Source organism: Clarias gariepinus, chromosome 8 (assembly GCF_024256425.1).
Source record: "Clarias gariepinus isolate MV-2021 ecotype Netherlands chromosome 8, CGAR_prim_01v2, whole genome shotgun sequence".
NCBI classification, from domain to species: domain Eukaryota; kingdom Metazoa; phylum Chordata; class Actinopteri; order Siluriformes; family Clariidae; genus Clarias; species Clarias gariepinus.
The window spans coordinates 21,807,239-22,095,596 of record NC_071107.1 but is presented as its reverse complement, the minus strand read 5'-3'; the positions used below and the strand labels follow the sequence as shown (position 1 = coordinate 22,095,596).

Here is a 288,358-nt window from a genome sequence, read left to right as displayed (position 1 = left end):
TGTGTGGAGACTTTTGGGACACCTTGTAGTTTAAACTGATCTTGCACTAATGAAATTACTAAACCTGGTAATAGACAAACCCGTGAGCCACATTACTGACATTGTGTCTTGCATCTGTTCCGTAAAGCTAACTTGCTCGTCCAGGCTATTTGTAGCTATTTGGGCAAATTACATAGACACACTCTATCCCATCCAAATCCGCCAGTTAAATCCTTTACAAATTACATTACTACACCCCTTCTGGAAAACACTTCATTCAGATTAAAAGTTGCTAACTTTGTTTGGATGCGTTTCACACTTTGTGTCTCTCGGTTTAATTGCAGCAGCGGAAGGAGTCTGAGACACAGTGTCAGACAGACACCAAGTTCGAGCTGGACGCCGATGAACCCAGGGAGGCGGTAACAGACGCACGGCCCAGCGGATACGTGTCCAGGTAAAAGCTACGCTAATAAAAGAGAGTATTTTAGCAAGGTTTGAGACATTTTCAGACCTTAACCTTAACTCCGTGGTGGTCACGTTACAGTGGTACAGTAGCACAGCTGCAGCGTTCACATGATGCAGCACACACTTGGCCACAAAGTACAAGAACACGCCCTTGCACATTTCGGGAGTGTTGCCTGAGTTTCGGGTGGCAAGCATATGGTTTTCATAGCAGGAATATCAGTTAATGAACAGCTGGTCTTTCTGTTTACAGAACTTGTACACCCTGCTGCTTGCTTGCTGTCCATCACTCTATGGCTGCTTTCACACTAGGCAGAAAATGTTCTTGTCTAATCATCATCTGGGCGGATAGAAATGGCTCATGCTACTTGTTCAATGTAACTGTAACATTACCACAAAATCCTACCTGCTACAGGTTAACTGAATAATAATAATAATAATAATAATAATAATAGTTATGTTTTAACATTGAGTATAGCTGTCCTAATATGGCAAAGAAGGCAGAAAAAGGTGGAGCCAGATATTGGGATTATATCCTGACCTTATTAGACTCTAGTGACTGACGACATCAACTGGTTTGCTATATCTAGTTACAATTAAAACATTGACAATGGCGCATTTCTAATTTAAGTTTACATGCACCTAGGCTAGACTTCCCACTTCCCATTTAACCAAATGGTGTTACAATTTTGGATGTTGTGCTGCCATGACCAAGTTTCAACTTCCTGGCTCAGTTAAGATTTTGTTCCAGTATTTACTTTTAGATAAACATACTTTGATCTGCAAAACGCAACGAAAATATGTTGCTGCCACTTCCATGCTTCACGCCTTCAAATGGTGTAAATGTTGGGAAAGTGATGATGTGGAATTCTCTCGACTCTTGTTTTCCTGAGGTCCCTTTTGATCAGTGAGAATACAATTGAGAACAGATAGCCAAGCCAATTGCATTTAAGCACGGAAGGCAGATTGATGTTTAGACTATGTCTGTCCCCTCCAAAATCTCTGCCCCGATCTCATTTTGTGACCCACACAGCTGTAGCAGATAAATTAGGAAGGCACTTTAGAGCACCGCTCCTTGCATAAATATCAATAAATTTGGGTATAGGGTGAAATTTTACCCTGTTGTTCCCTTCTTCTCGTGTTTTATGGCAGCTTACCAAACAATTACATGCAAAATGCCCTTAAAAACCTCTGTTGATCCTTTTTGGCGAAAGTTTATAAATAGGAGTTCATTTGTGTCTGTGTGGCTGCAAGATCCTACTATTTCCTGATGCAGTTGCTCTGGGAGAGTGTCTCTAAAGAGCAACCACGGGTGCATTCCAGATAACTTTTAGTTAAGACAGTTGGTCAATCAGAAGCTTTTCAAAGCCAATTAATATATTTCTGGATTTAGTTTAAAGAGACAGTCAACTAGACAGTTCATGCTAATTATTTGACCTATTGGAATTAGTGAATTATATGTGAATAAATCTATCTGTAATCAATTATTTTAAAGTTACTTTTGATGTGAACAATGTAGATGCTCTAACGTTTTTGCTAAAAATAAAACTATGGAAAGAATGTGAATTAAACGTGTATGATGTGAAGTTGTGGAAGAACTGAGATTGGATATCTTTAGCCTAGGTGTGTATAAACGTTTGTCCTCAGGCATATAGTTAATTGATGAGGAGCTAGTCATTCATTTTATCTTTTCTCATTTGCAGCAAGACGCAACCAGATCAATCAGAAGTTAAAAATCTTGATGTCACTCAGTGTCATGGTTTCAGCATTTATTTATTTATTTATTATTATTATTATTATTATTATTATTATTATTTTTAATTGCTGTGGTTCAGACGTCACATGCGGTAGATCAAAGTCTTTCATTATTATAAAAGACTTACCCTTCCTACCCTTGGACAATCTGCTAGTGTTTGAATGTTGAAGGAGTCTTTTTCGTTTGAATGACAGTTGTTTTGTGGCACTGTGTTGCAGGTATCTGACCGACTTTGACCCAGTGCAGTGTTTAGGGCGAGGTGGCTTCGGAGTCGTGTTTGAGGCACGGAACAAAGTAGACGACTGCAATTATGCCATCAAGAGGATCCGCTTACCAAACAGGTAACCACTGACTGCATCCATCTTGCAGTATACAAATCTCTACAATACTTTATGTATACATTTATATATTAACAATTTTTTTTTTGTATGTACAGGGAAGTGGCTCGTGAAAAGGTGATGCGTGAAGTAAAGGCCTTGGCTAAGCTGGAGCATCCAGGTATCATCCGTTACTTTAACGCTTGGCAGGAGAGTCCACCTCAGGGCTGGCAGGAGGAAATGGATCGGCGCTGGCTTAAAGATGCCAGGTACAAGTCACATAAATACAGCAGGACTTGGACACAAACAGAGCAAGCTTGTGGAAGTATTTACTTAGAATTTCGTAAGTGATCTATAAAACTAATATTGAAGTAACGTTAGTTGCTGAGTTGGGGCTGATTTCTGATCATGTGCTTTCTAGTTGTCTTTTCTCAAAGAAACATCGCAATGCGCTGTCCAGTAGGGGATGATGTCCTGTGAACCAAACCAATATTTATAAAATAGAGGCAGAGCGAGAGCGCACTCAGAGATAAGTTCTGTAGTGATAGAATAGAAGATAACCTTGACGTATCTCGTTGCCAGCCAATCAGCAAACACCTTAAGACCGGTTGGCATAGAAAACTGCAGATATGTATAAAGTGTATAGTGTAATGTTTAGCAACTAGCATTATGTACGTGAGTTGGCATATTCTAGCATACCACACTTTACACCTGTATTTGTGCTCTCCACACAGAGAGCGGGATTATGAGTAAACACTGAGGTATAAACTCACAATATTAGGTTAGGTGTTTTTTAATAAACTTGTCTGCTGTTCAGTAAGTTGGAGAGAATATAACTCTGCTTTAGATACTTTATGCCAGGCTGTTAACTATAACCTGGACATCACATGGACATTACATGTAAATGACTCTTCACTCTTGTTTGTATTTGTCAGTGCTACTGATTGGCTGCTCAGCTCTCCTGACCACATGGAGGCTTTCTCCGTGAAGGTGCCCGTCTCCACTCCTTCTCCTCTGGACGTGCGGTGTGAGTGCGTGGTCGATGGCGATGTGGGTGCGTTCACTCAGGATCACGTGTGCGTGGATGGCTTGGGGTTGGACAGCATGATGTCTGATCAGGACAGCCATGCAGATGTCGATCCCGACCTGGAGCTCTCAGGATCACCCCATTCTTTTGAGCTCTGTCCTCCCCGCACAGTGGCCCACAATGACTGCACTTCTTCTTCCTTTGACATCGTTTTTGAAGACTCCGGTTGCGATCAGCAAGACAATGACGCAGAGCTCAGCCATTCTACACCGAGCCTTTCTACACCGAGCCATTCCACACAGACACGATGCCCGTCTCTCACTGGTTCCAGGTCTCACCATGTTGTTTCCTCAGGCCCGGTCTCTTTTATTCCTTCTCGCCCAACTTCTCTGAAGCTGCCACTCCAAGCCCACATTCCGGCACCGCGGCTGGCCCTGACGCCCAAAGTTTATCTGTATATCCAGATGCAACTGTGCAGGAAGGAGAACCTGAAGGACTGGATGGCACAGCGCTCTCAGCCTGAGCTCAGAGAGCACTCGGAGTGTCTCGGCATCTTTTTGCAGATCGCAGAGGCTGTTGACTTTATCCACAGCAAGGGACTTATGCATCGAGACCTGAAGGTAGGATTGTTTATTAATCATGCATTCTATTAAATGTTGACTTTTTAATCCCTAGATCTATGAAATAATGTTTTTTTTATGTGTTTCTTTGTGTTTTGCACTCCCTCTTTCTCTTTGTCAGCCCTCTAATATCTTTTTCACACTGGATGATGTGGTGAAAGTTGGAGACTTTGGGCTGGTGACGGCTATGGATCAAGAGGAAGACGATGATGAGGAAATAAACACCCTCACACCTATGCCAGTTTACGCTCGCCACACTGGACAAGTGGGCACCAAACTCTACATGAGCCCAGAACAGGTGTGTGCGTGTAAATTGAGAGTTAAAGCATTAAGCAGACTCTGGTATTCCGAGTAGCTCACAGTACCAGAGACAAGTTTAGATTTATTTTCTACATTTTAGAACAATGCACAACCACGTTTCTGGAGCAGTAATAACTGAACAACATCCCAACAGAGTTCGTATCCCAGACCAAGGTTTCACCTTTACGGCAAAAGCCCGGGCTCTGTTACTTGCTCTGGAACATTGAAAAAGAAAGGGATCAAACGCCTGAGTAGTTACCGACTCAAAATCCTGCTTACAAGCTTTGGAAACTATGAAAACAAATCACCCAATAATCATTGATATATTAATCAAGGCAAACCAACTACAGAAGAACCATCATAATATTATCTTCTACTGGATTCCAGGACATTTTGAAATTACAGGAAATGAACAAGCTGACATGGCAGCAAGACGAGCTCTTACAGAAACATTTAGCGTATGCCAAATCCCACCCTCTGACCTCAAACCATTGATAAATCAATATATATTAAATAAATGGCAGGCAGAATGGGAACAGTACCAAAACAACAAATTATTCGAAATAAACCCAGTGGTAGGAAAAAGATGCTATCACCCCTTTAAATCAAGACACGACCAGGTTGTATATACAAGGTGCCGTATAGGCCATACAAATTTAACCCATGCGTGTTTAATAAAGGATAAAGAAGCTCCAAAATGTCAGTGCTGTAGAACAATGCTAGAGATTTCAAAGCTATATATAAATAACACGTATGGCATTATGTAATTAAGTAACAACATCAACGGTCAGTTGTTATTTTAAGACACGAATGTCAGCTGTTCTGGAATAGTTTTGCAAAAACTGTATTGTCACATGCATTAGCAAAACCTATGAAGCATCATAAGGCAGATGTGTCTGATACCATGAAGCATAAGTATCAGACACATCTCAATATCAACTGTTCAGATTTTAGAGGCCTTTAGCATTGATTTACAATGTGGGGAAAAAAAAAAAAAAAGAGGAAAGACCATGGCTTTAGAAGGCATGTCCAAACTTTTAACTGGTAGTGTAAGTGCATTGAAGTCTCTGTCAAAAGATACATCTTCATGGTAAACTGTCTGTCGCTAGATGCTAATACTTTTTTCCTTTTTTTGCAGTTGTCTGGGAACTCGTACTCTCACAAAGTGGATATTTACTCACTGGGGTTGATCCTGTTCGAGCTGCTCTGTCCATTCCGCACACAGATGGAGAGAGTCCGAGTAAGAGCCATGATTCACTCGACCTGTATTAACTTCAGATTAACATGACCATCATAAAGTGCTTAATGTAGAAAATCTTTATTTAACTTAATACGTTCTTTAATTCCTCTAGACCCTCACCGAGGTCCGAGCGCTGCAGTTTCCCATGACCTTCAGTAAAAACAATGTCCTGGAGGTGAGTTTGTCTTTGTATTAAAGTTCTGAGACTTGTCCTTTTTGTACAGTATGTGTAAAGAAAAGCAGATGAAATTTAGAGGAAATAAAAAGGGAAGGCTCAAGTATTAAGGATGGGACTCCCAATATGGTATTATCACCATGCCTAGGATTTGATTTCTTCTGCGAGTCTGTTAGTATAAAGAATTTTTGAACCAGTTTGGCGATACATGTATTGCCACACAAAATAATTGTGATGACTAACATCTCTGACACATATCTAGGTGTGATTTATAGATTACAGTATTTATTATCTAAGTCATTATTTTGGTATCCTTGACGTCCTCCCTTTAATATACTTTAAAAGCATACTTTGTTGTAAGGTATCCTACGGGAGCGCAGCTTGGGCTAGGGTTTTAAATGATAAATTGAACACTGCCCTCTGCTGGCTGAAATAACGTTTACAATGTTGTAAATAAGACAGAAACGTTTGTCAGGGTTTGAGCTGTTTATTATTAGCTGATAAATAAATGGTGATTAAGTTGTTAGATTTAAAGGATGTCTGCAGTACAAAGATTAGTCTTTCCCATTCTTGCTCTAATCAGATTATGGGTTGAATCACGGGTGTAAAGGAAAATATTTGCGTCAGTGCAAAATAGCTTAAATATGACTATTATGTAGTGTAGCCTTATTTTCCACCACATTGGCTTCTTTGAATCACAGGAACCTCTCCCCCCCTCCTCCCCCTTTTTAAGCAATACAAGGCTTGCGCCATTGTTCTTATTTTGCATAATTAAGGGTACAGCGAGGGCTTGGTAGGGGGGGGGGGGGTCAGTAAACAGGTTTTTATTACACTTACAACACTTGGCAGATGGCCCCTATCCAGCATATTGTAAATTGCATTTATCTAATTTATATAACAGGACAGTTGAGTTACATATCTTGCTTCAGTGCTGAATGGGATGAATTCATTTAAATTCAATCCGGTGTGACCCCAGGATTTCAACCAGTGTACGATCACTTTTTACATTTATATGGCCAAATGACTTTTGGGATTGAAATCACACTAATCAGTTAAAACCTAGTTTACAGTTTGACCAGAGGAGGCCAGACATACAGTTCTCATTTAGGGAAAGTAAGCGTTATGTTAAACAAAGGCAAGCTTGGCGCCTAAAGCCGGACACAGTGGAATGAGTTAAATCATTGTCATCACAGCTTCCTTTTTTCAACTCAACACTTTTTATTGCTACTTCAACATCCGCACAAGTATGCATTTGTCATGCATAGTTTCACAACGCAGCATTGTTGTTTTTTTTTTTTGTTTTTTTTTCTACTTACTTACTTATGTTGCTGAAAAATGGCAGAATGATTTTAGAACTGTTTATTATTATTATTATTATTATTATTATTATAAAAAAAAAACATTTATTTCTGCATTTCAGGCTCAGATGGTGCGCTCTATGCTCTCTCGTGTTCCTGCCGAGCGGCCCGAAGCATCCGAGATCACAGAGACCCCACTATTTCAGGAGCTTGAGGTCCCCTGCAGAATCCGACAGCGTTCACGAACATACAGCGCCTCATCCACAGGCCGACCATCACGGCAGATATCTGGCTCCAGTTAAAGCACAGACACACCGAGCTGTATCTCTGACCTTCTCTCGGCACCTCGGTTGAAAGCAAACGGATCTTTTCGAGGAGAGACCTCGCGGTTTTAAGCACACACTCTAATCTCAGTCTTTATCGTTAGAAACGGGAGGCATTTTAGCTTTTCGCTCATTCCATTTCAAGCACAAACTCGCACACAGACGCCTGCTCACGATGTCTCTGCCTCTCACCTCATTGACTTTTCCTCACTGTTGAGGTCAACCTCTCCCATGTTTAAAAAAAAAAAAAACAGTAGTTAAAAAAAAATATTAAAGACATTCACTCAGGAGAGAAGATGCTAAGCAAACTGCTTGACTCCTAGCAAATCAGCTCTGATTCTGACGCTTTGTGATGGATGCATCATCATCCTTACCTCAGTTGCTCTTCCATACCGCGCACACACTAACGGATTTGTCGTTGTGGAAATAAAACATTTTTCAGTGCTGGATGAAGGAAAGCTGATTAATGAGCTGCTTTGGAACACTGGTCGCTCATCTATTTTTTTTTTTTTTTCCCTTCTATTTTTTTTGATAGGAAGTTTCTCAGGACTGGCTTCCTACAAACTAAACCTACGTTATTTGTAAGGCTCTATCGATTTTTCATGTTTCTATTGTAAATAGATCTAAACTCCAAAAAAAGTGTGAGAAACTTGTTTGTGAGAAACAGTGCATGATGGAAGCTAAAGACACGGTTTGTGGCCACAGTAGCCTTTCACTGGCACACGGGGACTGTGTATCTGCCTTATTAAAAGAATAGTAGACAATTCTGCCAACTTGATCGATTGATTGTGCTGAGGGAATATGCGAATATAGTATGATTTGGTTGATTGCTTTCTGACGGGATGATTACAATCAAAGAGATCTTTTTTTGTTTGTTTTTTTTTCTTTTGGAAACTCTGTGTAAAGATGGTGTATAATACTTTTTCATGAATAACAAAACGGGTTTTGTTTTTTACTCCCTTAACACTGATTTCCTGTAGGACTTCCAGTTGACGGTGGCCGACTGGAAACTTCATCCACCTATGTAAAATCACTGTTTATAGGTTGATTTACATAAAAGATTTTTGATAGGTCAGTGCTATTATCGGCACATGGTGCCATTTTTCTCCGACTGTTTCTGCATACATTGTTCCTTGAGGTTTAATTGTAATAAAATCTTGAGATAAAAGCTTAGATTGAGAGAGTATGGAGGTAGAATGACTCAATTGAAGGGCAAGCAGTTACATTTTGTTTTAAAGCTGAAGCTGTGTGTTTCTGTGAGAGAGAACGAAAAAGGTGGATGGAGAAAGAGATCGTGACTAGTGCAGAAAGGATATCAATTGATAGCCTGTCATTGTTATACACACTCATTCCACCCTTTAGCAAGAAATGCTTCAGGGCGTGCCTCACCTTTCACCTTTAAACAGCTTTTAAGTTTCCTTATGAGCTTTGGCTCAGCTACAGTGTTTTTTATTTATTTTTATTTTCATCAGCATGCCAGCTAAAGAAAATTGAGCCATTGGTTTTCTGGGTCTGAATGTGGCCAAAGAAGTTTTTTTTTTTTCTCGATTAGGCTGTTCCTCAGTCCAAAACTGTGATTACTACATGCAAGTAATTGCATTAACCAAGTTTAGACTTGAATTCTTTGTTAACTCCGTCACTGTAATTCGATTAATTCAGTATATGTCCAGTTCAGATGCCGTTATTTTTACTGTTCTGACTTGTCCCCCCCCCGACACACACGTAAAGATTCCTGTTCTGATCTAATTCTCTGTAGGTTTTGCTCAGTGTCCTCCTTAACCATCTGTAATCTTCGGGTACAATCCTTTTCTCCTTTTGTCCTTGTAAATATGTTCTTGTTTCTATTTATGTTCTTTGCAGAATCAATCCGTTTGGGTTGGTAACGATGTATAAATGCACTTCATGCAGTGGAGTGTGTTGAAATATTGTGACTTCTTACAAGTCAAAATTGAATAAATATTCTATGACTTTTGGTAAAAAAAAAAAAAAAAACGTTTGGTCTTTTTTGTACATACATTAAATTTTCTAATACATTTAATAACTCTAAAGACATGCAAACAGGAAAGCAAATTAAAGTAAATCAACCATAAATTTAAACCCCAAGAATTCCCACAGAAAATAGCATAGGTCTTTATGAATCTTTTTTTTTTTTTTACAGGTTGTATAGGGATAGAGAAACGGGTACAATAAGGAAACGCAGGGTGTTGCTGTACTGCTGACACTAGTCTGAGCCATTGTTTATTTTTTTCTCTTAAGAGTAAATGCTTTTACCACTATTCACAACTGCTCAGTGAAAAACGCAACAGAAATGAATCCTGCCAAACTTCATCACATGGTTTAAATGCACGAAATCGAAAAAGTCTATTTTGGTAAGTTTGTACATCATGATTTTTGTTTTACTATGATCTGCTTTTATACTTCTACTGAGTACACAAGCAAGAAACATTTAATCACAGCAAATTCAGGTATAATTAAAACCCAAATAATCAATAAACGACTAAAAAAAAAATCATATCTTATTGATTAGCCATTGATTTGTTTCTAATAAGTGACATGCTGGAGACTAGAAAAAAGATATGTATTGCACAAATGTTCATTTTAATAAAAATTTCTTTAAAAAGGTTTAAAAAACAAGTATTTTCCTAGTAAATTTATATCATTTATTAGTAACTATTATGTTGCATTTATTTATTTATTTATTTTTTTTGTTGATTTATTTATTCATTCCTCTTTTATATGGCTGATCCTCCTCAGCGCTGCAGGCCTGGAGTCTATTACAGGAGACTTTGGGCATGAGTTGGGGTACACCCTGGATAGGATGCAATCCATTTGCAAAACACACAGACACACACCATGAGCAGTTTGGAAAAACTAATGAACCTAATCTGCATGTCTTTGGACTGTGGGAGGAAACCCACCAAGCACACAAACCTGAGGCTAGAATCGAACCCGTGACCCTGGGGGTGTGAGGCCACAGTGCTCTCCATTGTACTGCCTTGTTATAAACCATTTTAATCAATTTTGTTTGATTGTAATTGTTAAACAAGAAAAAAAATTGCTGCTATTAGTAACACATAAAATATATAACATATACAGTACACTCCCAGTCAAAAGTTTGGATACACCTTCTAATTTTCTGGTCTTTACTGACTTGTTTTTCTTTCTACATTATAAAACAATGCTGAAGGCATTCAACATATACATTTCATGTGTAAATATGTCAAATATATTATATAAAAATATAAATAAGGCATTGACATGACACATTACAGTATTATTATTAATATCATTTATTATTAATAATGATAATTATTATCTGTGAATTCTGTTCTCCTTCAACAGTTGAGCAGCAACCGATTGAATCTTTGGTCACGTCCCAAACCGCGCCCTGCTGTACTCGATAGGAGGTCTAAATAGTCCGCACACGCCGGTACCTTCCCAGTTCGTCCTGTGGTGTGGTGATTTGGGACGCAGCCTTTTTTCCTCGCAGGCAACTTTGGACTTCCGCATCTCTCCGTAACTTCGTCATTTCCGGCTGCGTCTCAGTACCGCAGCGATAAGCATCGCTAAGATGTAAATGGAGAGGAGAGATAAAAGTCTGACAAGACGGTCACTGCAGACACCAGCGGCGGGACAGAGAACGCGTTTCCACGGCGCCCATTAGAACAGCACCCACTGATAATAGCAGCGGCGCCTCCAGCAGCTCGGTCAGCCATTTTTAGCGAGTACGGATGGCCGGAGAGGTTCGCGGGGCCCTTGGCCGGAGACGGAGCGTGTTGCTCGGCCTGGCTCGGTCAGGCCTCCGCGGGACACAATGGCGGACGTTTATCCTCATTTCTGCTGCGGTTGGGGGACTCGTGGGACTGACCGCCGCCGAGGCTAAGGAGTGCGACAAGCCGTGTGTGAACGGCTGGTGCGACCCGGCCAGCGGCAGCTGCGTGTGTGAGCCGGGCTGGGTAGAGGAGCAGTGCCAACACTGCGGCGGCCGCTTCAGGTGAGACACACACACACACACACACACAGAGAGAGAGAGAGTGTGTACAGTAACACTGGCACAGCGCGATACACCTCAGCTGTGTCAGTGCTGAGACACTCAGTCTAATCCAGATTATTACTCAGACTCGGTACATCACACACACACACACACACACACACACACACACACACACACACACGTATAGTAATGTCACTTTGGTGATACTGTATCAGCGTCAAACTTTGTGTGTGTGTGTACAAGCACGACTAATTGCTTGGTCCGATGATGTGTGTGTGGTTTCTAGATTAACCGTAATGGTGTTAGTACACACTGTCTGTGTAACTCACACACTGTCTGTGTAACTCACACACTGTCTGCGCAGGCGGAGGTGTAACACCACTGGCACTTTTCCTCAATGCGGACTAACCCTGGTCTTACCAGATCCTGATCAGGGTTCAGCAGCGAAATGGATCTTCTGTACGCAGTCCAGGAGTGTGTGTGTGTGTGTGCGTGTGTGTGCTGCGTTTGTCAGCAGCAGTTGTGCTTCTGTCAGCTGTCCGATTACTGCGAGCTCGGACACCAGACTGTCTGCCACTCTCGTCCTGATCCTCATCAGGTTCCGTTGTCGTGTCTACGAGTTTGTCCGTGCTTGTGTGTTGGACTCAATGACATGTTTAGTGTAATGAGGGAGTTTAGTAGAGTGAGTGCTCCAGCCTGGACAGACACTGAGACCCTGTCGATGGACACAGATAGTGTTTAGATAGCGTGTATGTTTAAAGGACCGAGTGAAGAAGCTACAACCTGCAGCTCGCTGAGTGGGACAGAGCTGTCCCGGAGGAGGGGAGACACTAGGATTTAGTGGAGCTTTTTGACAATGTCCCTATGGAATGTGTCCCTAGATCATTAGAGATGTCTTACTGAGTGTGCCTGCAGTGTACAGGAAGCTTCTTGTAGTTTGATAGTGTGTAAAGATGTATTAAGGTGTGAATGCGAATACGTTTAACAAATTAGTTTAAGGGTACTTGAATATAAGCTAAAAACATTGTCATGTCAAAAGCCTCAGGTTTAGTGTATGTGTGTGTGTGAGGCAGTGAGTGATGTTGGTTCATTTTAGTAATGGCTGACGTTCCCCTTTCCTCAGACATCAGCCATTAATAGCATTATATAAAAGTTGTTATACTCACTGAAAGTGGGCCGGTGGAAAGACAGAGGGGAGGGTGTGTATCCTGTATTAAACCTAAAGCCTAAGCATGTATACTTTTTTTTTATGTGTCCCCAGTTCCCTGATCTATTGCCAGATTAGAAATTCCATAACTGAATTACTGCCTGATGGAGTTGGCTGTAATAAATGCACAGCTCTTACTGCGTATATCGGGGCGCAGCAGAAGCGTATCTGTCTGTCTCCAGCCCACAAACATGGCAACACACATGCACACACTTGCGTGAGGTCTCCTTCCTCTGAGTGTCCTTAAATAGATGAACCATGCATTCCTACTTAATTTCCTGTTGCACTGTTAACTCACATCCGTTGTGGACGCGGTGTGAGAACGCGTAGCCGGTATTTATTTTTGCTCAGTTTGGTCAAGCTGTTTTCTGTTGCTGTGGTGGCATTTAGTTAATTGCCTGTGCCTCAGATCTGTAAGCTCATTTAAGTCCGTGCTGATGCTTCATTCTTCTTCTCAGCCGTTGTAAGGTCTAGGTGGATTAGTTTTGCAGTTTTTTTTTTAAATATTTGATTTTTATAATGAATATGAATAAATGTGACCTTTATTTAATCTCAATGGAAGGAGTGTCCTGATGCTGTACAGCATGGTGGTGGTTCAAGAGAACCTGGATTGAGGAACTCCTATTGTTTACATGCAGCGAAAGATTCAGAATTAAATTATTCACATAAACACCAGGCCCATTGTGAATGAATAAACTATTTGACTGAGGTAAGCATTTATATAGTGCATTGAACAGAATAATAATAACCATGTAAACCTTTGATCCTGGTCACGTTCTCAGTTGGAGTCAGTAAATACATTCTGCAAAGACTGCAACTATTGACTTCTTCAGTACTTAAGTAATCAAATATTTGACTGATTATCTGGTTGATTAATCGGGTAATCAGATAATAGAATTTGTTTTAAGTAAGGATTGCGTGTGTGTCTACCCCGCTTGTTCGAGCGGTAGCTCAGTGTATTAAGACTCTGGGTTACTGATCGGATCAAAAGGTCGGCCGTTCAAGCCTTAGCTCAACCAAGTTGCCCCTGTTGGGCTCTTAAGCACTGAATGTGTATAATGGAGGTGTATTCACTATGACTCTTGTAATAATAACTAACACGGTTCTGGCATGAGACTTGCACTGTCGCACTTTGTTTCAAACCACTGAACCATAGTGGTGGGCAGGTTTCGGTTGTATCTCACAGGAAATTTAGAACAGCGTTATTATAGAATCATAACAAAAAGAAAACATCCCACAGCGCTGTGCTCAAATTGACTGCAGCAGAGTTTCCAGACATGCCTCATGTTTTAGCAGATTTGCTCTCATGCCAGACAGAGAGTGGACAGTCGCACTTATGCTAGGAGTATGCTAAGTAGTCATAACTTGATATACACCAATCAGACATAACATTAAATTCACTGACAGGTAAAGTGAATAACACTGATTATCTTGTCACAGCGGCATCTGTCAACGGCTGGGATAAATGAGGCAGCAAGTGAACAGTCAGGTCTCGGAGTCAGTCAGTACATTTACATGCACAGTCTAGTCGAGTTATAACTCCACGAGGCAATTTAATTGTACTGCTGTCCTTGTGCCCTTATACAGGCAAGATTTATTGCTCAGTATATATCAGAAACACTACTGTGACGGGTGGCAATATGCCCTCTTTCGGCTTTGTTAGTATGATGTTCCTGGGTGACCTATTATGTCTCGTGCTAAAACAATCGACAAACAAGCTATCTGGCGGCAAACAGGTAGCAAGTCGAGCCCTAAAAAACATGGACAACTTTACAGCTCTCATTTTGTACATGGTGTATCCTTTTTTTTTTCTTTTAAACAAATGATGCATTTTATTTCTTGGGGTTATGAAGTTATTCATAGGCGGACGTCATCACCATACGTTTACTTTACATCTAGGCATTTGGCATAAGCTCTTATCCAGAGCGACTTAGAAAAGTGCTTTGAAGTAATGTTAGAGGCTTCTTCTGCCCTTAGGCATTTGGTCGAGTTCTAGGTCAAAGCCCAAGTGCGGGAACTATGGAGTTTGCGCAAAGCACCTAGACCGATTTCTGTGTCCTATCGGGTTATACATGCAGGAGTAGCTTGACTCCTAACCCCTTTATCTGGGTGTGCTAGTCTGACTGAAAAATTTAGTTTAGTGAGATTTTAAGTCAGACTAACTTATTTACATTTATTTTACAAATTCAGTTTTAGTCAGACCAACACAATGTCATGCAACACACTGACTGTGTTGAGAGCAGGAATAACGAGCAAACATCAGGATCATCTGGGTGACTTTGAAAAGGCCCTAATTGTAACAGATTGAGGACTGGGTCACATACTTTGGGATCTACTATAGGAAGAAGTCAAGCCAGCAGAGGCTGTGTCATGCTCTTGGCAATGTTCTGCGGGGAAACCTCTGGTCCTACTGTTTATGCGGATGTTACTTTGACACCTCTACAGGAATTCTCTCAGCCCTACATTCTGCACACCTGCATTCAAGTCATAATTGTGAAAACGGTGCATGTTACATGTTTTATTTTATTTAAAAGAATTGCTTTTAGATTTGCATCCACATATCAATTTAAGGATAATGTAGGCTGTGGATTACCCTCAGTGGTTAAAAAAATGAAAGAGCATGCGGAATACTACTTTTGAATAAATTCATTAGTGCAAATCTTTACATGGAGACGTTCCAGTGTGGTGAATGTTTGCTCGAAAATCAGCTTTAAATTTGTTCAGAACTTTATTTGATTTGTGATTTAAAACCAGGCCTAAAGCCCCTACTGTTTGTCTTTTGAGTCATGCTTCATTGTGATACCCCCTCTTTTGCATGTGTGGTATTTGTACCAGTACACACACAAAGCAGAAGAAACAAATCCTAGTTGTAGTGAAACAATATTTTGTCAATCAGGAATGCACTAATCATGAGTGTACTGGGAGGAGAATGTCTGTTCATTTTATTGGTGGTTTACAGCACCTTGTCGACCTGTTGTACCAAAACACGTCCTTGTCAACCCACAGTTATGTTAACTCTGTTAGACTTAATATACAATCATTGCTTTTACATGAACTGAACCAATAAAGTGTATTGTTTTTTTCTCTGTCCTTCCAAAGTGTTATCAGAGGCGTTTTGCAGTGGGGTAAATTACTCAGCAGGTCATTTTTAGCTGAACTTTGCTCCTTGTTCTGTGTGGTGCTTTTGCTCTGTCCTCAAAGGTGTGTTTACTATGCCAGTGTTATTGATGTGTCCACAGGCTAACTGGACCTTCTGGATACCTGACAGATGGACCAGGGAACTACAAACACAAAACCAAGTGCACGTGGCTCATAGAGGGACAGTGAGTTACACTTTCACATTCTCACTGGACAGAGGGGTCAACACCTTGATATGATCTAGATTACTTACTAAATGTTATCTTAAACTGTTCAATATAAATTATTTGCATTATATAATATATTTAAAACATGTTAATCGGGTAAATAAATAATCATATTTTAAATAATTAATTGACCCATTAAGTTATTTCTGTTACTTAAGTAATCTATTTGCTCCATCTTGTAAGTATTATATATATATATATATATATATAATAAAGCGCTGGCCAGATAGCCATATCTAGTGAGTACCTCCTCGGACCCCTCCCCCCTTTTCTGACTCTGACCCCTTTCAATTAAATCCCTGTACTTTTTCTAATTTTGATAACAACGTCCACTAACCTACTTTCCTCAGTGTTCAGTTTTCTAATTCTCTTTGTGCAGCCTGTTGAGTCATCGTTATGAGATGTAGGCGTGTTTTTGTATTCAGTAGTGCCCCTGTGGGTAAGAGATTCTAACCGCCCTAAATGTCCACATGCAGTCAGACTTGTCCAAACTTGTCCTAAACAAATAGGACTAACGACATGTATTGTCGTTAGACATGCGTTATTTGCAGCACAGTGGCATCCTGCCTCAAGGTTCGAGGGGGCGATTTCTGCCTCAGATCTTTGTGCGGGGAGTTACAGTAGTATGTTCATTTAAATTTATAAATGCATGGATAAGTGCTATTTCCATATTGCCCTTATTTGCCCTACAATGGATTGGCACTTGGTCCAGGGTGTACCCCGCCTTGTGCCCAGAGACCCCTGGGATAGGCCCTAAGCTTCCTGTGACCCTGTACAGGATAAGTAGTGTAGAGAATAAGTGCAATAAGTAATACGATTTATAATTTATACTGCATAGAAAAATCCGCTGCGAAAATGTAGCTACATTCAGCTACAGCAATGTAAGTACTAAGTAATAAATATACATTTTGTACTTTTTAACAGCTTGGATAAAGATAACATGTACAGTTTTATAAAACTGGTGCAGCCCTTCCTAGGATTTAATATAATGATTTTATAGACTACATGGTGCACGGCGCTTGCTGTTAACCCACACAGGACAAAAAATGCCAGTGTAATAAGGTTAAAGGTCATCTTGGTCTTAATACGGTTATGCGATTGAGATTAAAAGAAAAGTCATAAAAACTATTTTATGGGATTAAAAAAAATGATATATTTTTTTTGTTTTTTTGTGAAGTAGTGCCAAGGTGTCTCTTCTATACTAGGTGTTGCGCCTTGGTTTATTCCTCACACTTGACATATCAGTTAACTTTTTTTTTTTAATTAAAGGCTAATAAACCCCCTTGTGAGTGTAAGTTTGTTCATGCATGTTTTAACACGATCATGTAGGATCTTTCGTTTTTTTCACTAACTAAGGTACTTATTTGTAGGTGTAAATATATAAACACACACTTCTCCAGCACAAGAGAGCATTGGGTACTTGTACATTTAAGCAGATCTTGACGGTTGGCTGGTGTTTCTATATTTACAAGTTCTGCCTTGTTTTAATGTAAGTTGGGGAATGTTTTTGGAGAAGGGTGGCTTGTTGCATTAACTGAAAGAGTGTCTGTGCTGAATGAGATAAACATGAGGTTGCTGGTCTTTATAAATACCATTTAGGAGGAGTTGGTCACAGGGCTACTTTAACAGCAGAACTGTCATAAAGTTGATCACATGTTGATTATGTTTTACTGAATTTAAAACTTGTTTTGTTTAATGAAGTATAAAGGTTGGAATAAACATTTTATTCTAACCTTGTATTCATGTGTCATATTCTAGCTCAGATACATGAGGAAGTGGTTATCTGAAAAGGAGCAACACCCACTCTTCCCACAATCCACTTTAATAGGATACACCCATAAACCTGATCATTTATGCAGTTATCAAATCAGAGATCCTTTGGCAGCTGTGTAAAACCATGTAGATTCAGGACCAGAGCTTCAGATGATGTTTACATTCACATTTAGTCATTTGGCAGACGCCCTTTTTCAGAGCAACATTTTTATCTCATTATACATTTGAGGAGTTTTGGGCTAAGGGCCTTGCTCAAGGGTCCAACAGGAACAATTGGTGATTGTGGGGTTTAAACTTGGGACCTTCAGAACCATAGTCCAATGCCTCAGTGTTCACATTAAATATCAGAGTAAAGCAAAAAATTCTCTGACTTTAACATTGTCATGTTTGTTAGTACCATCTGGGCTGGTTTGAGTATTTTATAAAATGCGAATCTCCTGGGACTGAAGTTTTACACAAAATGGTGACAAAAACACAAACACAAAGTGCACAGGGTCTGCAGGGTAACACGCAGTGTTCATGAGGGAGATCAGAGAAGAATGACCACACTGGTCCAAGCTGCCAGGAAGTCTGTGGTAGCTCACATAATCACTTTGTACAAACATGTTGACACAAGTATCTCAGCTAAAGTATCTCAGCATGAGCAAAACATCTAACCTTGGTGTGGATGGACAGCAGAACGCCATATTGAGTTCCCCTCCTGTCAGGCCAAAAGCGGGAACCTGCTTCCATGAGCACTGGCTCAACCAACCTGAACAGTCCAATTCACCTGGGCGTTTTTCCAGTCTTCAACTGGTTAGTTTCTGTGTGTCTGAGCTGTGATACTTTAGATTCCTGTTCTTGGCTGACAGAAGTGGATCCTGATGTTCTCTTCTGTTGTTGTAGGCGATTCATCTCAAGGTTTGTATGTTCTGCATTCTGTTGAGCTCACCATCGTTGTAAAGAGTGATTATTTAAGAGTTATTACAGACATCTTGGCGGCTCAGACCTCTCTAGTTATTTTTTTTAAACGCTCTCATCAACAAGGTGTTTTAGCCAGTAGACCTGCAGCACACAGAATTTATTGTTGTTTTTCACATCATTCTGTATGAACCCCAGAGACTGTTGTGTGTGAAAATCCCAGGAGATCAACCATTTCTTTTTTTTTTGTAATTCAAGTTTTTATTGTTTTCATTCGGTACATGACAACAAATGTATCAATACTGCTTGCAAGGCCAAAATATTACAGTGACTGAAGTTAACAGAAGTAGATGTATCAATAAACAGAGAAAAATTACAATGGCAATAACAATGAAAAGCCACAATTATTGTGTTACATGAGAAGACAGCGTCACAAAAGACCAAAAATCTTCCCAAACTGGAATACCCACAGGGGCCCCTGCTTTGTTCTTATTATGTAGTTTGCAAAGCAAACGTTCGTACGAAGCTGTTCTGGTCATTATGTTGACCCATTCTTTTAACTCTGGGGTTTTAGGAGTTTTCCAGTGCTTCAAAATGACTCTAGCCGTCACAGAGACCCCCACCATAATCACTGCAAACTCTTCCTTTGTAGTAATTGGCATCTGCTCCCTGTCTCCTAATAGACACAACCTTGGTAATAATGGTATTGTTGTTCCAAGCCATTTGCTCAAGATATTTAAAGTTTGGTGCCATAAAGGCTGAATAATTGAACAATCCCAAATACAATGAATAAATGTACCTCTATCTTTTTGACATTTCCAACAAACATCATTATTTGTCAAACCCATTCTGTTAAGTCTAAGAGGTGTCAAATAAAACCTATGTAAGATTTTGTACTGTGTAAATTGTCCTCTAGCTTCTCTTACATATTTGCCGGTGTTTGACAAAATTCTTTTCCACTCTTCGAGCCCAAATTCAGTCCCAAGATCCTTTTCCCATATCGTCTTTAAATTAATGCAGTCATTGCTAAGCACCTGGTTAGTCATCCTGTAAAATACAGAGGCTTTTTGTTGAGGATGGGGTAGTGTTAAAAAGTCCAAGATATTGTTTCCGTCTGTGTGCTGAATTTTTGTGGAAACACAATTCCTAATTTGAAGATATTTCCAGTAGTTATCTTTTCCCTTTAAATTATATTTCTGTACAAGATTATTATAAGACATAAACACACCCTGTTCAAACAAGTCTATAACAGTACACAAGCCATTCATGTGCCATTTCTTCCAATATATGGGTGATTTCCCAATACAAATAGCAGAATTATACCATAAAGAAGAGTATGGTTGTTTACATTGTGATAATTTATGCATCTTGTGAATCTTCGCCCAGACCTCTCTTGAGTGCTTCATGATAGGATTTATGGTTATTTCTAAGCACTGAGACAGGTGCTCGATAGAACTATATGGCCGTGACAAGGCTTTTTCAATAATAACCCAGTCTAATTGAGTATTATTATTCCAATGCTTGGCCAATTTTGCCATTTCAAAAGATATCTGATAGAGTCGAGGGTCTGGTAATCCCAACCCTCCTTTATCACGGGTTGCACATAATTTGCTAAACTTTATCCTAGGCCTTCTCCCGTTCCAGAGGAAATGTTTAACCATCATATCATATTGGTTAAAGATCAACTCTGGTATTGTAAGTGGGAGCATCATCAGCACATAATTAATTTGAGGCAAAACCACCATCTTAATTATATTTACTTTCCCCCATAAAGTTAGCTGAATTTTCCCCCATTTATCCAAGTTATTTTTAATGTTTTGTAAAAGTGGTGCTAAATTTAGCGTAGGAATCTCTTCTAACTCCCTGCATATTTTAATACCCAGATATTTTATTCCTCTTGGGATCCATCTAAAGCCAAATTTAGTTACCATATTTGCGTTGCATATTCCGGATATAGGCGTAGCTTCCGACTTTGTCCAATTAATTTTATATCCAGACACTTTGGAGTAGGATTGGACAGTTTCCATTAAGTGAGGTAAGGACTTATCTGGGTCTTTGACCATGGCCAAAATGTCGTCAGCATATAAAAACAATTTGTGCTCTTTGTCACCTCCCTGTACGCCTGAAATATTTGCATTAGCCCTAACAGCTATAGCCAATGGTTCTAGTGTGATATTAAACAACAGTGGCGATAGCGGGCACCCCTGTCTTGTCCCCCTGGTGAGATCGAAAGATGGAGAAACTTTACCATTGGTTATCACGCATGCCTTAGGTGTCTTATATAATGTTTGAACCCACTTTATGAAACCAGGCCCGAACCCAAAATTTGATAAAGTTGTAAACAGAAATTCCCAGTGAACCCGATCGAACGCCTTCTCTGCGTCCAGTGAGACGGCAACAATTGGGTCAGTTTTTTCTCTATTTAACCAAATTAGATGTAGTAACCTTCTCATGTTATCTGTTGATGACCTGTTTATCATAAATCCAACTTGATCAGGGTTTATAATGTTGGATAATACCTTTTCTAACCGTAACGCAAGAATTTTGCTAAGGATCTTGCAGTCTACATTAATCAAACTTATTGGCCGAAAATTTGAGGGTTCCGTTGGTTCCCTATCTTTCTTAGGAATCACCGATATTAGAGCTTCATTAAAAGAAGAGGGAAGAGATCCACTAGCATATGCCTCATTATATACTTCTGTTAAAGTGGGTGCAAGTAAATCTATATACTGTTTATAATATTCAACCGGGAGCCCATCTAACCCTGCTGACTTTCCATTCCTCATGATAGATACAGCTTTTCTGACTTCAAGTTCTGTTATTGGACCCTCTAACATATTCACCTCCTCTGGGGACAATTTAGGCATTTTAAGTTTGGAGAAGAAGCTGTTAAATTCTTCTTGTTTAGGACTAATATCAGCTGTGTATAAATCTTTGTAAAACTTCTGTAAAACCTCATTTATTTCCTTAACTGATGTTACTACTCCGTTTCCTTTCTTAATAGCTGATATCAGATTACATGTATTTTTTTGCTTCAGCTGTCTAGCAAGCAGTTTCCCAGTTTTCTCCCCTTCCTCATAGAAAGTCGTTCCCAATCTGAATAGAGCATATTCCACCTTTTTATTATAAATCTCCTGGAGTTCAAATTTGAGTTTACAAATATCTTGATATAGTTGATTTGAGAAACATTGGGATGATTGTTTTTCATAATTCTTAATTTTGTTGTCTAATTCCTGTATTCCGACCCGATCCTCCCTTTTTCTTTTAGAAGCATAACCAATTATCTTCCCTCTCACATAAGCCTTAGATGCCTCCCATTCAGTTGCCCTTTTATCAGTACTACCTGTATTAATTTCGAAGAAGGACTTTAAATCTTCTTTTAACGACAAACTAAAGGCCTCGTGTGACAGCAGTGAGGTGTTTAATCTCCATCTGCCTTTTCGCTCTTTGTCACAGTTAATATCAATGCCTAATTTCACGGCAGCGTGATCTGATAAAGCAATAGCATTTATATTACAGTGTGTTACATGCTTTGTCATGGTGTTTGAGATCAAAAACATATCAATTCTGGAGTAGGATTTATGACAATGAGAATAAAAGGTGTATTCCCTCTCACGTGGGTTCACAAGACGCCAAATATCCACTAATCCATTATCCTCACTCATCATATGAATTGCTGTTCTGTCTTTAGGATATGTTTGGTCCCTACATATACTTCTATCTATAAAGGCATCCCACACTTGGTTAAAATCTCCGGCCAGTATTATTTGGCCATCCATTTCCCCTAAATTCTTATTTAATTCATAGAAAAAATTTGGATCCCCTATATTTGGAGCGTAGATATTACATAACACCACAGCAGTACCATTTATTGTGGCCTGTATACACACCATTCTCCCCTCACTGTCTTTGACCTCACCAGTCATAACAAAATTTAGATTCTTTTTCACTAGTATGGCAACCCCATTCCGTTTGCTGGAAAAGGAGCTATGAAATACATGTCCAACCCACCCGTACTTTAATTTTAAAGCCTCGTCTCCTTTAAAGTGTGTTTCCTGAATAAATGCGATATCCACATTATTATGTTTCAAATAAGTCATTACTTTACCTCTTTTTATAGGACTCCCACAGCCTTTTATGTTCCAAGACATGCATGTTATATGGTTCTCCACCATAATGCACTATGAAATATCGATATCAGAAGAAAGGGAGAAATAAAATAAAATAAAATAAAATTCCAGCACCAAAGGAACCCACTGTTGTGTATGTATACCTATATAGACCTTCCTGCCTAGCAAGTCCAGTAACAAACTTTTAGTAGTAAACTTTGTCATGACCGAACCTTTTTTAATGAAAAATTTGCAAAAAACGTTATGAACACAAATAAGTAACTTAAAATGCTCCCTTAAAACAGAACCTGGGAGCTCTGACCAGTCCCTGGTCTCTAAGCCAAAGCCTGAAAACAAACAAACAAAAAAAAAAGTTGCAAATATAACATGCAACAACGAAAAATAACTCTTATTGGTCCGTGGGGCACCCCCCATGCAGCTCGTAATGACACTGTCCAGCTGCATGCTGCTCGGCAGCGTACCATAAAGCTCAAAACCCACTCGTGTTTAATTTCCACCCATGGTTGACTTTTATATAATCCTCATCATCCGAAAATATCACTGTCTTATACGGCATACCTGTTTATGACCCATCATCACGTAAAGTGCTGATGAAACGCTCCGCTTCCTCCGTGGTGGTGAAACTACGTTTTCTACCTTTCCAAGTAAATCTCAGAGTAGCAGGGAAAGCAAGCGTGTATCTCACGTTTAACTGTTGAAGCGATTTCTTGGCAGACAAAAAAGTCTTTCTTTTTTCAGCCAGTTCCTTCGTCATGTCGGGAAACACGGATAATTTAACATCCTCCCACTCGATTCCACGGAGTTCCCGCACGGCTCGCAGAACTTTCTCCCGCGCTGATTGTCTCAAAAACCTGATCAGCACCGGTCTCGGCGGTTGATCCTCACTCGGCATGGGGGCCAGTATTCGATGAACTCTCTCAATTTCGAATTCCCCCTCCATATCGATCCCCAGGCTTTCACTCAGAACTTTCTTCACACAGCTCTCCAAGGTGCCGTTCGTTCCATACTTCTCTTTCAGCCCTACGAGCCTTACGTTGTTCCTCTTACTATGGTTTTCAAGTATTTGAACACGGTCCCACAAAACTTTTATCTCCTTTTCTTTAGCATCTTTATCTGTCTTCAGGCTCTCTGTCACATCCTCTATTTGTGAGATACGGCCCTCCGCCTCCTCCATTCTGACTTGCAGCCCGTTCACGGTATCTTTTAGCTCCGTCATTGTCTCTTTAATGGCGATTGTGTCCGCTGCCACTACCTGAAGGGTCTTGCTCATTTTAGTAATTTCAGCATAAACTTTATCCAGGCTCACTTTAGCGTCAGTCTGCTTTTCGGGGGGACTCGAAGCAGCCTTAGCATCCGCTAATGGTGGGTTCTGCCTGGTCGCCATGCGGTTTGCTTCTTTGAAGTATTTGGATGTTGTAGTCATCGTGATACACTTAGAAACGTGATTAAGTTCTTAGCATCCGGATCATAAACGTTTTAAATTATTATTTTAAACAAAATGTCAACTACTTCGTCATAAATTATATAATTATTACCGAGTGGGTAGGAGCCTATCTAGACAGCCGCCATCTCGCTTGGGGTACGCACGTGACTCCTCGAGATCAACCATTTCTGAAATGCTCTAGCTAGCCCATCTGATGCCAGCAACCATGCCACAGTTAGTCACAGAGATCACATGTTTCTCCCATTTTGATGTTCTTTATCTTATTTTCTTGACCTCTATCTGCATGATTTTCAGCATTGTGCTGCTGGCACATGATTGGCTAATATTAGATATCGGTGCCAGGGAGTAGCAGAAATGTACTCGTAATAAAAAAAATAAAAAAGATAAAGTGGGTACGAAAATAGTACGACGTGCTGAGATATTAGTAACACACAAAACATAATGCAGTACAAAAAAGTGACAGAATACTGTTTTAGCAGGGACAAATTAAATTTAGCCAGTTTACTACAATGAAATGTTTAAGCAGTTGAACTGTGTAAGCAGGAGTGCGATCAACAGCTTCGGAGAGCGTTCAGCTGAGGTTATTTTAAGTAAGAGAGGCTTCCCTATAATTTAAATTGTAAGGTTTCACTTAATCAGGATAATTATTAAGGTGTACACGTGTGCCCATAGTTTGAGAGCACTGAGGGAGATGACAGTGTTCAGGGTTATAATTAAATATTAAAGGGTACATAACTTTTTAAGAAATTTGAGTAACTTTGATTTATTCATTTACAGAGCTGTATTAATTATAACCCCTAAGCTCTTATAATTTTGGAAGCTCTGAAAACATTATGCTATTGAACATTTACATAATTGCATAAAGGGTAAAGAGTCTAATAGTATGCTTATACAGTATGCAGTATTTGAAAGTTACTTTAATTCACTTTAATTGTGTTTTGCAGGTCAAACACTATTCTGAGGCTGCGCTTTGAGCACTTTGCCACAGAGTGCAGCTGGGATCACTTATACGTATATGATGGAGACTCGATATACTCTCCCCTGTTGGCTGCATTCAGGTATCAGGGATATTTGTGTAAATGGGTGTGGCTGTTTCCATAAGTCTGTCTGTGTGAAGAAACCATAACCAAATAAACGAGCACTCAGTGATGACTGGCAGATCAATGATGTGCTTTAAATATGGAACTGGAGAAAGCATTTCTCTCCTCTCTCTCCATCTGTATTTCCTCCTTACAGACAAACGCACATACATGAACATGCATATATATATATATATATATATATATATATATATAATCATAGATATATAAAATGCCTTTGGGTTATGGGTTATAAGTGCAGACTAAAAGTGTCTGTGTGCGTGAAGTTTACATGTTTTCCCTGTGCTTGGCGGGTTTCCCCCCGGCTACTCCAGTTTTCTTCCATGATCCTAAGACATGTGTATTAGGCTAATTAGAGTTCCCAAATTGTCTAGAGTGTGAATGTGTGTGTGCATGACTGCCCTTTGATGGATTGGCACCCTTTCCAGGGAGTACGAATTATTGTCCCCTTCCCAAGTTGTACCCTGCATGTGCCCAAAGTCTCCAGGGAAATTCTCCTGTCTTTCCGCGACCCTGTAAAGGATAAACGGTATAGGGTATGAGTGAATGAATGAAACACTTTCATCAATAACATTTCTAATAAAGCAAACACTATTACTGGCACTCTTGTATTTAGTACACTGTGCACCCTCTCTTAGCCAACATAACGCTGAGCGCTGAGACTCCAATAATGCTTGATGAGATTGAAGAGAGCAGGTAATCTGAGAGCACTCTTCAATACAGAATCTCTACAGATCCTCCAGGGTCCTAGGTCCTTTCAATGTGAGAGGGTAAAGTCATAACCACAAAGACTTCTTTTTTTTTGGTTAGTTTTTAAAAAACCCAACTTTACCAAGATTGCCAATCTTAAATTTATGAATGCTTTTTTTCTGCAGTTGACTACTTTTTTGTCTTATTATTATCCATAGAAATATGTTCATATTCATTTATTCATTTAATCATGTGCAATTTTTTTTCTTTATTTATAATAATAATTGTCGCACATAGCTCTTTTATAGATTAAGCAACCCAAGAACCAAACAAAAATTTTGACTGCAAGGAAAAATATGCTATATTTCACGTGTCATTTGCGTGCAGTTAGAATCCATAATGGCTTTTTATTAATTTATACATGTGTTCATGATATAGGGCTTAGCGTGAAGTTGTAGTGACAAAAAGAACAGCATTTGCCATATCACTTGTCAGTTTCTACACAGTGCTGAGCTTTCATTAACATTAAAAGCCTAGCTACCTTTTGCTTCAGTTGTGTAAATCAGTCATAACACCGTTTCCTGACAACAGAAAAATTTCGTCAAGAGCAGGACTCCAAAGGATTAAATTAAGTAAATATAGCAAAAAACATAATTATTTTCTGTCAAATATGTTTTTAGTACTGCTTGAGCTTAGCCTTAAAGTAAAAATTTATTTTCTAATAACCGTGAATTAGGACTGCTTGAATTTCTTCCTTTGTTAGATGTAGTGGAAAATAATCTTAGTGATCTTGTGTCGCAGTGGTCTGATCGTCCCCGAGCACAACAGCAATGAAACTGTGCCCGAGGTGGTGGCTGAATCCGGCTTTGCGCTCCTCCACTTCTTCAGCGATGCAGCCTACAATCTCACTGGCTTCAACATCTCTTACAGGTGAGCTGAAGAGAGAAATCTTAACAAATATTAAAAAGGTTTGTCACTTGTGGGATTTAAGGCAAACATCTTTCCATGTACCCTCTAAATTTATGAATGCTTTTTGAAGATTAAAGAAAATTTCTATGATCTATAAGTGACTGAAATGTCTTTCGTCTTGGTACACATGTGGGAAACCAGTATATAAATCTTGGTCATAAACAAGGAACCAATAAATAGTGCTGTCACCCCCTGATGAGGCCACCCTGGATTTAATGGCTAATAGGTTTTACTGCCTGCTCAAAAAGAAGTCACAGACCTTAGGATTTCATTCCGTTACCTTTAGCTTTTATTACAGCACACAATGTGGTGATCAGTTCATGTGTGAAAATGATTTCTCGCGCTCCCAGAACCATTCGTTCACAATTTCAGTCCTGGAATGTGCCTGTGCCATCAGAAAAGTATTGTACAGTGAGCTCTATGCATGACGGATGCATTGCTTTATGCACTTCCCTTTTTATTCTGTCTGAACTCATCAGATCACATGATTTTCTCCATGTGCAATCCAATCTTTATGCTTCCTATCAAATTGGAGCTTTTTTTCTGATTAGTCTCACTAACGAATGTTTTTATTTTTATGGCCACACAACTGTTTACTCCTCATCACATTGTTTACTTACCTTCACTATTAAACATAGCTATGGTTTTTACTGTTGATTAATGCAACTTGACCAATGTTTTTGTCAGTGATCTCTGGTCATTATTTTTTTCCCCTCTGCCACATTTCTTCTACTATTTTGACAGTTCAGTGCTATCTATCCTTCCAGGTTTTGATAATGTGCTGAAGGGTTCTTTAACCAGTTGCAGTAATTTCAAATATCCTTTGTTGTTTTCTTTGCTTGATGCAGCCAAATAATTTGACCCTTCTAAAATGGTGGCAGTGTAGTTTGGCAAATTTGTGCTCTCTACCTACGTGTTGGTATATAGTAAGTAGGGGTAACAGATACAGTGCGCTCTGAAGGTATTTGAACAGCAAAAGCTCATTTTCCCAGAACATTGGAATGTGACTGGTAGGCATTTCATGCTGCATAAATGTGCCCTGTTAGATTGATTATTCAAGCAGTTAAAATTGCTGAATGTTTACTCTTGCTTTGAGGCCTGGGTTTCACCTGTGAAAATACGTTTTTTTTTTTTTTATTAAAAATGATAAACCAACATGGAAATCTAACCATTTTGATACTGACAGAGGAAGGAAAATCGATCAGGGTTACTGCACAGACACTGAGCATAGCCAATACAACAACTTTGAATTTCCTGAAAACAAAAGAAACCACCAGTGTACTAACAACCAGACATGTCAGGCAAGTACAATGCCAATCTTTACTGATGATGTAATTCATGATGGTAGCAGCAGAATGAATTTAGAAGTCTAAAGAAACGTTATGCCAATACAGAAAGGACTTAATTAAAGGGAAAGTGGAGTGCATGGTTTTAGAGTGTCTGAGTCAATCAGCCGACTTGAACTCAATTGAGTGTGCATTTTGCCTCATGAAGAGGAGACTGTAGGGAGAAACCCCCAAAACAAACAACTGCAAGAAACTGTGGTACATGTAAAAGCATCACAAAGAAAGAATGCAACAGGTGATATCATTTGGTCACATGCTTGATGCAGGTATGTACAAATCACATATGCGGTTTTAGTTAACTTCATTTACTTTATAATTTGTTACATTTGGATGTTACAAATTTGTTACAAATTGAATGATCTACCACCAAAGATGTCAATGTCCTCGCTTTTTAACATATTAAGTTTAAATATTAGAAAAATAAAAGCTGAAATTCAGATATGAGACATATTTTTGTTTTGATCTTAAACCAAAATGAAAAAACAAAAGAATTGGCTGTGCTGCTTTATCTCTCTCAGAGGGAACCGTAGGCTTGATGGATACAGTCCCTTGGTTTAGAGAGGTTGAAAGTGCCGAGTTCTGGTGCTTATTGGTGCAGTTTCTATAGCGACTGTATTCATGGTGAACCTCCTTCTTCCAAAGAAGCACAGAGGAGTGCAGTATCAAAAGAACATCAAACAGAACTTCTGTATACGCTCATTCACTCTACATACACACGGTCTTGCAAGCACCTTTCAGATGCTCCTCCATTACACACGCAGAAAACAAGGCTTCCTGAAGGACATCAAACAGCTTGTCTGGTTCTCTCTCCCCCTCTTACACACACACACACACACACATACACACACACACACTCACACTCCATGAGCTCTGTTCAGCTCTAGAGGAGAGTGAGCTGCCTACTAATGGGGCAGCGGTAATGCCAGCTTAGGTTTAAATGCAGCTTAATGTTGGCAGCCTAACACAGTATTTTTGTTATTACTCAGCTGAAACTAATGACATTTATATTAAATTAATCACTAACATGACAGCTACACTAAATTGTCTAATTTAATTCATTATAACGCTTAACATTTTCCAAGCTCGTAATAAAACTTAAAAGGCATAGGATGTGTGTGCTGAGTAGTGATTGTAGTGTAGCTCTTAAGTCATACTCTATCACACAAGTAAAGATTAGGCTTTGACTGAATAATGTACTGTAGTACAGACAAAAAAAATTTCACTGCTAAAATATTGTGCATCTTTATGTTAACTGCAATCTAATTATTAATGCCGTCTTTCTCTTTTTTTTCCCTCTCTCTCTCTCTCTCTCTCTCTCTCTCTCTCTCTCATTTGAACCTTTTCCCTTTCTTAGGATAAATATGTGTCCTAATAACTGCTCAGGCCGTGGCGTTTGTCATCCTGCTAACTCCAGTGACGTGGTGCAGTGTGATTGTGAGGAGGGCTGGAAAGGCGATGCATGTGATGTCCCATATTGTGCCTCAAACTGCAGTTACCCTGTGGGGGGTCAGTGCCAAATCAGTGACAAACGCTGTCTCTGCAACCATGGCTGGCAAGGTGGGCCACTTCTGTCCTTATAGCAAAATAAACGATAATAGTATTCACAGGAAAAAAAAGCATAACATTTAGTGCAGTTCAGTAAAGTGTCTGCTTGCTTATGTGTCATGACTGGTATAGACCAGTGACCAATAATCTGTCTGTACTATAGACTGGTTTGTATTATTCGCTTTCCTTGCTGAAGGCCCTCAATCTATCTATAGCTTTTTATAAGAATCACTGAAATATTAACTGAGGAACAGTAGGAACATTTTTCTTTTTTCTTTTTCTTAAATCAAAATTGTTGTGCATCTAACTACGTTACAATAACTCTTGGTCGTTATACATTTTCCTGCTCTGCAAACCAACTGTAAAGTTTGTCACTCGGGGCATTAGGACAATTTAAGCAATTAGGGCTGAATTCCCCAAGCCTCGTTCCATGCAAAATTACATTCCCGAGGTTAGCTCATTGAAGACTCATTGAAGCTTTTGCAGTCCCGTTGAGCTAAATCAAGTTTGTATCTTTCAAAGGTATTTAGTACAAATTAAATGTTTTTCCTTTCCTTAGTCTAGCTGTATGCCTAGTTCCGGTTAGTCATACACATGACGTATTTTTGTACAGAACAGGAGTTGTGAAATTTGACCTCAGTTATTTACATTGTACTCTCATTCTGGGCGACAAACCTCATGGGGGGGGTGCACAGAGCAGGAAAACCTATAATGATCAAAAGCCATTGTAATGTTCTTTCATGCACCTCAGTTTTGATTTAGGACAAACTTCCCAAAACTATTTATTTAACCCAGCTGTTTTTAGACTTTTGGCATTAGCTGAATACTGTAGAACTTTCTTTCCTTACTTTAACACTATGAGGCCATTTGACAATCTAACCAACCAATCTCATACTTGCTTCTTTAAACAAAACCGCTAATAATCTTTACAAAATTATATTTTTTATATGGTCTTTCTATATTTTTTTAAATGTTTGTTTAATGCTAATACATCAGTATGCATGCAAGCATATTACAGTACATTCATGTTTGTGCAGTTTTGTAAGTGGAAATTTCTAAGGTGTAAAAATATTATTTCCCATCTTGGCACAAATGATGTGTGAGGTGAAAAAAAAAAAAAAAAGTGTGCCATGATGAAAGCATGCCATTTGTCTGCCCTGTCGGAGCACATAAACCTTGTAAAAAGCGGTTTTAGCTGCACTCTTTACAGTTACAGGCCTGAGTGGCTACTGAGACTGTTCTGTCATAGAGAACTTTAAACATTTATCCAATAGTTTGAATTGAAATTGCAGTACAACAATGGAAAGCAGTGAGTAATGTAAGCCACGGGCTAGCTGAGTGACCTTAGTTATGTGAGCGTTACATTGGTATATAGCAGAATTGGCTTCAGCTGAATTAATATGCAGACAGTTTTAAATCTATACTACATGCAAACCATGGTTTTGAGAATGTAATCATTACCATCAGAGTTAATATGAAAGTGGAGCAGGCATATTTACACTGCTTTCACTAGTATACTGAAACCTGAAACAGTATTATTGCTACACCTATGGGTTTTATATTCGTTTTTGTGGGAATTAAAACTGGGTATTTGATGGTAATAACTGATTACCATCTTTGGCTCTTGTACGTTTAGATAATGATTAACTCTCAATCAGTCCTGATTTACTATTTATAAACCTCTTTTATGTTTTGTAGCAGAAGGATACAGGTGATACAATTAATTGTATATTAAACAGTGTTTGTGTTTGTTTGTTTGTTTCAGGCCCTGATTGTTCAGTGTCCGTACCTGCTAATGTTTCATTTTGGACACATGAGGACTTCAGTGGACACAGCCTGGCACGGGCATCCCATAAGGCTGTGGTTCATGAAGATGTCATGTGGGTGATCGGTGGTCATGTATTCAACTACACCAGCTACCAGATGGTGATGGCGTGAGTGCTGTGCCCCAAAAACTACCACGTTTACATTTTTTTACAACTAAGTATGGTATATTTATTTACACTTCCCTTCCTGCCTCCCTCTTTTTCTGTGTCTTTCAGATTTAATCTCTCCTCTCAGAGCTGGATGTCTGTAAATCGTTCAGCCAATTTGGTGACTGCACGCTACGGTCATTCTCTAGCTGTGCATGAGGTGTGTGGGCATGTGCTTAATTGTGCAATGAGGACCATACATATCCTGAAAACCTTTTTTTTTTACAAAAAGTTTGTATGTTTTCTCTGTGTTCGTGTGTGTGTGTGTAATCTCAGGATAAGATCTATATGTATGGTGGGAAGATTGATTCCACAGGGAATGTGACATCTGAGCTGTGGGTGTTTCACATAAAGAATCAGTCGTGGGAGCTGCTGAACCCAAGAGCTAAAGAGCAATATGCAGTGGTGGGTCACTCTGCTCATGTTGTTCACCTCCAGCCTGACGGATCAGAGCCGGTCATGCTCGTCATCTTTGGTCACTGCCCTCTGTATGGATACATCAGCCAAGTGCAGCAGTACAACATTGGTTAGCAATTTTTATTACATAAATCCATATTGCATATACTTACTGTATCAACTGTACTGTATCACACTTACTGCACCTGTGCTGTATCTGCAACTACTATGAAAAAATTATTTCAAAACATGTGAGGACAAAATGCTTGCAATACATTTGAATATTAAATATTTTTGTCAACTTTTCAACTCTGACAGAGTTACCATAAAGCCCTAAAGTCCTTATAATTAATATGTCCGGCGTCACGTTGGCGTAGTGGTTTGAACTTCCAGGATCTGTGTGCATAGAGTTTGTATGTTCCCCTCTTGCTTGTGGGTTTCCTCCGGGTTTCCACCCAAAGTACAAGGACATGCTAATGCTAATTGGTGTTCCCAAATTGCCCTGGAGGGTGTGTGTAAGTGAGTGTGTGGTGTGTGCATGTGTGTGCCCTACAATGGATTGGCACCCTGTACCCCACCTTATTCCAGACGTTTCCTGGGGTTAGGCTCCAGGCCTCCTGCAAACCTTTATAGGATAAGAAGTATAGAGGATAATTAATTAATTCATTAATATTAAAAAAATGTAAGGTTATGGAGGGCGGCACGGTGGCTTAGTGGTTAGCACTGTCGCCTTGCACCTCCAGGGTCTGGATTTGATTTCCGCTGTGTACATGGAATTTTCATGTTCTCATCATGTTTGGTGGGTTTTCTCCAGGTACTTCGGTTTCCCCCCTTACAGTCCAAAAACATGCATCAACACCAATTTATCAACGTCAATTTAACAAAAACCCATAGGAATTATTTGCTAGCATATGGCTAGTCATGCCCATTAAGTGTAGCCTGTTAATCAGTGTCATACAGTATGTCCATATGTTTTATTTTTTATGGATTTCTTACATACTGAGGGGCGAAAAAAAGGAGATTGTGCAAGATATGTTTGAGGTCATCTGGAAAATCCCTGCAGCTTTTCAGATGAAAACAAAAAAAGCTAAGCTTGTCTTAAACATTATTTTGCAGTCACTTACAGGTGTATGCTTAACTATCTAAAACTGTTGTGTCTGGCGGGTGCCAGCATGTGGGCTTGGATGTTCGTCATGGAATTTATTTGTAATGTCTTACTCCACAGCAGTGGTTATTGCCTCATGTAAAATATGATTTTAGGAAGTATTACTTTAACCTTTTAAGTCAAAATTAGGTTCATGCATTTATTGTGTCAGTTGTATATGGTGTGCAGTGATCTTTAAAGCTTTAGTTGCGCCAGTACAGAGTCTCTCTATGATACTCTACACACAGAAACCAAACAGTAACACTGTGTCTCTGCACATAGACTTTACTTGGGTGGGCTACAGAGGTATATTAACTCCCTCTCAAGTATATTTTGTCACCTAAGTTTATTTCTTTTTAGGAAAGATTGACGCCAACCATGATCGATAAATTAAAGTTTAGATATTTAGGATACTACAGGCATGGACCAAGAACTACTAGTCAATTTCCTTGGTTAATAGGAAAGAAATGTTAAACTAGATTTTTAAAAGGTTCCAGGTTGTAGACCATCCAATAATACAATTTATTGTGTTAACCTATACTAATTATACTAGTCTGTGGGAGTGACCTGACTGATCTTATAACAGACTTTCAGCGCTAAAATAAAAAATGTAGTTTATGCAGACTGAAAATGTCCGAAGAGTCAATTTCCATTCCTAATTGATGGACTGGAGCACGAACCATGAGAAAGAGTAAAGTGAAAAAAATATCTACAGTAATTCTGAATTCTCTAAATTGATTTTTGTCTCTTTCTGCATCCAGTAAAGAACAGGTGGAGTGTTTTAGAGACGACTGGAGCGCTGGTTCATGGCGGCTATGGACACAGCAGTGTGTATGACCTTCAGACACGTTCCATCTACATTCATGGCGGCTACAAGGCCTTCAATGCCACAAAGTACGGTCTGGCTGGTGACCTGTACCGCTACGATGTCAACACTAGCATGTGGTGAGCAGACAAAATGCAAAACTCACAGTGTACCAAATTATCCTGGATGTGTACACTTTGTGCAATAAATTTAACTTAGTGACCATTGATGTTAAGAGCTCGGTTTAAATAAATAATTACTAAGCCTCTGAATCAGCACAACGCATGGTGTACTGTTATGAGTCACATGAATGTGTGAATATATGTATGTTATGAAATATATGTTTGCCAAGGTCCTGGACAAATATGTGGAATTGTATCTTTCTGTGCCTCTGGTTTAATGATGATGTAACACTGATTTCAGGTCGATTCTGCGGGACAGCGGGTCTTATCGCTACCTCCACACAGCCGTGCTGGTAGGCGGGAACTTGCTAGCGTTCGGCGGAAACACCCACAATGATACATCCATGAGTTATGGTGCCAAGTGCTTCTCTTCTGACTTCATGGCCTACAACCTGGGTGAGTAATGACAGCATGGAGTCCTTATTGGCAGTAACCAACATTAAGAAAAAGAATCATTCTTGCTTTCATTCTAGTTTAATATTCAGAGTGAAGTGTTTTGCTTTGTTGCTGCTTTTTATTTTTATTATAGCCTCAGGTTTTGTCTGATAGATCTTTTTTTGTCTTTGAGCTCTTGCCGTGTTTGAGACCAGGCCAAACGATGAGTCATGTGACTTATGTAGGTGTCAAGAAAAAAACATTTGAGTAATGTATTTCACCATCTGTGTATGATTAGACTTGGTGTTTAAGACCTGCATTAAAAATAAAATTTCCAGTGTGGAAAACCTTTTCATATATGTAATCCCCCTTCAAAGTTATGTCAACACATAAGCAATTAAAGCAGCCATATTCCTCCTGAGAAAAACTTGCATGTACTTTTTTTTATGTGATTAATGAAATTGAAGTCCATTAAAATGTGCCAAACTTTATCTATCACTAGGTATGGAGTAAAAATCATTTGTATAGGCAATAATTATATATTTACTTAACTTGTTTGGACAAGCTCTCTTCAAGATTTGACATTTAGTAATTCTTCAATATTATGATGAATCCGAACATTTAAATGAATTGAATGACAAAAAAAAAAAAAAACTTTGGAATTCACACTTTCTTGTTGACTGCTCATTTTAATCAGACTCTTTTATTACAAGCATTAATTATAGTAAGGGGAACTGAAACATGAACCTTCCGCATGCTTTTGTGCGAGTCCACCATAAGCTACGTTCACATTATCAGCCTGACGTGAATTACAACTAATTTATTTTTACCCTAATTTGACACAGGTCTGATGTCTGTATGTTTTTTTTATATCGGATCTGAGTCACTTTGATACATATCAGATATAGGGTCACACACCAGATACGTGGTCTTGCAACTCGAATGAGAATAAACAGGTCAGAATTCCTGCCATCAGCAGCCGCAGCTCATGGATTTCATTTAAACAAAGAAAACAGTGAAGGAAATATTTAGTGGATGGAAAGTGAAATCGGTAATTTAGTAAATATTCGGTAGGTAAGTCTGTCAGAGCAAAACTGGAGGAAACCTATGTTTGAGGTTATTCCAAAGAAAATGCAATGAACATGACTGCAGATAAACAATCTTAAGTCTAAGTTCAAGGAAACTAAATGCAAGCAAATGTGTATTGATGTACAAATGTGTGCAATTTTGGAGAACAGACACATTCAGATTAGAGTAAAATAAAAGTTACTTGTAATTCTGAATGTGACATGCAAATTACTTAAAAATCAGAATTGAACAATGTGGCTTGTAATGTGAACGAAACCTTAGTGGCTGTTTGTTAAACTCAGAAAGAGCATGCCTTCAGGACTGTGGTTCTTATAAGCTCCAGCAGAGGGCAATCTGGAATAAGTTATGAAACCACAGAAACCACTAAAGAATGTCCTATACTTTTAACGTTCCCCTGTTTTTCTCTCATTTATGAGCATTCTAGATTTAAAGGGTAAGTGTCAGGTTTATAGCAGTTTTTATGAGCTTTGATTAAGGTAAATTGTTAGCTTTTCTTTTTGATATATCTATTTCCTATCAGCTAAAATGACATGACATTACTACTAGTGATTTCAGCAGTCATGGCCAATTACATGTGGACATGACTTTTAAAAAAAAAAAAAGTTTCATAGTTTTTTGTTTTTTTTACAATATAACAATTGGGCCCTCAAAAATAACGGTTAGTAGAAATCGAAGATTAGGTAATGGCGTACATTTGAGCTGTGATGTTCTGTCACAGTCCTCTGGAACTCCTGATTTAACAGCTTGCTGTTTTTTGTTTTTAAGGTGATCTCATTTTAAAGATAATCCCATAATCTTGGATTACGTCATCTTTAGAAAATGTCAACATTCACTATATTCTCAGTGGAGTAGCTTTTTTCTTTGTGAGAATGCTCTAATTTGCAGTTTGCCTGAGGATAGTTTATGCCAGGGAACTTGTAATGTAGCCTGATGCTGTACTTTTTGTTGCCAGCTCAGATGGTCTAAAAAAGGTTTGTGATTAAAGGTCATGAAGCTTTTATTTTTAACCCACCTGAGTAGGTGGTATACACCTTGTACCTGACTGGTGAGTTGCAGCAGCCGCATTCCTCCTGAGCTTGTCTGTTATTACTGCAGAAAAGAAAAGGGAATTGTGTGTACCAAAAAAAAAACAAAAACAATTTGCAGCCAGTTACTGAGAGCACAGAGAACAATATTTTAGATTTACATTTCATGGCAAATATTTGCTCTGTACCTGGTTTTGCTCTGTTTCATCCTATTTGCCCTGTTCCTGTTTCTATGGTTTAAAATTTTGATTTATTTCCTTCTGTCTCTACATAAATTAAGTTGGATTTATTTAGAGCTTCGGTGTAATCGATTACATCGATTACATAAATACGTCAAATCACGTTAGGTGCGTCCATGCGTTGCATGATTTTCTTCCGTGCCCAGTGTTGTTGCCGCATGATGGTATGTAAGACTTTATCCCCAAATATCCAATGTGTGGGAATTCTTTAATAAAAACACCTAATAAAATGTTGCTGTGGCTCACTGTGGTGCGTGCACACACACACACACACACGTACACAAACAGAAACACATACTGTACATACTCGGAGCACACACATGTCAATGCCGGTTCTCTCAGCTTGAGACCATTTGGGTGTATCCGGAGCAGATGCTAACGGCTAGTCTTTCAGCTCCACTTTCCATTGGCGGGTGGTAATATAATATGTGCGTCTAGACTTATGAATTGGAATAGAATATGTGCGCTTACTTTTAAAAAATTTATTTGATAAAATGTCACTGATTTTTATTTAATTTTTTTTTGGGGGGGGGGTGGCTTTATGAAGAGGCAAATTTTTTTTTATTCATAAACACCCCACATGGCCTCTAAACTTATTAATCTTATTTATATTGTATGTGTGAAAAATATTTTTTGGTAGTGTGATATAGATATTATTTATTGGCTTAAGTTAATTTAAGGATTAATTATCCAACCAGAAAATTATCACAAGATTAATAGAAAAAAATAATCATTAAACTAATTGACTATCTTGGGGCAGGAGGAAAAAAAGAATAGTTCAAAAGATTAATCCATATAAAAAAAATAATAATAAAATAAATAAATAAATGTGTTAGGTGTGGCTCTAGATTCCACCCCGCTATTGTATGTTCAGCCAATAAGAAATGACTATGATGCATTGAACATATCTAGTTGTAACACAGTTATACGCCCAGCTTATCAGTTGTATACATGATGTTCCTGAATATATCATGGCATCTCCTCAGGAAATTGTCTGTGAATGCATCATGTCTAACAGGTCTTCCCTAGATACTTAAGATACACAACAAGTGGATGTTTCCAAGTAGGCCTTGAAGTGATTTCTAAGGCTGGGCAACAGTACAGAGAGAGAGAGTATGATCCAAACACTGTACAAATTAGGATTTTCTCTCTGTGTTAGGGTTTAAGGGTGTAAGGGTTATTGTGGCATGCTAACAATAAAAAATAAACAGGTAGAAGATACATTCATTCCTTTTTTCTAATGGGTTTACTGTCCCTTGAGTAGTTTTCTGGTTATCCACTGGGATTTCTACCTCCCTGAGCCTTCTTTCAGTGTTGGCAAGTATTTAGTCGTGTTGATCTGTGAAGTGGAAATTGGTGACCCAAAGCAAAGTTTAAGAACAACGCACAAGTTCATTTAGGTTGTTTCAGTTTTTTTTATTTTTTTTATTAGTAATACATTTGTCAAAAAAAAATCTTAAAATTGTATTTAACTTAAATGGCACGGTGGCGTAGTGGTTACCACTGTCGCCTCGCACCTCTAGGTTCCGGGTTTGATTCCCGCCACAGATCTGTGTGCATGGAGTTCTTTCCGTGCTTGGTGGGTTTCCTCTAAGTGAGTGTACATAAATATAAATATTACACTTGTACTCTACTTTCAAAAATGGAAATTCAGTAGGAAAGAGGCAACATCTCATACAGGCAACCTTCTGTATACATTTTTTAAAACATGATTTGTGCAAAGATATACAATATGTAGGCTTAAGGGGTTGATAATGGCTGCTTGTTGTTTTATGTTATGCTCTGTTTATTCCAGCATGTGATGAGTGGACTGTGCTGCCCAAACCTGAACTTCACCATGATGTCAACCGCTTTGGACATTCCGCTGTCTACGCAAATGGGTAAACCAAATCTCTTTAAATGTTTTAATGATCACATAATCAAATAACTCTCAATGGTTTTTCTATAGTTCAGATTGTGGTCTAACGATAGCTCACCTCCTGTGCAGAAATGTTATACCATGCTAAGGAAGAGCTACCTGTTAGTACATGTACACATCCGTTTATATTTCAGGATGTAGCCTTGATTCTCTTTGGGATTTTTTTTATGCATATATGTCAAGTAATCCTATTGGGGCAAATTCCTGCACTAATGTGCTTTAAAGACAGAGTTTTTAAAATAATTTTTATATATCCCTAATCCATAAATATAAAACAGAAATTCAGTTTGGCATTCTGCCAGTGCCCAGTGGCAGGTGTTTGGGTGCCCGTTGTGGTGGGCGTCCAGTGTATCATGCGTCCTTCAGTGTGTAACAGTGGGTAGGATTATCAGATCACTAGCCAGAATCATCACCCTCATTTATATCATACTGTAAGATAATAATGTGTCTGCCAAAATACTACCGCAATGAGCCTCAGCGAAGTGACCCACACTCCAGTCACAGGCAATGGTAGCACGCAGGCAATAAAAATGAAGGGTCTAAAATGCTTGGAGCTTTCATGTCAAACCAGGACTTTTCATTATGCAGGATGACAAGACACAGATAGTTATAAAAGTAAAATCTTCCCCTTATTTATCTATATAATCCCGTGCTGAACTAACGCACTTATCTCAGATACTTACCTAGTGCTTGGATACCATCAAGGTAGAACGTTATCTTAGTATGTCTGAGCCATGTTTGGATTGCCTGCTTCATATCGGGTCAGTAAATTTTTTTCAAGTTTTACAACTTCATTCATGGGAAATTCATCACAAAGTGTGACTTGAGCTGCATGTCCACCTTACTTCAAACAGCTAAATGCAAACCAACAGGCACATTAATGTGAAGATGAACAACTGCATGTAGTCAGTAGTAACCTACAAGGCTTGTTTATTTTCTCTTGTCTCTGTACACTCTGTGTGTGTATATATATATATATATATATATATATATATATATATATATATATATATACATACACACACACACACCACTAATATAAGCTTTCCATGATCAATATTATATATAATTGCTCCTGTGCTTGTGACACATCTCTTTCACATAATCTCACTGATTTATCTATAAAGGTAGAACTCATTCAGCTCGTCATTAACGATCAATTTCCTGAATTCCTCCCTAATCTTTTTATCTCTGTTCTTATCCTACACTCTTAACTTTTGTATCAGGTTATCCTGTCTTCTTCTTTATTTTCTGACTGCTCACTAACATAACATTCTCTCTTCTCCCTCTCTGTTTTCTCTCTCAGAGTGATGTATGTGTACGGAGGTTTTAACAGCCTGATGCTGAGCGACATGTTGAGGTTTACTCCTGCAAGCTGTTCTGCTTACACTGAAACCGAATGTGTGACGGCTCTGCCAGGTGTGTGGTGTTTGTGGAATTCCACCACCAATACGTGCCATCCCTGGGAGACGGGTAAACTCCAAGACCAAGAGATGTGCCCTCCACGAGTGTGTAAGTAGCACTACACTTTTGCCGTTGGTGCGCTGGTCACAATTTTATTGATATCCTAATTTTATATGCCTATGCATAAGCTGCAGGATCATAGAGTAACTGCAACATTTTCCCCTCTCAAATGCAAACATAAATAAATTAAAAATATATATTTTGGGAGTCAATTTGGCGATACATTAATTATTGCCACACAAATGAATCATGAAACAAATTTAATCTTTTCTTTTCCCCCATATTTATGAGGCAGTATGGTTCTATTGCATAGAATTTTTATTCCTATGCAATTATGATTATAATAGTCGCAAGTATATGTTTGAGTGTTCTTTGATTTTCTATTTTGTGAGTTCATTCATATTTCAGGGTACAATCACTGTTAATTTGCTTTATTTGATGTGCTGGAGTTGTGAGCTAATTACTCCTTACTACTCTATTAACATATAAATATATGAATTATATTTTACTCCCCTTGTTTTTCTTTTTTGCTGATAATAAATGCATAATCAGTTGTAATCAATAAGAATAATAATTTATAATTGTTGCTTTGTTTTACTTTAGTCCTTGTCTTTAAAATTGATGCATGAGTCTAAATTATCTGATTATTACACCACTAGCTACAACGCATTTAAAAACAAAAAACAAAAAAAAACAACTGTGTGTTTGTGTGGGCATGTGTTTCAGATGTTAGCAGTGATAAGTGTGACCAGTACACTGACTGCTACAGCTGCACAGTTAACAGCAATGGTTGTCAGTGGTGCTCTGAACGCTGTGTGGCCGTCCACATTAACTGCACTGCTTCATCGGTGAGACTGGACATTAATGTTTGCAGTGAGGGATGGATCTGAGCATGGTGGACAGAAATGGTGTTAATCTTTGTAATTGAAGTCACAGGCATGCAGGAACGTAGATTTATATAAATCGTATATAAGGATATGGGGTCGAAAGTGATAAATGAGTGAAAGATGTGAATTTTAATAGAAGAATGAAAAATAATGTAATCAAAATCTAATTTTGCATCAGTGTTTTAAAGTGATTGCTTGTTCTTTCTCTCACTACAGGGCTCAATAACAGAATATGAATCGTGTCCTAAAGGTATCCACTCCTATATGTGTAATAAAAAGACCAGCTGTAAGAGCTGTGCTACTGACCCAAACTGCCAGTGGGAAGCCAGGAACCAGGAATGCATCTCTTTGCCTGGTACTGACTGTATTACACGTTATTGCATGATATTTGTTCATCCTTGCTTCAAAATGTAATCCAAGGGCATTTTATTTTAGCGATAGAGAGCATGAGTGATCTGAAAAGGTGCTTAATCAAGTTTTGAAATTTGGAGACAAAATAGTGAAACCATGGCGAATAAAAAGAGTACTAATTAAGCAATTCATAACGTTACTTATTTGTGAGTGATGAAACTGTGCTGTGTTTCTTGTCCTATAGAGAATATCTGTGGGGAAAGCTGGCACCTGGTGGGTAACTCGTGTATGAAGCTCATCACGGCTAAGGATTCGTATGACAATGCCAAGCTGGCCTGCCGCAGTCACAGCGCTGTGCTTGCCTCACTAACCACCCAGAAAAAGGTGCAATTTGTCCTCAAAGAGCTGCAGAGCAGAAGTGCACACGTGAGTGAGGCTCTAAATCAAGTAGGCAGTTCCTTCCCCTGATGGCTTATTATCTTGACCTTTTCTATTTACTCATGGTTTTGTATTTGTATTAACTGGTGGTGTTTGACATATGCTTTAAAGAAATAATCAATTATTTGTCACTGCTGTGTGTGTGTGTGTGTGTGTGTGTATGTTTGTGCGCGTGCGTGCTTGTGCAGTCTAAACTAGTAACTCCATGGGTTGGTCTAAGGAAAGTAAATGTGTCGTACTGGTGCTGGGAGGACATGTCACCGTTTACTAACACTACGCTGCAGTGGTTACCCGGAGAACCCAGCGATGCTGGCTTTTGTGGCTACTTGGCCGAGCCCAGTTCCAGCGGCCTGAAGGCAGCACCCTGCATCAACTCCTTCAACGGCAGCCTGTGTGAAAGATCAGGTAAACACACATGATCCAGTAACCATATTTTGCTGATTTGTGGATATTAAGCTGAAAGGATTGGAATCACCAGAGACGACTCAATCGATGTTATTATGATACCTAGGTGCTGATTTAATTTGTACTGTGATTCTTTAAGTATTGTAATGTTATAAATATCACAATCTGTAAAAAGAAAAATCTAAAAAAAAAAAAAAACAATCATAAACCAACTTGGCAAAATAGTTTAGAGAGCACCACCTGCAAGATTATAGAGGAACTGCAACCATTTTATTACCTTCAAGGCAAACATACACAAATTAAAAACTCGAATTGCATTCAGTGTGATGATACATGACCTGCCACCAGTGTTGGGGGATGTTACTTTTTAAAGTAACTAATAACGTTACAAAATTACTGTAATTAAAAAGTAATCAGTTACATTTACAGCATTACTTTCTGATAAAAGTAACTAGTTATAGTACTTTTCCATAGTTAAGACTCTTATAATTATTCTACCATCATCACTCAGCTAAGTTTGGCCCATAATCTGTTAACTACTAACACCCCTATCTTACCTACGCGGATTCGCGCAGTGGCTGTAGGTATAGTTCATCATGATTCACTGCAGGTTTTGGCGCTGTGATTAGGTTTCCACCTTTCCGCACGTCTAACCGCAAAGGTGAGATGGGGTATAACAGCAGGAATAACAGAGGGGGGCGGGGGTTGTAGGACGACTTTCACACTCTCTCTCTCTCTCTCTCTCTCTCTCACACACACACACACACACACACACACACACACACACACACACACACACACACACTAACGGATTTGGAATCACTACTGTCTGGCTCACGGATTACATAAATTGTCTGAATAACGGATTACATTTTTGAAAATATAACTAAATAACTGAGTACTTAAATGGCGGACCTAACACGTTAGATTACTCATTACATCAAAAAAGTGATCCAAGTACCTGTTACACCCAACACTGCCTGCCACACAAAATCACAATCTGCAACTAAACTGATTTCCCTCCATCTCTATTAGGTTTTATTAATAATTTATTTCCATTTATGTCAGTATTGTTGAACACACGGAAGGTCTTAATTAATTTTCTGTAACAGAGCTGCTCAGTTTGTAGTTCCAGCTGTAAATTAGATGCACACACTTGTTCACAGAGACTATTTAACGAAAAACATCCACTTATTAATATAAAACTTTTAAGTGTTTTTGACACTTTTATGTAAAAGTCTATAGGGATAGCAATAAATAAATGTTAAGAATAAATAACTTGTCTTACAGATGTTCCAAAACAGTAAGTGTAAAATTGTTAAAGATTGTAATAATCGGTTGCTATGGTGTAAAAGTAATAAAATTTTAAGAATTGCTGTTACAGCAAAATAATCTAATAATCCTTGAGTAGAATTTTTCCATCTTGTCTTATTTTTTATCTTGCGTTTCATCGTCCTAAAAACTGGGTACTGGAAATCATCATGGAATCATTAATGTTTTATCTGTCTTTTTCTTTCTATTTGTGATCCAGCGAACCACAGTGTGAAGCAGTGTCGAACTCCCTGTGCTCTGCGCTCCTCCTGTAGTGAGTGTACGAGCGGAGGTGCAGAGTGCATGTGGTGTAGTAATATGAGGCAGTGTGTCGACTCCAACGCTTACGTTGCTTCCTTTCCCTTTGGTCAATGCATGGAATGGTACACCATGAACAGCTGCCCACGTATGTATTTATATCCCTTTTCTTACTAGAGATTTGTTTATTAAGCTACAGAGCTGAATTCATACCATATAAATATGGAGTCACTTCAGTGTCAAATAAATGTTGCAGGAATTACAATGTTTTCTTGTTCATGTTTAAATGGCGCTTTACTAATATATTTCCAGTGCGCACACAAATATTTTTTATATTTACATTTATTTATAGACTAATAAACCTGCATTTAGACATCATTATTTATTTATTTTTTTTTAGACTTCCCAGATGTTCAGTTAAAAAAATTTAAAAAAGGAGAAAAAAAAATAAAATCATAAGAGCGTAAATTTAAGAGTATAAGTGAAGGTGACCACATTGCGTTAGGTCTCCACAGTATGCATGTGTACTGCCACATCAATAACCATGCTACTAGTAAATTTTCAGACTCAAATATACTTACCTAATGTGTGTAATCATGCATGAGTTTTAGGTTTGGACAACATTATTCTACAAAAAAAGAGAAGCAGAATCATATTAAATATAATATAGTTTTTCCCATCTTTTTAGGGTTATAGCATGAAGCACAGAGTTGGCAATAGTTCTATAATAAAAAATATATTTATGTGCAATATGTGTTTAATATTGTGTTCGTGTCCACAGCGGAAAATTGCTCTGGGTATAGGACATGTTCACAGTGTCTGGATCAGCCTGGTTGTGGATGGTGCACTGACCCCAGTAATACAGGGCGGGGCCAGTGTATGGAGGGATCATACCGTGGACCAATCCAAACCCTCCTTCATGCCCCTTCATCGTCGAGACCTTCCCTCGTACCAGCCCCTCAAGCTCTGTTGAATGTGAGCTGGTGTCCACATGAGACCAAGTACAACTGGTCCTTTATCCAGTGTCCAGGTAAAAATAATAGTACTCGCACACTTTTCTCCGAACATTTTTCTTTCTTTGTTTTTCTAACATATTTTGCGATTGCGTCCGTTCTCACACCGCCTCTCCCTCTCTCCCTAAAGCATGCCAGTGTAATGGCCACAGTGCATGCGTCAATGAGAGTATTTGTGAGAGATGTGAAGATCTCACCACTGGCAAGCACTGTGAGAACTGCATATCCGGTTATTATGGTGACCCCACCAACGGGGGCAGCTGTCAGCGTAAGTGATTTGAGGGAATGTAGCACTTAAGGCTCAATTGATGTTGTAGGTACAACAGACTGCAAACCGTGTCATTGTATGTGTGTTTTACAGCCTGTAAGTGTAATGGTCATGCCAGCATGTGTAATTCAAACAATGGCAAGTGTTTCTGCACCACCAAGGGCATTAAAGGAGACCGCTGCCATCAGTGAGTAACACATTCTCTATCTATCTATCACACACACACACACACACACACACACACACACACACACAAGCTGTTAAAAAACTTTAAAAAGTCATACAGCTTAATTATTCCCTTTAACTAAATACAGTACAGGCGTATTGAGAACCATGGCCTTCACCTCCTGGCTCTTTTATCTGAGAAACATTAGCAGAGTTTGAAGGCAGTCTTTATTCCTGGATGGGGAACATAAACCAGGTGCACTTGAGGTGGCTTCCATACTTCGACATTACGTGTTCATTAATATTTTTGTCACTGTTTCATTGTAGCAGTGCGACTGACTTATCCCAGTGATTAGCTCCACTTCCACATGCAGGCAAATTTTTAAGAGTGCTGTTACTAGTGCAGAGTCAAGCAACTCTTAGGGAACAATCAAGGTAACTCCAGAATAATAACCACCGTTTCATTTGCATAACTCTCAAGTGTACCTGCGCTCTTTGTTTTAATTGAACTAACACCAGTTTAATTTGACTTGTACAAAACTTGTGAGCCTACTGTGCTATATTATTTAACATGTTATTTCTTTATGTTATTATATACATATTCACATTATGTACTTTTTACCTGTTTTATCCCCCCCCCCCCCTTCCCTGTCTCTTTATTTATCCCTCAGGTGTGAAGTGGAGAATCGTTACCAGGGCAACCCTCTAAAAGGAACCTGCTATTGTGAGTGTTCTAAAGCAGAAGCAATTACAAACACGGCTGATTGAGATTTGACGGCTCTTTACAAAGAGCTTAAGTAGTTTACCTATTTCCTAAATTACCCATCTCTGCCTCTTACTTCTCTTGGAGTGGGTGCTTTTTGGGTCAAAGTAGTGCAAAGGAGGGCACTGGGGTTGCTCAGGAAGTTTGCATCCAGTCTGGTTAATCCCAATGTTGAGAAGTAGAACATGGATAAATCATCACCTCCTCTGCTCCTGTAAGGAAGGAGAAGCCACTAATTTTGTCTCTAAACAGCACACACATCCATCAACTACTTAAGCACTTACAAAGCTTAACTAGAACACACATTACCCTGACTCCTGGGGGCTAGGAGGGCTGGGACTGAGCTAGGTTGAGGCTGTAGAGGCTGAGATGAGTGTGTGTTCAGACAGGCCTGATTAAAAGTATCAGAAGCTCACTAGAAAACCTCAATTTTTTTTAATGATGATCTGATTCAGTCTAAATGGTAAATGTGTAATATGTAAATATAGGTTAATTTGTAGTGAAGTATTATACAACTTATATATTAAATTGCATCAATTAAGCTGACTTTGAAGAAATAGACATGCCTAACCACTCTGCCTCTTGCACACAGACACTTTGCTAATAGACTACCAGTTCACCTTCAGCCTGACTCAGGAGGATGACCGCTACTACACCGCCATTAATTTTGTAGCCACACCAGACGAGGTGAGCTGCAAACCCACTCTCAAGTTATATACATATTTTATGCCTGCCTGTGCCATATTTTATCCAGCCAGGTACAAAGAGATATAAATAAAATGGGGTTGTTTGTAAACCATTAACATCTGTTCACCCATATAATGCATATTAAGCTTACTGCTAGCTTGCACACACTTAGTGTACACAGTGGGATTATTCCATTTATCCAATAATTTGGCAGCAGCACGATGATAAAACATGGAGATACAGGCGCTGAGCTTCAGGTAATGTTTACAGAAACATCAGAATAAGGAATAAGCATGATTCCTGTGACGTTAATCGTGGGATGCTTGTTGATGCCTGCGGCTGAGCTCCTGGACTTTTCAAACACAGCAGTCTCTAAAGCAGGGGTCGGCAACCTTAGGCATACTGCCACCATATTTATTTTGAAAGAAAGGTTCAAGTGCCATCTTAGCAGTAAGCCAAATCAATCATTGGCTGTTGTGCAGCCTGTCCATGGTAATTTAGTTTGATAGACGGTACCACCTACCACAGAAAAATCACAGTGAATCTGTTCAGGTTTGGTGAATAATGGCAACCCTGCTGGCTGAGACAGCTTAAGTAAAGGTTTAGGCATTTTAGCCCTCACAGACAAAAAAAAGAGTGTGTTTAAAAAAAAAAAAAAAAAAAAAGACAGAGTGGTGTGTACTTGAAGTTTTAAAAATGTTGTTGGCCAAAGTTGGGTGTTAGGCACCATTTTGAGCCAAGGCACAAGAAATCATTTAAAAGACCAGGCAGAGAAGGCAAAGTCTATCCAATATACCATGTCCAGTGTGGGAAGCCAATACTCTTAAAATTTTTATTAGTTCACTAATAAACTGTGTGACTGAAACAAGATATTGCAGAAAGCCATTTACTGATGATATTTTATATTATACATCTGTATGCATGTACGTGCGTGTGTATGTATGTATGAATGTATATATCTTGGTAGCACAGGAAAAAATGGCAGAAAATAACTGCAGTAAAAGACATGGACTCGAATGATACCGCAAATGCTTAAAGCCAATGTTTATCACAACAAAGGTGAGGACATAGTCAGGGTATTTATGGAACATCTTGAGGCGAAAAGAATTGACATCAGAAAGATTTTTGCAGTGACAACAGATGGTGCCCCCGCCATGGTCGGGAAACAGAGGGGAGCTGTCAAATTAATTAAGGAAAAAGTCGGCCACCTTATCATGAGACTCTACCGCATAATACACCAAGATATTCTTCTTGCAAATATGTCAAATTCAGATCTTAATGAGGTTATTGCTACTTATTAACTTAAGCAGTTTGCTATCCAAAACATTATTCAGAACTCAAGGACAAGAAGTGGGTTGTAAAACTTTATTTTTTTTATTGATAACAATTTGCAGTCGTTTGGATTAATGCCTTAAAATGACCATTACAGTATCCTGATTATGATAAAAATGTTCTTGTTAAGCATTTGTCCTATGTGGATGGAATAAAATCTTGTCGGAAGATGTTCTTGTGATGTCTGGTGTTGTAATTAAAATAAACATTGATATGGCACACTAATTAACTAGAACATTATAACTTGAACATTATCGGCACGTCATGTCAAAAAGGTATCTGATTCCTGCTCTAGAGTTTCTGCAGAATGGTAAGGAGAAAAAAACATTGAGTGAGTGACAGGTCTGTGGGTGCAAACACTTTTTATGATAAACCAGGAAGGATTTAGTAACTGAAATAACTCTTCTTAACATTGGTGTTGAGCAGAAATGCATCTGAGCATGCACAAAACCATCATTGACCACATGGAAGTTCTTGACCTATCTGCATAAGGTTTTGCATTGTACTGGTGCCACATGATTGGTTAAATAGATGACTACACAACTATGCAAGTTTACAGATGTTCTCCGTATACAGAGTGTAATATACAGTGCAGCTGTGTCACATTTTCTTGTGATTGTTTATAAAGCAATTTTGCTGGTCAAACTCACAATTCTACTGCAATTAACCTGCCTAGCTCTTGTCCTGAATTTTAAAAATTGTGCTCTATCTCATGCTATAAATCGTCTAGACAGCTATTTTCATGTAGTTCCACCTGTAAACATGCCAGTGTTGCGTTCCAAATAAACACAGGGATTCATTTTCGTAATGAGACTTTTTTTTGCAGGCTTCATATCTAAGCTTGTTTGATGTTATAATAGTGTGTGTATAATAATGCAGCACGCATTCTGAGAAGCACCTATAATTAACCTCCACTCACTGCAGTGGCCTGTAATCCCAGTTGTAGTTTAAACATTACTGTAATAACAATGAATTTAGAAGACTTTGGTTTTAGAAAAGGCAGTTTAACCTTATATAGTTTAAATTTAAAATGTTTGCATTTGTGAAAGTGCTAAGAAAAGCTCTAGCTATTTTTGTTGTTATATTTACTTATTTAAACTATTAATTACTATTTGTATTTCTGTAGCAAAATCGAGATCTGGACATGATCATTAATGCCTCGAAGAACTTTAACCTCAACATCACCTGGGCAACCAGCTTTGCAGGTATAAAATTCTCAAATTGAGCATGATAAGCTCTTTTATATGTTTATGTATATGAGGCCTTTTAATTGTGTTTTTCTTTTGCCTCTTCTCTAACATCTTTTTTTTTTTTTTTAACTTTCCCTTAGCTGGTACTCAGTCTGGAGAAGAAATTCACATCGTCTCCTACAGCAATATAAAAGAGTTCAAGGACAGCTTCTCCAATGAAAAATTTGATTTTCGGAGCAATGTTAATATCACTTTCTTCGTTTACGTCAGCAACTTCACCTGGCCAATCAAAATACAGGTATGCATTAGTGAGTAACACTGGGTACAGGGGTCATTTAGGTGTGTATATATACTGGGGTTATTTCTGAACATTTATGGGTCCTAAGTGACACCTACATCTGCACAAACCATAGTTTCTTAAAAAAAACACTGAAGTTAGAGGAGAGGCATTAAGAGGGGTACAAGGCATTAAGAGAGTAGCATGGCATAACAGTGGGTGGTACAGCTGAGGATATAAATGTCTGGTGGCCTTTGGGGAAAAAAAAACAAAGTTACACATGTACTCATGATGTAGAAGGTATGAAACAATATACATTAAATGACTCAGCCATGCTTTCAGTAAGATTCTCATCCCTGCTTCAATTCTGCACAAAATAACTGCGAAAGTAAAAAAATAAACACAAAAGAAAAGTAAACCAACATGCCTTTACATAAGAGGGGGTAGAATTGTTTTATTTATATATTTTATTTATTAAGTCATTAATATGCCCCAAGGGTTCAGAGCTCCCCTAATGGAACCTACACAATATTGGTCATAATGTAGATGTTAAATTAACATTAATATTTAATTCTAATGTATTTAAAGTTCGCTGATCGGTGTATATACAGGGTGTCCCAAAAGTCTCCATACATTAGCACTTTTTTAGTCAAATGACTTTGAACATTTTTCATACTTTATTTAAATTATAGAATTTTTTTCCAGATGGCATAAAATAATGCATGGGGAACATAAAGTCCATGGTGTACCACGAAAAGATACAGCACAAAGAAATAATAATAATAATTATTTTTATTATTATTATTATTGTCTAAGTAGATAAAGACCTACTTATTAAAGTGCCAATTCTTTTTTGTCAACTTCATTCTTTTTATAAACGGTATCTTTATTTCAGTGTCAGTAAAGATTGCCTTCCTAGACTTTTTTGGCATGTTCCATGTTGTTTGAAATGAGCAGCATCATTAGCAGGCAACTGTTGTTTTTAAAGGGAAGGTATTTACCATATATGCTGGTTTTAGAGGGTTAGTAGGGTGAAGTTAGTTGGTGTGAGAGAAGAGGATGCAGAGGATAGGGTTAGATGGAGGCAAATGATTCGCTGTGGCGACCCCTGAAAGGGAACAGCCGAAAGACAAAGAAGAAAAAGCTGGTTTAAGAGGGTTTGTTGCTGTATACAAAAGCACATGGAAGTTTGGAATTTGTGGGATTTATCAATGCCATTGCATATAATTGTGCATATGCACGAGATAACCACCAGGCTGCTTGTTATACACGCACTTTGATACAGTATCTCACAAAAGTGAGTACACCCCTCACATTTTGTTAATATTTTATTATATCTTTTCAAGGGACAACGCTAAAAATATGAAACTATGATAAAATGTAAAGTAATCAGTGTACAGCTTGTATAATGGTGTAAAGTTGATGTCCCCTCAAAATAATTCAACACACAGCCATTAATGTCTGAACTGCTGGCAACAAAAGTGAGTACACCCCTAAATGAAAATGTTCAAATTGTGCCCAATTAGCCCTTTTCCCTTCTCGTTGTCATGTCACTCGTTAGTGTTCCAAGGTCTCAGGTGTCCTTGGGGAGCAGGTGTGTTAAATTTGGTGTTAAATATCGCTCTCACACTCTCATACTGGTCACTAGACGTTTAACATGGCACCTCATGGCAAAGAATTCTCTGAGGATCTGAAAGAAAGAATTATTGCTCTACACAAAGATGGCCTAGGCTATAAGTTGTCTCTTAAAAAGATATAATAAAATATTTACAAAAATGTGAGGGGTGTACTCACTTTTGTGAGATACTGTAAATGAGGCCCAAGCATAATTTAATCAGGTTTAATTGCCATTAACGCCAATGTCTGCAAGGTGTTCATTGACGGTAGTAGTTAGATGTGCGCGGTAGGTGTATGTGTAAGATTACATTTCTAAATCATTATGCTCTCCCCAGTCCCCTATTATAACCACCCCTGATAAAACTGTCTTACACTTTCTACTTAATTCTTCCCCCTTCTTCCCTAGAAGGCCTGGCTTTTCGGTCTGTAAGTGATTTGTCTATGCTATCCTTTCCCTCCTCCTTTTCTTCTCCTCTTCTCCTCAGTTTAGAATCAAGCATGCTGGGGCTGAAAAAACAAGTATATGGGTTGAGTGTCCTCCAAAAGAAGGGCGCATCCTTGCTTTGTAGGTTATCGATGGCGACTAGACCATAATGAGTACATGTAATTCTCATTTTCCCCCCATTGTCTAAATTTTGGATATTACTTTTCAAAAGAGTGCGTGCGGATAAGCGAGATCATGAGAATCTGAAGAGTAAGTAAGGAGGTGAGCTTAGGAAAGACAAAAGAGCTTTTGTGAATAGAAGGAACACATATGGAAGGAAATAGGAGAAAATGTTCTTCTGAATGAGGCCTTAGAAAATAATTGTTGAAAATGGTCTTTGGAAACTGAAGTCAAATGCAATGTTAATTTACAACACGGGTTTCCTTTGTGTCATGTTTTTTTTTGTGTGTAGTTTGTTTGTTTTGAGAGAAGGAGGATGAGAAAGAGGACGATAGAAATAGTGAAAAGAGGGAGAATGAGAGTCAGATGAAGGAGATGGCACAGAAAGAGAGTTGAGAAAGTTGAATAATGTTTTCATCTCAGTCTGCAGTAGGAAGATTCCAGCCTTCTGTTTCCTTCTGTGCCTTTCTTTGCATGTGGTCAAAGCCTCAGTGCCGTCTGTCCTTTTTGGCCAGCAGGTGTGTGTCTGTGTGTGAGTGTGTGAGTGAGTGAGAGATGGTAAGAACCCTTTATATGTTTTCTTTTTTTATACCGTATGTTGTATGACTACAGTAGCGGCTGAGTCAGTGGGAGACTTTATTATTTTATTTTAGCGGGAGCCAAATATGGAAACAGGCAGTTGATAGCCTTAGGGTTAGAGACACAGTATTCTGGCTTTATTGCAATTCCGAATATTAAAATGTGTAAAGGTGCAAAGAAATGTGATAAGCTTTTCAGTCCTTAATCTTTCCTCTTGATCTGGCAAAAGTTGACTTTCCTCAAATGATTCCATTTGTCTGGCTTACTTATGTACAGATCTTTGTATTGGTGCCCTGTTTCATAGCTGTTAAACATGTTTTATTTACTCACTTGTAATTATTTAGTCTGTCACCGTAGTCATCAACATTTAATCTTGGTCTGGGTGGCAGCTTTCCCAATCAGATTAGTCAGCTAAAGAAATACTTAAATACTGTGTGTTTACAGTAAAAATCCCTTAACATGCAAGTGACATATGCTGCATTTTTAAACATTTAAAAAAGTAAATGTTAGGGATGCACCGAAATGAAAATTCTGGGCCGAAAACGAAACCGAAATTTTTGGATGCACTTGGCCGAAAACCGATACCGAAACCGAAAATGGCTTCATTAAAAAACATGTTTAAAATATATATATATTTTTTGTATTAAAAAAATGTTGTATATTGCAACTTTGCTGTCCTCATCTGAAACTTTGAAGTGCTTCCAAACCGCCGACATACTCCGTGTTTGATGCGTAATGACAGCGCGAACGAGACGGGAGGATGGGAGAGGCGTGGCGACAATTTCGGCTTTTATTTTCGGCGCTTTCTTACGTTTCGGCCGAAACCGATAATGCTATTTCGGCCGAAAATTTTCGGCGGCCGAAATTTCGGTGCATCCCTAGTAAATGTAGTTTTTGGCCCGCACATTTAATTTTCCTGTGTAGTATTTTATGAAGGCAGTAAGTAATGATTGTATATTGTAATAAACATAATGACCCATTATTCAGTGAGTCGCTTTCCTACACCCCTCATTGAGCGAGGAATAATTAGTCTGTGAATTCAGTTTCCCCTCATTACCCAGTCCATTGTCTCTGATGAGATAGACCAGTGTCGGGGTCCAGGTATTAGCAACTATATAGAGTGCATCCTTTACATTGCTTATGTTTAAGAGCGGAAAGTGGAGTTTTGCCACAGTCCACTAATGTTATAAGTTCTGTCTTCGTTTACCTGAATTCTGCTTGCATATGTCTGCACATTCAGAAAATCCAGGCCATCTTAAATTAAGTGAAGGGACTTTAAGTGGATTTGTCTTTGATGTAGTAGTGAGTTAACTGGTTCAGAGTACAAAATCCCACAACATGGATTTGAACTGATTGAAATGATTCTGTAACCCCTGGCAAAAACAATGGAATCGGCACACTTGGTGGATGTTCTCCTTTTATTTTGTAGCTAAAATACAAATCACAGCTATAAAATTCAAGTTTTTTTTTGTTTTGTTCAAATAGTTGAACACTCTGGCTGTATAAAATATATTCCACAAAAATTCAACCAAGTATGAAAACCACCCATACCAAAAATGTTAAAACTAAACATGGCTTGGTTGACAGTCTTTTCATTCACATTCAGATAAGTTGGCATACAGTGAGTTACCAACAAAGGGGGCACCATGTATTGTTTTATTACTCTATATGTTCAGGACAGCTCTTTATTTATATTTTGTTCACTTTTATTTTGTTAAAGTTTTATTTTTTGCAAGGTTCCTCATTACTCTAGCAATATTTGTTATTACAACATTAATTATAACACCATTATTTTAATTAGACACATTATTACAGTTACATTAATACAGTATTTAGTATAAGCGTATTAGTATATTTTAAATAATTGAAATAAAATATTTTTAAAATGTTTTTGATTACCAACTTTCATCTGTAGTTTAGCAGTTTTTTCACAGTTAGAGAAAACCCTTTTTTTAAAAAGGCGTCTGTGACCTGAAACAAAGAAATGCGTAATAGTGGCTACATTTCTTTAGTCAGAAATTGCTAAAAAAATAGCAGTGACCCGTAAGGGAGTTAATGGCCTACTTTCTTACTACAGTTTGCACCATAAACACTAGTGCAAGTAGAAAGAATTTTGAAAAGTTCTTGGGAATAAAAGTAAAAACAGGTAGACCAAGGAAGATGTCAGATTGTCAGGACAGAAAACTAAAAGTAATAAGCCATGAAAATAAAAAATGCATGACAAAACAAATGGATAGAAACAGAAGACAGTGTTTGTGACAGAACTCGACTGAATTAAATGTGTTTCACATACATAAAACCAAATAAAATCAGCACTGAAACTAAATAGAAGAAAAGAAGAATACGGTGGGCTAAAGAGAAGCAATCGTGGAGCGTGGATGATTGGATGAAAGTTATTTTCAGTGATGAAACATTAATCTGCATTGGAGAGGGAGACGACGCTGAAACTTTGTCTGGGGCCGCTCTAATGAATTATATGAAGATAACTGCCTAAAGAAAACAATGTGATTTTCTCGCTCATATATAATACGGGGTTGCTTGTCATGAAAAGGCCCAGGGAGATGGCATGCATTACCTCAACAGTTAGTACACAGGTATACACTGAAATTTTGGACACTTTTCTCATTCCATTGATAAAAACAGGTTTGGTTACAAGGTCATTTTTCATGATTATACCATGTTTTGCCACAGAAAAGCAGCGCATTTATTCCGCGTTATTCGTTATTCCGTTTATTTGCTTGCGGGGGAAGAAGTAAAAAGTAAAGAAATAATTAAAGCAAAATTCTGCCTTACTCTTACCTCTAAAGATAAAAAGTGAGTGGACAGCAATTACTGAATGCATCAATACCACCTGTCAGTTTGCCATGGATCAGGCCCACAAATCCATGAATCCATGTTTTTTGTTTATTTTATGCTGTTTGATGGGAAAATTTATGAATATTTGCCTAATCTGCTGTGCTGTTAGAGGAAAGTTTTATTTATTATTTGTGCCAAAACTAAATTATTAATGTTTCAAAGCTGCATTTTAGCTGTCACTGGGGAAAAAAAAAAGTAGCAGTCACCTGCGGAAACAGCATACAAAATGTTTCTTAATGGACTTTAAAAAAAAAAAAAAACATCATCTCACCTCCGCGCACGTCTTTGCCTGAACGCCATTTTCTCATTACTCCTAACCAGAATTAGAATTACTAATTGTGATTTTTATTTATGTTTTTTCCCCTTTACTTGATCTAGGGGAAAAATGGTGTTAAATAATATAATTGAATTTAATTACTTTGAGGAATGTTACTTAAGGCCAGAATGAACAATTATCAATTCAAAATTTTGTGTCATATCTATAATCTGTTTATTTGCTGTGGTATAAAATCTAGGTGGACATTCCAAGTGTGGTGATTTCATCATGTCTGCTCAGGGGTTGTATGATTATGTATAAGCAGATCTTATAATTGATTGATTTATTAGTAAGCTATATATTACATATAGGGAGTGAATTGGGTAAGTTTGTGACTCGAAATCGAATGGCACAGAATTCAGACGACTTGTCAATTAATAATTTAAGAACATAAAGTCTTTCAGTGGTCAATTTAATATGGTGTGTGTATGCAAGTGTGTGTGTATGTGTGTGAAAGTTACAGAAAGACAGTTTATTTTATTTGTGTATGGGCACAGTGTATCTTCTTATTCATTATACTGAATATATATTGAGTAACTAAACTCCTGGGTATTTACTCATGCAGTTTATTTAATCGGCACAAGCAGTGCAGTGCATATAATCATCCAGATATGGACTAGCGTCATTTTATGTGCGATTGGCTGGAATGAGTATTTCTGTAAATACTGATCATGTGTGATTTTAACACTTTTTTTTCAGTCTCTAGAACAAAGCAAAAATCTTTTGCACAATGTACTTATACTCTGTAGACTTGACACACTTTGAAAGAAGTTGGATGAGCCAAAAAGCATCTTAGAACACATATATTATATATATATCAAACCTTGAGGTGGATGCAACAGCAGAAGACGACATGGTGTTTCATTTCTGTCCTTCTTCTTTCAGCCAAGATAAGGGCCCAGATGAACTAATCGTCCCAGAATCACTCATAGGAATTGCGCTCAAAGTTAATTTAGAACTGAAAATATTCGTAGCTCATGGTAGGGCATAAAAGTTCTTTAGGAAGCTACTCTTTTTTTTCCTACTCTTCCTACTCTTTTTCTCCTCTTTTTTTTTTTTTTTTTTTCCCAGTGCAGAGTAGGTCTGTGCTAACTGGAGAGAGGATGAGAGCGTTTTTTGCTTGCGGAGTATGCTAGTAAAATTTACAGAATTAATCAAAGCAAAAAGTTTGCCCTAAACTTACCTCTAAAGATAAAAATTAAGTGGATGGCAATTTGTGAATGCATTAATACCATCTGTCAGTTTGCCACACTTATGTCATGCTGCAGTACTGTAAGAGCAAAGTTTGATTTATTATTTCTGACATTTGTTGGCTCGGTCACTCGTTTAAAGCTGCATCTTCACTACAGTAACCTGCATCTCTGCCTGAACGCCATTTTCTGGCTACTACTAACTAGTTAGGACACCTCCGGAGCTCTGGATATGGGAGTGATTTTACTGTTTTAGGAATGTCCATGAATTGCTCTTGATCCCACTACTGAGTGTAAGAACAAAATTGTGTTTCTATTGAAATTTTTTGCCACTTACGAGCAATTTCTTACCCTGAGATGCTTTAAACTTAGGGAAAACCCTTCTATTTAAGTAAGTAATATAAAACTTAGTTGATCTGGTGCATTTTCATTACTATGAACAATAATGTTCTTTATTGTTCCTTTACAGGTAAATTTTCTATATTTTCCTTATGAAGCTTCTATTGACTTAGGACTTGATTTAAATACTGGAGTTTAATAACTTAAGGTTTGCCTTAAGCCTAAGGTAAAGACTTAAGACTTGACTTGGGTTTGCGGTTTATTACTTGTAAAACTCTCTGGCATGTAGAGTAGAAATCCATAATTGTTATTTATAGAATTTAATAAGCATTTCTCAACACTCCCACGTCCATTCAACCTAGAATAGAAAATTTCACTTTGAGGAAAAATTATTAGTACATGGTAACAGCTCTAAAGTGATTATAAAAGTAACTGGTCAGAGAACAGGAGGGTGGTGAATATTGTCAGCAGATGGCAATGTTGGCCCAGTGTTAATGTTAGATTGTTCACAAAATGAGCGCTGATATCATTTTCCCCAGGTTTTAACATGTACTTATCTCTTCTCTCCTTTCAGATTGCTTTTTCACAGCACAGTAACTTTATGGATCTGGTACAGTTCTTTGTCACATTTTTCAGGTAAAATCAATGTAATCACTTATCAGTCTCTCTCTCTATCTATCTATCTATCTATCTATCTATCTATCTATCTATCTAGTCAAAGTTTGGACACAAGTTTGGATTTATTTTTACATTCTAGAACAATACTAGAGATTTCAATAATAAGAAGTAACACGCATGGGATTAGGTAATTAAGTAACAACAACGGTCAGTTGTTATTTTAAGACATGAAGGTCAGATGATCTGGAATAGTTCTTGCAAGAACCATATTGTCCAGTGCATTTTCAAAACCCGTCAAGTCCTATGCTGAAGCCGGCTCTGATAAAGACCTTCCCAGGAAAGCAAAGACCAAAACTTAGCTTTGGTGCAGAAAACTTTTAAATTAGATTAGATTAGACATTTAGTTTTACCACCTTTAGAAATCACCAACTACCAGCACCCCAGATAAGAGCCGTTAGGAAGGCTTTAAAGAGCATGCGTATCAGACAAATCTCAATAATTGTTTAATAGAGATTATTGCATATTTTGGATGCCTTCAGCGTTGCCTTGTAATGTAGAAAGGAATAAAATTCAGGAAAGACCATGGAGTTAGAAAGTCCAAAATTTTGACTGGTAACGTATTTGTCTTGTGCATCTGTGTATAATTTCCCACTTTAGAAATATGTTGCTTATCAAGGGTTAGAAAAAGAGCATAGTACTCATAAACACACTCTGCAACATGTTTGTCTTATAGCCCCTTCAGCAACAAAGAAAGTACTTGGATTAGGGTTAATGTATACTATATGCTACGCACCCACACTTTGGTTGACCATGATTCTCCATCATTGGCTCTGTCAGTCTTGGCCCTATGATGAATTACACTGAGTTTGCAATCTCTTAGCCCTTGTGTGTGGGGGCATGTGTGGGAATATTTATGTAGTTCAACTGTCTGTAGCTTTTATATTTTGCGAATACACATGCTTGCACATGAGGAGGAATACATAAGTTATTTTGAGAAATTTATAGAAATGTCAGTAACATCCTATATATAAAAACATATATTCAATTATTAAACCTTTTAATAAAACTTTAGCACAAGAACACATTTGGGAATGCTTGCATCATTAAAGTGTAAAGGTCATTACAATTTAATATGTACATTTCATGTATTGTTGATTGCTCATGTCAGCATGAATTTGTCTGTTTAATGTTTTCCAGTTGATGAAATAAAATGGATATCTAGGGACCAGTATTTATATAACAAGAATGCTTAAAGCAGGTGCTCAAATATCAATGATTTCTTCTAGTGTTACTTTGCAACAAATCTAGTGGATTTATATTAATTAATATTTATTTTCCACTGCCAAATTAGGTCTATTTTAGGTGTCTCTTTTTTGACACTAGTTAAGGGACATTGCCAAAATTTATTTTGATCCAGTTTTGCCTTTTGCGCCAGTATTGACAGGTCTCATTTAAATACTAATTTTATTACTTTAGTATGGGGATAGAACTATCCGTGTAATACTGAGAAGCCTCTATTTTAATAAGCCAATTGTTGTTGACTGACAGTTGTAACATATGAATCAGGAAAAGGGGCATGCCCACCCTGAATGCAATGTCTGACGGATTTTCATAGTGTTATTCAAAGACCTCTTCTCATTTTTTTTTATTTTAGATTTAATTAGATTTAACTTTATTGTTATTGTGCGAAGTGCATGTACAAAGCCAGTGAAATGCAGTTAACATCTAACCAGAAGTGCACAAGTGGTCTATTTACAATAAATAACAATATGGGAAACAAGGGTATGGGTCCATATGAACAGAGGCAAGATTGCTTAATGTAAAGAAGGCGCAGCAGCTGTGTAGGGTATATACTCTATGGTAATAAACACTTTGCAAAGTATAATTGTGAAAATATTGTGCTGTAAAACATGTCAACAAAATATCATGCTCGACAATAAATACATATATACTGTACATGTACCGATGTTATTCATGCGGTATTCTTGTTTTACCGCCACGCCTCACGGTGGCGACATTTGGGTTTGTGCGTTTGCTGGCTTCTACCGCCGAGTGGCGCTATATAACTACAGACTGACGCCTCGGGCATCAGTTCATTCTCTCCAGGATTAATGAGCCGCACTCCATTAGAGCTGCACGTGGTAGCGGATAAAATCAAGTGAAACATTGTAGTTAAACGAACTCATAATCACAGTATTAAAATTACAGTACAAATGTAGAATTTAAATTAAATCAAATCTTATTAGGATCGAATTTAAGCAAAGTAAATGTTAACACAGTGACCCTTCAGATTTTATCATGTGTAATTTGAAAAGCTACGCATGTATGTTTTTTTGTCATCTTATATTTTGTGTTCCCTAAATTTGTAGTAGATTTATTAACTGAAATAAACAAAAATAAATGACCATAAAAATTAAAACGTTATGACGTGCTACTGCGTCAGCAGATTTCGATGTGTTTTTGCGTTATTATAAGAATTAAATGCAGTAGGCTGTTATGATCATTATAATGTTGTTTAATAAATATTAAAAACATTTTAACAAATTACATTTTCACATCCCAGCATCCCCATTGCGCTGTACCACCACCGGCAAAAACCTTATAAAATACAAGTGAAACATTAAACAAATTTATCATCACAGTAATAAAATTACAGTACAAATTCAGAACTTAAATATAGGCGTTTCTTAGTTCCATCGAATTTAAGCAAAGTAAATTTTAACAATTAAATTTTTATTTTGAATTGTGAGCCTTTCTATTTTATTATGTGTAGCACTCGTGTAGCCAGAAAACTCTGGCTATGTGTATCAGAAAAAGTGAGTGAGTCACAGGTGTTGTCAGATTAATGGGCAAAAACTATATAATAAAGCTATATAAGCTACATAGCCTTTATAAGACATTGTGCCGCAAAATGACGAGAAAATGTTATAATGTGGTAAAATAATGAAAGCAAACAGGGATACAGCGCTATACTCTATTAGTCTCTTTATACTTGAGCGCGTCAGAAAATAAACCGAAACTCCGTGTATACTTGCCTCACAGACGTGAAAAATATATACTTACAGAAAGCAAAATGTCTGCTTTTATATAAACTAATTGGAAAAAAAATCAGCTTATGTAATTTGTATAAAACGTGGATTACTACAGTGCATCCACTCATAGTTGAAACGAAAAGACATCAACTTATCAATGAATTATTAAAATGGCCAGTCAGATTCCTTGCTGTTTTCCCCGACACATTCATAATCATTAGTCTACTTCTGCGGTGCGGTGTTTCTTATCCCCACCCCCCTTAAAACGGTGTATTCAGAGGAAGGCTTGCCCGCGAGAGGTTGTGCGCACGAGGTCCACTACACAGCGAAAACATATTTGTATATTATGACTGAGATAAGGCGTGCATTTCGCACAGCGCCGCAAAGACAGCGCTTATTTAACACGTATGAATTTGTGTTTGTTGTATTTCTGGGAAAAAGAAATCTCTTATAAATCTGTCATATTGCGCTGTGGGTTCACACGAACATTTTACATTCACTAAAAGGCTTATTTAAAACCACATTTTGGCCATTCACCCGCATGCATTGTGCTTTGTTGTTTGTACACACTTTTACTTTTTCCCTTCTAATCCCACCCTTTGATCAAAATGCTCCCGATATGAGCTGACACGAGCAGCTTTGTTTCAGTCATAATATTCCATATTAGAGGTAATCATAAAGAGAGGCGACATATACTTGCTGATTAAACACTGCAATTTTTTAAGGTGAAAGTGCGCGCGATGTGAGCAGCTTTAATTATTGATAATTAAATAATTATTAAATGGTGGACATAAACAGCAAAAATATATATTTTTTCCTTTTAATTATTATCATCATGTTATTGAATGATTATTTGAAACTGAAGCCCTTTGTGTAGATTCTTGCCACGAGTCATTTTATCATACAAAGATTATTACGTTGTGCTCGGACCACTAAGCGTCTGTGGATTCCAAAAATTGGCATTTTTACCGTTTTTTTTTTTTTTTTTTTTTTTTTACCGCTGATTAAACATTGCATTTTTTTTTTTAAGTGAAAGCACGCGAGATGTGAGCAGCTTTAATTATAAATAATTTAATAATTATTCAATGCTAAAATCAAGATGATTATTATTTTTTTGATTATTATTATGTTCTTTTGCTGTTTGGGTTCAGCGTTAAATGATTATTTGAAACTGAAGCGCCTCGTGTAGATTCATGCAGATTCATTCATGCGCGGCAGTCATAGACATTCCGATTGAGTAACAACTGTATATATGTCTGTATGATACATTATACAGAATAACTAGGGGTGGAATATACAGTAGAGCAGTAATAAACACAAATTGTGGCTGGTGCAAAGATGCTTAGTAGCAGTGCAATATATCCTTAAAGTGACACTACAGTATCAGTTAACATTCCTTGATTGGCTGTTCAGTGAGATTATAGCTGGAAAAAGATTTTTCAGGATTTTTTAGTCTGTTTGTGGAGCTGCTGAGGCACCTGTAGCTCCTGCCCAATGGAAAATAGGTAAATAGTCCATTATTAGGGTCAGAGGAATCTTTGATAATGCCTCTTGCCCTTTGCAGACAGCGTGTCTTGTATATGTAATCCATGGTGGCTAGCTGAATGGGAATGGTTCTTTCTCTGAAGGGCTTTTTACGGTTTGCTTTATTTCTATCATCCTAAGCGGTACGACACTGAGTTTCAGTAAAACGTTCTCCTCTAAAAATACAGGCCCTGTTGTGCTTTTTTTTTTAATCAGGAGAGAAGAGTACAGAGACCATCTCCTTGTCTGATCAGGCCCACCACCATGATATAATTTGCAAACTTGATAATACTGGAGGCATAGGCATGGGTGAAAAGGGAATTTAAGAGAGGGGACAGTACGCATCTCAGAGGCTCTCCAATGCTAGGAGATAGACTGAAAGAGGTGAGGTTGTATACTCAGCCTGTGGTCTGTTTGTAAGGAAGTCCAGGGTCAAGTTACAGAGTGGTCTTCTGATTGCCAATTAGTTTCAGCTTCAAGAATACTTTGGAAGGGCTGGGTGTATTGCAAGCTGAGCTAAAAATTAACCTTCAGTCAGCCATCCTGGCATAAGTGTCGGGTTGTCCAGGTGAGTCAGGGCAGAATAGAGTACTGTGGAAATGACATCTTCCGTGCTGTTGCAGTGAAGTGCTTTGGCAATGGCACAATGTTAGCACAATTAAAGTACAATAGGTGGGGAGTTAAAGTAGGTAGGTCCAGGATTAGGGTTTATATTGTAACTTTACCCCTAACCAATGCAGGACACATGATATGTTAAAACATTTTTAAGAATTTTCTTTTATAGTTATGCTAGCCTTAGTATCCAGGGAGAATGCACTGCTATCACAACATCACATATAAACTCACATGGCAGATAAAAGGGCCAGCACTTAATAATCAGGTATTTAAAAACAGCAGAGCAGTAAGAAGAAACAGTGACGGACAGTGCACCATGTTTTGTTTAAATAAATGCACAAGCTCCCACCTCTATTTTTACCTGTGCAAACTGCTTCTCCATTATCTCTGAAAATAGTATGCCCCTCCAGCTCCAGCACGAAGTCTGCGTAAGGGTTTAAATCCAGAGCTCATTCAGTGGATTGCACATTAGCGAGAAAAATACTGAGGCAGCTGTTGGTGGCAAAACTAGGGATCCTGCCCCCAGTGCTAGTGGAGATGAAGGAAAGTGCAGCAGCATTGTTTGCTAGCCCGGTGCTAAATGTTGTTGCATTCAAATTCAAGGAACTGATTCTTGTAGTGTGTCTGCATGTGCTGAATAATCACTCTCAGCAGTGGTCCTTTTGTTGTTGCTGAACCATTTTCTTATGTCCATTTACACTAAAAAAGACATTCGTTAATTCCTCAAATAACTAGCCAGATACCTCCCAAAGAAATCAACACAATTTAGAAAACTGCCAGAAGACGGTGCTTAGCCATACACAGAACCAGAAAAGTGTTTTTACATTAACATCTGCCAAAACAACAGCAGACAAATTGATAGTAATAAAACCAATTATTATTAACTTAATAGTACTTTTTTCTGGCAGGACAAACATTTTTTTGGATAGGCAGGCCTGTCCCTCTGGGGCTAACCCATAATACCAGGATAGAAAACTTGCACTTCGGACTTGTTTGTTAGAAATTTCTTGTGGCTGGCTACCTTAGATTGATGATGGGAGCAGAGATTCTGGAGAATACGACACCCGTCCCTTCACCCCCAACTCTCCACTGTAGGTTTTTAGTAAGTATCGTGTGGTTATGGAACACATTTCCACATGGAATAAAGAATGAGAACTCTCACTGGCCTATGGGGATTTGGAAGGATTATTTTTAGATGAAGAAGACTTCAGTAAGCTTGCTTTCATTCCTTCAGCCCCAGGCAATCCAACTGGATGCTTCAGGGGCTGATGTCCACAATGCTGATATGACCCAATGATCAACTTGCAGGTTGTGTGCAACCTTGGGAAATCCCTGGCCCAGTGTGCTCAACACTAGTTCCCACTGTTAGGGGAAGGGGCTTTCTAAAGCTTCATGGGCAGCTCATTTAATATCAATAATATTTAATTAATCCATTTTTAGTATGATAGTATGACACCTAATTTTATTGTACACTGTATACTGAAAATAAACCTTGCTTCTCAGCAGCAGTGAGGTGTTTGCAAGTAATAAAAAAATCTAAACAGAATGGATTTGGCAAGCCTACGGGGTTAGGAGTTATTTCACACTTTTTTTTTTTTTTTTTTTTTTTTTTTTTAAAGAGAAGGCCTCCTGCTGTACACTTCACTCTTTGAGGTATCAACAAACATCCAACACCTTTTGGTCAAAGTGGGCATGGTGCAACTTTGTTTGTACATTTTTTTTTTCTTTAGCTCAGCAACCACAGGCTAGTGACTAGTAGGATACACGCTAGTGTATCCTACTAGTCTGTTGTTGGCTCTGATAGGTCAACAGTTGGGGTAACAAATTACTGGGCCTGTTTCACACTTTGAGTTATAATTTACGAAATGGGACCAGCACTGGCACACCTTAACAGGCCAGCCTTGTCCTTGAAACTTCTACTTTATCTATAAAGCCCACATTGTTTTTGAAACACCACCTGGACATTCCGCAGTTCAGCAACCATAACTTGCTATTATCTACATTGACACATTGGGATGAGACCGATGTGAAATGCCAAATTTGCACACCTTTACAATATTACTCTTAGTACAGTCTTAGTCATAGGTTACCATGTTATTAGCTATTACATGAAAAACTATCTATCCTATGTCAAGTGCCCTGGTTTTGAGTATACACCAATGTAAACTGCCTGTACCCATAAACCCCTAGAATGGCACTTCACTGAGGAGGGCAAACATGTTGGACACAAAACGGAGAGGAGTGATGTTCCCATGCTTGAGCCTTAGCGTAAGCTTTGGCTGAAGATATGCCGCCGAGTCTTTACCCATTTGGATTGCTGTAAGGGCTCTAATTAGGGAGTTGGGGGATTGCTAACTTTGGCATAAGAATTTTTCCCACAGAAAATATGCTGCTCTCATTCACGCTAACACACTCCAGAGTCTAGCTGCACACCTCTAATGCTGCAATCTTTTCCTGCAGAGAGCTAATTAATATACACTTGTCACAAATAAAAGGTATTGCTGATGACTGAGGGGGAATAACTAAACGTTCTGCACGGCACATCTTGAACAAGTTGAATGTTTGCTATACTGAGTATTTAACATACTGTACCTTAGTTGAAGATCTGTTGATATTGTTTTAGACAGATCAAGCATGAATTGCTGTCTATAGACCATGTCATGTGATGCATGCTTTCTATCACTGAAAATGACTCCATGACCTGGGATTCTGGGAAGTAAAGGCACAGAACTGTTACTTAGCAGTAGTTCTAACCGTACAGAAATTGGAACCTCTTAAATGGTTTTGGCCTCAGATATGGATTCACTCCAAAAAATTCGCTATAGTTATTTTGCCAGCAAGGAGAGTGCTCAGTGTTATTTACTATATTCCCCTGAACAAGCAAAGTGGGAAACAAATGTAACTGTTCGTATTAAGTTTAAAATACATGCTATTAAAGAGAGAGACATTGAACAAAAGCACAAGTCCACATATATAAAATACTATATAACCATACAAAATATGTATTTATTCAAATGATTTGTGAAGTCCCACACATAAGCAACATTTACGTAGTACATGTGGCCTTAAGAAAGAAGGTTGAAAGTTAATCATTTTTCATTAGTAATAGTTTAAAAGTATTATTTAAAATTTCAATTCCTTTCCTGTTTTGTTGCAGCTGTTTCTTGTCGCTTCTGCTGGTTGCAGCAGTTGTATGGAAGATCAAGCAGAGTTGCTGGGCATCACGACGAAGAGAGGTCAGTCCCTTAGCAACAACTGTACTGAATATAAACTCAGTTTGCCCTCATAATACAGATCTTAACTATCTTAACAATCCAAAAAATGCATTTCTAAATAAATGTTTCCTGTCACACTGTCTGTCGAGTTACATGTGATCTCTGTACAGGATAAAGTGGTATAGACAAGGAGTGAGAGAGTGAGACAATACATCAATGCTCTTTATGATATTCAGGGTCATGGGGGCCTGGAGCCTATCCCAAGAGTCTTAGGGCTCGAGGTGGGGTAACACCCTGGTGCCAATCCATCGCACACACTCACTCACACACTACGGCAATTTGAGGGCACCAATTAGCCTAATTTGCATGTCTTTGGACTTTGAGAGGAAACCGGAGTACCCGGAGGAAACTCACCAAGCATGGGAAGACCATGCAAACTCCATGAAGGGAATCAAGGAATCAAACCTGGCCAGGAATTGAACCCGGGCCCTGGAGGTGCAGGGCGACAGTGCTAACTAACCACTACACCACCATGCCGCCTAGCATTGATATATTTCTTTAAAAAAAACAAAAACAAACGTGCTGACCTCTTGTCACACGCAGTGAGCAATTTTAGCTGACATGGCACATAGGAAACAATTTGCCACATTGCTATCTATGTCGCATAACCTATGATGCATCACATTTGTAGCTTGGATGGGTATAAGATTATATCACTAAGAGGGCATGTTTTAGTGAGTCATATACCGTCTTTTGTCCCTGTCCTGATGTAATGCTGTCTAGTTCTGCTTTCTCATCAAATTAATTGCACATTTATAGCCACAACATAATGAAAAAAGTCTTTGGTGAGTCACTGATTTTTACCACAGTTTTTGTGCTCCTGCTCAGTGCTCCATGAACTTAAACCTGCTGACTGCCAAGACACCCTTAGAACAGCATTTTTTTCACCTGCTTTTTTCTTTTTTCTTCCCAAAACATTGTAAAGTTCCAACTGTGATATTTATATAAGCTTTTTGTGTTTTCAGGTGACGCATACACTTTAACCTTGCACTTCTTGTGCAACACGTTAATCTTTAAACAGTGTAGCTGCATTTATATCCGAAGTACTGCAGAGGGTTTTTGGCACCGACTGGCTATCTTGTCTCACCGCCACTCTATTCATCTTAGTATTCAAGAACCAGAACATTACCCTCTTTTGATCTTCAAAGCAACGAACATTTTACTAATTTTAAAACAATACACAATAATAAGGCTCACACAGGCATATGTTTTGTTAAATATACAGTACTTCAGGCAATTTATTACATTGCCTGTAATAAATAGATTTATTTATTTATTGTTTTGCAGTATTATGTGGGTCTGTATCACATTTTGATTTAAATGCGATAAATTGTGCAGCACTTCCTAGACTGTAGATGTATCATTTGGCAAGGCTACAGGTGGCTGCTTATGAATGCAAATATAGAGGGTTTACTTCAAGATGCAAACAGCTGGTAAAACTCAAAAACAGAAAGGTGTGATTAGACTTAAAAAGAAAAAAAACCTCAAAAACGTCTGCCCAGTTCTGAGACTGAGAAGATTAAGTTATACTGGCATGACTGGAGTTAAAGAGTATGGCGCAGCAAAGGAAGGGCTTATGATTCAAAGCACATCATCAAACATGGTGAAGGCAGAGTTATGCCCTAGGAATGTTTTTAGATAGACAGATAGAAAGATGAATGTAGAGGTTTTTTTTAAGAAGCATTTATTTTTAATAAGTTAAGAAGCCCCTTAATAGGACATAACCACTGGGTAAAATAGTAAAAAGCTGGCCACAAAATGGTCATAAAAGCACAGTTCCTCCTTAACAACACAGCAGACTGATAATTAAATTCGTCAGTGGTGTTCTTTAAGGAATAGAAATTCCACTCTGGCTCTAGCTTTTGCCGAAGACACAAACATGGGAATAAGGCCATTATAAGAAACAACTCTTAATGAGTTTTTTTTTTTTTTTGCTCTTATAAATAGACAGTTTGTCCTGTCCCACTACTAAATTCAGTGCCAAATCAGCTGCCACTTCTGAGCATTCTATTTTTTTTATATACATAAAAAAAACAATGTCAGACATTATTTTCATTAAAAAAATCCGTAACACAATTTTTAGCATTTGAAATAGCTGACAAAGGAAAGAATACAGGCACTGTTAACAGTTAATACCAATTTGTTAGAGCTCAGTGTCCAGAATTGCAGAATTCTCTACTACAGATCAACCTTCCTCTTTTTTTAACGGTGCTTTTTAAAGAACCCTCCACACACCCTCCAGTTTCTTTCTCCGCACAGTATCTTGTCTCCAACTCGGCTATTTCTTGCTCAGACCCTTTATGCAGAATCCGTACAAAAGTCTTCCCCTATCATATACGAGTCTGTACTATCAACCGTTTTAAAGTTTAACAGAGCCTCGGTCAGTCAGTGAGACAGTGTTCAGGAAATGGATTGACTATTTCAGAAGGTTCCTGTCTGGTGATGTAGTTTTGCAGTATGTCCAATTCCTCTTCAGTCAGCCTTTGCTGCCAGTAAAGTGAAGCTTCCCCATTTAAAAAGAGTTCATGCTCTAAACAGTCCTTGATAAAATGATGTCAAACTGTATCCTAAAAGCTGCCCATCTTCTGTATGTGGGTGTATTAATCCCTGCCCTCCTTCTTCCTTAGGCAGACAAAGCACACCTGGTGGTACCCAGTGCAAGATGTCCCCCCAAAAATATAACCATAGCAGATTGCATTTTCAGTAACAGTCCAGCAGGGGGCTACATGCGATAGCTTATGCTGGGGGGGGGGGGGGTTGTGGCATAAGATGCCACCAGGTTATTGATAATCAGAGCTCGTCCTCTCTAGGACATCTGAGGCAAGGGCTATCTCCACTTTGCTAATTTTGCCAGTTTCAGTTTAGCCCTCCTGGCAGCTATAGGGCAGATGTAGCCCATCTCCCAAATGCTAAGCTCTCACACTTTTTCCCTGTTATCTTTTGCAGATGAGACTTTACAAAACAATTCCACAATTTTTTATAGGTTATTTACATAATCCTGATATTTTATGATGACACCCACATCATTAGCATACTGTAAGCTGGTAAAAACAATGTTTCAGTAAAAGAGTGTATATTGCACAGTAGTTGTTCAATCCAAAGTGCATGTGGTGAAAATGTAAATGTGTTTCGATGGAGAGGGAGATTAATCCTAAAACAAAAAATAGAGAAATTTATGTGACAATTACTAGAAGTAGCAGGGTAAAAGCTATATTTTCTGCAAAACTGATGAGTGCATGACAGTACAGATGGATAATAAACCAAAACAGTGAAACCTCGAATTGCAATTAACGCGGTTTGCGAGTGTTCCACAAGATGAGCAAAGATTTTTAATAAATTTTGACTTGGAAAACAAACAAGTCCTGGTTTACAAGTATAAGTATCATGTATCACGCATGTGCTTCTTGTTTTGACACCGAACGTCATGTGATCACAACTGAGCCAATGGTTTTTCTCTCTCTTGCACTGCGGAATTGTGGATAATCGTCTCCTCTGCTGGGTCTTAGTGCTCATCTCTTACTGGTATAATTAACATCCATTCACACGTGTACAGTTTACTATTATACTGTGACTACGTGTGTGCAGATAAAACGTATTTTATTTTGTGTCTGTATGCGCATTTGTAAAGTCTCAATAAAGAGGTTAAAAATCCATTTTCTCTCTCTGCTCAAGGCTCAGCCTGTTGTGTCTGTTTGCGTCCGCGTCATTGGACATTGTGCCACACACACAGACCCCTCCCACTTTCGCCTTCAAAGACACACACACTCTTTCTCTCTGCTCTACACAGAAACACTCCTCTGTCGCAATTCTTTTCAAAGGTAAAGTGCAGGTTAATTAGTTTTTTTTTACTTTACAACAGTAATTCCGTTGGTGTGTTGCTCAATCGAGTGTCATTAGAGAGATTTCTTGTTTATTTTTCTGATAAAACAGTGTTTCGTTTGGTTGCGCACGTGTGAAAAGAGTGGAGGAGAGGTGTAAGATGAGAAGAGGGGGAGGGGCTTCTTACTTTAGCTTCACACACACACAGCGATTTATTTTGGGATTTATTTGTACTTTTTTTTTAAGGTAAACTGCAGATTAATTTGTTTTATTTTTACTTAATATTTTGTGTTAATTATTTTTATGTATTTATTTTTTTGGGCTGTGGAACGAATAATTTGAGTTTTTTACTATTACTTATGGGAAAATTGTGTGTGAAAAAAGTGTTTTGAAATACGAGCCCGCTTATGGAATGAATTATACTTGTAATCCAAGGTTCCACTGTATGTGCTGCAAAAGCAATCCAAAGCAAAATATTGTTTAAGAAATAGTTATAGGAATCATTTAACCTGGCTCAAAGGGAAGAATCATTTGATGATGTCCATGGGTTCCTGAATCCTGATATAAGCTTTTTATATCAAAATATCAAAGTTTTTTTCACCCAGGCATTAAATGTACAGTTAAACCTTGGATTGCGAGCATAATTTGTTCAAAGCGAATTTTCCCTATAAATAATACTGAAAACTCTGATGTTTCATTTCACAACCCAAAAATATTCAGATAAAAATAATGTATACAAAATTTAAAGAAAAAATAAAACAAATTAACCTTTTTTCTTCCTTTTCTTCCAGGAGCCGTTGTTGCAGTACAGTTACTAAAGAACAGTCACTACACTACACATTTAAAAAAAAATGCCTTACGCGTACCCACATGTTATGTTATACTAACCACTACACGTGAGCATGGCTGTTGACTATACAGTACAAGCGACCCTTGCACACTAAGACTGGGCATGGGAGATGATTACCCACAACCTCACAGAGCGCGAGAGAAAGAAGAACCATTGGCTCAGTTGTGATCACATGACACATGCGTACTACTCGTATGTCTTTCTCATTTAACAAGTTTAAATTTATTTTTCATTTTTGCTCGTCTTGCAAACCTTTCACAGACCAATTTAATTGCACTCCAAGCTTCCACTGTATATCCCTAATATTTGTGATTTTGTCTTTGTGTAAATATCTATAGACCTGACTGTAATTTTATGTGTCCTCAGTTGTTGAAATAAAGTTGGAGGTTGTTGCTTTTTAATTAGATACATTATAAACATCACAGCCATGCACCATGTCATACATCTTGCAGGAATGTTTCAAGCATAAATAATTTAAGAATTAGTGTTTGTATTTTGTAAAGCCTGTATTTTAAAGATCTAAAGATCTTTTAAAGGCTGTTGGTTGCTAGCTAAACACAATAGCTAATGAACTATTAAGTACATTTCTAGCTTTGAATGCATACACCATTAGGAAATAATTTAACATAAATACACTGTCGTACCTTTGTGAGGCATGTGCTGAATGTGTGTGAAACTGAAATGAATCCTGACATAGCGGCTTGATGTTAATCAATCAAACAGTGTAGGGTATGGGTCTATGTAAATATATGGATTTAGGTTGGAGGTCTATCAAAAGCATTCGAAGTGATTGATTAAAACATTGTGTGCATCGTGGACTGTTTAAAAGTCTGTTTTATGATAATGCAGAAAGACAAACGTACTGACTGCAAAGTTTATGTGCAATTGATTGCACTAAACAGCATATTGTACATTTATGTGATGTGATGTTGCCTATTTTCTTGCCATATTATGGTGGTAGATTTTAGATGATGCTGAAAACATTGTGTGATGTTATGATGAGGTTAATTCTTTTCTCAATGAGTGGTCCCTTTCAGGATTGCAATGACTCTATCCACAGGCCTTGTGGTTTTACCAGATGCGTTGATGAGTCTGTAGATGTGGCGGTTGATGTTCTTCTTTGAATAGACTACAATTGCTTAAAATAGTTTACACTCTAGTCCCAATTAATGAACAGTTAATTTCGTTAGGTTGATGCTAACAATTTACTTAAAATTAAAACACTAATAATGTTCATACTGAAGTTCCTTTTAAACTACTTAGCACTACTTGGCTTAATAGTATATAGATATAGACGAGAACAGATTTATAATTGCGTTATCCAGTGCAATTATAATTGGGTTAGAGGATGGCTTCCCTTTTGATTCAGGTCATTTCCAAGGTTTTTCCCTATGTCAGCCTCATTGAGTTTTTCACCGCCATTGTTGCCTCTGGCCTGCTCATTAGGGATGAATCTAACTTTTTCTTTATCTGGATTTTTGCCCTAAATTTGTCACCCAGCTAATCTTTTTCATTCATTTTGATCTTGTCAAGTGTTTATTTAATTCTATTCATTCCCCCTATTTTAATGCCATTTCCATGAACTAAATGTACATTGCTCTGGGAATATCTTTTAATATTCAGGGTATGTGCTTATGTTAAACTTTTATCCATGTTTTTTTCCAACAACTCACTTAATTCCAAAAGATGAATGCATGCACATTAATAAGGCATTTTCAACAAGCTGCAGTGCACCAGTGAACTTGACCTACAGTTTAAGATGGAAATTTTAACTGTCACTAAAAAGTGTTTCCCATGTAATGTGAAAGGTTGCACATAGTATTAAGGAGTATTTAGTCAAATCATATCCTTGAAATCACAAAAATGTAACGATGCTTTTGCATGAATTTTGGGGTTTGTGTTCTGTTGATTTGTCATTAGGCAATGTGATCCTCTGTTTCTGTGGACTTAGGGAGTTGTGGTAAAGTGTAAATGAAAAACAGAAAGACTCAAGGTGACTTTTTGCACATTTATATTGGATCAGCTTACTAAAATTCCAGCTAGCTAACACTGTTTCACCTGTGGATTTAATAAGAGTGTGGGCATGTAATGAAATGATGCAACCCATACTATTCAGTGTATGCAGCATCTCTGGACACACTTCTATTCAAGGTCATTTTTTCACCTTGCTTTCCCTACCATTTTCCCCCTTTTGTCTATACATGCACACATTTGCAGGAAAGAATATGTTTGACCCATTAGTGTTTTCAAAAAGCCTTTATGTGGATGTTAACAGTTTTTTGTTAACCTGATGCAAGGCTGTCTCACTTGCACAATGTGTCTGCTATAAGGCAATAATATTAAATCCTTTAATCAGTAGTCTTAGGGGCAGAGTTGGATTAATTAGAGATCTAAATTAAGCCTCATTAAAAGAATATATTTGCGCTCTCCTAGGGTAATCTCTACCAGCGTCTGGTTATCTTTTAGTCTTGAGAGTCCCATTAGAGGTCATCTGGTTGAGCTCATGAATTATGTAAATGTCAGAAAAGTGCAGTAGAATCCAAAATAGAAGACCATCTCACTTTACGGAATTTGTGCTTTTAATGTAAAATTATGGCTTTATACCCTTGTGCCATCATTGAGGTGTGGACTCCTCAAGATCTCTAAATGTGTGCTGTGGTATCTTGCATGAAGATGTAAGCAGCAGATGCTGCAAGTCCTGTTAGTTATGAGGTGAGGCCCCATGGATTGGCACGAATTATTTGCCCAGTACATCTCAAATATGCTTGGGCATCAAGGCGCTTCTTGCTGAAAGAAGGCGTCTAATAACGCCTTCTTTCAGGCGTAAAAAAGGCATACCCTTGCCATGAACATATACTTAGTCTGCAACATTTAGATAGGTTGTATGAGTAAAAGTAAAAACATTGCCCAGAGCATCACACCACTTACTAGCTTACCAACTTCCCATAGTAAAGATATTTTTGCTCCTTCATATGATTTAAAAGACTCATAATTTAGGCCATAGATTCATCAGACCATATCACCTTCTTTTTTTTTTTTTTTTTTTTTTTTGCAATTTATGCTCTTCTATGATATCAGATCGGACGGGCTAAGCTTTACACTCCATATGCATCAACGAACCTTGCGTGCCCATGATAGTTGCCTTTGGTAAGCTTGTTGCTTTAGATGTTTCTGCCGCCTGTTGTAGTTTTCATTACATAACTAAAGTTTGTGTTTACATTTCTCAATCAATTCAGTTGAGTTTTTATGTTGAAGAGCTTATGATCTCAGGTTAATGCAAAAAAATAAATAATCTCCTGTTATTTCAAATCTAATTAATATTTATTCGAACAAGAAAGTAACAATCGAATTGAGTGTTTACCTTGTATACCTGTATTTGTTTACAGACAAGTCATGGCTGTACCAAAATGGGCAACACTGACAAACGCATACTCATTATGGCAAGCCTAGGGAGCTAAAATACATTGGCAAAAGTCAGAGCAACACATTCTGGAGCACTTTGTTTACATTGTACAGGTCAAGCAAACTGCAACACTTATTTGAAACAAACCAAACTGGGACCACATTGGGATTTCAGAGGGGTATAAGCTCATTTGTGATGTTCACATATGTGCAAAAAAATTGCTGAGTAATCTGTCTGAGTTTTTTTGGAAGTCTGATAGGGAACAAGTATGAAAACACACTTTAATATCCTGCAAATAACACTGCAGTGAATATCTATTTTCCTGAAAGCGTGTATCATATGGGAATAGAATATTCAAGTCAGCAACAAGTTGAAATCCATGACCCTTACCAAACAGCCTCAGTGCCTGCGTTATCCCTGCACTTCAGTCAGTGTGGTTTAACTTATGACCTCTGTCATATGTTATGCTATGATCTGTCATTATGCTATGATCTCTGACCTCAGTAGGATTTTTTTTTTCCCTGTAAAATGTAAGATAGGATTTCACTTGTGGAGAAATCTAATCTGTGTGTAGTTCATCTGAAGTTGAAAGGTAAAATTTCCTTAGTAAGTACAAGTTCCCAAGTCATATTCAATCACTGCACGTACATCTGCTTCCTGTTGTAATGCTGGATCAGTACTTCAGTTCCCCACCTTTACTGCTCAATTGTACATCAAAGGGCGCATTATTGTGTGCCTTAAAGTCTTACTGTGTGTATTGTGAAATTGAAGAGACATAAAAAAAAAAAATAGCTCTGAATACAGATTGATTTACTGTGATGTGATAAAATTTTTCCCGTCTTATTTTGTCATCTTGCCCTTTTATATCGTTTCTACTGATGACAATACTTTTTTCTTTTTTTCTTTTGATTCTCAAAAGGTCTATTTCTGTGATGCATATATGTAAATATGCACAAGCTGCTTGTTTCCCCATAAGCGATAGGATCTTGATCGTTGAGTATGTATGCAAATGGTTCTGTGTGTTTGTAAATCTGCAGCATTATTTTGTTCTTTCTCTACTTTCTCAGCAACTCCTGCGAGAGATGCAGCAGATGGCCAGTCGGCCGTTTGCCACCATTAATGTTGCCTTGGAGACGGATGAGGAGCCGCCTGACCTGATTGGTGGAAATGTAAAGGTGAGTGTGACCTTCTAGATTATGACATTATGACCAAACTTGAAAGTGTCTTAATAATTACATTTTTCATAAGGCTAGACCTCATCACACATCTTTATTAACCAGCTGAGTCAGCTGGCCGCAGTCACCAATTTGTACTCTCTCAAAGCTACTCATCTGTTACCCACAGGTCTCACTTGCTCTGTTTGCCTGCAGCCTAATAATTGATAGCTCAGTTAAAACAACACCCTTCATCTTGACACCTTAATTGGAATGGAGTAAAACGACTGAGGGCAAACTGAATTAAATTTCTGATTGAACAACTTGGATAATGCATTTAATAATCTCTTAAATAGAAGGCAAATAAACCTTTTGAAAGTAATTAAATACATGCTTGGAATGTTTGCATACATTCTGCACACATGGTTGCACAATGACATGATTTTGCGCGTCACAGAAGTCGGGATGTTCTTATCACTTTTTGTGCCACCAAGTCATGAAGGCATTATGTTTAACATTTAAATATGCAGTGCAACTGATTAAAACTTGCCCATCATTCCAAACCAGTCTTTCCTAGCTGCTTGATATTCTCTGCCATATCAAGCTTTATAAGCTTGTTGTTATGGTAACATTGATATTAAAGACCAGTCAATGCATGAACATGTGCTTCAGGTTACAGGTTATTTTTTATTTTTTATTTTTATTTTATATTCAATAGATCAATAAATCATTAAAAGTTGTGTGTCCGCGTGCCCACGCTTTATGATCTTCATCTTGGCCAAACCCCCCAAATTTTTTCCCAGGGTGGGGGGACAGCCCTAAAGCATAGATTCAATTTAGATTTACCGCTTTCCTGTGTTCTCTTTCCCTCTCTCTCTCTGTCACTCAGTCACCCACTTCGCACACGGACACACATATAGAGTCTCTTGCTTTTAAAATGTTTCATGGAAAAAACTCCATAGAATAGAACAAGTACTAGATTGAAACGAACTGAATTACAGTTTTCATGTTTCAGTTTTCACATAGGATGCAGAACGTTTTCTGTCCTGTTTTCAGTATTTTTCAATATCCGTCACCAGTTAAAACATTATTGAATGTGTGAACTTTTGTAATAGCCACAATGGCATTGTTCAGTAAATGTATGAGTTTGTGTTGAGCAGTGAGCAATCTGAGTGATGGAGCTTTGTGGCAGCTGCCTTAGTACCAAAAAGTTCTAAAAGACAGCTCACAGATTCACTGCCAGAAACACACCAAAATGACTAGTTGCTTAAGCATTTTCCCAAAATGTCACAAATCTTAAGAATACACTTGCCAGGAAGCATTAAAATAGAGATGGGATAAAATAAGAGATTTAAATTTAATGTCATTTATTTTTCTTTAAGAATAATGCAGTAAATGGCACTAGTTGTATCTTTAAAAAAACAGAAGCTTAAAAAATACAATAATAATAATAATAATAATAATAATAATAATAATTGTGCTTTTTTTAATTGATGGATAGATTTTTTTAATCAAAGGCTTACTGATGATGTGAACAAAAATGTTGTCCATTCAAGACACAGATATGATGTACCACTTGTGATCCAATCTGCATTATCACAAAGAAATTGCTGAGTCTATTTCCCATCTAATTGCAGTATAACGATGTTGTTTACCATTACAAAATATGCCATCAGGATCTGTTCCGGAACTCTGTAGCTAATCAAATTAGTGTCTTTCGTTATATTCTCGAGTTGTTAAACAAGTTTAGCAATAGTTTAGTGGCTTACAGTGACTAGAAAATGGCGAGTTTTACTCTCGGGGTTACCAGAAAGCCATTAATAAGGCCTTACTCTTAACCCATAACTGCTCAGGTATATGGTACCAGTCAAAAATTTTGGACGCACCAAATTGAAAGTATCTTTCTATATTCTAGACCAATACTGAAGATTTTTAAAACTATGAATTATCACAGATGGAATTGGGTAATTAAGTAACAACAACAATCAGTTGTTATTTTAAGACATGACAGTAAGCCGTTCTGGAATAGTTCTTGCAAGAGCAGTATTGTCAAGTGCATTTGCAAAACACATTAAGCACTATGATGAAAATGGTTCTCATGAAGACCATCTCAGGACAGCAAGACCTAAACTTAAATGACTAAATGGCAAACATTTAGACTAGATTACACATGACCACAAATTACCCCACAGAGTAACCAACCAAAATCAAGGGTTATTCCTACAGGATATGCAGGCATCACTGCATCATTTTATATGAAAATATTATTTTATGTGTCTAAAATTATGAACATTTTTCATGTCCTATATGTAAAATTATTTCATTTCTTCTGCTTTAACATTTTAACATATTATGCAACATATTTAGCATTCTGATCATTCGGGGATTCAGAGTACTAGTAACCAGTGGTGTCAAAAGTATTCACATTCATTACTTGAGTAGAAGTATAGATACTAAGGTTTAAAAAGACTTCTTTAAAAGTTCAAGTCTCAACTTAAGCTTTTTACTCAAGTAAAAGTGTAAAAGTACTGGTTTCAAAACTACTTAAAGTATAAAAGTAAAAGTAACGTGAGAGGGAAAAGGCATTAAGGATAAAAGCTTAGGCTGTGCTACGGGCCTACATACTGCACTAACACCTCTTAAAAAAAAATGTTTTTGTTGTATTTTTAACGGCCATATTGATTTGGGATACTGTATATGGCAATTGAAAAAGAATGCATTTTAGTACAATGCAAATACATTAAAGAACCATATATGTGTACCACTGAGCATTAACATGTTTCATGGAGAAAAATATATGATAACTAGTTGGCTATAAGTATTTTAATGGTGCAAAAAGTCAAACTTCAGAGGCATGTCATCAGTAACCTTTATTGGAATGTGAATATACATCCAAGCTTAGCTGCAGAAATCTGTGAGGGCAACATACAAGCAAATTAGTGTACTCAGGGCAGGCTTAGTAACAATTACCCTTGTATGGTTGTCTACAATAAACATTAGTGCTGTCAGAATGAATGATTAATCCAAGTGATTAATCAAAAAAAAAAAAAAGTGTATATATATATATATATATATATATATATATATATATATATATATATATCACGGACTATCTATATCTGTGTCTATCACAGACATCTTCGTCTACTTATCACAATGTTATCAACCGAAAATGCTATTTTATTCAAACGTCCTTGCTGGAGTGTATGACATGACGTCATGTGCAGGTGCGATGGATCGCGTACCAACCAATAGGGTGTCGCAATGGTATGTTTATACTTCTCATTCAACCACAATCAAATTCGCTCTATCTGGATGGCGCGATTTATCCAGATGTTTTTTTTGTTTGTTTGTTTGTTTTTTGAATGACAAGCTGAAATAAAAGTAACGAGGCTATTTTAAAAATGTAAGGAGTAGAAAGTACAGATACTTCTGTGAAAATGTAAGGAGTAGAAGTAAAAAGTCGGCTGAAAAATAATTACTCCAGCAAAGTATAGATACACAAAATTTCTACTTAAGTAAGGTAACAAAGTATTTGTACTTCGTTACTTGACACCCCTGCATGTAACCATATAATACCTATAAAATACAATACAATACCGTATGCCAGTAAGTAAAGAAGTGCACCATGTTTTAAGGCCATAGATGCACATGTGAATTATAAAGCACAAAAACTTCAGAATAACATTCATGTAAACAGGAGTAGGAGTGATTGCAGAGGTCATTGTGATTTCTTGATGAGAGATGAGCGACTGGAATTACACTCTGCTATTGACATATCAACAGTTCCAAAGAGGCTTTAGGTCATCAGGTTCTTAGTTAAGGCCAGTGTGTTATATTCCTCATGAAAAGCTGCAATTGTATAAATGCTAGAAAATCAATTTCAGTAGCCAGAGTAAGGTGTTTAATTTGATTTGTATTGAAGCTTTGTTGAATAGTGTATCTCCAGAAACAGACTTTTACTTCAGACATATTGAGGTGATTTTAATGTTTAAAGGAAAAAAATAAACGAGTTGATATTGAGAAAAAAGGAACAGATGTTCCAAGTCGCTCTGGATAAGAGCGTATGCCAAATGCCTAAATGTAACGTACTCTCCATCTTCATAATGTCTGTCTGTCATCTAAAAGAAATATTTATTCTTTTTGGACTGTCCTGTGTAATACAGCCCAAAATTTTATTGTCCTGTCCTGAATTAATACATGCTAGAAATAATAATGTCTAAATGATGGTGATAAACTGTGCAGAAAAAAATAGGCGGATGTGTCTCAGTGCTAGGTTTTTATATTTTAATATTATTAGTAGTAGTATTGTGTAAAAGTGTGTTAATAAACCTCTTAGTTGCCTACTAAAGAGCTTTTTCTAAATATGTTTTCATCAGTTTAGCAGATTTTGTAATTGCTTAGTTGTTCTTGTTTATTTTTTAGGTAAGCGTTTTATAGCCCTTTTCTAATTTTATAAAGTTGTTTTTCTTCTAAAACTAAACTAAATTTCCACTACATTTCCTCCAGCTGTGTTCCTTACTATTGTTTTGCGGGACACAACCCCCTCCGTGTGATATTAAATCACACAAGAAAAATGCAAATTAAGCATGTATTAGTTGATATTGTCTAGCTCATCTGCAAGCAAGCTGTTGTTATAATCACTCAGTGGGGATCATTTTTAAAATGAAGGACAGCTTTATCTCTTGCTAGTAGTAGAGCCAGAATAAAATTTTCCCTCTTCAGTAATTCTCAGGATTATAACACTGAAACTCAGCCATAACATTAAAACCACTGATCGGTAACTTAAATAATACTGGTTGTTACATTGGATAATTTAGGTAGCAAGTGAAATGTTAGATCTTGTTCATGTTTTGGAAACAGGAAAAATGCAAAAGCATAATGATTTGAGTGGGCTAAATTCTAATTGTAGCTGTGCCAGAGCAGCTCCAAACCGCAGGTCTTTAGGGATGTTCCTGGACTGCAGTGGTCAGGACCTACCAAAGTAATCCAAGAAAGGACAACTAGTGAACCGGTGACAGGGTCATGGGTAGCCAAGACTCACTAATGCATATTTTAAGTAAAGGCTGCTCTGATCTCACAGAAAAACTATAGTAGCACAGATTGCTGAAAAAAAGTTAAGTTTGCTTCCAATATAATGGTGTCATAACACAGTGAATCAACATTTGTTGTCTTTGGTGATTTCATAGCAGCAGACCATCAGGGTACCCAGGCTAATTTCTGTCCAAAGTTTTCACATTGGGCTTGTGAGTATCAGAACAGGACCTTGGAGCAATGAAAGAAAGAGGCCTGGTCTGATGAATCACTTTTTTCTTTAATATCATGTAGACAGCAGGGTGCAAGTGTTTTTTTTTTCCCTGGTAAAGAGATGGTACCAGGATACACTATGGGAAAAAGCCAGTAAACCTTGGGTCTTGCCATTAATGTGAATGTTGACACATTCCACCCACTTTAAGCATTGATGCAGACCAAGGACACTGTATTCTGTGTCCATTTTTGCAGACCAAGGACCATGGACACAGTATTCCCTAATGGTAGTGACCTCCTTCAGCAGGATAATTTACTCTATCACACTGAAAATCTTTGGTGTTTTGCAATGGTTTGAGGAACATTACAAAAAGTTCAAGGTGTTGCCCTCCAAATTTTGATCAAGCATCTCTGGTGTGTACTGGGTAAACAAATTCTAAATTGTGGACACCACACTTCACTACTTAAAGAATCTGCCAGATACCACAGCACTCCTTCTGAGGTTTTGTGGAGTCCATGCCTCAATAGATCAAAACTGATTTGGAGGCAAAGGGGATCTACTGTACACAAAGTTAGGCAGGTGGTTTTACTGCCCTGTCTGATCTGTATGTACACCATGTTTGTCCCAAAGCAGGCGGATGACAGATGTTGTCTTCTGCCACATGAGCCCTTGCTTGATTGGTTGTATAACCTTACACTCATAAGGGAGTAAATAAGATTGTTTCTTTTGAAACAGGGCTGTGATGTTTCCAGACTATTCCTGAAGGATCAAAAAGCATGATACTACCCACCTCACAACTTTAACCTCATGCCTCATTTCTGTTCCCACCTGCCTCTTGCTAGCTGCCTTTTCTTTCTCTCTCTCTCTCTCTCTCTCTCTCTCTCTCACACACACACACACACACACACACACACACACACACACACACACACACTCACTCACTCACTCACTCACTCACTCACTCACTCACTCACTCACTCACACTCTCTCTCTCTCTCTCTCACTCTCTCTCTCTCTCTCTCTCTCTCTCTCTCTCACACTCTCACACTCTCACACACACACACACTTCTTGTCTCTCCCACCCTCCTATTTATAAGAGTTAATTAAACCAAACCTGTGTTTTGCTGGCTCAGTCTGGTTGCCTTAGATAATCTCTCTAGTCCAAACAGAACACACATGCATGCACATACACATATATTTTTAGACACATTTTGTTAAAGTCTGTAATTAAATTTTCTCAAGCGGTCCACAAAAGTATAAGACTTGAGGTGCAATGTGAAGGCAAAAGAGAGCAAAATTGTAAGGCTTTGCTCTGTGTGTGTACAGTAACAGAGAGTGAGGGAGAGAGAGTAAGGTTTGGGAGCAAAATAAAAGATTCAGTTGGGTGAGTGTTGGAATGTATTTTGAGAGAAAGAGTAGAGTTGTGCCATGATTTTGCCTCCAAGCACGGAAGAGGGCATGTGTTTTTATCCTGCTTTTTGGCCAGATTACGTACACCCACTGACTAGAGACCACAGTGATTAAACTTGTATTAAACAATGTCAGGGTATGTGTATGAGCTCTGTGTGAGGGGAGTATTAAGGTTACAGTATTGAAGTATTTATTACAGTGCTTTTATTTGTACATGTTGATTGTTCATAATATTCATGTCTGGTTTTGTATTAAGCGATGGGCCTGGTCTGTACAAGAAGGTGTTTGTTACTTAGGTAACACTGGGAAAACCAGGGTTTCTGGTAGAAGTCTTTTTTTATTTTAATTATAACTACAAATTAATAAATTTAAGAACATACTATTTAGTACAATGAATGGTCATGTTTTAATGATGAAAAATCATGTAAAGTAAACAAAGTTTTAGAGCATTGTTAAAATTAATTCACCAACCTTTTTGTATTGAGCCAATCTCGGGTATGCAGGGTTGCCGGCATCCACGTATACTATTCGTGTTTTGCAAATACAGTACACTGCAAACCAGAAACCTTTCCCACTGTTAACTTGTTTTCTGTAAAAACATGAAAGAAATCTCCTTGTTTAGAGTCAAATCTTTTATGCGGGTTTTAAATTGAAAGTGGGCTGGGAATTTCACTGAAACATGGCAAACCTCCCTATGTGCTTCAGCAAGAGCTTAAAGTAAAGGGCATTAAAATTAAAAACCTTGCAACTTTTTTGTTTCATCTGTCAAAATCCCTGAAGGCTTGCAAGCTTTTATTAAAAAAAATTATGATAATAAGACAGCGAAAGGGGGGGGGGGTCATGGGGGAGGAATGTTCTTCCTGATATCCGTATCTGAATAGGACATGTTAACACAAACGCACACACATTGTGCAACTCTGGACCCTGAAGTAATGGACTTCACAAGATCTCTGAAGGTGTGCTGTGGTATCTGGTACCAAGTTGTTGGTATTTCAAGGCCAAGTCAACACCTTGAACTTTTCATGAAACTTATAGTTTTGTTTACTGAAGTTAAGTTCAGAGTTATTTTTAACTGAAAGTATAGCACAAATAAGCTCCATTAATAACTATGTAAGTGGAAGGTCCTCATATAAATGGTTAGAAATACAGTATGTGTTTGTTTGCATACACACAAAAGAAAGATAACAGTGTCAGTGTCTAAAATTTAAGGACAGTATCATGTCAGAGTCATTAATAATGAATTAACCTTCTTTATTTGTGTCTGTGTCTGCAGGCTGTGCCAAAGCCTATAGCTTTGGAACCATGTTTTGGGAATAAAGCAGCAGTGCTGTCCATCTTTATCAGATTACCCAGAGGCCCTGGAGGCATCCCAACTCCGGGACAGTCAGGTGGGCATTGCATAGCAAAAAACTCTCTTAATCAGCTATTCAGAGTCTGTTAAATGTGCTGAACACGCTACGTAGTTACAGTAAAACCATTGTCTCTCTGCGTCTGTCTCAGGCCTGGCAGTGGCGAGTGCCCTGGTAGACGTGTCTCAGCAGTTGTGTGTGTGCTATAAGGAGAAATCTGGAGGGCTGCGCACCCGTAAGCAGCAGCCAATAGCGCAGCCAGCTACGTGCATCTGACACTTGCTTTCCGTCCCCGATTCCTGAGCTTTGACCTCCCCCGGGACTAAGCCACGGACACATGCATCCCATATGGCGGAGGTCACATACTCACAGGTGAAACAAGGATGCAGAATAATTGGAGAACTGAGACTCCCAACCCATGAAACGTACCCACGTGGAGAAGGAAAGCTGAAGGAATGCGAGGCACAGACATGGAAAGAGGGAGACGGAGGGAACCCTTTCTCACCTCTAACTAATTGACTGCAGATAGGACTTCTGACTCATATCTGCTATGTGATATTTAACTTATTATTGTTGTTCCTTGTTTTAGTCCCTTTTTATGCTCAGGAGGAGTTTCCCCTGCACTGCTGCACCATGGTCTCCATGGCAACATACAGTCAGACCACCCATAACTAGCTATTATACGTTCACCTGCCCTTAAACACTTGCCAAAACAAACACAAACAAAGGTCATCCATGAAGCAGGTTGAGTATCTGCGTTCCTTAAATCATGGCTCTAAGGGCAGTAGAATCTCTGTGGTGTTCTAGGTTATTGAAGGTGTGTTCAATGTTGCAATGCGCGCATGTTTTCATGAAGTGGGTCATTTTCACAGTCAAACTACGTCATGCCATTTCTCCGTTTGTAAGAAACAGGCAATTTTCTCTTCTCTTTTCACTTCAGTCACTTTCAGTTGTGCCTGACACAGATCATTGCCCTGTGTCCTGCTCAAAAGCATTTCATCAGTGTTTTACACTCAAAAAAACTTTTCCCCCCTTATCTCAGTCTGATTTCCCTTCTTTTTGCCACCCTCAGACCCACATCCTGTATCTCCTTTGAGACCCCATGCCATTTCTGACTCAAACTGAACCTTAGGGAGCTGAAAGTGCGTAAAGGCAAAGGCCTCAGGATTAAATCTGAACAGCAGCTTTTAGAGTTTTTCAAAATGCCAGATGCCATTTTAGACACTTATGTTTTCCCAGACAGGCGCACACAGTGGTAGAGTACTTCCAATTACATTTATAATGTGTGTGCATGTGCAAATGTTGGATTTTTTGTTATTAGGGCTAAAGAGCAGGTTTTAGTGTAGACTAAATGGCAGATGAGAAACAGAGAAATATGACATTATAAAATGTATAACAGTGGCAATTGTTATGCTTTTTGTTAGGCGTTTTTTTTTTTTTTGGTCCATATTTGGTCTAATTATTATTATATTTTTTTAGAGATGTCTTGTTCTCAGCTCATTCCATTACATCCTCTTTCTCAGATCAGGGAGCTTTCTACTCTACTGGTTTTCTACATTACCTGAATTGTACTAGCATCCCAGTGTATTAAGAAGTTTACTTTTCAATTCCATCTAACCTTGTATTTATTTCACCAGAGTATGCTCACATGCAGGTATGTTTTGTGTCTTTTGCATTTCATTACAGAATAATGAAGTAGGGTGCAGAATGCAGTTATTCCTCTCTCATTTGTTCCAGGCACGTGCCATTTCAGTTATTACTCTGTGTATTACACTGTCATGCACTCGGTATATAATGAGTTGTGACGAGGCTGCAGAATGGAACTGAGATTGGATTTATGTATCTCTGATTACCTACTTGTCAATTCCCTTGCAATGGCTGAGCCATGATTGACGTGACACGGGCCTTTCACAAACATTATGGCTGATCAGACCACTGCAACCAAACAAGACCTTTCATTGCGATGTCACACAGAACTGAAAACTGCTATGATTGTGATGGGAAACCACCTTATACTTTGATGGATTAAATGTTAGGATTCATCAAAATGAGGAAGTAACATCAATAGCTTGGAAGCTATAAAGAATGGGACTGTCCACTTTAATAAACGCTCAATGGAAGGCTAAGAGATAAAAGCTAATTTCTGCAGTTTTAGACAGCATATAATAAATTGTAAGAAACTAGGTATGACAAGCACTCACATTCACTTTTTACGCTCATCATGTAGAACACAGACATGAAAGGAGATAGTCTTTTGGTGAGAGAGCCAATTAACCGATTCCTTCAGGTCTCAAAGAGATCTTTACCCAGTCCTACACCTCAATCTCACCACCTACTTACTGTACAGTAATCACTGTAGATACCAGGATCTATAGGTTAATGTGTATAATGTAGCAGCAGATGAACTCTTTTTGTAACATAACGATGAACATTAATGTGAATGCCATTTCTGTTGAATGACTTGCTCGGCAGGTGAAGTATCCCCAGCTTTTACGGTGGGAGCTCACTGCAGCTTCTTTTTGTATGTAAGATAGCGAATGTCATCATGAACAAATTGATTTAAGCACAAATGCAATGTGTAAAACAAAATAATAATAATAAAACAAGAAAATTCTTGAGAACTGAAGTTGTAATTATACATGTACATAAAAAATACAATTTTTGTCTATAATAAATGCTGCAATTAAGGGTCCTTTTTTATCCAGTAAATAGGTTTTATTAAATGTTTAGGTGTGCATACACTCACAGAGTCTAAACCTGCAAGACCAGTTTGGCAAAAATAATATATTTACCCCTAGTGATGAATTGCTGCATAAAATTTATATTCAATCATATGAGAATCTGATTTTTTTTCCCTCTTTTGTGACTTTACAGAAAAAAATGATTCTTGTTGTAGCCCTTCCTTTAAAAAGTCATCAGTTGTGTGCCACACTGATGTCAGTGGGGCCATTACTAACACAAATTGTCAACAAACCTCGATGATTGCAGTCAATGTCAAATTCAAACTCATTAAATACAACACACAAATACAACAAAGAAATGGTGAAGACAGCCCAGATATTTAGTGATACAAGAGAAAACTAGATCGATGCAGTTGATTGTGGTATAAGCATGAACATTTTGGTGCCTAGTCTGTTTGAGCATACAGATAAAGAGTTGACTGGATTACCAAGGTAAAACTGCACTGTGGGGAATATTAAAAAAATGACCTATTAACCGAAATTAAAAATGAAATTCCCACCTCACACCAGCTTGTAGGGTTTCCTCCCACAGTCGCAATACCAGTCCAAATCAGGCTAATTGGCATATCCCATAGTGTGTGTGTGGCTGTGTGTCTTCCGATGTATTGTAACCCGTCCTGGGTGTACCTCGTCCCCTGAAATATGCTTTGGGCCTCCAGACTCTGTATTAAATATATCAGTATAGAGAGTGAGTGTAAATTGCTAAAACATTCATACTGAGAGATACACGTTTTCTCAAAAAGACATGAATAAACACCTGTTTAAAGGCTGTTTTCTAGCTGCCTACAGGCCACTGATAATATCTTTTAATCAAAAACCTTCTTGCTTGCCTATGAGCTTACTATTAAGAGCCTACTGAAAGTGTGAATATTGCAAAGCCTTTTGAGAATCTGTTGCATAGCTACCGTCTGTTGCAAAACTGCTGATGGTCTACACTGAAGACACTTGGGTTTGAGATTAAAAGATGAATATGAGACGGGTGATTAGAAATTCAGCTTTAATTTTCTGATATTTAGATCAGACCTCTGAACTGTAATGTATGCTACATCTGGCCCTCTAGCTGTCCCTGACTGGCCCACATGACGTCAATGGGAAATCAGGAATCAAATACAAATAATTATACATCATGCATGCAGGACAATTGCAAATGTTTACTAGAAATGTTAGTTAGCTGGTAGCCCTAATATATATTCACTTAAGTAAGAAAAGGAAGACTGATGCTAAATGTAGAGTTTTTAAAAGGATATGGACTCTAAGTTTTCATGTATTGAAGACCAAGTTAAAGCTGCATGCTCAGTTTATGGAGAACGGGCGCTGTGTTAAAGGATTACAAGAACGGAAACGAACATGTGAAGCTTTGCTAGCTAGGCTGTAAAAGAAGCAAGGATTTATTTTTTAGCAAGCTTCACACATCAAGGGATGGAGCAAGCAAGAGCAATTTTGTTATAGCCCACAAAATCTAAAAAAAAAAAAAAAAAAAGGAGACTGCCATTCTCTGATGGGGAGTTTATTTAATAATGATGGACTCTGCAATGCTAAATTGTCCTAAGAAGAAAGACACATTAGGTGGATCGAGGATATAACTGGAAATCTGAAGCTTCAGCTGCAAAACCAAGCAGATACATTTTAAATTTTTCTCCTTGGCTTTGGCAAAAGCTGTGAAGTTTCGCGTCTTTGTAGACGGGATACAAAAAGACTTGAAGATTACAGAGGACCTGGCAGAAATGCAGAAAGGTATGTTGACAGGAAGTGGTTTGACAAACTGGGACAAACTGGCAGGTGTTAAAAAGAATGGTTGTCCAAATCTGAAAGGGAAAATTGTTGGACTTTTGAAGCAGATGCAAGATTAAGTGACGGAAATAAAACCAAAACAGAAATTGGTATTTTTGCCTTCCAGACCCATTACAATCAGCAATGGGACCAGTTGTTTGAAATCTGTTTTACAGCCGGGAAATGGGTTTCCTGCCAATTCTAAACTTTCTGCCGATGTTTGCATTCTGTCTGCATACCTTATCTCTGTTAGCATTCTCTAAACGGGTATGATAGTGTGAAGACAAGATGAAATGTGAAACAAAAGAATGTTTTCCTTACTTTTGTGCTGGACATAACCACATGGACATAAAGTTTCTCACTAGTATGTTAGTAATTTTTAAAGAGTTATAAATTAGGTTTGATAAATGTTGATAAAAGAAAAATGTTTCTTTCGTCCTCGAGTATTGTTAACTTGTCAGCCTGGGCAAAGTGCTTAAGAGTATGGGACCTAAGATCAGAGATTCGGGAATGTTGTTAAAAAAAAAAAAGGCAAGGACTCCCCAGAGCTCTCAGATGCAGCTTAGTTGGCAGATCTTGCACTTGATGTTAGAACTGCACCAAACTGCAAGGCAAAGGCTTCTTTGTATTCTGGTTAAGCCTTTCATAAGAAAGTTTCTTTCAAACTAATTGGAGAGCATCATCTTCCCTGAATGGCAACACTGAAAAAGCCACATTATAAGCTGATCACATCTGTAGGTACAGTGCCATAAAAGTATTTGCCCATTTTAGTTTAATTTGTTTTTGCATATTTGTCACACTTAAATGATTCAGATCATCAAACAAAAGTTTCTTTTTACAGAAAGATAGCCCAAAAACAACATAATGTTTGGAAAAAAATTCTGTATACTGTTGAGAACTTTTTGGAAGCTGTGCATCCCATTATATTTGTTGTAAAACTAACACAGCATTTCATAAAAAGAACATCATGGCAACAGTCAAACATGATGGTGGCAGTGGAATGGTCTGGGGCTGCTTTGTTGGCTCTCTCTGATATGAACTAACATTCTCAGTGATGAAGTTTACCCAATCCTGATACGTCACGTATCAGCTGTCCTTCACATATCCATCTCACACATTTACACTGACTTTAGTGATCTAATAAAACAAATAAATAAAGCATAAATAAATGGAATCCGGCCCCTTCACAACAACTCCGGTTTCTCATAATTGCCTACTATTGATTTAAATGATCAAGATGGACCCAATTTTAGGTGGGCAAAAGTATTGGAATAGAAACTTACAGTCCATAAAACGTAATATGGTTGAATATTTTTTGCTTGCAGGGATTGCATAAATCTGGGGTCTAAATGACTGAGCTGTTGCATTCTTTTTATAGTGCTTTTTCAAGGGTGTATTTCATCTTCTTTCAGTTTGTTTTGTTTCAGTTTTTTTCTTGTTTCTTCCTCTTCTTCAGGAGTTGAACTGCATGTCTAATAGAGTGACGGTCTAGTGATTGACTGAAACCTTCCATTTTTGCCTTAATTGAGTCTTCTGTTGTGTTGTCAGTGTGTTTTGGGTCATTGTCTTGAATGCATGATGAAGTTCCTCCCAATTAGGTTGATTTCATTTGTATACGTCTGTAAATGTTTCTGTAGACGCTGCTACCATCATGGGTAGCATCATTAGTAAAGATTGGATTACAGATAGAAATACTCCAGTTGCAGAACAGCTATGCAAGCCATGACTCTACCTCCGTCATGTTTAACCAATGAGTTTTTATCTTTTACATCATGAGCAAATCCTTACTTTTCTTACTCAGTTTGACCTTCCTGTCACTTTGATGGAGATTACTCTTCTGATTGGTAGAAGTTTGATAAAGGCTTGTTTACATTTCCAGTTTCTGCTGCTGATGAGAAGTTTGGATCTTGTGGTATGACCTCCAAAACTCAAAGTCTTCTTCGAATAGTATATATATTTTTTTCTTTCCCTTCACAGCCTCCATAATTCTTCTGCTGTTGTTTCCTTTGGCTGACCTGTTCAGGGTCTTCTGGTTTCCTTCTTTTTCAAGACACTTTAAATTGCTGTACCAGCTGTCATGTTGTGGATAGTCTGTGACACTCATGACTCGGGGAACATCTGTTATTTTATTTATGAGCTCTGGTGATGAGCTAACCTCTAGCTTCTCTGACATCCTGTTTTGTCAAACTTCACCTGATGGACTGTCCACTACATATGAAGACAGAGTGAAGTGACTTGATACAGCTCTTCCTAAAGTATTTCTATCTGTAATCCATTCTTGCCCATCTCTCCCATTCTTCAGTTGCTATGTCTAATCTTTTTGGCAGATCTGGGCTGAGCAGAGAGTATTGACTTCTCTCAACTGGAGTTGGGCAAAGAAACCTATTAGACAAAGGTGTAGCTCTACAGTCTAGTAAAGCAGGATAGATCCTTAGCAGTTTTAGAAGTCTCCTGGCAGTCTGAACATGCCAGTCTGCTTCTCTATTGTTATGAGTGCTGCTAGCGTGGCTGAGGATATTTGTGATCAAATACAATATGTTGCTGAAAAGTCCTACTTTTAAACTCTCTAGAACCTCTAGAACTTCTCTACAGTGACAGAATATCATGTCATGCAAGATGCACCAATCATTAAGATATACCATCACATTCTCTATTCATGTGGAAGTCAGCTTTGCAACCTTCACAAATGTTTGAAAGTAATCCACTATTTGTACATAGCTACAGTGCTTGGTTCACTCTTCTATACAGTTTTTTACTAAATAATTTATTTGACCCCTTTCCCCAGACTACAACCACAGCGTATTTGGCTTGCTTTCTTCATCTCTCATATCCCTCACGTATTGCATTTAGTATGACAGTAGTCCATCATGCACAGCTTATACCAGCCCAAGAAGTTGGCTTGGGCAAAATAAAATGACATCCAAACAAACACTTTTGTTGTTGTTTCTCCTAGATGTATTAAAAATGAATGTGGGACTGGCTGGCAAACTGTTCAATGTAAACATCTGCATGGATGTTAGTATCTTCCATTAATTTGTCCGAGTTATTCATCTGCCTTGACAGACAGTTAAACTTCAGAGAGTATCTGCAGTAATCAGGGATTTGCCTGGAATGAAGAAGATAGTGTAGTTATACCTCATGAGTCTGGGTTAAAACCACTGGATCGTGGGAGGAGGTTCATCAAGAGGCTCATGATCTCATAGGATAACGTAGGCTTGTGGTCTGTCACTAAAGAGAAAAATGTCTCCTTATGAGAAAGTCTTTGAACTGCACTCTGGGTCAATCCCTCTTCACCTGTGTGTATCACTGTGCAGTCTGTCATGAAGCCTGAAGTGCATTTCGCTAGTCTCCACTGCTCGCTCACTTTCTTTAGCAAGACAGCACCAAGTTTCATACAATGATGCATCAGCTGACAGTTTCAGTTCTTTGTTTGGATTATATAATGCCGATATTGGCAGTGATGTTAAATTATTTTTCAGGTGAACAAATGTGTTTTGTTGTGCATTGCCCTAAACAGTCAGATTTTTCTTTAAATGAAGATCCCTCAGTGGTTATATTTCTCCCCTGTATCTAGAATGAGTTTCACCAGCTGATTAATCATCCCTAGAAAGCAGTGAATTTCTCCAATGCTAGATGCTCCTTTTGCTTCTGTGGGCTTTGTCTCATATGGGTCTGGTCAAACTCCATCTGCTGACAAAATGAGGCCTAGAAATTTGCCTTTCTGCTTGCCTAGCTTGACATTTTCATATTTGTGTGTGACATCTGCTTCTTAGAATTAACACAATCCAGTGTGAAGTCTGTCGTTTCCCCAAATGAGCAAATCATCTATATGACACACACTACTCTCTGTAGCCCATCAAGGACCACTGACAATTCTGTGCTGAAAATGTCCGAGGCTGACGCTGCCAAAGGGCAGTCTGTTAAAATAGTATCATCCAAAGGGGGTTATGATTGTATATTTAGCTGATCCTGGGACAATGGGAACTGACGAAAAAACCTCAGTCTGCATCTAATTTGCTGAAGTCTTTAGTTCCTGTGAGACATCCAAGTGTTTGTTCGAATGAAGGAAGAATAAACCTTTCTCTGCAGACTGCTTATTGAGGTGCGTGAGGTCAATGCAAATATATACCCAGACCATCTCAGAACACCATTCGGTAGACTTTGGAGAACTCTGGAGAACTCACCAGTTCTCTCCATGCGCTTAAGTGCTTACTTTACTTTGTCTATGCTGTCTGCTCTGTACTCTAGTTTGAGTTAAATATTAGCTGGTCTGCTTAGTATTGAAATGTGTGTGCTGTATCACTTGGACACAGTGATGGCTTACCTGCTTTAGTTAACTGGTAACTGTTCTCCGCAATAGTTTCAGGGATTTCTGCTACAATGACTGCACCAGCCACCATCTATCTTCAACCTAACTGAGATTTTTGACTGTTAAATATGGATACCTTGATTTTGAATCGGCTTCTACTATGGCTAGAATCAAGAGTTTGTCACTGCAATTACTGTAAGTTTTGATTGCACACAGTTCTGCATGTGTCTCATCTCTGGACTGGTTACCACCATTTCCCATGACCAGTCCAGATTTTCCATGATTTCCCACATCTGTTGCATGCATGGACATCCGATGGTGACTTGGCTGATTGTATATATATATAATATTCTATAGACTTATATTTTTAATGCAGTTGGAACAGCATTAAATCCTGTTCCAACTGCATTATCTCAGATCTCAGAGAGGCTGGTGTCTGAGATCCCCATGAAGTTCCTTGATAGAGATGGGGTTGTGGTTGGCAGCCTTGGCACAGTGCTGTCTCTCACTTTCTTTGTTTTTGTTTATTCTTGGTGTGTTTGGTCACTCAAACCCAATAACCTTCTCTAGAAAAGAACTTCTTAACACTAGGCAGTTCACCCCAGAGCTTTCACCAGTCTTCACAAACTTTTTGGAGATCATAGTTTAATGAACAGCAGTTCTCTGTAGAACATGGAGGAGATGCAGATAGGGAAGTACATTGTTGCACTAGTGAAACTCTGACATCATGGATTTCAAACTGTGCTTTCAATGATTCCCCTGGAGAAACCCCATGCCCAATAAAATTGGTGAGCTGCTTCTCCCCACTGGGATAAAAAAAGACTTTGTACTTTCTATTGCCCTCAGTTTTATTGAAAACTGTCTTTGTAAATCTTGCAGGCTTAAATTTACACTGAGCGGATTGTTTAACATGGCATAGGGTTTGTGCAGCTACTGTATATCACATGACTTCTGTTGCTACGGTTATCTTCCAGGTCATCATCCCTTGTAATTCATCTAAAAAAAGACTCAAAGACATTTCATTCTTACTCCAAATAATAACTCTATGGCAAGTTGTTTTGATGCACTTAATAGCTAGCTGCTGATTTAGATTCTTTTTTTTCTTTTTTTTTACCCTTATTTTAAAAAATAGTTCTACCTCTTTCCCATTTATGTTCCAAAAAGATCTGGGTTTAAATTACTCTTGATGTTTGTTTTTACGCCTATTACTGATCAATTTTACATCCATATTTGGTAGATAAACCAGAAGATAGACCAAAGAAATATAAATCTTTGCTGCGGACTTTGCCTTAGAAATTGTGTATGAATTGAACACTCGTTCCGAGTATGTGCCAGCACGTTGTGCACCTCCAGCGTTACCCTGCTGTTAAAGAGAAGGTTGTTTTCATAGACAGTAATGCCAAAGCAAAGGAACATATCCTATTTTATGTCATAAAAATGCATTGACAAAAGACACAGTACATTTCTTACTTACTGTAGTTCAAGAATTTTTAAAGGTTTTGCATGAAGGTTTTGTTATTTCATATTTATCACTTTGGCTAATAACTGTAAACCTGCTTGTAAAACTGTCTGAATAGTATGCATCTCATTGGCTAAGTACTGCATTTCCTTTTCAATACGTTATAGACTCTATATCGGGGGAAAAAAATCTCTATAGGGGAAAATAAAAGTTAGTAGACTTTGTTGTATGGTTGGTGTACAAATGTCACGGTACTAAATAAATACTGTATCCAAATCTTTGGAGCTGTTGGTACAAAACCGCAAGCCATTTAATTTACTGTGGGATTTCCGTTCTTCATCCTGGCTGAGGTTTACATCACACCCCAGGCCAGTGTGAAAGATGCACAACAAAACCTGGCTGATCAAATATCAGGCTTGGAACAAAAACATCCAGATTCACAGAATGAAATTAATTGTCCCACCAGGGACAATAACACACTGGATCACTTTTACACAGTTTTTTGATGCATATCGCTCTGCATTCTGCACAGATTTGGGGCAGTCCAGATAGCAATCTACAGTCAGGAACTTAAATCTGCAACGCATGGTGAAAACACTGAAGAAAAAAGGTTGGAGCTGTTTTTAAACCTGGATGAACTGAAAGACACTGAGACGTCCTACATCAGCTTTTGTGAAGACATGTGGTCCAAGCAAGGGCAATCCGGGGTTCACAGTCAGACTAAGACAACTTTGTCAGGAAACGAAGGATACTGAGCAAAGCAGAAGTGGATATACTGTAGTGCCCTGTACAAGCAGTAAAATAGATCTGAGGGACTAAAACAAGATACACTGAAAATGTCCTAGACCCTGTTTGAGAAGGACAAATTCACACCCAATCAGCAGAGCTACACCTCTGGCAACACCTCCTTCCACCACATACTCAAACCACGTTCACAAACCATGAAGTGAATGTGAGTATTGATGTAGATTAGCATTGTAACGTGGTTAGCTTGCGAGCTAAGATGCAGGTTGCTGTCTAGTCTCAAATGATTAAACCTTTTTATTAATCTTTCCCAACCCTGGAGTTTTGAGAAATTAAATGGTTTGGGTGGATGGATCATGAACATGTCGCTCACTTGTCCATTAGCTGAATTAGCTAATTGGCCAACTCTCAGTTCTTTCACTACACTTTTTACTGCTGCGTCACTTCTGACACCATGTAGTGTTGTGTGAGACTAAGAATAAACTGCATTACTTATGAGGGGATAAAAAAATAATAATTTGCTCTTAAAAAAAAAAAATACAAAAATTAAAACAGTAGATAAGCTACCGGATTTAAACTATTTATACTATATACTATTATAAACGTTTAACTGCAACCAGGACTGCTTTCTGCTCTGGTCATCATGATCATTTATATTTTCTTGACATGTAAAACCCAGGAATCAAACCAAGAGTAGCATTTCTGTAGAGTCTGCATTGGGAAGTATCAAAACAGCCACCCAACATAATGTCTAACAGTCTAATGTAATACATGTTCATGCTTTCCATGGCCTGTTTATCCTTACACTCTCTCTCCCTCTCATTCTCTTTCCCTCTCTCTTTATTCTGAATGCATCAACATGAAAGAAATGAATATTACAATATCAAATGGTAAACAAGGCGTATTGCCTGCCATGATTTTCAGGGGTGGCTTACCAACCATTTCTGATCTGAATGGCAATTATTATTATAGCAAGAAACATTCCCGCATTGCTTATAATACTGTATTCTTTTATCATCTGACTAGTACTTATTTTATCCCTGTTCTCACTGTAGTCTGCCCAAAAAACTGGTAAACATCAGTGCCGTCCTTCCTCTTGTTCATGATTATACTCAGTGTGAGTGAAAGCTGAATGTAATAATACAGCTTACACATTATTCAGACAAACACTAATAATGCCATTTATCGAAGCAAGTGCAGCTATACAGTGTACAGTACAAGTACCTCACCAATATTTGAAAGCTTATACAGTCGACATTAATTACTCATGCAGTGCATCATAAATTATCAACACTCAGACATGGTCGTTTTGAAAAATACAAAGATATTAATGTTAGTACCAGCAGTGTGTACCTTTAGCTTTTCAGGTAACTTGGGTATGAAAGCTAGCATTAGTGATGGTTGCTTGATTGGCACTGGTCCATAGACTTGTTTTCACCAAAGTCCTCCTCATCCTCTCTGGTTAAGTAGCAGCTTCTAGGGGGCTACAAACACCCCGCTTGGACACATCACACATAAGAGTTGGTAATAATATTTAATGGTTATGTGTTAAGTTTATTCATGATTTTGATTACCTTTGCTAATGATTCATTCAAATGGTGGTGCATGGTTGCTGGTTGCGTCTAAGCAAATTTATTTTCTACTTTTTTTTAGACATGTATTAATTTATTAAATAATCAATCTTACAGGGCACCCATGGAGATCAAGGGCAACAACTGTCAATCACAAGTTCCAAAATTTCTGATCACTTGAAAAATGGTTGGGTTTGGGTTATTTTTGGTAACAACTGCCTATTTTGGTGGCCTTGTCTGTCTGAAACCTCAAATATTGTCAGTTTAAGATTTTATTATCTTAAACAATTTAAATAGAGGAACAAAATGCCGCAGTCAATGTAATCTGCTGTGAGATTAAAACGACAGGGCAGGATAGATCAAGTTGCAGGTGCTATTGTAAATACAGTATATAGCCAATATTAAAAACTACTCCTGTCAGTGTTTTTAATGTTATGGCTGATCAGTGTTTAGCCTGTTGATTGTACTGAAAAACCCATTATTATAAAAGTTGCTAATAGTCAACAGTGTATATACAGGGAGACCATAAAACTACTGTTGTTTCCTTTAACTAAAAATGTATCTGTACCCTGTTTTAGAAACTTCCATTTGTGCCAGAGCTACTTAATGTGATGTATGCTGAGCATGAATGCTTGACTGAAAAATGTCTGCTTACCCGTCGTAAGAGTGCTAGAAAAAATAATGGCTTAACCATATAAATAGATTTTCCTGCAGAAATCTAGATGCACTCTGCACCATGACTTGTGTGGGTGATGGTGTGAAAACTATCTTACCTTGAGTTGTATGCTAATCTAGGAGAAATGTGTGCTTTATTGTGAATCAGTTCCTAGTTTAATCTCTAACCCCCGCCGTTTCATTTTCACAGCAAAGGGTTCACAAAACTAAAGCGTTTTTCCCACATCTGCATTATATGCAATTACTCCAAAACACCACAATTAAAGGTATGTTTTGCACTTACAAAACATTCTCATTATATACCGTACCATAGGGACCTTTTCAAAGTACTGCAATCCCACTTAACAGGAACATTAGGAAAATATTAGTATTATTGCACCAGTAGCACTTTAAGTTTCTCTTTACTGACAATTTCTGCTACAGTATAAATGTAACGCACAAGCGATGTTTAGGTACTATAGGTGGCACACATTACATCTACATAAATTCCAGGATCCAAGGTTTCTCCACAAATTGCTGCCCAGAGCATCACACTGCCTCTGCCAGAGCAACCGCCTTTTTCTAATAGTGACCAGGCGCCATGTTTTTTCCCAGGTAAGTAATACACACGCACCCAGCCATCTATGTGTGCACCTGATGCCTCATACTGTACAAGATAATCAGTGTTATTCACTTCACCTGTCACTGGTTTTAATGTTATATTTGATACGATATAAACACACACCAATCAGTCATACAGTAGCATGCCAATGACATTTATTAAGACCGATAATTTAGGCAGCAAAGTGAACAGTCAGTTATCAAAGTTGATGTGTTGGAAGAAGGAAAACTAAGCAAGTGTAAAGATCTGAGAGAAGAGTTGGATGCAAATACAGGTAAAATAGTGTTTTATTTAAATGAAAGGACATGGGTCCAGAACACGGTTCAAGGAGCACAATCCGAAGCAGATAAAAAGTCCAGCCCAACTACAAACAACATAAATAGTGCTTAGACGAACTTTAAAATGAGAACAGGATACGGGGTGAAGATTGGAAAACAAGTGGAAACAAAATGGCTTAGTAACAATAGAAACAAGGATTCTAAAAAAAATACTTACCGGGGCACAAGGCTATAGAGCATGTGACATCAGTCATGCCCTGGCACCAAGCCAGCTGCCATTTTCCAATCCTGGATAGTTGTTATGCATGGGAATACCACCACAGACAAGGTCCAAAAAACAGGTTTATTAGCTTACCACTAAAAAAAAAAAAAAGATGAAGAAAAGATTTGTGCTTATCAGCCATCCACACAGTAGCTAATCCTGATCAAAGATGACGTCCTGCTGGGCATCACTGATGCTTATGTAGTGACTCTATCTCGGGTAATATAATCATGAAATAAATGTTTGATTAATTTAACACAATAAATATCCAATATACTGTACATGATGTACTTGTATCCCACCTGAATGCAGATGACTGCATGCTACTGTACAAATAGAGTGTCTCTGCCGCACTTCATGCTGTTCCAATGTTTCAGCTGATATTTTATTACCTCACATAAAAGGTGATGATAACGCATCCAATGCTGTTACATTCAACAGTACAGTATATATATATATATATATACAAAGATCACATGCAGGGGTTAAGTTGGGCCATGGCTGTTTTGTTTTCATTAGTGTTGTTAAGCTTCTGATTGTATTCACCTAGCATTTGCTGTATTTTGCAATGCTAAATCAATGTTTCCTCAAACCTAAAATGAGCTAGAACTTTTTTTCCAATCTACAGTTGTGTTCTAATTGCTCCAGTTTTAGCATACGTGCTGAACAGCTAATTACACGGGTGTGACCACATGTGCCACGACCTCAGTCATTCAGACAGCACAGATGTCAGAGTGGCATGTGGATGACAAGCTAGGGAGAAAAATAGGTCGGAAACCAGCATGTTTAAAAATAGAGTGTAAATTAGGCTGATATTCTGCTTAAGCAATGTTTCGATTTTTAATTAATTATGGTTTGCCATTAAATCTTGCCAGCTTTGTAAACATCACCCTGCTGTACACCCGCACAGTGTAAAGAGCAGCGGGGGCTTGATAAAAAAATCAGTAATATCCACTGCTTGAAGTTTCTTATCATACACCGTTTATCCAGGCTTGTGTCACGTCTTCTGTAAAATCTATGAAATTAAACTTAGCAAGCGATTCCTGATTGTTTGTCTTGGCAGGTAATCACGTGGGTGTTTTGATGGCTGATCACATGACTGCAAGAGCCTTATTGTAGCCTTTACACAGTACAAAGAAGAAAACTCAAAAGACTACAGGGTATACAGTAGATGTGATATTTTAATTTCCTTTATTTACTGCTTGTTATGTAATGTATAAATGTAAGTCATGGCATGTGCACTAACATGTTAATTCACTGTTACGTTTTATTTTATTTTGTGAAACTCCAATGGAATGACTTTTTTTAATGTATTATTCTTCTATGAATCATTTATGCTTGCAATAACTAAATATGATATCATTTCACATTTTCAATCCACACTGGGTGAACGGTGCCTGCTATCACCACCTGGGGTTCGCGGATTGTTATAACAACCCTTGATGTAATTCTGACGTATTATGACAAATTATCCATGACCTCTACAGACAGGTTTGTGTCACTGTTGCTCTAAATTCCTGAGTGGAATGCAGCTTATTTTGTGTGTCTCATTAGCAGTTTGTTGGGCTTCCTGCCATTCGCTTCCATGTTCCTCCTCTGCAGAAGAGTTGGCTCCAATTATGTTCAGTATTGTAAAGGTGTGATTTAGAGAGGAAGCTGTCAGACAAATGCACATGTCTCTGTTCACCCAGGTTTGCGAGTTCTGTAGCAACATATTTGGACAAAAATAGAGCACGATTTTAAATCTATCTAAATTTGGCAAAGAGATGGTGTGTGTGTGTGTGTGTGAGTGAATGTTAAATTATTTAATCTGCTTGGTGGTAACAAAAGGTTCTGAGCAACTAAGTAATTTAGAGTTCATATTGAGGATACAGACACTGTTCAGTTGTGCAGTAGTTGCTGCACATGAGATGAAGTTTGCCCTAAACACCTTTGATTTTTTTTTTTCATTTGTGACCTTGAGCTTATGTTGATTTTCCTTGAAAATGACTAAGCAGCAGTCTTACTCCAGCACCCGCTGTCTGATATTTCACTGTAACTACATTGCTAAAATGTATGTACAGTAATAACGTACAGTTTTAGATCCATACATATGAGACTGAAAATGAAAAAACTAATTATGACTAACACTTCCCTAAAGTGAATTTTTGAAGGCAGAGTGCAGTGTTAAGTCAGCTTGAACTTTAAGCAAGCGTACCGTATATAAAATAATGAAATAAAACACACAATATACAAATTACATAACCTGCCCAGTAGATCCAGCATTTCTCTCTCATTCCAAGATGTCACACTTCTAAACCATTAGTTATGGGGTAGTTAGAGGGTACCCTGGATCAAGTGCTATTTACTGTTGAATGATGAGGATGTGGTTAAATTATTGTGATGATTAATGTTATAATTGCATTTTAGACTATTCGTGTTGCAAAATATCTGTAAAAACTGGCTCTTTTAGAAAATTGATGTGTTTGTTTAACCTGAAAGAAATTGTTAGCAATGTCGTTTATTTGGAAAATATGACTGATAATGCAACCAATTATTTTCTTATTTAAGAATAGTGGTCATATAAAGTAATTAATTATCCTTTTTTTTTTTTGTAAATCTAATGATAATTGAAATCACCCAAACAACCCTGATCAATAGTTTACATATAATTGAATATTTGGCCACATTATTAACACACACATTTTGACATACACATGTTTAAATGGCTATTAATGGTACATTTGCACACCTAGAGTATGACTCATTGTAATTGTAATTAGTGTCTGTGCATAAATAGCTAGTGAGTTTCTCAGCTCTTGAGGTGATGCACTGACTTGGCTGGATACTGCACCACGGGGAAGACAAAAGAACTGCTGGTGGCCTTGCGTAATAATGTATTTGAACTTTATAAAGCAGGAAAAGGATATAAAAAGATATCTCAACACTTAAAAATGCCAGTCATTACCGTACAAACTGATAAAGAGGTGGAAAGTAATAGGTTCTGTTGATACTAAGCCACAGTAAGGTAGATAAAGAAAGATTTCACCCACTACTGCCAGAAGAATTGTTAGAAACATAAAGAAAAACCCATAAACAATGTCAAGAGAAATACAGGCTGCTCTGGAAAAAAATGTGGTGTTGTTTCAAGGAGCACAATAAGGAGATACTTAAACACAAATGACCTGCATGTTCAAGTTGCCAAAAGAAGGCCGTTACTGCATCCGTGCCACAAAAAGACCTGCTTGCTATACACCAGACAGCACCTACTATAGACAAGCCTCACAGAGTCATTTGGAGTGATGAGACCAAAATTTAATTTTACAGTAAGTTTGGAAAGGAGTCAAAATAATGGATGGTGAAAAGGATGCTGTGAAGCATGGTGGTGGATCTTTTATGTTCCGGGGCTGTGTGAGCTCCAATGGTACAGGAAAGTTGATGAAAATTGATAGCGACATGAATGCAGCATGTTAGCAGAAAATACTGGCAGACGATTTGCATTCTACAGCACGGAAGCTGCGCATGGGACGCTCTTGGATGTTCCAACATAACAATAATTTAATGACATTTCAATGGCTACAGCAGAAGAAGGTGAATGCTCTTGAGTGGCCATTAAAGTCTCCTGACCTCAATCTTATTATGTCGCTTTGGGGAGATCCCAAACGTGCAGTTCATGCAAGACAACCAACAAATTTACAGCAACTGAAGGCATTTTGCCAAGAAGAATGGGCAGCTATACCGCCTGAGAGAATTAAGGACCTTATGCATAATTATTACAAAAAACTGCATACCATCATTGATGCTAAAGGGGTAGCAATGCATGATTTTAAAAACTAAAGAAATGCAAACTTAAAATAAATTAGTTTTGCCTTCTCACTCATGTTTCTTCTGAAAATGGTATACATCCACACATCTATTCACTCAGGCAATTTGGGAACACCAATTAGCCTAACCTGCATATCTTTGGACTGTGGGAGAAAACCACGGGGGAACATGCAAACTCCATGCACACAGAGACGGAAATTGAACCCAGACACATACAGACACATTGAACACAGACACATACATTTATATATATGTATAGTTTATTATTTGGTTGTCTTATACTTTTACATTATTGCAGGTGACAGCAAAAAATGGAAATAATAATTTTCTATTCTCAAGTGAGTGCTTGTGTTTATCATGTTTGTATAGACACCACTGATAAAACTGACTCTTCTACTGTAGAGAAATCTATCAACCTTAGAGGCACGTACTACAGCTTTATTAATCTGAATGGGTAGCTTGAAAAATCAACTTAAACAACTGAGTAACTTAACTATTAAGGACTTCCAGTTTAAATATTGATTGAACTTATTGATCGTCTCTTACTCACTCTCCAGCTCTAAAAATTGCCCTTAGGGACTATTTTGGGATTGAAGGAAGAGGGACATAATGTTCGTTTCTACAAGTCATTGCCTTATTACTTACCCAGGAAAGGTAACTATTGGCCAGCAGTTAAAAAGAATTCATAACTCAGTGTGCATGGAACATTTGTTTACTTCACTTGTTAGCTTTTAAGCTTCGTCAGAATAATGAATTCCAGTCTAGGTTTTAGTGTTGACACTTTGGAAAGGTAGTTCTTGTAAAGAAGTGTGACTTGAACAATGCATGATCAGTAGTAGTTCAAGAACTAACTTTAGCTACAGTAGGAAGTGAGTGTACAGTATTTACGTATATTTAAACTTTATGAGCAGGAAATGAATTGAACCTCTTTTTTTCATCACCATCCTAGAACTTTTCCAGGGAGCAATTTTAATGGTGCCTAGCAACTCTAACTGTCCCGAATACAAAATCCTGTACTTTTTTGTTATTAAAAGATGTAAAATAATAAGCGACATAATGTTCACTCCATGACAGTTTAGAAACATGCTGGTGGTGTGCTTTCAGCTCTTAGTGTAACCGTTGTAAAAATGCAATGTAATGAAATGTGCTTCAAACATTTTGAGTTTTAAAAGCAGTAGTTCTTTTTTCCCTATAGAGGCTGTTCTGGCACAGTGAAGCACACACAGAAATTTCATGTTTCCATTCAGGGTAAAATGTTCAATCGGAGTCAATACTATCCTACAAGCCAGTCAATTAAGATATATAAAGTGCAAGTCGGAAGTATAGTATTTAAATGAACAGTTGTTAATTCAACATTTAAAGCACAGCTTGCTGTATACAAACACATATACTGTAAAAGAAAAAAAATCTTTCTTTCAGCTGCTTGCACTGAGGGGTCTCCACAGCGGATCATACATTGACAACTTGGCACAGGTTTTACACCAGATGCCCTTCCTGTCACTGCCCTTTCATTTTTCTAACCTGTCTTGGGACTCCACTGGGTAGTATGGGGGGTGGCATCATACTGACCGCAGGGCTCATGCCCGGATCCTCAGATCCCCAAATCAACAACCTATAGCCTTAGCCTCCTGAGCCACCACCACTCCTAAAATCATACGTTTTTTCTACCATACTTAGAACTTGGTAACTGGTAACCTTAAACACTGGTATCGATCATAACAAGAAAAGTTGTACTACTTTACCATATTTTCTTAGATATACATTACCTAAATAATAACTAGCTCAGCAACAAGTAATTAAGTGCTGTCACTGTAGCTCTAATCAATATAATAAACTACTAAGTTGGCTTAACTGTAACGATTAATTATTATTAATGTTATCATTAATGTTAAATTACCATGCTGACAAAACCATAAAGCTTAAACAAATGTGTTATCTATATCATACATTATCCTTTTTTGTTATGCTTTGTCACCATAGTAAATTAATATTAATTTCAAAATTAATACTTTATTATAGTAATAATTCTATTTTAGTAAGTGATTAGTAATAATTGATTGAAGGACTGCTGTGGTAAAACTTGATCACTTACTGTTAAATGGCAAAACACACACACATACACACACACACACACACACACACACATATATGTATATATATATATATATATATATATATACACACACACACACACATATATATATATATATATATATATATATATATATATATATATATATATATATATCACACACACACACACACACACACACACATAAAAGCATTATCAGCAAGGTTGGCTAATTAGCAGCGTTATGTTAACGGTAATGTAATAAGAAACTGAGGTTCAGATGAGGTGTTGTTACTAAGAGACTCTAAGCTTTTTACTGTACAATTGAATATATGTGTTTGAAATAGCTACTTAACGGCAGGCTTGTTGTTAAGGCTTTTCCCCCCAGGTTCCCCCATGCAATCATAGCTATTCACATTGTGTAATCTGTATCTTGTTATTCAGGGACTGGATACTTAAAATAGGGCAGTCGTTGTTACTGATTACATTTCTCGCTTCATTGCCAGCTTTTCTGTTTGTCTCTGGGACAAAAGGAAGTTTTTAATTTCACACTTGCTGTTCGGTTACATAAGTCCAGCTATAAAGCCGGCAGTATATGGTCTATTCTTTTTATTTTTTATTTTATTTTTTTTTTCAGTCAGAGCGGCTATGCTGCTTGATGTTTGGACAGAAGTATTTGCTTTTCTTCATTCGAAAAAGATACTGTATGTGCAATTCTGCCTTGAAATGTTGTCAAAAGGAAATCTTAGTCTTATCCTTCTAATGGAGAGTGGAAACATTTATCTTTAAAGTGTGCAAAAGATGCTTTACCTTGCCTCCTTAAAAAAAGAGCCTTTAAATGCATGTCTGGAACATGATTGTCAACTGATCAGGGTTTGAAATATGGACATGCAGGCCAAATTTGGAACATAAGCATATGCATATTTCAGGGAATAATATTAAGGGAATAATAAGTTAGATATTTCTTATAAAGGCTTCAGAGCGGTGTAGTAGTGTGGGTACTGTATGTGTTTTTAAAATGCTCGTCTCTTGTTTGTTGTTGACCAAAACTGAAGTGTAGCAGTGTTTGCTGACCCATAGCCTGGAGTCACAATTAGCCCAGCAACAGATATGAGGCTATGCAAAGGTTAGACTACAATAGCAACAACAACAACAACAACAACAACAAAATCAGTGTTGTCCATAAATTCTTCTTCTGGTCTGTGTTTCCTCATAGTGCATGCTGAAATATAAAAGTCAATTTCAAAAAGATGCTCGATGCAGTGTGTACATTTTCATATGGCAGCTTTATTCGTCAAGAAATTACAGTTGATTTAAACAAACCCTGCCCACTTGCCATCACCGTGTACTTCTTCGTGTCCTGTGAAGATGATTGGTCAATAGATTTTGCAGCAAGCAAGCAAAAAAAAAAAAAAAACTAAAATAATAATAGGTTCCTGCATATCAAATACACAGAAGGTTTCACTTTGTTGAACTGTGCTTCATTTTGCATTGGTCATTAGATTTCCACAGACACTGCCTCCTGGAGTCCATGCAGCTAAATATTGTATCAGTCTTTTAAGCGCTTGTGGTTTTCCATTGTGTAAAAGTGGATAATGACATCCAAAAGCTGATCGAAGTGATGCTTCCATGTTAAATATGTTAGTTGTGTGACCAATTCTTGTAGGCCTTCCTCTTGCTGCTTTTTTAACCCTCTTTAATACCACCATGTTGCCAGATTATTAAGTACCTAGTAGCGTGTGGCGTCTCGGTTTTGCCGTTGTGGTCTGGGGATTGTGTAGGCCACTGAAGCAGGAACAATTTGCTCCCATATTCCTGGAGCCGTTCAAGAACAACATGAGCGTGTTACCCGAGATATTACCCTACTGAAAATATCTTTCTGAGTGTGGAACTGTGAAAGGGGTGGAGTTGCTCTGCAAATGCCGTGCTGATCAGGTGGTATTAGGATCTTAATTGTACATTCTTCAACATTATCTGTGTAGTCACTCTATGCAAGAAGCTCAGTTGAAACTTGATGTTCACAATCTGATCGTCCATCGTGAGGCAAAAGGAACCTGGATTCATTTGTCAAGTCCATGTGTTTCAGTCTTGGCTTGAGCTGTGCCTTTATACCCTCTGCTGCTGATCTTAGACAATTGGAGCTGTTAAGTAGATGTGTTGGAGATCGCACACCAGTGTTGGCTTCTGGCTGTGGCATGTGAGTGTGCCTGCACCATTCTCCTTTGATCGGCACTGTGTTTTTGTCCACAGGATCTCTAATCGCTTGGAGATTTCCTATAAATCACTTGTGCTTAAGAAGCCCAGGACTAGAAAGATATCTTTATGTCTCTCCACCAACAACAATAATGCCATTGATCACACATTTGTGCATTCTGCTCAATGCATAACTTGACTGTAGCTGGTGCTGGTCTGATTGATTTATACTATACATTACAGTCACATGACATAAAGCTTGGTCAAAGGTTTCATTGATGTAACGATGGGGAGGTGGGTTTTTAGAATAAACTGGCAGTTCAGTGTAAACTTTTGTGTTATATTTATATTTAAGCATGTGTGATCTATAAAGAGATTGTTGCAAAGAAAAGTGATTTCTCACGGATAATTCACTGAAAAGTTCAAACACATGACAGTTCATTAAGTCTCAGGTTAACGCAAAGGTGTGGAATTTGCAGAGATCACTGAAGACAAAAATCATGACTGTAACGAGAGTCACCAATGAGATATGAATATTTTCAACACATTACAAAAATAAAGTACATCATATTATTTAGACATCCCTGCAATTCCTTCAGGATGAAGTGTCTTCCTGTAAAGAGGCATCATCATCATCATCATCCTCACAAACACTAATGCATGATTACAGCTCTCGAACAAGACACCCATCGCTGTGCTTTGTCCCTTATGCATGCTGCAGACCTGACCTGATTCATTAATACAGTTGTATCAAACTCACTGTATCTGAAAAAAAACAGGTATTAAAATAAGAATGATTAGGGACTATATAATAAGCCACAAACTGATTTCAATTTTTTTTGCACTTTAAAGTGTGTTTTTTTTTCTTTTTCTCTCTCTCTTTTTTTAACACAGGCCTTCATAGAAAGTTTTTATACATAGACATACATACATACATACACACATATACACACAATCTTTAATCCAGTTCAGTCTCAAGTGTCAGTCATAGAACTGTGCTCATAAAATAAATCACTACTTTACATTGTGGGCTGGAAACTTAGCCTTTTTGGATAGTTCTCTCTTTTGTGCTCTTATATTCATTCATCTGTTTTCACACCAGAGGGGTTTGATGAAAATCCTTACACACTGTCCCAACCCAGCTTCATTGTGCTGAGCTGTGATTGGCTGGCTCGAGTCTAGAAATGAAGAGCCAGCAAGAGGATGGGGGTGAGGAAAGCTGTCACTGCCCGGTCAGTGCTTTCAGGGCTGCTGCCATACACGTCAGGTAATGGAAGGGTAGAGTCAATCAATAGTCGGTCTCTCTCGTTCATCTGTGTGAGAGAAAAAGGGACAGAGACAAAAAAAAAATGGAAGGGAGGAAGGCATTTAGCTCTATGATGCATAAGAGTTTGTATGTCTGCTCGTGTCATTTTTGTTTGTACTGACATTCTGTCTGTTCTGTTTGCCTTGTCTCTTCTCGTTTTCTTTTTTTTTGTCTACCTCCTTTAAATTATCATCACACCCACTCTTTTACCCTCTGGTCACGTATCTTGCATCAGTAGAGTAACTTGCGCAGCAGGAATTGACCTACATAAACCTCAACCACATACTCATACATAGAGACACAGAAGCTGCGGAGCACAGAATCTCTTGGTGATAGACGGTTAGTTTACCTGGGTGGGTATTTGAGGATGGAAGATGTTCTGCTGGCTTTCCACATGAGCTGAGATGGTGGTAGTGGTTATGGTGCTGGTAGCCAGATGATGATTGGGAGTGTTGGTCTTTGGATTAGCTGCTCCAGGCTGGTTAGCTGTTGATTTGTAATCAGTGTCGTTGCCAAAAGCAAGAATTGCGTTTTCTGTTTTGAGGAATAAAAAAAGAAAGAGAGAGAGAGAGAGAGAGAAAACATGGTCAATGCTTTAGATTTCGTCTTGCTTTGGTAAGCTCTCTGTTTAGCCTGCGTTTCTTTGTCAAGCGCTTCTGAACAGGCTCAGAAAGCAGTCAAGGTACTGTTTTCCAAGAAAAGCATTCACCACACAGAGCACAGTCAATGAAAAACAGATCAATAATGAGTAGAGAAAGTGGTCTCACTTGTACAGAATGTCCTGTGTGGGTAGGTATTTATCACTGGGTTCTGTCTGTATGTTGCCATACTAACTTCATCTACAATAAATCATAGATTTGTAGCAGGACATAAGATTTACCATGCATTATCGCACAGCAGTTAACAACTGAGTTTGGTGATAGCTTGCGAGGACAAACTTCTCATGCACTTGCACAAACTCCATAACAGACCTAGCACTTGTATGGCTGAAACCGCATTGTCTTTAAATAGTTATCATAATTACAGTAGGAACGGTATAAGTAGGGACAAAGCATATAAAGACATTACCACTATGGCACATGCACTAATTTATTAGTAATTATTTATACCATGTTCAAATCTGTATTTGAAACGTCATGATATCTGTTTCTAGCTTACTGCTTGAGTGTCCCCATTCAAGCAGATATCAGACTGAACATAAGTGCCTGGGAATGCTGCCAAGACGGCCACAGAGAAGAGAAAACGTATTACATGGACTCGTGGCATAATGCATAACTCGCAGTGGTTCACACACTGACTGCAGGAGCCTCTGTAGATATTTACTCATCACAGCACTGCCTGATTTCATAAATGAGCTGAGCTCCTCAATAAAAAAAAAAAAGAAATGTTGTGAGTGGAATCAGGAGGTGAGAGCAGAATTGGAATGAATAAGCACTCTGGAGTGTTTTGTCCCATCAAAATGAAAATGATTACTAGCATAGCGAAATCCTCCGGTGCACAACATTGCACATGTGAAAGCTCAGCAATACAGAGGGTTTTCACCTTTATCAGAAAAAAAAAAAGTTTCATCATTTGTGGTCGTATTACTTGATTAAGTAAATCATTGCACATTCCAGTGTTCGGCCAGGGAATGCAGTATGTGTGATCTGACAGCCGAGTGTGAAATGTTAAATTGAGCCAGTAGTGAATAAAACATTACTAGATTCTAAATCAAAGGATGTGCTTAGCTGTTCTGGAAAAAGAGAGATCTCATACAATATATTTGATTTTTCTATTGAAATAAATTACTTACACGCAGCTTATTTCCAACAGCTTAGTGTTTTTAGGTGTCTGTTTACACACAGGTGACAATATGCAGTAATTGGCTGTATAGTACAGTTATTTACTTCCTTAAAGATAAAAAATGCTGTGTATACTTAACAGGATCGGAACATTCTTGTGTAGCAATATTTGCCAAGCTACCTTAATACAACACTGTCCCGATGAGACCATGTATCCAGTGTTCAGCTTAACTATAGTATTATTACAAATTAGGTATCTGACTTTATTTTACTGCATGTCTAGTCAAATTTAGGTGAAGTATTATAGCCTGTAGTTAGGTCTCAAGCTCTAATGCTGGTGGTTCTGGTTTGATAGTAACATGCAAAGCTGCAGGTGTGATGGCTAAATTGGATGTAAACAGCGTCTGGTACACCCAAATGTTCTGTTCTTGCATTAGAATAAGATTTTTCAAATAGTGCCTTATAAAACTGGTGCTTGGCACATAACCTGGGGGGACGGGAATTAAGACTTTGTGCATATTCACACACTTTACACACACAATTCCAATACATTCCCTGGATAGCATCAAGAATGACATGCGAGGTCATGCGGAGAACAGTGAACTGGAATCAGTAGTACATATACAAATCACATATTGTTATTATCTCATCATTTAGATGTAATAGTCTCAACGGCCAGAGTGATAATGTTACGTTGATGATGATGATGATGATGGTCAGTTAACTTGCATGCATGCCTCTAGAGAAGTTCAGTCTGTGTGAATTTTCACTCTTAAAAAAACCCTTAGCTGCTTTCTGAGCTGATCTTTGCTTTTCTCCTCTTTGCAACTCTCTGATTCTTTGCACCATTAGTTTTACTGCAGGGAGCCAAATTACACGCAATTACTGAGACATCAGAGTCAGCGCTTAGACTTAAACCAATACACACTCACTTTCTCACAAGCCAGGGCCTCTGACAATGTGTGTGTGTGTGTGTGTGTGTGTGAGAGAGAGAGAGGGCAGTGAAGTGTGCACCCAGAGCAATTAAAATACAGTAGCAGACATGTCAGAAATAGAGACTTGCTGGAGAACAGGAACTCTGAGTGCTGGTATTGGACTCCGTGATCACTTCTCACCATTGCCTGTGAGTTAGCACTACTGCAAGCAGCCAAACTACACGGTTTCATGCCACTGAGCTGTGAGCCAAGGCTTCCAAGTGAAAAATGCTTCGTCACTGCAAGGACAGAGACGTCTGACCCTAACAATAGTTTCCTGAACTGATTATGAAGTTTGGAGTAAGCTTCATAAAAGTGTGTTCACACAGTAAAGGGTTCACGCAAGTACAATCTATATAGCTATAACACATAATTCAAATTGATATGTGTCACTTTTTGTTGACAAAAGGTTCAGTTTTATTGACATTTTATTGTCTTCTTTCCGAGTGGAGCAACAGAATGGTGTATGTTCGATTGATTGGGCAGAGAACCCTATGACAGTGGGAATTGCCTATGACTAAACTTCAGCAAGGACAAAGAGAAAGGATTTACACTCCTTTTCTTCACGCAACACTCCCAATTGCTGCGGGCAGTGATGTAGGACGCCAACATTTGGTTTATTTTAATTGCAGGAATGTCACAATAACCCGACACATACATTTTACACTGAGGTCATGACTAGAATAAAGTAGTAACCAAAGAAAAATGGAATGAATAAATCCCCCAGCTGGGTTATAGTTAAACAACATACTGTACACAAGACTTAAGATTTAATAGGTAGGTTTCCTGTAATCACATGACAGATGACACGCTGGCAAAAGGGCTAACAAGTGCATCCCCTGAGAGATCTAAATCTGTTGCTCACATGGCAACATAAGTGCAACCATGCATCTGCTTACATGAACAGATCGACGTCTGTGATCAGCGTGTGTTGCAGCAGAGGGAGTGTAAAACAGTGCCATCCTTCCCACTTAGACAGCAGGCTCAATTATACTGTACATCCTTAGACTTTAAACACTCAGGATTATAGGGTGACACTTCTGTTGGCTTTTCAAGCATTGCCCCCTGTAACACTGAGCCGAGTTCCACAAAAAAAATGGGGGAACCAGTAGGAATTGGTACAACTTGGCAGAAGGTACAAGTAGTATTGTCTCCCTTGATGTTTTTTTGGACATGTTAAAAAAAAAATAAGCTGGGTGAGGACAAAGTCGAAGCAGTCATTGGCAGTCAATGAGTTGTCATTGGGATGTCCTTGTGTTGTTGCTCGTGCTATGACCATGGTACTGTAGGTCCATGTCATGTTGAAGAAGACTGCATTATGTTTGTATTACATTCTCCTGGTATGTACCATGTTTATGGTGCACACACAGCTGGTAACCAGGTAGAATTTGGTACAAAAACTAGAGCCAATTCCTCACACCATCACTTTGTGGTGAGAAGCACCGTGGTATTTATATCAACCCACCAGATGCAATGTACTGTAAGTGTGGTGTGATCTGATCACACATTCAGTTCAATCTTTTTTGACCTGGTGAGTGTGTGATCATACAGTATATGTGAGAGGAAATTAGTGACATGATAGACAGATTGAAAACCTGACCTGACGTGCTAAGAAGTCTGAACTTAAAAATGCACACTTTCCCATTTTGACCCTGTTCCCACTGCGTCCTCCATTATTTTTAGAACACAATGGGAACTTCATGCTTTTTGACTGGTTGTGTCTTATAGAATGCAGGTCCAGTTGATACTCTTAGCTAAATCACAGCCATTGGGACAAACAACCAAAAGACTAGTCCTTATTCTCGAGGGACGAAATCAAGTCCCAAAAATGTTTGGTTTTATTGACATTTTATTGTCTTCTCTTCAAATAAAGCAACATATTAATGTAATTTTGATTGATAGGGGAGAGCCCTATGACATTAGGACTTGGGCTTGTTGATGCTGATGTCTCCCTGTTAATGTTGCTGTTTTAAAGCACATTATGAACATCCATGTCAATCCATACTTCACAAAACAGAAAGGGCTAATAAACTGTTTTAGTGGCTCATTATGCTTAATTCGACTTGTGGTTCTTAGCGAAAGACAACCAGTAAAATCAAAAGAAACTTTTTGTTTGACTCTATATGTTTAGTGATTTCGTTACACCATAGTTAGTTCATTATGCTGACATAGAAGGGACTCACTTAGACAGGTGCTGTCATGGAAATGGCTAAGGAAGTCGTAGCACAGCTCCCTGTGATTCCCACTGGCTGCACACGAACACCACGGCCCCACGTTAGACGTGGAGTTATCCAAGTAGTTTGGGGTGATGGTGGTTCCTGAGAAAAAGTCAGAAGGTACATATGAAAGCAAACCTAGTTCTTCTTAGTCAGAATATTCAGTGGTCTGCAGTGTTCCAGAACACTGTGTGCAAGCATCTATGTAGTCGCTTGGTTGCAGGTTGCTATGATTTCACACATTGTTAAACAGTAATTTTTTCTACTACTCCCGCATCACAGCTGTGGGGGTGCTGAAAGGTTCAGAAAATCTTTATGTTCACACTTTTATACTATGTGTGTGGGTGAGAGACTGAGAGACAGAGAGAGAGAGAGAGAGATGGAAAGAGAGATTATATATGTGTTTTTCTGCAACCATTGTGAATTGTGTGCATGGATGTCAACTAGAGATTATAGTTTTTTTTTTGTTTGTTTTTTTAGACATTTCTAGCTCTGGAAGATGTGTGCAAGCATTTTTTTTTCTATGGGGATTAAAAATGCTGCTGTCATACTCATTGTCTGTGTGGAGAGAGAGGGAGAGAGAGAGAGAGAGAGAGAGAGAGAGAGACTTGGCTGTAACAGGAGAAAGTAGAAGTGCTGCACTTTGGTGCTTTTGTGGCCTGAGATGGACTTGTTTAAAGACATCGATTTCTTTTGTCCCAGAACACAAAAGTGTAACATCTGCACAGCACACCTAACAACGTACTGCTTTAATGCTAAAGAACTAGGCCAGTTGTCTTTCCTCTACTTTTCCCTTCACCTCTTTCTCAGACCACATCGTCCTGCGTTAACATCACAATATATGCTCACTGGTCACCAAGCTGTAGTCAATGAATATCCTTCAAAGGGAAGAATTTTTCCATTTGTTGTAATTATACGAGTGTCTCTTCAAATTTAACATTCTCACCTATCAGACCAGTGTAGGCAATGAGGCAGGCTCCATAGTTCTCTTGTTGGCAGCCGCTGGCAGTGTGCTCCGAGGGCTGGCAGTCATGCTTGAACTGGGCCCAACGAGATCTGGGGGAATCATAACAACACATCCATCATCCAGCCAGCCAGCACATTTCTCTATCACACAGACACGCACACTTCCCACGTTTGAGTAAGGTAGATGGAGGTAGTTTGGGTCACATCAGGCTCAAATTGGCATCAACATTCCCCAAATAAGCAGACACAGGAAACATGTGGAAATGACAAAGCAGATATTTTTATCTAAAAAAAAAAAAAAAAAATATATATATATATATATATATATATATAAATATATATATATATCAGTTAACCGCATAAAAGAAGACACCCTGCCTTTTCTTCTATCACACACAATCTGTTAAAAAAAAGATGCAAGAACCAAAGGTGGCTGAAGTGTGTCAAGACTGACACACCCTATTGTTCTGAAACTTAACCACACTATGTTTCTCGCTCTACTTGCATACCCACAGACATTTTGATTTGTTAGGTCTCTTCTTTGTCATCAGCCGCATGGCAGGCGTTCAAAAAAGGCACTGCTGGAGTGCCGCCATGACTTCCAGACATTTAAGCACTCAGAGATCTGGAATCAGCCGATTGATTTAAGGGGTTGTCAATAAGTCCTGATTGCGTATGGTAATAAGACGTTGTGGCAGTAAGTGCCAGCAGCTGGGAGTGGTAGGATTGTGGACAGGAGAGATGGATGAAAGAGTTTGTGTTTGTGACATGAACAGTTTGTGTGTGTGAGAGAGGGAAAGGGAGCTGAGCTCTCATTTTTAACTCCACAGAGAGTCTTGAGAAGTGACTTTTGCTGTCAGTGTACTCCCTCTTTGCCCCACTCTAATTTACTAGCCAAGTACCACATCTACTTCAACAGCTCCATATCACAAAATGGCTGAAAAGCAATAAGCAGGATGTTTATTTGCTACACCACTTCCCTTAACCGAAACTGGGGCTGTGGGATTTCTAAATAGTAGGTCAAACTGTACATCAAAAATTTTTATGCCTGTAGACTAAATCCACAACCATTACATTACCATCCTACATAGGGTTTGCTCGACACCTTTTAAAAATAATATTATACATTTTTAACCTATGAATCATCCATCACTGTTTGATAAGAAAAAATGAAAGCGATCTTAGTTTCAAATGGATCGCATACTCACTTGCACACAAGGTCATCCTCGCAGGCGCTGAGCTGAGCCAGACAGTTGGGTTTTTCTCTTTCCTCATATGAGCATACAGGGACAATAGTTTGGCGTCTGCGCTCAGAACATGCTGTGTCTGAGCACGGACAGAACAGCAACTCATGTGTGTAGTCAGGTGGCACACGGTCAAAGAACTTCCTCAGAGCTTTGTTGCACCGTGCACGGTTACAAGACCCTGCTTTCCCTGTTGGGGTGATGCAGGCTGACACATACTCTGTACGCAGCTTCTGGCACGTATCATCCACATTGCAGGCTTTGGCCGCATCCAGACAGTGATTCACCGTCGCCATACCTGCGTCAGACTCTGCAGACAAGGGTGAGGAAGGAGAAGCAGGGGCATCAATCATTTGGCTTATTTATGAAACATGGAAGTGAGCTTGTCTGTAAAAGTATACTAGAGTCAACATACTGGTCAAATTGTAAGTGCACAAGCTCTCACTACTCACACGAGGGTTTGAAAGAGTGCTTACAACCATGTTTTATTTATGAAAAGTGGCAACATATAAACTGAAGTGGACTCTGCACTGTTTCTTTACCCAATAAATCACCTATGATGAATCATAGTTGATGGAGTTAGTGAAAGCAGAATGTTTCATGGCAAAATGTGTCTTAAAATGTCTTTCTGTCTAACAAATTGAACTTGTTCGTCAGCATTAAGTGTGCAACATCAGTGGAGAAAATGTCAGCCACCAAAATGAGAACATAAAGGACTATGAGGCTCACGCTGCCATTTAAAAACTCGTTTTTTGGGATTTTTTTTTTTTTTATTAGTAAAGCGAAAACTGATAATTGATTCCATACAATGGGTTCCATCTAGTTTTACAATTCACAAAAGGAACTGTCCAGTGCTGAAAAAAAAACACCAATCTGCTTAGTGTACATTCAGTTAAGTTCAGTTCAGCCTTTATTCGTCACACATACATTATTGCACATTGAAATTACAGTGGCATCTGTCAAGGGATATATTAGGCAGGAAGGTAAGAATCACTTGATTTTTTGTCTTGTAAGTTTTTTTTGGTATACGTTGATGATTACCTACCAAAAAGTGGTTCAAAAACAACACTAAAGTCATTGGTGCCCAAGGCTCACTGATGCATGTGGGGAGTTAAGGCTAGCCCACATGATGCAATCCCACAGAAAAGCAATTATAGAACAAATTACTTAAAAAGTTAATACGTGCTGTGAAAGATGTCAAAACCCACAGTGCATCACAGCTTGCTGCATTTTGGGCTGTATAGCTGCAGACAGGTGTAGAAAAATTTTAACTGACCACTGCTAAAAGTGCCTACAATTGGCATTTAAGCATCAGAACTAGACATCACATGATGACTGGGAGAGTGTTACAGTAATTACCTGGGCAAGAGATGGCACCCTGTACTATGGCAAGAAGGCAAGCCGGCAGAAACTTTTCTTTCTGTCATTCATATGGATGTTATATGTGCTGCAAATCAAGTACACCCTTAATGGAAACAACAGTAATCCCTAATGGCAATGACCTCTTTCAGCAGTATCTTGCGCCCTGTCATGCCGCAAAAACTGTTAAGGAATGGTTCGAAGAACATGACAAAGCTTTCAATGCGCCAACTTAATAGATACAACTGCACACCTTCAGAGGTCTTTTGGTGTCCATGCCTCAATGGATCAGAGCTGTTTTGGATGTTCATGATATTAAGCAGGTGGATCTACTGGATTATTGTATAAACCATTGGACAACTACAAGAAACCTTGCACAATTTATTATTTTTTGAGAAGTAAAACATTTCGAAAGCTTATTTGTAGTCTGTAGATGACAGAAGTCATGAGTGTTTTTCAGGTGTCTGGCAGTGTGGTTTATACTTTTTGCAGGAAGTGAGTCACATGGTTGATGACTTATGAACAAGCTCTGCAGAGGCAGGAGGCATTTCTCTGCAGCCTTTTCTGTCCAGATGCTCTTTGTGGATGCATCAATATCAAAAACACTTTCTCACTGCAGACATGAGCCTGCTGCAGTCAGGAAAGCAAGCTCGGGTAAATCACTGAGGTGAAGATGCCCAGTCTTTTACAAGCCTTTCTCCTCTGGCTTTATAGTCTCAGTGAGGTTTGTTGAAAGTGCAAACCAGAGTATAGTGCTGCATGGTGTGGTACTGTACCTCACTTCCCTCAGTAAAAGTGTAACAGTCCTTTTTTGCACATACATACAAAATCCTTTTATACACCAGCTCACCTTTTTTTTCACAGATACTTATAATGGAGAGAGAGAGTAAACTCCTCTTATGTGAACTTTCTTATGGTGGAACTAAATGTGGACTAAATCAAATCATATTTTTGCTGAACTAAAGTGTATCAAATCATTATGGATTTCATAGTACTGTTTTATGTTATAATGTAGACTTTGTAGAGCAATGATCTCGGACAGAGAGAGAGAGATTTACACCCACACTATAAAGTAACACCGTCCTAAATCCCCTCACACACTGTTAATGAATATAGGATGTGGTTAAGTATAAGGAGGTGCCAGTCCTCCATGGCCTGTGTGCTGCTAGTGAATAGAACATGAGTAGGGATAAAAGTTGAATGAGTCTGGTGTCTGTATCAGGAAGAATGTCCCAGCTGAGACTGCTTCTGCTGCTGCTTCATTTTTCACAGCAGACTAATGTAGACAATTGAGACAGACTGCTAGCATTACCACTATTGGGCTCTTCTTATCATTCTCCCTTGAATCATTTTTTTTCCATCTGCTTGCTCAGTCTTCTTCATCTTCTTGCTATCCTTTCAACCATTTCATCTCCCCAATCCATTTCGTCTCCTTCTTCTTCAGACATTATCTCTCAACATGAAATCTACCTTTACTATGCAAGACTCCCTCCAAATGTTAGACTCTTCACAATGTTACTTTATAAACTGGAGGCACTGTTTTTCTCATTGCCACTCATGGAAACAAGTTTAAGTATTGTAATATATTAATGAAGAACAGATGGTCAAAGGAACAAATATCTGCCCACACATTCTCATTTAGGGGCTGATGTTAGATTAATTTGTATGTTTGTAAAGGCAAACAAATAAAAATGTGCAAATGACCTTTGACCTTAAATAGTGTTAAAACAGAAAAAAAATCAAAAATATTTATAGCTATTTTAGCTGTTCATTTTAGCTAGTTGGCTGTCTAATATGACTAACTTAAAAGTCTATTGAAATGGGTGCCCAAATTTCCAATCGAAATCACAGACTTGCTTTGGAATTTAAGTCTTTATGAGTTCTGACTTGACTTGAACTTGTCAATAGTAATTTTTATAATTAGTCCTTCCATGATTACCCAAACATAGTATAAATGAAAGAGACAGAACAAAATTTTTATTTGCAAATGTTTAGTTGCTTTATTTTGTTTATGTATTTTGGGTTATTTGGGGGAACAAATGAAGATATATTTTGACATATACAGTAGTGTGGCAGCAATGCAGTGTATAAAATCAAGCAGATACGGGCAATCAGATTCAGGTATTGTTTAAATCAACCATCTGAATGGGGGAAAAATGTGATCTCATTGATGTAACTGTGGCATGATTCCTGCTGCCAGATGGGCTAGTTGGAATATTTCTATCACTGCTGATCTCCTGGGAATTTTATGCACAACAATTTCATTTACACAGAATGGTGTGAAACAAAAATCATCAAGACATCAAGTGAGTAACAGTTCTGTCTTGACAAGAGAGGTTGAAGGAAAATGGGCAGATTGGTTCAAGCCAACAGGAAATATGCAGTAATTCAAATAATCACTACACGCATGGTGAGAAAGAAAACATCAAACCTTGACTTGCATGGGCTACTACAGCAGAAGACCAGATCTATGGTGGGCACTAAAGTAAAATCACTAAAACAAGTCATTTAAAAATGAGAAGAGAAAAAAAAATGTCTTTGGCTGTCAAGTTTGTCAAGTTTGGATAATCCTGTGCTCATTCTATCTCAGACTCATTTTCTTGCCTATTATGAGTGGAACTAAACCAATCATTTTGAGTTTCATGGTTTTATAGGGCATGCGCCAAAATGTACAGTACTGAAACTTTGCACCTCGAATGCACATGTGCGTTTGTCCAGGTGGCATAGCTCCAGTCGCACGTGTTCCCAGCAGTTAAAAGGAAGTTGTGTTGTGCAGTTGTTGAAAATGGATTCCTCAACAGCGGAAAAAGTGTTCATAGTTGAGTATTATTTTCATAAATAGGGTCCAAGATTGAAAAAGGTAGCAGAACAGTTCAGAGAGAGAGATGTTATAACACGGCACAAGTACACAGTTATCTTGTCTATTGTTATGACATTTCGCCTTTCTGGTAGAGTACCGTGTCAACATTCCGCGAGCAAATCGTCTCTTTTCGCAGGAATCTGCAGCATCCTTTGTTCCGCGATATGTTTGAGAATCTGCATGAACGTACAGTAATGAACACTGTGTACAGCGAGGACACTTGCATTACGTGTACTGTGGTAAGTCCAAATTTTTTTGTTTAGCGACAAAAGGGTCTTAATGAAGTCAAGGCCAAATTAGGATTGTCAGGTTGGATGTTAATATTTCTTTGTGTGTGAAAATGTGTAGTTTTAAAACTTTTTAAATCATCTACTCTACCTTCTTATAAGCCAATCTGTTCCTGTGGCTATTTTCTTCATCTTGGAGTTAAAGTGTTCCTAGGTTGCTTTAAAAGGACCATTTTGAATCCCATTGCTTGGGTTTTCTGACATTGTGTGAACCTTCCCATGCCTCTGTCTCTTACTGCACCTCTCACTCTGTTCTCTGTCAAATGTCTATAAAACACCTCCATCATTGTTGCCGTGAGCGCTCCTCATGCCTTATACTGTAATACTTCTTATGGTTAGTCTCTGCAACATCCTTCCTGGAACTTAACCAGAAGCTGTTAATTACCTTTGCTCTTTAATGTAACAGATGTATGTGACACATGGTCTTTGGCTCAAAACTTAAATGCTCTGTCTATGCTGTTAATAAAGAAGACAGAACATTTAAACACTGTCATGCATGCTGTGTGTATATGTGTTGGGTGTGACTGTCTCTCTCCCGGTTACCAAGTATTGAAGCAGACCCCTTAGCATTTCAGAGCATGGCGAATATTTCATGCAATCCTTTTTATCTCTTTCTCTCATTTTAAACTTAACAACCCTTTAAATTTAATGCTTTTCATCACTTCAGTTTGAACAACCCTCTAAATGACTGCTATGGGCATTTCCTTTATAAAGTGCTCTGTATAGGATTCATTATTTCGAATTGGAAAGCCCTTTCGAATCCTTCTCGTTTTCCTCATCATCTTCTTCTCTTTACCAGACACATGACGTCCACGCACCAGAAGGGAGGAAGTGGACGTCATGAGGACAGCCGCACCTTTATGCGCAGTCACACAGTGTTGACCACATAGGTGTATTTTGTTCATTTCTTACATGGTGGGTTTATTTAAGTTCAAAATTCAGAGATGTTGTTGTGTTGCTTTTTTACAACTGCGTAGCCATGTTTCTATGCCATGCTATGTTATGCTAATGCTAAACCTAATTCTGAGTTCAGTGCTGTTTTGTGTTTGTTCTTTCGCTTTAATATTGACATTAAAGACGAGCCTGAGCCTCTCTTCATCCGTCCATGACAATCACAAGTCATTTTCTATCATTCTCTCTCGTTCAGTCACAGAGGAAGCCCTGTCGCATTGTATGCAGAGAGGACTGTAATCAGAGAGTGGTTTGGCAGCATTTCATTTTCATCCATCATTACTGGATTTCTTCCTGAGTAAGCCACTGATCAATATACTGCTGAGCTTCCTCACACCAGCACTCATTACCCTGCTACAGGCACTCGTACTGTCTGTGGAGCTCACTGTCTGTATCATAGCATCACATAATCTACTGCTGTGACACAACCTAATATTCCGTGTTCCAGCCTTAATTGACACACACACAAACAAATGAAGGTTGTAACTGTACAGTGCAAAGAAGAATGTGTGTTATCGTGTGGAATTTCTCTCATTGAATAATACGCCTGGCAAAACAGCTTGTGTACAGGTCAGACTGACTTTAAAGTGAGGGAAATAACTGTTGATCGATGTTGTCAGGGGAAAAAATATTTTACTCTTTTTACGGGAAGACCAAGCTTTTCTTTAAACCTCTTCCATCTTTCACTGTTCGGTTTGTTGATTTCAGTGTACTTCATAATTTCATGTACTCGGTATCATGAGCACATGGCGTACGCTGGCCGAATGACCCAGTTACCCCAATAGTAAATATTTCTATCACCTTAACTAAGTGTGTTGTGTTGCAAAATAGGTACTTGTTTCACAGGTATAATGGGCTCTAAAATGGCTATTTTACAAACGTGCAGTGCTGTTCTCTTGTGCATGTTCTGTCATCCATGTGCTTTTGCATATTTTGCAGAGCCTTTTGTTTTTGATCTAGTCTTGGCTTTATCCCTGTCGTTGGTCTGTTTACTGTTTACACTTCATTAGCTTGTCTGTGTAGAACAGGCTGCTTCCTGTTCTCACTGCAAAGTCTTATTGTGCAAATGTCAAGTATCTTCAAATCAAAGCCTCATTTTCTCATGTTCCTGCATTTCTTAATTTCAAAATTTTACCTTATTTATGGATATATCGTTTACTGATGCCGGTCTTGCACCTTCAGAGTCTGGGTTCAATTCCCAACTCTTTATAGCACTTGTGTGTTCCTGTACTTGGTGGGTTTTCTCTGGGTACTCCGGTTTCCTCCCCCAGTCCCCCATTAGGTTAATTGGCGTTCCCAAATTGCCTGTATACTGTGTAAATGTTTGTGTATGTGTACAATATGTGTGCAACATGTGATTGTTCACGGCCTTGTGCCCTAAGTCTCCTGGGATAGGCTCAAGGCCCCCCGTGACCCTGCATGCAGGATAAAGTGGAATAGACAATGAGTGAGTGAGAGTGAGTGATACCGGCCTGTGCTTTGCCTATATGATTGACTATGAGTGATTGTCAGCAAAATTTTAAGTTTCTGTAAAAGAATTTATCAGCAAAGTACTGACAGGGGCACCAAATAGACGACAATACAACCCTGTATTAAAGGTAGAGCTCAATTTGCAGTTGTCATCTATCTATATTAGCATCTCATTCCACATAAACTGATGTGTGTATGTATTAGTAATTTTTAAGTAATTGGAGTGTGCTTGCTAAGTGTTTGACAGCTGCAATCGTTAAAACGCATGATTGAATAGACTGCATTTAAATCACTGCCATTACAGGCAGACAATTAATCTCGGCCCCTCAGTCCTATGAATGTTTCTCTTCCCCATCATTCCCACTACATTTGAAGTGTTTCATAGTGGATATGACGTTACTAAGTTTTAAATGTGTGTGTGTATATGTGTGTGTGTGTGTGTGTGTGTGTGTGTGTGTGTGGTTGCTGATGAGTAACTATCTCATTATGTCCTACCCTCGAGGCCCATATAATTCAGCTCATGCCTTGAGCACCTACAACCCAAGACTGACAAACCGGCATTTTTATTTAAGCCTTCATGCCGTGCAATAACATGTTTCTAAACGGTGTTTTGAGCATTTGTCAGTGTAGCTATTCTGTAAAGACAGGAAGATTAGAGACATTTGGAGCCAAACATACATACAGCTCATCGTGTCTTTTTCAATATCCGATGTTTCAGTTTCGCGTCATAAAGCCCATCACTATTTTCTCTTTTCATCTTCGTGAATGCTGTACACCTTTTGGATTTCATCAGCAGGTAGAGATTTACCTTCGCCATAGCTTCCCCTTCACTACATACTCTATCTTTCCTATTAGTTTTACTTAATATTTCGTAGCGCTGACTGAATACTGTGCTTTTATTTTTTATATATAATCAGGTCAGAGGTTGAATTATCACAAACATAATTCTCACATAGGAAACATAGTAACCCAAATGTGTGATAAGCATGCAGCCATATGTTATGGAAGCAATTAGGGAAACATGAATATTTATACAGCAAATTAACCTATAATACAATGAACAGGCGGATTTAATTGCAGGCTGATATGATGCAACATGCTTGTCAGAGGGTTGCAAATCTGTATTAGTTGGTAAAAATGTTTGCACTGATTAACTATGTGTGTGCATGTGTGTGTGTATGTGTGTGTGTGTAAAATACATACCTGCAGCGATGGAAGCAAGTCGAACATAATCAAACCCTCGCTCCACAGGCTCATATGGAAAACTCTCTACAAGGTTCAGTCCTACAAATGCACCCACGCACCCGCACACACCCACACACAAACACACACACACACACACACTGGAACTTAATTACCCAGTAAAGTAGCTTTGGGCATATCATGGTTTACTCTGTGTGTATTAGTGATTTTGTCATTGTTTGTTTTGACCTGTGTGTGTTTACCATGTATAACAGACTGCTTGAGGCTCCAGTAGATGCTGAGACAGTTCTTCTCCTTCTTCATGCCACGTTTACACTGGCAGCGGTGTAAAGGACTGGCTAGCAGAGCGGTTACAGCGTTCTCGCAGTGGTTACGGGCCCCTGGCCCCAGCTTCACGCTCCCCCCACCTGCCACACACTGACGCAGAGTGCGTAGTCGTGGACTGCACACCTCATCACTGGAGCATGAATCGCCTGCAGTCAGGCAGTCCCACTGCCCTGCCAACACCAGCCAGGGAACTCCTGCACACAGGAAATGGGCAATTACATCACACCACACTGGCTCTCCATATCGTGCTCATATAATGATTATTGTGTGGACATGATTTGTTCTGAGATAAATGTGCAGGTTTTTCTTGCATGCATAGATGTTCATGCTTTAAAGTCTGCTGCAGTACGATTTAACACCACATGGTAATTAAGGCCCTTGTGTTTTAAAGATCTGTAACACCTGGAGGCTAAAAATGTCCCATTTTTCCATGACCTGCAAAATCACCAGGCATGTCACCCTGGTGGCTCAGAACACCAGACTACTGCAGCCACTGGAACGGCATGAGACAGAAATCCACACACACACACACACACACACACACACACACACACACACACACACACACACACACAAAGAAATGGTATTGTCTATTTAGTGCAATTATCCTTTGTCATTTGAAAATGCTATATTGCAAACATAATATTAGAGACATTGAGTAATTTAATGCAGTGACCAAAAATAGTTATACATTTTTTTTTACATTTTAAATTATGTCGAATACCCTTCTACTCCATTCCTCCATGAATTTCTCATGTATTTTCAATCCCTGTTCCTAATGTCTGTTGATAAACCGAGCTTACCACAAATTAACAGTAAAATGTCAATCAAAATTGATAGGCTTATATGCAATCCTAGCTTAATCATCAGCATTTATCCATCATTTTTATTTATAAAGTACTAATAACTGTTTTGTAGCATCTTGACATTGTAGATTTCATTTCAAAACACAATGGTTGGAGAGAGTGCACAAATTTTCAGACTCTTCAATAAAACACAAAACGCACTGCGCCATGTTACTCCCATCCTCCAGCACTGCTCATCTTGTCCCACCATCTCACGGGGATCGAGGATGACATTCATCCAGACTCTTTTCTATTCTGGCACCTAGATGGTGGAATGAACTTTCTCTAGATGTCTGTACAGCTGAGTCTCTGACAATCTTTAAATGACGACTCAAGGCGTATTTGTTTTTTCAATACTCGCCACCCCCTGCCCCCCCCAACCCAAAGTCAGTGTGACCCAAAAACTCTTAATACAATTTAATTACTTACCAACTTTAAGGTACTTGAATGTACATTAAAATCCATCAAATAGTTCCATAAATAGCTACAGTGTTAATGTCACAATACGCGTGGTGGAAACAATCAGGATGACTTCCATGAGAGAGCATAAGAAGAAGGAGCTGAAACATGAAAGAAAATACACTGATCAGAGAACAAAGACCAGCCCATCTGGTCTGATCCCACAGAAAAGCAAATGCAGCCCAAATCAGTGCAAAAACGTCAATGCTGACCACAATAGAAAGGCACCAACACACCCAGTGCACCATGGCAAAGAGCTCAAGGCCCACTGACCTGGCCTTCAAACTCCCCAGATCCCAATCCAATCAAGCACCCATGGGATGCACCGACCATTTTGAATGCCAGACACTTTTGGGGTACAGCCCCGAGGCCCTGCCCCCTGAGCCAGACCCTGAGGAGAACACAACGCCTAGGTGCTTAGAATGTTAACGTTTTGAATGTAATGGCTGATCACAGTAAGATTATTGCTAAAGCACTATAATCCGAGGGAATTTGGGATATGTAATATAATGAACAAATGTGTTCCAAGTGTCTAATCAATATCCATTTGTTTAATGATGCAATTAAAATTATGCACAGAGTGCCTTGAGTTATTACATGAATCACAATTAACCTGTAAACAACAAACCTGCTGCATCAATATCCTCACTCTAAGCGGCATAAACAAGAGATGCTTGACATATCGTAAAAAAAAGTCTGACTTTGATTTTTAAATGACACACCATAGACACATACAGTAAAGGATTAGATACTCCTAAGTAATCAGAAATCCTATGGAGTCAGAAAAGTCCTGGCAATTATTTTTGCTAGATTCCAAAGCAAGAAGGAATCTTTATCACATGACACTTACTTGGCCACTGTCAACAGTATTTACTATAGGTAACATTGTGTCCCAACTTTGATAAATTGTCTCTGATTTAAAGTTAGCGTCCCGATTAACTATCTGATTAGTCTAAGTCAACACTGAACTAGAACGAAGTGTTGCGCACAGCTCATAAAGCAATTCATATTGGGTGAAATAAAATAGATTATGCTTGATAGTGCAGTGACTTTCCCACCGAACATCACGATAAATCCTTGCACATGTACATCTTCTCAACACACAAAGAACAGATGAATGCAATGTCGCATGAACGAAAGAATAACACGAACCTGGCCGTGTTTAATGTTTAGCTTGATTTGTTCTCCTGTGATCATCCAAACTCCTGGCAAAAAGAATAAGCTTTTTTATGTTAAGACTGGAGATAATTAGCTGAACATTAGAATTGCCGTATAGCGTGGACTGTTGCAGTCAGCCAAATGAATGTGTTGCTGCTAAGAAAAGACTTCTTGACAACCACTTGTCATGTTGTTGGTTTGCCAGATGTTCCGCCAGTACTTGCACAATTATATTTAATACAGCTGATGTGGTACTGTTTAGTTTATACAGTCCCCTCTGTGTGTACCTAATAGTATAATGTACTATTCAGCCTGTCTGATTTGACTGAGTTTTAGATGAACTGTGGCCAAATGTGATAGTAGGTTGGTTGCTACAGTACCGAATGGCAAACAACTGGTTTTCCAGATTTGCAGTTTTAAACACACACACTCATATACACACAGCAGCACTGAATCACCTGACATTGAGTGAGTCACAGTGCTGTGGGTGGAAAAAAAGATGAAGGTTTAAGAAACCGGGTTAACCTGAGACAAAGAGGGAACAACAACCGAAACGAGAAGAAAAGAAAAGGATGAGAAGCAGCTCTGGCACTTCATATTACACACATAAACACATAAACCGAATGTATCACTTTAACAGCAAGCCCCTCGTGACCCAAAGTGGCTAATCTTGTGTGAAAGATCAACCCGTATCACAGATTATTCTATAATCAGGTCATTTGTTTATGAAGTGATTTGATGATGTGCGACACAGCTTCGAAACAGCCTCAGCGCTATACTCCTAGTGCTTCAAAGCAGCCTGCTGAAAGCAATCAATTTTTTGTCCTCCAGATTGATTCTAATACCTTTCGCATCTTCGCACTGAAATTAATGCGTGTCCATGACTGCAATTAACATAGAGAGAGGGCGAGAGAGAGAGAGAGAGAGAAAGAGCGAGAGAACTATGCAGAACAATTAGTGATGATGGTGATGATGTGAAGGTGTGCGTCTACGCTGATGAAATAATGAAGTACTCCAAGGGTTCTCAACTAGAATCCAACTCATGAAGCGTTTAGGCAGCTGGATCAGGTGAGTTGGCAGTACAGAACGTTTCAAACTCTGCAGGCTAGGACTGGAGGTGAAACCCCGTGTCTATGAGCTTTTCCCCTCAATTAGTCCTGAATACAATCCTAGAGCTGAATACACACTCTGCATGTGTGGATGATTAGTGTGTGTACGGGAGTGTGTCCATGGGCATGTGATCTCTCCCCTGCCGTGTTAAAACGCTATCTCAATGTGACTGGCTTCTTCACAGTGTGCTTCTGTTTCTCTCTCACAAGCCCTGACACTGACACGTTCCCTTATTATACAAACACGTCTCTCAGCTTTTGCATTTTGTGGGCATAAGCATGCATCTGTGCTGAAAGTAAAAAAAAACAAACACCTTTAATAAAAGAAAATAAGAAAGAAAAGAGAGAAGGTTAATTTTGAAGGACTGGGTGAAATAGAAAAATGCAAATCTTTTTAATCCCCAAACAAATACCTTTTAAATTACCTTTCATTTCGGGCTCCGTGTGAAATAAAGAATATTATTATCTGCGTTTTACTTTCATTTACCTCATGGTCAGGAGGGTAATATCAGTAATATTTCTGTTTCCAATGAGTTTTGGACATGACTTGTTGGCTGTATAATAACCAAAACAGCTCTTTCATCTGCCCACATTCACCTCAAAGGACTTTTATTCCTGAGCAACATATTAGAACTCTTGTATTGTATCTCATGAGGGAAAAGTCCAAGTGGGTTAAGGTAAGAAAGTTGTTAAACTTGGTTATTACTATTATTCTTCTTCGCTTTGCTGGCTTATGAAATAATCAGAAATGTTTATTTAATCCCCCCCCCCATTTCCATAATGAAAATATTGGACAGTAATTTTCCTGTTCCCAACAGCATAGTCACACTATTAATATAACTAGCTGTCTAAATCTAATCATCGGCTCTGTCTGCCCACTATCATTTTAAACTTCCACTCATGCAACATTTACAGTGCAGCTGAACACATTAAGAGGACAGTGATCACTGTCCTCCTCCACATACACGAACTTACTGACATGCAACGCTGGCTAATGTCATTCTGCATGACAGGGGAGTAGCTGCTGGCTATTAGTGCTTTCTGGCATAAATAAATAAATAAAATATTATTTGCCATCAAGAAGTGTGCAGACTTGCCGTTTTTTTTTTTTTTTACAGTACAGAGAAAGATTTTTATAGACCATTGAAAAAGCAATGGAAAATCCTATAATCTTTTATCTACTGTATAGTTGTTACTTAAATATTTGCTCTGCTTTTCTATCTGTGTTAGAGCCATACCCGCATGAGCCCATGACTTCTGACATGATTATACCGTATACTGGCCATGACCGGTTCTAAGCATGAGTGGAGTGCTGACGGTGGAATTAATGCACCAAATGCTTTGCTTGCCTCAATAACAACAAATATCTCCCCTTCACCTAAAACGGGTGTGTCCATATACAGTAGGTGAACTAGGTAATTGCCTAGCGTAGCACTTTGCCAAGTGCAATGGAAAAAAAAAGGAAAAATGACAGAGTAGTGGTAATCTCTTACTGTAAATATGTAAGCTGAATGTGTCAATCATGCATCACAACCCAACAGTTGTCTGGCTAAGGGATAACAATGTGAGATTAAGTAAACAATGCATCATCAGATCTACAGTAAGAGACCTAAATTTATCTGTAAATACAAAAAGAAAAGACAACTGAAGGAGGATATAGGTTACATTAAATAGTTTCATATGCGAATGTGTACACGTTCACAAGCTCTACCAAAATGGCTTTAAATTCGCCTGTTATTTTTGAGCGGAAAAACTTTTTATTGACACATTTATATTTTATACACTTGCATTTTGGCTTGCTCAAATCCTCACACTTTCTCAACCTCTCTCAGTTGAAAAAGGAAACCCGGATGACAGGTTAATTCTGATTGGATGTTTCCTTAAAACCAGAACCAGCCAATTAGAATTGGCCTTCTTCCAGTCTTTGCTCTGTGTTTAAGATCTTAATAAAAGTAGAAGGAATCTGAGTGATCGAAAGCAATGCGTGTAAGTGTGAAAAAAAAAAATTCTGTAGAACGAAGCGGTGCAAATACAGGTACTGTATGACGCCTTATGATTTGACTTGTGGAGACGCAGTATGACAAGATTTTGCGATCCCCATGCCGGCTCTTATACTGGTCAAAGTAATACAGGCAATTTGGAAAGTCACCCAAAAAAAAAAAAAAAACCTTTAATGATTTTATTATGACACCCTTATAAATCAGTAGGTGTTAGAATGCATTCCCAGTTATTGAGGTGTTAATGGCTGCTTTTGGAAAGTGGAACACTTTCTCCTAATGACTATTGGCAGTTGGATTGGAATGGATGTGAGTGGCGGTATGGGCATAGGGCAGAGGGCGGAGGTGTTAATTAGGGGCCTACAGACAGTACATAGGTCTGGTTTTTGAGTGAATAGATCTTAATGGGTAGATCCTGCGCAGGTGCTTTGGCTGCAAAGTGTGTAACATGGAGTTGGAAAGCTCATAACTCCAGCAACAGAATCTAGACAAAATTAGTCTCACTCCACAGACATGTTGAGCACATTTCAGTTTTGCAAATTATTCCAAAATGACGGACCTTGTTCTGGCATCTCTCCTTAAGGGGTACATGTTCTTCTCATTAACGTCACATCCCTGCACTGTGTGTATTTTTGTGCACAAGTAGTAGTGTGTGAGTAGTGAGGGCAGAATGCCCCCCCCCCCTCCCCAAACCAAGTGTTGATGCTGTCACATAACTCTGAAACGTCTGCTAGCAGGCTAAAAGAGTGACACGCAAGCTCAGCTTCTTATATTGTTGTCCCAGAACTGTTTACTCATCATCCCACTTCTCTGCTTTTTGCACAGACAGGAGCTACAGAATATGACACACAACGAATGTAGCAATTACTTGTGTCTGATGGCCAATACTGCAAGCATTCTCCAAGCAGTCATGACAATATTTGTTTGTGCGTGTGGGTGTGTGTATATTCTAGTGTGTATGCAAAAGCTTTTTTTACAGAAACGTAATGAAAAGACAATAGCATTCTCGTGCCGTGAAACAAGATATGTCTAGAAAACAACCCACAGTGAAAATGTCCAATGCTCAACTGTTCTCTTTATAAATAAGGGGTCATTCAGTAGACAGTTTCGTTACCAGGAGGACACCAGACAACCAAGAGCAAACGTACATGTATACGATGAGAACAGGCAAAACTCTGTAAAAGCTTTGACCCAAGCTGGAGATCAAAACGAGAACTATGAAGCTGTGAAGCGGCGATGCTGCTGTATCTGCTGTGCAAACACACCAACGGAAATTATTAAGCTTTTGTTAAAATAAATGTTTTTTTGTCATGACAAGCACCAGCTGTGCATTCAACGTCTCAGCAGAACAGCGAACATCTGGAATGAATAACTGAAAAAAAGACAAATATGTTGATTTCACCAATTAAAGAGATTGAATTAAATTAAACTACAACAGACCCATTAGGTAGGACAAAAGCATCCAAATATCATATAACATATAGAATCACTAAGATTAGTAGGATTACATGTATAAAAATGTAAACATGTATAAAAACAGTTAAATAATACAGAATTTACTGCACTTTTCTCATCATGCAGTGTCTGCTGCATACCTATAGCCAGGAGGCTATGTCTTCAGATGGTCAACAATGATCCTGAAGTGTTTTGACCCTTAAACCATTCTCCTGTTGGTGGGTTAGCAGTAGTAGCTAGTCATTAGTCACTCCTTCCTGACTACCAGCACAACTCTTCCCTTGTGCTCGAAATCCAACAATAGGCTCTCTCTGCTGCCTCCCCCAGTCTTCACACTGCCATCTTTGGATAGCAGTGGGCTGGGAAGCCCCTGCATCCCATCTCAACCGGGTACAACTTGGGTTGGAAAGGTGTCATAGACGGCCTAAGCAAAAAGGAAATCTGGTATAGCAAAAGCCTCCACAGGTCTGCCCATGCCACCATTATCTTGGGGAGATCACAACTTGTCCAAGCCTCCTAGGTTCCTAGCTCTACAACCTTAGCTTACCTCCGCTTTACCTCTAGGTCCCTTATTTCTACCTGGACCATAACTCTTCTCTCCACAGCGTTGTCATTTCTAGGCCTTGCATTTCTGTACATGGTGCCTCCCAAGGATGTCTTTGAGCTCTAGGTTCCCTTCTGCTAGGGCTAGAGTTGCAGAGGCCTCCAACTTCCATCCAGCTTTTCTGACCTTCTTGTGTCTTGAATCCCTGAGGGTCATGGCCACTCTACACTTTGCTACAAAACATTATTCCCATTTAAATATATTACTTATTATACAGTTACAGTAGTTCTAACTTAGTAATCTGATCAGATAAGAGGCATTCCACAAATGGTGATAATGGCTGGTAAGAGCACTAGTGCCTACCTAAACCCACATTCAGAACCTCATGAAAGCACTTTCAGCAAGAAAACACACCTGATAACATGATGTCATTATAAACAACACTGTCTCCTTAATAAGTTGCTCCTAAAAAGTCCCTTTTATGTCGTTTATATTTACATTTTAGTTTTAAGCTAAACTACCAAGCTAACTAACATCTAAAACAAGGTTATATCCCAAATCTCTCTTTAACCCTTAATCAAGTGCACCACGTAGTGTGCGAAACAAGGGATTGTGCACACTAATGCACTAGTTTCCATTTAACAGTATTTGAAATTTAACTCCAGAACCCAGAAGTTAACGTAGATAAAATCTTAAAATAAAATAAGTAGAAATAAAAAGAGAAACTTTTGACATTTACAGGACTGTCCACCACCTTCACTGGTTATTCTCCTAACTTTTTGTTTACCTTGTACTGGTAAAAATGTACAACTAATTTTAAATCCTATAAATAAAATTGTATTGAATTGAAATAAACAAATCTGTTTATAATAAATGGTGTGCGTGTGTGTGCAACTTGTGTATAAAAGCAATATTACACTCCAGGTTGTGCTGTTGTGATGGATAATCATCACAACAGCACTCCCTCTCGTGTGATATTCCTTAATCAATAGGTATGATTAGATGAAAAATCTCGGCACCATAATTTTGTTTTAACAAGGCCAAAGTGTTGGATAATTCATTCTCTAATAAATTTTCTGAGCACAAGGCCGAAGAGTCGTGAACACAATAAAGGACATTAGATGTAATCACCTGCATCGCAGCCCACAGTTCAGGAATCTCTGGTGTGAGGTAAAGGAAAAAATAGAAATGGGGAGAATGAGCATAAGAAATTAATCCTTCACTGAACAGGACTATTGAGGCAAAATAAACATAAAATTTTTGGGATATACAGTATGGAAAATGTGTGTGGGGGGGCATGTGTACGCGCGTGTGTGTGTGTGTTCTACATTTCTACAGGAAAGTGGCAAGTTAAACCTTTTCACACAGCGAATAAAACATCTTAGCCATGCCGTCTGTGACATTAATGTAAAGTTCAAATTAAAGGCCGCATTTGTGGCGAAGTCTGCTGAAGCTTGCACTTTTAATCTCAAAACCCAAACAATACAGCATCTCCAACTATGGGTGAGACATATTTCTGAATTTGCAGGCAAGATGATGTTTTTAATAGTTTTTAATTTTTTTTTGATCTTGTGAATGACACTACAAAGACGGCAGATTCTTCTCTAAGCAGATATAATATGCGTTAAGGAAGATTTCACTAAATATTACATTAAAGTGTTTTGACTAGCAAATTAATTAATTAACCGTTAAACCCATGTAGGCTGTCTCTCTCTCTCTCTCACACACACAGATTTAAAAGTATAACTAAGAGATATAAAAAATTTGTAGCAACAATACCTTAATGTCATTTTTTTTCAATCAGAATCTTTTTCAGAAAGGTTTGACACAAATACACTAGTAAAGTGTTGATTAATTTGTTACAGTGGCACCTGCTAAGGGGTGGGATACATTTTTGAAGTAAGAGAAAATCAGTTCTTGAAGGTGTTTTGATGACTCAAACAAGATATGCAGTGTTAAGTACCTGACAAAAGTGGTCAAAAGAAGTATGACTGGTGAACCAACGTCAGGGTCATGGGTGTCCAAGGCTTACTTACAGTATGTGTGTGAGGAGTGCAGACTGTAGAACACGGAAAAGCTACTGTAGAACGAACTGATGAAAAAGTTAACACTGTCTACGCTAGAAAGTTGTGAGAACACACAGCGTATCACAGCTTGCTGCATATGGTGCTGCGTAGCTGCAGACTGGTCTCATACTCATACCGACCCATACTGACCCCTGTCCACTAAAGAAAGCTGCTACAGTGAAGATGTGAGCATTGGGGGAAGCAGTAGAGTAAGGTGGCCTGGTTTGATGGATCATGTTCTCTGTTACATCATATGGATAAAAAGAAACACATTTGCTAAATACAATTTCATGCCCTTTTATGTAGTGTTCTTACCTTTTTCAAAGTCAAATCTTCCAATGATTTTAATTGTCATTCAGGTGAAACTTAATTTAGGTTTCACATGAAAAGACAAGTGTATTATTCTAAAATGCAAAATTGTTAAGATATTGTAACATGAATTTGACATGGTTATGAAGTTTTACCGAAAATCAATTTAAGCAACATTTTTTACGGGTCATATGCTTTTAGAAGCTTACACCAAGTTTTTCAATACAGGTTGTTCCCTATTTACGAACAAGTTCTGTTCCAGGAGCATCTCTGTAAGTCAGATTTGTTTGTAAGTTGGGGACCGACAAAGTCTTATACGCCCTTGACACAACTATACAATAAAAAGCATAAGGAATTGAATCAAATTTACCACTTTTTTTGGACTGTGAACCCTGTTTTGTTAAAGGATTTTCCGAAATAAGGATTATTTACCATAAGTACAACTTAACAGGATGGCCATTCTCTTTTATTGTGCTCCCGGACTGAATCATTGAAACCAGTAAGAACGACAAATGTTTTTGCCCACCCCCACTCGCACACATACAGTATACCGGACTTTATACATTCACTTACATACTGAAGATATTGTATATAATTGTAAATATTGGTATCTGGTGCACTGCAATGTCTATTTTTGTACAATACACATTAGCTACTTCCACAATTTGCATCTACAAAAAAATTAACTGCAGACCGTTCATACAGTATCAGCGGAAATGTTTAACTTGAATGTTCATAAGTCAGGGACTACCTGTACTCATAAAGAAATCTGTATAATTAGCTTTTCAAATTATGATTGTTTAAAGCGAGACAGTATGACGCTGAAAAATTGCCATTTTTGGAGCACTGTAATGGATTTTACGCATGGGCCGCAAACATGAAGGCGAGGTCTTAAGGCAATGAGGGAATTTATTTTAGAAACAGTGGAAGGAAATGAGTTTAAGGAGGGAGGATGAAAAGAAACGGAAGGGAAGTATGTGAAGGTGTGCACATGCAGGTCTGGTGGCAGGGATGGCAATGTTCCCGCGGCTGTCCTTCACATGGCGATCAAATGGCTGCTTTCAGTTTAGGTTCTTTGAAGTCCCTGGGGCATGTCACTTCACTCGCATGCCACTCTTTTGCATTTTTTAGGGTCCTCTGCACGATCTCTAGGGCCAGACCCGAAACTACACTCCCTGCCTTGTTTTTATAACGTGGGGAAAAGCCAGCGATCCATTAGCGCTGATTACTTCGCAGCTGTGCAAGTTTCCAGCAGCCCGCCCTTTCGCACACTTGCAAAAGGGGAGGCTACCTGCTTGGTCAGTCTAAGAAATGATCGAGGAGCAATCACAGATTGAAGCGCATGCCCATCTCTGGTGCACACTGCGACTGGAACATATACTGTAAAATGGTCTCTTCAAAATGGCTTGAAATTTTAGGGTTAGCAAGAATGGTTACTTCCATATTACAACTTCAGAAGTAGCTTCTTTGAGACACAAATATTCTGTATTGTATGTAGAACATAAGCAATACTGTGTTTTGGCCAAATATATGGAGGGCCCTATAGAGGGTATAAATGTTCACTCTATGTGACGGTGATTCTAGTTTTTGATTTATTACTATTGTTGCCAAGATGCATGGCCAGTTGTTTGAGTTGACATGTAACAGTGTTTGTGCTGCGGATGCAGAGTCCTATAACCAAATCTTGCAAACTAATCTTATAGTCTTAACAAGTCTGTGAAGCTATAAATTGTGTGAAATGTTGAAGCTCTGTCAAGTTTCCCAACCTCTTGTGTATGTTAGGGAAGAAATACAGGAAAACTTTGTTCTGCCAAGCTCCTATGCAGTTGGATGATAGATGGGATGAATATCCAAGATGTTTGGAACCTGAACATATTTGACAGGCACTTACAGAGTTTGGCTCTAACTGCAGCATAATCCCATCAGCACCACTGCAAAGTGTGTCTGGCAGGCTATGGGGAAACTGTTACATTATATGGCCAAAAGGATATGGACACCTTTATAGATGCATTACAGTTGTTTCTCTGTCTTCCACATACTCTGTGTGTATTTCCGATAACTATTATGTTAATTGGCTGTGTTGAGTCACATATAGTCACACCCACCTCGAGGGAAAAAGCGCTACAGTATATTTCCCCAAATAGAGCTGCTCACAAAATAATGTCCTTCAATTCAACATTTGCATTTTTAAAAATGTATTTATTTATTTTGTTTAACCTGGGGCAAATACTGTACAGAAGAACTGAAAGGTTTTATTAAATTCTGTCCAGACAGTTTTGTTTGATGCTGTGACAAAATTGGCTGAACAGACATATAGATATAAGGACTGACAGACAATTAGGCATACAGAACTTTCCTGAGACTAGTTTCTGGTCCTCCAATCAATTAAACGTAAAGATATCATTAAAAGAGTGAGTTATTACGAATGCACAGACAAAACCTTTCTTTTGTTTATATAGATTTTACCAGCTGCATCAGGCCCATTAAAACTCACTCCCTTTCATTTCTTTTGTAGAATGCATCAATAAATAAATGTATACAATACATGTAAATATTATGCTGAGTACTTAATGGTTATTATACATTATTGTTATTTGCATCCACATTATATGCATCAATATTCAACTAAGTTCTATTTTGCATTAGTCCACAGTTGTAAGCAAACCATATCAGTGTGACTAGACAATTATTGCCTTGTGGTGTTTCAATCAAGTGCCCCTGTCAGAAGTGCCATCACACCTGTACTTTATATGGACTGGTCTCCACAGAGAGTGATGCTGGAAAGTGCAAGTTTTATTTTGTGTATGTGCAAATGAAAGCATGTGCACGGAAGATGCACTTATCTTTTCCGAGCTGAAGTTGCCAATTTGTGGTTGTAAAACATAATAAATAGTTGTTTTGCACTCACTTTTGTCATGTGCAAAGTCACAGAAGACAGGCTGTGGTGTTCTATAAATCCTACCCACCATACCATACCAAAAATACATCATGGTCGACTGCGTTAGCGCCCTTCCCATAAAATGCACTATGACTGCCACTGAGTTGTGGGTTGATGCTTAGTATTGAAATTGTCTAATTTGCAGGGCCATATGCAGTTTGCTTATTGTATGTAAAGAGTGGCCTGGCTCTGAGCCACGTGCATGATATTGTTGTGCTGTCAGATCTTGTCAGATCTGACCTGTTGATGCATAAACTTCACGAGAGGCATGTGCAGAAGCTTGGCTATAGTCTTTGGCACCTTAGCAGCAAATCATTTAAGTCCTGTAAAGTGTGAGGTGGGGTCTCATTGATACGATTTTTTTTCATCCAGCACATCCCAGAGATTTGCGGCTGGATCGATGTGAAGTATTTGTCATGTTCCTCGAACCACACTTGGACAATCTTTCTGGTGTTTCAGTATGCAATATCCTGCTTAAAGAGGCCACTTGATCGGGCCAAAGTTTAGGTAGGTGATTTAAGTCAACATTCTCATACAGTAAATGCCAGGACTCAAGGTTTCTGGTTGTCCTGGTAGGTTGTTGGTTTAAATGTTGTGGCTGATTGGTATAGTCTATGTTACCTTCACCTTTCTTTGCTCCTGTTCTGCCAGCAAGTAGCGAATCAAGCAGTTAATGTGGATTCAGATCCCACTGGAAAGATTGGTAAGCTTCTTCACTGCATTGCAGCAACAGAAGTTGAACAGAAAAACACTGAGTGCCTTTACTGCATTGGAATGCAGATTAGCGAAGTAAGGATAGGCATTGGCCAAATGCAACAAACTCCTAGCCACAGTGCAACAGCTCAGTGAATTGCACATCTTAAGGGAGCCTAGTACATTTCCCTGACTTACAGCAACAGACTCTGATAAACACATTTTCTGAACTTGCAGAGTTCTCGTGTGGGGAGTTCTCGTTTGGTGGTTTGCGGAAAGAATACAACCAGAGATACAGGGGGAACAGAGATCCTACAGACTATAAAAGTGAAAGCTACTTCAAGCTATAGCAACAAGGTATGGATAGGTCTTTGGTCCATTGGCCCAGGTGGCATTAAATGATCAAATGTCCTTCTGTCTGAGACATGAACAAAACACAAGACCCACCAGATTCCCCTTAGGCATTCATCTGTGCTGGCACATTATTTCTGCTAAATTGTTTTAAAGACTGCAAAACAGTGAATGGAAGGAACTATAAGGAGTGCAGTGTGGCATCACCTTAAAGCCACTACATCAGATCAGAACCCAAAAATAGTTTTAGTGTCTCTAAATCCTCTAAATCAATTTCTGTTGTTGTATTTGAATTGATTAAGATGATGGTGAGATGGGTCACCCATCTGCAACTTCACCATTTATGCTTGATAACTTCAGGCTAGTGCCTATCTACAGTAAGAGCTTACAGTAGATGTTGTCTTAAGTAGACTGCATTTCTGTATGTTATAGATAAGATTAGATACAAGCCATGAACAAACATGACTGGTTTGCAAGCATGCATGCATGCATACATACATACATACATACATACATGCATACATACATACATACATGCATACATACATACATACATACATGCATACATACATACATACATGCATACATACATACAGTACATAACCAAAGCATGCATATTTACGCACTATTTATGCATCAGACGATTCTTTCACCCCAACAGAAGCAGACTCACATATTAGTTTATAGTCTTTCCCTTTGTTATAGTTTTAGCACCCCAGAGCCCCTGCATTGCTACAATAGGATCTCCATTATTTAGATGACTGACTGCTATGGTGACAATCCCAGCAGCAGGTGAGGAACCAGACAGAGCTTCTGCGAGCTTCTGATCTTAAATGTGGAGCTAAACTGAAAGTCAATTATAAGATGAGTCATAAGACAGACTGCACATTTCATCTGTAAGGAAATTGACTCATGGGCCATGCAAGCCATTTTGACACAACACGAGGATGTCTTTATCATAAATGCAGACAGAAAAATGGGCAAAGGAAAAAAAGAAAATGGACAAATGAGGCTCGACATGCGGATATCTATGTCATTGAAATTGAAGTTGTATAAGTTGTTTGGCTACATTTTCAATCATCCAGTAAACCAATGGCAGATGTCGCATGACAGGCGAATCACCTACCACTGAGCCACCAGTGCCCTTGTACATTCGAAGCGCATATAGGCTAACATATCATGCGTTACAATAATAATAATAATAATAATAATAAATTCGGAGAACTACTAATACTTATAATAATAATTCTGAACGGAGAAAACACAGTCAAAGAAGTACCATCATTAGAGGAGAGAAGAAAATAAAGAATAAATACATATCAGTTTGAGCTTGACACATTTATGAGCTCTGTCGCTTGCTGTCAATGGGTGCCTAAGAGACACAACACATTTTTGGCTTCAGTAGACACACAATACTTCAGACTAAAACACAACTGCCCCTTACAGGTAATGAAGGTCATTTTCACAGCTTGCCGCGTGCAGCTGCGGCAAGTCGCGGCAAGTCGCGGGATCCCTTTCCTCAAAACGTGCGTTTTTAAAGGCCAGATCTGTACTGTAAAATGTCTTACACAAGACCAAGCTTTAATAGCCAGCCACAGAACCAGAAAGAGGGGATATTTGGATGTGTTAGTGTAGCAAAGCTAAACTGTAGCAAAGCACAGATACTGCCAAAGATACTGAGAATGCAGTATACTGTACCAATAAATGTATTAAATAAACCTTAGCCACATTTTACAGATTCAATTTTGTTCATCGGGACCCATGTGCTTTGTGGCAAGTAAATAGAGTGAGTACAATATCAGCAGCTTCCCTTGTTTGTTAGTTTTTTTGGCCTCAACAGAAACCAGTATTGGAAGGCTAAGTAATTACCCAGCAAACACTGGTCGGATGCGCATTAATTAGTAAAGATTGTACAATTAAGGCATTTATTGGTAAGAATATGTGACACAAAACCTAAAAATGCATTCAGATATGTTTGTACATGTCTACAGTTGTCTGGGGTTGCATGTATACTGTAACTGTTACTTTAACATTTATCTAAGTGTTGTTCAATATATACCCCCCAAGCAAAAATTTGGACGATTATGATTTGGATGATCACCGTTTATGACAGCAATTGTGAATCAGATAATGTTAAACACGCCTGTTCAACTTTCATTTTGGAACTATTATTAAACAATGATGGGACATGTCAGAGGGACATCATTTCAGTGGTTAAATCAGATGTTTTGACCACTGAAATGTCCAAATGTTTGCTGGGAAACATGCTCTAAAGTAGACTTTCCACATAGGATCATAGTCATTGTGTGATGGCCCTGCTATTGGTAGCCGACAGGAAAACAAGCCAATAGGAATGCTTGGCAAGCTAAGATGAAGCTTTCTCTTTGTTACTCTAGTGAATTCCCACCCACCAGTTAAATCTCACCTATCACTTGACTGCGACCACCTGGGGAGGGCAAAGGCTATCACATGTTTCTTCCAAGACATACAAAGCTAGCTAACCGCATCTCTTTAAACTACTGGTCATGCTGCACCATGGGGTGTAGGAAAGCACATTCTTCCTTTTCCCACATGCATAAGCCCAAAGACACCCATGAATGGCTTGTGTTGCTGTGAATGATGGGGGTATGTACTGTACCACTGAGCATAGCCAGTTTCTTGGCGCTTTTGGCTCTTGGCCACAGATGGCTATGGCATCATTGAACTCACAGTCTCTGGACAGTTGTGTGTTACCGCTTTTCTGTCGCTCTACTTAGAAGCCAATTTCTCTCGATTAAATCTTCCCTAATGCACTGCATGAACAATGGTATATAGAGATAAGATAGTAGTTGTTAAATCCTGTGGCAACAACAGTTACTAAACAGTAACATTAGAATGTGATAATAAATGGGGTAAATTAACTTGTTCTTTATCTTAAAAAGAATTATAATTCATTTGCTCGTAGGGGTTGAAGAAAACATGTCAACTGGTGGGAGTAAAAAATATTCACAGAGTGGAGGTGGACCTGCGCTGTTTCATATATACCAGGAAATGCATTCAAAAACAAAAGTCTTTGGTCACAGATGACCTGCTACTGAAAAGGTTTCCTATTAAAGAAGTGTTGTTTGAACTCAGCATGTGGCTCTTGATGTTGCTGGCCACATGAGGGAATGCAGGGAAGCGAGAAAGGAAGCAGATTCTATTACCACACATGAGAAATAAGAACTCACAAACTGAATTTGTGGATCATTTTATGTGACTTCCTTACTGAGTGTATTCTTCTTCTTTTTCTTCCTCTGTTTCTCATTCTTTTATCTTTGTTCATTTATTTATCTGTGTTAATTTATTTATTTAAAGCCCCCCAAAAACAGGCTAACATCTTATTATGTTCTACACCAAAAATAGACTTCTTGGGCTAATTACTGTATGCCGTTACTGAATTTGCATTTCCATCTTAATTCAAGGCTAAATCTCTGTTATTTTGTCTGAATTAAAACAGTCTGGGCTGCCTCCTTGAATCATTTTTGAGTTGACAGTAATGGGGGAAAAACTTTAAATAAAGTCATCTAACAGGAACAAGCCCTTGAGCGAATTTGACCTTCTGGCAGTCATGTGAATGTATAATGTATGAAATAATGATTGGTCACATACTGCATAATATACTGCATTCTACTACAATAATGGCAAGTAGTATATATGCCTGAATACATCCTTTGACAGGGCAACAATAATGCCATCCTAAATGTCGTATTGGTATCATTCTTGAGTTAATATTATGTATTTTGATTAAAAAGTGGTTTTACAGTGTTAATGAATCTACTATACAGCTAAGGAGGCAGCAGTGTGGTGACAAGCAAGTATGTTTTTGTTTTCATCATATTCTTCAGAAACATAATTATTGAAGTGAGGCTAATAGTCACACCAGTGATTCATTTATTGGAAATGTATCTGTGTTATCACCTTTGCCAATTGCTGTTATAATCTGTTGACTGTCTTAACAATAGAACCATCTATGTGTTGCATTAAAAATGAAAAAGCTAAATTCATTATGATAATTTCTGAGTTGCTTGATTTTAACTGTCACTGAAGCATCTGAATTGATATCTTCACATATCAAGCCTTATTGCTTAATTAATTATTAGAGTGGACCTGATGAGAGTGAAGTGCCTAAAATATACATGAGTTTAAATCTGATTTCCTTTCATTAGCAGTGTTCAGACTTGCAGATCTAATTCCACGTTTTGGTTAATCTGATAGCAAACAAGTCTCGTCTTACACTCTTAGGTTTCATACAGTCACCTTTAGATTTGATGACAGCACACAATGTGGTGATCAGTTCATGTGTGAAAATGATTCTTCATGCTCCCAGAACTCTAAGCACTTTCACAATTTGAGACCTGGAATATGCCTGTGCCATCAGAAAGAAAAACTCCACTGATCATATAAGCTGGTACATGCTGTTATTTAGTACATTTAGGTCATCAGCTGACATCATTTTATGGCCACATAATATTTGAGTCTAGACCTGACCAATGGAAGCAATCACAGATCACAACACTGCCTCCAGAGGCTTATACAGTGGCCATTATGCATAATTGCTTCATGCGCTTTTCTTCATTGCCCATCACTCTGAAATAGGGTAAATCTGCATTTATCAGTCCACATGAATTTTTTTCTATTGCTCTTTATGCTCCACAGCAAATTGAAGCCATTTTCCTAATTAGTCTCACTAACAAGTGGTTTTCTTATAGCCACTCAGCCATTTAGTCCTAATCCTGAGTTCTCATCACACTGTGATGTGATGTGAATTTTTTTTTACCATGCAACTTCTCCAAGTTGAATACATTCAGAAGCATCACTGTTCATTACTTATATGCAAATCCTAATATACCACAACATTTCAGAAAATAAATGCTAGTGCACTACACTGTCTGGCATAAATTGGTCTGTGAATCCGGGCACTGTTACTATAGATATATAAGAAATAATGGTCCTGCAGACTGAACACACAGATAATTAAATTTGTTGGTTTACAATTTCATTGCAGGCACATGGTATAAATATAAGGCTTAAGAAACAGATATAAGACTTATGAAACAGATATAGGACTTAAGAAAAAGACATAGGACTTAAGAAACAAAAAGATAGCAAAAATGGCGTGTATCTAGAAATCCATCAGGCTTCTCTGTAGAAAACAATTAAGCATCCTGTGGTCAGTCCGATTTCTTCTATTGACCATCTGAAAGTTGTTGATTTGACAGTCTACTATGTTAAACCTCTTACTGGCTGTTCTGTGTTTTCATCCCCTCTTCCTTCCTTCTCTGTGTGCTACAGTTCATTTTACTGGTATGCAGTTCTAATTGTGAGTGTATTGCAGTATTAAAACACAACAATAAAATCTCTTTTTGCTTTGTACATCTTATGTAAAGGCACACAGTATGTGCGCATTTATTTCCTCTACTCTTCTCTCCGCTGCTGCTAACTGGACACCCACACAGGATAAACGATTGTCTGCATATTGTGCAGTGGAGAGTAAAATGTATAAAGTGAAAAAGGATTGTTTGTGTATGTTAATGTGTGTTGGATAGTTGTTTTTTGGGTCTGGCTAAAAAGCCTCGCACTGATGTGGTGTTGAAACATTCTTAACCAAGCTAGAAAACTAGAAAACACCACAGCAGTGTGTACATGTGCTCTCTAAAAAGACTTTTGTAACAAATATATCACAAAAACCAGATGTTTGCTTAATAATCAGAGTCGCTTCCTGGTTGTGGTGATTTGCTATCTTGGACTAAATACTAAGTGTGTGTGTGCGTGAGTGCGTGTGCGTGTGTGTTCAGAGAAGTTCCTTTGATCTTTTAATGGATGTTTAATTTATAGAACATCTGTAAAGAAGTGATTGACAGCGGAGTTGAACTAAATTTGTTTGGACATTGCAGGAATAATTTATGCAAATACCCTCAGCGACTGTAAAGTATAGGCTCCTGTTTAATTACCTTCAATGATCGACTTGGTCACACTAGTCCGGTATGCCTTGTTTGGTAATGAATAATAAATGTGTTATAAATAGTTTATTTTGTGCAGTTTAAAGGTCTTAATGAGACCTGCGTCTTGGAAATAGAGAGCATCTTGGTCATCTGTTAAAGGGTATTGCAGCAACAAAATGCTAGTTCACTTTAGAGTCTGGTGGAGTGCTGGCTGTAATTTAAACAGGGAGCTGGAGTAAGGGAAGCTCCAAAACATCATGAAATAAATAGATGGCAGACAATTTCTTGTGTATAGTGTTGAGAGAATTATCACACTAATCAGTGAGGTAATGCCAGAAGGACACACTTTAATGGCTTGTTCGAATGCTTAAAATAATTGAAAGTTTTTATATTTTGATATACCACCCAGCGTGGCATCACCGAAACAATATTAACCAGTCTCATCTAAAGTAACCACTGCTCATAACTTCATATTATTACATTTTATAACAGCTTAATTTATAGCTAGGCAAGAACCTCCTTATAAATCATATAAATACCACAGACTGCATTTTAATTTGACAATCCAATTATTTGACAGTCGTAACGATCCTGATGATATGCAATACAACCATGCTGCGGGAAGCAGTCATACAAGCAAACACCTACTAATAATGTAAAAAGGTCTTGTTTTTGATGAAACCGATCACTACATAGCTGCTAATGATGCATTCACTCTCACTGTGCTACACAAAACAAAACAAAAAAAATTAAAATATCCACATGAAGCTGCTAACAGCAGGGCTTCCAGGCAAGCAGCCCAGTGGCCATTAAAATAAGCCCAGAAACCAGCCCGGTAGCCAAAATTCAAAATATGATTCTTCTTTGCCTTACACCATGCTTTGACGTTTCCACTGTCATTGACAAATGTATTATAAGATTTACAACGTAACATCACACAATATAACCAAGCAACATTAAAGCACACAAAGCTTTTCTAAATACTGTATTTCTTTTTCACCAAAGTCATAAAATGGGAATGGGCGTCTGGCAACAGGACAAAATGCCCTGTGTTCAGTCATGTTGTGCACATCATTAACCACATACAGTACAACAAGCATACATTAGCAGGGAGACTAGATAAAGTCAAATAAAATTTCAGAAACCCTTTGGAATACAAGTGTATGATTGGATGTGAAAATGTGAGTTTTTACCAATGTACAGTAAATCATGTAGTGTTAGGCATAGTGGCCTGCAAAAAGCAATAACAATCAAATTTAAATTTTATTTTCCTGTACATAGCTCTGAAATAAAAACAAAATATGTCTTTCTCATGCATACCTTAACTAATATTTATAGCATTCAAATTTTCAGAAGGAAGTGAGAAGAAAATGGCATTTTAAAAGACACCATACCTACTGTACCTCTACATTTATAACTGATAACTTTTTTTTTCCGTGCAAGAAGGTGTGTTGGGTGACATACATGTGAGGATGGCGGCAGCAAAAAAAAAAAAAGAAGAAGAAGAAGCTGGACATAAGGAGCTTTTTTTTTTCAAAGAAAAGTGTAAGTCACTTCAAGTTCGCTAGTGAATCCATCAAAGTCCATCAAAGTAACAACAACAGTTAATGTTAATGCTAGTGGGTTTTTTTAACCACTTTAACACACATTCATTATAGCAGGGCAGGCTATAGTCTGTGAATACGGACTTAAAACTAACAGCAGATTAAACAGCTAAATGTAGAGTATAAATATGATCCCTGTCAGTTCTCCTAATCTAATGACGACTATTTGTCAGAAATCAGTCTTGTGAAAGAAATCGATATACTACATACTGTGGCGTGGGCGGGGCGGCGGCTGAGGACCAGCATGCCTTGCGGGGATGTCGGTGTGTTCACCATGATGAGGAAGGGTGTTTGGGTTAGTGGCTTCGGCCCTGTTGTGTGTGTGTTGGGGGTGTGACGTGTGAAATGTGCTCCGGTTCATTGGGAGATAGGTTCTCGACCTGTTCTTGCTGTTACTAGACTGCGTGTGTGCTAAATAAAGTACTCCCAGCCATTGCATTGGGCAGCAAATAAGCTCACTCGTCTCTCCACCATCCTTTCCGGCGATAAAAACGCTACAATACTAATATTGCCATTTCATGGCTAGAATTTTGTTGACAGTTCACCAATAGACAATCCGCTTCACACAAATAATTTTTAAAATGCATACATTGACTTGGCAAACATTAATGATTTTATTCAAAATTTGCACACTAAGACTCAGAAAAAGTGAAATAAAATAATTGCTGTTTAAATGGCATGTGTTTATCCTGTTTTGTCAGGTGACAGAACCTAAACAACTGTGCTGTATATCAGACAGCAATGGAGAGAAGGGGTTGGGTTGGAGTCATAGGTCCCCACCAAAGGTCCAGAGCAAATCTACGCCCTTGATATATATATATATATATATATATATATATATATATATATATATATATATATATCCCATATTTTAGGCTGTTGTTAACTTCTGGGCCACATACTATCTAATCAGATGAACTGTTGGGGTTTATTGAAATGTGTGGGGTTTTGTTTAAATGGGATTTATCCACTTGCGTCTTGAGGATTGACCACAAGTTCTCACTGGGATTAAGGTCTGAGAAGTTTCTGACCCTAGACCCAAAATTTCTATGTATGTTGTTGCCCGAGCCACTTAGTTTTCACTTTTGCCTTATGGCAAGGTGCTCTATCATGCCGGAAAAGGCAACGCTCGCCATCAAACTGTTCCTGTATGGTTGGGAGAAGCTGCTCTGAGGATGTTTTTGTACCATTCTATATTCATGGCTTTGTTCTTAGGCAAAATTATGAGTAAGCCCACTCCCTTGGCTGAAAAGCAACCACACATAAATGGTCTCAGGAAGTTTTACTGTTGGCATGACACAGGACTGATGGTACAGTAGCACTCACCTTTTCTTCTCTGGACAAACTTTTTTTTTTAAGTGGCCCAAACAATCAGAAAGGGGATTCATCAGAGACAATGACTTTACCCCAATCCTCAGCAGTCCAATTCCTGTACCTTTTGCAGACTATCCGTTTGTCCCTGATGTTTTCCCTGGAGAGAAGTGGCTTCTTTGCTGTCCTTCATTAAATATATAAGGGGATATATATATATATAAATTCTGTTCTGATTACGGGTATCATCTGTATATAGGTATATATTGTGTTTATAAATATATAAGTTATATAAGTTATTGTTATATTGTTATACAAGATATTGTTGTGATGTATCTTCCGGATATCACACAGCACAAAGGCACAAACCACAGCTGCACTTTGAGAGACAAAATCAAAGAGAGGTAGCAAACAGCACAGTTCTATCTGATATAAATTGTTTTATTGACAATATTAGATATCCAGTCTTTACATACACATAATAATATGTGGTGATTTTTTTTTTTTTTAAGATAGTGTTGTTATCTGGGTAATCTCATAAACATTGCCAGTGTGCAGTTCCAAGGCGCATCATGAGCTGCCCTAGATTTTGTGTGTTGCATTGTGCAAGCCTAGATGTAAGCTGAAAACTGCTACAGTATAAGTTTCTTCTTCATGTTGTATTTTTTGATAGCAAAATGTCTTTTTGAAAAAAAAAAAAAAACATCTACTTGAAATGCTTGCCCTAATCTGTATACACAACTCAAAGAAAAAAACGGGGGAAAAAACTCTATAGTACATGTTTGTCATGTGTTCCTCTGATCCACAGGAAGGGAAACGTACAGTACATGCAGCAAGGCAAACAGTGCTTCCTTGGACCTCGGCTTTCCAGCCATGGATTGATGTTATGTTGTAAGTATTTGATCTTATGATCTCCTAAATAAAAAAGCACTTAAAAAGCTCTTTACATGTAAAATGCTGCACTATGCTGTGCACTGCTGAAAAGGAAAGGCTTTTTTATTTTCCTTTAACTATTTGTTAGTCAGCTTTCTAAACCCACTCTTTTACAGCTGTTGCTCCTGTACAGCTGTTGCTGCTCTAGCCATAGCCATCTGTTTATTTGTCTATAAGTATGTCTATTACAATTGGTAAAGTTAATCCTCCTGTGCACTGAACTTGTCTTTCACAACATGAAAAGATTTAACAGTTGCTCAGATACAGTTCCCTGAAACACAAATCTTGTTCTCAGTACTATAAATGCATTTCCCAAAACCTCAAAGACTCAACAACGTGTCAAAATTAAAACATAAAATGCCAATCAATCATTAGGTCTTTCTGAATGGATAACAACACACCTGATAACTGCTTAAACACGTATCCAGTAAATTTCGCTGAAAGATTGTCAGGCTGCTGACAAACAAACCGCAGTACAGCCGATTCATAACGGAAGGGAAAGAAAAATGAAATTATTAAAAAAAATATATTATAGCGATAAATTAAACAAAAACAAGTCTGGCTGCAGTAAGGAATGGAATCAACACATTATCAGAAATCTCTTTGTACAGTGACATTTCCTGTAATAAAGAGGATTGAGGTAAGTAAATTCTTTTTGGATATTTCTTTTGAAAGGTGCCTGATATATAGTAGTTGCCGTGAATTAATGTGCATCTTTAATATCCTGTTTGAAGCAGAAAGTCTCACAGAGGAGATGCTTACAAAGTCGACAGCATGTCGAATCTATATACCTTATAGTCCTAATTATGTTGACAAGTTGACTACTGCCATATCCTGTTCTGGTTGGAACATTCTACCACTAGATTACAGCCGCATGCTGCTTCAACAGTACAGATATTATAGAATGCCATGACAATGGCTAGTAATGTGTATGTATGTATAGACATAAATAACATCCATGCAATGAGAAATGAGTCTGGCTTTAATGTACTATATGTACTGTAAACAATAGGAATTGGCATAAGGCTGTGACCGATAATTAGTTTGTTCACTCCAATTATGGGGCACCGTTATTCACCAATTACTTAAAATGTAGGGCATATGGTTTACATTTCCACATGGACACATGGGGAAGAGAATTTAATCACATAGTATAATATTTCTTATTTAGATGGTGTGATCACATTTCAGTACAAAATTAGATTTATCAAATGTGTTTCAGCAATTCATCCTGTATTTTTGCTAAAAAAAAAAAAAAAAAAAGTAAAATAAAATCAGGTGATTACACTGTACCCACATTTTCAGACTTTACAGTATTTGCTTCAGTGATAAAAGCTGCTATTTATTATGCATTTTCCTGAACTAAAATTAAGCAAGTTACTGGCTACAGTTATAAAGATGTCTTATTGAATCCAGGCCTGGAGGCAAAAAGTTTTGGAAACATTCCTTAGAGATTTTTGTCTGTATTGACATCATAGCAGCATGCAGTTGCAGCAGGTTTGTCAACTGCACATCCATGATTGAAATCTCCTATCCACCACATCCCAAAGGTTCTCTATTTGATTGCGATCTGGTGACTGTGGAAGCCATTTGAGACAACTCATTGTCATGTTCAAAGAAGCCAGTTTGAGATGATTTTAGCTTCGTGGCATGGCACGTTATCCTGCGGTCATAAAGTGATAAGACATGGAAAGCAAGAATTCTTAGGTAGGCTTTGGCTCAATTGGTACCCCGTTCCCCTACGACATTACAATGCCACCACCAGTCTGAACTGTTGATACAAACACGATCGATCCATGCTTTCATGTTGTTTCATGATGCCAAATTTTGACCCTTCCCGAATGTTGCAGATAAAATCGAGACTCCTTAGAATAGGCAACATTTTTCCAATCATCGGTTGTCCAATGATGGTGAGCCCATGTGAACGGTTGCCTAAGTTTCCTGTTCTCAGTTGACAGTAGGTGCACCCAATGTAGCCTTCTGCTGCTGTAGCCCATCTGCTTTAAGGTTCGACACGTTTTGCATTTAGAAATACTCTTCAGGATACTTCAGTTGTAATGAGATGTTATTTGAGTTACTGTTGCCTTTCTTTTGGCTCAAAACAATCTGGTCATTCTCCTCTGACCTCTGCCATCAACAAAGGACTATTGCCCAGAGAACTGCCATTCACCTAATATTTTCTCTTTTCACACCATTCTCTGTAACCCCTAAAGATGGTTGTGTGTGAAGATCCTAGTAGATCAGCAGTGTTAGATTTTTGCACTTTTAGTCAGACCATATGTCGTGCTCATGTCTGCCTGCTTAAATGCATTGAGTTGCTGCCATCTGAATGGCTGATAAGATATTTGTGTTAACAAGCAGTTGAACAGGTGTACCTAATGAAGGTTGGTGAGTGTACACTGTGTAAAAGTTATACATGTTAATATTTTAATTAGCAGTCTTTTTCTTTGATCATTGCATGCACTCTCACTGAATAACTTCGATAAGCTTGTGCAATGTCACAACATCTATTTCTTTCCAAAGTCACATTTTTTTCTTTCTAAAAACTGTGAATGAATGATGGGCAAGTGGGACCACTGCGTAAAGTCTTCTCCAGCACATAACAAAATTCTAAATGGGGTTAAGGTCTGGAGTCATTACTGTACTGTATGCTCCCTAATCCACTCTTTCACAATTTAAACCTGATGACTCCTGGTATTGTTATCTTGGAATGTGCTTGTGCTATCATGGATTAAGGATATTTAGGTCTTCAGCTGATCTCACATAACGTTGGTGAACCTAGACCTGAAAAACAGAAGCAACTCCAGATCATAACACTACAGGCTTGTACAGTAGGCACTAGGCATGATGGGCTTTAGGCATGATGGACAGATCACTCAGGATTATTCTTGACTCATCAAACCACATGACCTTTTTGCAGTGCTAGACAATCCATTCATCATGTTTCCTCAAACTGAAACCTTTACTCTGATTAAATTCACTGAGAAGTGTAATACTAAGGCTGCACAACTGTTTAGTCCCAATGCCTTGAGTTCTCTTTGCATTGTGGATGCGGAAATGCTCTTACTGTATTTTCACTATTAAACATAGCCATGTTCTACAGTTTTTATTTGATTTTTTAAAGAAATGAGACACTACTGACTGCATCAATTAGGGTTAAATAACTTGTTGCCAGTAGAAACATATTAATCATTGTAGTAATTATCCAATAGAAGATTCTAGGTAGTGACTCTTTTTTTTTCTTTGGACCGAGCTGTGTATACAATATTAACAACAACAACAACAACAACAAACGTAATGAGAACTTATTTTTTTATTTGTATTGTTTTGTTTGCTGAAAACACAAATATAATGTAGAATATAATATATTTATACAGTAACAATTACAATATATATAGGCCTAAAATGAACACCCAACTGTGGGGAAAATAGCGGTTCAGTAAACAACTACTGTAACATTAGGTAGCTATACAGTACAGTGTGGAAATATATACACTTTTTTGGGAGGTGAATAAAAACAGATACATAGGGAAATCAAAGATGATGAAATGTTAAAGGGAAGTTTGCTGTTGAACCATGTTTTAGACTCTATTTTCTGCCATCCAACTGAACAGGATCTTTAAGATTTTAGGAGTGGGTTGTGTGATGTTATTTGAGTCTGCTTTAGTTCCTTCACTGTTTGTTTCTCTAGCTTCTCCCAGCATCCCCTTAACACCTGTGTACTGGCCATGAGGGCATTTGAAAAGCCCTGTCTACCCTTACACCCAGCATCACTCACTCATGCACTCATTACATACAATTGAACTCACTCTGAGCATTCTGGCAGAATTCTATAGCAGCTCCATCATCCCAGGGAAGACACTAGAGGAATACACAGGTCTCCCGCTCAAGTGCTCCAGTGCTCAAGAAGCTGATCCCTCACTGGAACAGTGTCTGCTATGTTCCTGTCACAATGCCAGACTGTTAATGAGATGGGGTTTAGCCCTGCTCCGTGTACGTTTACAATTAAAACTGAATCATGTTCTGGGTAAGATCTACTACTATTTATTTTAGATATGTAGATAAAGATACTGTAGATGGAATGGTTTGTAATATAGGCCATATCTAAACCATTTCCATAGTAGAAATAATTGGTACAAATGATCAACATCCATGATTATGACCTGATTATTTACTGTTGACAAATGATCATATTTCTCCTTATGAGACATTTGTATTTCAAACACTTGTCAATGTTCCAATATTTGACTGCAAATAACCCTTTAGAAGCTCTTATACTATTAATAGTATCTGAGGATATATGTGGTGCAGTTAGAACTCTGAAATTCCCAGTGATCATTATTTTATAAGTACAGATTTTTTTCCCCCATCTGGCAACAGCACAAAAGGACTGCTGCATGCTACAATATACCTGTTATTCTCACTTTTACTTTCACCCACATGTGTATGACACACACACACATACTGTACACACACAAATGGAGAACAAAGAGCCGGGTACAATACAGTATACACCATCTCACTTTCATACTCTCTCTCTATTTTGCACATACACACACATACAGAACAGAGACATCTAAGATATTCTCTCTCTCTCTCTCTCTCTCTCACACACACACACACACACACACACACACACACACACACACACACACACACACACACATTCAAGAGTTCCATATAACTAGGTATAATTTTCATAAGACTTGATGATTAATGTTGATAAAAAATAACATGTTTATAACAGAGTTTAACTTGAATTATTTTATATTTTAACACCTTTTGTATCTTAATACTGTATCTGAGTTTATTACTATTTCAACACTAATAGAATCTTTAGAACCCTTATCAGTTCTTTGGTTTTTGAACTGGGAGAACCTTTACTTAACTCTACAACAGAATGCTTTAATATAAGAAAGTTTTGAAATTAAATTGTAAATGTGAAAACAGTGTGCAGACTTTCGTACTTTGAACTTTTAGTATTTTAGTATTTTTAAGTGTTAATATACAAATCAGGATAACCATGTAGAAATAACAGACCTTTAAATACTGTAAGTAATCTCCCTGTTAAAGAGACTTAACCAAGAAATTATTTTGGCCCAGTTCCGGCCCACCTCTACTACATTCATCTTTATTATATTAATAATTTGAATAATTTATTTATTCATTCATTTTTACCAGTCCCGCAAGTGGGTTAGCAGAGCCACGTCTTTTCCAGAAGTGGACCACATCCAGGTGCTATTTGGGAAGTATCTGGTTTCTCAGCTGTTCCATGGACATGTGTGGGTTATTCCTTATATATTACATTTTCATTTTCATATATTTCATTTAATTTTAAGAAATTAATAAAGTTCTTTGAATCTTTAAATCTTTTTACATTTTGGCAGATAAAGGTTCTTCAGTTGTTTTTATGTGGTGAATTTCCTGTTAATTCTTAACATAAAGTGAAGCAAACCATCATTAGGCTGGTAAAAATTATTTTCCTATATTTTTCTATTTTTCACATATTTTCTATATGTGTGTAATACGAATAGATACATAACAGAGAAGCATAAACCCTTTTGCACAGCTGTAGCTGGGATGTGTAGGCTATAAATCCAAGAGAGCCCAATAAATAATTTATACTCCCTGATGAGATGCTTTTACTTTCTTTACTATCATTCAGAGTGAAACTAACCAGTCATCGGCTTTGGTGAGGCTCATGTATGAGAGAAAGTGTAATGTGCACATTCTTCTAAGTGTTTAGCTGCCTTGTGAATTTGCATGAACAGCAGTTAGAAAAGATGCTGTGATTGGCTTCAGGGGTCTTACAAAGGAAATGACACTTTAGTCTCATCCCAGGCTGGTAGCTGTCATTTTATACACTAGAACTAAACAGAAGATGGGATTTGTAGTAAAATATGGAGGAAAGCATTCTCAATATGGTTACACTCCAACTGCAAAGTAAATGTGTGTCACTCTTACACCGCCCTAGAGATCTCTCTCAGATCCCACTAATCTTTCACATCTTAATTACTTAGTTCGCTTTGGAACGTGAAACATTTAAAGTTTCAAATGAAAGTTAACACTACTAACATTTCGTTCCTCTGCATGCCGCCTTCGAAATTGGTCTCAGGGCTTTATGTGTACCTTTGGGTGTTCCATGTGGTGAAACACAGAAAAATACACTCTTCTGGCTTGTTTATGCATCATCAATGTGAGGTGGTGTGGAATTTTATTATTGCTTCATGTCCTTCCGCTGTTTTTGAAGGTCCCTGACACATCATATCAAGATTTTCACCCTAAAGGATTTGTACTTATACATAATTTATCCTCTTGTTAATATCATCATAAAGTATGAATCTTTATGTACTGTCTGAATATTCGTTATACCACCGGTCTTTGACAGAGATCATGAAATACTGTACATGCAAATGTAGTACACTTGCCAGATATACCTACTGTCTAAGTCATAATATTGTAACCACCTGGCTAATATTGTGTAGGCCACACAAACCAGCTCTGACCCATCAAGGCATGGGCACCACAGGTCTGTAATTTGTGAGGAGGGGCATTCGTGGGTCTTCAATTTTTTGCCACATGGCAGTGTGCTGCATCTACAGCAATGTTAATGTAGATGGTATAAGTCAAAATAAAATCACATGAATGCCAGGACCCAAGGATTCCCAGCAGAACCTTTTCCAATGCATTAAATTATTTTTTTTCTATAGTGCATCCTGGTGCCACTTCTTTCCCATGTAAACAAACCACACACATCCACCCATCCACATGATGTAAAAGAAACCATGAATCATCAGACCAGGCCACCCTCATACACTACTACATTTGACACCAAATTTGCATTTATCAGAGCTTGTGATCATCAAAGCATTAAAGCAAGTTCCCTTAAAAGTGTGATTTTATGGCTATGTGTGTGCAATCTATAGCTGACACCAAAGGTTTTTTCAATGAAACAAAAATAAACTTTTACAAAGTCTGCTGCCTTATTTTTTTAATGAGGGCAACTTCATATACTGTACATCAAAATGTTATGAAGATGAATGTTGATCAGATGAATTACAATTAATCGTGAAGTCCCTTTTTGCCATTAAAATGAACTCCCCTCAAAAAAAAAAAAATATTTCCACTGTATTTCAGCCCTGCAACAAAAGGACCAACTGAGATCATGTCAGTGATTCTTTCATTAAGACAGGTGAGTGTTGGCGAGGACAAGGCTGGAGATCACTCTGTAACACGCAGAGTTACAATAACAGACTGGTAGTTTTAAAAAATAATGTGGTGCTTAAAACCATTGTTCTCCCTCTGTTACCCATGTTTACTTTAAAGGAAACACATGCAATCAACTTTGCACAAAAAGGGATTTACAGGCATGGATATTGCTGCTACTAAGTTTGCTCCTAAATTAAACATTTATTGGCCCGAGAGGTTCAATTGTTTTGAAGAAGGCTTCAGGGTGCCCAAGTCTAGCAACCCTTGTCTAAAGTTGATTTAACTGCAGGATCGGGCAAGCACCAGTGCAGAGCTTTCACAGGAATGGCAGGTGTGAGTGCATCTAAGCATAGTAAGGTGAAGACTTTTGGAGGTTGCCCTGGGGTTAAGAAGGGCAGCAAAGTTCTCTCAGGAAAAACATACAGTAAGTGACGGATTAATATTCCACAAAAGGTACGGGGATTGGACTGCTGAGGACTGGGGTAAAGTCAATGTTTCTGATGATGCCACTTTCTGGTTGTTTGTCCAAAGAAGAAATAAGTGCTACCATCTGTGTGACCAGTAAAACATCCTGGGACCATTTATGTGTGGGGTTACTTTTCAGCCAAGGGAGTTACTCACAATTTTGCCTAAGAGCACAGCCATGAAGAAAGAAGAGTATGAAAACATCCTCCAAGCGCAACTTCTTCCAACCATCCAAAAACAGTTTGATGACAAACAATGCTTTTCCAGCATGAAAGAGCATGTTACCATAAGGGCAAAGTGATAATTAAGTGGTTCAGGGAACAAAATATTAAAATATTAGGCAATCAATTAAAGCATTTTACACTTATGAAATGCTTGTAATTATACCTCAGTATACCATAGTAACATCTGAGAAAAACACTGACACAGCAGAGTTTGTGAAAATGAATATTTGTTTCATTTTTAAAACATTTAACCACAGCTGTATTGTCCTGGGTAAATTTGAAGAAGCTGCCTTTCTTTATAATTTTATTTTTCATTGCTTACTTTGGATAATTTAATAATTATTTTGGCGATATTAATGTATGCAAAACATTTGTCGTTATTTGGCTTACACAGTAGTTGTGTTGGAAATGCCAGATCTGTCTTTAGTTTCACTTTAAAATGTGTCTCAAAACGCTAGCAAAAAGGATTTAAGTGTGTACATGGATGCTGTTGATGCATTTGCAAAAGTGGGGCAAGTTGCTGGAAGGGATTAAGTGGGTAAATAATATTGACTGATGAGCTCGACACTCTCAGAAAGGGCGTTCCTATGTCCTTTTAAAACCTACAATATTTCCGGAGATGTGTGTGCAAAATCTTTAAGCAAGGCAAGGCTAGGTGGACAATTGTCTGCTTGACTCTAATCAGGTTTTAGATGCGTCTTTTATACATGCCCTGTCAATTATGATTACAATAATCAGCTTGACTGTCACAAGTTTCTGCTAACACATGGCCAGGAAAAGTACTTTATATATACACACTCTCACGCACAAAAATCTTGATCAATCACATTCTGTCAGAAGAAACCTGTAAAAAATGTTTATGTGCACAATTTTTACACAGACATGATAAATGAGCCCCATGTTTATTTTAAATATTACCTTTCTATTTATTTCATCCCTTCCTTCCATTCCTTTTGATCCTGGCCTGTCTGTCTCAATCAGACGTCTTTGTCAAAACTTTGTCTTTACTCGGCGTGTACAGTGTGTGTTCGTGTGCGCACATGTAAAAGGAGGCAGTATATGATATGTGAGGCGTTCCTAATATACAGTGAGAATTATTTCTACCCAGCCCACGTCTAGTGTCACAAAGTGTATGCTCTGAAAGACTTCACACCTGCTCTGCCTCCTGATCTACAACAAATCCAACTTTACATATGTGCCTACTGCTTATTAGCATCAGCACCTGCTCCGTAATTATGGATTCCGTAGGAAACTCACATATAGTTCAAAGTTAGCCTCTGGTCTCTGCAAAGACCTTGTACCATTATGAGTCATACTAGGCCTTATTTATAACCATGGATTCTCCTGGTACCTTGTTATTGTGTTGACCTTGTCTGTCTACTCCTGTGGTCATGATTATGTATTTGCCTAAGTCAAGTCTGTCTATGTGTGTTCTTGAACACTCTGGCTGTTCAGACAAAGGTTCATGAAGAAACCTTAATTACCATTCTCAGCTCTTACAGCCTGTCACCTACAGTATGCCTCATGCATCTATTGCTCTGATGTGCTCTACATTAGCACTCTTAGCTTGCCTTGACTCACTATATATCTGTGACACTAATTTATAGCTGTGCTGAAGTGATATGTGCATAAATCTTTCTCTATGCAAATTTCACCGCATAAATGAAGGAAGGATTGAAGTAATTTATAGTGGAGTACAATAAAATAAAGAAAACAATAAGATTTAGTTGATAATGTTACAAATAAGGAACAAAAATTGCCATTGTTACAGTAAGTATCAATTGTATTAATTGTGAAAAACAAACAAACAAGCAAAAAAATTATGACGAGGACAACATTCTTCTAACTGCTCAAATGGTGAAAGTCATGATTTTCAACAACAACAGCAAAAAAGAACAATAATCTACTATAATAAGGATTTATCTCATAGACGTGTACTTAATCGCTATTTCAGAACATAATTGGTAAAACCAACATGATGCTTCCTTCTGGTCCTTTTGTCTCAATTATTTTTTTCTTCTCCTTTAACATTTTTATTTCACACACGTCTATGGGTACATCCTATCATGCTGAGAGACTAGTTGAAATGCTCTGTGTGAAACTTCTATGTGTCAAATACTGAGTGTCAGATCACGTTTCTCCCACTGTCCTGATAATCCATCCCTTTCAGTTCGAGTGAACGAGAGAAAAAGAAAAGAAAAGGATGAATATACCCAAGGTCTTACAATTGGACACTCTTCTACATTCTTACCTTTTATTGTATTTTCGTATACTGGTAAGTTTTTGTTTGTTTACATATTTCACCTTTGTGTTGATGGTTTACAATTCATGAGCTCAAGTGCATCTCTTTCCTGAAGTGGAGCTAAAGTAGTGGATAAAACACTAAAAAGAGAAGCAAGTACTGTATGTACTAATTGATATCTTAGTAGAAAGACATTAAAACAACTGCATTTCCTCGTCTCATCAGAATTAGAGTACATTCACATTTAGGCATTTGGCAGACGCTCCTATCCAGAGCGACTTACAAAAGTGCGTGGACATTTAGGGAAAGTTCGTTCCACCACCAAGGTGCCAGAACAGAGTAAGAAATATTCAAGTGAATGTCCGGATTCAGAGGAGAAATCTGACATTAATAATACATTCCTGCACCCACATGTAAACCACCTACTCAGCTTGTAACTTGTTTTATAGTACAGAGCATGTTAGATGCCTTGGATGTGGGGTTTTAAATCATGAACTTCTATTTCAGTGGAAGTGTCTAGAATAAACACACATGCTCACCTATCTGAGCTATGCATAAAGCAGAAGTAACAGTTTGTTTTTTTAATTTGTTTCAGTGGGACCAATAAATATTATACAGTCCATAGGAAAATAGTGGGGAAAATTATTCTTTTCCATTGTATGTGTGTGTGTGTGTGTGTGTGTGTGTGACATGATTTAGAGTTAATAGTGCCTTACTTCTCAGTTTGTGGTAATGGTTCCCAAGGGTTTATTCCCTCTTGCATGTATCAGTGACATTCAATGATTTATTAAATGTAAGGTGAATGTTAAGAAATGTGAATGAATGAGCTTGATAAATAGCAGTTAATTAGTGGGAAGTGCATGTGTTTCTGTTGTTGTTGTTTTTTATTTGTGAGCAGAATATTTAAACACTAAACTAATCAATTGTAACAAACTAATTAGTGGTTTGTGTGTGTGTTTAGACAGGACTTTAAATGATTTCAATTTAAACATTAATGATCCTGGTCTCTTGTTGATATCTTGCAAAAGCAAATTGATTCCTTACGTTTCAATTAGCATTAGGTTTCCCTCAGGGGAAATCCCTCAAACTAGAATTTAGGAGGTTGGCAAAAGAAGCAGACTTCACTGGATGAAGTGTTGTAAGGTTTTCTGATGGTTGTTTGGCAGACAGAAAAGAATATTTTTAACCTGATATTTTAAAAATATGATAAAAGTCATGGTTTTTACTTTTTCTTTACAAATTAATCCCAGAGTTTTAAAATCAATACTTATCAAAACATATTGGCATTTCTTGATGATATTACCCATGTCCTCTGATCAAATTGTCTGATGTGGAGCCGTCATGTAACTGCATTGTTAGATTCTTATAAAACTGGTAGTTCATGTATCGTAGAAAATGATTAAAATGATTATCTATTTCACAGGAACAATTAGCACAAACCAAGGGATGTCCATTTCTGGAAAAACATTATTATGATATGACTTTTCAGATAAATAAGGGTCAATACAAAAGAAGCTTGGTCCGATCTTTACTAATCTTGCAGCCATAGATCAAAAGGTTTTGATGGCACTGTTTTAGTGATTGCAGTGTCAGTGGTGCTTGGACTCCACTGATTCTTTCTTATCTATAATTCTCTATGAAAATCATAAAAATGACATGGGATCTTACATATAACAGCAGTGGGTTCTGGATGGATTTCTGCAGAGCTTCTTGCATTGGTAAAAATGTCAGTTTATATGAATTTGATAGCTGACGATTAAAAAGAAAAATCTTCTCAAGTTTCTCCTTATTTTTCCTCATTATATGTAAATCTTTTTGTCCCACATCCGACTCTTTTTATTATTCTATGTTCCTAAGGCATGACAGAAGCACATTCTATATTTTTCTTCTTCTCCATTACAATTCATTTTTAATCATTCTCCCTCACTCATTCGAAGATAAAGCTCTGTTGCATTGTGTACAGAGAGGACTGTAATCAGAGAGTGGTTTGGCAGCATTTCATTTTCATCCGTCATTACTGGATTTCTTCCTGAGTAAGCCACTGATCAATACACTGCTGAGCTTCCTCACACCAGCACTCATTACCCTGCTACAGGCACTCGTACTGTCTGTGCAGCTCACTGTCTCTATCACATCAACTTCTGTAATGACCATATGATATAACTCTTATAACCTGTTATAATGAATATATGTTTATGTTATTTCAAGAATATACAGGTAACTCTTTGACAAATAATTAAGAAAATGTTCGAGACAAGATAAATGTCATGATTTAGTAGGAGGAAAAAAATCCTGATATTTTTGTTTGAATTTGCCATCCTGGAACTCTTCATTATGCCGCAGTCTCTCCATAGCTATGCTGGGGATGATATAGGCTGAATTTCTTGGCTGCTACGTCACTGTCGACCAATTTTCTTCACATGTTTTTCTAATACTGCCAAGAAGTTCGGCTCACATTCCAAAAGTTTTTTTTTTCCTAGATCACAAACAGTGTTTACTTCACAGCTTTTAGTAACCCAAGGTTTTCTGCTTCTACATAGAACTTAAAAGATTGCAAAAGTCAAATAAAAGCACATAAAAGTTTGTCTTTAACTGTAAATAAGCCAAAAGGATTAATTGAATTTACGAAAAATTGTATGCTTCGTAGGTACTGTCGTGCAGGCAGATTTGATGTATCTCAGTATAGGGTTCAGGGTGTGATCATTATCCTAATATAATATATTTTATTATTGTTTAAACTGTTATAAAACAGTTTTATAAAGTTGTTAATTCCCGAGTTTAAGCTTTTCCAGGAATATGTCATTCTGGAATACTGTATTAAAAAGGGAGAATCCACAGTTAAACTTATAAGCATCCATGTGTTTAAGCTCTGGGGCAGACCTTGTAAAAACTGTATGAAACTCATCTGAGAGAAGGACTCAACAAAGTATGTATTCTATGAATACAGTATGTCATTGTTGCTTATGTGTGCCTAATGTGGTCTCTTTTTGTTAAGTAAAAATAAATCAATTTAACCTGCATTTTACCTTTAAAAAGAATCCAGACAGAGCAGGGTTTCCGCTAGTTTGTGTATGTGTGTGCTGGCAAAATCAGTTTTCTCTTCCTGATCATTTCCATTATATTATATTATAGTGTATCCACTATGGTATACTGTATGACAAAAAAGACGAAAAGAAAAAAAAAGATTTCATTCTACCGCCTTTAGCTTTGATTATGATTCACATTGTGGTGGCCAATTCATGTTTGAAAATGATTACTTTTACAGTTTGAGGTCTGGTTTTATGCTGAAGACAAAAGGGAAGAAAAACTGCATTGATGTGATAACCTGGCATTCAGGTCGAGAATTTTATTGTCACATACTGTAACTTTTCTGAGTCCAGATCTGACCAGCTAAAGCAACCCCAGAACATAACACTGCTTCCAGAGGATTGTACAGTAGGCATTATTCATGATTGGTGCACTGCTTCATGCACTTCCCTTCTTACGTTGACATTCCCATTGCTCTGGAACAGATGAAATCTGAACTCGTCAGTGCACATGACCTTTCTCATTGCTCCAAAGCCCAATCTAGTCAAAGCCCTATTGAGTTGAAGCCTATTTTCTGATTAGCCTCACTCCAAATTTTGTACATTTTTGTTGAACTGAGAATGTGGAAATGTTCTTTCTATATTACAAAGCTATGAATTTGGCAGTTGATGTTTAATGATCCAACTTCCCCAATCATTTTGATCATTTTGGTCATATTTTATTCATATTTTTTCTGACTACCTTTCTTCCACGAAGATTTCCAAACTTCATGTCCTCTCTCACTGCATCCATAAACCTCTAACCCTCATGCCTGGCAGTGCCACCATCAGCATTCTTCTACCAGTTCTACCAGCCTCTCTGACTTTATCTCCCAAACATCTAACATGGGTTGTCCCTCTGATGGACTCATTCTTCTATCATCCTTCATCTCTGCTACCTTCAACTCTGCCTCTTTTCTTTTCTCTAGTGCCACTATCTTTAAGCCATTGAGCATCGCTGGTTTCATCACTGTCTTGTACACCCTTCCTTCACACACCTGAAACTTTTCTCCACCCGTTCCATGCCTGTACACCTCTTCACCTCCTTTTCACACTTCCTGTTGCTCTAGACCGTTGATCCTTAGTCCTGCACCTTCTTTACCACTGCTCCCTGTAGCCTCACCATTCCACTTGAGTCCTTCTAATTCACACACATGTATCCCGGCTTGCTGCGGCTAACCTTCATTCCTATACTTTCCAGAGCATTCCTCCACCTCTCTAGAATTTCCTTTACCTGTTCCCTGCTCTCGTTACAAAGCACAATGTCATCTCCAAACATCATACTTCATGGAGACTCTTGTCTAACCTCATCTGTCATCCTGTCAATCAGACCTAACAAGAACGGGATCAGAGCCAATCCTTGATGCAGACACATGTCCACCTTAAACTGTCTGGCACACCAACAGTACATCTCACAACTTCATGTGCAACTCCCTGTTACCTTTATGATGTACTTTTCCATCAGCATCTCTTAAGCAAATACTGAATCTGATGTACTATTTCTAGGCATGAAACCATATTGCTGCTCATAAATGCCCACCTCTGCCCTAGCTTTTTTGATGATGCCTCATCAGCTTCATTCCTCTGTAGTTGCCACAGCTCTGCACATCTCACTTGTTCTTAAAGATTGGCCCCAATTCTCCTCCATTTCTCTGGGATCCTCTCATTCTCCAAGATCTTGGTAAACAGATTAGTCAGGAACTACCACCTCTCCTACGCATGTCCATCCCTCCACAGGTATGCCATCAGCACCATCTGCCTTTCCACCCTTTATCCTCTTCAATGCCCTCCTCATCTCACTCTTACTACCTTTTGCTACTTCCTGCTCCTAAACAGTCACCTTTTCTACTCTTCGTTCTCTTTTATTTTTCTCATTTATCAACTCTTTATCAAGTACTCCTTCCAACTTTCCATCACCCTCCTGGCACCTGTCATATGTCATACCAGTACATTTCCATCCCTATCTTTATTCACTCTAACCTGCTGCAGATTCTTCCTATCTCTATGTTTTTGCCTTGCCAACCTGTACAGATCCACCACTTCCTTTTTACTGTCCAACCTAGCATTCAAGTCTTCATATGCTCTATGTTAGGCCTTATGCTGTATCTCCCTGTACTCCTGTCTACTGTCTTCAGTCCTCTCAGTGTCCCACTTCTTCTTAGCTAACCTCTTTCTCTGTATACACTAAGGGACTTCTTTGTTCCACCACGAAGTCTCCTTGTCCACTTTTCCCTTTCTGGATGATACACCAAGTAGTCTCCCTGATCACATTAGCTATAGTCCAGTCAACTGAAAGCACCTCCTGACCATCCAGAGCCTGTCTTTATTCCTTCCTGAAAATTACAAAACATTCTTCCTTCGTCCTCTTCACCTTTCTCACCACCAGGGTCATTTTACAAACCACCATCCTGTGTTGGCATGGTCACTCCCCCTACCAATACTGTATTTTCCAGTCACTGATCTCTTTCAGATTACAATAACAACATAAGATAAACTCCACCTGAGTGCTTCTGCCTCCACTCTTTTATGTCACCCTATGTTCTTGCCTCTTTTGGAAGAAAGAATTCACTACTGCCATTTCCATCCTCTTTGCGAAGTCCACTACCATCTGTCCTGAAGACCAAACCTGCCCATAACATTCGCATCACCTCTATTCCCTTTTTCAACATGTCCATTAAAATCTGCACCAATCACCTCCCTCACACCTCTGGGCATGGTCTGCATCACCGCCTCTAACTCGCTCCAGAATTTCTCCTTCTCTTCTAATTTACACCCTACCTGTGGGGCATAACCGCTAACAACATTGCACATCACACTTTCAATTTCCAGCTATTTTTACTTCCAAAACATTCCTTACAAACTTCTATTTCAGGATAACTTCTACTGTACCAATTTTTCCCCCATATCACTATAGTAAAACAACTTGAATCCTGCTCCTAAGCTTCTAGCCTTGCTACTGTACCTTTCTACCTGGTCTCCTGGACACACAGTATATCCACCCTCCTTCGCTGCCTCATGTCAACCAACTCTTCCTGTCATACTCCCAACATTCCAACAAGTCCCAAATAGTAAACTGTTATAGTTTTAATATTGTTAATATTTCTGTTTATTGTTGTGGTGGACAGGAGACAGTATGGACTCGGACTGGTCTCAGGAGCCATTAATTAGGAAAATAAAAGGTATGTGTTCATTGTGTTAAGTGGTGAAATTCCCTATGTGTTCATGGACACTCTAAATATGGAGTCCAGAGAGGTGTCACTGCAGGGCAAGTCATCACCAGGTGAAACAAACCAATAGGAGAGACAGAGCAATAAGAGAGATAAAAACTTTGGGAGTGCCCAAATTAGCACTTTAGTATAATCTTAAAAATATAGAATGCAGTGGTGAGAAAGGCAAAAACAAAAGACCTGGAAGACCATTGAAGACAACCTAAGTGGTTTGTGGAAAAATTATTTCCTTTCACAATTTCTAGCCAAATCAAGTACTCTTTTGATGGAGTCATTGTCAAGTCTACTTTAAGAAACAGCTTCCCAGGCTGGCCAGTTCTTAAATAATATTCATTGAACAGATAAAAAAAAAAGATTTTTACCAAATTATACTTGTGCCATAATTATTGGAAAAAGAAGAGTATGAAAAGGGTAGAGATGAGTTTATGAGACAAAGTGTACTACATAATCTGGTAAATATGGTGGAGGCAGTGTTGTTACTTGGGCAAGTTTAGCTGCCATGGATGTTGTTTACTGATGATGTGACTGCTGATAGAAGTGGCATGTTGAATTTGGCAGATTCATTTAAATTATGTGTAAGTAATAGAACAGTGCTTAAAGGTATAGATGGATAATTACCCAAAGCATACTGCAAAAGCAACCCAAGAGCTTCTTAATGAGAAGAAATAAAATGTTTTTGAAAGTTTGAGTATGTTAAGTGAACTCAACCCAATTGAGCTTACTTTTTACTTAACAATAAAATAAAATTAAATAAATCCACAAACATCCAGAAACTTCTAGACAGCTGTTCTAAAATCCAGGCATAGGGAGAAAACTCAGCAGTAGATGGGGTCTACAGGTTTCCGAATTGTCTAATATCTAATATACATTGCCTGGCAGAAAAAAATCACACAGACACTAATATTTAGTTGGACCTTTTGCCTTCATTACAACTATGTCATTATTTTGATAAGCTTATACAAAATCTCCAAAATCTTGTATTGATGATAGGAGTCAGACCACAGTGTAAAGCCTTCTCCAGCAGATCCCAAATATTCTCAATGGGGTTAAAGTCTGGACTCTATTGTGGCCAATATGCGCTCCCTGAACCACACTTTCACAATTTAAGCCTGATGAGGCCATTTATGAGACTAATGAGGGCATGCCATCATGGAAGAAAAATTTAAAAATATATGAATAAAACCTGACACAACCCCCACTGCCACTTCAGGTTTGTACAGTAGGCATAAGACATGATGGGTACATCACTTCACATGTCTCTCTTTTTACCCTGATGCGTCCATCACTCTGATCAGGCTGAATTCAGGATTCACCATCACCACATGACCCTTTTCCAATGCTCCACAGTCCATCCTTAATGCTCCCTCACAAAAAGAAGATTTAAAAAAAAAAACTTACTTAGCTTCACTTATGATGGGTTTTTAAAGGGCTGCCTAGTTACTCCCAATTCCTTGAGTTATCGTCACGTTGTGAGTTTGAAAATGCTTTTACTTTCACTACGAGGGGGTATCACACGTTAGGATTGCCCAGAGGTGTGGACTCGAGTCATGTGACTTGGACTCGAGTCATGAATTTGATGACTTTAGACTCGACTTGACAAAATATAAAAAGACTTGCAACTCGACTTGGACTTTAACATAAATAACTCGGACTTTCACTTGGACTTGCGCCTATTGACTTGTAAAGACTTGCTACTTTCCATAAAAAGCCCAAAGATAAAAAGTATGTTAACACGGTCCGCTCTATCTCTGTTTATGTGTCTGTGCGCGTGTGTGTGACAGAGCGCATGCGCGCATTCGGCACGACATCCAATCAAAGTACCGTAGATTATTTTGATTCGACAGCGTCCAACGTGACAACAACGTGCACGCGCCAGTTCGCGAAATGATACCGAAGGTAGCTTCGTTTGGCTATAAAAAATTGTCTATATGCGCGGACCACTGAGCTTCTACGTACCGCAGTAAAGGCCAAAAAGGAAATTGTTAGCGTTTTTTAATCCCCTGACAAACTCTAGCCATCAGGATGTGTTTCCCTTGTTATCTTGGACATATTTAGAATGATGAACCTCGGCTGAGTCACTTGTACGCTGTAAACATGTCAGTACATGCGTTGTATTGTTTATATTTAATCACTGGTATACACTACCCATGATTTGTTTATGCTATTTTATCAAGGGATTTCTTTTAAATACAGTATATATTTAATACAAAGAAATGGACCACTACGAGTGCTGATTTCTTTCATATGCAGTTTAGGTTTATTCAAATAATGTGACCTAGTGAATTGACATCAAGCGGATAAAATGCTAATTATCTCGCATAATAATAATAATAATAATTATTATTATTATATAATCTTTAATAATAATAATAATTATTATTATTATTATTATATATAATATTTAATTATAATATAATAATAATTATTATTAATTTATATATAATAATTATTATTATTACTATTATTATTATTAATGTCTTGAGACTGTATCTGACGGGTCTCTATTTTGACATTATGGTTTTGCTGAAAAGGCATATTTGATATGAAATATCAGACAAAATACTGACATGTTTACAGCCTACAAGTGACTCAGCCGAGGTTCATCATTCTAAATATGTCCAAGATAACAAGGGAAACACATCCTGTTGGCTAGAGTTCGTCAGGGATTAAAAAACACTAACTGTCCTTTTTATTCTTTACTACACTCCGTAGAATCTCAGTGGTCCGCGCATAACCCTTCGCGGGCGAGCCTTCTCCTAAATGCGCGTTCCCTGTGGCCTTTTCACGGGGGAGGGGCTAAAAAAACGCCTTCTGATGGGGGAACCAACTTCGACACAGCACCAGATTGTTTGTATGAGGTAGCCTACGTGAGTGTATCACACAAGGTAGGGAGCAAAGTTCTTTAATGTTATGTGAAGAAAACCACGTTATTGTTTGTATGAAGTAGCCTACTTCATTGAGAATATGTGCTACCATTTTACATTGCTACTAGCATTTACTAAAATTTGTATTTTTATGTATCTGAGCAATGTTCTTTCATAAAAAAAAGGTTTGTTTAATTAATACAGATCTTACAACCAAACATAATCTGTATACATTTTATTTTTCTGCTAAAAAGACTTGAAAAGACTCGAAAGTCAAACCGTAGGACTTTGGACTTGACTTGAGACTTGTTGGCTTTGACTTGCAACTTGACTTGGGACTTGCCTGTCTTGACTCGGGACTTGACTCTGGACTTGAGGGCAATGAATTGAGATTTACTTGTGACTTGCCAAACAATGACTTTGTCCCACCTCTGGGATTGCCTGGACTGATCCATTTAACACTGACAATGGCAGCAATGTAGGGGATTGTGCTTATCATGCACAAGTGTAAATAATTCACATTTACAACTGTTGTCCAATTTTTTTTTGAATAGGAAAGTGATAGGACCGTTTAAAAATGGTAGTAATTCCTAAATGTTTAATGCAATGTTTTTGTTCACTCCTTTGAATAAAAGCTGAAAGTCTAATTTTTAATCGCATATTGATTTTTCTTTGTCTTTCGGCTGTTCTCTTTCAGGGGTCGCCACAGCGAATCATCTGCCTCCATCTAACCCTATCCTCTGCATCCTCTTGTCTCACATCAACTAACTTCATGTTCGCATCATTGATTTGTCGGATGCCCTCCTGACATAACCTTCTGCATTTATCCAGACTTGAGACTGGCACCAGAAGACACTGGATTGCAACAAAGACGCATTTTTATGCCGTTACATTATCTAAAGTTGCAAAATGTAATATTTAATTGGGATATTTATAAAATCAGCACCTAGGTACTGAAATAAAGTCATATTGTGACTGGTGATTCCCATCCCAATAATACACATACTATACTATAGCATGCAAATCTAGATGTTTAAATTCAAATTAAATTTTTTTATTTGTCTCATACACTGTCATACAGTAGACAGTATAATATGCAGTGAAATGCTTATACAACCACTGATGGCCTAAAAAATTAAAAACAGTTTTTTAATAAAGAATATGTTGTTGTTGGTCTTTCGGCGGCTCCCATCAAGGGGTCGCCACAGCAAACCATCCGGCCCGCACATACAAGCTTGGCACACGTATTACGCCGGATGCCATTCCTGACGCAATCCTCCCATTTTATCCGGGCCGGCTGGGAATCAAACCCCGGCCTTAAAGAATACAAAGTATAAAATAAGAGAAAAATCATACAAATCAAGAAAAATTTAAATATATAGAAAAACATTTAGCCGTAAAAATTTTAAATATGTACAAATAATTAAATAAAACAGAACTGAAATGGAATTGTAATATAGAAAAACTTTTCCAGCCATGAGCAAGACAATGTGCAGAATAATGTGCAATGTTTAAAGTTCAAAGTTCCAGGTTAAGAGGTTCAAAGGAAATCCCACATGTCTTGATAACCACAGAGAATGGTACAGTGGCCGAGCTTTTGTGCTGATAAGCAAAGTGATGTCTGAGGGTTTAGAGGGATTTCTGTCCTGTCATGCAGCAGGTTTTCGAACTGAACTAAAGCCCTAAAGCACACAGTGTAATTGGGCTGGAGCACAGAGAAGAGCAGCCTAGTGCTGATGCACCATCTGATACACTCATTACAGTAGATATCTCTGTCTGTTTGTACGTCTGAGTGTCTTTCTTTATCTATGTGGTATAAGATTGTGGTTCTTTCCACTAGCATATTTCATACAGTACATTGTGTTAGTGTTGTTTGCAAGTGTCTGTTGGATTATTCTGATTAGGACTCTCAGGTGGCTAATCACGAGAAATGTTCCTTAAGGTGTGAATTGTGGGCAGAATGTACTATTTTAAAGCTTAAGCTTAAAATGAGTCTGCTCTAAACTGTGCAATCTTTTTAATTTATTATTTATTGGAATGTGGGAATCTGACTTTTTGATGCTATCTTCTTAACTCTATAGCTGCAGACATGTGCCTCTAAACCTTTCTCCATCATCATTTTTCACAGCCCCAGAAGCTCTCATCCACAAACCAAAGGCTAAAATACCAGTAACCTCATCCACCTTTCACTGTTGTCTTAATCAGTAGTAGGTGGGCTCTGGAACTGCCATTCTGCTGAAAAGAAATCTAATTTGATGTCAGCTTTAACTTCTTTTTACTCTCTTGAAATTCTGGAACTAACTGAGATGTGGAAATCCTTACAGAACTCAATTTCAATCTGACATTCAACAGCTGCCCTCTCAGACATCAGGAAGGAAATGTCCTGGACCGTAATCCAGTTGTCCCATTTCAGCTAGATTTCTGTGCTACCTGATAAACACTGAACACATCTGTACAAGATACTTGCAATCCAAAATCTAGCTTTTTTTACAGTACCACTTCATCTGCCAATTCCCCTTGACTGCTCAACACCACCACCAAACATGTATATAATGGGAAATTTTGAAAAAATATGCTAGATATTAATTCCTTCCCCAACTTCCACACTAAGGATTCATCTTCTCCTTCAAGTCATCTTGTATTGCAGTCTTACCACCTTTTCACATTGCTCCAGACATTTCAGCAGACCTTCTTCCCTTTATTAATCCTATCATCAGTGGCTCCAAAACATCTAATCATGTACTAACTGAATTAAAGAGTGCAAGGTCTATTCCTATTCTTAAGAAACTCCCTCTAAACTCTATTTTCACCAGGAGTGACTGTGTCACATTCTGGCTGTGACAAGGTCACTGGAGCTGATCACTGCCACTTCGGTCAAGGCTTGAGATTCTACCAGGTGTGTAGTTTTAGGCCTGAAAGCAGCAGTCACCAATAAAAAGCACTTTACTTATGAATATTCAAACCAAGCCAAAATTTTGGAGTTATGTCTTCATTCTTCATCTTTTTTTGGCTGACCTTTCAATACCATGGGACGCAATACTCACTTGTCCATCCTCATGACTCTTGCAATTCAAGGCACAGCATGGCAATGGTTTGCTTCCTGCCTTGATGTTTGGTCATATCAGGTATGTGAATGGATCATCAGAAAGATTAGTCTTTTATCACGCAAACCACTCAGGTCTTTCGCTGCTTTGTCATTTTAAAACTAGACTTTTGTAACTTGCTCATGGCAAGTATGCCTTGAGCCCCATTTGAGCTCTGCAGCTAATTTAGCACTGCTCAACTGGTCCTATTGTCTCTCAGGGTAGTAAGAGGGCATGCATCAAGGCTTTCCTCTGTTTTGGAACCTACAGTAGGTGATTGAATAAACCTCCTCTAGATTTCCAAAAAGCTGAGTTACTGGTAGTCTTAAACGTCTTAAGACCTACCTTTTCATGAAGTACTTAAATTAAAGCTTTATTCAAAATGTCTTGTCTGTGTGCTTTTCTTACTACAGTATATTACCTTCCCAACAAATTTTAGAACTGGTTTTCTTAACGCACAAACTAATGAACCTGTATCAGGATGTATTTATTGATAGAGAATTTAAAGCACTTCTGTAAGTTGCCCTGGATTTTTTTTTTTTGTATTTTACTCCTTTCTTCTCGCTCTCTCTCTCTCTCCTTCCCTCTGTAAGGTTCTGCTGGGAGAGAGATGGAGAGAGAGAGAGAGAGAGAGAGAGAGAGAAAGAGAATGGGAGATGGCTATTGTGCTGTGATGGTAGTTGGCAGTGATTATACTCTTTTTTTTTGTATTGATCATTTTAAGGTGTTTGGAGAATGTAGACATAATTGAGATAAAATAAGACGCTAGGGATACATATGCCAGATAAATTTTCATTTAGAAACCAATTTCCACTTTAATCATATTTCAGGTTGTTACATTTTTTATATTCAAGCCAGCCTCCATGAGAGTCAGTTTTGCCAAGTGTCAAACAGAAGATCTATTTAAATGTTTTAGCAAATTGATTTTCAGCACCAATGCATGCTTTAATAATACATCCAAACTTCCTCAGGTATGTGTAGGAAGTGAGGGAGTAAATAAGCAAGCACTAAATTTGACATCTTAAGACACAAGATGTCATATCTAGTGTAAGTGGTGTGCATGTGTGCATGTATATACAGAGTCAGCCGAAAAGACTGAAAATTAGCATGATGTATATTATATTAATATAAAAATTATAATATTATTATCATAATATTATCATACATATTAATCGAAAATGTTTAGCAATAAATGTAGTATTAAAATATTTACACAAGTTTTTTTTGTGTAATATAAGTGACTGCAGAAGCTCACCAGGTAGGCGGCCTCCCCCTCTGCCGAGTGCAAAGGGAGGGGCCACTAGATAGGGCGCGGCTGGCTAACAATGATCATTGTTAATGGATCCCGTGCTTTCACCATGCTATAAAAACAAGTCAGGGAGTTTAGCTCGAGATCCTGAGATCTAAAGCCTAGAGTTGTGCGGCGGATGCAAAAAATGCGAGGGTGTCATGTGAGTGGAGTGATGTCATGGGCCCCAGGGACTTCAAAGGAAAGGACTGAATGTCGCAGTTTGATCACCACTTCAAGGACAGCGAGCAAAAGGACTGCACGAGCTCCCGCGGCACTTTCACCAAAGCTGAGAGCCAGCCTTCAACATCCTGCCGCCCATCTACCAGATGTCATGTAGGAGCCACGTTAAGAAGCATGTAGGAGCCGCTGTCCACACGTGCCCACTCTGTCCACCATCATCGCTCGCCAGCTTTGTGCAAACATTCTAGCTGGGCACTGCCTCTTGACCTGCATGTGCACACCCTCACTACTTTCCTCCGTTTCTTTCCTTCCTCATATATATATATATATACAGTATATAGATAGATAGATAGATAGATAGTTAGTTAGTTAGTTAGTTAGTTAGTTAGTTAGTTAGTTAGTAAGTCCCCCACTTATGAACATTCTAATTACAAATTTGCACAGATTCAAGCAGGCTGCAAATCTCAAATCACGAAAGTAGTGCATATGTTTTATACAAAAAAAGGCACTGCAGTGCACCAGATATTGATATTTACAATTATCAAAAATACAAAATAATCAAACAAAAATACAATTACAAATATACTGTCAGGGTTAACCCTAGAGCACATCTTTTTTTTTATAATGAAAAATTGGATGAAACAAATTTTAATATAAAATAAACAATATAAAAGTATACACGTAGTATTTGAAAAAAAATTAATTCTATTTTTTTTATAGAAACATACTTATTTAATATAATATTTGATAGCGATTATGTGGAGAGGCAATCCATGGCAGGGGGCCATTTTAGCGCATAACACTCCTGAACCGAGGTGGCTCTCATTATTTTGATTATAAATAGCCTGTTTACGTTGTGTTATGTTGTCTTGCATCTGTTGTGTTTAAACTCTTTTTCCGCGTTGTGCCTTTTTGCCTTTTGCCATGCTTTATGCTATTGTTCTTTTTATAGTTCCAAAGCTTTCGTTTTTGTGGTTAGTTATGTTTGTTTTTCTTTATATTATTAAAAACATCTTAAGCTTAACCTTTGCACTTATGCCTCGCCTGCAACCCACCACAACTGTAACATATACTGACAAATATCCAAATATATAAATAAATACATTTTGAATATATATATATATATATAGATATATATATATATATATATATCCACACACACACATAAACAAAATATACAGTATATACACAATATATAAAATATAACTATTCATTTATCTTTTATAACGATTATCCACTACAGCCTATCCCTGGATAGAAATGCCAGTTAACTTGCATGGATTTGTACTGTGGTAAAAAACTGCCGTACCCAGTGGAATTCCATTAAGAATGGGGGTAACATGGAAACTCCACACACACAGATTCGAGGTGGAAATCGAACCTTGGACTCTGGACATGTGCTAATGACTATGCCACCATGTCTTCTATAAAAATATAAACATATTTTTATTATTTTTATCAACATTTTACATTAATACTGAAGACATCCAAACTATAAAATATGTTTTAAACAACCCAGAATATGTTTTATATTTAAGAGTGTCCAAGGGAGCTACATCTACCTTTGAATACAGCTTGGCACACTCATTACATTTTACAAGTTATCCACCTGAAATGGTTTTCAGTTCACATGTGTGTCTTGTCAAGAGGTAATTCGTGATAAAAGGCAAAATGCGAAAAGACAGTCCATCATTAATTTAATAAAGGTCAGTCAATCAAAGAAACATAAGTAATGGACATTTGATTAATCAATCGATCTATCTTTATTTATTTGTGTTTGATCCCAACAATTCTAATACATAATAAATTCATTTGATCCGGAGGCATCTGGGTTGGACTATCACACAGTGGAAATGTGTACTGTGGTCAGATGAATCAGTATCTCAGGGATTTTTTTGGGAAAAATGGACGCCGTGTGCTCCAGACCAAAAAAGAAAAGAATCCTCCAGACTGTTACCAGCAACAAGTCCAAAAGCCAGGGTCTGTCATGGTATGGGGTTTTATCAGTGCCCATGGCAAAGGTAACTTGCACTACTGTGATGGCACCATTAATGCTAAAAAGTACATAAAGAATTTAGAGCACAATATGCTGGCTTCAATAAGAAATCTTTTCCAGGGATGCCCATCCATACTTCAACAAGACAATGCAAAACCACATTCTGCACACATTACAAGTCCTGGCCGCGACAGAAGAGGATACAGGTACTTGACCGGCCTGCCTGCAGTCCTGACCTGTCTCCAATAGAAAATTGTTTAAAGCGCAAAATACGACAACGGAGACCCCAAATTGTTGCCCACCTTAGGACTTGTTTGCAGGAAGAATGGGACAAAATTACACCTAAAATACTTCATCACTTGGTCTCTTTAGTCCCTAAACGTCTTTTAAGTGTTGTAAAAAGAAATGGCAACATTACAAAGTGATAGATGCTTTATTGGAAGAACCAAAATTGGAATACGTGTTTATTTATTCCAAAATTGGAATACGTGTATTTAAAAAAAAATCAATTCATGAGGAATACATATTAAATAATGTGCTGTTGTATTGTCTGCAATAAAACACAAGTCAGAGTAAATTTAAAAATAACTACTTTCTTTACTATTTTTTTATTTATTTGCATTTTCCATACTGTCCCAACTTTTTAGGATTTGGGGTTGTAATATGTCCTTTAAACACTGTTAAGGACTGTAAATAATTCCAAGGAAAAGACTAGTTCAAAATAGTGACTTTCAATAGTCTACTTTCAATACAAACAACAACAAAAAAAAACATACTTGACTCTAGAATCTTTCAGGGTTATTCTTTCCCATTTCCTTTTGATTTCTCTATGTATAACCATATCAAACATTATTTCTATATTACAATTCAGTGTACAAGTACAGTGAAGCCTTGGATTGCAATTAACTTGGTTTCCAAGTGTTTTGCAAGAAGAGAAAAAAAATCTAAAAAACATTTTAACTCAGTAATCTAGCGGGGTCTTAAAATACGAGCAATATTGTGTGTAATCGTTTCCCATGCTCGGTCCCAGTGCATGCGTGTCACATTCATGCGCGCATATACAATACTGGGGTCCATTCTTCATACGTCGCTTGACACATCCGAGATGAATTGACACATCTAAGATGAGATCATCGTGCTAATGACGATCTGGCTAAGTTGGGTTTTCGAGCACACCTGTTGTTGATGATTAGTATAGCTGGATTGAGTTGTCTAGGATTATTGCGCTTTCGTGTGTTGGTTTAAAAGGCAATATGTGAAGCATGTGTGTATCAAACACGCCAAATTTTTGGCTTATATAACTTTGGTCAGGTGACATCATCTGATGAAGTGGACCTGCAGGTTATAAATAGAAGTGAACCGGAAACATTCCTCAGATCTTTTTATCTTCAGGACTGCTTTGTGATTGCGTGTGTCTGTAAACCAGCAAAATTAAGGGTTAGTCTACACGAAGCCGGTTCGTTCCCTATCCGATCATTTTTTCTCGTAAACACGGCGTCGTCTCAAGAAATATCTGCATACACACAAAAACACTGAAAACGGTGTAGTATGTATGCCAGACCAGTATGGGGCGCTGTAATTCTGCCATAGAGATACACTACACGGAGAAGAAGACTTCAGCATGCGCATAACCTTTGCGCTGTATACGAACCAAGATGGTGTTGTCCATTATCGCTTGTTGCTCATAACAGTTGCATAGAAGCAATAGATTTTGCTGTAATAAAGCTAGTAGGCTTTGTAACAACACGAACACAATCATGTAGTCCGCCATTATTGTTGTTGCTGTTACGTGTGACGCAGCCGACACGTGATGTGATGACATCATCGTTTCACAAAATATACGGATTGGCTGTACACACGAAACCGCAAGGGTGTCGTTTTCAGATTTATCCACTTTGGGACCCGGATTAAAAAAATAGCGGTTTCAGTCTCCTAAAACGCTGGATCCGTGTGGACGAAACGCCAATACAATAAAAATTTTTTACGTATACAGCGAAACGCGTCTCCGTGTGGACAGGCCCTAAGAAAGTGTATAACTCACCAATATGGCTGTCTCAAGCAAGATGTGTCCCTCCGTGTGATAATTCCATTTTGGAGAGCGATCTCCACACTCACTGTTTCAGGTGTTTGGGGGAAAGTCACACTCTCCTCGGGCTTCAAAGAAAGTGTGAGCACTGTGACCTCCTAAAGTGCTTCGCGCGTGGCTCGCCGTCTTTAAAGAGAAACTGCGAGCCGTGGCGCATTCCTGGGGCTCGCGCATGGATCTGGCGAACGTGCACGAGACGGATTCTCCACTGCTTTTTCTCGCGCTCTCGCCGGATTAGGAAATTTCTTCCGACCGCTTTTCAGGCACGCTCCGGCGTTTCTTGTGAATGGGCAGGAGAGACATCCTCTCTCGCTTTCCGCAGAGATGGAAATAGCCACCTTAGAGTACTCTTCTAGTGAAGACAGAGCGTATCATGAGTTACTCAAAGTAGTAACGTGTGCGGTTGAGCAGCTGCATATCGTCTGGCCGCAGCAGCGAGCTTTCACCAAGCACTCAAAATTAGACGACAGGTTTCTGTTGTGTGGCCGGGGGCCGGAGTCTCAACAACACTCTCTCCCCTTCTTTAGCGACCTCCAGGACGAGTTAACTCGTTCATGGAACAAGCCATATTCATCCAGTGTTTTCGTGCCATGGACTTCGATTTATTCAAATATTGTTGATGCAGAAGCGCGGGGTTATATGATGATGCCCCAGATAGAAGAAACGTTTTGCAGGCTTACAAGGCTGGCACTTTGGGCTTTTCCTGCCATGTTCCAGGATGCTGAACATCTAACCCAACCCATCCAATCTAACCGAGCCGCCAAGACTATTGCCCCTTTCAGAGAGAATGGCAGCGTGGAAGCAACTGCCAAGTATATCTTCTTGGGTAATGAGCACTGTAGAGAGAGGCTACAGGATTCAATTCTCACATCGCCCTCTGCATTTTAACGGAGTGGTCTTCAATTCCGTCAAACCGGAAAGGGTGAATCTGCTGACCCTGGAGTTACAGACGTTGCTACAAAAAGGGGCCATAAACATGTTCCCCTACCAGACAGAAAGTCAGGCTACTACAGTCGGTATTTCTTGGTTCCCAAGAGGAACTGGGGGCTGCTTCCAATTTTAGATCTTCACAGGCTGAACCACTATTTGAAAAAAAAAAAAAGGTTCAAAATGTTGACTGTCTAAGTGATTTTATTTAAAAATCCAACCAAGGGATTGGTTTGTGACAATCAATCTGAAGGACGCATATTTTCACATAGAAATATTGCCACAACACAGGAAGTTCCTGAGATTTACTTTTGGGGGCGAAGCTTACCAGTATCGGGTCCTTCCATTTGGTCTAGCTTTCTCACCCCGCACATACACTAAAAATGCATGGATGCAGTTCTGGCTCCTTTACGACTCCAGGGCATCCGGTTTTTGAATTACTAGACGACTGGCTGATTTTGGCTCAGTCTCAGGAGCTAGCGCTTCGACATTGGGATGTCGCCCTAGCTCATCTCCGTTCCTTAGGATTGAGACTCAACGCCATAAAAAGCGTGCTCTTTCCTGTTCAGAGGACAACATATTTGCGTTTGATCGCAATGCTTCTTACCTAAAAGATAGGTCATATGAGGTAACATGGAGGGGATCTACATCTGCCCCACGTAGACTCTCTACTGGTGTCCCGCAGGGCTCAGTACTTGGTCCTCTTCTGTTCTCCCTCTATACCCGGTCTCTTGGTAAGGTCATATCATCGCATGGATTCTCATACCACTGTTATGCAGACGACACCCAACTTGTTCTCTCCTTTCCTCCCTCTGACACTCAGGTTTCCACCCGGATCTCAGCATGTCTGGCAGACATCTCATTCTGGATGGCTGCTCATCAGCTGAAGCTCAATCTCAGTAAAACCGAACTGTTGTTTATCCCTTGTGACTCATCTCCAGGTCAAGACCTTGTGATATCCATGGACAACAACCAAATCACTCCTTCAGCCACCGCCCGCAATCTTGGGGTAACCGTGGACAATTATTTGTCATTTTCCCCACACATCGCTATCCTTACTCGCTCTTGTCGATTTCTTCTTTACAATATCAGAAGAATTCGCCCTTTTCTTTCTTCACAGGCTACTCAGGTGCTTGTTCAGTCCCTTGTTATTTTAAGACTGGACTACTGCAACTCACTCCTGGCAGGCCTGCCTCTGTCCACGATTCGTCCTCTGCAACTGATCCAGAATGCGTCAGCACGTCTTGTTTTTAACCTCCCGAAGTTCTCCCACACCACCCCACTCCTCCGCTCCCTGCACTGGCTTCCTGTAGCTGCCCGCATCAAATTCAAAACACTGATGCTTGCCTACAAAGCTAAAAATGGCCCAGCACCCACTTACCTCTCTGCGCTAATTACACCACGCACTGCACCACGTTCCCTCTGATCCTCCAGCACTGCTCGCCTCATCCCACCATCTCTCAGGGATCGAGGGCGGCATTCATCCAGGCTCTTTTCTGTTCTGGCACCTAGGTGGTGGAATGAACTTCCTCTAGATGTCCGTACATCAGAGACTTTGACTATCTTTAAACGACGAATCAAGACTCATCTGTTTCTCCAGTACTTGGACTAACCTCCCCCCCGGGGAAAAAAAAAAAAAAAAAACTCTTCTTAGTTGTGTTGGCCTAATGGCACTTAGTTATTAACCTAGTTAACCCAGTGTAAGTATGTATTCAATTATGTAAACATTAAAGCACTTTTTGTAAGTCGCTCTGGATAAGAGCGTCTGCCAAATGCCTAAATGTAAATGTAATGCGAGCACAGCTGTCTCCCGCTCGTGTCAAATCCATTCTTAACACTCTCAAGGAAATCAAGCTAGACCAGAAAGTGACTGTTCATCACTTTCAGAGATCTTTAGGTCTGATGGCAGCTGTATCCTTTCTATGTGGTTCAGACCCCGGTTTCTGACTCTGGGTCCCACTCTAGGTCGGTCTTGTTGTTACAAGATGCTAATGACAGACGCTTCCCTCACAGGCTGGGGTGCGGTCTTGGATGCCGTCCAGCCAAAGGGAGCTGGAGAGGTCATCTTCTCGTGTGGCACATCAATTGCCTTAAAATGATGGCTCTATTTCTGGCCCTAAAACACTTCCTCCAGCAGTTGAGAGGCTACCATGTCCTAGTGCGGGTGGACAACACTACGGTAGTCTCATATATAAATCGCCAGGCTAGCGCACCAGGTTCTGCTTTGGGCACAGGACAAGTTCCTGGCCCTCAGGTTGATTTACATTCCAGGGCACATGAATGTGGGAGCAGATTTGCTGTCCAGACAAGCTCCAAACTCCACCCTGAAGTAGTCAGTCATATCTGGGAGGGATTTTATGTAGCAGAGGTGGACCCTTTTTGCTTCGCAAGAAACAGCACAATGTTCCCTTTACTACTCTCTGACTCCTCCAGTTCCCCTGGGTCTGGACGCCATGGCCCATACGTGTCCCAGATTAGGCCTTTATGCGTTTCCTCGATAGCTAATATCTCTCCTCGACGGCTCGCCGTGGGAGATTCCAGTGAGAAGGGATCTTCTGTCTCAGACGCAGGGGACAATATTTCATTTAAGAGAGGCTGGTCTTCCAGCCAGTGTCATCGAAAACTATTTTAAGTGCTAGGGATCCCTCCACTAGAAGAACTTATGCCCTCAAATGGAGTGTATTTGAAAGTTGCTGCATGGCAAAACATGTAGACCCAATCCACTGCCGAATTGTTTCAGTGCTGGAGTTTCTGCAAGAAAAGTTGTCCTCAGGCTTATGCCCTGGTACTCTCAGAACGTACTGTACGTAGCTAGTATTTCGGCTTGTCATGTTCTGCTGATGGGGTTTCTGTCAGAAAGCATTCCCTTAGTTGCCCGTTTTATTCGTGGAGCTAAGCGGTTGAGGCCACCCACCGCCACCCACCGAGCGATGGTGCCTTCTTTGGACTTAGCTATTGTGCTCGAAAGTCTGATCGACACCCCTTTCGAACAGCGCCTGCCAGGCTTCTGACTCTCAAGATGGTTTTTATTATGGCCATTACTTCTTTGAAAAGAATTGGAGATCTGCAGGCTTTGTCAGTCTCCCCATCCTGCCTAGACTTTGCCCCTGGGCTAGTCAGAGATATTCTGCATCCTCACCTGAACTATCTTCCGAAAGTTCCATTCTTAACCATGCACCCAGTGGTTCTCAAAGCATTCTGTCCTCCGCCTTTTACAGCTCCTGAGCAGGAAAGACTTCACTTACTGTGTCTGGTACGTGCTCTTCAGATTCACGTCCACCGCACTAGCCAGTGGCGTAAGTCAGAGCAGCTTTTTATATGCTACGGGGGCCACAACTGGGGGGCGGCTGCCACAAGACAAACGCTGTCACATTGGGTGAGAGATGCTATTGCCCTAGCCTACGAGGCCCGTGGTCACACTTCACCTCTAGGAATCAGGGCTCATTCAACCAGGGGGATTGCCTCGTCTATTGGAGTCTATAGAGGAGTCCCCTTGCAGCAAGTGTGTGATGCGGCAGGTTGGTCCTCTCCGCACACATTTGTTAGATTTTATAGTTTGGATGTTTATGCTACTTCAGGCTCACAGGTCCTCGAGTCAGCCTCCCAGAGCTAGGTCTGAGAACTCCTTGGCTATTGTGTGCACACGCAACACAACCCTGGGGGTCCAGACACTTGCAGTTCGGCGGCGTTGGTATTCTCGTTCCCATAGCGTTTTTACACAGCATTGAGTGTAGCTTTCGAAAAGGAAAGTCTTGGGTTACTTTGCTGTAACCCTGTTCCCTGAAAAAGCGGGAACGAGATGCTGCGCTCCAATGCCACACTGCTTGCGTAACTTGTCCTTTCAGACAAAATTGATCTGAGGAATGTTTCCGGTTCACTCCTATTTATAACCTGCAGGTGCACTTCATCAGATGATGTCACCTGACCGAGGTTATACAGGTCCTTCTCAAAAAATTTGCATATTGTGATAAAGTTCATTATTTTCAATAATGTACTGATAAACATTAGACTTTCATATATTTTAGATTCATTACACACAACTGAAGTAGTTCAAGCCTTTTATTATTTTAATATTGATGATTTTGGCATACAGCTCATGAAAACCCAAAATTCCTATCTCAAAAAATTAGCATATTTCATCCGACCAATAAAAGAAAAGTGTTTTTAATACAAAAAAAGGCAACCTTCAAATAATTATGTTCAGTTATGCACTCAATACTTGGTCGGGAATCCTTTTGCAGAAATGACTGCTTCAATGCGGCGTGGCATGGAGGCAATCAGCCTGTGGCACTGCTGAGGTGTTATGAAGGCCCAGGATGCTTCGATAGCGGCCTTAAGCTCATCCAGAGTGTTGGGTCTTGCGTCTCTCAACTTTCTCTTTACAATATCCCACAGATTCTCTATGGGGTTCAGGTCAGGAGAGTTGGCAGGCCAATTGAGCACAGTAATACCATGGTCAGTAAACCATTTACCAGTGGTTTTGGCACTGTGAGCAGGTGCCAGGTCTTGCTGAAAAATGAAATCTTCATCTCCATAAAGCTTTTCAGCAAATGGAAGCATAAAGTGCTCCAAAATCTCCTGATAGCTAGCTGCATTGACCCTGCCCTTGATAAAACACAGTGGACCAACACCAGCAGCTGACATGGCACCCCAGACCATCACTGACTGTGGATACTTGACACTGGACTTCAGGCATTTTGGCATTTCCCTCTCTCCAGTCTTCCTCCAGACTCTGGCACCTTGATTTCCGAATGACATGATCATCCAAAAAAAAGTACTGTGGACCACTGAGCAACAGTCCAGTGCTACTTCTCTGTAGCCCAGGTCAGGCGCTTCTGCCTCTTTTTCTGGTTCAAAAGTAGCTTGACCTGTGGAATGTGGCACCTGTAGCCCATTTCCTGCACACGCCTGTACACGGTGACTCTGGATGTTTCTACGCCAGACTTAGTCCACTGCTCCGCAGGTCCCCCAAGGTCTGGAATCGGTCCTTCTCCACAATCTTCCTCAGGGTCCGGTCACCTCTTCTCGTTGTGCAGCGTTTTCTGCCACACTTTTTCCTTCCCACAGACTTCCCACTGAGGTGCCTTGATACAGCACTCTGGGAACAGCCTATTCATACAGAAATTTCTTTCCGTGTCTTACCCTCTTGCTTGAGGGTGTCAATGATGGCCTTCTGGACAGCAGTCAGGTTGGCAGTCTTACCCATCATTGCGGTTTTGAGTAATGAACCAGGCTGGGAGTTTTTAAAAGCCTCAGGAATCTTTTGCAGGTGTTAAGAGTTAATTAGTTGATTCAGATGATTAGGTTAATAGCTCGTTTAGAGAACCTTTTCATGATATGCTAATTTTTTAGTCAATATAATAATAATCAATATTAAACCAATAAAAGGCTTGAACTACTTCAGTTGTGTGTAATGAATCTAAAATATATGAAAGTCTAATGTTTATCAGTACATTACAGAAAATAATGAACTTTATCACAATAGGCTAATTTTTAGAGAAGGACCTGTATAAATCAAAAAATTTGGCATGTTTGATACACACATGCTTCACCGGCAACACAAAAAGATGTTCCCATAGCGTTTTTACAAAGCATCTCGTTTTTGTGTTGTTTATCTGTATTTAGTGTAGGTTATAAGCCTTAAATGGTACTGTATCAAAGCATTATTTGATGTAAGCTGTAAATGTGACATGAGATCCTACTAATTAATGACAGTTTGGAAGAGTAATTAGTTTATGAAATGCTTTATCGTGGCCAAATGTTTACCATTGGGGTTATATTATTCATCAGGATGTTAGCAAATTAAGATATTAAATATCTCGCAGTAATATTGAGCTGTTTATTCACATCATATACCAATTTTTTTGGTGTTTAGCACAACATATTTCATAATATCTATAAAGTAGACACACTGGCAATATAAGTGTATAGATAAACAACCTTAGTGGGATCCTACTGCAGATTCAAGTACACTTTGTTTCAATGAAGCAAAGATTAGAACAGCAGATTGAACAACAGGCTTTTAATTACTTTGGGTCTTTTTGGATCCTGCCTGGATGCACAGTTTCACTGGGAGTCGGTGAGTGCTCTTTGCTTTACATATTAAAATAACTCAGTGTTTATTCAAGAATACACTCTTTACAAATACTCTTTCTGCCTAGATGCAGAGCTTCTCCATATGTTGATTGGGGGATCTCTCAAATGGGATACACCTAATAACCAACTGCCAATCACTGCCATTAGATACAAAACATGACTGACATCTTTTGACATGATTTAACCTTCCTGATGCCTAAGAAAACACTCAAAACATTTTTTCAGAATTACACACAGAATTAACAGAATTACTGTTAGAGTGTTTGGGGCTGCAGAAACTGGTTAGCTGAGTATCCTAATTCATAAAAACTTTATCTATCATTCTTGTTAAATCTTTTTAAATTCCAAATATGTCAAATGTAAATACGAAGGAGTTAAAAATGACCTGCACTCCGGTTATGTTAAAACTTCTGTTGGCTGCACTGTCTAAACAGCACTTTTTGTTCAAGGCTACTGTCTCCCCAGTCACTGCTGTGCTTCAGCGCATTTGAAACTGCAGTGCAGTTACATGGATGACCCACTGGTGATTTGCATGAGAGTAGAGCAGTGTGCAGTGTTGATTTTTTTGTGAGCCATCCACAGCTGATGAAAAATGTCCACATACTTCTGTCCACACTGTCGTAGTCCTGATCTTGATCCACTGTACAGCCCTAGGAGAATTCAGCTTCACTTCTGATAAAGAAGTGAAGACAGCGATGCATTTGTGGCTCGCAAGTCAGGATATCTTTTTTTTTTGAGGGAATACAAAAGTTTGTTGACAAATGGACAAAGTCAAATGGATAATTTTTGACTTACCTTATAAGTATAAAGATATGTATGTTTATTCATGTTTGTTTTTTATTTACACCAGTCTGCCATAACATTTACATAACATTAAAACCACTATGCTGACCCCCGATGTTTGTGGCCCCTCGGGGTGTAGAGTTTTTAAGGCGTAATGTGGAGTCTGGCGCCAGGATGTTGGCAGTAGATCTCTTGAAGGCCGTAGGTTGCTGGGCTGGACCTCTGTGGATCCGACTTGTTTGTCCAGCACATCCCGACGGTGCTTGATAGGATTGGGATCTGTGGTGTTTGGACTCCAGGTGTGGGGCGGGCTGCGGTGCACTGGTTGTTCTGGTGCCTTTCTTATGTAACCTGCATCAATGTTTTCACCAGTTAGTGCTGCATTGGCTTTTCTGGGATCAGATCTGATGGCCTGGCCTTTGGTACACATGAGCAATGGTGAGTCTTGGGTGTCTTTGATCTTGTCACCTGTTTACTGGTGTATAGTTAGTGATCAGTGTTGTTCAGTTTACCTGTCAGTGGTCATAATGTTGTGTCTAACTGGCAGTATTGGGTGTAATGCGTTAGATTACTTGGATTACTTTTTTGATGTAATGAGTTGATGTTATTTAGTTATATTTTTTAAAAATATCATCCGTTATTCAGACAATTTATTTAATCCGTGAGCCAGACAGCAGTCATTCCATTAGTGTGTGTGTGTGTGTGTGTGTGTGTGTGTGTGTGTATAAAAGTCATCCTACAAGCCCCGTCCCCCAATAACCCGCCCTATGCGGTTTGACTCGCGGTGAGAAGCAGAGAGCCACTGTCCGATGTTCTGTGAAGTTCTGCAAGGTCTGCGTCAAAACTCGCAGTGAATCATCATGAACTGTACTTACGGCCACTGTGCAAAACTACATAGGTGAGATAGGGGTATTAGTAGTTAATAGATTTTGAGCCAAACTTCTCAGAGTGATGATGGTAGAATAATTATAAGAATCTTGACTAAAACAACATGCATGAGGAATCACAAATGAGATTTCATTTTTTGCAATGGAAAAGTACTGTAACTAGTTACTTTTATCAAAAAGTAACGCTGTAATGTAACCGATTACTTTTTAATGACAATAAGTTTGTAATCTAATTAGTTACTTTACTCAGTGAAAATTTTACTCAGTGAAATTGGGATAGCTAGTAAGCTAGCATGATTCTTGTTCAAATGTGAATCTCAATTCTCAATTTTACCCAATTTACAATTTTTTAACCAACAATTGCTGCACTCAAGTAAAAAGGTGCTCTCTACACAAGGCTTTTGATTATTTTAGAAACTTTAAAGTGAATAATTTAAAAGCTGTTACACATAAACAGAACATTTATGATAAATAATTGATAATAAAAATAATACAGTACATATAATAGTAATAAATAAAAGAACTAATGAATAGCATTTGTTCTTTTTGGACACTCATTTACAGTATTTCATCATCGCATGTGTTAGTTTTTAATATTTTTATTATGATATTATATTTTTATTTATCAAAATGAATTACAGTATTAAGTTTACTGTTATCTAAGGTTTTATTAGACTTCAATCTTAACTTAATTCTGGTATAATCCTATGTAAGGAAGATTACAATCTGTTCTCTCTGTCTCTGTGTAACAGACAATGCTAATGTTTTCATCCTGTTTTTGAAAAGACATTCTGTCTTATAAATGCACAGACAGCAGTGCATTTCCTGTTCCACAAACCCCCAAGTCATCCCTGGTCGTCTGTAGTACAGATGCATTGTTTATTGTTGCAAAATGGAAACCCATGGAAAGTAAAATAGATTATGTGATCGGTCTAAAGAATAATAGCATTTGGACTTTATTTTGATGATAAAAGTTCACACCCTTTCACATCCCACTTGTTTTTTGTGTCTTTGTCATGTAAATATACAGTACAGTAGATTATGAAATCAAATGGAGGCTTTTGCATAATTTTCTGTATATATTTTCTGGCGATATCTTTATAAATAAAAAAAGGGTTTTGCCTGTACATTGGTCAGAACTCGCTCTTTCAATTATATCTTTACGCTTCATACATCAGAGGACCCAAAACCAGTCCCAAAAAATTTCTGCCTGTCTGTCTGTATATCTGTACATCTATCCAGCTGACTTTGTCATAGCATCACACAAAACTGAATCGACAGTGTTCAATGAAGCTTTGCCGATTCTTTGGTATTTGCCTAAAGTTAAAACTCCTAAATCCTCCCAAATCCTCAAAATAAAAACAATAAAAGCATGTGTAGTACTGAGGTCCGTTCTTCGTACGTCGCGATTTTTCCTGATCTTGGATTATTTCGGTCTTCGATGCGCTTCTCGCATTTGCTGTCATAGCAACATGTCAGTAAGCTTACTGTAAACCTACTCGGTAGCAGGTTTATTTCCTGTAAACAGGATTTAGGTTGCGCTCCTGGCGGGTAAGGATTGGTGGAAATGGCGAGGTGACATCTGATTGGTTAAAGAGCACGACTGACGCTAACAGACTCACGTGGGAAAAGAAAAGTATATATATATATATATATATATATATATATATATATATATATATATATCCCCCTGCCATGGATTGCCCCCCCGTACATAATCGCTATCAAATATTACATTAGAACATAAATTCATGGCAGAGGGGCATTTCAGCACATAACACATGTTACAAAAAAAATTTAGCTGTTCCTAGTCATTTCATGAACCAACTGAAGGGGTTGTGATCAGTGTTTCTACTGTCGATACATATCACCTTTTAAACCAACGCACCAACGTGCAATAATCCTAGACAACCCCAATCTAGCTATACTAATCATTAACAACAGGTGTGCTCGAAGAACCAAGATCGTAATTAGCACGATTATCTCATCTTAGATGTGTCACCTTATTTCGGATGTATCAAGCAACGTACGAAGAACGGACCCCAGAAGTACAACTTCGCATAAATAAGGCATAAGATACTCAACCTTGCCAAATTTTATTTCTTTGTATTAATAGGAAAGACAGGCAGACATGTACAGTATGTGGGTTTCAACCTGAAATAATAATATCATTGATTTACATTAAAGGTGATCAGCTTATTTTTAGCTTTATCCTTTTAACTATTTCTAAAAATCAGATTACGTCATAGCATCTAGCACTTTTTTAGACGAATATATCGCCCCCCCCCCCCCAAAGTGGGCGTGCTTATACATCACTCAACAGAGCCAATCAAAGCGATAGTTTACTGCGTATACACAAAGTATGTGGAAGACAAAGAAATGACCATTATACAATCCTCCACAATCCTCACCAAAGACAAACCAAAAAGCGACACAGCATGGTTTACTTCAAAAAATACTGTAGTATACATTAAATCAAAATGTTGCGCAGAAGGAAAGTTACTGTAAGAGCAGTTATGTGCCAGATGCTGATCAGCTTATTTTTAGCTTTAACCAGTGAACTATTTCTACAAACTCTTTACTCAACAACGACAGGTACTTATTCTAGTCATAAATAAACTAAAAAACTGGAAATTCCACTAGCAACCAGTGTAGAGTGATTTTAAAGTTGTAGGGAAAAATAAATTGCTGCCAGTGTGAACGTAGGGTTGAAACTGGTCTTCCCATAAAACAGACAAAAATACACATTTAATTTAGTCACATAATAATTGCACCAGAATGTCTGATTTGTTTTGTTTATTTTAAATAAGACTTTTTATAAAGTTTATTTTAAATTAGACTTGTAATAAAGTCTTACAGAACATTATTGAAAATGTGCTATTTTCTTTGCCCCACTTGCTCAGCCCCCATGAGAACAAAAACTTTCCTCCCTAGAACTTTGTTTTTGGGTCCAGTGGGATCCTGCTCTTTATGAACATCTCTACAGCTCAAAAATGTTATCTTAGCAAGTGAAAATATCTAAAATCTTGTTACATTTATGTACATCTTCTAATCTTATTTCATTAAAAATGTTAATTTGTGTTATTGTCAGACAATTCAGTTTTTTTTCAAAAAATACAAAACAAGCAAAATTATCTGCCAATAGAACAATATTTTTTTGCTTAAGATTTTAGTAAAACTGATTAGAAATAAGCTAAATAACCTTATATTTAGTTTGTGACATTTGACTAGAAATAAACTTAATAATCATATATTTGGTTTGTTGCAACATATTGTAATAATTTATAGACAGGTTTGGCTAGATGCAAGAATATTTCACTTGTTAAGATGTAAATCTTTTTTTGCAGTGTACTCCAAAACTAGCCTGTATTCTGTGCTTGTGGCTATGGGAGTCTGATAGCAAGTGGGACAGAGCTCTGACCTGCAGGTACACAGACATGCTGTAAATGGGACAGATTTCCCACCTGTCCCAACATGCAATTTTCGCAAGGGCTCTTGTCTCAGGTTCTAGATTTAGCAGCTTCTGAAGGACGTTCTTCTGCAACATTTTAGAAAGATGCACATTTGCCTTCTAAGACAAGCATTTCTGATCCTCCACAGCTCCTGCATTAATTCCCATAAAGATCCCTGGCGAGCACCCAAGTCCTTGTGTCGGACTCTGTGCCTCCTGTCCTTGTGCAACTAGCTCACATCACACCACTGTGGCCTGAAGCCTGGTTTCCACTGAAACTTTAATAGTTCTTTAATCTTTTAAACAGGCTCAGTGATGGACTGACCTATGATGACAGAGGGAGAATGCCGCTGGCCGATTGCAAGGTCAACTGGGCTGCTGAAGCACCACGCTGAGGCAAGTAGCTTTTGCCTGGCACAGCAGAAATGAGTTGAAGAGACTCCATCTTTATTTGAGCTGTCAGACCGCAGGCCATACTGACCATGGAGAAAATATTACAAACCAAGCATACCAGTGCCGGCGGGAAAATATTACACTTGGGCGATAAAACCCTTCCCACCGCTGTTAAGGGGAATGGACTGTCCAGGGGCTACTCAGGTGTCGTTCGTTCCTCTCACCCCTTCAATGCTGCACCTAATGAAATCAGCTCTAAGAGATCATTTGTCTGTAAATAGAGACAGTGTGTGTTACATATACCATACTGTATCTAGCTGTAAGGAAAGCAGGTGGTACTACTTCAAATGTCTAAAGCAAAATAAACTTCTCAGCATTTCCTGATCTACTATAAGAGCAGCATGTGGAGGATTTTTCTTTGACTTAGCTGCACTGTGCCCTCTCAAAGAGGCTTGTTCTATTAATAAAAAATGTTTTGAAAAATTTAGGTCATAAATTTAAGATCAAATTTTTTAAAGTCCCTTATGGCCTTTGAGTTAAGGGTATCAAATTTAAAGCACATGTGTCAGTTTTATTTTTTTGTTTTTATAAAAACTGTTGTGCTTGAGAATGCCAGAGAATTAGCAGCTTCTGAAATACTCAAAACAACAAGACTGGACCCAACAACCAAAGTCACTGAGATCACATTTTGATGTTTGATGCGAATGTTAAGTGAAGCATTTACACTACTGGAATCATTAGCTAATCTCAAATGTACAATTGTTCCTAATAAAGTGGCTGGTGAATGTGTGTAGATGTTTTCACACATATATCCATCAGTTGTGCAAGCCAACTTTTTCACCGGCAGTAGTTGAGAGCAGTGTAATCTTAGATTTAAATGCAAAGTACCTCTTTGAATTGAATGCCCCTCGTAATTTATTGCAGACTGTTTGTACTGAATGTGGTAATGTACACTATGTTTTCCTGTTTAAGCTGTGAAACTATCATCCACATCAACCATCAATCCTAACATATAACTGTAATTGGATTATAATAACGTTATCTTAGTGAAAAGAAAATTCTTTAACGGCATCTTGAAAGTTCATAATCAAGGACATTTATTTTCCCGTGAAAAATATCACTGTTAACATTGTTAGTTGTTGCTATGGCAGAAATGGTTCAGTTACAGAGGTAATGTTTTGTTTTAAAAGAACCTTTTTGTACTCTTGCGCCCGTGTGTACAGTATTTTACCATGTGTGTGTGTGCGTTTGTGTGTGTGTGTATATATATATATATATATATACACTCACCTAAAGGATTATTACGAACACTACACTAATACGGTGTTTGACCCCCTTTCGCCTTTAGAACTTCCTTAAATCTACGTGGCATTGATTCAACAAGGTGCTGAAAGCATTCTTTAAGGGTTCTAAAATGTGCCAAGAAAACTTTCCCCACACCATTACACCACCACCACCAGCCTGCACAGTGGTAACAAGGCATGATGGAGCCATGTTCTCATTCTGTTTACGTCAAATTCTGACTCTACCATTTGAATGTCTCAACAGAAATCGAGAAACTGTCCAATTTTGGTGAGCTCATGCAAGTTGTAGCCTCTTTTTCCTATTTGTAGTGGAGATGAGTGGTACCCGGTGGGGTCTTCTGCTGTCGTAGCCCATCTGCCTTACGGTTGTGCGTGTTGTGGCTTCACAAATGTTTTGCTGCATACCTCGGTTGTAACGAGTGGTTATTTTAGTCAAAGTTCCTCTTCTATCAGCTTGAATCAGTCGGCCCATTCTCCTCTGACCTCTAGCACCAACAAGGCATTTTCGCCCACAGGACTGCCGCATACTGGATGTTTTTCCACTTTTCACACCATTCCTTGTAAACCCTAGAAATGGTTGTGCGTGAAAATCCCAGTAACTGAGCAGATTGTGAAATACTCAGACCGGCACCAACAACAATGACACGCTTAAAAATGCTTTATTTTCCATTCTAAAATTCAGTTTGGAGTTCAGGAGATTGTCGTAATCAGGACCACACCCCTAAATGCATTGAAGCAACTGCCATGTGATTGGTTGATTAGATAATTGCATTAATGAGAAATTGAACGGGTGTTTCTAATAATCCTTTAGGTGAGTGTATATACCCCAGTGGAAAAAAAATATAATTAATTTATTACCAATAAATTAAAATCCTCGATAGTACATTGTAAATCTACTAACAAAAAATAGTAACATCAGTTAATATATAAAAAGTATACTAACATCATGCTTTTATCAAATTTTGGAATTATACTTTAAATAATTGTATTATAGCAAACTTTCAAAAAAATATATTATTGAAAAATATACTTTAAGTAAAAGGTTTGTTTAATTTCCAAAGTATACTTATTTAAACTTGTTTTCAATGTATTTTTGGTATATTAAAAAATATATGCTTGAAATAATCATTGTAGAAATGTACAGAAAGTAGACATTTGAATAAAATTTTTAATATACGGTAGTCTCTGTATATTATCAGCTAATTCAAATGTACTTATACTTAGTGCACTACTCTCTCGTACACGCACGCTTTTAGACTCATTTTTGCACGCTGAAGCTCTCTCTCCCGCGCGCGTCCTCAAACTCATTTTTGTGCGCTGAAAATCACTTTTGCACATTTAAGATCATTTCTGTGTTTAAACTTTCTGCTATGCGCTCACTGTCATAAAGCGACACTTGCAAGAACTGCAGCAGTGATATAGCTCATCAGCTATTCCAGCCAACCAGAGACTAGAATCAGCGCGACACCAGCCAATCTCGTTTAAATTAACGACTGGAAGCTGCATCGTTGCGTGCGTTCGTTGGTATCGTTATTATTTTATTTTTATTTACCTTATCGACATAAGGTAAATTTAATGGTTTTTGTTAGGTAGTTTAAAATTAAGTACATCGTTTAAGCTATAGAATGTATTGTCTAATGTGTTGTTGCTAAATCTTCTGTACTTTGCTTGTGGTATAATGGCTCCGTAGCTCTCGGCCTGTTTTCAGTCTCTGTGTAACAGCTAGAATCAACACACCAGGTTTAAACTAAAACTGTACCTGTATACTTGAATACCAATGTCTGTATGTGTCCACACAACAGTTTATATTTTAGTTTGTGTTTGTGAGACAACCTGACTTTTGTTGAACACAAATAAACTAGTAGTGCTTTTTTTGTAACCTTGTGCAAATTAAATCTGTTGAACTTATGAATAAAATCTGCCTTATAATTACTGTACTAATGCTTTTCAAAAACATGTTATAGTGTAGAAAATACATTTAGCATTTGTAAATTATCCTAAACACCTTTGGTGTACTGGTAACACATTTGCAATACTGTAATATAGAAGTTTGTGTGTACTGTACAATAAAGTATTTTTGTATTAACCACAAAGTGTACTTTTTTAGTATTTGTAATTGTGCAGAAGTATAACAGCTACTGCTGCAATAAGAATATACTTATAGTATATTAATCATGTATTTGTAATACAGTAAAAATAGCTGTAATGTACTTATTATACATTAAATATATACTTACATTTCATTAATTACTGTCAGGTATGTACGTTAGTACACACACAGTCATATACTTTAAGTGTACTAAGTATACTTAAAGTTGTTCCACTTTAGCACACAAAAGTATACTTAATACACTTAATTACAACTTAAATACACTTTTTTAGCAAACTTCAAGTATACTAGTCATTAGTCTGGCTGCAAGTACATTTAAGTATGCTTTGGCACGTGTGTGTGTGTGTGTGTGTGTGTATATATATATATATATATATATATATATATATATATATATATATATATACAGTGTGCGTGTGTGTGTGTTTCAAGAAAAGTTTACATGCTGGCAGGGTGGAAAGGAAAAAAAATCTCCTCATTAATAGGCAGTGAGATCTGATCCTTTTCTCCCTAAGGGAAAAGACTTCCATTTTCCTTAAGCAAAGTAATGGATGTATGGTTCTACCTTATTTGTAAAGTGTTCTGTATAATCACCTTGGATAAATGAATAGATGCACATGGAAATGCTTGTGTCCTGAGGTTCCCTGCCTGGTTTACTGACACTAAACCCTGTCAAATAGAGCCAGTCCTGAAGGACATGCTGAGTATGAATTTAATGTGGTGTCATAAGTCAGGACACAGAACAGGATGCCTGTCTAATTACTCAAGTAGGCTCACAAGACTCAGAGCAACAGCAAGGAGGAGGATTACTATAGTGTGGGAGGAAGATAAAACTTCAAATGCTGGAAGGTTGAATGTTGGCTCAGTTAATCAAATGCATTGGGCAAAAATTCTAAACATGCGCACACACATTATATACACGGCTGGTTAAAATTAGATCCACGTTGCAAATGTTTGACTGTGGAACTGAGTAAGTGTATGCATAGTGTATGCTTATATAGGCTGTATTAATGTAGCAAAACTGAAACCACAAATAAATCTTTGAATTTTAATATTTGCTTTAATCATTGGTCCACAACAGTAAGCATTAATAATTCACTATGCGTTTATGTTCTGTTAATGTTTTTTTTATTTTTTTTTATACAAATGTAGAACAAGAGCAGCAGCATTATTAAGTTTTAATTCTAGCAATGATGGAACTCTTTATGATTCATGGCACGGTCACAATGAACAAGGATCCTGCTCTGTATCAGGTCAGGTTGTAAACGGTTACAGACAAACATGCTTTAAGACTTGAGTAATCAAATAAAAACAGCAGAGAAATGAAAGGATAGTACAGTACAAGGTAATCTTTTACAGGGATGACTATACAATATCTGGTGACATGACAATATCTGCTAGTTCTCAAACATGATTTGCATTCTGTGATATGATTTACACATTAAGGTCAGTGATTGGAATAGACAGCTGTAGCGTATCCTACAGATGGCATGATTCGACTTGGACAGCTGCTTGAGTACAACTTGAGTATGTATATACAATAATTCCTAAACATGACTCATTCAATGTTTATATATTTTGTCATTATTATTATTTTTTTTTATCAAGGTTAAGTAATGTTACACAAACTTTTTTAATTCACCTTGAATATACCCTGTAATAATTCAGATAAAAACCCTTGGAACAAAAACACATACATACATGTTAAAAAAACAAAACTTAAGATTATGCGTGTAAGGGTAAGAAATGGTTATCTAATTGATATTAATCCAAGTAAGGAGTAACCAATTAGATAACCATTTCTTACCCTTACACGCATAATCTTAAGTTTTGTTTTTTTAACATGTATGTATGTGTTTTTGTTTGTGTGCACATTTTCACTGATGTCCCAAGGGTTTTTATCTGAATTATTACAGGGTATATTCAAGGTGAATTAAAAAGGAACCGATGCCACCCCATCATTAATCTACCTTTAGGCATTTAATGTTACTTTGGCTCTTTAATTTAATTCAATGAATAATAGGCATGAAAATTGCACATTTTAACATAAAATCCATACAACACCTGTAGAAAAGTTGATTAAACTCTTTATTAATAATTCTCAGTATTCCTGAATGGAACAGCTGACATCTCCGTATTAATATTATTAGTAACACAAATAAGTAATTTTAATTCCATAGTTGCCCTCTCCAGTCCGGGTTAGTTTTCCCTCCAAATTTAATAAATAAGGAGCCTTCTCTGCAGTCTCCAAACCGCACACTCACATGGGTCTAAAGCCATAGAGGAGAGAATGCACATGGTCTAGAAAATGTCAGGCCTGGTTTGTTGTTGAAGGAGCAAACTCTGCATTATGTTTAAGGAGTCGACACAAGCAGCAATAGAGTGAGAGATAAAATGAACAAATGGTAAATAAGCAGAGGATGAGCCTACAGCTCTATTGTGCTCCACTCTGATGATGCTGACACAGGCAATAAAAAACTCATATGAAGGAGCAAGATCAAAGTTGGCTCACGTAGGTTTTAAGAGCCTCAATAAAATAATATCGCGCTCTTACTTCAGAGCAGATTCTAGACAGAGAGATATCCACATGCCTACCCACATGGAAGCAGGGAGGTCTGGGTTGGATAATAAACAGACTACAGATGGAGGTACAGAGATTGTAGTTGTGTGGTGGAATGACACGGTACCCTGGCTTAGATAAGTCTGTGTACCGGACGTTGACCCTTTTGTCAAGCTGGTGTTAGTGGGCAAAAGTAGTGTCCTCTGATAATGTGAGCAGACATCCCCCTTTTTGTTGAAGTGCATTTTACTCCTCTGTCTTGCATCCCACATACTTGGGATGATGTCAAATATTATGTTTGGAAATAAGCAGGTTAAACAAACTAAGGGTTTTGTCAAAGTTTTTCTTGTATTTCTATGATGCATGGTCAAATAAAAACAACATATAAAGTCAAGAACGACAAATAAGTTAAAATATTTTTTTAATAGACTTAAACATGGTTTGCTCCTGAATGGCAGTAGATCTGATTGGTTCTATTCTTGTTTTTCATGTTGATGCTTTGCACCATTCTGCAGCCTCTGTGGGCCTATTTGCTATCAGTGTAAAAACGGAATGAGTTTCTTTTTCTGTTTCTCGTTATGCATTTATATATGATATAAATCAAACGTTTATGTGTCTTATCCAAAATCCAAAAATCCAAAAATGTGTGTCTTATACATTTAGGTAAATCTGTCCAACATTGTCCCTCACACACTTACTACTTGTCCTACATTTGCTCTGTTTGCATCTGGTCACCCTCCTTCCTGGTGATCTGTTAGATTCACTTTGACACTGTCCAGTAACCCAATATCAGGCAAGCAACAGAATGGCTCACACAGAAGAAAGTCTTCACCACATGAAGGCAATAACGCAAAGATTAAGGAAGTCAAATGCGGTTTTACAGGCTTTTAGACAGACGATATTAGACATTACATTTTTATGATTTTATTCTTCAATTTGTTTGACAAGTCTATAGTTTTGAAAAGGCTGATTCAGTACATTAAAGCTTCTGATAGTAATATGTGAAGGAGGAGGACAGGAACAACAGCTTACCAAGATTAGTAAAAAGAAAAAAACATGAAAGCCCTATTTTAAGAATCACCCAACATCAATAGCAATCTGTCAAAGCACAAACACGTAAATACGTAATAAATAACCCAGACAGACAGCAGCCATCTGTTTACACTGGCACAGCTTTAGTGGAGTCTCCTCAATGTTCCCTTAATGAAGTCATATAATGGCAGTGTTTGTGCTCATAAAACTCTTTATTGAGGTCTGTCACTGCTGATAGAGAGAGTATGCCTTTATAAACACCTTAATTGTGCTTTTTATCCTCCAGCACCTTATTGTGAATTGCCGTCACGGGCACTGGAGGCATATCCAGGACAGCATTACAAGTTTGCAACAGTGTCTCAGAACAGTGTGTTATGTACACAGTTTTCTAAATTTAAGTCAGAGATAAAACACTGAGGGGGTTTTAATAACCGCATGTCCTGAAGTGTGTTATTTGTCCTATACCACAGCAATTTGCCAACAATTAAATTTTTTTTTTTTATTAAATAACGTTATACATTGTATCAATTTCTATTTACATTTATTACATTACAAATTGTTGCCACTGTGGAAGGCATCATGTATTTGCACAATCACACTGTTTGACTTCGAATAAAATCCAAATTTAAAAAATCTGCTGCGTTAGACATCAATACAAAATGAAAAAGATTTTTAGAGCAAATAATTTTTTTTGTACCCAAAATATTATCTATACATACCACCTGGATCATGATTTACTAGCTGATTTAGTAACAAGCCTTAAACAAGACTTTATCTTTTATATGAATATTGTGCCTGTTATCTGTTTTGCACATTTGCCTTAATTTACTTAAAATGCTTAATACAGGGAAAAGCATTAATTAATTTTGCACCCGTAATGCAATTTCCTAAGCCTGAAAATCACAAAGAAAAGAGTGACTGGAACAAATTAACATAACTAAAACTCCGGCATTAAACCATAATCATAAAGAGTGATAACTAAAGTAATTTTGATCAAAGCATTAACTCTAATTAATCTGAATATTCCTGTGTGTGTGGCTAAGTGGGGAGAGTTTACTACTGGTGTACAAAGAGCTGCGCAATGCCAAGTTATATAACAAGCCATTTAGTCATATCTTAATTCCTTCAATAAATTAGCATCACAAAGTTGTCTGGCTCTGTAGGCTCTGGATAAACAATAAATCATATTAACTCTGAAAAACAAATCAAATTTCAGCTTGATGAAGGAATGCAAAGACTGGTGACCATAGAAGAAACTTGTATTTAATGCCTGATCAATCTGTTATGGTGGCTAGCTCTTCTTTCTGTCATGTCAGCCCCATAAACCACACAATAAAAAGGCCCACATATTCCCTCCTCTTTTTGAGAGCTATGGCTAATGTAGAGTCACATGCTTCTGTAATCACATAAATGAAGGTCATTGCTGAAGCTAGGGCCAGGGTCAATACAAAGGGTCTTGCAGGTTATTAAACTAAAGTTCTACATAGTCACAACCATACCAAGATTAAAAATGAACACAGACCTGAACTCAGGAACAGGAATCTGAATAATGTACAATGCTCTCATCTAGTTGTAATTAAGTTGCAACATTGTCTACCCAAAACACAACATTGTGACAGCACTGTTTTTGAAGGTTATAATTACTTACTGGCTAAATAGTTAATACTGTCGCCTTGCACCTCCAGGGTCTCGGTTTGATTCCCAGCCAGGTTCGATTCCTGCCACTGTGTGCATGGAGTTTGCCTGTTCTCCTCGTGCTTTGTGGGTTTCCCCCGGATACTCCGGTTTTCTCCCACAATCCAAAAACATGCAGATTAAGCTAATTAACTTTCCCAAATTTCCTGTAGTGTGTGAGTGTGTGCATAAGGTACAAATACCCTTCCAGGGTGTACCACGCCTAAATCTCCTGGGATAGGCTCCACACTCTCATGAACCTGTATACAGGATAAAGCGGTATAGATGATGACTACACCTCAAATACAACCTCCAAACAACAGAATATCACCATTTACTAACAGTATACTTACAGTATCCTATTGCACTTAACATCCAATCACATAACAACCAACCGCATATACAGTCAGGTTTGTAAGTTTTGGAACAAAGATGTGTTTTTGGCATTTGGCCTCTGTATACCACCACACTCAATCTGAAAGTTACCACTTTTTTATTCAAGGCCACTGACAAAAGTGTGACATTAACCTTTCAAAAATTACAACCATTTTCATACACATTCTGCGGGGGGCTCATAAATAATAGAACAAATGGCTGACAAGCAGTTTGCATAGCCAGGTGTGACCTGTTCGCTCATTAATCCACGTCTAATCAAGCAGATAAAAGTCCTTGAGGTGTTTCGGGGTTTTATGCTTGCATTTGGTAGCTGTTCACTCAACATGAGACAAAGAAGTGTCTATGGAGGTAAAGAAAACAAATCCACCAGAGAGAATTCTGACCATGGAAAAGAAGAACTCGTTCACACCATGTAGCCAAGTCAATGAGTTGTGTCATTGTTAAAGTCTATACAGTCAAGAGACAGCTTTATTATCTCATGTCTCTTGTACACATGTTCTTTGATTGTTAATTATCTCTCTCTTCCCTTTCTATCTTAACTATTTCCATGAAGTGTTACAGTATTGATGAGGCATGAAAAAAAGTTTAGATTTGAAATTAAACCACAAGTTTCATTAACAAAATGAAACGCATATAGTGCAATTACACTGCAGTATCCCATATAGCTTTACTATTGTACTGTAATATGATGCTCGCTCACAGTCCAAACTGCATGACATCTGGTTTCACAGAACGGATCTTAGCCTTTCAGCGGTGAGGCCAGTACTCCTTTTAGATGCTTGAACAGCCAATGATAAATGTTTTTTTTTTTTTTGGCTGCTTCCTGATTTTATGGTTTGGTAAATTCCAGTAGTCTAGCATTTTTTTTTTATTAATTTATTTTTTGCTAAAGTTATTTTATTGCACTCATTGTTTCGTAAAGGAACATATGTGCATTTACCAGTATCTCCAGTTAACCTGATCTACCCATGGTTGATTCCCTGTAAGTTAAAAACCATTGAGGTTCAGTGATAAAAATCTGTCATGTATACAATTTAGTTCTAATGGCATTTTATCAAAGCAAGTCTAACTTTCAAAAACAACCATTTCTAAATCGTTTAATGTAATCTTTTTTATTATTTTGAAACACATCGTTTTATTATGATTAACGCTGCCACAATCGCAACATTAGAACAACCAATAATCTTGCACTGGGCTGATTGCTCTGCATTAACATCACAATTATAGTACCAGTTCCTATACTGGATCCTGAAATGAACCAAATCTTAAATCTTTTGTTACAATGTATTAGTCTGATGAAGACCTTTAATCAGTACTAGCGAGTTTCCAGCCTCCATATTTTCTTTTCCAATAGGATTGTAAGTGGTCAAAAAGCACTAGCAGTGACGCCTCCGCTGGCCCAGAGCAATCAGTGCAAACAGCATGACCTCTCTGCACCAATCAGAGATAATCACTAGTTGCTGCATTCTCAAACCACACACTCTAACCCTCACAGGCAGAGAAAGGCAAGGCCAGTACATCAGGGGTAATTACCAGTTTATCATATAAAGCCAAACTGCATTTGTCCAAGTCTGTGCATTAACAGGATAAAATTAAAGGGCAAGTTAAACACAGAAGATTTGACACTTTCCCCAGAAAATACGAACGCAGTGAATGAACTATGTTGGCGGTCACTAGAAAAAGACTTATTTCTTTTGTATAAACTGAATTGAAAACATATTTTATCAGAACAAGAACGATTTGTTAAACTGGAGTGCAGAGGTAAGATCTCTGCCTTATAGTGCTTAACCTTCTCATACAGTGTGTAAGTGTGCATGACACAACGAGACTGGGTGTGAGCAGACTGTCTGTGTCAGGATTTAGCAAAGGCAAAGAGCAACAAGGATGAGAGAGGGTAGATAAGGGGATAACAGACAGGAGGTACAAGTAAATTTAGCGTTCCACAAAATGTATTTTGAGCTTTTCTCAGCTATAGAGTAACTTCTTTGCACATACAATTCATGAAGGTGGAATTTAACCAATATTTTATAATTAACAAAGAGCACCACTACAAAGCCCTTGCTTTTCTATAATTCTTGGTTGTTTAAGAATAAAATGCAACAGTCTTGTAAAATCATTGTGATATTGTAAACCAATGCACTCTAAATATGCAACAGAACATAACGCTCAGAGAGCCAGATGTTAAGTAGATGTAATTCATAATAGTGGAGATATATTCCAAGGCTAAGAGCTAGAGGCAGCAGTGGGCAATATGAGCCTGTCATGCTACTACTGATGGGGTGATATTTTATCTGCCTATTGAGTGCTGCATATTCACACACTCTTATGTCTTGTGCTCTGGTGTTTATGTGCCTCAGTAACCTGCATTATGGCCTATGTGAATAAGTAATAATGACAGATGAGTTTAGCATAGTGACAGACGGTAATAGAGAATCGTTTATTCATGGAACTCACACTGAGCGTTCTCCTATAACCCCTATAAACCCCAATAAAACCCAAGTGTGCCAACATCATCCATCACCTTCCTACCGTCCACGTTTTCTTGGCGCCATCTCCAAGGCCACCAGTTGCATGCTATTATTTAATTGCACCCTTACCCTGTGTTCTCTGAGGCGTTTCCCTAGCTCAGCAAGACGTTCATGCTGCCTATTACCGGCCCTGATGGGACGTCCAAATCACATGGTTTGAGTAATTGGGGGCCCTGGCCGTTATGTGGCCTGCTTAGCTCTGCATTTTCCACGGTCCATGAAGTGGACATCAGACTGGGACAATCAGTATATTTATCCAGGATTTGATCCTCTGGATATTTTCTCAGTTATTTTTAATACAAGAGTTACAATAAAAAAAGAAACATTTGTTCTGCAAACCTAACTCTAGTTCTGTAGCTAAAGGAAAATTTCTTTCACACAGAAGCAACTGTGTTTTGATAAAAGCCATGTAAACTTTGTAGGCAAAAGTATGTGGATATCTTAATCAAACTGTCACAAAGATAAAGGACACAATTGCAATAGCAATTCAACAATAGCAGCAAAAAATTCCACTATAATTTTATAATTAAATTCTAATATATTTCTGGGTAACAATCTTCTAAATGGTAGAATATTTTCAAGTCCCCATTATGATCAGCAACTTCTGGCAACCTTGTTGCTTACTGCCTGGTTTACAGGTTTTTAAATCTAGACTATGCATCAAAGAGTAATAATGCATGACATTCTTACATGTTGAAATCCTTCAAACTGTTTTTTTCCGTGTCACTCAACCATGGGCATTTCTTTGACAGTGTATACTGCCAGTTGCCATGGTTTCACAGTTAGACCTTGGCTGGTGCCATATGATAGCATAAACTATAGTCATGTGCAAAAGTTAGAGCCTCTTTTTTTAAATCTATGCAGTTTTTTTTTTGTGTGAAAACATAATAAAAAATCTGATCATAGTTTTTGGTATTGGTTATCATCATAGGTATTACAGTAAGTAAATACAAACTATTGTCCTATTTGCACAGGATCAGTATTAACTTGAGACCTTGTGTGATTTGTAATAATTGCAGAGGTTGTCTGCGATCTTAATCATATGCAGACTGGCCATGTCTGTAATTTGTAAAGGAAAAATTTCCCCGCAAATGACCTACCATAATCACACTGAGGTCCTGTGATAATATAAGTCCTGTGCAAATCAATATGTCTGTGATTTGGCCAGTATTTGGCGGGTCGTATACCATTTTTTCGAGGTTTTTGTTTACTGTGCGCTTTTTTATCCATCTTCCGTGGAGAATCAGGGCTTTATTATTTATTATTCATTATTTTGGGTGCGGGTGATATCACTATACACAATACAACAATGCAATGCGCAGAAAGAGAAAAATGATGAATAGGGCTTTATTTGAATAAAATGTAATATTATTTGTAATATGTAATATAAATATTACTGTAGTATGTAACATAACATAAACATAATATTTATTTGTATGAAAAACATCATATCTGGGAGTCAGTAAATTTGAGTAAAATCAAAAGCTTTGCTTATCCCGGGCGAATGCTCCACATGAAACTCAGATGTGGGGGTAATTTCTAAATCCAGTGCGAATGGGACATATGAAAAACAACAATTAACTTTTTTACAGTGCCATTACTTAAGTAAAAAAAAAAAAAAGCCAAAAACCCACACAAAAAAAGCAAGCAATACTAAGTACCACATTACTGCTTCCACAGGATCTAAGAGGGAAATTTACAGCCAGGTGCTGCTAAACATCAGTCCTTGATTAGTTGATCATTAGAAAGTGTCCAGCCTTCTATAAAAACAGAAGTTTCGGCAGTTTGCTGGTCTGGAGCATTCAGGTTATTATTTTTATAACAAAGCTATAGTGGAAAGACATAAACAATGGTCTAAGAGAAGCAATTGCTGCTGTACATCATTTTGGACAGGGTTAACAATTTGAAGTTCCACATTCAACAGTGAAAAAGATTATTCACAAGTGAAAGCATTCATGACAGTTGCCAATCTTCTCTGGGGTGGACATCACAACACATTCACCTTAAGGTCAAACCATACCTCCACCCTCCCATCTTTTTAAAAAAGAAAAATCCAATGTTTCTTTGACACTACAGGTCTCACTGAGCACAATTAGAAGAAGACTGAACAAGTATAGATTGCTTAAAAAGGCTGCCAGGCGAAATCTCATTTGTCTAAAAAACAACAACATGGAAGCACACGGAAGGTTTGACTGCATCTGAACAAACCACAAAGTTTCTGGATCAGTGTGCTATGGACAGAAGACACCAAAGTGGAGTTGTGATGATCAATGATCTAAAAAACATACAGTTAATCTACATCATAATGGCTAAAATATACAAAAAAGAATCAAGGTTTTAGAATGGCCAGATTCAGACGTCAACCCACTTGAAATGCTGGTGCAGGATCTTAACAAAGCTATGCATAAGCGAATACCTAAAAACCTAATGCAATGTTGTAAAGACTAATAAGCCAAAATGATAAATGATACTGATAAAGCCATACAATTAATGAATACTTCAAGTTTTGGCTGCTAAAAGTGGTTTTATAATCTACTGAATCAGGGGTACTTAGTATTGCCTACATGTTTTTTTCTTTTTTAAAAGAAAAAATGTTTGGTTAAAGAAATACTAGCACAATAAAAAGGAGATGAGTTTTTTTTTTCCATCTGAGGTTAATATTGCCTAATACCAAGACCCAGATGATTTTGATTGTGTTTTTACACAAAAACACACAGAATTAAAAGAGGGGTACAAACAATTGACCATGGCTGTATACAGCTACGACATATGGAGAAAACACACATTTTGACCACAAAACAGATGTCTTCTTGTTTACAAAAGAATCAGATTAAATAGCATGTGTATAAATTGTATTAGATTATAGGACCAATATTGTGACAGAATGAACTGACAATGGTGTGCCACTGTCTTTTAGGAACATCTAGCAATTCAGACCCATAACAGGACTATTATTTTGCCTTTCTCAACACTGTATTATGCATTAATTTAATAGAAACATGAATTCTTTCTTTTTTTTTTACTTGCACAAATAGCTATTCTTGAAATCAATCATAACACAATTAATTTTTAAAATTAGGACAGAGTTACTGTTTGCTATCTCTAGGACAAGACAGAAACAGGAAGAACAAAGAAAAAAGACTGTGGAACAGATGACAATGCTGGCAAAGCATATAAAAGAGGAAAAAGGTGAATAATAGACCATTCATAGAAAGAGAAATACTTTAAAGTAGTCAAAATGAAGGATGAGATTTAGGTACATAAAAAAAGAATAACCCAACTGTCAGAGCTTGGCTGTTATACATAATTAATTAACACCTTCTGATCAATCAGTTTTGAGAATCCAACAGCACTGTGATACATGATATATCTATCTATCTCAGAGCTAAGAGCTTAATTTAATCACTATAGACTTTTTAAACTTCATTTCGTAATCCAAACTTTATGAATCTTTATATTCTTTTCTATCAATAATACACCATAAAATAAAGCCTCCTTTAAAGTAATGAAACCAATACATTTCACTTTCATAAGAATGTCTATACTGTAAATGCAGCTTTTAAAAAAAGGCTTTAAATAAAGTGAAATATTTTGTCACACCTCTCAAAAATATGTGGCAGGTGGCTTGGTGACAATAAATTGCCCCAGGTGTGAATGTTTGTGTGCATGGTGCCTTTTGATGGACAGGCATTCTCATCCTGGGTGTATTCTCACCTCATGCATAGTGTTCTGGGATAGGCTCCAGATCCACAACACTCTGGACCAGGATAAAGCAGTTACAGAAAATGAATGAATGTTTATATGTTTATATTAGAGATTAGAGCTTAGCTATGCTTGCATTTCACATAGAGCACTGTTGGATGAGCTTCAGTCTCCCCTGAGTTTCTCCGTTTTTACCCAAGTGTAAGGGTGCTTTAGTCTGATTATGTTTTCTCTCTTGTGTGGTTTGTTTCATCTGGTGCAAACACACTAATCACACTTGGGTATGGACCAAAACAACTAGACCAAGACTCCAAAAAGAGATGGTCTCGATCCAAATCATCTGGTGAATTCTGGTGCGATTCTCCTGGTGAGAAAGCACACCAAATTAAAACAGGATAAGTGTGCATAGCTGACAGATATTTGAAAATATATTTAGCTGATGAGCATGCTACAGTTCGATAGGATTAATGTATGATGTCTGCTGTATTGTCTTCAGATGTCCCTTTAAAGCCTCCAGTGCATCAACATACTGTTGTCCAGCTGTAGTCATGCTTCATGTGAAAAATGCAAGCAATGTGATGAACAATTACCAGAGCGAGGGGAAGCCAGCATAGGTTAACCTCCATTGTGAAAATGTTTTTTCCATGTAACAGAAACACGCAGTAGTTCATAACGCAGGATCTCTTCCTGTATTTCCTTTTTTTTTTTGTCCTTTGAGATACATCTGTCCAATAAGCAGAAAAGACATTCTTGCATGGTTTGAAATGGTGCATTTTAGTACGCTTGTATTTTTCTTTGTGAAAACCAAGTGGAAAACGCTACGAACTCTTCAAGTGATTTAGACCAGAGCAAATGAACTAAGGAGGTGAAAGTCTTACTTGTAGTCCGACAGGGTGATTTATTCATTACACACATAAATGATTTTAGTAAAATAGTTTGGTCCTGTTCAGTATGTTAAAATTCTGGTAACCCCAGAAGCTAGTCTGTCACACCTTAAATTTGTTTATTGCAACCTAAATCACTCATGTCACAGTTGATGCATTGTAAGAAACCTTTGCTTGGGTACTGTACATACAGTCCCCCAGGGAATAGGATTAGAGGTCTTAAATTCAGATTTCCTCTGACTGCTGCTCCAATGCAACATGTTTTTAGTTCATTTCAATGTTTTGATTTGACTCAACATTTGAAATGCATATTATTTTGTGCTGACAGTGTGATAAAACTAATACAGGTAATAACAAATGGCACAAATGAGAAAAAAATAATCAATAGATGTATAAATGTTCTGCATTAACTGCACTGCAGAGAAGAAGAATGACCTTATATAAGTCTGAGACTGATGTCACATCTCCGTAAATGATCATTTCCAGCTTGTGTTTTCAATTCTTACACTAGTCTCTATATGTGATCATTGATTGCACTGATTTCTTTGACATTCGTGATTATGAGATGATGGTCCCCTGTTTAGTCATCTGGTGTGGACACATTTAAGAGAAAATTAAATTTACCATCAGTTTACTTAAAGTCCTTGATGACTAAAAAAGAGTAGAAGATAGCATGCAGGGGAAAAAAAAGGTTTCTTACATTATATTAGGTTCCCAATTGCAGGGCATGCAGGAAACATCTGGCCAACCACCAAAGCAAAAATGTAAGTCGTGTTCAGGTTTATTTTAAAAGTGGACAATACAGTATGTACAGTATTTCAGTTTATTTTAAAATGCTCTGAAACTTGTCTCTTTTTTCAGACTGTGTTAGGCTTAGTCTGTGTCCTCTGCCTAACCTCACAGAAGTGCATATACACACAGGTCACCAAATTTAATATGAGGAGCAATGATTAAAAAAAGATATCAAATCATGCGGCAGTAGAAAGGTCACAGACATAAAAACCTGCTCACTTCAGATGAATGACAGGTCTCTGGTTTTGACATCAGAGAAAAATGAGACAGAGTGAGAGAAACAGTGTGTGTAATTTAAACCTAATTGAATATTGTGCTGGCTATAACAACTTCAGTGCACACCATCTACTTTGTCTTTTTGTCTCATCCCTTTTCCTATCTTATTTAATTTATCTGAATCTGTAATGCTACAGGCTCTAGAATTAGTTTGTGTCCAAATGAATACAGGTTATTGTGGACATAATTTTGTTAGTGAACAAATATTTATTTGTCAGCTCAAATCTTATTTACCAACAAAGGAATGAAACACTGTTTACACATATGCATTTTCTACATCTTTGTACATCCAGATAATAAGTTGTTCAAAATGCACTTCAATGCGTAACAATCTCGGCTGCGCAGACAACACCACAGACCTTAAGCATAAGAAAACATGTGAGCTTTTTATTTGGGTTCATGACCTTGGCCTGGTAATCATCATCATACGGTTATACTTTTCTCAAAACACATTATGTTGCAGATATAAAGCTTGCTAACTGCTTTCTGCCTGACCCTAGCTTTGCTCCACTTATATTTACACACACACACACAGTTCATCTCTCAGTCAAAGTGACAGAAAATATGTAGGATAAATGGACTTATGTGTGCCATTTTAGTCATTACCTCTCAAGTTTGTCCTTAAAAACCTTTCCTCCAGTGCAGACCCATGCTAAATCTTACCCCACCTACTACATAGAGATGTTTCATGCAAATGCGTGCTGCAGGTTTTAAAGTCTACTTTGTAGAAATAATAGATACTTATCTTTTTTCTTACCTACTACACAAACAACCACTGCATCACCCCCGGCAGGGTTTTAAAGTTCGCTAAATAACCTTTTCTCATTGGGCTCGGACTGTGTTCCAAATATAAAATATTTCATTGCCAGATTCCCGCTTGCTTTTTCTTATATAGTTAGACAGTTCACAGAATGGCTTCAAGTGTGAAATATTATGATCCAGTTTTAAAGATCAAATAAGTGAAGTTATTATAAGCTTAGATTTCATTTCTTTTTGTTATTAGAACAGCATATAACACATCTTCTGCCAACAGTTTCTTAAAATAGTTGCTTTCGTTAACCCCACATGCACTACAGTATCAAAGTAAAAAAATACAGACATCACAGCAAATATCTTGAGCGCTGGAACTGGTTGATGCTAACCTTTGCCATTATGTGAACTGTACAGCCTTTTTCAAGCTATAATTAAAACGAGAAAAGCACTGTGCATTTTCAAACTAGGAGAATATTAAAGGGAATGTTAAGTCCATGCAGATGCCAGATCAGCTGCTAAATCACATGAAGCAACACAATACAGTATACTCATGGAGAAATGTGTCTTAAAAATAAAGCAAGGTGGATGGATTAAGCTCCAAGAATTTAAATATAAATTGAAGCATTGCCGTAAAAACACACTATTCACACCACAAGTTGTTAAAGTCCCTTGAAAGAAGTGTTTACTTGCTACCGTCACCATCGGCCTCGACTTGCTCATCAGGGACAATCTGAGCATTATGATTTATACACATTTTCTCACATTTCATACACATTTGAATAATTTTCTTTTGATTTTGTGAAGCTGCTTTGAGACAATAATCATCGTTAAAAGCGCTATTTAAATAAATAAAAAAAATTAAATAAATTAAAGTAGGATTAAAGTTATGTGTAGTGATGTACGTATTTATTCATTGATGTAATAAATTCCTAACATACTCATAACATTTGATTCTATACTGCACCTTCTGGTTATAGATTTCTAAATGTAATGTAAAAGAAAAATGTAAGAGAAATATACACCTTTCTGAAAATCAGAATCGCTGACTGTTATTTATGAACTGTCTTTACTGCTATGCCATTCCCATTAACCTTCAAATGTATAGATGAGGCTCTAAATCAGGTTCAAGACCGCTTCCCACGTGCTGTTGAGAAAATGGTATCCATATCCTTGCCTCCTTTGTTCATCTATCTCTGCTGACCTCTTGGTCAGCAGGATCATCAGTCTATGTCATGGTGACTAATGAACATTGATAGCCTTCCAGGAGGACACTGGGTAATCCCTGGAGCATGCTGAGAAGACAGCAATCAATACACACTGCTTAATAACTGTCCCACTCTTTAACTACTCAACCTGATGACTGTTTGGACAATCTAGCAGTCCCACACAGTTTCTTTTTCCATTTTACCTTTCCTTGCAACCAGACTGATGGTTGCAAACAAGTTAAATGATTTATGAATTGCACACTAGTAAATAAAATAGTGTGTACATTAGTGTGTGACACGCTGACTATATTTATTTAAAACACAGTATGCTCTTCACTAAAGCTAAAACTTTTATAAAATACAGTTTCTGTCCCTCAAAAATGTCACACATTATTACTTCTCTGAATGCGGGTGATTGTTTCTGTGCACAGTGACTGGTGTCCTATCCATGATGTATACATGGCTTTTTTTTTCTTCGTGAATTTACTATGACCTGGACCAGGAAATTGCATTAAAAAAAAAAAAAAAGGATTAAATGATTACAGTTTGGACATTGCAATACTGAATCCATTCATTTTAGTGCAGTTCATGCACAGACTGAAACTTTCCTCTTCTCAGTTATAAAGCAATTTGGCAAAACAACTTGTAAATTTGTACAGTATATTGTAAAATGTTGGGAAATTCCAAGCCTTGGAATTTTTGTTTTCTTCCAAATGTTTAATTTACAGTCGGACTACTGTACTATCATGTTATTCTTAGCAACGTACATCATACATTTGTATAACTTATATGACTAAAAACCAAAGGACATATTCTGTTGTTATAGAAAAAGAACAAACACTGGGACTGACGTGAAGCAGAGGAGCCTGAAGGAAAAACTTGTCATTTGACTTTGTGACCGTATGTAGAAGCAGAAGCAACATGAGTGACACAGTTTATACACTCGTTTGCTTATTTGAAGGATTAAATGTGGCATTCACAAGATGGCACGTCAGAACCAAAACATCCTATCGTATCAGATTTTTAACTCACACTGTAACAAGGGCATAACTTTGTGTAACTGCAGGACAGTCTGGTCCGGTCACCCGGACCCCACAAATTAAGTCTATGACTGGTTTAATACTTAGCAATGTTTAACACATCTAACTCTTATTAATTTTTATAATTTTCTCCTGTTATTGTAATTGCTGTCATGAGCTGTGCCACTAATTGAAAACCCCGATCTGACCTTGAAAAGTATTTATATAATTTTTTTTTAAAACTACACAAAAAACATTTCTATTTCCTACAGTTAACAATATTTTATATCAACATTTTACAATGCCAATAATAACAAAGAATTCCCACACCATTGCAGCATTTAAGTATTATGTCTTATTTAAAAAATATTTTAAAATGTAGTATTAAATAACTTTAATTGCCTGTGTACCATAATTAAAATTAAAATGCATAGATATATATTATCACACAAATATTTTTAATAGTAATTTGTAAAACTTGCTGAATTTTGCCACAGTCCTTTGTGTAAAGTAAGTTACCTTATTAGGGGGAAAGGCCACTAGTTAAGCAATCTTTGATCTTTACATAATGTTTAAAAAAACATAAAAACCCCTTAGCAGAGAAGTAAGTAAACACTAGCGCTTATAGTCAAAACTGCACTGACTGGACATTTAAATTTCTTATAAAAGAAACATATTCAAAATACAATGATGATAGTGTGATTGATCTCCTAGGATCAAATTACCACTTAGATTTTATAGGAATTGTTTAACTCAAAAATACTTATATATAATTATATAATTATTACAAATTATTATCATCTGTGTTATTAAGGACTGCTTAACCATCATAACTTTCACCTAAGCAATATCAAAATTTAGCTAGTTACTTTGCTCTACCAACACATATGCAACTGGTGGAAAAAACATGACTAACGGAGCTGGAAACAGACAGTTAGTGGCCAACACCAACACTTAGTGTAATTAACAGGGTTTTAAATTCCTACTGCTACTATGTAGCCAAAAGGTGTGAGAACTTCTCGGTTCTGGGGTTGAATCACAAAACAGCATATAATGGAAAGCTAGTGCGCTATGTCTGGTGTACAGTCCCTTTTTTCACAAACCAAGTAATGCCCTTGTGCTTCTGTGAGTTCTAATATGGATTTCGGTAGGCAGCTGCTCTCTCCTCTTTCTAGTACTGCAGACCATACCAAGTTACATGCTGGTGTCCGGCAGAAGGTGTAATTAATGGTTGTTAGAACTCCTGTGAGGCAGAGTAATAAATATAGTTAAACATCCTAATGCTAGTGGAATGCCTCTTCTCCAATCAGATTACTTCAGTTAGAACTTAGTGTTGTATAATTGATGTTAAGATCCTGAATTAAACTTATTTTATTTGCCAGGTGCATTTGCATGTCCTATGAATTTGTGGAATTGGTGTAAAATACAACAAAAAGTATAACCACTTTAACAACAAATAATAAATGTATTACAAAGATAGCAAATAAATAAATAAAGTGCAAAACATGTATATAAAATGTGTGCATGTAAATAAAGTAAATATGGTAACATTAAAATATGGTAACATTATTTACAGCTTTAAACTTCATTTTATTAAACTGTATCAAAGATTTAAACTTATGAAAAATACATCGACAGTCAAATTTTTGCAAGAATCTACCATTGTGTTTGTGTCAGCGGTGTTAAGTGTTTGTGCTGTGGACCACTGGAAAAATGATTAAAGAGTTGAAAGATATAATACTACATAATCATTTACATAATACATAATGCATTTGTCCACTTTTTTATCCCTTTTTATCCACTGCTGTTTTCATAAAGACCCAGTGGTGTATAATTTCAAATATTGACATTTTTATTTCTTATTCATTACTATACCTCAGCAGGTCAAACAGGCTGAAACTGACAGTGTTCCAGAGAAGGGTGACTAACTCACTTAGCTGACAGTCCACTCCTTATCTAAGCAATCTATATAGGTGTTCCATGGCCGCCACAGTAACTGCCAGGAAATGGCCTTTATTGAATAAACAGAGCAAGCCAATGAAATGAAAATTGAAATCTGGTAAATCAATTGTTTAGTAACTGCAAACTATACAACAACTCACTACCCCTCTACATGTGTGTGTGTGCGTGCATGGTTTCGCAGTGAGCTGTAACAGCCGAACACATGCTTATTGTGTTCACAGCAAATACACAGTGGCTATTACCTCAGCCAGCACGACAGCCCATGTGAACATACAGTACAGTATGTCTGTTTATGTGATGGAACTGTTTGATTTGAGCTAATTAGTAAAGGTTTGTATTCATCACAGACTTTGTATGTTTGTGTGTGAAGTCTTGAGCAAAGCAAAACAGAGATTTCTGTAAGACACACCAATTTTCTCGCACTAAGCTTTTCCTCTATCCCTTGTGACAGTGAATTTTTAGCATGCATTTTGTTAGTGACTATCCAAAGCCTTCCAGCATTGGGGATGATCACACAAAAACTGTGTGAAGTCTCTATGCATTTTCATAAGCTTTCTAATTTCCATACAATACTTAAACGAAAATTGGTAATCCAAACAGCATTAAATTAAATGTTAGTTAAATTTCTTGTCATGCAACATCATGAGTGTTACTTTTTTCCTTGAGCATTTTATCTGCTAAAGAATTTTATTCAATTATGCAAGTTTGTAGCATGTCAAGTATGAAATAAAGAGAAGAAGGATTTCTTTAAACATTGTAAAGCCATTTATTACTAAGTGCTTTGAAAATTGAAAGCCTGTGTGAGCAACATTCACATAACATACTGATATAAACCATTATTACAGTAGACATTTTTAGAACAAAGCATGAATATTATTTTTCCAATTTTGCCTGCTAACATTGTAGACCTTGTTGAATACCAATTGATGGCCTAAGAACATTATGTCTTAGCTGGTGGATGTTAAGCATAATATATTTCAACCTTTTTTTTTTTTTTTTACAGTAATGGTAAAGCCTTTATTTGTTTTTTCCATGTTACACCATAGTGATTTGCCATCTATTCAACTTAAATATACTGTAAGTTAGATTTAATGTTATGCATGTAGTTCTTATTATTATCTTTTGAATCCAGTTATTATCAATCTTTGATTATGTTGAGCACCTGACATACAAGCCTTTGTGAATGAGCTGTTACTATAGAAACAATAATATGAGAGGTGTCAAACCGGGACCAGTTCATAAATTTCTTTAGAATGAAGGCGTAAACCGAAAACTTTCTACCTTGACGGTATCCAAGCACTAGTGAATATAGCAGGGGATTATATAAAAAAATAAATGTAGATTTTACTCTTATAACTGGGTTATGTTATTATGCACAATCAAAAGTCCCGGTTCAACTTAAACACTGCACATACTGTATATTTGACCCAACATGATACAAACTTGTAATTTGTATTGCAGCCAGAATTTTTTTATCAGTGCTGCTGTAATAAAACATCACTTAACACCTTCTGAGTAATTGAAATTTGGGAAATCAGCACCACAGTCTCAAAACATGCAGAGAAATGAGAGAGCGAAAACTCTTGAGAACAAATGACATTCAGAAACCGTTTTGTTATTCAAAAATATGAGTACATTTGTTTGTCCTATTCACAAATGATTAGTTTTTGTTGTAGTGATTTGATCTCATTTCTTACACTATACTTATGGTAGTTGCTGGTAATGACATGAAATTTGTGAGAGGGCTGTACTGTACAGGTAGGGTGAGCAATAACAATCATACCCACATGTGGACTTTCATATATTAAATGATGATTGAAAAGACCTCACAATATCAGCAAATCAAATTTATGTCTTCATTGTAACCTTACTTTAGTCTAGACATAAACTGTGCATAAGTTTACCTGCAGATGGAGTGCAGAAACACCTTTTCATAGCCCGATGAGCAGAAATGCAAATAACGTCTGTCACATTGTACTCTCCTTAGTTTCTTACAACACTAGTGGAATTGATTTAGTTTTTGTGCAAAGATATTCAGAAAAATCATCAAGCAGGAGCACTAAATAAAAACATTTATCATTCAAATGCTACTCAACATTTTTGCTTGTGAAAGGATGGTACAGGTTTGGGTGGTAGAAGCTTTGCAGACTTTTGCATTAATGCCACACAGCTGATATTTAACAAGCTGATTTTGTTTCTCAGGGTGATCTTGGTATGCTGTTTATTTTTGTTTATTACCTCTTTGTATGCTGCTCATGCTCTGGCAGTTCTTTATGTGCCCACTGAGAATGGACATTTATGCCATATTGTCATAGAGGAAACGTCAAATCACAATAAATAGCGCATTGAATATCTCTTGCTGACAACATTAGGGCCAACTAGTAGTATTATGTTGTGTATAATAATAACAGTTTACATGCTCATGACTAGGTCACCCAGCCTTCCATTTCCAACGGTCGTTAGGAACCAATCAGCTCAGGGGGTTTTAGCTGAGCTACTCATTAAGAGCCAATCAGTCAAGTGTGTTTAGTCGTGCCGCCCACATACTGTGATGAATGTTTAGTCTGATTATTCACTGCTGCATCACCCTCCACTCTTTTAAAAAGTAAGTAAGAGAACAATGTGGTCTCACCGAATTATAAACAAGAGCAAGCATGTACACGTCTCCCGTCATGTACACGTCATACTAGTCATTAAATACATGTTGGCAGTAGTGATACATATATATAGATACAGATACATAAATACAGATGATTGGCAGTAGTGATAGTAGCAAATGGTTACAACGTGACTGGGAATAGGTTTTCAGTTTAAGCAATAATTAATGAATGTTGCAGTCTTTCTGTCAATGCAAATTCATTTCGGAAAAGTAGAATAGACATAACATGCAAAAATAAATACATGATAAATAATTTGGTTAAGTGTTCAGAAGTATTTGGACAACAACATCTTTTTTTTTTTTTTAAAGGTTTAGAAATAACTCAATCAAGATGTATAAGGGGTTTACCAAAATATTGAACTAACCATTTAGGAATTCGTCACATTTATTTACACAGTTTCTCTATTTTCAAAGGCTTTTACGATTTAATTGGCGGTGGTGTAGTGGTTAGCACTGTTGCCTTGCACCTCTAGAGTCTGAGTTTGATTCCTGCCCAGGAATCAAACTCAGACTCTATATTGTATATATATACAATTTCTTTTTTCAAAATCTGGATGCAAATCCAATGTGGGCATGAATGTCTGATGTCTGGAATCCCTAGACATAACCAAATGCTAAGTTTTCCCTCTTTAGATGCTGTCCGTTTTTTTTTTTAAAAGCCTTCTCAGTTGGGTTGAAGTTATGTGACTCACTCAAGTCTTTAATGACATTCAATTTCTTTGCCATGGGTTGCTTTTGTGATGCATCTTGGGTCATTCTCCAAATGTAGTGTGAAGAATTATACTATCAGTTTTTACAGTATTTGACTTATTCAGAACAGTAGGAGTTCTATACACTTCAGAATTCATCATTCTACTTCTGTTCTCAGTCACTCAATCAATAAACACCAGTGACCCTGACAGAACACTGCCTCAACCCTGCTTCATAACAATGTGGTATGCTTTGGATCCTTTCCTTCTTTATTAATTTCTATTCTACTTATGCTGGTACAAATTAATTTTGAATGAAAACTTGAAAGTCTTTTTAAAGACTCTTATCTGGCCTTTCTGTTATTGATTGTAAGCAGTGGTTTGCAGTCTCCTGTAAACTCTCATTATTTACATTCATGAAGGTGTCTCTTGATCATAGACTTCGACAATAATGATTCCACCACCTCAAAAAGTTATAGATGGAGTCAGTGTTTTTTCCTAACAAAAAAAAAAGGTTGATGGTTGGTAAGATCACCACTCCTAAAGTTTCTTTAATTTCTCTTTTCGGTCTGTTTTGTTTTTTTTAGTCTAATAAATGCCCCTTTCACTTTCATCAACATTTCTCTGGACTGCATATTGAGAGTTTCCATGCCTTGTGCATATTTAGCACATGAAATCAACTTAATGCCTTTAATGCTCCTAAGGTATCAAGTAATACCTACCTGGTCACACCTGGCCATTAAACTACTTATCAGTCAGTTGTCTAATTTTGAGCCTCTAAAATCCTCAGCAATGTCTTTAACATTCTTTATAAACACATTCCTTGTTTAGTGTTGACATGGATAGATTTAATTCCTGACAATCTCTCTAATTTCTATGTTCTCAAACACCACTTTGAGATCAGAAATGTGGGAAAGCTCCCTAATATGTAGTAAATTCACAGGATATTAGAGCATGTGACATCTCAGAGTCAAGTGACCAAGAACTCTCAAGAATTTTAAATTGGGACAGTCCTGCAATGCAGCATCGCTGTTATTAAATAAATGCACTCTGATTTGCATAACCATAAACATTTGTGGTATCATGATTTGTTTTTCATCTGTTAGATTTAGCCTTTTATGTAAAAGAACAAGTGCATTGCTTTTACCAGTGTTTTATGTTTCTTTCTCACTGATTGCCACAATATCCTATGCAGGCAACTGTGTAATCTACAAAACTGTACGTTGGGACCAGAAAGGGTATTAGACCCCTGCATTACCGATTTACCAGAGGTATGGATGAAGAAAAAGAAACGAGTGTCAGCTGGGAGTTTTTTGGGGTCAGTTTCCACAGAGAGGATTTTGGACATTGTGACCTGTTTAGAAGGCACACTTTTGGGATAATCTTCATGACACACTTCTTTTACTCGGCGCTTATGTGAAGCCGTTTGCCCTTCTGAGTGATTGCAGAGCCAAAGATAAAATTACTACAGGTATCACTGTATGAATTTTTATGATTATGTGTCTGTGGTTTGGTTCTGAAGATTCTGTTCGTCATCTCTTACAATATAGTATGCCTGTTATAAATGTAGTAATTTAACTTTATTTGGGACTGTTTCCTTATCACTCCTTATCAAATGTACCAAAATCGTACTTTACCTTGTTGGCAGTATGGATTTTTAGCTCTTTTACAATGTATCTGGTATCTTTGTTCCTTTTACCTGAAAAGGTCTTTGTGGTGTATCTAAATAGTTTTAGTGTTAAACCATAAGTGATCCTCAGAAATGTGTTATTAGGATAAAAAGATATATACAGTACTGAAAGTACAAAACACATACACTTGATGTTATCACCACAAAAACTAGGAAAGGAACAGTTTTCAGAGGGAAGATGTCATTGTGTCTGACCTATGAGTCTAAATCTGTCATGCCTTTTAGATTCTAGATGCTTCAGGAGGAACACTCCTGCCTTTGTTCATTTTATCAAGTATACTGAACAATGCACCCCGCTTAGGAGATAGAGTTGCTTAGGAGATGTACCACAAAGCATGGAAGTCTTTTCAGCACACACACATACATACACTCCAACACTGAAAAGCCCCCAAGAAGCTGGGAGACCTTGCATTGTTCATCAGTATTCCTGTGGCTGCTATGCACTCACACACACACAGAGCCCAGCTGCGGGACCTCACACTGTTCATTTGTATTCTTGTGACTGGTTGAGCTGCGCTCAGCGCGAGACCGCCCCTCCATTCCCTCTGCACCAGCAGCTCACACCTCCCTAACAAGAACACTCACCATATGCAAGGTGGCAGGCCTCTTCTTTCATCCAGTACAGATGAAATCACCCCAGACAATTCGCAGGCCTCTCATTTGCCCTGTCTCTGTGTCAGATACGGACCACAGAGGTAGCAGTTCTTTTTAACGAGTAATTGTTCCGGCAGCATAATTGCGCTTTAATAAAAGACAGCAGAATGACGAGCTGTTACCATAATGAGCGGCTCTGTCGCCTCCTCTGCGATCACTTTCCTCGAACTTGGTCCACAAGGGTGTGCAGGAGACAAAGTGTTTATTTTTTTCTCACTTAGTGTGAATTTAAAGGCTTCATTTCTCCTGTTTACTTTATTGGCCCTTGCCTAATCTTTTTGTCTAAAGTTAAGCTAATTTTGTCATGTAGGAGATATACAGTAGCTAGTTCATGTAAAAAATACGAAAATTATAAAAGCAGACTTGTATGTAAAGCATTACTGAGAAACACAATTAAAGAACAGATTTAAGCATAACATTCCCTAAACTGTTAATAAGAAAATCCATGGCAAACAAACTGTACAGTATAATCACCAACTGTTTTGGGGCACTGGATTTCCAGTTATTAACGGACTAATATGTGTTGAAACATACTGTATGCAGGAGGTAACAACAGCACTGAGCCTCTACTCCAACCTACTCTACTCTGAGCCTCTCTCTATGTCTAACAATGTTGATGACTCTTGTAGAGAGCTTTTTAAACACTCCTTTATACAGAACATTTCAAGCTCTTTTAGATTCTTAGTTTTGTTTGTGCTGATGCTATCTTTAATTCTGACCGCAGCTTTTCAACAGGGGTCAAAACCAGAAGCTGAATTAGTCATTGAAAAATACAGATTTATTTTGTGCCTTCACCCACTACAACGTCAATTCGGTTGTGTGTGTTTAAGATTTTGTTGAAACAATTATCTATTACCAACTCATACAACTAGCAAAGGCAGCCACGTTTCAAGCTAAAATAATCCGGAACTTTAGGGGCCTTTAGTATGCCATTAAACTCCCAAACGTCTGTGGACCACTAGCCACAAAACAGCTGGAAAGCTGATCCGCATCCATATTGAACAGTGAATGTGCAATCCTTGTATTCAGGCCACTAATTATCACTATACATTTACATTTAACCTCATGAAATAACTAAATCATTAAATTCTAAAACCTATCTTTGGGTAGTTCTTCTTCACACTTTCTCACCATGTTCCTCACTGTTGAGTCTAAGCCTGTACACTCATGTCCCCAATACATGCCAAAACTTATTTTTATAAAAGTCTTTATAAAAAAAACTCATTATTACATTATTAAGCTGATTAAATACATTTACATGCCTTTATTTACATGCCTTTATTCCTTCCTCAGATATAGACTGTTATTGACAGAAGAGAGGATATCAATATAGGTAGAGCAAACTTTACTTCACACAGCAAACAAAACAAACTCATGGGACCAGAAACAGGATCGAAAAAACCATAATAGCAAAACAGGAATAGAATGCATGGTGAATGAAGAACTGACCGAAACTTAGACTTTAAGTATACAGTACTTTGCACAGAGTAAAGGAACATTAAATACACAGATTGATCAGAGCAGAAATGGAGAACAGGTGAGATTATGATACAACAAGAAGAACAACCAATGACTGTATATGGGGGTGGAAAAGCCATGAATCTAAACAATAAGCACAAGGTAACATAAAAAAAAACCTGACAATGTGGAAGTGATAATGTGCAGAGAGCCGCAGTATGCAACACTGAGCAGCCGGTGATAATACATAACTAAGACCCATCTTTCTCTCTCTTTTTCTGCCTATCATGTTTAAAGCTCATCGATTAATCCAAGTACTGGATGACAGATTTTTTTTTTTTACATATGTCCATATTTAAAACTATGTTTAAAAAAAAAAAAAGAAATAATCACAGATAGATTTACTGTAGGTAAACTGAAAAAAACAACAACAAAATTTTTTCAATGACCATTGGTTTGCATTTAAAGGTAAGGTAAGTGGTTTCTCTTAAAGAGTGCTGATGGAGACGAAGAGCTCATCTACCAACATATGCAAATTAGACAACCTCACTCACTTATCGTCCATACCGCTTTATCCTGTATTCAGGGTCGCAGGGGGCCTGGAGCCTATCCCAGAAGGTTTAGGGCCAGAGGCAGGGTACACCCTGGACAGGGTGCCAATCCATCGCAGGACACACACGCATAGACTCACTCACACACTCATTCACACACTACGGGCAATTTGGGAATGACAAGCAGCCTAATCTGCAGGTCTTTGGACTGTAGAAGGAAACCAGAGTACCCAGAGGAAACCCACCAAACACGGGGAGAACATGCAAACTCGTGCATACAGTATGTGACTTGCAAACCATAAACCTAACATTAACAGTTGCAAAATTCATGAAAAAATAATAATAAACAATAACACATGTATACACAAAGGAAAACATCCCTGACACCCACCCAAACATATGACAGGTTTTTAAAGGCTATTCTTATGGAAGACAGAAATATACCCTTGATGGGATGTCACACCACTGCATAATATTATGTTTTTGTTTTGTTTGTTTTTTTGTTTTTATACATATGCAATTTAGATTAGCCACTTTTACAACAGACATGTTCATCACTGTGGGAGGAAACCAGAAAAGCCAGATGAAACACAACACAGGAAAAAACACACACAGCCATTAACCTAAGTACGGGATCAATCCAGAGATCCTGAAGCTGTGAGGAAGCAACTCTAATCTTTAGTATAATACTGAGCTATACCAGTAATGCTAGATGTGTGAATGGTATTACATTGACAATGCCGAGGATTCCCATTGACCCTGTGATATACAGAACACTGCCTGGCCCAAAAAAAAAAGAAAAGAAAAAGGCTTTTTCAGAATGGCCCAAATTATTGGCCTGCCTCAAGCAAAGAAAATTTTAAAATAGCTGGAATTGGGTTAAAAACTGTGCAAAGCATTATTAAATCCTGGAAAGATAGTGCTTAACCATCCATTTCCCAGAAAGAAATGGATGAAAATACCCACAAATTACTATGATCTGAGATCACTTAAACACATGGCAAAGCAGCATCTTAAGAATTCAACAGTAGAATTAACTGCCATGTTGAAAAGTGCGATGTGAACTCACAGGATCGGGACTAATGATTGTGTGGCCATGGGAAAACCATATATTGTTGGGATTCATTAGAAAAAAAGGCTTCAAATTCCTGGGAATCATAAAGATTGGATTTGTAGAATAAAGAGCGTTTCTGGGTGGCTATGTGGGAGAAAGATTTTCACACATAAATTTGTCATTGCATTGTGCACCATAATCAAAGCTATAAGCGGTTGAACGAAATATTTGATTGTGTCACTTTCAACAGGCAGTGTACTTGTGTTGACTGAAGTGAGGATCACTGATGGCTGTAAACATGACCATGATTTTTTTATGCATAATATATATGTACCATAAAATATATAACTAAATATTGTACTTGTAAAACACCCCAATTTAAATGTATACTGTATGTAAAATACAATTCTACCTCAATCACAGAGGAGGTTTAGACTATTATGTAAGACACCAGAGGTTTATTAACAGTTGGATCAGAGTGTGGGTTCTGAGGTCAGGGGAGAAAGATATTGTCTTCATTTAACATAATAAGATGTAAATATTTTATTATATCTTTTCAAGGGACAACGCTAAAGATATGAAACTCTGATAGAATGTAAAGTAATCAGTGTACAGTTCGTATAATAGTGTAAAGTTGATGTCCCCTCAAAATAACTCAACACACAGCCATTAATGTCTGAACTGCTGGCAACAAAAGTGAGTACACCCCTAAATGAAAATGTTTAAACTGTGCCCAGTGTCAATATTTTGTGTGGCCACTATTATTTTCCAGCACTGCCTTAACTCTCTTGGGCATGGAGTTCACTAGAGCTTCACAGGTTGCCACGGGAATCCTCTTCCACTCCTCCTTAATTACGTCACGAAGCTGGTGGATGTTAGACACCTTACGCTTATCCACCTTCCGTTTGAGGATGCCCCACAGATGCTCAATAGGGTTTAGGTCTGGAGACATGCTTGGCCAGTCCAGCACCTTTACCCTAAGTTTCTTCAGAAAGGCAGTGGTTGTCTTGGAAGTGTGTTTGGGGTCATTATCATGTTGGAATACTGCTCTACGGCCCAGTTTCCTCAATAAACTGTAGTTCCCCAGTGCCGGCAGGACTTATGCAGCCCCAAACCATGACACTCCCACCACCATGCTTGACTGTAGGCAAGACACATTTGTCTTTGTACTCCTCACCTGGTCGCCGCCACACACGCTTGACACCATCTGAACCAAATAAGTTTATCTTGGTCTCATCAGACCACAGGATGTGGTTCCAGTATTCCATGTCCTTATTCTGCTTTTCTTCAGCAAACTGTTTGCGGGCTTTCTTGTGCACCATCTTTGGAAGGGGCTTTCTTCTGGGACGACAGCCATGCAGACTAATTTGATGCAGTGTGCGCCATATGGTTTGAGCACTGACAGGCTGGCTCCCCATCCCTTCAACCTCTGCAGCAATGCCGGCAGCACTCACACGTCTATTTTCAAAAGCCAACCTCTGGACATGACGCTGAACACGTGCACTCAACGTCTTTGGTCTACCATGGCGGGGCCTGTTCTGAGTGAAACCTGTCCTTTTAAACCGCTGTATGGTCTTAGCCACCGTGTTGCAGCTCGGTTTCTGGGTGTTAGCAATCTTCTTATAGCCTAGGCCATCTTTGTGTAGAGCAATAATTCTTTCTTTCAGATCTTCAGAGAATTCTTTGCCATGAGGTGCCATGTTAAACGTCTAGTGACCAGTATGAGAGCGTGAGAGCGATATTTAACACCAAATTTAACACACCTGCTCCCCAAGGACACCTGAGACCTTGTAACACTAACGAGTGACGAGAAGGGAAAAGGGCTAATTGGGCACGATTTGAGCATTTTCATTTAGGGGTGTACTCACTTTTGTTGCCAAGCAGTTCAGACATTAATGGCTGTGTGTTGAATTATTTTGAGGGGACATCAACTTTACACCATTATACAAGCTGTACACTGATTACTTTACATTCTATCAGAGTTTAATATCTTTAGCGTTGTCCCTTGAAAAGATATAATAAAATATTTACAAAAATGTAAGGGGTGTACTCACTTTTGTGAGATACTGTATATGGCAACAAAATAATTTTCTTGCTTACGATGCAAAGTAACTATTATTTAAAGAGTAGCAAAAGTAATCACCACCTTTTGCCAGGACTTACGTAATGACTGCATATAAACGAGCAGCACAAGAGTGTTAACTTATTGAAGGTATACGGCCTGGAATGTCTGAACTAATATTGTGTAGTAAAAAGAAATTATACAACATCCTGTTTCTTAACTGAATCATCCTTTTTTATGTGAAAATTAACTATTTTTTTAAACTTCATAATTTAATATTGTACAGTGGTACTATTAAAAACAACATTTAATCTCTGACCATTTGATAGATAATGATTTATCTAAACTTGACGTTTTCAAATTAGACAGAGTTCATGTCTCCTTTATTATATGTAACAAAATAAGAGCAGAAGTTTTAGTAATGCTTAAATAAAGTATAAAATATGTCAAAAATAATAATGCTTAAGCATAGAACCAAAGGCCCTTTTATTAACATCTGTCTCTAGTGATGTAGAATAGTTGAAAAACATTTTTCGTTTGCATTTGGCATTTTGAATGCATCTCCAGTGACCACTTGTGTTGTGCACATTTATTACACCAGTCTTCCATTGCATTTGTTTTTATGCAGAAATGTCATGCTAATCTTCTCAAGTATCTATACCCACATTTTCACGCTTTACTCCCCCTTTCTTTCTCTCAATCTTTGCAATATACACTGATAAGCCATATAATAATAATATACTACATAACATTAACACACTGATAACATTCATAATCAATTATATACCAATAAACTAGTGACAGAATCATGGGCACACAAGGCTCACCATGCCCTCAGAGATGTGCAAGGCCAGCCTGTCTGGTCCAAACACACCAAAAAGTTAATGCAACACAAATTGCCAAATAAAGTCAATGCTGGCCACTTCAAAAAGACACCAGAAGAGCCAACTGTGCACAGGGTATGGCAGGCAAAGATCTCAAGGCCCCCGACACGGCATCCACTCTCCCCAGATCCCAATCAGATTAACATCCATGGGATGCACTGAACAAACAAGTCTGATCTATGTGGGTCCATCCTGCAACCCACGGCATGCAAAGGGTGAATTTCCAACATCCTGGTGCTAGACATGCTCTCTGCCCTTATAATTTACAATTTTTCAAATTAACATCACATTTAATTTAAATACTTTAAACTTATTATTAATATATTATTTAAATCAAATAAAAAAACAATATATCAGCACATTAACTAAACCTAGTCTAGCTATCCTGTCATCAACTCTGCTGTCTGTGAGGATGGGGCAAAAACTGTGCCAATTTTTTTTTTTTAATAGTGCCTATTTGTGCTTGTTCCAATTCTCATTTTGACCTGTAGATGCAATAATTAGCTGATGGGGAGTTAAGTGGGCCTGCTGAGCACATTGCCCAATGTCACATGTAGAAGGTTGAGACAGATACCAAAAAAGGAAAGGTGTTTTATTTAAACAGGTAGACAAATCCAAAACAGCGTTCAAAAGCAATGTCCAATAACAAAGGCAGTGAGCAAACAGAACAGAGTAAAGCAAACTCTAGAACAGGAGAAAAAAAAAACTACAGTAAGTAGAACAAACACACAGAAACAAAATGACTCTGTAATGTTAGGCATTAGGACCAGAATGTTTACTTCGCAACAAGACAAAGAAACACAGGTTTTTATACATAGCAAATAAAAGTGTGAACTCAAAGCACCTGTGAACGATCTTGACACACGAGGGAGACAACTAGTGACAAGATTGGGAGGAGCGTAAACAAACAACAACAGAAGGCAGAAGTTGGTGGCATCACCCTGTCAACTGCATTGTGTGTGACACCCCAAAGCTGTGCAACTGTGTAGCATGAGCAAATTAACAGAGAATCAGCTTAGGTTAACAATTTTCAAAACAATTGTTGAGAAGTCATTTAATTTTACAAAGTAGAATTAGGTACTCCTTTATTTTTGTCTCAGATGCATAGAAACAGCTAACTAGGACATGTGGTCACCCTCCTGACTACTTCCAAATGTTTGAGTGAAAATGTATTTCTAGCCTTTTTCACACGGAAATCATCTTATATAGGCAATGATAAAACCCCCCTCAGTTTTGCACTTTCTCTTGCATTTTGTAATTCACACACTAGCCACAAATTTGGCTCTGAGCCATCTCAGTGTCTGCAGTTAAGCACAGCATAGCATTTCACTATTAGAATCGACATGGCATTTAACCCAACACCCTCTGCGTCTAGTGTGACATGTACCACATTTGTCAGAAATGCAGCACATACAGTTGCTTTCTTAATAAAAAGGTGGGGTGAACTGAGTGTTAAGGTGCTAGCCCTGCAGATAACCCTGCATATTTACATCACTCTCTAAATGTAGCACTCTCACAGTTTCCCCAAGTTCACAACCATTTCTCACTGACCAGGGGGGTTAAATGATCTACTTTATATACAATATCAGTGTGTTAGCTGCTAACTTTATGCTGTCGTTTAAAGTCTCCAGATGGTATAGTCAGACTCTGCTTCTGTTATGGATTTCTCCATTTTCACACAGATCATGTTTTATCCCTGTCATTACCTTACTCCTGGATTAAAGAAATGACAACAATAACCCCTGATTTTGCAATAAGTTCCTTATTAAATAAGTTCTTTGTTAAATAGTTAAGAAAAAACTTATTGATTTTAAGCATTTTGGTACAATATTAAAACTACCTAAAAATGTAAACGGTTATTCAATAGAAACTGAATTATAACTAAAGATAGAAGGTAACTTTATTGGCACTGTAGCTATTGCTAGTAAGCCAGTTGTATTTTATAAGCTAAAGTTACCAGTAATCTGACTAAATTATACTATATTTTAAAAATGAGTATATCGCTTAATGAATGGTTACACGTGCATTTGCTACTTTTTTTGCCATATGTAAATGCACAAGAATACAGCTTATCCAATACACAAGCAAAGAGATTTGATTCAACATGGGTGGCATTAGTGTGACATTTTGGGGATGTGATTGTTTGAATTTATGTGTGTATGTACTATGTTTATCTCCAGCTTGAAATATTAATATAGCAATGCAGAGATTATAAACTATAGAGTATGGAAAGCAGTTTTCTGCTATAACCAGTGTTACCTGTATGTGTGATATAAGACAATGTGTGCTTTTGACGGTCAAACAGGTTTTGGGCTTCAGGCTCTAACTGCTGCAAACTGCAGACTATGCCTGGGGGAACTACTCTTTCAGGGGGGCAAAATATTTTACTCACATCTGGTCAAGTGGCACAATTTTGGTTTAAAGTGAGCTTTGCGATTTTTTAAGACTGCAGGTTAGGATAAGCACTAATTCCTCTTTTTCAATGTACATTGAAATGATGTAGATTTTACTGTAAAAGCTGTGTACATAGAGCAAATACGGGCTTTACTACAGATATTGTAGCAGTCAGATTGCTTTCAGGCGTGCAAGTCACACGTCTTTTCATATTCTAACTCAAACATAGGGTGACTGAGTGAGTGTGTATGCACACACCTGTTTTAATGATGAGGACACTTACATAACCCTGCTATTACAATTTCACTTTGGAGTGATGCTGCAAGTTTCTCACTTTTCTCCTAAGGAGAGTTAATCCCAATTCTACCCCTTACCCCTACACTTAGCCCTACCCCTCCGTTTGGCGCGTTCACATGAAGGGGTAGGGGTGTCTCATTTCTCCTTTGGTTGGAGGGGTAGGGCTAAGGGGAAGGGCCAGATAGCCCTCGAAACGAAGATTTTTCGGGACCTCACTTCAAACGAAGGGCTAACGAAATTTTCAAGATGGCCTCTCACTCGAGCAAGCAGACCCGTAAATTTAACGATTTTTTGCCATTAATAAGGATTTTTATGACAAGTTTTTATTATATGTATATTAATTTTAGTCTTGTGTTTGTGTTTATGGTGATGTTTTGTAAAAAAACGTTTGCAAAAAAACCGCTAAAGTTTGCTAGCGGATAGCGCCGATTGCGCAATATTACAAAAATATATTTTTATGTCACATACACTTTACTACATGCTACAAACAAATATGAAAGTTCAGTAGCACGGCAGTTTGCCGAGCTTTTGATAACGCATTGTTTGTTTTGCTTACGGCCATACTGTATGTGTACATGTAAATGAACGGATACGTATGATGACGTATAACAGTGTTGTAGTGGTGTCCCATTTCTTAGGGGAAATATTTTAACCCTTCCCCTTTCCACTTCGTTTTAAGTGACAAGGGGAAGGGGCGAGGGGTAGGGGAAGGGGTAAGGGGTAGAATTGGGATTGGGCTTTATTGTCTACATTTAACGTTTGAAAAGACTACACTTTTGGCTTGGAGTAAATATTTAATATAGTTTCTGGTTTGATTAACTTCATAAAAAATGCAACGGTACCCATTTGAAGGCGTGTCCGTGCAGTAAGATAAAAAAAAAAAGAATGCCTGTAATATCTGACGCCATCTTTTAGGTCACTTTGTATCAGTAGACTCGACTGAGACGTACAGGAGTAGTAGGACCGATGGGTTTGTGCGCTCCATATCAGAAGCAGTTCAGAACTAAAGATTAAGGCCGGATGACGTTTTACTGGTTTCAGGCACGGACACTAATTTTTAGACGTCCTTGGAGAGACGGACACGAACTTTAGGATGGTGTTTAAAACTGAGTTGTGCTCAGTCAGGGGTGCTGCTGCGTCCTCGCTGCTTTGCTCAGTGTGACGCCGCGCAGCATTTCAGCGCCATTGCCGTTTAATGACGGGGGTAATGTGCCGTGATCGAGGCTATTAAACACCACGGCAGGTAATTATAACACACAAATATAATCACATTAGCGTGTCAGCCGATCTGTCTTTTGCGCTGTACGCGCGCGCGCGTGCGCCGCGGTTGCGCGTAATAAAGAGCAGGCGCGCGCGCACAAGGTTATTGACTCAACTTTCCAAACTCCGATGGTGACATTGTTACAGAGCAAAGAAAGGCATCTTAGAAGGCAGTGAGATAACTGTAGCAGGGCTCGAATGAGAGGAGAGAACCCCGGTACAACTCATAGATCTCGGCACACTGCGCATCCTCGGCGGCTGAGCTTGTTTATGAAGCCGTTTGAAGAATAAAGAATAAAGAGCACGTAGTGACAGGAAAAGAAAAAAACTCACCGATTACAGCCAGCTGGAGCAAATAAAGTCTGATCAGGTCCATCGTCCACAGAGCCATGAGTCCGGACAGAGGAGAGAGTTTTAAGACTTGAGTGACCACCGAGAAATCAAAGTTAGACAAACAGAGAGCAGCGGTGGTCGGGTTTCAGCGCCGCTTTAACAGTCCGGAACTAACAGCGACCCAAAGCGCGCGCCAGATGCAGGAACAATCGCGGATCATGGTTTTCTCCAGGTAACAGCTGTGACGCTGGATGAATTCAAATAGTTGCGCAAAAAAAAAACAAGAAACGTACAGCGGTGCCCCCTCACCTCCTCTCACACGGATTTACACAATCGGGATCAGGTTGTTTTACAAACATACGTCGTGAGGCGCAGAGCGCGGAGTGTGTTGGTTGTATCCTGAAGTGAGATTGGCGTTGCGCGGTGTGTGTGTGTGTGTGTGAGAGAGAGAGAGCAGATAAAGTGTCAACGAAGGAAGGGAAAATGGACCAACACACTTGGTTAATCACAAACATATCTATCTATCTATCTATCTATCTATCTATCTATTTATCTATTTATCTATCTTGCATAATAAATTGGCATTTATGCTTAAAATAAAACATTTGTTTAAAACATTACAGATATGATTTCAGATATGCACAGTGCCGGTGTGTTGAAACTCATACGTGTTTCATTTATGCTATAAATGAAAACGAAATATTTATAATTCAAAACCTGGAAATACTGAATTCTGAACTGTAAATAAGTCATGAGCCACATCTCTACATTTGTATTTCATTTGCAAATCTTTAATCTGTATCACTCTCACACACTTACATTATGTTTGCGTGCTTCTTGGGCACCTGCAGTCAAATTTGCGAAAGGAAAAGCAACATCTGCAGCATTTGACAAACATGACTGAATGAAAAGGCACATGTTGCATGTTGGGTCTGGACCTGTTTATCACTGTGCTAGTAGATATAAATGTGTGAGTGTGTGTGTGAGGAGAGAGAGAGAGAGAGAGAGAGACTATTTCTCTCTGTCATGCCCTTATATGCCATGGTGCTCTGAGCTGTGTGCTGTTTGTTAATAATCGTGTTATAATGTCAGAGCTGCAGTTATGGCAGTGTCATCTGCAGGGGGAAACCAAGTGGGGAGATTTGGCAGGGGACAGAGATGCATAGTAAGTGAAGTCAAGCCGGCAGGGGTTTGGCACAGCCTCCTATCTCTCAAGCTGCATGTCTGTGGCAACAGGCATGTTAACAGCCCATCTGTTGAGAGAGAGAGAGAGAGAGAGAGATGATGATGATGATAAGATTTTAATCAGCATTGCTTATTAACTTCAAATAATACATTAAGGTTATTTAAACTCTCAAAATAATTGCTCTTACACTTACGGTAGGAGCATATCTGATAACTGCTCATAAAGGATTCATCGTTACCACTGCAAATACTTAAGTATTTAAGCGTAAGGTGTTCAGGACTCTGTTAAAATAAAAAGATAGTTTACATTCCATGTCAATGTACAATTAGATATTGTTTGGATCAAGTCAGTAGATGCTATCACAGTAAAGGTTAATCCAGTAAATATAAAATAAACTATAAAAAGACCAAGTTTACTCACTCACTCATTGTCTATACCACTTTATATTGGATACATGGTCTCAGTGGGCATAGAGCTTATTCCAGAAGACATCAGGCCTAAGGCAGGGTTCACCCTGTCCATCACAGGACATACACGTACAGTATATGCACATACACTCACACCCTCATTTGCACACTATGGGCAATTAGGAAACAGCAATTAACCTACTGCATGTCTTTGGACTGTAAGCACACAGAGGACCCTGGAGGGTCAAGGAAACAGTGCTAACCAATAAGCCACCCTGTTGCTGAACCATGTTCAAATCTAAAAAAAAAAAAATAATTCTGTAAAAAATAAAGTAAGAAAAAATGAAGTACTGTAGAATGTGAAATTAGGTAAAATAAGAAAGTCAAGATGAAGTAAGAAAGAACATGTTAAAAAGAGATATATAAAGATCAACACGGTAGGTTGAGAAGAGATATCACATAAAAAAGTAATCATATGCACACAGGAATACATGCAAGTTCAGTATAAAACATTCCACAGTGCATATGTACCACAGGGTGCCACACAGAATTAGTATTTACATTTATTGCATTTAGAAATGGTGTGTGATCAGAATGGGAAGCATTTTCTGGTGTTATAATATATAAAGAATGATGTGCGGAGCTTTCATGTAAAAACAAACAACATCTTCAAATTGGCTTAAAAGAACTATGAGCATGTCATAACTGTATTTTTTTTTTTATTTTATCTTCCTAAAGTAAAATGCAAACTCCCCAAATACAATTACTAATTAGTACCCAGTAACAAAACGTTTAATTTAAGAACATATTTATAACCTAATTTTAGAAGCTCCAGACTTCCATGTTTTAAGCAAAGTATGCCACATGTTCACCAGATTTTCGGGCAAAAGCTGAGACAGCTGGATGAGCCAATAAAATCATATCTTTCATGTGATCATCGAAATAAAGATATTTGTTGTATAACACAGTGGCTGCTGGTAGTGGTTTGAGTGTGTTTAAAGGGTTTTTGAAGAATGTTTAAGCCAAGAACATTTATACTCTGATGCTGCCAATGCACTCGCTTCAGCAGTAATAAATGGCAGGTATGCATTACTTAATGCCTAAGATACATTCTGTGAAGTAAGACATTATGTTACTTTAAATGTTGTTTAAACATCATGTTACTGTATATACTTAACAAATTGTTTTGATATGATGTTATAAACTTACACTACAGTTTATCAAATACTGTAGATTTGTTACGTTTATAACACAATGTTATTTTACACAAAACTATTTGGGAAACTGTAGTGTAAGCAGGGCTCTTATGTAAAAATTAGGTTACAAAACTTAAAATGCCATTTGTGTAGGCATAAGATATATATATATATATATATATATATATATATATATATATATATATATATATATATATAAATAGACATACTGTAAGATGTATGACCTACGGTATGTGTACCTGAACTTTGATTGTGATTTTGTCGTCATGTACCGAAGTGAAACTAAAGCTGGCAGAGGATGATGATGATAATAATGATGATGTAAACTGAAGTTTTGTATTGTTTATATGTTTCTCATGATCTTCAACAATTATTTTAATTAAAAAGGTATTGTGTGGAACAAAACTCAACACTTTTTTGCTTAAGCTAATTAGCTGCCACTTTCCGTTTGACTAATTGTTCTACTAACTACAAAATCACAAAGAATGAGTTTGGTATACTTTTAGTTTGACTACCCCAATATATTATTGATGCTAAACTGTTTATATAAATAACTCCAATCAAAACTGAAGTCTGATTTATCCATTGTGTCAAAACTGTGTGAGATGGAATTATAATCTTTTTTAAAAAAATCACGTGAAATTGGCATTTATATAACCCAAAATATTTAGCCATTTATGCTTTTTAACACCCTTGTGACTCAAAGAAAACATGCACCAAATATTTTCTATCAGTTTGCAATACTTGCATCATTTGAAAAAACATGTTTTTCTCAAACCTGCAAAAATGGAGTTATCTCATTTTGCTGTCAAACTGTTCATATTTCTCCAGGATAACACTCTGTTCATGCTCATCATAACCAATCCACAGAGATGGTCTTGGGACAATGAGGATCTCAAATAAGTTTTTATGAGCTTCCGTTTTTAAATGCTCTCCTCTGCAAAAGCCACTGGGGTAGTGGCAGAAATTCTAAGGGCCACCCACACATTGGGTCAATCTTCCAGAGTTTTCTTCTTTTTTTTTTTCAGAAAACAGCAGCTTTAAATGGTCATGTTAGCTTTAGGTAGGCTAGGCAAATATTACATTTCTGATACAAGATATTTTTCATCCAGGTCATTCATCACTCAAAATTAAATTACACAGATGGAAACACTCACCTGCATCTTGTAAACCCTTGCATCGATGTGGCTGAACGTCAGAAACTGGTGCAGCAGCAGTGGAGAAAATGGATGTAGTTCTTGATGTAATCATGCTGTACATATGCAAGCCAGGTGTTTTCATGTACTGTATAGTGTAATGTATTTAAGTAAGCAGTTACCACTAATGTGCTCATGATAATGCTAGCAGAAATAACTGTTAAACCAATTCAAATAATAAAAAAAGAATTGGAGATACAGTGAAAGCTGGAAAAGTAAAAAAAATCTTTATTCGGCAGCAGTTTTTTCTTTATTACTTTACAAAAACAAAATGTTTGCTTCATGAATTTATACATTAATCTAAATTACACTTAAAAAATTTAATGCTTAAATACTTTAATGTTCTACGTTCTATTTAATAATAATTAAGTAAATATTCTGTTACATTATTCAGTTCATTTAATTTAAAAAAATGTGTACAGCAATATAGATTCCCAAGTAAAGGTAAAGTTTGGGTAATACTGTTATACCCAACTTACCTAATATCATTATAACATGTATCTGTATGCAGACCTCTATATTTAACTTTTCTCTCCTCGTCTTCTTTCTTCTATTTTCTGTACTGTGCTCCAGAGGGCATTGACCTTTTCATATTGCAGTGTATATTTTCTCTGACTTTATTTAAATATCTTCTCCATGTGTGTTGCTGTCAATCAGCGATGAACTGTGCTTCACCTACCTTTACAGACCCTTCCCCCACAGACAGCATCTCTCTCTCTCTCTCTCTCTCTCTGATTTACCTTGTCAAAATATCATACTGTACTAATAAAAAACTGTTAGTGTTATATTTTAAAGTAAAAAAAAATGTGCAATGTTATTATTTGCTAACTTTATCAAAATAGATGTATATAGATAAAAATATTTAGACATTAAAAAGTCAAAAAGCTGTCCTGTAAATAAAAATGTGCACAGTGTTCCTCAGCGGGCCATTATCAACTAACCTCTCCATTGTGCAGCAAAACCAGTGTGTATATGCAAATATTTACACATTTAAAAGTCGAGAAGTTGTGATGAAAATAAGATTTTGACATTGTTCTTCAGGCAATGTATTCCACAACAGCTTTGTAACACATTTAGATACATAGCATGTTTTGACCAAACACCGGTGCAGCCTCAGGTAGCTGTCAGTGTCATCTCATACATATGTGTGTGTTTCGGTCTGCCTGCTGTGGTTGCAGAGCGGAGCTGTGTGATGTGTGTGTCAAAAGATTTGTTTAGACAGAAAATATGCAGATACCAAAGCCCTGTTAAACATACTGTATAATTGAAAAACGATTCCTTTAAAATTTCTCTCTTTTGGCACCACTCCAGCTTGTGGCATGCTTGGCAACCACCATGCCTAAAAACAGCCCAGCTTAAAGGGACTTAATTGCACTTGGATAATAATAATGGGTTACACCAGTGTTCACAATGGTGTAATGGCTCATGTCCATATTGACATTGACATTGTTGACATTGTTTTAAGTTTTGAATAGTAAGAAGAAGGAAAAAAAGGATATACAGGGTCCTGTATCTTTTAGCCGAAAGCAAATGAGTGAAAATGCTGTAGTTAGCTTATATTTGGAAATGTCATAGGATTGCCAGCTGCACTGAGTTTTGTAAAATTCCTTCAGGGATTTTTCTGATGTTTTGATGAGGGCAGAGTGTTTTCATGGCCTCTGAGGTGCATCATGAGTACCTGTGAGTACACTGTTATGCAATATGTGATTAGGGACTCAGTGATGCACTAGTAGAAGTTTAGAAAAAGCTGCTGAAGAAGCTGTGCTTCACTTAGGCTTATTAGGTAAATGAGAATCTTTTTTTATGTTATTATTATTATTACTTTTTTTTTTTTTTTTACAATCGCTTATATATACTGATGATGACCCTAAGGAATATAAAACTTTGATTTTGAATTACTGATAAAATCAATGATCAAATGATTATCAATGATGAATTTTTTTTTTTTCTTGGGGTTGAGAGTTATTGCCTGGTTATTGTTATGACTGTATGACTCCAGGTTATTGAGTTTCTTCCTTTGGGCTTATTCGTTATTGTTTGAAATCAGTCCTGTATTAGTCTAATTTACACATCAAAAGAGCTGAAGGTTAACGGCCCAACAGTGGTTGCATAGCAGTGCTGGGGTTGGAAACCATGACCTTCTGATTAGTTTTAATAAGTATTTGGTAAAAATTAGTATTTAGAAGAAATTAGCATATAATTGTTTGCTAAAGATTGGTTTCAAATTAATCTGCTTTCACAGTATCTGTGCACTTTAACATTAAATTAGTGCTTTATACCTTAACTTGTGTCACAGCTCCATTGAAGGATAGGTGGCTGTCTGGTTTGCAAACCTTTGTTATTTCATCAATAGTGTTAGCGTGTCTAAGATGGTCACATCTTTTTGTTACCAAATTCAACAAAAGACAAGAATGTCTCATCAATAAGCTACGTATTACTAAAGATATATAGTGACAGCTAACAAAATCAGTAAATGCCCATAATCTTTGTTCTTTTTAAAAATTTATGCTTCATGCTATATTGACATTACAGAAAAGTGTTATGAATTAATATAAACTAATATGGACTTATTGTAAAACAATATTACTGCATAAAATCTTCCTCAGCACATCCCAGAGATTCTCAAAGGGGTTAAGATCTGGAGTGTGTGGTGGTCAATCCATGTGTGAAAGTAATGTCTCATGCTCCCTGAACCACTCTTTGTCAGACTGAGGGCAATGAAACCTTCCATTGTTATCTTAGTATGTGGATGTGCCATTAGGGGGGAAAAAATCTATCTGAGAAAAAAATCTGGTCATGCAGTATATTTTGGAAGTTAGCTGACCTCAATTGTTGGTCATATAATGTTGCTGAACCTAGACCTGACCAACTGAAGTAAACCCTAGATCATAACTATCTAAACACATTTTTTTCTCAATCATACACACTGCCATTATTAAAAGCGCTATATTAATAAAATTAAACTGAATTGAATAACCCTGCCCCCTCAGGATTGTTTGGTAGACACCAGACATGATGGGTACATCACTAATTCTACTCTTTTTACCCTAATGGCCCATCACTCTGGAACGAGGTAAATCTGCACTCACCGCGTGACCTTTTTCCAATGTTTAAGGCTACACAGCTGTTTAGTCCCTATCCTTTAAGATCTTATTGCATTGTTAGTGTGGAAATGCTTATTAAACCATTAAACATAGCCATGAGTTCTACTGTTTTTTAAAATTATTTCTTTAAGGTTTTAAGTGATCTCCCATTACACTCATTCAGACCACATTATTTCCTTAGAAATTATGGTTCACCACTATTCTGCCAGGTTTTATTAATGCTTTAACAACTTGTAACCCAATTTTAGTAGTTTTGCTTGATGCAATAATTTATTTTCTTGATGCAATAATTTGACGCATTCTGAAACAGTGTAACTTCTTTGCCGCAACAACAGTATATGTTTTCTGACATGGTTGTTTAAGACATAAGAAGTTACTCACTGCATCAGTTATGGTTAAATAACTTATTGCCACCTGATATTAATTTATTTATTATTAATTAAAAATTAATAATAAAATTAATCATTGCAGTGATCATATCCAATGTTAGGCTCTTAAATATTTGCTATTATAATATTACAGTGCCATTAGAAAACTTCTCTGTTAGCCAATAATTAGTTCTAAAAAATCACACAAAACATTTTAAATATGGTCAATATAACATCATGGTCGTGGTATGCCAATCGATACTGTTAATGAATATATTCTGTTAATGAAGACCTGGCATTTTGATGTGTTTGCAGAAATCTCAGAAGATTGAAATGAAAATTGGAAATAGCCAATTTTAATAGATAATATGATGTGCCCTACTAACCAGGTCAACATCAGGAAATAATTTTTCTCTGTGAACTATCAGTGTAGTATGTGGCACAAAGACAATTTTCACTATTTTAGGCTTGCATTTAAATGATCATACTGCTCCAGAATACTCAAGAGTTTTTTTTTGTCTTGTCCCATGGTACCTGAATGAACTGCCAGTATTTTAAGATCCACCATACTTCGATCAAAAGTTGCAGGCTGCTTGCTGATAACTCATGTAAAAAAACTCAAGTAGGGGCAGAGCTTTTTCTTACAAAGCCCCAAAGTTATGCAATAGCCTTTCAGGTGTTCTTGTACATAGTGTAGTGGTTAGCACTGTGGCCTCACACATCCAGGGACAAGGGTCCAAATCCTGCTTTGAGCCTGTGTATGTAGATTTCCTTGGGACAATCTGGTTTCCTCCCACCGACTGAAGACAAGTTTGGGCTTGTTGGCATCTTATAATTTTCAAATTGCCTGTACTGTAGTGTGTGATCCCTGGTATAGACTCCAAGCCTCCTGTGACCCTGAATAGGTGGGGTGGTATAAAGAATGAGTAAGAAAGTGAGTGAAATTTGTTCTTCGGTAAAGGTTCAGATTGTGTTTATTGAAGTTTGTTGACAGTGAAGTGACTGGTTGCTTTATTTCCCAGGTAGCCCTCATGTCTGTGTTTCTTCTGGCTCTCCCTTTTAGTTCTGCTGTCATACGGTAGCTAGTTCTGCTGGAATCCCTGCTCGCACTCTGCGCAAAATATACATTAACCCTTTCCGTTATGATACTATGAATATACCTACCTGTTTCTCTCTCTCTCTTTTTAATTCTGAACTAAAATTGCTATAATCATGTACATAAGTCTCAAATTTTTAGGAAATTTTAACTTTATATACACTCAAACACCTTTTCTATTATATAATTGAACTTTTAACCTTATAGTACCCAGGGATAGCAGGGATTAATTTATGATCATGCTATCTGCTAATATTACCCAAATGAGGATGACTTCCATTTTGTGTACTTTAGTTCTTCTAGTTTCCTCCTATTTTCACCAAAGCAAGTTTTTCCATGTAGCTGTTGGCTCACGCCATGCTCATCCAGGACAAACTGATAGCTAAGTTATATACCTATATACTGTACTTATGTCCACATTTTTCTGTTAAGCTGATTTGCTGCAATGACCATTGGTAAAAGGGCTAGACAAATAAAATTGAACTGAATTACTGTCAAGTCCAAGTTAAAATGGACAGAGGTCGAGTTCAGATTTTGCGTTTGCATCGCATCTGCATCCAGCATGTTTTTTCAGTAATTGACCGCATTGCACTTCTAGTTTTAGTTAATTGTTGTGGTAAGTCCTTTGTTTATTTACCTACATCAATTGCTTTAGTACATAAGAATTTATTTTTAACATGATACAACCTCTGGAAAAAATGTATAGAATTAGCACGCTTATAGGAAGCTTATCCATCTTATTTTATTATTATTTTATTTCATTTCATTTCTTTTTTTTTTTTGCCACTGGTTGTGGTGACGTTTGCATACACTTATATCTCAAATGCAAGTGCAAGCATTGTAATTCCATTCTCCTTTGGGTAATCTTTTTAGGATTGGCATATGTTTATAAAGCAAATAATTTGCAAACATCTAAGCATAGCTACTGGGTGCCATCTTTCAAACAAGTCTGACCTTTGGATGTCTAGTTTGAATTTGTTGCTAATATCATTGAAATGTCCACTTTAAAAAAAAAAGCCTTCATTGCTTCATACATCCAGTGTCAGTGCTGCTGAAGAAAAAAGGACCAGTCCAAAACCCTCCCACTCCACCCCCACATCATATGGCCCTTAACACTGAGCCCTAGTGGTAGAAATGTGGCAACCTGGAAGGTTACTTGATAACATAACATATTAAAGATCCACTGTAACAGTGAAGCTTTATACATCCCCTGCATAATGTAAATATTTACTGGTAGTTATAAACTGATATATGCATTCATAAGAGATCTGCTAAACCCTTTGTGTAATTTTATTATTAAAAAATAATAATTATTATTTTTTATTACAAGCCAGATCTATTCACCTATGCAAATCTGCTTGTTAATTATACAGAAATTAGTGATGGTAGCATTCTAGGGAAACAGCCAGGTCTAATAATAAGACATGCAACAACTGGGGAAATTTTTCTGATGATGTGCACAAATTGTCCACATGAACTGTGTTATTTTTTTTTTTCTCACCTGGGTTTCCTATGTGTAGAGATGTCTGAACCTGTGTGACTTGTTATTTATCAATAATATTAGGAGGTAAATACTTAGACCTTATACTGTATGTGGGACAATTAAGGTGGTGTGGAAGATCTGATAGAATATCTGTGTTCTAAAAAGTGAGTCCTATAAAACCTGATTATTGGAGAAACTGTGTCCAGATGTAAAACTGCATTAGCTTTAGTTTTTTTCTAAGAGAATGTGAAATTTAATAGTAAGAAGAATTGCTTGATGGTAAGAATCAGCTATCTCTCTTCTTGAGGGAACGGACATTTTAGCTGTTTTGAGATATGACAGGTTTCAGTGGTCATTGTACTACAAATGGATGTCCAGCTCATAGTGTCTCCATTCTTTTTATTTTGACAGCCAATAGTACATGGTTTCTTGTGTTGTAATTACGTTTAGCCAGAGAGATCTAACAAGAGACCAAGGTCACTGGATATAGTTTAGGATGACGTTCTTGGCATTGTAGGAGAATGACCCTGACCCCCTTTTTATGAGCCAGTCACCTTCTTTATAAATAACAATGCTGGGTCAAGATGTTTTTTTATTATAGGGACTGTAGCTAATGCTTTTTTCAGTAACAGAAAAGCTAAAAATTGGTCAGCTTGGGTCCTAACAGCAGTGGTGAACTGGGATGGGCTATTACAGAGGATAAACTGTCACTACAAATGTCATTGTATTCATAATTACAGAGAGAAAACACAGGGAATTTTTCTTTGCCTGGGCTGTTTAATCAGTATACAGCATGTGTAGTCATAATTGTAGAGGAGCCTCATGTTGGACATCTTGGGCACTGTGTGATGGCGTGAGTAAAGATCCACTCTTGATAAAGTCTTGATCCCTTTCTTTACACTGCAGTTGTTCTGCTGAGTTGGGTGTGACAAACTTGCAAAATCAGGGTGTGACTTTGACCTTGGTTTAGCAGACTTAAGAATAGGGACGCTTGTGTTCCCTTGTATAACAACTTGTCTAGGCATATGATGAGATCAGTGAATATCTTAGAATGCCAATTCAGTCTTGTCTTGTTCAAGTCCCCAATGGGAAATGAGGAAATGGAGAGCTGGTGTATGTCTATCCTCTGCCTGAAACAAAGATAGTAAAGTCTATAGCAAATTTGGTTGTACAGTATGTCTTGTCCTTTGTTTGACTGTCAAGTCATTTATTCTTTCACCATTGAGAGTGATCAAAGATGTTAAAGAATAGCACAGCAAAACCATTACAGAACTGTGTGACCGCACCCCTATCCAGCCATGCTACTCTAGCTCAGCTGAGTGCTTTCCCGGTGAATAACCAAACGTGCAATCCTGTTATTTTTACTTAGGTGATTGCGCAAAAAATAAAAAATAAAGCGACTAATTTGACAGTGGGAAATATTGACATTTTTGGTCTCTACATCATATTTCGATACATTAAATAAGATCTATACTGTAGTTTTACAAAGGCTGTATTTATTTATTTTTTTTTGTAAATTTGTCCCACAATTCACTATAAACTGGTTGGTTGATGAAGGTTTTATGATGAAGATGTTATAGCATAATCATAAACAAACCAGAAATCAGTGTTTAGCTACTTTTTCCAGAGACGAGTCACCATGACTGCCCATGTAAGTGCAGTCTTACTGGCTACAGAAGATGTAAGAATTCTCCGCTCACCTTTTGCTCCAGTAACAAAGTGCGAAGGAGAGAAAAGAACTACACCCAGCCAACAGCACAGCTGCTCACTGCGCATGTGAGTCTTTTTTTAATCACTGTATTTAATTTGACGGTTTAGGTTTTTTTCTAGTGAATGAATCTTAATATACTATACTATACTATACTATACTATAATAGAATACAAATGTACAACAATAATTAACACTAACAACAAATAACAATGGCAAAGGAAATACTGTAATCTTTTCACTTTACTACGTATTCAGTTTATATGGGAGATTTAGGCAAATATCGTGTGATATGCAAATTAGTGTAAAGCATCATCTAGCGACATCTAGCAAGTTTTCTAGCAGGCTTTAGATACATTCTATTTAAAAAAGTTGGCAACAATACTAGAAATGCAATCCTGAAGTTTATAAAAGAACAGTCAGTGTCAGGAGCACGACTTCACCAAATTAATCCTGGTTATTGTTCTAATTATGATGATGTATGTTTTAGCTACACTGATCAGCTATGACATTATGACCACCTGCCTAAACAGTGATGCACTGTGTGTTCCGAAACTTTTCTATCACAACCAGCATTACCCTTTTCATCAATTTGAGCTACACTAGAGCTTCTATTGAATCAGACTATATGGACCAGCTCTCACTCCCCATGTGCATCAGTAAGCCCGGCCACCCATAACCCTGTCTCCAGTTCACCGGTTTTTCTACCTTTAGTACAATGCTTTGCAAAGTATTCATCTTGAACTTTCCACATTTGTCATTACAACCACAAAAGTAAATGTATTTTATTGAGATTTTATGTGATAGACCAACACAAAGTGGCATATAATTGTGAAGTGGAAGAAAAATTATTAATACTGTAACTTTCAAAAGTTTTACAAATATAGTAAATATCTGAAAAAAGTGGCATACATTTGTATTCACCTCCTGAGTTAATACTTTGTAGAAAGTCTTTCGCTGCAATTACTGGGGTATTTATACTTTTGGGGTATGTCTCTACCACCTTTTCACATGAAAGTAAAATTTTTGCCAGTTCTTCTTTGTAAAATAGCTAAAGCATAGTCAGATTGAATGAAGAGAGTCTGTGAACAGAAATTTTCAAGTCTTGCGACAGATTCTCAAATGGATTTTGATCTGGATTTTGACTGGGCCATTCTAACACATGAATATGCTGTAACCGAAACCATTCCATGATTTGGTTGTATTTTTAGTGTCGTTGTCCTGCTGGAAGGTGAACCTCCACATCTTTTGCAGAGGTTTTTTTCTAAGATTGCCCTATATTGGCAGCAAGCAATTTTTTTTCATGAAGTTAATGTATTGAAAAAATGGGCAAACATAATGATTTAGTGACTTTGACAAGGGCAAAATTATGATGGTTAGAGGACTGGGTCAGAGCAACTCCAAAACTTTCAGGTATTGTGGAATGTTCCCAGCCTGCAGTGGACAAAACAGACCAAAATTAATGGACGTACAGTATAAAAACCAGTGAACTAGTCACAGAGGAGTCAATGCTGGCTCATGTACTCTGATCCAATATAAGCGTTAGTGTAAATCAATTTGATGGAAAATAATGCTGGTTGTGATAGAAAGGTGTCAAAACACACAGTACATCAATAATATGGTGGAAAAATGGGAGACCTACTGAATATTAGGCAGATGGCCATGGCTGTATATTGCTACCTCTAACATTTTTGACAAATCTGAGAACAAAATGCAAAGAAAACAACAATAAGGTAATACATATTAACTGGTGAGAGTGATATTTTATATCTTTACACTGTAGCTAGTTCACTAGCGTTTGCAAGCTTATCTGTGTTTGTAAGCAATAGGCATGTACAGAATATTTATATGCTGATACAGTATGCACTGCTGATAGATGCAAACTATGCCGGCCTACATAGCATCATGTTGTAATCAGGCAGTTTTTGCTCTTTTACCTTGAAATTGTGGTGATTTGTGCTGTTGATTGGGTAACACACTGACAGAGGAGACAGAGAATAGGTAAAAAAGTTAAAAACAAAAGGTAGAATAACACCAGGTGCTCATCCTTTGTGTGTGTGTGTGTGTGTGTGTGTGTGTGTGTGTGTGTGTGTGTGTGTGTGTGTAAAAGAGTAACCTACATACTATGTGTAGATGCTATATGAAGTCAGAAACTAGAATAAAGTAATGCTCATAGTTCCTAAACATAAGAGAATCACCCTTTCGACTCTCATCTGAAGATTTCCTTTTTATCTACTTTCTTTTTGAAAAAAAAAATATATATATATATATATATATACACAGTGCAGCAAGAGGTTATTCCTGAACTATAACTGCAAGCCTCTACATAGTTTTTTTTAACAAAGTAGGGAATTTAAGATCTAGGTCTTAAACACTTGGGGTCCATTTTAAAACACAGATTATAGAAGCATTTTCTGGACTTAAATACTTTTAAAAAGTAATTGCATCTTTATCTGACATTACCAAGCGATTCATATTGTTTGTTCTTCTGGTTTTTTGACTTTCGGATTCTTTTTTCTTGCTGATGTTTCACATTGATTGGTTTTAGCTGTGTATTTGTCTGCCTACAGTTGCGATTTATTCTGCTTTTCTATTAAATTCTATGACTGCATTTGTATTCACCAGCCTCCCTCAGTTACATCACAGATCCCTGACTAATTGTAGGCTATATTTAATTTTAACTGTATAATGCAATTGCTGATAAAACACTATACAGATAGTTGTTCTGGCGCAGTTTAAGTCTTATACTGTACCTGAGAAACCTGACCTGATTGATCAGAAAATTGCCATGGACTTCATAGGCCGCATTTATTGTGTTAGAAAAGGAATCCCCTTCTTATACTGCAATGTTTTCTGGACCAGATATTATATTTATTACTTAAAATTTCTCTCATATCTAATATACTTTAATATATGTCTATCCTATTAGAGAAGACCTAGCCATGTCTTAGCAGGTTTCGGCACTCTATACAATATTGTCAGCTCAGGGGTTGCTGCCCTTCTGCAGCAAGTATAATGAAATTCCTGAAAGGCTGATGGGGTATCTCTTTCAATGCATGCTACAGTATAAGTATCTGGTGAGACTCCTTGAGACTCCTTTTGTGATATCTGCTCTTAGGGCTCACAGGGAATGCAGATGAGCAGCATCATGAGTTGCACCCAAAGCCAGGAAAGTGGTCGGTAGTTGGGCTTTTTGGAAGTTTGAAAAGTTTTCTGGTGGCCCACTCTATTTTTAGCCTGACTTTTTTTTTCTCGCTTATATATGATTTTTAACAAGTCTCTCTCTCTCTCTCTCTCTCTCTCTCTCTCTCTCTCTCTCTCACACACACACACACACACACGCACACATGTGCATGCAGCAGGTCACTGGTAGAACACTACCACAAAGGATCTATGAATGATTAGACATTGATAGAAAGAAAGCAGTAAGGCAAAGCAGAAAAAGTGAGAGGGTAGCAGATGTAGAAAAAAAATAACTATATAATTCTACAACAGAATTTTTACCAGGTAGTGTTCATTTTTAATTTAATCTTAGTCTTAGTCCCAGGATAAATGTCCATGTTAGTTTTTATTATATTAAGTCAGTCCTAAAAAATTTTTTATCCTTTTTTTTTTTTTTTTTGGTCAAGTTTTAAAAAGTCTCTGCCTTTTAATTTAGTTTTATTTAAATGAACCTTTAAGTATTTTAGTCTATCTTTAGTATAATAATAATAAATATTATAACATTTGGCAATAAAATTATTATTACAGTTTTTCTTGATAGCTAAAACACTAAATCCTACTGTCTGAACCAAATTCTCAGTTGCCTAAACCCACTTATTGAATCAGTCACTCTTTTGGCAAAACCATAAGCATTTTCATCTGTTTAGACACATCTTGTCAACACATTGTCATTGTGATGCACCTGTGTTGCATAATGGTGAGCACAGGTGGCAAAAGTCAAACACAATTAAAGCTCAGGTGTCACCGGTTGAACACAACAACTCAAAATTTATCACACTTGTGGCTAATGATGTGAGGGTACATATACAGTAAGCTAGAGCACTGGTTTGTGAGGCACTACAATGGATAGAAATCTAAGAAGAGGAGTTCGTGTGAGATAAGGTCGGGCAGGTCAAGGTGGTCGAGGTGGTCAGCGAGGACAAATAACAGTAATATAAGATGAAATCAGAGGTACTGTGATTGACCATGTCCTTGTCCATGGTATGACAATGAAGTAGCACGGTCTAAGGGTACAACCAAACATCAGTAGATTCACTGTGTCCACCATAATCCGAAGATTTAGAGAAGAGAACAGGTAGTACCTTTTTTGACATTATAGTATGTAAATGTTGAAATTTACATATGTACAATGACTGTACTATATACTTTACCACAGTAAACATGTTTCAGTACATCACTGTGCCAGTGTACTGTAGTATTGTAATGGAGGGTAAGTCTAACTGTTTGTAGGCCTATTCCATGTATGTATTTTTGTAAGTGCATGTTTTCTTTTTGTAGAATTAAAAGACTGCCACATGGGGGTGGTAGGACATCTATGTTCTCCCCACACCAAGAGACCCTAATTGTCGACATGGTCCGTGAGAACACCACCATTAAACTGTGTGAAATTCAGCTGAGGATCCTTAAGGACCATGTGCATTTTGAGGGTATCCACAGTGTCAGCCTCTCTACTGAACGTGTCCTGAAGGGCAACACTGCGGATGAAACAGCTGTACAGCTTGAATGCAACTCTGATTGAGTCAAAGCTGTACAGCTTGAATGCAACTCTGATAGAGTCAAAGAGCAAAGATTTCAGTCTGTACAGGTTGGTATATATCCAGACACATAAATGTTGGTTACTGTAAGTAGTGATTCACTGTAGTTGGCCTACATCACTTACAAAAATATATATTTATTTCTACAAAGAGTTTTTGAACTGGATGCAATGGAAAAACTCCATAAATACATCTACATGGATGAAGCTGGGTTTAATCTTATCAAAAAGAGAAGGAGAGGCCGTAGTGTAATTGGCCAAAGGGCCATTGTTGATGTCCCTGGGCAGCGTGGTGGCAATGTCACATTGTGTGCTGCCATCAGCAATCATGGTGTTGTTCACCATCAGGCCAACATATTGTAGGGCCCTACAACACTCACCAGCTTCTCATTTTCCTTAATCACATGCAAGATGCTCCGTTAAGGTAGCAGGATAAGCAGCCCATCTATGTTGTTGTTTGAGGCCTCCAGGTTAGAGAGTGGTTCAATATGAACCAAGGTTTTATCAATCTTTGCCTTCCACCGTCCTCCCTTTTCCTAAACCCCATTGAAGAATTCTTCTCCTCATGGCGGTGGAAGGTATATGAATGCCAACCTTACACCAGGGTAAATCTCCTGCAAGCCATGAAACTGACACACATTCTACCCCTTTATGTCTTGAGCATTGTATTTTCCTTTTTTCTATGTAGTATTTAGTGACTACTCAGTAGAGTATTTAATTTGGATTGACTTAAGGCATGATTTGACAGCATATAGTTCAGTTTTGAGCACAGATTAAACTGTTTTGGGGTGAAAGTTTGGTTTTGCAAGAAGAGTCAGAGGTTTTGTGAATGTACAGTACTGTAGCTTGAAAATTGGGTTTTGTGTTCACAGTTTAGGGAAAAGGAGAGCAGCTTTCCAGGAATGTGTCATAGCAATCAAGAAAAACTGTAATTAACCCTACAGTCAATCTAGTGTTCCAAAACCATTTTATTTTTTAGTTTTTCACCAAATAATTATCTTAACATTTAAAATGCATCTTTTATCTAATGTTTTCAGCTAATTATATTTATTTCTAACCACCACAACAACTGATGCATGCCCAATACTCTTTTTCATCTACAAAATAATAGGAGCAGTATGGACAACACAGTGTTTTCAAACTTTTTTTTTATTTTAAAATATGAATTTACACACTTGGAATGTTGTAAGGATGGCTCCTGGTCATAATCTTTTGCTAGCCTGTTGGGTTTGGCACTGTTTAGCTATAAAATAAAATATAATATAGTACATTTCACATAACGAAAGATAATTACCACAAAGAGGCAATAAAATTACCTTAAAATTTTTATGGTAAGCCTTGATGTGTCTCTTCAGATTTGTGGTATTTTTTCCAGCAATTGTGTGCCCACACTGTTTTCCCTCTGATATTACTACACATCGGCTTCTTTTCTCTCTTTTGCAGTTTTTTTTTTTTTTGATTGCTTAAGCATGATTTTTAAAACAAGGCCCATGTTTTCAAAACAGTACACACAATTAGCACAACCACACACCCAATTAGCAAAACACTACAGATCCTTTGCACAATTAAACACTCTTGTAAAAACTATACACTTATGTTTAAATACCACACTTTTTTACCGTAAGAAACACACCTTTCACATTTACCATACTCTGTTTGCACGAGTTACACTCTGCTGTGATAAACCTAAAACACTTTTAGCACTTCTACTTCCCTATGATTAGAGTAGGCTACCATCAACAAAGTATAAATATAAAGTAAATCCACCAAACACTACACAAGACCAATGTTGCACACTAAAGGAACTCATTTATTTTTCAACATGCCCAAAATGTTAACATAGAGACTCATAGTACTGTAACATGTCACTTTACGTACTGTATTGTATTGTAAGTTTACTGTTACAAAAAAAAAAGAAAAGAAAAAATAGACATTGTCGCTTCGCCTAGCTGGATCTGGCCAGAGAATTTCATCAACATCCCAGGCAATGTTGTCATTAGCAAAACACCTTGGAAAGAAATGTCTTGAATGACAAATCCATCCTTGTATTGCTGCTACCTCCATCTGGTTATGGGCCTCCTCCATGGCTTGGATGAGGGGTACATCAGCCTGGAGACGGAGATCAGATACCTTCCACCGCCATGCCGAGTAAAACTCTTCTATAGGGTTGAGGAATGGAGAGTATGGTGGCAGATATAGGACGGTAAAATGTGGATGTTGCTGAAACCAGTTCTGAACCAGAGCAGAGCGGTGGAAAGACACATTGTCCCAGACAACAATGTATTGCATATGATCGATTTGATTTGCTGCTGTTATGTTGTGCAGTTGGTCCAAGAATGTAAGTATAAGTGCTGTGTTGTAAGGGCCCATATGGGCATGGCGGTGGAGGACCCCATTCTGTGTAATGGCTGCACAGAGTTATATTTCCCCCACGTTGTCCTGGGACATTGACTATAGCCCTGTGGCCAATGACGTTTCTTCCTCTCCTTCGTGTTCTTGTCAGGTTGAAACTAGCCTCATCTACATAAATGAACTTATGCTGAATCTCCTTTCCATCCGTTCGTAAAACTACCTGAAGAACAGTGTCAGGCAAAATTGTGTAGTTCAGTGTAGATGTAGTTTACATATTAAAGTACAGTAAAAGACAGTATGCAAGATCACACTGTTAAAGTGAATACATACTTCTGCATAATTATGCCGCAGTCGTTTCACCCTTTTGGAATTGCGCTCGAAAGGCACTCGATAAATTTGCTTCATTTGAATATGTTTTTTTTAGGATGCGTGCCAGTGTTGATATTGAGACCTGATGGATATCGTTGAAACTGACATGGTTATTGACAATGTTAGCTTGGAGCTGTTTGAGTGTTATAGCATTGTTGGCCAAAACCATGTTTACTATCTCCCTCTCTTGCTGTTCTGTGAACATAGGAGACCTTCCCCCTTGTTGTTCCTGACCCTCAATCCTATGTAGAAAATAAACCAAGTAAACAATAGTACAGTAATTTAACAGGACAAGGTAACAGAAGTGCTGATACTGCAGTACTGTAAGCAGTTACTAAAACCGTGCAGACGTTTTTGATATAGTGATATTTTTACAATACCTATTTTCCAGTCAAAATGTTCTTAGCACACTTACCACTGTCTATCGGCTAAGATTTGGCTGCACTCGCAGTCCAGCCTCCCTCAGCGTCAGGCCGTGGTTGACAACCAGTGTTGCGCAGATCTCATTTGTCAGATTCGGTCCTCTTTGAGCATCTTCTTGTCTTCGTCTTTCTCTTCCTTTTCTTCTACCTCCAGCATGGCCTTCATTTCTTCCTCTTCCTCTGTTGATTCCTCTTCCTCTTCTTCCTCCTCCTCCTCATTGTCTTACTCTTTCTCTGACTCTTTCCGCAGAGGTGTCAAATCCAGGTGATTGGAACAAAATACTGGGGAGGACTTTTACTCATGGCACCGGGATTTTACACCTCTGCTCTTTCTATTGTGCTTGAACACCTGATTGGTGTGTCTACAATAAAGCAAACAAGTGTTTGCACCCCTGATGACTGTGTTGAACCAATTGGTTGGACGGTGCGGTGATTTGATAGTCAGTGCTTTGGTATTGCAAGGAAGTGACTTCATGATAAATTTTTGTGTGTAATGTCTGTTAAGTGTGTTAAGTGTTTTGCAAACACTGTGCTTACAGTTGTGCAAATATGGGCTGATGTTTTGCTTCTTGAGTGTGAGGTTTTGCTAATAGTGTACTACTTTTAATTTTAGTGTGTAAGCAATCCAAAAAAACTGTAATATAAAGAAAATGGGCCTAAATATCAGATCTTTTCTTTGGCATGAGTAATACTGCTGTCAAGACAAAGATTTAAAGATGACTGAGCTTGTAACATTCCAACACTGCGTGCGCAAATTACTCCTGATATGCTGCGCGCCGTGACGTCGCTGCTTATGCCATAATGAATGAAAACCTATTACAGTGGATTGTGACAAAAATTAAATGTCGACAAATATAACAGATATAAAACAGATATTTTATCTTTCTTTTATTTTATTCGTCCTTTTTAGATTTTAGTCTCATCTTTTTTTGTCAACAATATTGCATGCTGATTTCAATTATTCTGCATGTTTTCCAGTGGAGTTTGGTGTTCCACGGGGTTCGGTTTTAGGCCCACTGCTTTTTTTTCTTTGCATGCTTCCTCTGAGCAACATAATTCGTAAGCATGGTATTAGTTTTCATCGTTATGCTGATGACACACAGTTATATGTCTCAGCAAAACCAGATGAGAAAAAACAGCCCAATAAAGTTGAGCAATGTGTGTGTCACAAACCTGCACAATCTACCCAGCACATCCAGGCCATAGCTCCACCCAAGGTTTTCCGTGCGTCCCTGGCTGATTACCTGAGTACACCTGTACCTAATTTGGCAATAGATTGGTGGCTTTAAATAGACGCAGACGATCTCACTCCTCGCTGATGTATCTTACTTGCGTGCCTTTTGTCCCATTTCATCAGTGCTTTCTCCTATTTGCTCTATTTCTGTGTTCGACCTCGCCCGTTTTCAGGATTCCGTCTCGTGCCTAACCCTTTGGATTATCTGTCTGTGTATTTCCTTATGTGCATGACCTCGCAAGCTCTCTGGACTTCGGATAAAGTACTTACGATTTGGATTCGTTCGCCCTCGCTGCTGAACCCCGGTATACCGACCCCTGCCTGGTAAAGACGACTCTTCTCATCCTTCGTTTTTTCTTTGTAAGCCGGATTTCACCCTATGATACAGACACTTACGTGTTCGCGGATCACAGAAGAGTGCTCGCGCTGCGCAACGACCTTCATTCTCACAGAGAAGAATTAAATCGCCGCTTTCTGCCTTCCATCCTTGGTGCGCTAAACGTTTTAAAATCAAGAAACACTCGCTAAGACCCGAGAGGATTCCCGCATTCTACTTCCGGGATTGTGGTGATTCCCTCACGTCATAGCCCCGCCTCCTCTCTCGTCACTAGAGGCTTTTCCATTACTTCAGTCACCAAGCACACACACACACACACATCACTGCTCGGAGTGCACCAACACACTTAACATGCCTGGATTTTAATAAAACCTCTTGGAAGGAACTTTCTGCTTTTGGGTTCACTCTTATCGAGCCCCGACCGTGACAGTATACATCGGCCATGACAAACCCAGCAGACTTGGATCAGTTACGACAGGCGCTTTAACAACAGGAGGCGCTACTGGGTTCTCACCAGCAAAGTATCCAGCAGGTTACCCAGACTCTCTCATCTATCACCTTGCAACTTCAGCAGCTACTAGCCAGTCCTCCTTCAGCCCCAGTAAACACTCCACATCATGAACCTCGGCTACCTAACCCACAGCCTTACAGCGGTGAACCGGGAACCTGCCGTTCCTTCCTGTCCCAATGTTCTCTGCTGTTGGAGCTTCAAGCATCCTCCTTCCCCACTGAGCGCTCAAAGGTGGCAAAGGTGTGATCACGCTCCTCACTGACCGTGCCCGTGAATGGGGAACCACAGTTTGGGACGCAAATGACCCATGCTGCTCTTCTTTTAAATCATTCACCGATGAGATGAGGAGGATATTCGACCGCTCCCACTCGGGCAGAGAGGCAGCCAGACATCTACTGGAGCTTCGTCAAGGTTCTCGTTCCGCCTATGATTACGCAATTGAGTTCCGTACGCTGGCTGCGTCCGCAAACTGGGACACCCAAGCCCTTTATGACACTTTCCTCCATGGTCTCTCGGAGGATGTTAAGGACCACTTAATCAGCCAGGAACTCCCCAGCGATCTGAATGGCCTCATGGATCTAGCTGGACGCATGGACGCTCGACTGACACAGAGGCGTCATGCTCCAACCACCTTTGCACCCAGGTATTCTGCCCCATCCAGGCAGCCTCCCAGTTCTGCTTCTTTGCCAAGCCCCAGACCAGCCCCGGGACCCATGCAGGTGGGGCGTGCCCGGATCTCTCCTGAGGAACGTCAACGGAGGCTCCAATCAGGCGCCTGTCTCTACTGTGGTCAAACAGGTCATTATCGCCGCCAATGCCATTAAAAGCCAAGCCCCTCTGGTGAACTTAGAGGCCCTGGAGGGGCCGGTCATCAACTCTTCCCTTAGCACACGCCCACTCCTCTCAGCATTTATCATAGTACTAGGCAAGGCTCATGCTACTCCTGTACTAATCCACTCCGGGTCAGATCAGAACCTTATCTCCACCGCAAAGGTCAAGGAACTTAACCTCCCTACGCTAGCGCTAAAGAACCCATTGGCTGTTCGGGCCCTTGATGGAACCTTCCTGCCTGCCATCACCCGACGGACGGTCCCGATAACTCTACAGGTGTCTGGCAATCACACCGAAAAAACATCCTTCTTTGTCATGCAGAACGCCCATTCACCTATAGTTCTCGGACGCCCATGGTTGACTCGTCACAACCCTCACATTGACTGGTCCAAGGACACCATTCTGGAATGGAGTCCTCTGTGCTTGTCTTACTGTCTTAAGTCAGCTCACTGTTCACCAACCTCGCCCTCTGACAAAGGCTTTCCTGACCTCTCAGCTGAGTTTCCTGACCTCTCAGCTGTTCCTCCTGACTATTCTGACCTCAAGCAGGTCTTCAGCAAATCGCGGGCCCTCTCTCTGCCACCTCACAGGCCTTATGACTGCGCTATTGACCTCCTCCCGGGTTCAACACCTCCCAGGGGGAAACTTTATTCGCTGTCGTCACAGAAGAGAGAGGCTATGGATAAGTATATCTCAGAATCCCTGGCTGCTGTTATCATCGGTCCTTCATCGTCCCATGCCGGAGCTGGATTCTTCTTTGTGGCTAAGAAAGATAAGACGCTACGGCCGTACATTGATTACAAAGGCTTAAATGAGATAACAGTCAAGAATTGTTACCCTCTTCCCCTCATGTCGACTGCCTTCGATCTTCTCCAGGGAGCCAATGTTTTTACTAAACTCTACCTTCGTAACGCCTAACATCTAGTCAGGATCAAAAACGGAGATGAGTGGAAGACTGCTTTTAACACCCCATCGGGACACTATGAATACCTCGTGGTGCCGTTCGGTCTTGCCAACGCACCGGCCGTGTTTCAGTCTTTGGTCAACGACGTTCTCAGGGACTTCTTGAACACGTTCGTATTTGTCTATCTGGACAATCCTGATTTTCTCTCACTCCCTGGAGGAACACAGAGTGCACGTTCGTCAAGTCCTACAGAGGCTTTTTGAGAACCAACTGTTTGTAAAGGCAGAGAAGTGCGAGTTCCATTGCCGGACAGTCTCCTTTCTTGGCTTAATTATCGCTCCGTCTAAGGTCCAGATGGACCCAGCTAAGGTGAGAGCAGTGACCGACTGGCCTAGACCAGTCACTCGAAAGGATCTCCAGCGCTTTCTCGAGTTCGCAAATTTTTATCGTTGGTTTATCCGAAATTACAGCTCAGTCGCAGCTCCGATCATCGCCTTCACGTCCACCAAGAACCCCTTTCAGTGGTCCGATCAAGCAGAGGATTCATTTGCCAAACTTAAGAATCGCTTTACCTCAGCACCCATCCTCACCCAACCGGATCCCACTCTTCAGTTCATAGTGAAAGTAGACACGTCAGACTCCAGGGTTGGGGCGGTGCTTTCTTAGAGATCGCCTACCGACAGCAAACTACACCCCTGCTGCTATTTCTCACGCCGCCTATCGACCTCAGAGAGAAACTATGGAATCGCCGACCGAGAGCTACTCGCAATTAAACTGGCACTGGAGAAATGGAGACACTGGCTCGAGGGAACCGAGGTTCCATTTCTCATTTGGATGGACCACAAAAACCTTGAGTATCTCAGATCGGCCAAACGTCTAAATGCTCGCCAAGCAAGATGGTCCTTATTTTTCTCCCGTTTTAACTTCTCCCTCTCTTTTCGACCAGGGAGCAAGAACACCAAGCCTGATTCCCTCTCCCGTCAGTTTACCTCAGTCACAGAGGACACTCCAATTTCCACCATCCTGCCGTCTCAAAGTCGCATTGGAGCTACTTCCCTCGACATTGAATCTTTGGTTAAGCAGGGCCTAGAACAAGAGCATGATGCCCCAGAAGCACCACTGGGCAAGCTCTTTGTACCATTGGCAGCTCGCCCCCAAGTTCTCAAATGGGGTCACAGTTCACGATTAGCCTGTCACCCTGGTGGAGCTCGCACCCTCACTCTGGTACAGCAGCGCTTTTGGTGGCCTTCGATCAAAGACGACACTCGCCAATTTGTCACTGCCTGCGACGTCTGTGCTCGCAATAAGACAAGCAATAAACCACAAGCAGGTCTCCTCAGACCACACCCAGTGCCCCACAGACCCTGGTCCCACATTGCCCTGGACTTCGTCACAGGGCTCCCTGATTCAGAGGGTAACACCTGTATCCTAACCGTTGTCGACCGTTTCTCCAAGGCCGCTCACTTTGTTTCCCTGGTTAAACTTCCCTCAGCCAAAGAGACGGCCGAATTGCTCATTCTGCATGTTTTCCGCATCCATGGTCTCCCTGTGGACATCGTCTCTGACCGTGGACCCCAATTCTCTGCCCAGTTCTGGACGGCATTCTGCAAACTGATTGGAGCTACTCCCAGCCTATCTTCCGGTTATCACCCTCAGACCAATGGGCAGACTGAGAGAGGCAATCAGGATCTGGAGACAGCAATTCGTTGCATGACCTTCAAGGACCCACACTCCTGGAGCCGAATGCTACGGTGGTTAGAGTACGCACACAGTTCCCTACCTACGGCATCTACAGGCTTCTCCCCATTCCAATGTTGTCTGGGCTACCAGCCTCCCTTATTTCCATCCCAAGAGAAGGAGGTGGCAGTTCCCTCTGCATAAGCTTTTATGCGCCGTTGCAAGAGGACCTGGCTACGGGCGAGAGCTAGGCTTCACCATTCAGTATCACTGTTTAAGCATCAAGCCGATCGCCACCGCTCTACCGCCCCCACCTACCGTGTTGGACAAAGGGTCATGCTCTCCACCCGCAACATCCCCCGCAAGCTCTCTCCTAGGTTTATTGGCCCGTTCACCGTAGTCAAGATTATCAACCCTTGCACAGTCAGACTGCTCTTACCGTCCATAATGAGATGCATCAACCCCTCATTCCATGTCTCCCAGATAAGACCCATAGTATCTTGTCCACTGAGTCCACACACCCGCACTCCTCCTTCCCCACGGCTCATTGATGGCGGTTAAGCATTTACGGTTCGCAGGCCCTTGAGATCACGGCGCCGAGGTAGGGGACTCCAGTATCTCGTAGATTGGGAGGGTTATGGCCCAGAGGAGAGGAGCTGGATACCATCTAGGTTCATCTTAGACCCCTCACTCATCGCTGATTTTCACCGACAACATCCAGAAGATCCATCTCTGACGCCAGGTAGCGTCCGTAGGAGGGGGGGTACAGTCACAAACCTGCACAATCTACCCAGCACATCCAGGTCATAGCTCAACCCAAGGTTTTCCGTGCGTCCCTGGCTGATTACCTGAGTACACCTGTACCTAATTTGGCAATAGATTAGTGGCTTTAAATAGACGCCGAAGATCTCACTCCTCGCCGATGTATCTTACTTGCATGCCTTTTGTCCCGTTTCATCAGTGCTTTCTCCTATTTGCTCTATTTCTGTGTTCGACCTCGCCCGTTTTCAGGATTCCGTCTCATGCCTAACCCTTTGGATTATCTGCCTGTGTATTTCCTTACGTGCATGACCTCGCAAGCTTTCTGGACTTTGGATAAAGTACTTACGATTTGGATTCGTTCGCCCTCGCTGCTGGACCCCGGTATACCGACCCCTGCCTGGTAAAGACGACTCTTCTCATCCTTCGTTTCTCATTCTTCGAAAGCCGGATTTCACCCTATGATACAGACACTTACGTGTTTGCGGATCACAGGAGAGCGCTCGCGCTTCTTCTCACAGAGAAGAGTTGGTGCGCTAAACATTTTAAAATAAAAAACACTCGCTAAGACCCGAGAGGATTCCCGCATTCTACTTCCGGGATTGTAGAGATTTCCTCACGTCATAGCCCCGCCTCCTCTCTCGTCACTAGAGGCTTTTCCATTTCATCAGTCACCAAGCACACACACACACACACACACACATCACTGCTCGGACTGCACCAACAGACTAAACATCCCTGGATTTTAATAAAACCTCTTGGAAGGAACTGTCTGCTTTTGGGTTCACTCTTATCCAGCCCCGACCGTGACAGTGTAAAGAACGTAAGGGACTGGATTTTTATTAACTTCCTTCTGCTTAATCCTGATAAGACAGAAGTTTTAGTCATAGGTCCACATGTAGCTAGAAGCAAGCTTTTTGATCACACTGTAACTTCTGTTTCATTGAGTGCAACAGTAAACGACCTTGGTGTGATTATAAAATGTGCTATATAAATGGTCCTATATAAATTCCACTCTTTCATTTCAATAATATGTAGATAATATTACCAATATAGCATTCTTTTACCTCAGAAATGTTGCGAAGATAAGGAATATATTGTCACTAAATGATGCCAAAAAATTTGTTCATGTTTTTATCACCTTTAGGTTGGACTATTGTAATGCCTTACTGTCTGGTTGTTCAACTAGGTGCATAAAGAAGCTTCAGTTAGTTCAGAATACAGCAGGGAGAGTCCTCACTAAAACCATAAGATACGAGCACATCACCCCTATCTTAACCACAGAGCATTGGCTCCCTCAGAAATTTCACATCGATTTTAAAATACTACTTTTAACATATAAAGCATTAAATAGTCCCACGCCACAGTATCTGGGTGAACTGCTAGTGTCTTATGATCTTCTCGGATTACTTTGTTGTAAACTTGTTCCGTGAAAAAGCGAAAAAACAACATGCTGCATGAAAACTCTCTGGAAACGTCTCTTTGTTCTACCATTTTGTCTGAAAGGACGTCCAGTCACACAAGCAGTGCAGCATTAGAGCGCAGCATCTCATTTCTGCCTTTTCAGGGAACAGGGTTACAGCAAAGTAACCCGAGACATTCCCTTTTAAAAGCTACACTCGATGCTGTGTGAAAACGCTATGGGAATGAGAATACCAACGCCACCACACTGCAAGTGTCTGGACCCCCAGGGTTGTGTTGCTTTTGCGCACAATAGCCAAGGAGGTCTTTGACATAACTTTGCGCGACCCGTGAGCCTGGAGTAGCATGGACATCCAAACTAGAAAATCTGACAAATGTGTGCGGAGAGGACCAACCTTCCACATCTCACACTTGCTGCAAGGTAAAACTTTGATGAGGCAATTTCCCTGGACGAATGAACCCTGATGCCTAAAGGCGAAGCGTCACCCCCCGCCTCGTAGGCTAGGGCTATAGCATCTCTCACCCAATGTGACAGCGTTTGTCTAGTGGCGGCCGCCCCCAGATTGCGGCCCCCAGAGCATATAAAAAAGCTGCTCTGACTTACGCCACTGGCTAGTGCGGTGGAGGTAAATCTGAATAGCAGGGGAAAAGTCTAGGCAGGATAGGGAGACTGAAAAAGCCTGCAGATCTCCAATTTTCTTCAAAGAAAAAACATCTTAAGGGTAGAAACCTGACAGGTGCTGACTCTAGTGGTTCAAAAGAGTTCTCAACTGTTTAGCTCCTCGAATAAAAAACAGAAAACTAAAGGGTGCTTTCCCACGAAAACCACATCAGTCAGAACATGACAGGCCGAAATAGCGGCTACGTATGTTCTGAGGGTACTAGGGCATAAGCCCGAGAAAAGATTTTCTTGCAGAAACTCCAGCACTGAAACAATTTGGCAGTGGACTGGGTCTTCATGTTTTGCCATGCGGCAACTTTCAAATGCACTCCATTTGATGGCATAAGTTCTTCTAGTGGAGGGAGCCCTAGCTAGGGCCAGACGTAAAGGTTCCAGAGCTTGGGCCAGGGATGAAATATTGTCCCCTGCGTCTGAGACAGAAGATCCCTCCTTACTGGAATCACCCAAGGTGAGCCGTCGAGAAGAGATATTAGAGACATAATCTGGGCCACGTATGGGCCATCACATCAAGACCCAGGGGGGCTCGAGGAGTCAGAGAGTAGCAAAAGGTGATATTGTGCTGTTTCTTGCGCGGCAAAGAGGTAGGCAAAGAGCTCTACTACATAAAATCTCTTCCAGATTTGACTGATTACTTTGGGGTGGAGTTTCCATTTCCCATGTGTAAATGCCTGTCTGGACAGCAAGTCTGCTCCCACATTCATATGCTCCGGAATGTAAATCACCCTGATGGACAGGAACTTGTCCTGTGCCAAAAGCAGAACCTGGTGCGCTTGCTTGCTCAAGCGGCGCGAGCACAGTCCGCCCTGGCGTTTTATGTACGAGACTACTGTAGTGTTGTCCGCCTGCACTAGGACATGGTAGCCTCTCAACTGCTGGAGGAAGTGTTTTAGGGCCAGAAATTAAGCCATCATTTCAAGGCAAATAATGTGCCATGCGAGTAGATGGCCTCTCCAGCCCGTGAGGAAAGCATCTGTCGTTAGCGTCTTGCAATAATCTTATAGAGTGGGACCCAACTCCAGAAACCGGGGTCTGAAAGATAGAAATGGTACGAATAAAAAGGTACAAAACCCCTGGTGCGTAACCCTTTTTTGCCTGCGGGGATTGAGTTTTGGCCCTTGAGTGAAATCCCCTGGCTTTAAGCCACAATTGAAACGATCTTATGTGCAAATGGCCCAAAGATATCACCGTGGACGCAGCTGCCATGAGACCTAAAGATCTCTGAAATTGATGAACAGTCACTTTCTGGCCTAGCTTGATTTCCTTCAGGGTGTTGAAAATGTATTTGACACGTGCGGGAGACAGCTGTGCCCTCATTGCGGTTGAATCCCATGTGACACCCAAATATGTTGTGTTCTGAGCAGGAAAGAGAATGCTTTTTGTGGCGTTGAGTCTCAATCCTAAAGAATTGAGATGAGCTAGGACGACATGCCGCTGTCGAAGCGCTAGCTTCTGAGACTGAGCCAGAATCAGCCAGTCATCTATGTAATTCCAATTACGGATGCTCTGGGGTCGTAAAGGACTGGACTGCATCCATGCATTTTGTATATGTGTGGGTGACAGAGCTAGGTACTGGTACCTGATACTGGTAAGCTTTGCCCCCGAAAGCGAACCTCAAGAACTTATATTTCTATATGAAAATATGCGTCCTTCAGGTCGATTGTCACAAACCAATCCTCTGGTTGGATTTGAGAAACATTTCAATTCAATTCAATTTTATTTGTACAGCACTTTTAACAATTGTCATTGTCGCAAAGCAGCTTTACACAATCAAAATTTTTTTTTAAGTTTGTATGGAACGTGAGTGTGCATGAATCAAATGGTCAGATAGTCCCTGGTAAGCAAGCCAAGGGTGACAGCGGCAAGGAAAAACTCCCTGAGATGGTAATAGGAAGAAACCTTGAGAGGAACCAGACTCAACAGGGAGCCCATCCTCATTTGGGTGAAACAGAAAGCGGGAATTGATCTGTATTCATACGGTACTGTGTGTTAGGTGTGTTAGCCAGTTTAGCTATAACAGTTAATGTTAATTGATGTTAATATGGAGTCCAGGTAGTTATTGGAGACTCAGGTAGACTTTAGGAAATTCCAGTCCTGAACTATCGAGCAACTACAGCCAAGTCAAGTCCTTAGAGAAACAGCTGTCAACACCAGTCAAGGCCAGAATCGTCTTCATGGTAGAGTGATAATGTCTCCAGACACCAGACTTATTCCAAAGAGACACACGGGGCATCCATGTGACGAGATCTTTAACCAGAAGCGGGGCACCAGGGGACAGGTCCGGAGAGCAGAGGGAGTCTGGATCACTGGCAGCTCAGGGACGACATGTGGAAAGAGAGAGAAGGGGAGAGAGGGAAAAGAGAGAGGGGGAAGAGGAGAACAGGAGAGGGGAGAGCAGAAGAGGAGAGATAACAGTTAGGTATGGTTGCAGTCACATAATGTATAATGTGAATGTATATTTAGTGTAGAGTGCAAGCAGAGACTACGGCAGGACTAACTATAACAGCAGAGCCAGAAGAAAACACAGACATGAGGGCTCCCTGAGATGTAAAGCAAACAATCACCTCAACGTCAACAAACCTGAGTGATGAATGAGAGTGGGGAAGACAGCATCTAAACATACTAGTTAACCTAATACTCTATTTCCATGAGTCCCCCAGATCTTCTTCTTTACCCAAGACAAATCTATTTATAAAAATGCTTTATTAAATAAATAGGTTTTTAGCCTAGACTTAAACACTGAGACTGTGTCTCAGTCCCGAAAACTATTTGGAAGGCTATTACATAAATCTGGGGCTTTGTAAGAAAAAGCTCTGCCCCCAGCTGTAGTTTTCATACGCGGTACTGACAAGCAGCCTGCATCCTTTGATCGAAGTAGGTGGGGCGGATTGTAAGACACTAGCACTATAAGAGTAGTAATTTAAAAACAATTAGAAATTTCACAGCGAGCCAATGGAGTGAAAATAAGATAGGTGTGATGTCTGTCAGACTATCTTCTGGTTCTATTGAGGACTCTCAATTCAGAAGCGGTGAAAGTTACTTCCTGCTTAGCTTGAACTCCTTTAGAGTGTTCAAAATAGACTCGACGCGCGCAGGAAACAGCTGTGCTCGCATTGCGGTCGGATCTCACATGACACTCAATGTATGCTTTGTGTAGGAAAGAGAACGCTTTCCGTGGCGTTGAGACTCGATCCTAAAGAAAACGAGGTGAGCTACGACGACATGTCGATGTCGAGGCGCTAGCTCCATGGAGAGGGTACGAAGCTCTCGGCGCGTAACCCTTGTTGCCTCTCAGTTGCTGGAGGGAGTATTTCAGGGCCAGAAATAGAGTCATCATTTCATCATAGCAACTCGCGACGACAGCACGGGCCTAGAGTGGGACCTAGAGTCAAGGACGAGGGTCTGAACCACATAGAAAGGGTACGAAGCTCCCGGCGCGTAACCCTTATTGCCTCTGGGGATTGGCCCTTGGATGAAATCCCCCGGCACTAAGCCAATGTGATGGGTTGCCTGTTGAGTCTGGTTTCTCTCAAGGTTTTTTTCCTATTGCCATCTCAGGGGGGTTTTCCTTGCCACCATTGCCCTCGGCTTGCTCATCAGGGACTAATAATTTTGATTCATAATTTCCGTAATTTCTTTTGATTGTGTAAAGCTGCTTTGCAACAATGACAATTGTTAAAAGCACTATACAAATTAATTTTTTTATTGAATTTTATCAGTCACTGTTAATCAATATCTGTGACGTCTCGTCATCATCTTGCTTTAGTCATATGAAAATAGATTGTCAACTAATGTTTTTCGCCATTATTTTTGTTGACGAAATTCAAATTTTATTTGTCACATACACAGTCATACACAGTATGATATGCAGTGAAATGCTTGTAAATTAACACTACTACCAGGAAATGAATACATTGCATTTATTCAATCAACCTTTTAGCCAGCTACTGGCCATTGTGATGTGAGGAGAGCAGCACTGTAGCTTAGCTTTATACTGTATATACAGTACAATGTCTGGCCAAAAGAGAGGTTGCACACTTCTAGATTTCTTTGAGTACCTTTATCTTTGGTGTGGTAGTGAATTACATAATGTGTAATTTTTTATGCACCCAGAACTGCCCACACTTTTTTACAATTTCAATCCTGGAATATGCCTATTCCATAGAAAAAAAAGTCCATATGTGATACCCAGGTCATTGAATACATTTAGGTAGTTAACTGACATAATTTTATTGCTACATATTTTTTTTTTTACCTCAAACAGAGCAACTGAAGCAACTCCAAATCATAACCCTGCCTCCAGTGGCTTGTCAAGTGGACACTATGTGTGATGGACACTACTGTATGTATAATGGAATAGGGTTAATCTGACCTCATCAGACCACATGATCTTTTTCCATTGCTCCAAAGTCTAATCTTTATGACCTCTAACAAATTTAAGTGTTTTTCCCCCTCATTTATCTCACCAACAAGTGAGGTTCTTATTGCACAACTGTTTAATCCCAATCCTGTGAGTTCTCATCATACTGTGTGTGGGCAAATGCTCTTACTTTCACAATTAAGCATAGCTGTGATTTTTTTTTTTGTCCATGCAGCTGCACCAAGTGTTTAAGTGATTTTGTGTGTGCTTGTATTTCAGGAATTGGGCTTGGCCCTTTACTTCCAGTGAAAGAAACTTGTAATGCTTTAGCATACCAAGACATTTTGGACAATTTCACGCTCTCAACTTTGTCCGAAGAGTTTGGGAATGGCCCCCTTCCTGTTCCAACATGACTTCGCACCAGTGCACAAAGCAAGGTCCAAAAAGACATGGAAGAACAGGGTTTTGGTGTGGAAGAACTAGACTGTCCTGCGGAGAGTCCTGACCTCAACGTGATAGAACACATTAGAGATAAATCAGAGGGGAGACTGCGAGCTAGTGCTTCTCGTCCCACATCCATGTCTGACCTCACACATGCGCTTCTCGAAAAATGGTCAAGGATTCCCATTAACCCCCTCCTAAACCTTTCCAGATAAAAATTAAACCCTATGGGTTAAGGATGGGATGTTACTTAAGTTCGTATTCATTTGCAAGTGAGCAAATACTTTTGCCATATACAGTAGTGTACATATGAATTTTTGTTAGTTCCAGTGGTCCTAGCTTTGAGAAATGGGAACAGCATTGTTACCTGACAAAAAAAAAAAAGAGCCATCCATTAAATTAATTTAGAAGCAAAAAAATAAATAATATGCAATTAAATAAAGAAAGTCCTTATGAAGACTAAACAATAAAAATTTTGCTGAATAGATTTGTTTCACCTTTAGAATATTGGGTTATTTTTCAAAGTTGTCTTTAGCACCCAGATATTCCTTTCAGACAGCTTCCTCTTGCATCCACAGTTACTTCTGTTGGATGTGGTTCGTCCTCCTTGTGCACCAACAATTTGTCCTCATTTGAACTCTGATATCTTAATCTTGAAATCTTCACACTCTGCTCTTACTGGTGGAATGTGCAATCAATGGCCACCAGGTTGGTCAAATTTAGCCATTAAACCTCCAACACTAAATTGGCCAGTGTTTCAGTTTTATTGTCCAACCCCTGTATGCTTTTCTTCTTCTATTTTTCCAACCATAATTATTAGGTTGTTTAAAATGTTTAAAGACTAAAGATACCTGGGGTGTGTACAGTATATATGTCTCCACTGTCCAGACATTGCTGCAGCTGAGTAAGCATTTGAGGTGTTGGCAGAAAACGGTGTTATTTTGATTTTCTCATGAAATTCAATTATTTAAATTGTTATGTCACTGCTGATATCAGCAAAGAACTATACCAGCAATCTGCAAGTGATCTGGTCACATACCTCATTAATTACACACACCTACCCCTGTTTAGATTTACAGAAAATTTAAAAAGAGTAAAATAGAATACTAGTTACGTAGAGATCTCTGGTTAGTGTGGCTTTGTGAACATTGGATAAGCTGCTGGCTTTCCTGCCATTTAGAACCAGCATGGATCATTTAGGACAAGAAGATGCAAGAAGGTTCCAGAGATTACATACATAGTTTATGTAATATAAAACTTGTAGAACTTATAAAACTTTGAATTCAACCAAGGGTGTGCAAAAAAAAGTCACACAGTAAGATTACATTTTAACACTTTTTTTCATAACATTCAGAGACATTCTGTATATTTAGGTAATAAATTTTATTTTATTGGCAAATAATGTTGTTTAGCTTCGACCTGTATAGCTGAAACAACCCCAGATCATTACCCTGCTTCCAGAGATTTTTACCCTGGCCACTATGGATAATGGCTGCATCATGCCCTTCCTCTTTTTCTCTAATGTACCCATCATACTGGAACATGGATGATCTGTACTCAGAACCAGACCACATGATCCATTTCTATTGCTCCAAAGTTAAATCTTTATGCTCCCTAGCAGATTGAAGCCATTATTTTTAGATCTTATGCAGCACATCAAGTTTTCATATGACCATACAACTGTTTAGTCCCAATTCTGAGATTTTTCACACATTACTTCATTACGTTCTCATCATATAAGTGACCTGGGCTTCATGATTTTTTCCCCCCACATTTCTTCCATGAAGTTGGCAGCAGATTTTACATTTTAATAATGTGTGGGAGGGTAATTGTAATTCAATTTCAGTAATTTTAAATCTCCAAAGCTGTTTTAGTTGTTTGATGCATGCAAATAATTTGAACCATCTAAAACTTTGATGTTTTTTACTTTGGCCTGGCAGTGTATCCACTGTCATATTGTTTCATATTTGTCACACCTTAAAAAAAATAAGAAACCTCATTTAAATTCAACTTTATTTATGTGAATCTTTAAACAATGGACATCAAAGCATCTTTATTGAAGTCTGGATTTACAGTCCTCTCCTAAAAAACAGTAATGACAAAGCCTATTCTAATTCTTATAATTTAAGACATGTGGGTTTAAGATCTGATTTCAGATATTTACATCTAGATGTGTTAAATAACTTGGACATGGCATTTTTTGTTTGAAGCCACCCATTTTTTTAAATGATGAAATATACTCGCTTGTGTAACTGACAGGTGTTGCTTGTTTTGCTGGGGTGCCTTATTATATTGATTGTTATATAAGCTTTAAAAATCAATAGCTCTGAATGTCTACTCTTGGTTTCTTGTAGTTAAAAAGGATATTTAACACTGTGGATATCCGTTCAGGCAGATCTGTAGGCAACTGCATTTCTGATTGCTAGGCAACGCCGCTATGCAGGCAATCAGGCAAAACGTGCTGCACCTGGCCGCACCTCTTTAAAAGGCTCCCAAATGCTTTACTTGGCGTTTGGACATTGGTTCTGTGCCAGGTATGAGAGTGGCACAAAAGTAGAAGCAGTGAAAAGTGAATTGAGAAATGTGTTAAGAGAGAAGCAAAAAGCACATATAAGAAATAGCCATCTTTAGTTGCTGTTTCCCACGGGGTAGCAGAAGTTTGAGATTTGTTTTCATCACACATCAGTACAAAGAACCACCTCAGATTCCCCACTAAACAGACCGGACACAATACATTGACAGCATGGTGCACACCAAGGTGCAGGTTAAAACCTTACTAACACCAAACTCCTTTGTGACTCAGTGTACTGCTTACTATCCATTCCAAGCCTGCATTGTGTCATCATACTCTTATAGGCCTCTTGGGACAAATGCACTTTACATTGGGCTTTGATTCTAAAACATGAATGACAAAAATTAGGTCCAGAGAGCTGTCTATGAACACATTTTAATGTTGAGAAAAGAGGTATCATTTACAAACAACCTACACTGGGCAGGAGTAAAGAATCACAATCAACCTTTTAAAGAAGCTTTTACAGTAACTAAATATAGAGGTCATTGAACAAGATGTATCCACTTATCAGCAGTAGAAACAGGAAGGTAATTTGCAAATAAATGTAGAACTGGACCACAAAAGTTTATCACAGTAGCCAGCCCAACAACAGTATTGTTATTTACATTGATAATATATATATATATATATATATATATATATATATATATATATATATATATATATAATTTTTTTTTTTTTTTTTTTTTACTATTTTTGTTCCTGTCTTTGGAAAATTAAAGCCAACATTCTCTTGTGTTATATATTCATTTTTTGATGTAAAACCCAAATGTCGTCTTATATTGAAAAAATAATATAATTACATTTACATTACATTACTGTTCCAATTTCAGCAATTGTATATTTAGATCCCCTATAAGCATGCTAAAGGCAAGAGTGGCAAGAAAAGACTTGCTTCAATAACATGAAGATGAAAACTTGAGAGAAACCAGACTCAAAAGTAAATCCATCCTCTCCTGGGTGACACAAGATTACACCAGACTACTCTTCCACAACTGTAGGTTACAAACTCAAACAATACTGAGTGTGTTAAAAGGATCTTCAACATGAAACCAGGGTGATCAATGAGAATCTGATTACCCCAGCAACCTGCAGTAAATAGGCTTTCATATGGAATGTGTTCAGAGTGATGGAATAGGTTCACACTTTTTATTTTACAAAAGGATATCAATTATTTCGAGACATTGCCCAGCCCTACTGATTAGAGCAAAGTAACCTCTTTAACTTGGTGGTTATATAACTATTGCATGATTTTATTTCTGAGATATTAATGACCATATTTATTATTTGTGTTGCCAATAAAATGCATTTTTCTCTAATTCTCTAAAAAAAAGACAGCCACAATAAATAAATAAATTAATTAATTAATTAATTAATTAATTAATTAATAAAAAGCAAAGATTGACACACAAAATTCCACTACATTTCCAGTAAAAAAAATCAAATACTGTAATGCAAAATGGTTTTTAGCATGTATTTTTAAGATTCAAGGAGCCTTATTAATCCCAAAGGGAAATTGCCTAAATTTTTAATGTTTTGGTACTCGAACATTTTTAGTTATTATTTAATTTTTTGGGGGAAGTGAACTAAAGGGATTTGATGATGATGATGATGATGATGATGATGATGATGATGATGATGATAATTGGTTGGAGTGCATATACTGAAGACAGTAAAGACTGCACACAACCAAACATGCTTAATAGACAGGATATCTTTCTAAATTAATGACTTGACCACCAATTAAAATATAATAATAGGAGACATTTTCAATTAAATGATAATGTTGGTTTGTTTGAATTATTGCTCTTACTGCTCTAATTGAGCGCTCTCACACTGTGAGGAAATGGAATGTGCTTCAGTTGGAATTGGAAATGAAACTATTCAACTGTCAGACAGATGACAGATAGTTACCATCTCAGTATTTTTACTCAATGAAATATATGTACTGTATAGTATTTTCTAGACACTATGGTCAAAGGTTTTGTGGACTTTGCTATTGATCTTGTGATTAATTGCTAAAAATTCCCACAAACATTTTCTACAAATCAATATAAAGGCTTCACAAATAAAGATGGGGAAAAAGGAAGGGGCCAACTTTGGAACATGATGTTCAACAACACATGGGTGTAAAGGTCAGGTATCCACATACACTACATTGTTCATATCATTTATATAATGTGCTGTTTTTGTCATTTGTAATAGTTTCTGGCCATCCATCTCGTGAAAAAGATATCGGTATGCGAACTGGACAACTATTTATTGCCCAAGCTGCAAAATGTTTGTCCATGATGCTCTGCTCACTTTTCCTTGGGTAGACTTTCAATACACTTACAACCTGACAAGAAAAAAGTGATCACCGAAGATTATTGCATGGATTAATAAACAAACTTCTGTTGTGATTCCCAATGAGTCAAGCGTGATAAAAAACAAATCCAGTAGTGCCAGTGATTTTAGTGTTTGTATTAATACATTTGCATGTAGAACAGCGAATCCTATTTTAGATTAACACTTTTTCCACCCCCTACAGCTTCAGAGGCACTTTGCTTGGAGGTCTGTTTCTCTTACTTTTATTCTTCTCTAGAGAAACACGTGTGTGTGTGTGTGTGTGTGTGTGTGTGTGTGTGTGTGTGTGTGTGTGATGGGGGGCATTCCATGATCTTGCGTGAAACTAATATCAATTGTTAATGAAAAAGAAATCCAAGTGTGAAAGAGTGAGTGTGTCTTGAAGAGCTCTAAGCATGAAAGCATTCAAGGAGTGCATCTGATGTTTGACTTGTGAAAAATGTCTGTCTCCAGCTGTGTCCTTCAGACACACAGCTACTGTATAAACACCTCCTCCTTGAAGTGTGGTTATTTTTCTCTAGCTTCCACCATTCGCACACTGCAGCCACCTAACACCTGTTAATCACACAGTCGGCATCTTACTGTTGTAATTTTTCCTGAACACTTTTCAAGCGCAAATGTGAGCACTAGGAGTGCAGGATAATTTGAACACAGGAGCACCCTCACTGCAATGATTAGGCACTCAGCTCTACAAGCACAGTTGGAAAATAAAAAACTAGATTCTAGATAGAAAGACATACCACAACATATTTATGCAATTTTAATATGACATTTATTTTTGTAAACCTAAGCTTATTGTAGCGAAATAAGTGTTTGTTAGCTACTCAGTAAAAATAATTCAGAAAAAAAAACTTAATCTTAATGTATGCAACCTACATTTATGTAAGAAGGCTGTCTGTCTGCCAGGTGGTGATCATATTTTAAAATTAAGGACAGAAATGGAAGGAAACGTATATTACATGTGATGGTCTCTGAGGCTGTCAGTGAAATTGATATGGATTAGAACAGAACAAGAAGACAATGAATTACAATGATGTTAAAAATTTGTTTGTTTTTCTTCTGATTGAGCTTGGCATGTGTGCAATAGTTGTGGCCGGGGCTAAGTACAGTATAACCTTTTTTTCAGTTCAGTTACCCTGCAAAATACTACACACATTTTAATGTGAGGTTCAATATTTTGAGCATTGTGTCACTGCTCATTAAAGTAGATAGCATCAGCTTATTACTAATATTAATGTGATTATGACACTACAGTCAGCCTTTTTCATGGTGTATAATATTATATTAGATCATATCACATGTATACTTATCAGCAAGATCAAGCAAAATTGAAAACAAAACATTGTTCTTGGACTAAAAAAGGGTAAACTCAAAAAAAGAGACATTTACATCTACCAGTAAATCACAGCTTCAAAGTATGTCCTGGTGTGTGCCATTAAAAGCACAGGAATGGTGAGTGATTCAGCCAGTTGGAATGACTACATGATGTGATAATTTTATGCATGTTCTGAATGTCACTGTCACACTGAATATTATGACAAACTCTCTGCGTGACACCAAAGAGTCTTTAAGAACGAGTCGGAGTTATATCTTAGAATCGGTGGGTGTAAAAGATTGATTTCTGACCAAAAGAATTGGTTGAATGTTACCACAGTGTCCTATGTACATTGTTTAGAGAGTTTGGAATTGTTAGTGTAGTCTTCAGTCTTTAAAGAGATGCAAGATCTGGAACAACCAATTTGAAATCTCCCTCTTTTTAGTGAGAATAATGCTGCATTTCAGACTGTCAATGTGTAATTCCCCTTGTACAACCTGTACAAACCACTGAAAGCAGCCAAATATTATGACATTCAAGCTGTGCTGCACTCATCTGTCCGGTACTCGATTTTACTATCTTTTTATACAATACATATTTTTGTTTGTGTTCTGCACAGAATGTATCTACTGTGCAAAAACATATGCACATGCATAAAGTTTATAGAAGGGGAAAGCAAAACATGTATTGCAGTTATGTCCAAATGGAAAAACTGGATGTCTGTGCAGCCTTATGATGTTGCATTTTTTTTTTTCATGAAAGTGAAAATAGTTTCTCATGTCCTTTAATTTAATGTATCACAGGGTCAAGTGCAATAACTGCAAAGGTGTCATGGATGAAAGCCATCATACAAACACACATGCCCTCAGCATACAACTAGAGTGTATAGTGATAACTTGTATAAATGCACAGGGGGGAAGTTCTTTTGTGTCAAAATATGCTTGCATTTTTTTGTGCTCCAGTGTATTCTGCCCTTATTTGCTAGAGTTTACAGGCCTAGTGTTGGAAGACTACATGCCCTCAGTTGTGTGCTGAGGGCATGTGTGTTTGTATGATGGCTTTCATCCATGACACCTTTGCAGTTATTGCACCTCACCCTGTGATACATTTAATTTAAAGGACTTGAGAAACTATTTTCACTTTCATGAAAAAAAATGCAACATCATAAGGCTGCACAGACATCCAGTTTTTCCATTTGGACATAACTGCAATACATGTTTTGCTTTTAGGGCCAGGGGTAGCTCAGTGGTTAAGGCATTGGGCTACGGTTCGGAAGATCCCAGGTTCAAACCCCGCAACCATTGAGCAAGGCCCTTGAGCAAGGCCCTTAACCTTCAACTGCTCAGATGTGTAATGAGATAAAAATGTAAGTCGCTCTGGATAAGAGCGTCTGCCAAATGCCTAAATGTAAATGTAAGACTATTATCCACCTGCTCAGGAACTCACCAGACATCTGAAGCAGTGGGAAGGTGACCAGGTGAAGGGAGAATGTAATGCATCTCCACTCTTAACAACCCTTAACAAAAAATGGAGAAAAAAAAAAGGGTAGGTATGAATTTGTATATGCCCATACATACTGTAGGTAACGTATGTATGTAGAAATGTATTTTAATCATGCATTTGTACTGTACATTCACCAGTCTTTAACACAGAAGTTTTTAACCTTCACATGGTCAAAAATTTTACTTTACTTTTTGTAGTATACATATATATAATTCTGCATAAGTGTAGCCTTATTCAATAGATGAACAAAATGCATTGCTAAAATATTTTAAGGATTAAAGTAAGAAATGTGGTTTATTACCGTAATTACAGTACTGTATATTAACATCATCAACGTAAATTTTTGTCTGACTTTTTAAGGTAAATGTCACTTACAGCATTTGACAGATTGGAGCCTTTCCATACTGTATCTTGTTCCTTGACTGATCTCTAAACATGCTTACAGGTACATTTGTGGGAAAATGCAATCTGTTGTGCTACATTTGTTAAACTTTCTTTTTAGCTTAGTAACAGGAAATATTTAATCTGGGTGTCCACTGTACACAATGTATAATTGCTTTGCTCAATTTTAACGATGACATAATGGGCAAGGGCAGATTGTTTTGTACCACTGTGCATGTTAATCTGGCTCTTTATCTGATGTGATCTTTTGTAAAAGTCCTCAAGACTTTTGCACAGTACTATACACACATACACTGACACATCTAATGCAGAACCTTATTCTTTCATTTTGCATAACTTCAGACCAAAGACAAGTTCTAGGGCAAGAGGTAAAAGCTCTTCGCTCCCAGTTCACTCACCTAGCGTTGCACGAAGGGTTACTCTACCACCACTGGGAACAGCTGAATGCTTCCAGTTGCTGGTACCAAGGGCTTTGCGGGCATGTGTACTGGGTTCCGTGCATAGACATACCGACAGTAGACTCTTTGTCCACCGATGCGACCTCTGCACGGCAAAGAGGGCACCTATGGAGCGTATGGGCGTGGACACACGCCGGCGAAACGTCGAACTCTGCGGAGGCCGGACCGCCTCAGGACAATGTTGCGCTCCTCCCTCCTCCACAAAAGGAGTAAATAACAGTAAAGGAAAAATTAGGAGGTAAAAGGCTTAAACAATTTTTCCCTACACAGATCTGTTGACACTAGAACTCTAACCTAAATGTTAAGAACTTTTAATAAAGGTTGGCTCGTTAAGATTTATGGGTTTTAAGACATAGCTTGCTACACAGATTGTGGTAAATGGTTTAACCATTCCAATGTTGTAGACTTTGTGTGTTTGTGTGAGCAATGATATTTTTAGCTTACAATGAGCGAGAAAAAAAAAGCCACATTTTAAGAGTATATGTGCGCCTCTTCTCATGTCCTTCATTATCTCTGCAAAATCCTTAAGAGATAAATATAGATCTACCATTAAAGTCAAGCTTTTTGCTATGCAGGTTTTTCATAAGAGATTATAATTCATACCAGGGGAGGTTGATTTTAGATTAAATATTAACAATGAAGAAATAAGAAGCTTGAAGTTTTTAAAATACAAAATTGTGTCAGCAATGATGAGAACGGATTAGCCTGAAATTCTCAAGCTGCTTATGTGCCTGCATCAATACTGGTTGAGATGTTAATTGATGGCTTTATACATATGTGGGAGAGAGAATTACTGGGACACTTAAACATCACAATCCAGGATTTAATTAGGAAGCAATGTGATGTCGATATAATGAATGAAAAATAATTATAGTTTCAATAACAACAGAGAAAACCTCAAGGAATAACTGGAGGAAATACTGTTGGGGGGGAGGGGGGCGGTGGGGGGCCCACTGTTTTAAATACGGTGGGAAAATATTTTAATAAATGGTAGTAGATGCTGCAAAATAAACCTAGTTTAGGATGTAAGGCATATTACAACCTCTGGCAATAATTATGGTATCTCCAAATTTAGAGGATGTTCACCCAGCTTTTAATTCTTAGCAAAATAAACAAATTGCAGACAAAGTTTAATAGCTAAAAATTCTGGCTTTATGAAACTTATCTTAAACAAATAAAATTTAATTTTTATTAAGGAAAGACTTGGCGTTTCCAAAGTGTCCCGAGTGTGTGAATGTGTGTGTGAATAATGACTGGAGGTCCTACCACGGTTCCAAAAATGGGAATAAATACCATGGTCACCGTTGGACTACGAAAGTTCCTAGATGGAGAGATGGGTATATATTTATATAAATTTGTTTGTTTATAGCCAGCTTTAAAAACATGCTCCAATAGTAAAACACATTACTTAATGGTACAAGTAACATTTTTACGCAAAAAATACTGGTAGTCCCCGACTTACATACATTTGAGTGATGAATTTTTACAGATATGAACGGACCACCAAACATTCATAGATGCAAACAAATTACGGAAGTAGCTCAAGTATTTTGTACAAAAAATAGACACATAAAGCAAAAAGCAAGTGCCATTAGAGAGGTTCCAAGAGAGAGAGCAGTGATTCTGTTAGTGTGTGCTTGCGCGCGAGTGTCATTAGAAAGGTTCCTTGCTAAGAGTTTCCCGACAGAGCTGTAATTCCGTTAGTGTGTTTGTGCACGCATGCGCGCGCGCGCACACACACACACACACACACACACACTAACAAACAGTGCTCTGTTGTTCTTCTTTTTAAAGGTAAAGTGCAGGTTAACTTGTTGTACTTTTGTTTTATATTTTAGATTAATTATTTTTATATGAATATTTTTGGGTTGTGGAAAGAGTTTGTTATTTCTTATGGGGAAATTTGCTTCGATATACAAGCACGCAACCAGACCGAAATATGCTCGCAATCCAAGGTTTAAGTGTTTTTTTTTTCTAATGACAAGTGACAAGTTTGAGATCTGGACTGTTTGCTGGTCATGTTATTGTGCTAATATGCCTTTCCTCAAAAAGGGCTTAAACACTCTTCACCCTGTGGTAATGACTGAAAAATTGCTTTGTAACCAAACCCGTTTTTATCAGTCAATGGATGTGACTGAGATAATGACTGCCATCTCCCCTGGCCCTTTTCCTGACATGACAATTAGATTGTTTTTTTCAGGCAGCCACCTTACTATATTTCATTAGAATGGCACGAGACAAAAGTTTCAGTATCATCTCCCTGGCTAATGCTGATTAATGATTCATATAATTGGATGAATATAACTTTTATCCAATCATGCACACTCTATGACTACTTCTGTTTAGCCAGTTGTAATTTTTTTTCTTTTGTTTAGGTTGTAGTGATGTTTCCATTTTGAGTCACATTTCATTTAGCCGATTTCTTACGTTTCTGTCACAAACAATAACTCTTGTTTCTTCCCACTGATTTTTCATTTGTTTTATTGTGAATTTTCTATTTTCAAGGCTTTTTGCTTTCAGTTTCCTGTCCTGATGCGTTGACATCTTTTTTTGGTCTACCTGTATGATTTCCTTTTAAAACTTTCCAATTTTGTTTAAATTTGCACTAAACTTTAGACACAACTGACTGTAAACAGTAAATTTTTTTTTTTTTTTTTTTTTGCCATGCTCCCTGTTGGATTGCCATCTTGGAGGAATTTTATAATCCTTTTCACGGTTTCCATTGACCACTCTCTTTATAGGACTTGAGTGCTTAACACCTGTAATTTTTACTGCAGACTAATTTGAATTCTTAGACTTGTGCTATTATTATTATTATTATTATTATTATTATTTTATATATTTTTTATGCTAAGGTAATTATAGAATTTTTCCACAACATTAAGTGATCCTAATTGTTTTCTGCAATTTGTTCTGGAAACAAGCCATTAGGTAAAATGCTAATTGGGGTATGTTTCAGAAAGCCAGAATATTCAGATATTAAACAAAAAATTGGTTTGTGTCACTTCTGTAATGTTTTTTTTCTTTCTTTTTTTTTTTAAAAGAGAACAATAAATGAATTTGGATGAATATTTAATCATTTTTGCCCAAATTATTTGCCTGTATTATTATTCTATTAATTGACTCCAGATTGCAACATAATTTGTTACAGTTGTGCTATATGTATATACTTATATACTTTCATAAGTCACTTTTCATGCACAGCCATTGCCACTTTAAAACACTTTAAAAAAAAATTATATATACCCCCCCCCCATATTTCTATATTTTGTAATATTTTTATTATGCCCTTATTTGTACAGTTTGTTTATTTTACTAGTTAAATTTATTTTCTTTCGTATTTCTTTTTATTAATATTTATTCCTTATATATAGTTTTTATTTTCTTTTTAAGGTCACTGGTGGTCGTAAGCATTTCACTGCATATCGTACTGTGTATGACTGTGTATGTGACAAACAAAATTTGAATTTATATGTACAGTTTTGTATAAAAAATATAATAAAAAACAATATCTGATCATAACAGGTTAAGTATTAGGCAATTTTTACTGTGATATTATTTATTTTACAGAAATTAAACAAAAAACAGGTAAGCAGTATTAAGATTCAATAGGACATAGAACCCTAGGCATAGAACACCTTTTAGTAGCAAAGAACTGTTTTCTGTATGACATAGCCCATTCTTTTTTACAGCATTGCTTTCGTTCATTGAGGTTTGCTTGGAGCATTTGCTTATGCACAGCTGTGTTAAGGTCTCACTACAAAATTTCAATTGGGTTGAGGTCTGGTCTTCGACTGGGCCATTCCAAAACCTCAATTTTATTTTTCAGCCATTATGATGTAAATTTACTGGTGTTAGACAGATGGCCTCACATTTGCCCCTAGAATACTTTGGTATATAGAGGAGTTCATGGCCAACTTTGTCATTACAAGGTGCCCAGGTCGTGTGGCTGCAAAAACAAGTCCAAATCATCACTCCACCATCGCTGTGCTTGACAGTGGGTATGACATGTTTCTGCTGAAATGCTGTTTGGCTTTTGCCAAAAATGTTCCTTACATCACTTTGGTTTTATCTAAAGGACATTGTTTTGAAAGTCTTGTGGTTTTTGTTCTGATGCAGTATTTTGAACCTCAGTCATGCTTTTGTGGTATTTTTATACAGAAGAGATTTCTCCTTGCAACTCTTTTAAGAAAACTGTTATTGTTAGGTCTTCTTTTAATTATGCTGTCTTGGACCTTAATATTTAATGTGTTCACTGAGGCTATAGGGTTTATAATTCTCTGAGCATTGCATGGTCCTCCCATGAGGTGAATGTGCTGGAATGTTCACTACTGGCAAGACTGACAACTGTAATATTTCTCACTGTAGAATGTTAAACTCCAAACCTTTTTAACACATGATCAGATGATTTATATTATGTTTTTACACACAAAAAAATATATAATCAATTAATTGAATTGGGAGCACATGAATATAATCAATTAATTGAATTGGGATTTTACACATGACTGTAGTAAAAGTACATAGTAATTACATTAAAATAACTAAATACTGAAAATGACTTGTTCTAAAGCTGAAACCAAATATTTGTAGAAAATATATAACACAAAACATAAATTATTTTCAGGAAATCTATAGGCCCCATTTCAGTGTATTTCTTTTTAAATAATTACCTTCAGCAGTTTATTAATTTATTTTTTTTCAAATATTTTATATATATATATATATATATATATATATATATATATATATATATATATATATATATATATAAAATAATATTTAATATATATATATATATATATATATATATATATATATATATATATATATATATATATATTATTGCTATATATATACACACCATGGGACAAAGTCCGCGACTGAGCATTTAACCAGATGCTGTTGTGTTACCACAATGATAATGATAAACTACTTTTCTAACCCAGTATGCAGTATGATCCTATGACACCACTGCATATGACAAACCGGTTCACTAAGCACTCACCTTTCCGGTTTGTATATGCCACTGGATCAGCAGAGAGCTTATAAAATTTATCATATCACTTCATTTAATTTCTCTAAAAGAACAGATCTTGACAATTAGGGCACTTTCCAAAAGAATACATTATAAATCAGCAATGATGGGGTTTATTTTTGCGTTACTGGACTGACGCTCTTTACTTTAGGTGAGGGGTTGTATGTTTGAGCAGAGAAGTGCTCTTCAACATGATGCATAGGTCTTTTTGTTTCACCTCTCAGACTGCTTATGGCTTAATGGCAGGTGTTGGCTGCTTGCTGACGCTTCAGATCCTAACAGCAGCTCTAAGCAGTTCACAGAGTGTGTGGGCGGTTCATTTGACTAATGCCACTTATTTCACTTTCAAAACAGGACGCACTGCCTATGGAACAGTGCACTGCCACTCCGCTTATGTTCAGTTAATGGTGTTTCTGCTCATTCATGTGTGTGTGTGTGTGGGGTGCCTAAAGATTTCAGTATCCCACACACTAATGCAAAGCCCGTGGTTGTTAGACAGTGGGCCTGGTGGGTGTTCCATGCTTAACTGCCACAGTGTCCGTGCAAACTGAGATATGTTTTACTTAGAAGGCATGTCCTGCTGAATAGAATGTAGTTTCATTCTGTTTATGTTTTATCTCAAACAGAAGTAGATATGATACTTCAATAAGTGATATCAGACAGCAGGAGAACAAATAAGCTTAAGACAAAACAGAAACAGCAGATACCTTGAAAATCGCTTTAATAGCTATTGACTCTAGTGTGTGTTAAGATTCTCCTCAGTTCTGATTCTCTTCAACATAATTATAAAAGAAATGAATGGTTGGCCAGTGCATGGCCTTCAGAGCTGGTGCTTTATTAAAAGCACAGATGATTCTTATTGGGAATGTGTCAGCAATGCCCAGCAGAAGAGCTTTTATCTTCTCCGTTGTGACATATGTGCTTTTCTCCAACTCTCATTAAGCCTTTTCTCCCCAAATCATTTTACCCGTCTGTCTAGCTGTATTTCCCATTTCTCGTTCACTCTCACAGCATTCTGTCTTTCTCTATGTATGCCCCTATATCTGTTAGTGCTGCCATGTTATAAAGGCATAATTCTGATATACTGTTGCGTGTTCTTACAAACTGTGTTTTATTTTAAATTTAGATGTATTTTGCCTAATGTAGCCAAAGGAACTAAAGGACTAAGTACAAATTTAAAATCCTCCCACACACTGGATTGCCATTTAACAGTTGACTTTAATTAGAATGTTGAAATTGATCTGCAGTGCCTCATGGTCTTAAATTGGATGTGCTATGTTGTGTGTGTTAAATGAGCACGACACATCAGTCCCTAGCTGATTGAAATAGAGCAATGACATGGTTTATGTGCATTCAGTACTGACAAGCCAAATAGAAGCATTGATAATGAGATTACTCTGCAAGCCTGCAAATATACTTAAAGTAGTTCTTTAGTGGCTTGAGTGTAATTATGAAGCCTTCTGCCAATAATGAACCAGGGCAAAGAACCCAAATACATAAGCAATTTACTAATTAATAGCCATTAATCCAAGCCTCTGCCTCACCCTCAAACAATAGAAAGCTACACCAAAAGAAGTGAACCTGAGGGGCATAATTTAGCACACTTTTTTCTGAAAGGAAACTGTGCACTAATCTTCATAATCAGTAAATAAATAGCTCTTGTATAATTCATTCAGTAAGGGATGACGAGGAGTTCCAGTGATCTATTCAGCCTAGCAGCACATGTGTTCGAATTTATCTTGATTATACATAAATGGAGTCCATTATGTCAATTTACTCACAAACATGTATTTTCCTCGTACTTTGTGTTTAGGGAAAAGCAGGACTTTAACCGAGGAGCTGGAGGTTTAATCTTTAGTTAAAATTCTTAGGGTTAGTTTATATTTTACATAATACTACTGTACAGTACTTGATGCGTAATGTTAGTCATAAATTACATCCTGGCTAACATTTTACATTAAGGTTCCCTTAAGCTACATTGTTAAACATTTATTCAACATGTGCTTCAACTTTAATACATTAGATGTAATAGATATGAAATGTCAAAGTCTAAGTACATGGCTTTGTTGCCATTTCAAGTGTAAATACAGTACACAGTGAAATGAAATGTTTCTCCATGATGATGGTGCTACAAAAAAACAGAACAGAACTACCAAAGACCAGGAACATCTACAGTAAGAGTATACTAAAGGACTCATAAGGTGCACAAGTACAAGCATGTGCAAACAGTGCAAGTCAGAATACAAGCCAATATGCAACAATAGGCACAGTACAAAAGTTCTTATGAGAGTGCAATAGATATTGCACCATATTGATGATAAAATGCAATGGGTTTAAATATGACATGCTGCCATAATGCAGATCAATAAAGTACATTCATTTTAGTGTTTAGCAGCCATTTGAAGAATGTGCAAAAAAAGAGAGAAATTACAAGAAGACTAGAATGATGTTTAGTGTACAGTATGTGTGTGTATATGCATATACATTACTGCACTGTGTGTGTGTGTCTGTCTGTCTGTGTCTGTCTATGTTTATATTATTCTGTCTGTCCAGTCTGGATGGTTTATGAAAAGAAACTGTAACACATGCTGGTTGTGGGGGCCTGAATGCTTCGGTACCTTTTTCCAGATGGCACAAGTGTAAAAAGTGTGTGTGAGGGATGTGTGGGGTCATCCACAAAGCAGATGACTTTGCAGATGCAGCGTCTGGTGTAAATGTCTATGATGGAAGAAATAGAAAGACCTTGATGATCTTCTCAGCTGTCCTCAATAGCCTCTGCAGGGTCTTGCAATCTGAGATGGTGCAGTTCCCAAACCAGGCTATGATACAGCTGGTCAGGATGCAAATAAGTGTCACTATTTAAAATGTGGCGAGTATGTGTCTTTAGTCTTGTCCACATTCAGAGACTGGCACTTGCTTTTGCTACACCTCAGTCCTCTGACTTCTTGTTCTTGCTGACAAGATCTATCTTGGTCGTGTCATCATCAAACTTTATTAAGAGATTTGAACTGTGCAATGCTGCACAGTTTTAAGTCAGCAAAGTGAACATGTCTGATTGAGCAAAGTTCTCAGTGTGTTGGTGCTAGGGAAGCTGTTCCTGATCCGGGCCGACTGAGGCCTCTTATACAGAAAGTCCAAGATGCATTTTCAGGGGGAAGTGTTCAGGCCCAGCTGCCTCAGGTACTGGGAAATGATTTTATTAAATCCTAAACTAAAGTCTGTAAGCAACATTAGAAGATACCCATCTTTACTGTTCAGGTGTGTAAGTGCCAGATGAGATGTGATGGTAATAGCATAGTCCATTAAATGGGCTGTCCAGTTGCACTTCATGTTGGTAGGTTCAGGTCATTGAGGCAGGAACTGGAGATCTCTTCAGTACAGGGATAATGTCGGTTTCTTAGAATTTTGTAAAAATGTCAGAAATGCTCAGGAAGATGTTGAAGATGTAAAGATGGACAACTACTACAGTAGGTGGTCTGCCTATCCTCTGAGCACTTTGCCAGAAATGTTGTCTGGTCTGACAGCCTACCGTGGTTTGACTCACACAATATCAGGTAGCTGCCAAGATGGCGGTTCTTCCTCATCTCCACATCACTTTGCACCTTAAACCGACCATAAGTTATGCAGCACATCTGAAGGGGAGGCATCACTGTCACATGCAGGTGAAGTTGTCGTGCAAGCCTGAATGCCTTTCCACCTGGATCATGTTTCACTGCTGTCCTTGAAGTAAATGTGGATTCCCTGGGTATATACACACTTTGCCTCTCTGATTGAGCACCTTTCTGTTCTTAGGGCCACTTTGTCACCTGCTCTCAGTTAAAGTCTTGGATTCTTAGCATGGCTTGCATGTCTGTAGTCATCCACAACTTTTGGTTGCAGCACATGGTAATCAATAACATCATCAATGCACTTGCTAATGTAGATAGTCCCTAATGTTAAACTTATCACATACATTACTGCACAGTGAAATTCTTTAGATATCCCAGCTTTTGTTAGTAGGTTGGTATCAGAGCACAGGGACAGCCATTATAAGCTCAATGGCCCAACAGCAGCAACCTGGCGGAACTGGGGCTTGAACTGTCAACCTTCCGATCAGTAATTTGGAACCTTAACACACTGAGCCACTATCGCCCCTGCACTGAGCCACCACCACCACCCACTTAGCCTCCATCATGTACTCCTCACTGTGTGTTCATCCACGTTATTGTAGTCTCCATTTGTTGCTTTCCAGAATATGAACCAGTCAATGTGCTCAAAATAGTCCTGGATATCAGAGATGGCTCTTGATGGCCAGGTTTTCACCAGGTGCACCTGGTTTGGAGCACCTGATGAGCGTCTGTATGTTGGATTTAGAACAGAGATGTGGTCAGAGTATACAAGTTTGTACAAAATTACTTCACTGTTGCAGTTTCCAAAAGCCTGGATGAGAAAGGAGGATGGTTGGGCATCAGGCTAGCAACCTGCCACCATAAAAAAGAACACCACTAATACAAAAAGTAATTAATAAATATTTAGCAATATGGGCTAATACGTTTTTATTAGCAGGAATCTAGGGTGTGTGTGGGTGTTTTGCAAACAGTTCAAGGTCGGCTTATGGTCGACATTTCTCTTCATTCTCTCTGTATTGAAGGGAGCGGACACGCTTCCCTGAGAGCAACAGAGAGAAGAGTCCATTTTTAAGCTGAGTTTCTTCATAATCTTCCTGGCTGTGTTCCAGCACCTCTTGCTGTAAACAGCCTGCAAACCAGGGAGCTCAGCATGGATGGTGTTTTCAGCTGAACGCACCACACTCTGGAGAGTCCGTCTGCTTGTACTCTTCCCAAACCAGGCTTTGATGCTTGACACATGATCTATTTTCTGTTCTGTTTATATGTTGAAGAAATAAGTGAGATGTTGAGGGAACATGTCAATTGATCAATGCTGTTAGATTAATAATTAGCTAGCTCATATACGTTACTAACTACATACTGTAGTCATATAGAGAAGATGGTTCTTACCAATTATCCACATTAATACAAAATAGAATAGTCATAATGAAAAGTCTTCTCAGAAAAATGGGTTATTGTAACAGGAAAAGGGGATCATATCTGGGATGGGGTTCTAACCTTTGGTTATAAAGAGTACATGTTTTTATTATTTAAGTTTTGTTCGAATTTATCTTGATGATTATACATAAATGGAGTCCATTATGTCACTCACAAACATGTATTTACCTCGACCATAACATTAATAAAAGCAATTTACACCAGACACAGCATCTGCAATGTTAAATAATGCAATGCATAATGTCAGTTATTGAGACCTCTATATAAAATGTAACTCAAATGAAAAATTTACTCAAATTTACAGTTTCACAGCCATGGTATATTTAACTTTTTTAAATTTCTGCTTTAAATGTCATATTTAATATAATTTAAATGAACTAACATGGTCAGGTTAACTAAGACGGGCATAGAAAGATAAGACAATTGTACAGTTTTTCTGCTAATGTCTTAATACACCTATTATATCTTTTATGTTAAATGAAATAAAAAAAAAGTAAATAAAATGAAATTAGGTGGCATGGTGGTGTAATGGTTAGCACAGTCGCTTTGCACTACCAGGGTTCGATTCCCGTCTCTACTGTATGTGCATGGAGTTTGCATGTTCTTCCCGTGCAGATTAGGCTAATTGGCGTTCCCAAATTGATCGTAGTGTATGTGTGTGTCCTGCGATGGACTGGCACCCTGCCCAGGGTGTACCCCGCCTGGTACCCTAAGTCTCCTGGGATTGGCTCCAAGCCCCCGTGACCCTGAATACAGGATAAAGCGGTATAGACTATAATGAGGAAATTATGTAGATTAAGTTAAAGAAATGGTTAACAAATATTTTACTGTGACAGACTGCAAAGTTAAGTATCAGCATTTAGCACCACCAGTATACTAATCACTTATCTGATTATGTCATCATACAGTATGTACCTGTTTCTCACTGGTTCGTGCCTTAAGTTGGATGGTCTTTTATGCTTGAATTATTTATAGGTCACTGTGTGGCTTAACAAACAAAAACATTCCTTTGAAACTGGTCAGGTACAGGGACTAGACTGAAAATGAGAGCCAAAAAAGTCCTTCATTACTTACAAGACATTAAATATACCATAAAGTCTGGCACTTTGGAAGCCAAATGTGAAGAAATTATCGGGTGACTCAAGAATTTTAAACAGTATCTAAGCAATATAGTTTATACTGTGGCCATCACATGAAAGAAAACACTATATGATCTTGATAATGGTTATAGTGTTTAAAGAAAAAATGGTGTTGACATCTGTCTCCTAGTGTATTAGTATTTGCTGTTTGAGCTTGCCTTGAAGCTAGTGCATTACTCTGTCTACACAGATCGTCCTTCTCCACCTGAGAGGATTACAATATCAGGTTATGATTGATATTCACTGCATTGTGCATCTTACTGCTAAAATTGCATGTCCAAACAAAAAAAATGTATCCTATTGAAATTCACATTTGGTTCTGCCCTAGTTTTGACTTATATACATTTATATAGTAGAGCGGAAGCAGCCTCTCATGCACAGGGACCTTAGATATTATCTCATAAGTAACTGTGCCAGGCAGATCTTTTTCTGTTCTTTAACATACATTGTGCAGCGATATCTGGGGATGGTGCCAAAGACAGGCAATCTAGATAATAAATTCTCCAATGTAATCAGCAATTTGTTCTCAGGGCTTGGCAGCAGCTCCAGTTGTAACAGGGCTCTAATACAAATCATAAGATAAACTGGCATTTTAGTTAGAGATAACTTTTTCCTAATATAAAAAAGTAATCTTGCAGTGGGGATATAAAATCCTTTTATTATTTATAAATTACATGGATATGTGTCTTTATGCACACCGATGTCTAATATTGAAATTGTTAAGAGAATTTGATTTGATAGCAATCATAATATCTAGGCACTCAAGAGCCACAATAGGGTTATGAATGGCATTTATGTAGTCATTTACTTTCAGCTCAGGTATCCGGCTGAATTGAAGAATTTTCTATTATTGATGTGTTTAGGAAGGGTTTGAATCTGTGCATAGTGTTGAGCTGCCCAGAATGCCCTCAGTAGCTGGTTCAGACATGACTGGCCAGTCGTGTCTCTGTGTGGGGAAGCAGTGTTAGAAAATTGCTTGGCAGACAAGCTAACCAAGTGAGCAGTTTGCATTTGGAGCACAGCTGGCGTGTGCGAAGGCTTCCGAACCCATGTCACAAAGGGGTGTGTGCAAGTATGAGCAGTGAAGGTTGGTTGGCAGCATGCATGACTGCCCTTGAAGAGCTAATGATGCTGATGGCATCATGAATGAGCGTCTGCTCATGAGGAGCATAACGCTCGATGTCACCCCTCATCGCTTACACTGCCTCAGTGCATTTACACACATACACTAGCATCCTGTCTCTTTTATATTTCAGCCTCTTCAGTCTGACACAGGTCGTAGGATATCTGTGAGGGCAGATAGGTAGCTCTGTGTTGTGTTCCATGCATGAATCATAGAGTCTCCCATCTTTATAAATCTTTCTGGCCATAACCTTTAGGATCTGACTTAAACTGACTGCCCATTTCTGTTTTTTTAGTGGTTAAAAAAAAATGCAACACTATGACATGGTGTGCATTGAGCTAATGCAGCACAGACGCTGACATTAGCTGACAAGTTATGAAGTATTTTTTTACACAGTTAGTGGTGAGTAAAATAGATCATTCATCATGTGTGAGATGGATTGTTCTATCTATCCTTACTCTTTTCTTATCCTAGCTCCATTGTCTCACTTTCCTTGAATGGAAAAGATTTAACATACAGTACAGGAGTTTTATCACCATAGACTGGATGGGCCATAGTTGTGGGTTTTTTATGTCAAGGTCACTAGGTTGCTGTAATAAAGGGATTTATAAAAGCAAGTGCACTCCACTGTCCCTTTCTCTAGGTCACCCTGTAAGCCTTTTATATATTTAGAGACGATATCCCTCTGTGACTGCAAGGACTTAATAGATTTACTGGCTATGTCCACCATGAGTTGGGACTATGCTGGTCTAAGCAGAACTTCCTTTATTCACTTTTCTGTTTTCTCTATTTATGTTACAGGTTAAAGAACACTGGTTATAGTGCACTTGTAAAGTCATACAAGGATTACTGAACAAAAATATTTAAATATGTTTTCTTTTTTTTAAATAAAGTTGTAGAATGTAAAATGTACATTTTTAATTCATGTTGGTTTTATGTAATTTGATCATATTTGTACTATTTTTACATTGACTATGCATGGAAATCTAAAGTGTTGTAGTAGTAATAATTATAATAATAAAAGTACTTTTTTCACCTAGAATACATGTACATATATTACATATAAGATCGCTTTCTTAATTTTTTTATTTTAGAATAATGCATGCAAAAAGAATGGCAGCAGGATTGTCTGAATTTTACTTTTATACCTTTTTCCAAACATTGACTGACATAAAGCCCAAAATAACTTTTGTTTTTAAATATTATTTGGCAAATTTGGTAGAAATTGATACAGTTCTAGGAATGTACTCACTCACTCATCTTTTATACCGCTTTATTCTGTATTCAGGGTCACAGAGACCTGGAGCCTATCCCAGGAGGCTTAGGGCACGAGGCTGGGTACACCCTGGACAGGTGCCAATCCATTACAGGGCACACACATACACACACTCATTCACACACAAAGGGCAATTTGGGGATGCCAATTAGCCTAACCTGCATATCTTTGGACTGTGGGAGAAAACCAGAGTACCCGGAGGAAACTGGGGGAAAACATGCAAACTCCATGGACACAGAGACGGCAATCGAACCCGGACCCTGGAGGGTGTAGTAACGCCGTTTGTATGCTAACAGAGGTTTACAATTTGGTCCACATAAAATTTCCTAGAAATTATCACATTCTTATGAACATTACTGGTTACACTAACTGACATAAACCAGTTACACTAGCTGACAGTGTTGATTTTACAGTCAAAAGTGAAATGTATTAATCAAAAATAACAGCTTCCTCTCTTTTCATTTTTAAAGTTTTCTTTATCTTTTAGTTTGTTTTTTTTGCTGATATTTTCTGGTCTTGCTTCTCTCTGTACGCATTTTCTTGGTAGAATGAATTACTGGATTTTTCTGTCTTTTTCTCCTACCTATATATGAAATAAAATTATAAAAAACTAATACTGTCCTTTAATTGCCCCAACTCACCCTTATTTCCTTATTGGCTAACCTCTAAAGACATCTAACAAAACTTCCTCTCATGTCTTTTGGCAAGGTGATAGATAGGCTCTTGTGTCAGTGTTGGCATTTATTTTTGTTCTGTAACGAGTCACTTATCCCAGTGTGAAATTGGCTTCTATGATAAAGGTGGATCTTCCATATTTTTATAAATTGTATATTAAATAACACCAAGACCAAGCAGCAAAATGGCTTTAGAACTGCTTTACAGTGCTTTGATAGAAATGTGGAAAATTTTCAATTTGTTTTAATTATAACACAAAACACTTTATAGTAAGTTTATAAAGTAAACTGTTTATAGTAAGTTTGCCCATAAAATAACTTTCATTAGCATTCTAACCTACTGGTAGTTAAAAAAAAAAAAAAAGGTCTCTAACAGAAAGATCAGCAAATAAAATTTGACAAGTATAGTAATTATTTTTATGTATGCATTTGACTTTGGTGCAAATATTTTAAACATAACTTTGAAAGTAAGTGCCAATTTGTACAGTTATTGGCATAACTTATAATTGTATTTCCTGAGGTCATTCCATTTGAAATATAAACCTAAGCATTTATGGCTTACTGATGGATTCCTGAATGTTGGTTACACCACCCTGACATTTTAGGAACATGATTGACTGGATTGACACAGTTCTCCAAATTATTTATTGGATAAAAAAATCTTGGTGCTTCATTACTTTCATTTATTCCCAAGTAAATCTACTAAAAGATTATTACAAACTATTTAATTGGATGTTTTCATTAGATTTTGATTAGATTAGATTAGATTAGATTAATTGTGTGGTACAAAGTTTTTATCGTTACACCAATTGACATTCTATCAAATGATTAAAACAGAAATTTTTACATTTAAATGTCATTTACATATTCATTTTTACCTTTAATTATTTTAAATATTTCACTTTTTAAGCATGCCCAAGCTAACCTATCTAGAATAGTGGAATGAACAAAAACCAGCTGATATACCCTTCACATAATGCATTTCGCCTACCTCAAATTTCTTCTGTTGAAAACGTGCTATTCCAGGATCTATGTACAGTAAATAGAAAGATACACTGCCATGCCATGCTGCATTAGCACTGAGCCCCACCCAGCTAGTGCCGAGCCCCACCTTGCCCTACTCCTTTGCTCAAGTGGATGTGATGTCTAAGACATTTACCCCAGTTTTTCATGTGTTACCATGGCTATAAGGAAGTCCACACTAAGCGATGAAAAACAAACAAAATTTCTAAACATAATTTAAGCCAGTAAATATTGTTTCGTTAGTGTTGTTTATGTATGACGCTGTTCAATAAGGCTCACTCAAACATGGCAAAAGCATGCGACTGTGTATTAGTAGTAAATGCTAGTCTCTTTCATGGACTAATGACACATGCGGTCAGTTGTCCCACAAAGATACTGCTTTTTCTTGACCATATAAGGTTTCCAAGCACTTAGAAAACGGTATATTATACTGAACTTTTTCCAGATTATGCAGATTATTCGTCTTTACTTGGAGGACAAAAGTGGTGGAGCATCATTCTGATGTGCTCTGCCAGAACTACATCTATGAAAATTATGCTTAGTTTTTAAAACAGTAAAAAAAAAAAGGCCTCTCCTGGGTGGAGAAGAGCCCAGGCTGGAAGAGGACTTCAACAACATTACCACCCTTTTTTTTTTTTTCACTCAAAGATAATAACCCCATCAAATCCGAGTATAGATTTTTAAAGGAAACTTTTAAAGGAACGGTATGTGTTTTTCTCATGTAGCAAGTAAAAACATTTATGTGTAAATGACTGAACAATGTGGTACAATTGTATATAATTGGACCCCGTTATGGCCTGATAGCACAAACAAAATGGCAACCTCTTCTCAAATTTTAGATTTTCAGATATTTTTCATTATAATTGTCAATACTTCCACAACATCGAAAAAAAAATATTATTAGAATTCCTTTTTTTTTTTTTTTTTGGCCTTTCACACATATTTGTCGCAATGTGAGTAGAATTATATACCTGAAATAGAAACATAGAAACATACCTGAAATGTATTATTCATAAAATATAATATTATGTAGCCTACATAGTCATTTTCTTAAATGGCATATTTACTTATGCTGAAAAGTGCATTGGATTGTCAGATTTCATTTAATTGCTTATATAATTTTTCTCAGCCATCAAACGAGCCATCAAATCTCCCACATCATTTAACACACCAGTCATAGACCATAAAGCCAAAATGTTACATTATTCCTTCATTTTTGAACATTTTATTTATAAATCACCTTTTAGGTCTATGTGCATGGAGTTTGCATGTTCTTCCTGTGCTTTGTGGGTTTCCTCCAACAGGCAAAAACACGCAGATTAGGTTAATCAGCGTTCCCAAATTGTCCATATTGTGTGTGTTTGCTCTGCCATGGATCTCTTTGCCCTTGTGCCCAATGAATAAACTATGCTTACTCAAATATGTGGATACTGTTTTAAAATAATCCTTACTTAAACTAAAACTAAAACCTTTACTGACTTTAAATAGCTTTTTGTAAAATACTAATTAGAGCATAATTAAAGATGTATTGCTACAACACCTTTATCTAAAGAACATTTTATACAATTATTAGGTTTCTTATTTATGGTTATCCATACACGTGTGCGCACATATGGGCACACACACACACACACACACACACACCATCCAACTCCAGAAATAGTCAGATATCAAAAATAGAATATCAGAATAAGGAAAGAATGAGCAGCAGGACATAATGGAAGTCAAAGAGTCTAAAGCTGCAAATGGAGAGAAGTGCAGGGTTGAACATGTGGAGTGATGAGTTGAGCCAGGGAAAGAGACGAAATGTGCTATAGAGACAGCAGGCTATGCAGAAATGGTTTGATGAGGACAAGGTATAGAAAGAAGGATAAAAAAAAAAGACAGTCAGGCAAGTAATATGAAGGCCTGGAACAGACTGAACATGTGGAGTAATGAGGGTGGCAAGAGAGATGTGTAATATAGGAGGCTGAGCCCCAGTATGGAGCTCTGCCCTTCTGGAGTTTGAGTGAAATGTCAGACACATGAGAGATGGCAGCCCAAAGGACAGCTTCTTCACTCTGCCCGTATAGCCAGTAGCATCAATCAGCTCAAGGTTTTCCACTACTTTCAATTTATCTCATTCACATTCACATAAAGCCTTAGCTTAAACCTCACTTTCGCCCTCCCACCCTTATTTACAAGTGCACTGTGCCCTGTTTTTTCTATGTTAACACAATTACAATTGCCACTAAAGAGACACATGTCTACAACAAACACATGAAATGTAATATTCTAGTAGTAAAGTTGTCACTGAGGTACGTCTTCTTCTAATCTCATTCTAATCAGTTTTTCTAAAACCTCATTTTTTGATCATCGTTTGATCATTACTAATTCACCCGCACTAGCTCTTTCGTGTCACATGAACCAGGGAATGTGAAAGTATCACGTACTTCCTCAAGGACATGTAATGCCAGCTCACTGAAACTTTTCAAGCTAATGATCATGCACAAAGTAGCTGAACATGTTTAGTGGAAAGGACTGACTGCAAAAACTATACTGGATCAGGCAGTGGATAACCATATACATCTTTTTCTGTTGTGCCAGTCCTTGAAATGTGCTTACTTTAAATAAATGAGTGCTAGTTGTTAGTTTGCAGCAGAACAGTGTCACATTTGATTCAGTCATTCAAATTAATCATTCATCTCCAGTAGAAGACGCACACAAGTTACAAATAGAGGAGTCCTCTGTGAGCGCAGGGAGAATATGTGAAACACCACACAGGTTGTAACTAGAACTTAGTATTAATAAGCTTTGGAACTTTTACTCATCTTGTTAAGCTGTCAACGCCTTGATACTATGTTGCAAAGATGCACAGGTAAACTACGAGACTGCGGTTATGTGGTGTTAAACATTTGCTTGTAAAAACTTGAACATGTATTGGACTGTCTGGGGGGAAAAAAACCCTCATAATTATTCTCTGAGGTACTTCTTTCATAGTCTCCTGAATACCATTGCCCTCTTCTCCCCTTCCCTTAATATCAGCATTACATCACAGATGAGACACCACACACTGTTTGTATTGATTTTGCATCTTCAATAATGCAGTGTAACTCAACTAGATAATTGAAAATCTGAGAGTACACACTTGGTGCCTAGAGATAACAGTCCTGAGACACAGTGTGTATAAGTAATCACTCACTGTCTGTGTGTGTTGTGGATGAGTTTCATGCTGCAAAATAAACATTAATACCACATATTTCACACTGGAAAACACAGAGGATTCCTGGGTGGAAATTGATTAGATACGTTGCAAGAACACAAAGCTCGGGGAAAAACACAGCTCCCATCCCATTTCTTTCTCCCACCCTCCTTGTCATCCCCTCATTATCCTTTTTACTGCCACTTTGAGTTCTGTACCTTTTAACTTCTGTCCATTCTTCACATTCTCACCTTCTCTTTCAACACTCCTGCTGTCGGATTGAATGGAGTAAATTCCCTTTTTGTGTAACATTCAATGAAAAATATTATTTCAGTCAAAAGTATGTTCATACAGTAGGATGTCTGCTTCATGTGTTATACAAACTCTCCTCGCCTTTCTGAGCCAAGCCTGATGCAATTGGGTGTATGGGGCAGTATTCTGTTTTTTTTTTTTTTTTTGGTTTGTAGCAGCAGCACAGTTCTCTTAAACTCTGCTCAATCACCAAGAGCATGACTTGACATTTTGGCTGATTTGACTTGCTTTAACATCAGTTAGCTGGAGAGCAGGGGTGACTAGCAAAGGTGCTCGCTGAGGAGTAGGGTGTTTCATCTCTTAATAGCTCTTGCTAAGCTTTGAAATGGCTCTGATTATTCTGCTGACTTCTCTTGCTTTCTTGCTTCCCCACTGGAGAAGAATTTGGGAATTGCAGATACCTCGTTTGATCAAAGTGCACATGTAATTAAAGCAGTCACAAGAGAAGTGAGGGCAACAAGGTGGAGCAGATATTGCTGCTGTAGATCATTCTGACTGCATAACTAAAGGTGAGAATTCATACTGTATGTATGCACATGTTTTTGTTATAAATCATATTTATATTCTCCTTTTTTTTTTTTAAACAAAATGAGCTTGGCGTTGTATTCAGATTAATTCTGATTCCTCTCACCGGGACAATAAACAACTTAATTAATACGCTGCATTGCAAACTGTATATATTATTGATGGTTTTACTAGTTTTCCATTATTCTATAATTTTTGCACTATTTCAAATAAAAACATCATGCATGTAATTGTGCCAATTAGCCAATGAACCAGTGAAAATAGAACTCATACAGTTACACTGTATTACAGTGGGAGATTTATATTGTTCAATTAAAATTTGAGTTATGACATTATTCATGTGAAATTAAAAATCAATAAACCTAAAGAGGTTGCTACTGTAATTATAAGGTTTATAAGCTTAACATATGAATTTTTAGATTCCAGTTATATAAAAGGAGCAGATCTTCACATGTTTTCTCCCAGAATTCAAAATCTGTCATTTTGAGCAGACATCAACAAAGTATTCTATTCCCCTTAATAAAGTTGTAGTTCACTGTAGACAGAACTATCAGGCTTCAGTCACTTCTTTAAACTATGCCCAAGTTACTGTTACTGCTGTTCTCTAATGAGGACTGGCCACATATCATGACATCAGTCAGGAGGCAGCTAATGAGAGAGAGATTGGGCGAAGTTAGTGTGAAGGTTGTGTGATGGACATGATGAAACATGGTTTCAAAGATCTATAAAAAAAGGGGCCTTACCCTAATCCTAAAAAATAGCCCACTGCATTATACCTTCTCCACCACACTTTACTTTCAGCACAATCTATTCCAGTATGTAACATTCTCCTGGCATCCACCAAACCCAGTTTCATTCATCAGACTGCCAGATAGTGATGCATGATTCATCACTTCAAATAACAGGTAGTGGTGTGCTTCATACCAATCCAGCCAATCCTTAGCATTGCACGCGCATTGATCTTAGTCTTCCGTGCAGCTGCATAGCCATGGAAATCCATTTATGAAGATTCCAAAGCACAGTTCTTGTGCTGATGTTGTTTCTAGAGGTAGTTTTAGTCTGTAGTGAGTGATACAACAAAGAATAGTATAGCATGGTTTAATAGAGTAGATGTTTGCATGGTCTACTCCTTCTTGGCTGAGCTGTTGTTGTTCCTAGATTCTTCTATTTCACAATAATACTGTAGCATTATCAGGTCACTGGGACAGATATAACAGCTCATCAATTTCACGAACAACCAGGACAGCAAATTCACTAATCTCTTCAGTACAATACATTCTACTGTTTGTTTTGACACCTTTTTATCTTAAAAGATTCAAGATACGACTTTTCAGCAATGTGTGCCAGAGTAGCTTTTCTGTGGGATCAGATCAGAAGAACTAGCCTTCACTCACCATGCGGACCACTGAGCCTTGGGCACCCATGATGCTGTGCCAATTCCCCCTGTTTTCCTTCCTTATAGTAGGTACTAACCACTACAAGAACACCCCACAAGATCTGTCGTTTTGGAGACACTCTGGCCCAGTCAACTAGTCATCACAATTTGGCCCTTGTCATAGTTGAACATATCCTTACGCTTGCCCTTTTTTTTTGGTTTTTACATTTTCTCCTTTTTTCAACACACTGACAGATGTAATTATAACAAGATTATCAATATTATTTGCATCGACTGTCAGTGGACTTAACAGTAACAATAATATGGTTAATTTTAATAATTTTATATAGTTATTAGAAATATCAATTTGGATAAATGTACTTAGCAATACGACATAACTTTTTGCTTCATGCATTTGGCATGACACTATATTAACCGGTGAGAGTTTGTTGTAGCCTTGTCCAGATTAAACAATTTTACAAAAGAGTTGCAAAATTTTAACACCTTTTGTACACCTATTGTAAATAAATTTTTGGGAAAAACAGCAATTTATATTTTAAATATTACATATAGGAAATGTATATTTTGTCTATAGTAGCACAATGAAGGGAAAATATTTTCATTATCATTGTGCACTCAATTGATCATGTATTGTGTGACAGCAGAATGGCTGGTGATGCTTTATCACAACCAGAGGCAGCAGGTAATTTT

The 288,358-nt window shown here is 38.1% G+C and overlaps 3 protein-coding genes across 6 annotated transcripts in view; 2 read left to right on the top strand and 1 right to left on the bottom strand.

Annotated features, from left to right (window-relative positions):
• The window catches only part of eif2ak3 (eukaryotic translation initiation factor 2-alpha kinase 3), a 34,070-nt gene extending 25,150 nt beyond the window's left edge, over positions 1–8,920 (top strand). Inside the window, exons 10-17 of the mRNA XM_053502700.1 lie at positions 324–433; positions 2,416–2,538; positions 2,634–2,783; positions 3,450–4,161; positions 4,283–4,459; positions 5,600–5,701; positions 5,814–5,876; positions 7,297–8,920. Of these exons, the coding sequence (XP_053358675.1) occupies positions 324–433; positions 2,416–2,538; positions 2,634–2,783; positions 3,450–4,161; positions 4,283–4,459; positions 5,600–5,701; positions 5,814–5,876; positions 7,297–7,476 (1,617 nt within the window). The 3' untranslated portion in view covers positions 7,477–8,920. The remainder of the gene's footprint in view (positions 1–323; positions 434–2,415; positions 2,539–2,633; positions 2,784–3,449; positions 4,162–4,282; positions 4,460–5,599; positions 5,702–5,813; positions 5,877–7,296) is intronic.
• Positions 8,921–10,847: 1,927 nt separating this feature from the next.
• Positions 10,848–86,404, top strand: atrn (attractin). 4 transcript variants are annotated; one of them, XM_053501663.1, is made up of 29 exons: positions 10,848–11,491; positions 15,938–16,021; positions 25,255–25,368; positions 26,902–27,030; positions 29,770–29,972; positions 31,726–31,894; positions 32,003–32,093; positions 32,210–32,459; positions 34,235–34,418; positions 34,702–34,856; positions 38,984–39,068; positions 40,413–40,618; positions 41,297–41,418; positions 41,674–41,812; positions 42,053–42,255; positions 42,435–42,651; positions 44,183–44,368; positions 45,002–45,250; positions 45,364–45,501; positions 45,595–45,688; positions 46,338–46,390; positions 47,022–47,116; positions 49,575–49,653; positions 49,779–49,936; positions 57,991–58,052; positions 66,363–66,441; positions 75,620–75,727; positions 83,638–83,752; positions 83,865–86,404. In XM_053501663.1, exons 1-29 carry the CDS (start codon positions 11,229–11,231, stop codon positions 83,987–83,989), a joined length of 4,155 nt encoding a protein of 1,384 aa, XP_053357638.1. In that variant the 5' UTR covers positions 10,848–11,228; the 3' UTR covers positions 83,990–86,404. The 4 variants fall into 4 exon arrangements, with proteins under 4 accessions (XP_053357638.1, XP_053357639.1, XP_053357640.1 ...); XM_053501664.1 differs by having other exon boundaries at positions 10,849–11,491; positions 42,053–42,234; XM_053501665.1 differs by lacking the exons at positions 75,620–75,727; positions 83,638–83,752; positions 83,865–86,404 and adding an exon at positions 71,091–71,550 and having other exon boundaries at positions 10,850–11,491.
• An 18,867-nt stretch (positions 86,405–105,271) lies between these two features.
• gfra4a (GDNF family receptor alpha 4a) lies at positions 105,272–225,936 on the bottom strand. The gene is made up of 8 exons (XM_053503072.1): positions 225,522–225,936; positions 123,051–123,329; positions 122,809–122,889; positions 114,643–114,988; positions 113,415–113,524; positions 112,436–112,570; positions 107,847–108,031; positions 105,272–107,504 (listed from the first exon to the last, which is right to left on the bottom strand). The coding sequence occupies exons 1-8, from the start codon at positions 225,577–225,579 to the stop codon at positions 107,370–107,372; spliced, it is 1,329 nt and encodes a 442-aa protein (XP_053359047.1). The 5' UTR covers positions 225,580–225,936; the 3' UTR covers positions 105,272–107,369.
• Between the last annotated feature and the right edge of the window lie 62,422 nt (positions 225,937–288,358).

Excerpts from the sequence above, each read along its gene's own strand:
- atrn (XM_053501663.1), top strand. The coding sequence starts at position 11,229 with ATGGCCGGAGAGGTTCGCGGGGCCCTTGGCCGGAGACGGAGCGTGTTG. Across the intron at positions 45,502-45,594 it reads CAACGGGGGCAGCTGTCAGC|CCTGTAAGTGTAATGGTCAT; the intron begins GTAAGTGATTTG and ends TGTGTTTTACAG. Across the intron at positions 45,689-46,337 it reads AAAGGAGACCGCTGCCATCA|GTGTGAAGTGGAGAATCGTT; the intron begins GTGAGTAACACA and ends TTTATCCCTCAG.
- gfra4a (XM_053503072.1), bottom strand. The coding sequence starts at position 225,579 with ATGGCTCTGTGGACGATGGACCTGATCAGACTTTATTTGCTCCAGCTG. Across the intron at positions 114,989-122,808 it reads ACTTGCTTCCATCGCTGCAG|AGTCTGACGCAGGTATGGCG; the intron begins GTATGTATTTTA and ends CCTTGTCTGCAG. Across the intron at positions 113,525-114,642 it reads GAGGATGACCTTGTGTGCAA|ATCTCGTTGGGCCCAGTTCA; the intron begins GTGAGTATGCGA and ends TGATTCCCCCAG.